Consider the following 288,358-nt stretch of genomic DNA (forward strand, 5'->3'; position numbering starts at 1 on the left):
AGAGTAATTTTGCTAGAGTATGTAACGCAACTTTTGGGCCTCCAGTCTCTTTTGTCTTCAAAACATAAAATAGGTATTGATTTCTTGGTATCCATTGGATATTTTGCATGCTCAAAAATACAGGTTGCAAAATTAGCAGAGCTAGAGCTTCAGGATTTGAACCTAAAGGAATATGATTATGATAGGGAGTTATATGACCCCTACGGGAAACTCAAATAAGCTATGCCTAAGGCATATGAAGGACACAAATCGAGATTGGAGGATTTTTAGGCTAACCTTCATAATAGTTTTGAAGTCAGAGAAAATACTTATAGTCGGTTGTCTGTGCCGCAGATTAGAGATTTTAAAATTGAAACCAATATCCCCAAAGACCTCAGAGACGATGGAGACTTGCTCGATGTGGCATACAAAGGGCTAGAAATTGATAAGAAACCTCTCTCTCCAATGAAATGGTCGGTGAGTGAAGAACTAAATATTGAAAAAGTTTCTCAAGTGGTGATCAATAGGACCAAGCAATTGTTAAGCCAAAGGGTAAGGCCCAGTGCCTCAAAGGCAAAACAAAAGGAGTCCACTTCAAGGGTACCCCAATCAAGGGGCCATAAGGAGTATGCTAGGAAGACAAGGTCAGCCTCGAGGAAAAATATGTCCACCGATCTACATGAGGGGGAAAAATGTCAAGAAAGTACTGAGGACTTAATGAAGAAACTCCAAGAAAAGATGAGGGAATCTGAATTGTTAAAGAAAGCAGCGGACCTGGGAGTGATTGATGGATTGGGAGCGGTACCACTTGCCAAAGTTCTCCCACAAAAGAAGGGTATAGGGGAGACTGCAGGAGAGGGTACCCAAGAGCAGGAAGAAGAAATAGAGATTACAAAAGATATACCCAACTTAGCAGCTGCCACACAAGACCCAAGCACCAATGCCCTTGTACCACCACCAGTCAATATACCCGCAGGGCAGTCTGGAGTGCAAGGCTTCAGGTCTACCACAAAAGAAGTAAGAGTTAGGAACATCAAGTCTGATTCAGATTAGGAGGAAGAGGATCTTGAGCAACAACGACCACTAGAAGGCAAGCAAGAAGGGGATGAGGCAGAAGACCTATTGAATGAAAGACTAGTTCTAACCCCTTCAGATCAAGAGGATCACCTCAAGGACATAATAGTCGGGCAAGGTGAAACAGAGGCAGGTGGGGAAGACATGGCATTTAATGAAGAGCTCAGTGGAAAACTGGGAGAGTTACATAAGCAACAGGCTCTCCAAACCAATCTATCCCATCAAGTTACCTCACCTCAAGATCCCGAGTAAACAAAGGCAGAGGAAAGAGATAAAGGAGAGGAGCAGGTAGACGTCCATTTTGTAATTGCAGATATAGTGTCACATGAAGGTGATAAGGATGAAGATATACCACAATGGCTTGAGTTTACCTTTGAGAAGAAAAAGAGAAAAGCAGAGCTTCCCAAGGTCACTCTACAACAAGTAATCACCGAGGAGCCACCAAAGGCTAAGAAGCTAAAAACCGTTCATCATTTATCAAAAACTGGTTCCGGTGAACTGATTTTAGATGTGGCAATTCCATTCCAAGATGAGGGACAAGCTTCTCCCAAGTATCAAATATCCTAGATAAATTTGCATAAACAAACCAAGTGGGGAGAGCTAGATACTTTGGAGCTATCCATGAGTGTCGTCAAAGGGCATGTAGAGAAGGAGCATACTTTGAATCTAGAGCTCAAAGTACATGTGGAACAATACAAGTAGCTCTTAGTTGAAATGAGCAAAACTCTGGAATCCTGTAGAGTTGATGACCTACCTTCAACCTCATCGTTGCCAGAGGGAGAAGTGAAGGCACTAGTGGAGGTGAGACGAGTGGTCGTTGTAGCCAATTCATGGACTCAAATAAATGCGGCTAAGATTAGACTATTTATGCAAGAGATAATGAAGATATACCGGAGGGTTGTACAGGCAAGTGGAGCCTTAGCTTCTTATGCTATGCAATGGGAACGAAAGCTAAGTATTTTCAATAAGAAATTTTGAGTTTTGAATAAATTATTACGGCTAGGGGAAGAGACAGTAATGGAGGAGGACCTCTTAGAAGGTGACAGTTAGGAAAACTTACAGTCCTATATATACATTTTGGAGCTGAAGATTGAAATGCTTCAGCAGTATATGAAGGATATGGCAAAGATTTGAGTCCCCATTCTCAGGGAAATTTTGTCATATGAGAATTTTGTAAAGAGTTTTCTTGGAGCCTTAGGATTAGGACTGACTAGTATGGGGATAATGGAACACCAGCAAGTTTTGACTTAGTGGGATGCATATGAGACTCAACAATTAGGACCTTCAACCCAATTTGATGTCACCCTCATGGACAGGTACACGTACTTGATCACTCAGTGTCAAGAGGTGGCAGAGATAATAGGGGAATTAGCGAAAGGAAAGAATCATGCAGATGAAGTATTGAAGAAATATAAATTTAGAGTTGAGCATGAAGTTGATCCTCCTGTTCAAGAAGTTGCATGTATAATTAATAATTATAGAGCTTTTGCCAAGAAATAAGGAATAAACACATTGTTTCTAAAGATAGCAAAGCTTTTTCATAAATCCTTAGTTTTGTATTTTCAGCTACAACTCCTACTCAAGTTCTAATTTTGAGAGAAATCATGCATGACTACAAAAACATGGCTCACCCAGCATGGTCTTCGTAGTGCTCATGCAGTCCCCATTTCGTAGTTGTTAAGTGGAGTATTAAGGCAAAAACTTGCAAGTTAACTGCGACTCCTAGTTTCAGTTCTAAATTTAGGTTAGGTTTATTTTCTAGATAATAGGGCAAAAAACTTCTATAAATTGAGAAGTTGGATTCATTTGTAAGGATCCCCAAATTGATGATTTGTGGCCCACTTAGAGATTTATTTTTAGAGTATTTTGTAGGTTGTAAGAAGTTCAGTTATTTTTGTTATATATTCATTGAGATTAATACAAGAAGCAGCTTATAGATTGCCTGATCTACTTCTATATTCTACAAAATTGTTCTGTGTAATCTGGTAATGTCTATTATTTGGAGTTTGCAACGTTGTTTGATCTTTTTGTTTATTACTTTATGAATCATATTGCGCACGTCAGTGGTGTATGAGAATTATTGTGATAGGTGGTATTGTTGATGATTTTATTTCCATGTGTTTGAAATTGATGATTTTGCAGGTTTACTGGAGGTCCATTGTTGAATGCTAACTTGGATGATATTTGATAATTTATTGGATTGCAGGGAACTAACTAAGCAGCTCATTAATTTTTTATGTATTGGTTTCATTTTTATTTTATCATTTCCTTGACCTATCTTTTGCAGTTTATTTTCCTGAGAATCCTAAATCATAAAATACAAAAAAAGAAGTTCAACCATTCACAACCAGTGAGATTTAGTTTCAACCAATAGGCCCCTTAATAGGTACAACCACATCAACCATCGGGTTACCCATCATCGTCGTGATCTGACTATAGAGACCTCGAGGTAGTGAGTTTCCCCAAATTCATTTCTTTTTAGGAGAGGTGGTGAGTGTTCACATTGGCTACCTGACTGTTGGCGGGTGTGTCAAAATAGACGTCAATAGAAACTAGCGCTAGAAGGAGGGCCCAGACTAGTCCCCTCGTTGGTTAACCACATATGGTACTTCTAGGAGATGGATTGATGCCCTTTACCCAACCTAACCTCAACAACAAGCAAGACTACATTCTTACCCAACTATACGACTTTGCTTGGGACAGTACAAGAGATTATAACGATTGGTTACGAGCACGACAAGTCTTGGACAACGAGAGACAAAAGGCTATACGTATTGAAGCAAAGGCAAAAAGACAACTTAATCCTCAGGTGAACCCACAAGAAAATCCACAACCACCTCCTCAACTAGAGAATTGAGGTACTAAGTTGGATCGTATATCATCTTCCTCTCGAGAGAGATTCCATCGAGTCCTTAGGAGTGGTTCTTCACCATCTGACTTAGTAGAGTTAGGACCTACCACTAGGAGAAAGAGGAACAAAACTAAGAGACAACCCTTAATAGCCTCACCAATAGAGTCATCCATACGCAACGTAGAAGATCAACTAATTCCTAGTCCTTAGCCTATAGTTGCACCTTTTGTGACTCAACGTCCACCGTCACCACCTTCAATGGCCTACTTTAACCAAGACACCACACCACTAGGAACCATACCAGGGGGTATACATGACCTACCTAGAAACCCGGATAAATTTTGCAGCAAATTTTACTATTTAGGGGGACGAACGGCTGATGAACATATTAAAGCATTCAAAGATGCGGTCATTCGTAATCATATTGAACACCAAGATGTAGTATGTAGACTCTTCCTATTGTCACTTGGGGAGAATGAATACAATTGGTACCTAACCTTACCTACAAACTCTATCACAGGTTGGGACGTCTTGGAGAAGGATTTCATTGATCAATTATGAGTCTACATAGACCCCAGACCACTATACCACCAGTTCGCTTGTCTTAAGAAATTGCCAAATGAGCCATTAACAACTTTTAATACTAGCTTCCAAAGGGCATTCAAGAGGCTACAAGCTCCTTACCAGGTAGCGCCTAATGTAGCCATCGACTCATATCTAAGAGCTATCGACCCTTGGACTACTATGTTCATTAAGAAGAGTGTTGCCCAAGATTAAAGGGACACCTTGGCAAAAGTCTTCGCACTAGCAATTAGTATGAACCATGAGTTGAATCAAACCCCAGGGAGGATCAGATATAATCTACCTATAGGGGTGAATCAAGGAAACTACAATCAACTCCCAGGCATACCCTTGCCTCTACATGTAGATGCCCCAACGATGAACCCTGTGCCAATCTATGCACCCCAACCTCAGACGAATCAATAGTTTTCTGCCCAAGCTTTGACTTGGCAAAATAATACCAATACCGCCCCCACTCAACCGCAACATGTTGGTCAAGTGCAAGGGGAAGTCAAAAATTTGGTAATACTAACTCAGCAAACCAACCTCCAACCACGACGTCTGAGAATCAAGGATCTCATATATCTGCTGAAGTAGAAGCCTTAAAGAAAATGATCTCACAGGTTACTTTAGACTTGAGCCAGTTAAAAATGAATCCTCCAGGAGGGTATAATCAATCCCAGCCATATAATAATCAGAGGAACTACAATAACCAGAACCAAAATCAAAGGTATAACAACAAACCTTATAATAGGTAGTGGAATATGGGTCCGAATAACGATGGGGTGAACCATGATCACCCCGACGCATGAGATAACCCAAACCACACACAAAGTGTTAACCTTGCGGACATGAATTTGCTAACAAATTGGTGCAGGTTGCATTACACAGCTACGCATTCTAAGGTTAATTATGGTCAGTTCAAGAATATCATAAGAATTGCTCAAGCTGACTCTCAGCTAAAAGATTGTTCCAATGATGAACCCGATAAGGTTAATACTACCATGTTGGTCGATACCTTCCTATGCAAAGAATTTCAGGCTGAGGCTGAAGGTGAAGCATGTGTCTATGATGCTCAGGCCTTTCAGACCAGAAACAACTACAATCTTAGGAGTCAAGGCAAAGCTCCATTAACGGAGCCACCTCCCCTGACAGGTGGGTTTGTACCTCCTGATGTGAATGCAAGCAACAATCCTCACCCTCCTCAAGATTTTCAAGGAGCATGCCCTAGACAAGCTCAAGGGCAAGATTATGTTTTGAAAGGATCATTTGACATTACTAAGGAGATGGAGAGGACTTCCACCACTATCTTCCTGATGGAAGTACTAAGATATTGCCCTGAATAGAAGAGGGCCCTCCTTAGAAAGTTGGAATTATTAGAGTCACAGAGCAATGAGGTTAAGATGGTAGACCTTAATGAAGTAAACGCTAATGTCAGCAGTGATACAATAGAAAATTCACCATTTTTACTAAGTTTGAGGATATGTGGAAAGAATTTACACAACTGTTTGGTAGATTCAGGGACTTAAAGAAACGTAATGCCCTACTCCATATTTCAGAAGCTCAGACTTCAACCACTATGTGCAAATAGTAAGGTGGTACAACTAGACAAAACTGAGGTTAACGTAATCGAACAATTGAAAGATGTATACATCCAATTAGGTGTTGATCCCCGAATATCTCGTTATATTGGCATTCAAGTAGTAGATATTCTGGAAGTATATGGGATGCTCCTTAATAGAGATTGGTCAAAGACTTTGGGAGGATATTTCTTGACTTGTTTTACATACCTGTGGCTTCCATGGAAGGGGGTAAGCAACCAGATCTGAATCGATAATGAACCTAAGTTGAAGAAGTTGGTAACGGATTATGGTGCTCCCAATGAGGTTGCATTTGTTGAAGTGAGTCAATGAGTTTATAGGGTCAATGAGATTCTCACTTTCTCCTCACCGGCTCCTCTCCAGTTATTTAGAGCAGATATGACTTCATATAAAAGGCAAGTCAAAGGTTTCGCTATAGCAATACAACAAGGAATGTGTTTGTTGGGGGACACTATGAAGATACAAGATTTGTTGCTTCCGAAATGGTGTCGAATACATCATGAGGATCACTTAGAGATGTCATGTATCCCATGTCAAAATGAGATTACGAAATTGATGAGTACGGTTTCATACGAAGAAGATGATCATACCATCAATTTGGAAGAAATTAAAGTCTAAGTTGTGAAGGATTAGAGCCCCAAATAATAGATTTTATAAGTAAGACTACCCAACCTAAAAAAATACAACCAAGAGATTCTTGTAGTTGAGATTGTCAAAAATGAGAAGGAAGATATTCCTCTTGAGCAAGAGAAAGAAGAAACACATTTTCAACTTCAACCTCAATCAGAACAAATTGTTCTTAACACTATTGAAGTGTTCATGCAACCAGAAATTAAACAATCTCAATTGTCACAAGACCTTGAGTCGGCAAAGCAACAATCATCTCCGAAAGCTAATCTGATCATTGACCCTAAGGTGAAAAATGTAAAGAGACCAAAAGATGAAATATGATTTTTAAATTTTGATGGGTCAAGATCTAAGCAAGGCAGTGGAGCAGGCGTAGAGTTAACGAACCCAAAAGGGAAAACCCTTTTAGCTTCTTACCAACTCCAATTCCCTTGTACTAATAACATGACAAAGTACAAGAACTTAGTTAGAGGATTACATTTTTCTCATAAGAAGGGGGCAAAGTATTTGAAGGTACTAGGAGATTCTGAGCTGGTGGTTAAACAAGTGTGAAGCCAATATGTGTGTCATGATAAAAGGTTAGTAGCGTATAGGAATAAAGTATGGGATTTGATTGAGGATTTTGATGCTTTTGACATTCAATTGGTACCCAGGAAAGTAAATGGAATACATGATGTATTGGTCGTAGCTGCCAGTACATTAGAACCAGTAAGCCAATCCCCTTTGAAGAAGTTTTCCATAGAATTAATCTCCATACTTCTTGTACCTGATAATATCAAACACTTTCAAGTTTTTCGGGATGATGCCCACATTCTAGCCTTTCTTGCCAATTCAAGGGCTTTTGAAGAGAAAATTATTGATGAGGAAGATAAATTGGATGATCTTAATGTCGAAAGTAATGTTGATATTTTGAATTTACCAACTAACGTTATTCCTAAAGGGATGGTCACCTTAGAGAGACTTTTTGATTCTATCCCTCGAGTAAAGGAGAGATTAACAACGGATTCAAATGTTGTATGAGCCCCATAATATTGGTCGAGAAGGACAAGAGATGATTGTCTATATTGGGAAGATTTGCACTCAAAATGAAAGAGAAAAACTTATACAAATCTTGAAAGAGTTCATTGATGTAATAGCATGGGGGTATGAAGATTTAAAGACATTCAATACAACGATCATCACCCATGTGATCCCCCTAAAACCTAACATAAAGTCATTTCAGCAAAAGCAATGGCCAGTCAATTCACTAATAGAACCCTTGATTTTCAAGGAAGTACAAAAGTTACTCTCCGCCAAGATTATTTTTCCGATATGACATTCTATTTGGGTCGCTAATTTGGTACTAGTATGAAAAAAGAATGGAGAAATACGGCTTTGTGTGGACTTTCACAATCTCAACAAAGCCTTCGAGAAAGATAATTACTCGCTTCCTTCTTTGGATGAAGTACTACAAATAGTAAATGGTTCACAAATGATGTCATTCTTAGATGGTTATTCAAGATATAACCAAGTATTAGTGAACTATGAGGATTGTATGAAGACAATGTTTACGATGAAGTGGGGAACATATGCGTACATAAGAATGCCATTCGGGCTGATTAATGTTGGGGCGACCTTCCAACAAGCGATGGATACAACTTTTAAGGAACTGATTGGAAAATGCATTATTATCTATATGGACGACTTGATGATATTTTCCAAGGTCAGAGAAGACCACCCAAACCACCTCCAAAAGGTATTGGAAAGATGTCGAAGATATGGGATTTCCCTTAACCCCAAGAAATGTGTATTTGGAGTGGTTGAAGGAAAGCTACTTGGCCATGTAATCTCTGAGAGGGGGATATCTATAGACCCAGATCGGGTAGAAGCATTATTGAAGTTACAAATGCTCGGCAGTAAAAAGGAGATGAGACCTTTCTTTGGGAAGATCAATTTTGTCAAAAAGTTTATTTCTAGGTTTGCAGAGATAGTCAAGTCATTGAATGAAATGATGAAGAAGGATGCTAAGGTCGAATGGACAACTAAAGCAAAAGAGGCTTTTGCCCAGATCAAGAAATCCATCACTGAAGCTCTTGTGTTAACTAGCCCTGACTATACTATGTCATTTTACATATATTATTTTGCTTCGCTACACTCAGGAGCAGTTGTTTTGATGCAGAGGCAAGTGGGGGATGAGAAACCCATTGCATTTATGGGCTCTCCTTTTAAAAGTACTGACGTTAGATATTTTGTCCTTGAAAAATAGGCTTTTGCCTTGATAAGAGCAGTTAATAAATTCAGGCATTATATCTTGAGGAGTAAAATTTATGTGATTGTCCCTGATCAAGCAGTGAAGTTACTACTCATGCAGTCCGAGCTAGGAGAACGTCGAGGGAAATGGATGGCAATATTGCAAGAATTTGATCTAGAGATGCATCCAATGAAGTTGGTCTGAGGCCAAGTATTATCTCAAGCCATGGCGACTAACATCCCTCAAATATAGTGCCAACAGTATACGTTGGAGTCATTCACTCAGGACCCCTGGTACACGGATTCGGTATTTATATTGTTGAATAATAGGTGTCTTGAGGGGTTGACAACCATGCAAAGATGAGCATTACGGCTCAAAAGTGCCAATTATATGATCAAGGATTCGACACTTTATAGATAGAATTATGAAGGTATTTACCTTCGTTGTCTTAACCATTAAGAAGCCCATAATATGATTGAGGAATTTTACGGGAAATATGGTACAAGTCATGGGTTGGCAGATGCCACTGCACATCAAATCTTGAAGGCTGGATATTGTTGGCCTAGAATATTTAAGGATACTCATGAGAATGTTCGTCACTCTCATATGTGCCAAACTACAACCTCCAGAGAAAGAAACCCTGTCATGCCTCTCCAACCAGTGCTCGAGGTAAGACCTTTCGCCCAATGTGCACTGGATTTCGTAGGTGTTATTCATCCTAACTCATCTGTAGGACATAAGTTTATTCTTACTACGACGAATTATTGCACCCGGTGGACATAAGCCATTTCATGCCAGAATGCTACTACTGAGGTAATCTTGAAATTTGTTGAGGAGCACATTGTCACCAGGTTTGGTATGTCGTTCGCTATGATATGTGACAATGGCCCTGCTTTTACTTCTGCATAGTCGATGCAATGGTCATACGAATATAAAGTGATATTGAAATTTTCATCCAACTACTACCTGCAAGGTAATGGAGTAGTTGAATCTACGAACAAGAACATCCTAGATGTCATTAAAAAGCTACTTGAGAAAAACCCCAGGGATTGGCATAATCAATTGAGATACGCCTTATGGGCTGATCGAACAAGAGTAAAAGTCACCTTGGGAACTTCTCCATATTGCCTTGTCTATGGCTAGACCCTTGTCTTCCCAATCAACTTACAAATACTGGTCCTCCAATTAATGAAAGAACTTGACATTGAGGATCGGGTAGAGGTTTGCCTTTTAAATTTATTAATACTTGATGAAAAAGGGATTAATACTCTACAACACTTTGCCAAGAACCAAGTCGTTGTTAAGCGATGGTTTGATAAAAGGGCTAAGGTGAAAGCTTTTTGAATCTCTGACCTAGTCCTATTATGGGACAAGGCCAAGGAGAAGAAAGGTGATCACCACAAGTTTGAAAGATTGTGGTTAGGTCCTTACCAAATAGCCAAAATTTTAGGCGAAAACACCTTTAGGTTAAGCCCTTTGACTGGAGAACTTGTACCATTGCCCGTCAATGGTCAGTTCCTCAAACATTACTTTGATTAATCCTTAGTGAAGCTTGACCTATTGTATATAGTAGATTTGTTGTTTCTTTTCTTTTGCTTCATTGTTTCTTTGGGTTTTTGTTAGTTTGTTGTGTTTTTGTTTTACCGCGTGCTTGTTTCCCTTTTGTTTTGTTTGTTTTGTTTGATTGTTTTGTTTGTTTGTTGGGTCGGGATATACATATTTTGCTCTCAAAGATTCTAAAAGGAAGGTATCTTTTTCATAACATCTTGCCAAATTCTGAGAAACTTCGACTCTCTGCTATTTACGACTTTACTGTCATTTGGTTAATTTTGAAACTTTTGTCTATACTCATTCAAAGTGGTATATAATTGTTTAAATATGATTTGAGTTTTTGACTTTCAATTGGAAAAGGCTAGCTTGATAAACTCAGCACTAATGTCACATTAAGATACATCAGAAAGTTGTGTAAGATATCAAATAAACTGGTTTTCGAGTGAAAAATCCGAAGTCGGGACGTTTCACGTTATCCACCGTGGATCCCAACCCAATAATCGAACTTCAATGTTTCAAAGTTGCTTAAAAGGTTATTAAAGAAATAAGTCATTCTATATTCTATAATGTTTTCAAAAAAAGAGAGAGAGAGAGAAAAGAAATGATCTTCTTAAGCAACTAAAATGGGTATTTCAATTAACCTCCATCGAGGCTATGGACGTCTGGTTGGTAGTGGAGCACTGTTTGACGGGATCCAGAGGTAGCTCTGTCGGGGCTATAGATGCCTGACTGGTAGCGGAGCTATGCCCAAGATGACCTTGCATGAAACATAATTGATGACTTCATCTACGTAGCTTGCGCCAGTTTCCTCTGATTATCTGCATTATTGAAATGATGAAGTAATAAATCATGTGCACATACTTAAGAGTTAATCATGTCCAGTTCTCAACTTGGTTGTTTTTTCATTGGTTCACTCATCTTTTTGGTCTTATACATCCTTTTGAATGATAGTAGCCTTAGGCATTGGGTTAAACCACGGATTCTAAAGTTCTAAATTGCCTATAGTCATTTTTCCCAGATAGTCGCCATTTGTTATGCCTTGCATATCTATTGCCACATTAGTCTCCTTGCGTCGAAATTTGGGTCCCCTATTTTTGTCTTATTTTTTCTTTTGTTTTGTTCTTTTTGGTTTCGGACCTCGGAACCCCGGAGTCTCAGAGTCTCGAGGTTCATTTTTTGTTCTTTTCCCTCTGAACTCCGGAGTCCCGGAATCCCGAGGTTGGCGTCATCCTTAGTTGTTTTTCTTTCATCTCGGAACTTCGGAGTCCCAAAGTCCTGAGGTCCTTTTTTCTTTGTTCTTTTCTTTTTTACCAACCCCGGATCCCTAGAGTCCCGAGCTTGGTCCCCTTTGGTTTCTTTAGTTTTTGTGTCTTTTGCCTCGAAACTCCAGAGTCTCAGAGTCTCGAGGTTTTGAGTCTTTTGCCTAAGGACTATGGAGTCCCGGAGTCTTGAGGTGGAACCTCTTTTGCTTGCTTCGAAACCTCGGACCCCCAGAGTTATAGGGTGGGGTGTTTCCTTTCTTGTGTCAAGCTCGGAACCTTCGGACCCCAGAGTCCCAAGGTTGTGTTTAAAGCCTTCGTACGGAGGGCTTGGGAAGGGGTATAAATAGGAATGATGAAATTTTAAAATTTATTTATGCATTCAAAGCTCCTTCTCCTTTGCTTCCAAGCTGCGAACCTTCAAACTTTCGAGCTTTCCTTGGCGTTTTCGGGCATTTTGATTCACCAGGTTGGTGATTTTTCTTGCCCATTTTGGTGGTTTGTAGATTAAATCTTCTTTCCTCATCATTTTTTTGTTGTTGTTGGTTTTTGTTTGTTTCTTATTTCTTTCGCATGCCCTACTTTTCCCTAAACTAGAACCCTGAAGTTCCGGGTAGTTGGTTTTTCATGTGCCCGGAACCTTGGAGTTCTGGGTAGTTGGTTTTTCACGCGTCCAGAACCCTGAGCTCCCAAAGTTCCGGGTAGTTGGCTTGACCCAGACTGAAACCCCAAAGTTTCGGACTACCTCATCCATACATACCCAACTTGGAACCCCGGAGTTCTAGACTACCTTATGCATACCTAACCCGGAATCCCGGAGTTCCGAACCTAGTTCATCTGTACATAGCTCGAGACCCCAAATTCTCGAAGCAAGTGAACTTTTATGATTATAATCAAGAACTAAAAATTTGTTTTCTTCTGGCAAGTTCAAGTGGTTAGATGGACTCATCCTACAACAAAAGAGGCAAAGAAATTGATAGAGTCCCAGCCACCATGAAGTATCATTATCAGGGACAGGTCTACGCTTCAAAGCTGGATGATCAAATCAGGTGGGTCATAGATACAGAAATTGGCCATATAGAACTTGAGGATATCAGGACTCAGTTAGACAAACCTAGTTTGGAGGCCCTCCACCAGAGAATCAAAATATTAGGCCTGGTGGAAGCCACTACCTTTCTACAATCAATACAAGCACTTGAGTTCATAATGACAATTGCCCCATTTTATAACCCGGATACTAGAAAGTGCACAGATGCACAAGGGAAAATGGTTATAGACTTGTCTCCTGATATGTTGGGGTTTGTTTTCGGCATCCCAACCAGAGAAGACATATTCCTTTTAACTGAAGAAGAGGCCTTAAAGACATGGAATGACAAATTTGCATCAAGTAAAAGGCACATGAATAAGAATTGGTTGGAAGAAGAAAGAAAAAGAAGTCTCAAGGCAACAGAGATCTTGAGGGCAGATTTCAAAGAGCCCTAGAGAGACTTAATCATTATGCTTAGCAAGGCCTTTGGCAAGCTGAAATGTAAACATTTCCATTCATGGATATTCCAGTTTATGACCACTATCTTAATAGGGAAACAATATTTTGATTGGTCGCAGATCCTCTTCGACAATATCTGCAAACAAATGAAAAAGGTTCACCAGACCCAAAAGTTCTTTTTCACATCTTATGTCATTTGGGTAGCTGCTAGAGCTAGAAAGTTCCCAGGGCTACAGGTAGAAGGTCAATTGGGAGATGAGGAAAGAACAGAAGAAGGTATGGGAGTATTATTCCCAACTCAATCTAGCCAGTGCAAAGGCTAATTTCAAGAGAAACGATGATGCCTTCATATTTCCAGTAATAATCAAATTAACAAGGGACGCAGGATATCGGATTAGCCCGAAGGCCATGGCTATCATCCGAGAGTGGGCATGTTAGTTCATCCAAAACCAATGCTCGACCTAGATCAGGGTTACGGATTCACAGGGAACCCAATATTATTGCCCCGATACTACAATGATAGAGTAATTTTGCTGGAGTATGTAAGGCAACTTTTGGGCCTCCAGTCTCTTTTGTCTTCAAAACATAAAATGAGTATTGGTTTCTCGGTGTCAATTGGATATTTCGCATGCTCAAAAATATAGGTTACAAAATTAGCAGAGCTAGAGCTTCAAAATTTGAATCTGAAGGAATATGATTATGCAAGGGAGTTCTATGACCCCTACGGGAAACTCAAACAAGCTATGCCTAAGGCATATGAGGGACACAAGCCGAGACTGGAGGATTTTTGGGCTAACCTTCAAGATAGTTTTAAAGTCAGAGAAAAGAGTTATAATCAGTTGTCCATGCCATAGATTAGAGATTTTGAAATTGAAACCAACATCCCCAAAGACCTCAAAGATGATGGAGACTTGCTCGATGTGGCATACAAAGGGCTAGAAATTGATAAGAAACCTCTCTCTCCAATGAAGTGGTCGATGAGTGAAGACCTAAATATTGAAAAAGTTTCTCAAGTGGTCACCAATAGGACCAAGCAATGGTTAAGCCAAAGGGTAAGGCCTAGAGCCTCAAAGGAAAAACAGAAGGAGTTGACTTCAGGGGTACCCCAATCAAGGGGCCATAAGGAGTACGCTAGGAAGACAAGGTCATCCTTGAGGAAAAATACGTCCACATATCCAGATGAGGGGGACAAATCTCAATAAAGTACCGAGGACTTAATGAAGAAAATCCAAGAAAAGATGAGGGAGTCTAAATTGTTAAAGAAATCAGCAGACCTGGGAGTGATCGATGGATTGGGAGCAATACCACTTGCCAAAGTTCTCCCACCAAGGATGATTAAAGGGCAGACTACAAGAGAGGGTACCTAAGAGCAGGAAGAAGAAATAGAGATTACAGAAGATATACCCACCTTAGTAGCTTCCAGAGAAGACCCAAGCACCAATGCCCTTGTACCACCACCAGTCAATATACCCACAGGGCAGCCTGGAGTGTAAGGCTTTAAGTCTACTATTGAAGAAGTAAAAGTTAGGAACATTGAGTCTGATTCAGATTAGGAGGAAGAGGATCTTGAGCAACAATGACCGCTAGAAGGAGAGCAAGAAGACCTATTGAATGAAAGACTAGTTCTGGCCCCTCAAGATCAAGAAGACCTCCTCAAGGACATAGTAGTGGGGCAAGGTGAAACAGAGGCAGGTGGGGAAGAGATGGCATTTAATGAAGAGGTCAGTGGCAAACTAGGAGAGTTACATAAGCAACATTCTCTCCAAACCAATTTAGCCCACCAAGTTACCTCACCTCAAGATCCCAGGCAAACATAGGCAGAGGAAAGAGATGAAGCAGAGGAGCAGGCGGATGTCCATGTTGTAACTACAGATATAGTGTCACATGAAGGTGACAAGGATGAAGATATACCGCAATGGCTTGAGTTTACCTTTGAGAAGAAAAAGAGAAAAGCGGAGCTTCCCAAGTTCACTCTACAACAAGTAATCACCGAGGAGCCACCAAAGGCTGAGAAGCTAAAAACCATTCATCATTTATCAAAAACTGGTTCCGGTGAAGTGATTGCAGATGTGGTAGTTCCATTCCAAGCTGAGGGACAAGCTTCTCCCAAGTATCAAATATCCTAGATAAATTTGGGTAAACAAACCAAGTGGGGAGAGCTAGATACTTTGGAGCTATCCACGAGTGTCATCAGAGGGCATGTAGAGAAGGAGCATACTTTGAATCTAGAGCTCAAAGCACAAGTGGAACAATACAAGTAGCTCTTAGTTGAAATGAGCAGACTTCCAGAATCCTGTAGAGCTGATGACCTACCTTCAACCTCATCGCTACTAGAGGGAGAAGTGAAGGCACTAGTGGAGGTGAGACGAGTGGCCGCTGCAGCCAATTTATTGACCCAAATAAATGCAGCTAAGATTAGACTATTTATGCAAGATATAATGAAGATATATTGGAGGGTAGTACAGGCAAGTGAAGCCTTAGCTTCTTATGCTACGCAATGGGAACAAAAGCTAAGTATTTTCAATAAGAAATTCTGAGTTTTGAATAAATTATTACGGCTAGGGGAAGAGACAGTAATGGAGGAGGACCTCTTAGGAGGTGATAGTTATGAAAACTTACAGTCCTATATATACATTTGGGAGATGAAGATTGAAATGCTTCAGCAATATATGAAGGATGTGGCAAAGATTCGAGTCCCCCTTCTCAGGGAAATTTTGTCATATGAGAATTTTGTAAAGAGTATGCTTGGAGCCTTTGGATTAGGACTGACTAGTATGGGGATAATGGAACAACAACAAGTTTTGAATCAGTAGGATGCATACGATACTCAACACTTAGGACCTTCAGCCCAGTTTGATGTCGCCCTCATGGATAGGTACACGTACTTCATCACTCATTGTCAAGAGGTGGCAAAGACAATAGGGGAATTAGAGAAAGGAAAGAATTGAAAGGAAATACAAGAGCAAGGGAAGAAAAATAAAATCCAAGAAAGTTTATTGATGAAGTAAATGTTACTAAGAGAAATGCAAAAACCTTGGAGCAATCACCCAAATGTGAAGAAGGAGGCACAAGAACTTTTGAAAGGGGAAAAGCAAAGAAAAACCCCTTGTGATATTATGAATGAGGCAATGCCTAAAATGTGTGTGTGTGTGTGTGTGTGTGTGTGTGTGTGTGTGTGTGTGTGTGTGAGAGAGAGAGAGAGAGAGAGAGAGAGAGAGCAAGAAGCTCTTTACAATATTGTCATTAAGAAGAAATGAGAGAGGAGACATCTCTTAAATAGGGATGAGGAGAGGAGTTACAAAGTAACTCCCAAATCTATGAATGCCACCATTCATAAAATGTGTGTGCCATGTGTCCACATCCTCTTATGGAGGAAATCTAATATTCCTTAATAAAGGAAAATAATAGAAATGACTTGTCCTCACACATGTACTAGAGGACAAATTACATGTAGGAATTCCAAAGGAATATCCTAAACTAAATACAAATAAACCTAAGCTAAGTAAAGATTAAATATTCTAACACCCCCCCTTAAGCTTTACTTGGGGAGCTTACATCAAACCCTTCAATGGGTTGTAATCCAAGATTTTTACAATGAAATTGGAACTTTTCTTTACAAAGTGGCTTGGTCAAAATATCCGCAACTTGGTCTTCCCCCTTGCAATAGAGGAGTGAAACTTGCTTGTCTTCAATTTGTTCTCTAATAAAGTGGTGTTGGAGAGCAATGTATTTTTTCCTTGCATGGAAAACTGGATTTTTAGCCAAGGCAATGGCACTTTGGTTGTCACAATACAATTGAGTTGGTTCGTGTTGAGGTAGACCCAAATCTTCAAGTAGTCTTCTAAGCCACAAGACTTCTTTGGAAGCATTAGTGCATCCTTTGTACTCAGCTTCAATGGATCCAAGAGAGGTAGATTGTTGTTTTTTACTATTCCAAGAAATTGCTTCTGAACCAACAAAAAAACAATAACCACAAGTAGATTTCCCATCATTGGGATCTCCACCTAGATCGGAATCAGTAAAACCTTTTAAAGTAAAATCAGAATTTGCATCATAAAACAAACCTACATTAATAGTTCCTTTAATATATCTTAAAATTCTTTTAGCAACTTTAAAGTGTGTTTGTTGAGGTTTAGACATGAATCTTGAAACCAAACCAACACTATAAGCAATATCTGGCCTAGTAAGAGTTAAATAATTTAAACTTCCAACTAATTGTCTATACAAAGTAGGATCAACAAGAGGAGTTTGCATATCAAGCATTAACTTAGTGCCTAATTCAATAGGAATTGAAACATGGTGAGCATCTTTCATGTTAAACTTATCTATAAGATCTTGAGCATATTTACTTTGAGATAAGAAAATTCCTTTAGAGGTTTGCCAAATTTGCATTCCTAAGAAATAATGTAAAAGACCTAAATCAGTCATTTGAAATTTTTGGTTAAGTTGAAACTTAATATCAGAAATCAAAGTATTGGAACTTGAAGTAAGAATCAAATCATCTACATACAAGATAATAATTATAATATCATCTTCACTATGTTTAATATACAAGTTAGGATCATTTTTACTTCTAATAAAGCCTTGCGAAAGAAAGAATGTATTAATCTTTGAATACCACTCCCTAGGAGATTGCTTTAATCCATAAATTGATTTCTTTAATTTACAAACTAAGTGTGCATTACCTTCTTTAATAAAACCAGGAGGTTGAGACATATAAATTTCCTCATGTAAATCACCATTAAGAAAAGCACTTTTAACATCCATTTGGTGAATAGGCCAATTCATTCTAGAAGCTAAAGCAAGCACAAGTTTAATTGTAGGCATTTTAGCAACAGGAGCAAAAGTTTCAGTATAATCTAAGCCTTCAATTTGAGAAAAACCTCTAGCAACTAATCTAGCTTTAAATTTACTAACTTGATTATTAGCATTCAATTTGGTTTTATAAAGCCACTTGCAAGAAACAAGATTTTTACCATGAGGCAAGGGAACTAAATCCCAAGTTTGGTTAGAAATTAGAGTATCATATTCTTCCTTCATTGCTTTTTGCCAATGTGGTTGATTTTTAGCTTGATCAAATGTTTTAGGATCATTAGAATTCATAATAGTAGTCATTAAAGCATAATTACAATAATTAACTCTTCTAGCTTGAAGTCTATCCATTCTAGCTAAGTATTCATCACTATCTTGAATTAAAGATTTAAACCATTTAGGTCTTCTTTTAGAAGTAATGGATTCATCACTAGAAGAAGAGTCATGAGGAGTAGAGTTATTATTATCATCATCACTATCACTAGAAGGAATAGAAAGAGATGCATTAGGAGTAGGGTTAAGAGAAAGAGGGTGGTCCTCCACAAGCACAACTTTGCTTTGAGCAAGTTCATCATCCTCTACTTTAGAACAATCATGAATGCCTTTTTTTGCAATACAAACATCTCTTGCAACTTTTACCTTGTTAGTAATAGGATTGTAAACTCTATAACCTTTAGTATTTTCATCATAACCAACAAAAATAAAAGGAGAAGATTTAGCATCTAATTTTTTTCTTTTCTCCTTAGGTTTGTGAACATAAGCTATGGAACCAAAAATTCTTAAATTCTGCAAATTAGGCTTTCTACCAGACCAAGCTTCTTCAGGAGTTTTATCCTTTAAGGCTTTGGTAGGTGTTCTATTAATTAAATAAGTTGCACAAGCCATAGCTTCAGCCCAAAACTTGTAATCCATATTTTTTGCATGCAATAAACATCTAGCCATTTCAACAATTGTCCTATGCTTCCGTTCTGCCACACCATTTTGTTGTGGTGTATAAGGAACGGTAAGCTCATGTTTAATTCCAAACGATTTCAAATAAGCATTAAATGCATTATTGACATATTCTCTTCCATTGTCAGTATGAAGAATCTTAATTTTAGAACCAGATTGCCTTTCTACAAACATATGAAATTCAGTAAACACATCAAGCACTTGATCCTTACTATGAAGGAAATATATCCATGTTCTCCTTGAAAAATCATCAACAAAGGTAAGTGCATACCTTGAACCTTGGATGGAGGGATTCTCCATGGGACCCAAGAGATCACTATGAACTAGATGCAATTTAGTATATGCCCTCCAAGATTGACCATGAGGAAAGGGTTCCCTATGCATCTTACCACTCATGCAACCATTGCAAACAATTTGAGAAGGAACAATACTAGGCAATCCATCAACCATATTTGCTTTTTGCATCAATGAAATATAATCAGAATTGAGATGGCCAAGTCTTTCATGCCATATAGTAAAATCAATAGTAGTAAGCAAAGAATACTTTGGAGGAGCAAATTCATAGAACTTGAATAAGTTATCACTATCCATTTTAGCAGTAGCAATAACATGATTAGTGTTTGGATCGATGATATAACATATGCCCCTATAAAAGTTAATCTTATAATCTTGACAAAGTTTAGGAACTGAAATCAAATTTGATTTTAATTCAAGAACATAAAGAACATCATGTAATTTCCCATTAGGAACATTCACATCACCAATAGCTTCAACTTTACAACTATGATTATTAGCTAATTGAACAGGAATATTAGAAGTATCGGGATGCAAAGATTCAAAATATTCTTTATAAGAAGTAACATGTTGAGATGCACCAGAATCAATAATCCACTCAAGTGGTTGAGAAACATTATAAGTACATGTAAATGCATGACAAGATGAATTACCATTATTATTACCTTTCTTATAATGAGGTTTATGTTGATTATTTTGATTATTTTGATTCATGGGCTTTTTACCATTTTGTTTCTTAAAACAATTATTAGTAATATGTCCATCTTTCCCACAATATGTGCAATGGGGTCTTGTTTGAGAATTATTCCTTTGATTATTGTACGTATTATTATGAGAATTGTTATGATAGGATTTAGAATGAGATTGATAATTAGAAGATTTGTGATTATTATTATGATTATTATTATGATTATGATTATGATTATTATTATGATTATGATTATGATTATTATTATTGGATCTAAAATTATTATTATGATTTTGATTTTTAGACATAAAAGCATGTTCACTACTTTTAAGAGTACCAAATTGAATTAATTTAGCTTCCTCTTGACGCAATAAATTATGAAAAATATCATAAGTTAATTGAGTAGCGGATGTCCAGGCGGATGTCCATGTCAATGAAGTATTGAAGAAAATAAATTTAGAGTTAAGCACATAGCTAATCCTCCTATTCAAGCAGTTGCATGTATAATTAATAATTATAGAGCTTTTGCCAAGAAATAAGGAATAAACGCATAGTTGCTAAAGATAGAAAAGCTTTTTCATAAATCCTTAGTTTTGTATTTTCAGCTGCAGCTCCTACTCAAGTTCCAATTTTGAGAGAAATCATGTATGACTATGAAAACATGGCTCATCCAGCATGGTCTTCGTAGTGCTCATGTAGTCCCCATTTCATAGTTGTTAAGTGGAGTATTAAGGCAGAAACTTGCAAGTTAACTGCGACTCCTAGTTTCAGTTCTTAATTTAGGTTAGGTTTATTTCCTAGATAATAGGGCAAAAAACTTCTATAAATTGAGAAGTTGGATTCATTTGTAAGGGTCCCGAAATTGATGATTTGTGGCCCACTTAGAGATTTTTTTAGAGTATTTTGCAGATTGTTATGAAGTTTAGTTATTTTTGTTATACATTAATTGAGATTAATACAAGAAGAAGCTTGTAGATTGCCTGATCTACTTCTATATTCTATGAAATTGTTCTATGTAATCTGGTAATGTCTATTATTTGAAGTTAGCAATGTGGTTTGATTTTTTTGTTTATTACTTTATAAATCATATTGCGCACGTTAGTGGTGTATGCGAATTATTGTGATAGGCCGTATTGTTGATGATTTTATTTCCATAAGTTTGTGAAATTGATGATTTTGTAGGTTTAGTGGAGGTCCATTGTTGAATGCTAGCTTGGATGATATTTGATAATTTCTTGGATTGTAGGGAACTAACTAAATAGTTCATTAAGTTGTTATTGTATTGGTCTCATTATTATTTTCTCATTTCCTTGACCTATCTTTTGCAGTTTATTTTCCAGAGAATCCTAAATCATAAAATACAAAAAAAGGAAGTTCAACCATTCACAACTAGCGAGATTTAGTTTCAACCAGCAGGGCCCTTAACAGGTACAACCACATCAACCATCGGGTTTCCCATCACCGTCGTGACCCGACTATAGAGACCTTTGGGTAGTGAGTTTTCCCAAATTCATTGCTTTTTAGGAGAGGTGGTGAGTGTTCACATTGGCTACCTGACTGTTGGCAGGTATGTCAAAACAGACGTCAACAATAACCACATGCTCTGATCTCTTTTCCAAGGTTCTCATCCACCTTCACATTTGTACTTTCTACTATCTTTCTCAGTCTCTTATTGTAGCACCGGTAGGCTTTTCTCTTTGTAGAGTATCCCAAGAGAATTCCTTCATCACTTCTAGCATCAAACTTTCTTATATCCTCATCTCTCTTGATATAATATTTGCTACCAAATACTTTGAAATATCTCACAGTAGGAACATGACCAAATCATAGCTCATAAGGGGTTTTACCGATATTACCTTTAATATGAACTCTGTTGAATGTGTAAACAATAGTGCTAATAGCTTCTCTCTAGTAGATCTTCAGAATATTCCCTTTAATCATCATAGTCCTTGCAGCATCCAAGATAGTTTTGTTTTTCCTTTCAACAACTCCACTCTACTGAGGGGTTCTAGGAGTAGATAATTGTCGTCTAATTCCATGCTTCTCACAGAAGTCTCAAATTTGCAAAACATTGTCAAGGATAGGGGTGTGGCACCCTGTTCCTGCCTAGGATAGGGGTGTGGCACCCTGGTCCCCTTCAAAATCAGTCATTTTCAATAGGTTTTAGCTTCAGGACCTTCAAATTCCATCTCTCCAATTACAACTCTCTGTCAGATTCTCAGGGACAGTGGCATGGCACCCTTGTCCTAGTAAATTTGGCTCAATTTGCAACATTAGGTACACATACAAAATCCTCCCCCTTTCATGTTTTCAATATCTCAATTTCAGATTTACAAGTTTGTGCAATTTCAAGTTCATTTATGCTTCATTCTTCATCTCCTAGTCTAGTTGATCAATCAAACCCTAGTTTTTCTCATCATTTGTAACAAGAGGAATAGAAACCCTAAGAGGTAATCCTTGGCTCTCTCTTTCTTACAAGAAGTAACCAAAGTGATCTATCTCCCTAGGTTCTTTCGTATTCCCAATGTGTTGGCAAAAGTGGGATTAGGTCCTAGTCACTCGATCTCGCTTTTCCCACCTCCACAAATTTGAGCAATCGAACAACTTTTCTCACTGGCATTCAAATGAAATTTTTTACCTTCAGTCTTATTTCCAAATGCAATCTCTACCGGAGGCATTTAGGATTTTGCATTTTCCATTCTTGAATTGTAGATCATAACCTTTATCAACCATCTATCCAACACTTAAAAGAGTATGCTTCAAACCTTCAACATATAAGACATCGTCAATGTTATGCTTACCATCAAAAGAAATAGAACCTTTCCTACAGATCACATAGGATTTGTCATCTCCAAATCTTACTATTCCACCATCATACCTTTCCATACTCATAAATTTGCTTTTATCACCGGTCATATGATGTGAACAACCGATGTCAATCACCCATTCATTTTTCTCTTCAACTTTAGCAGCTAAAGTTTTCTCCTCAATAATGCAGCTAGTGGAATCAACAGATACCGATCTATCTTCTTTAATGGCAATAAACACAACTTCATCTCTTTCTGATTCTTTATTTGTAACACCTTCATCAACAACATAATAATAGTTCTTTCGATTCCTATACTTTTGGTTAGACTTGTAAGTCTTATCATACTGTAGTGTCATAAAATTGCGACCCTAGCAATTTTTGACTGCATTAGCATCCTCACGCATGCAAATTCGAATCCTCTAGCCTAATTGGAGACCAGAGATTTCTATACTTGCAGAAATAGCTTCTTCCTTGGCCTCTGCATCACCTCGTCCACACTTTGTCCTAGAGAAAGGGGTAGGAAAGGGGGTGGTGCCACTGTCCCCCCTTGGATAGGGGCGTGGTGCCCTTGTCCTCCCAGGATAGGGGCATGGTGCCCCTCTCCCTGCCCTATTTTGGGGCAGGACCTTTCCTAGGGTTGCATTGTTGTTTGTGCTTTGGGCAGGAAACTCCCCCGATGTCGGCCCATGACGAAATTCAAATCCACTAACATGTATTTAAGGGGCATTCATCCTCTCATTTGCATAAGTGAAAATTTGATAAGTGAAGTTGGAGAGATTCAAGTGTGCACAAGCGATCAAGCATTCAAGCATTCTTTTCCAGCATTGAGCATTCTCAAGTCTCCCTTCAAGGCTAGGTGTTGCATTTAAGTCAAGGATTCAACCATTGAAGAGGAGATTGATTCCAACATTCAAATCCACAAAAGAATTTCTATCAACATTTCTGCTACAACTTCTCTTGAGGTAATTTACAATTCAGTCTTTCATTTACATCTACTTGCAAGTACTTTCTTTCATTACTTGGTTAATTCCAAAACTAGGTTTGACCTAAAGGCAAACCCTCAATCCCAACCCATTTTCCTCTCTTTTATGTGTGTAGGTTGTGTTTATGGTGAAAAGGGAAATAACAATATTGAAAGACTAAATTAATTTAACCACAAAACACTAGCCTAACAAAAACAAAGATCCACCATAACATATTAAGATTACCTAAGACAATGTAAATCAACAAAATCACAAAGATTATACCATTTCCAATAGGGTTTGGGTCTCCATTCTTCCTATCTCCATTGATCTTGCTTGATATATTTGCTCTCAGATTTTATGTGTGCACAAGAGCTCAAGAACAAAATGTGGTTGATAATTTGATCGCATATGAAAGTTCAAATGCTAGAATGTTTGAGAGTGCTAGTAGTTGAATAGGGTGATTAGGAGGATTGATAATGAAGGAAGCATCTCCTTATATAAAAGACACTGTAAGAAATGGAGGAATGAGATTGAGAGGTGTAAAAGATAAATGATCGGCTTGGATTAGAGGGTAGGTAGAGGAAATAAGAAAATAATGAGAGGGTGGGTAGTGTAGGAATTAAGAAATGAATGACATGTGTCATGGGTAGAAAAGGATAACGAATTAATTAAATAAATAAAGATTTATTTAATTAATAGAAGAAATGAGATCAATTAAATAAATAAGTATTTATTTAATTTGGGAAAAGGATTATTTAAATAAACAAATGTATTTATTTAAATGAGAAATAAGGCTAGAAGAAGATAAATAAATAAATTAAATAAATAAAGATTTATTTAATTAATAGAAGAATTAGGATAAAGTAATTAAATAAATATAGATATTTATTTAATTAGACATGACAATTTTAGGTGTCTATAGGCTGTAGGTGCGCAGCTGTACTTTCAGATTCGGGCTTCATTTGCAGAGGCGGAAAAACTCTTTTCATTTCGTGGATTTTTTGGAGGACCATGTACGTTCCCGCCACGGTTTGACCCTACTTTTCCTCAAACTCGCATGGAAACTTCGTCTCGACATTTTACTGCTAGATCTAGGTGCACAAATTCATCCCATACTCCGATCTCAAGTTATAATCAAATCTTTATCACTTTTGCACTACATAATTCAATCAATTTCCTTTCCAAATCAAATAAGAAAGAAGGGATCAACTTAACATTCCAAATTCATTCAAAATTCAATCTACCATCTTTGCATGGAGAGATTGAATCTAGTGAATTTTCCTCTCCTATTTCTAATATAACATGGTGAAAAGTGCTTGAATGATAATCGATAGTGAAGCTCTCATCTCTCTTTGAGGGAAAGGGTAGTTTCCTTCTTGATCTATCATTCAACATTTTTCCCACCATTACACATACTTGTCATGCTTCTCATATCTATCATTCCTATCATACTTAGCCATTCTCTCGAGGAATCTAGAAGTAAAATGTCCTATCTTATTGTAAGAGAAACATTTCAGAGGCAATTTTCCATCATACTTACCAACTCCTTTAGGCAATCTCCGGGCAATCAATGCTTCAAGCTCATCTAGCTCTCTTTATTGCTCTTACATCTCTCTTCCCTCTCTCTCTTTCACATCTGGATATTTTGCACTCGTCAGGATCATACTTCTATTTTTCGGATACAGATGTTGATGCTCTAAATGCTATTTCAGACTTGACATGAAATATAATACTATAATTTATGGTAATATTCAATGGATGGTGGCATAGTTTTTGATAAAATGACCTCTACAAATAATAATAATCTATTGGTAAAATAATGAGAAATTATTTGTAAAATTAATAAAAACTAAAATCTCACATGGATTGATAATGATTGATCTCATCATTTTAATTTTGTGTGGTCATCTGTGTATGTGCCTAATAAATTTTATTTTAGGTGGTTGCTCATTTTTAAATAACTTGACCATTTTCTCTAATATGCCTCCTTCTAATATTATTATTTATATTTTTAGCTTGTGCAACAAAACTAAAACAATAAAACGCCTATTTTTTCAATGTACATTTTTATTTAATATCCAGTCTTCTTTTTTGAGGAGTTATTTGGGGTGGGACAATAAAAGTGTTAGAATCAATGACAGTCCCAAAGACACTGAGAGCGGGGGTGAATCAGTGTCTAACCAATTATTAGAATATTTATACTTATTTAAAACTTTGCATCTCAAAATAGTGTACCAGTAAATAAGAATTAATGCAACAAATAAGAATAACAGAGACAACATAGAGAACACACCATAACACACGATATTTAATGAGGAAACCCGGTGTGGGAAAAACCTCAGTGGGATTTGTGACCCATAATATTCACTCACTGGCCAATGAATAAGTATTACTTACAAGAGGAGCCTGCACATGCAGGAAGGCTAGCAGCCTAGAGCTCACTTCTCAACTACAAAATAGAAGTCTCACTGACTTACAAAATGGATGATTAAATCCAATACAATGTACTGCTCAAATCAGCATCAACTATGCCAAGTTCAGTACCGGTTTAAGCTTAGTCTATAACCAAAACCTTGTTGTCCTTGTACAAAATTCTTCTATCAATTTCACATCATATAATTCCTCTTTCATCACATATATCACTTACCAAAATGACCTACAAGACTTCATACATATATGAGTCTTTTACAATATACCAAGTCGGATTACAAAAATATAATTATATTACAATAAAAGATATTTTCATGTCGGCTTGAGTGTCGATGTACTATTGCCGATGTAATCTAAATGTCAGTGTAAGTATCTGCCAGTGCCGGTGCTTGCCGGTGTATGTAGAAATCTTAATGTCGGTGAATGCCAGTCGGTTGCCTATCAGTTTGTCAATCAGTTTGCCATCAATGACAACACAACCATTCATAAACCATTCTCATAAGAGTGTAGAATGCCAACAATCTCCCCCTTTGGCATTGATGGCAACACTCATGAGAAAAATCAAAAAAGTGTTATCCAAAATTTGATATCCAAAAAGATGTGCTCCCCCTGAGCAAGTGATCTCCTCTGTATAATCATTTTTCTCCTTCCACTACTCTCCCTTGACATCAATGACAAAGATTATCAAAAATAGTCAAATGAGTGTAAGAATTTCACCTCAAGATCTGTAACCGGTTGGTTACAATCTAAAAAAATCTGCCAAAATTAAATTTAGACTCTGCAGAAACCTTTTGCTATCATTCAAGGTTGCCTCAGTCTGTTGGATCATGCTAGTGAGATAGTGCATGTGTTCTTCCATTGATTGCTCTCCTTGAAGTAATGCCTTAGAGATTTCAATTCTCAAAGAGATAAGATTGTCCAACCTAGGACCAAGTTTATCTTTAAGTTCCTGGGCATTTGACCTTATCCTTGCCTTCTCTTTCTCAAGTTTCTCTAATTTCTCCTCAAATCCTGCCATTTCCTGCTCAATAACTGATATATGTCTAGATGAACCAATTATATTATTAGCTATGTCATCAATTTCTTTATGTGTTTCATTGATCTCCTTATCTATGTCCTCTATCAAAAGGTGAGGTTTGCATGTTTCCCTATATATCTCCTTGTACTCCAAAATTGTAGAATTAAGTACCGGTAATAATGTATTCAAGTGTTCTGTACACTTCTTTATAGTGTCTTCAAAGAATTTATTTTTCTCTTTTTCATCTCTCTTTGATTGTGTCTACATTCACCTTGTCAATAGTTATTACATTATCAACAATAAATTTGGACAATGTGTACAATTTACCTAAAGAATCCTTAATATGATCTATGTTACAATTTGGTGCAATCAATTTAAGAACTGGTAAAGTGTTGTCAATTGCCTTGTAGGCTAATGCATTGCAATCTGTTATCTTCTTGATTGAATCCAAAAGTACCTCTGTAACATTGGTAGGTCTGAATTCACCTATAGATGTGTCGGATGTCTAACCAATTATCTTTATTACCTCTTTGCTTCCATCAGGTGTATCCATTTTGCTTGCATTTTCCTCTGGTGGATCAGTCTGGGTTCGCATCTCAACTTGCAAAGGTTTCTCAAACTGTTTTAATGTCTTTGTGATTGTCGGTTTCGTTGTTTTTGTGTATACCTCTGCCTCAGTTTGTTTCTCTAAAAGTTCAATTGCTAGTATCTCTGACTCCGGTGGCCCTGTGCAAGTTGTGGCTCTGTTTGGGTTGGGATCTCAACTTCCTGAGAGTCAATTGTTTGTATCGGTTCATCTAAAATCTTTTCATTATCAACAATGTCTAATTTAACCTTTGAATTATCTTTGTCCACAACAATGTTTACCTCTTGAGTATCCACATTCATGGTAAGGAGTATCTCTGATTCAGGATTAGTATCATCATGTGTAATACCTTCAGTGTTAATAACCGGTGGATCTTCTGAGTGTACCGGTGCAGTATCCAAAGGTGGTGGTGGTAGGTTGTCAATAATCTTAATGTTTGGAACTCCACCAATTTTTCCTTTGCCCTTGTCCTTGTATTTCTGATACACTTTGAATGTCTTTTTAGGTCTATTCATTTCCTCTTGTTTTTCTTTCTCCACAAAAAATATATCCCAATTATCTACAGTCTCATCTGCAATCTCTTTCACTCTTCGTGCCATCAAGCTCACTTGTCGGTGCCCACTGGCAAAAACAGACCAGTTTGCTTCAGATATCAATTCATCAATTTCTTCTCTTGAATTAACAGGATGTACAACTAGAAGTTTTTCAATTTTCAGTTTCTTATCCAGGTCCATTACTGCTATCCTTTTTGCTTCCAATCTTCTATAAAGTTCATTCGGTAAATCATCCACAACTTCAATCAAAACCTTCTTATATATGTCCAAGTGTAAAATAATGCTATTCTCAATACTCTCCTTGTCAGAATCATTAAATGTATTATACAATTTATGCACATTAGCCAAATTTCCATCTTCAGTTATTTCATTCAACAAATCATTCAAAGAAGGGGTAATCGGTTGTTGTTTCTTCTTTGGTGTTAGTTTCTTGGGTGGTCCCCTTACTGCCTATTGTTTCTTTCTCAAAGTCCTTGTTCTCTTAGGTAAAGGAGAGGGTACCAGTGAAGGTTTTCTCTTCCTCCTTTCAACTCTTTTAAATTTTGTTGCCTTATCACTGTCAGTTCCAGAAGATGTCCTAACCGGTGACACATGTGCTTCCGGTTGTAATTCTTCAAGCTCACTGGTTGTTATACCACTTAAGTTCATGACATTTTCTTTTAACTCACTTACCTTCTTAGAAGCATCTCTTATGTATTTTTCTTTCTTCTTTCTTTTTGTTGGTGTAAATAATTATTCATCATGGATATTATTACACTTACTTAAGTTTACTTAGGATAATGCATTTCATAGTAGTTTGGATATGAGACACTTGGGTGTTTGTACCACATTGGGATAGTGTGTGTAGGAGAAATTCCACCTCTTATGGTGTTGATCTTGTTATTACACTATCATATCCACTTATTGTGGAGTGATAATTCCACCTTCGGTGGGTGATCCACCTCATGTGGAATATTATATTATTTCTCCTACCTACCCACACCTATTTCCTACCTACCCTTGTTTCTTATTGAGCCACATGTCATATTTGTGTGTTCATACATATCCCTAGCCTTGCCTATATAAGCAAGCTCATCTACATTGTATGTAACAACAATTATTGATCATTTTCTATTGATGAGAATACAGTTTATTCTTGTCCCATATTATGTCTCTATCTTGTACATTTCATTGACCTCTTGATCTTGGCAAAATCCAACATGGTATCAGAGCTATTGGGGCTTCATTGATTCATCTTGAAGAGGCATTATTGTGACGTCAAGAGGCAGATCTGAGGAGCAGCATCTTTTGGAGGCGTCCTAGACCAGATCCGACCTCACCATTGCGTCCGGAAGGCCATTTCCATGAATTTTGGTTATAAAGTTGGCCTATTTTGGTGAGAAATTTTTTTTCTCCATTTTTGCCTATATCGTACGAATTTCGAAATTTTTTTTTAATATTAAAAAAAAAAAAATTTATTCTGAAAATTGTTTGAAAATCAAAAAAATAAAAAAAAATTAAAAATTTCGAAAAAAAAAATTAAAAAAAATTGAAAAGAAATAAAAAAAAAAATAGTTTCTGGGGGGTCCGCAGACCCCCCCGTACCATCGCGGTACCTGTTTTGCAGGTTGCAGGACCTGCGCAGACGATCGTACCTGTCTACCGTGCCACCGTACTCGCCGCAGCTGCGTCCTCCCTGCCGTGCACGAACACCGCCGCCGAGCCTCTCCTTCCCGCCGGCGGCTCCCCGTCCGCCCATCGGTCCCTGCCGCGTCGAAGACACTCGGCGCCACCTCCGCTCTCCGGCGTCCTCGCTCCGCCCAGTAGCGACCTCCCTGGCCTCGGCTCCTCCTCCAGCTCCGCCCGTCCGCCTCCCGCAGCGCCGGCGCTCCGCTCCACGTACCACCGCCCGAGCAGTGCAAGCTCGTCCGCCACGCGGACAGTACAGTCAATGCCACCTTCCATCCGTACGCCGAATCAGCTTGCCACGTCATATCCGTACGGGAGACACATCATCCACCACATCATCAGTACGGATCACACCATCAGCTCTTCCGTACAGTGACACGCAGCATTCCGTACGCACAGTCATCCTGACACGTCATCTGTCCATACGGTACGGACGCACAGTCAGCCAGAGAGGCGAAGTTTTGACGACGGTCATACGGTCATCAAATTTAACACAGTGTTTTTCTGACGTCAGCGCCACATCAGCAAGGTTTGAAATTTTTTTGACCCCCTTTCATTTGCATTTTTGATTTTGCAGTTCAACTTCAAATGGCCATAACTTGCTCATTTTTGCTCCTTTTTGGGTGCAATTTTTTTTGAAATGGGCTAGAATTTCGTGCTCTCCGCAGTGGTGAAAGAATTTTTTGATTTTGATACACGTATTTTTCAAAAAATGTAGTTTTTGGTGACTATCCCTGAGTAATCCCAATTTTTGCAACTTCAGAGGCTTCGTTTGGGGTCATCCGACCTCCTTTTTAGGTGCCGTTTTTTTTGGAAGTGCGTATTTTTTCATCTACTTTCACATGATGCTATTAGATTTATGTCATTGTAAGTAGAAATTGTACTTTCAGATCTTGGCCATTTTTGGCTATCTTGGTACTTGTATATTTGCTTGAATCTCAGTTAGATTCATTGCACTATTGATTGAAGTCTCTTGTATCTCATTTGAGAAGTTGTAAAATTTGCATCATAAGCCCACTTTGCCTTGTTTTGCAAGTGGCTCATTGTAATCGCACTAAGTATAAAGTGCCAAAATCATCACTTTTGGGGTGGTACTTTGATTGATTGAATTTGGGGGGTGTCTCTTGTGCTTTTGTGCTCTTGTGTTCTTTCCTTTTTGCTGCTATGGGTTCTTCTAAGTTTCCTCTCTTAACTCCACATAATTATGCTACTTGGAAAATTGATGCATGGAGTAACCTTATGGAAAAAGGACTCACTCATTACATTGATGGAACTATTGTTGCTCCAGCTGATCCTAAGGCTGATCCAGTTGGTCACTTAGATTGGCTCACTAAAAATATCATGGCAATTGGTACCTTAAGAAAGTATGTATCAAAGGATCTCATTTTTCATATTGAGAAATGTACTCTAATCAAGGATGCTTGGCAAAAGTTTCAAGACTTGTATGGTCAAGTTGATGAGATTAGGGGATATCAAATTGATAGTGATCTCACCATGTTAGATCCCAATAACTTTGATACTATACAAGATTATGTCAGTAAGGCAAATGAGTTGAGGGCACAACTCAAAGATTGTGGCATTGATAAAAAGGATACTCAATTGATATTCAACTTGATAGGCAAGCTTCCACAAGAATATGCAGCATTTGTTTCTAGTTTCCAAACTCATAGGATGACAATGGGTTTGAGCTACAAAATGCCTACATTTGATGCTTTCAATGAAATGTTGATGATGGAACAAACTAAGTTGATAAGCATGGGCATTCTTAAGGCTTCTTCTAAGTCTCAAGCATTAGTGGCAAATCAAGGAAACAAAGGAAATCAAGGAAAGGACAACTCAAACAAGAAGAAATGGCAATCAAAGCCTAAAGAAAAAGCATCATCTTCTCCACAACAAGGAGATTCATCCTCTTCCAAGAAAGATAATTCGCCAAAGAGAGAGAGACCTACTTGTGCTTATTGTAAAAAGATTGGTCATGAGGAACATCGTTGCCATACTAAGAAGATTGATGAGCTCACACATATCATCAAAAAGCATAACATTGATTTGCCTAAAGTCTACAAGAAGGATGATTCATCAACTTCCACTTCCTCACATTCAAAAGGAAAAGGGCAAGCATTCATGGCTTCTACAAGTGGAAAAACTCACTCTTTTGGAACAAGAAAAGGAAAAGCTCTATGTGCTACAACAAATCATACTTCAGAGAGATGGCTTCTAGATTCAGGGGCTTCTCATCATATGGCATCTTCACAATCTATGTTCTCTACATTTGAGCCTTGCACCATGCCACAGATTTTGATGGGCAATCATACATACATGGATGTGATTGGGAAAGGATCTATTGACATTGGGGATAACTCCTTCAATGATGTGTTGTGTGTACCCCACTTGACAAACAATCTCCTTTCTATCTATCAAATCACACATGGCACAACTAAGAGAGTTGTGGAGTTCACACCTGACTCAGTTTTTATTAGAGACATGGAGACTAGAGCTATCATTGCAACTGGGGTGGTTGATCATGCATCTTGGTTATACTCCTTTTCAGATTTTGTTGATGATGATGATTTCACATTTGATGATTCTACACATGATGATCACACTTATTGTGATGATTCAGATTTTGAGGAGAACTTTGGACACTTGAACATGAGGATTCTCACATGTGAACCCATTTTTGAGTCTTGTATTTCATCTCCTCATATTGATATCACATCACCTATTGCACCTAATGATGCAGATAGTGCGACAGTTTTGCCTTCATGTGATTCAGTGCAGCAGGATATACATTGTCTTCCAGCTTCAGATTCATGGGATGATTACTTGACAGATATTGCAGGTTTGTTTATGGAATCCTACATTGCAGATTTGGGAGACATCATTGATGACATACATCTTCTCTTTGATGAAGATGATCCTTCTTCGATTGTTGCGAGGGCACACTCTGACCCTCTTGTTCATTCTCTACATGATCATTCTTTCGAGGTTGACATGATTGTGGATACTTATGTATAGTAGTTGGAGGAGGTCTCTTTATTCTTTGAGGAGACACATGAGTCTTTGGACATTGTTCTACATCCATCTCCACTAGATCTTGGAGTGCCTTTTTCAACAACGTGGCACAGTTTACCACCTTTGGAGGGGGTATCTTTCAGCATCGACATGGGGACACTTGAGCAGTTTTCAGAGATTCCTTTCATCATGAGTTTTCTTCATACATCTTCCCTTCATGATTGGGGAGACTTCATGGATACACCTTTGGTTTTGTTTCTTCCTAAGGGGAGGAATGTTGTTCGACGTTCGTGGAGCAGTTTCTTCATACATCGAGCTTCTATCATTGGTGCAGATTCTTCATTGAGGGAGGATTACAGTTTGACTTCTCTTCTTCTCTCATATGGGGGGGGACTTTTTCCTCACATGGGGTTTTGTTCCTCACATACTTCTTTGAGAGTTCTCTTGTATAGCTTTCATCTCTCTTTTTGGGGGAGGGTTTTTTCCCATTGGGTTTTTCTCTCTTTCCCCACTTTGTGAGAGATTTCATTGCATTGGTTTGCATGCATTTGCATTTGTGCATGGGTACCTAACATGGCCTCGTAGCCGGGACCCATCTTGCATTGCTTAGTTGCATTGTAGACTTAAGTGCATTCCCCTAAGTTGCACTTAAGGGGGGGTGTTGGTGTAAATAATTATTCATCATGGATATTATTACACTTACTTAAGTTTACTTAGGATAATGCATTTCATAGTAGTTTGGATATGAGACACTTGGGTGTTTGTACCACATTGGGATAGTGTGTGTAGGAGAAATTCCACCTCTTATGGTGTTGATCTTGTTATTACACTATCATATCCACTTATTGTGGAGTGATAATTCCACCTTCGGTGGGTGATCCACCTCATGTGGAATATTATATTATTTCTCCTACCTACCCACACCTATTTCCTACCTACCCTTGTTTCTTATTGAGCCACATGTCATATTTGTGTGTTCATACATATCCCTAGCCTTGCCTATATAAGCAAGCTCATCTACATTGTATGTAACAACAATTATTGATCATTTTCTATTGATGAGAATATAGTTTATTCTTGTCCCATATTATGTCTCTATCTTGTACATTTCATTGACCTCTTGATCTTGGCAAAATCCAACACTTTTCTTCAATAGATTTACATCACTCTCAATGGTCTCAACACTACCAAAGAATTTTTCTGATGGTTCTCTCGGTGCATCCAGTAAAGCTTTAGCATATGTCTCCAGAATAGTAAGATCTACTTCATATCCTATCTCGGTGACCCAAATAGTCCTAGGGAGTACTGCCTCCATCCATGTCTCATCTCTTTTGATAAAAAAACAAATTTCTTTGTCATATTTATCTACTATACTCTGTGGTAACCTTTCTCTAGCTCTCATCTTAGCTTTGAAAGTCTTGAAATACTCAGAAATGTTATTCTCACAGTTTGATCCCATACCGGTAAAAGCTTCCAGAATTTCCTTACCTACCAGGATGTCATATGCAAAGTCATTGTGACCAATACCAGGTATTTCCTTAACAAAGTACAACATCAAATATACCAACAGATTTCCAAAATAGAATGTGCCTTTCTTGTCTCCTTTAATCTTTTTCAAGTTATCATTAAGCTCATCTTTCTACCATTCACAAACATCAATCATTGCATTGTTGTTTACCATCTAATAAGCACTATGTATACAAAGACTAGAAATAGAATTTAGCCTATTTGCATGAGTGGTCTTGTATCCTAGCACCATACTTACAATCTCACATTTGCATCATTAATATCATTTACTCTAAGTGATCTACTGTCGGATGTTGCTCCAGTTAAGCTTGTCACCATTTTGTTGGGAATCTTCTTTGTCTTATCAAGTCTACTACCAGATGAGGGTAAACCTATAACTGCCCTAATTGCTTCTTTGGTAATTTTGCAAATTGATTCCAGCCATATGAACTCTCCATGAACTCTACTTAACACAAGTCTGACGACCTCCTTAGGGAATACAAAGAAGTTCAAAATATCAACAAAACCTAAGGTTTCCACAACCTTGTGATCCGGTTTAGTAACTCCTTGCTCATTAGTTATAACGTCATCATACACTTTCTTCAAGTCCTCATATCCTAGATCATCTATATTGCAATGTATGTAAATCCTAGGGTCTTCAGCAAATGCTACACCTTCAGGAATTTTTGAAAATTCCCCGACAGAGTCATCTTGTTTAACAATTTCAGGAATTATCTTAAACACAGGCCTAGGTCTCTTAATGTTCTCGACAATGGTAGGGTTTGCAATGAACTCGGGAACAAAAGAAGAGGCCATTGAAAAATACCTTTTACTGCCTGAAAATATTCTGAATATATGAAGAAATCACTTCTCACCTTCACCTTGAATGCCTTTGCTCATTTTTCGTGCTCTCTGATAATTTGAATGTTTGGTGAGTCGAAAATGAGGGAAATTTGATGATTTATAATGACATATCTTCCACCAACCGCATTGAATGCTCGTCGGTTAAGTGAAAACTTAACACATCTATTGGTAAAGAAGAAATCTATCTTCTCACCATCAACTGAGGGTAATTTGCATGATTTTCGACTTGCTGCAATACCCCCAAAGGGTTACTTCTCAGTTGGATGAAGAATCTCCTACCGATGGACAACTACTCTATTCTACCAATGAAGATATAGTTTCATCAGTTCTCTGATCTCTTTTCTTAATCCATTGTTTTGAAAATTCTTGCTTTACTTCATCTACCTTTTCTTTGCCTTTCAAATTGGATCCTTTATTGTTAGCCAGTGAAGTTTTGCTTCTACAAAATTTTGCAATAGGTCCAATCTTGTTACAAGCACAACAAGTTACATTATTCCTTTGAATAGCCTTTCCATAGCCTACGCTGGTTTGTGTTTTGCATTGATTAGATAAGTGCCCAAATCTTCCACAAACATAGCATTTCACATTCATTCTACAATTTTCTGAATTATGACCAACTTTGTTGCATTTGAAACATTGACCGGTGGGTGCATTAATATTCTGATTATTTCTAAGTCTACATTGATTTTCTCTATGACCATACATGTTACAGTTAAAGCATTCCCATTAAACTTATAAGCATTAGGTTGTCTTACCAGTTTACTGTGATCATGATTATTTGTAGTACCAGAACTTTCTCCAGTCTCAAATCCAAGTCCATTAGTATCTCCATTAGGCTTTTGAATCTTCAGCATGTCATCAAGATCCTCTGAACTTTTCTTGAATTTGTCTTTGTGTTTGTTTGCAGTAGCCAACTCATTTTCTAGAATTCCCATTTGTCTCATAAGCTCAGTTGTATCATGTTGCATGTGAATTAGATCTGTCTTCAGCATATCATTTTCATGACTAAGTCTTAGATTTTCATTTCCAGCATCATTAAGTCTCCTAGTCAAGTCTTCTTCACTCTTCTTCATGTCTTCAATATCTTTACATAACCTCATAGTCATATCTTGCATTTCATTCTTCATATTATTGTTTTCTTGTCTCAACTTGTTTGAAAGTTCTCTAAGAGTTTCTTTTCCATCATCATCTTTCTGCATCTTCTCATGAAGTTCTTTTCTTTTATTTTGTGCTATAGCAAAGTTCTCCTGAATTCCTTTAATGAATTCCTGTGTAGTCCTTAGATCATCCTCAAGTTTGATATTCTTCAATTTCTCTGCATCAAAATCTTCAGGAGCTCCTTCCAATTTTTTTCTTAAGTTCTCCATTTGTACCAATGTCAGAATCTTCCTCAAGTTGTTAGGCTTTTTCAAATAGAGGACCAAGCTCTGATACCAATTGTTAAAACCAATGATAGTCCCAAAGTCACTGAGATGGGGTGTGAATCATTGTCTAATTGGTTATCAAAATATTTATACTTATTTAAAACTTTGCATCTCAAAACAGTGTATCGATAAATAAGAATTAATGCAGCAAATAAGAATAACATAGACAACATAGAGAACACACCATAACACAAGATATTAAAATGAGAAAAACCGGTGTGGGAAAAACCTCGGTGGGATTTGTGACCCACAATATTCACTCACTAGCCAATGAATAAATATTACTTACAAGAGGGGCCTGCACATGCAGGAAGGCTAGCAGCCTAGAGCTCACTGCTCAACTGACTTATAAAATGGATGATTAAATCCAATACAATGTACTGCTCAAATTAGCATCAACTATGCTAGGTTCAGTACCGGTTTAAGCTCAGTCTATAACCAAAACCTTGATGTCCTTATACAAAATTCTTCTATCAATTTTGCATCATATCATTCATCTTTCATCACATATATCACTTACCAAAATGACCTACAAGACTTCATACATATACGAGTCTTTTACAATATACCAAGTCGGCTTACAAAAAGATAATTATATTACAATAAAAGATATTTCCATGTCGGCTTGAGTGTTAGTGTACTGTTGCCGATGTAATCTGAATGCCAGTGTAAGTGTCTGCTGATGCCGGTACTTTCCGGTGTATGTAGAAATCTGAATGTCAATGAATGCCAATCGATTGCCTATCAATTTGTTAATTAGTTTGCCATCAATGACAACACAACCATTCATTAACCATTTTCATAAGAGTGTAGAATGCCAACAAAAAGTGGGTTTTCTTAGCATGAGATCTTATCTAGGCATGTGAAATTTTTTTCAAGGAGCTTAATGTTTTTCGATTTGTTCTCATAAATAATAAATTAAGGCACATCTGGAAAGCGAGAAATGATGAGATTTTATGACGGAAATAGGTAATATACTGACTCTTATTGTGAGATCACATGTTTTAATATGCTTGTGTATATGTTCGTGACTGCAGATATTTTGAAGGATATGGTCACAGTTTTACTAGAGGGACTCATCTTTGTTTACAAGGAGGTTGTAAGTGCACACTTCTAGTTGTAAGACAAACACAACCTCGATGATAAAGAGTTGAAGTTACTAAAACATTACATGGAAGCTCATATAACTGAAAAATATTGTAAGATAAGTGAAAGTTTAGGAGGAATGAATGTTGTACTCCATTGGATAATGATATTGATCTTGGTGATAAAGATGATTTAAAGACTCGAGGAACTATGAGATTGATGAAAATGAAAGTAAGAGAAATATTTAAGTCAATTCAATGTATTATTTTTTTGTCCTTAGATTTATCTACTCTATATATGTATTATCGAATATAACTTATTTGGTGGTGGATTATGTCTTGATTGCAACCTTTTATATGTTCTTTTGTTGGGTGGGGTTTGAGTTTCGATCTTATAGATGATGTAATACAATAGGTAATAATGAGTATACAATCTTAATTTAAAAACAAAGGATGTAGTTAACATAGTTGGATAGAAAACACATGCTATTTTGAGAAAGCTTATGTCAAGCCTATGTTTTTTATTAGATAAGCAGGGATTTTGAAAGGGCCCAAATCCCTTTTACAAAGAGAAAGATGAAGCATTAAGCCCAACAAAACAATAAACAAGTAAACAAGTCTATGTTGCATACCTTGAAATTTAGGGATTATCAAGGAAGATGGGACGTGGCTTCAAACGACATGCTTGTTAGAATAGTGCATGTAAAATTGATAACGCTATACAAATTTGTTTGAATTTATTCTACCATCATGTCTGGAGTTATGATAGCAATACTCTATACTCAATTAAATTAATAAGTAGAATTGGTATGCAATTATTTGTATTCAAGTTTGTGTATTGATTTATTTTATGATATGTATATTATGGGTTGTGTAATTTTATTTTTAGTAAATTAATTAAACATATCTTGTAAGGTATTAAAAAATCCACACTTTCTAAATAAATTGGATTGTGTTTGAGGGTTGTCTTATTCTTTTGATGGAAAGGTGCTCTTTTTCATGTTTTATAATTTTATGAGCATTGCTTACATGTTTACCTTGCAATGGTCTCAAATTTTATGGGTCAATACAATTGATCAAATTCATTGCATGTTATTGTTTTTAGACTTATTAGTCTTGCTCAAACTATTTTATTATTTGTTCAAATCAAATCATAATATGCTATTATTTTTTATTTGATAAATATTTCATTATTTTCATTTTTTTATATCATCATGTTGTCTTAGTTGTTATTTATTGATATTACATCATACTTTATACAAAACAATATTGAGAATCCACAATGCAAAACTATAAGTCTCCAAAAGCACTAATACACTCAATATATTATCTCATGGACAAATATTAAAACACACTTGTAGAGTCTTCTTGTAATTTTTTGAAATATCAAATTCCCTTATTGCACTCCATGTGAACAAGAAAATGAGAATAATGTTACCATACACATTTGAATCTATGCTTTCTCTCCTCACATATGCAACCTAGAAGAGATGCTCAATTCAACATTTAGCAAACCTAGCAACTACTTATGTGTTTGTTTGTTTTTTGGCTAGAAATAAGCTTGCATGAAACTACCCAATGGTATTGCAAAAATCATGTGTCTCTAAACCATCAGCTTACAAAACCATGTGCCCTCATTTACTTTTTGGTACGTAAGTTTTCTCACTTCATACTGAATTTTTCCAATATTAAATATATTTCCAATGTGCAACCACACATTAAATACTTGTCTCAATGTTAAATACAACATATGAAGTGGCCTCAAGAATGTCTAACCCATTTGACGCACACGTACCTAGATTCCTTAGGTGATCATTGAATAATAAACACTATGCAAGGTGTATAACACATCTTTTCCAACTGTAGCATCATAAATTGTACACCTTTACCGGTGTGTCCAATTTCACACTCTCTTTGCACCTATTATAGTCTTTCCATTACCTCTATACATGATAGGATTTTTATTGATTTAAATTAATATTATAGGTTTGATTCCACTCTATTGCATCATCACACTCTTCTTTGGGCCCTTAATTCTAGGTGTGCCCTTTATTATTTAATCCTAATCTTGCCCTAATTTCAACTCTCAAAGCATATTTCACACACCTATCCATTATGGTTTGAGCCAGTGAGCTAGATTTTGCATTAAAAGCATATTATCTTGCATCCCTATAAAATCAAAAAAAAATTAATAGGACCAGGTCGCCAGGCTACTTGGTCACGAACTTTTTTCCACGAATTTTGAGAGCTAAATTGGGTGGTCTTATTCTATTAAAATCTAGCTTCATGCAAAAATATATCAATTCTAAGTTGGCCTAAACGTGATTTTAATTATGAAATCCCTATATAAGGCATCCCTCTCAATTCATTTTCATAATCTTATCATATGCTAACATTATCACCAATTCAAGAGCAAATTCCTTCTTCAAGAGCAGATCTAAGTCAAGGAGCAACAAACTACACAAATACATCTTCATATTATGTCTCAATTATGATTTCATGATGGATTTTGTGTGATTTATCATGTTATTGCATCAACACATTGAGGACTTATCCTAAGAACATTGCATCACCTATTGAAGGTATAATCATTTGCATTCAAGAATTTCAACCTTGTCCTCAAAAGGCAAGCTTCTCCAATTTAGTTCAGGTTCAATTTCTATTTCAATTAGGGTTAATTCCAAACCCAAGGTTTGACCTAAAGGAAAACCCATATCCACAACATGATTTCCCTTCTTTTGGTGTGCAAGTGATAGATTTGGGAGTTGTGAAGACAAAAAAGGACAAAGAAGACAAAAATAAACAAAACCAACTTTTACAGAACTCTCAAAGACCTCTTGAGACTAGGGCACTGTAGGAGGACTAGGGTGATTTTTTCCCTGATCCCAAGTAGTTTTTTGGTCACCAATGGACTCAGTATCTCTTGCCATTTCTGGAAAATCCCAATTTGCCTATGTTTGTAGTAGAGGACCAGGGCACCCTTCTATCTGAACTTAAAATTTTTTCCCAAATTTTCAAGTACAAGTTTCGATCCTCTTCTTCTGCCCAAATCCCAGTTCACGGCTCTTTTTGACTTCTGCACCATTTTGTTTTCATCATTTTACTTGAGTTTCTCATTGTTTGTTATAGATCTAGCATTTGAGATTCAAACCTAATTCAAATGCAATTTCAACTCGAGCAAAAGGGGAAATAGGACTTCAATCAACATTTAACCCTCTTCCTAATAGAATTGAGGTTGGATCTATTGAGTTCATCCCCCTTTTAATGTAATATTTGTGAAAGTTAGGTCAATTCCTAGTTTACAAAGCTTAGCTTGTGAAACCCTAATTTGTAGAGTAGTTCCTCTCCAATCCTTTCGATACCACATGCTTCTACTTGATGTGATTTTCAATAGAAAAAAATATAACAATAAACAAATTTTTCTACAATATTTAAAAAGTAATGATATTAAAAAAAGAAAAAACTATAACAATAAATATATTTAATATAATATTATATGAATATGCTTTTTCAATTAAAATTATAAAATCATATATATATATATATATATATATATATATATATATATATATATATATATATATATATATATAATTTCTTAAAGATTAAAATTACATTAAAAGCAAAAGCTTTTAATTTTCAAATATTTTATAGAAGGAAGGCCCATTAATGCTTTTGGTACACACATATTTGAAAGTAAGAACAATCTTTGATCTTACCACATGCTTCTACTCGATATGATTTTCAATAGAAAAAAAACATAACAATAAAACAAAATTTTCCACAATATTTAAAAAATAATGATATTGAAAAAAGAAAAAACTATAACAATAACTATATTTAATATAATATTATATGAATATGCTCTTTCAATTAAAATTATAAAATTAATTATATATTTATATATATATATATATATATATATATATATATATATATATATATATATATATATATATATATATATATATAATTTCTTAAAGATTAAAATTACATTAAAAGCAAAACCTTTTAATTTTCAAATATTATATAGAAGGGAATGCCCATTAATGCTTTTGGTACACACATATTTGAAAGTAAGAGCAATCTTTGATCTATTCCATCACATCATAGGTATGGATGTTTGTGTGGGTAAATCTTGTTAGGTTTTCCACCCTATTAAGACTATTTTGTTTGCATATGATTGTCATAATTATTTATTAAAGAAAATTGATTTCTTTAATAAATAGAGTCAATTAATCCATTCTTATGTAATGGTGATAAGATGAATTGAATTTTTTGTTGTAAAAACTGAGTATCAAACAAGCATAATTAGACTTACAAGTCTTAAAGAACCATATCTATGTAATGTTTGGTAGTGCACAAAATTTTAATAATAATTTATAGATTAAAATAGAAAAGTTTATTTCTTCCTTTAAATTCAATAGAAATAAGATAGATAATGAAAAAAAATCATCAAATTGATTAGATATCTAATAAAATGATATTGGAAACTTGCTTGAGTTTGAGAGTAGCACTACTAGATAGAGAAGAAAAAAGTTGAAGCATCATTTGAAAAGGTAAGATTGCTCTCCTCTAAAGTTCCAAGCCTTCTTAGTAGATATTTGATGGGGCAATAAGCTCTAAATATACATAATCAAAAAAAAATATTGAGATTGAGTTAGATATTTTTTTCAATTATACATAAGCATACTAAAAAATTGTGATCAAGACTATTCAATCTTTTAAAGTAGAAAATCAATTTGTTTAGAATACTTAATATTATCAATACAAAATTGAGATGTAAAAATTAGAATATTAATGAAATAGATAGGCTACATAAGTTTTTGGATAGATGCAAATAAGATGAAATGAATGCTCTATGCCATGCATGAAGACAAACAACACTCTTATTCAACAAACAAATAAAATTGTTTAAACAATAGTAAATGAACTTGACCTTATACGACATTAATAAGTGAATTCAATTTTAAAATAATTGAAACAACAAATAAAACAAGTGCCACGTAAAGGTCAAGTCTTACTGTTTTAATATTGTAATAGAAGAAATATTTATCTAATAAGATAAGTATCTAAGATTTTAATTGTTTTTTAACTATTATTATGTTTTAATGTTAAGAGTAATAATGGTTGTTTGAAGTAGTTGATTAATAGTCTATTAGTAAAGCTTTCTAAAAGTGAAATCATAAGGTTGAAGTTATAAAATTTAGAAATAGAAATAGTCAATGCGATTTTACAAATTTAACTTTAACTAAAATAAATATTGGTTTTATAATTAAAAAATAGTATTAAATCTGTATGCTAGAAATGTGGTATCGGCCTGTAGGAAGAGAAAACAATTCAAACACACACATGAAACATTGCATTAGAGGTTAGAAATCCAAACAAAGCAAGTTAAAAAGAATCTAACCTCTTAAAATTGTTCCATGTTTCTCTATCTCCAAGGATCTTCAAGATTCAAGGTGGTTCTCAGCTTGGAAGGGCACTTGATTCTATAAGATGACAACCTAAATAACGAGATTTGTGATTCTAAGATCTAAATGGAATGCGACCAAGAATCCTAGTGATGATTTAGATATGAAACTAGATGATGATAGGATGCAAGATATTGATATGAAGCTTAAACTAGTATGAAAATGATACTAAGATGAAGCTAACATTATATATCTAAGATCAGAATCCTATCAAAACGATCTAAAATGTTATTCTATCAAAGAGAGATAATATGCTTAATGTTATGAGACTATAAGTTTGATGCACAAAGAATTGATTGTTTAAGAAGAAGGACTGGGCTCTATTTATAGGGAAAATAGGGCAATGGATGGTCAAGATTGGATAATCTTATCAAGGGTCAGGATTGAAAGTTATCAATCCATGTTTACAATTCTCACCAATGAAATAGTGACAATTGTCAACATAAGACTGCTTGAGAGGAGATGTAGGAAGCATTAAATGCTTGAGAAGACCTCATGGTTACCCTATGAGATAAGGGTTAAGGTTAGGTTAAGGTTATCCATTGGATAAAGCTTTTACCCAAAGGATAAAATCTTGTGCAAGGGTTAAAGGGATAACCATGGTCAAATAAATGAATGCTTGATGAGACCCTTTGGTTAGATGAAGGTTGAGTTAGGCAAAAAGTCTCTAACCATGTAAGAAGGTTGAGTTGACCATTAACAGGTTGGAAGACTTTCAAGGTTAACTTGTTGAAGACATAAAGCCTTTAATGGTTTTCAAAGACTTTGAGGGTTTGAGAAGTGACTTCCCTTTGCTTAGGGATGTGACAATATTTAGGAGATGGGTTAGGCAAATTTAGAAGTGATTAGAAGAATCTAGAAGGGGGTTTAGAAGAAAAGTGGGAGATGTAGGATTTTGCAAGTGGATGGGGGAAAATAGAATTTAACTAAAATAAAATTAATTTATTTCAATTGTGGTTGGAACTTGCATTTGTAGGATTTTGCAAGTGGGGGGATTTTTAAATAAAATTAGATTTATTTAAATGCAAATGAGATTTTAATTAAATGTAGATTTAATTAAAATGGGAAAGGGGGATAATTGATATTTTTAATTAAATGTGAATTTAATTAAAATGGCTTAGATAGAAGAAGGGTATATTAATTAAATCTTAATTTAATTAATTGGAAGAATTAAGAATAATTAAATGAATAAAATTCACTTAATTCATTGTGCAACTTTTAGGTGTCTACATTTTGCCCATCTTTGAGTCAAGATGTGACCACATGTTGATTCAAAGAAAATCTTGTCGGATATGATGCTTGTGTCGAAATGTCGATATGATGTTGTGTGTTGAAAAATGATTTGATATGAAAAGTCGATATGAAACTGATATGATGTCGATATTTGATATGATAATGCCCCCTCGGGAGATCGTTCATGCACTTAAGGCATGAATGATCTCTTGAAAGAAGAAGAATTCTATTTGAAAGATAGAAGAGTGGATAGTGATGACATGCATGAGTTTGATAAGATTGATTAGATTGATTGGATTGAGATTAAGATTGATCAGATTAAGATCAAGTCTGGTTTCATGTATGACACCTCCTATATAAGATATGGATGATCAAGCATCTGGTTTTGGGAATGATACCGCTTGTATAAGACATGGATGATCCAGCGTATGGTTTCAGGAATGATACCGCCTATATAAGACATGGATGATCTAGCGTCTAGTTTCAGGAACGATATATCCTGTATAAGAGCTGATCAAAACATCTAGTTTCGGGAATGATATATCCTGTATAAGAACTGATCAAAACATTTGGTTTCAAAAAAGATACATCCTGTATAAGAGCTGATCAAAACATCTGGTTTCAAGAAAGAGACAACCTATAGAAGACATGATAGATAGTTTGGAAGAATGATGAAGATATGAAAGTGAAGAAAGATTCCATGATGATGCGATAGATATGCATGCAAGGGATGCAATGACGAATGATATGCATTATGTTTCGATATGAGATTCTATGAGGATGATGTGATGCTTAGATAAATGCTCTTGATTTCGATTATGACGTGAATGTATGATTTATGAAGATGAGTGAAAATGTGATGATGTATTGCATTGATTTATGAGATGTGTATGATAATGATAATGATGTGTAACTAAATGCAAGATTAAAAATAATGTGCAACCTAATGCAAGATTAAGATGATAATGATGTGTAGCTAATGCAAAGCTTAATATGCATTCTCATTCTCTATGTTGCCATCTATTATGATCAAAGTGCCAGTGCTTCCTTTGTTTTCATCATCGAGCCTTGATTTGTTGAAAGTTGATACAAGTATCATGGTACAATTGAACCATAATGACGTGAGTATAACTTAAATGGATTTTGATATTGCAAGATGACACAAGCGTTGAGGTATAATTGAACCAAGATGACCTGAGTGTTGCTTGCGTAAACAAACAAGAGTTAACCTTTGTCCCATACAAATCCGAAATGTCCTCAGCGATATGCCACCTGATTGCTTTGTAGGACAAATTTGCATGGTAAAAGACTTCACTCACAGATAGAAGACAAATAAAACATCACATTCCTTCCTTGCTTCTCGAGTCATAAGACATCCTTAAGTCACTTAGGAGATATGATAAGCAAAAATTAACAACCAGCATGCATGCTATTTGGAATGTATTCTTGTCAAATAAAACATCTTGCAAATAGATTTGTGTTTAGTTCGAGTCAGTTCAATTCAATGATGTTTAGCCTTCTTGCATTGTCGTTTGTCATTTGTTGGTTGTTCTGATCCTTGTTGTCTTGCTACGTGTTTGGTCTGATGTTGAAAACCCTGAAGGCAAAATGCCCCCAGCGAGGCCAAGATTTTACCCCTTGTTGTTGATACTACTTCAATATGGATATGTACACTGATCACCAAGCCATGGTGGAATACGATTTGGATAATTGATTCAGATAAATCAAGGACAGTGACTACGCTAAGTATGTCCAGGATTGATAAGCATTTGTGAATTTCTGGTGATGTCTTAGATGGGTGAATATGATATGTACAATATGATTTGTGAAACATGTACTACCATCAATTGATAAAGATAAGGCTAACTAGAATAAAATCCAACAGTCATACTGATCTATGTCATTATTTTGATTTGTTCGATGATTGATAAGAATGTCTCCTTTCAAAGAGTGAGTACCTCGTATAAGACCGTTTTGTCTAGTTTCAAGTGTACCTATCCTTGTATAAGACATGTCGATGTTGATGTTGATAGATGGATTGATTATCAAGACTCGATGATTGATAGGAATGTCTGGTTTCAAAGAGTGAGTACCCCGTATAAGACCGATCTGTCTAGTTTTGAGTGTACCTATCCATGTATAAGACATGTTGATGTTGATGTTGATGTTGATAGATGGATTGATTAACAAGACTCGATGATTGATAGGAATGTCTGGTTTCAAAGAGTGAGTACCCCGTATAAGATCGATCTATCTAGTTTCGAGTGTACCTATCCCTGTATAAGACATGTTTGATGTTGATGTTGATTTCAAGTAATGAATTGATTAACAAGACGTGTGATCATTTTGATTGTAGACTTTGAGAGAGTTTTCTATTGTTGAATTGATTTAATGGATGGTCCATGCGTTCATGCTTTGATTTTCAATTTTGTTCTTGGTTTTGTCGATTTTTTTATTTTTATTTTTTGGATATTTCAATTTTTTTGTGAGTTTTTTGGATTAGAAGAAAGATGTATTTGGTTGTCCTAATGTATAGCAAGACAAGGAATATTATGAATGGATGACTGAACCATTGAGGTGGAAATCAATTTTTTTTCCATAGTTTTGATCAAGATCAAGGATGGAAAAGGGGATATGGATAGGAGAAACAAGATCATAGATAGTGATAGATGATGGAAGAAATGAATAGATAGGATAAGGGATATGGATTAGAGGATATGGATGAGGTGTAGAAAGATTGTAGATAGCACTGGATGATAGAATAAATGAATAGATAGGATAAGGGATATGGATTGGAGGATATGGATGAGGTGTAGAAAGATTGTAGATAGAACTGGATGATAGAAGCAATGAATAGATAGGATAGATTGTATGGATAAAGTAAAGCAAGATTGTAGAAAGCACTAGATGATAGAAGCAATGAATAGATAGGATAAGGGATATGAATTAGAGAATATGGATGAGGTGAAGAAAGATTGTAGAAAGAATTGGATGATAGAAGCAATTAATAGATAAGATAAGGGATATGGATTAGAGGATATGGATGAGGTGAAGCAAGATTGTAGAAAGAACTAGATGATAGAAGCAATGAATAGATAGGATAGATGGATATGGATGTGGTGAAGCAAGATCGTAGATAATGATGAAGTTAAATAGGGTAATGGATTAGAGGATATGGATGAGGTGAAGCAAGATTGTAGAAAGAACTAGATGATAGAAGAAATGAATAGATAGGATAAGGGTAATGGATTAGAGGACATGGATGAGGTGTAGAAAGATTGTAGATAGAACTAGATGATAGAAGCAATGAATAGATAGGATAAGGGATATGGATTTAGAGGATATTGATAAAGTGAAGCAAGATCGTAGATAATGATGAAGTTAGATAGGGTAATGGATATTGGAGGAAGGATAATGGGAGATATGGTAAGAAGAATAGAGTGGATGAACTTTGCCCCCAAGCATAGAGGTTTCCATTTGCAAAAAGGTGATATGTAAGATTGTCACAACATTTAGCACCATTTGAATAAGTGTTCTTGAACTTTTCAAAGATAGAGACCCAACCCACACTTAGAACCTCTGGAAAATTCAACTAAACATTTCTAGGAATTGGGAAGTAGACTCAAAAGGGAAGAAGAATCCCAAACTGGATCAAGGTACATAGTCTTTGATTACCCATGTGTGTGAAGGTGGGTTCATTCCGGCTCATATGATCATTGTAATCTTCATAATCCAACATGGCTAGCTACATGAGTTACCCTGACTTCAAAAGCATCCTAGATAGAGCCTCGCTACCAGCGAGCATCCATAGCCCCAACGAGGTTATTGCTGTAATCTCACAAATATTTCTCCATTGCCAGCCAGGCATCCATAGCCCCGATGGAGTTATTTGCATGTTCCCATAGCCAAGCATTTTGATATTGCATTGCATTTTTCTTTTCTTGATATTCATTTTCTTGCTCATGCTTTTGATATTTCTTTTTGCTCTTTATTTTTCTTGCATTGGCTTGTAAGTGATGAAACTTACATGGGTCTGATAATTACAATTACACTGAAGCAAGATTTTAGATTTTTCACTAGCCATGTATTCAATTTAAGAGATCACAATGATTTTAGAGCAATCGATTAAGTGTATGAGATATAGTAATCAAAAGATGTTAGTACCAAGATACAATAAGTGGTTCTTTTCTGGATTGAGTGTGTATCCCAACCAAAATAAAATGTTAAAGAGGAACAACCTCGGATTTTGAAGCATTTCATGAATAGATATCGAGGAAAAGGATTGAACATTAGATTTGAGCATGGGCAAGCATGTGACAAAATGACACAAATGCCTATTTCACAGACGAAAGATTTATGCAAAGGATTGAATGATATGGATTGAAGGATAGAAAAGAGGTGTTGGATAATATATAGAATGTTTGAAGATTTATGCGAGGATAGATGGAAATGTATTCAAGATGAGTGTTGGTACACAACTCAAGAAGTGATGAAGAGATAGAGGAAAATCAAATTTTGGGACATAAGGACCCAAAATAGATAGAGGAAATGATGGAAGAGTAGTTTTGGAAAGATGTTTAGATAGATGGTTGAAAGAAGTTCAAAGATGTGTTCCTTTGCTGATCTTGCTTATGGATCATTTGAGGTGATGGATTAGTGATGGAGGGAGGTAAGGACCCAAGATGGATGGAAGGGATGAAGAGTTTGATTGTGGAATGAAAGGACCTAAGATAGATTTGGAGGATGAAGAGATTGATTTTGGAATGAAAGGACCTAATATAGATTTGGAGGATGAAGAGATTGACTTTGGAATGATCTTGATCTTGACTTGGAGTAGGATCATTTGAGTTTGTGCTTTCCTCTTGATTTGGAATTAGATTAGTGGAGGAGATGGAAGGGCTATCATGCTCTTGCTTAGGAGATGGATGTTGAATGGGACTCTGCTCTTGAGATGGAAGGAGATCATCATGGATGGAATACCAAAAGATTAGGGGATCATCATAAGATTCTTGATAGGTGGGATCTTGATAAAAAAAATGGGATTAGATTGGAGAGCCATGATATCTTGATCTTGATTTATGCTAGGAGTCATTTCCTTTGACTGGGTTTCCTTTTTCTCAGTTTGATAATGAATGGTCATATGAATGATCAAAGTTGATGTTTTTGATAGGTTGATGTAGAGAAATTTATTCCTTTTGATAAGGGCCCTAGGACTAGGTTGTCTCTTCTTTAACTTAGTTTTGAGATGAAGACTTGTTCATCTCAAAATATGAGGAGTGGTCATACACGAATGATTAGTGGTTTCCTTCAATGTTTGGATTGAGGTACTTCATTTAAAAAACTCAAGCTTACTTTATCAAGTAGAGGTTTAGATTCGCCCCTACGACAAAGTGTGCCAAAGGATATGGATAAAGTCTCCCGATATGGAAACTTGATTTGACAACTTAAGGTTTAAACTTGGTATGTTGTTTGTTTGATAGAATCTGTTTAGATGGCGGACCTTTTGATCAATGTGATGGTACTACCTGATTTTGATAGGATAAAGTCTTATCCCTAGATAGTTTTGGATTTGACAACTTTTGTTCTAAGACTGACTTGTTTGATTTGGAAATGATTTCTCTGGTGTTTTTTTTAATTTCTTATGACCGTGTTCAATATTGGACCTGAAAGGATACTCAAGAAGTTTGATAAAATTTTCCAAAAAGGCTTGTTTTTCTCTCTGGTTTCTTGAGTTTTGACCATGCGCTAAGCCAAAGACTAGATGCGCTAAAGAATGATCCAAATGCGCTATAGGAAGACCCCGATGTGCTAAGCTGCCTTTGCTATGTGCTAACTTGGATTGTTTGATTTTGATTGCTCTGGATGGGTTATGCTCTAATATGTTTCGATTACATGCTTTTGTTTGGATTGAATGCGCTATGATATGTCTCGAATGCACTACGTTGATGTCTAAATGCGCTAGACTGATGCTGACAAGAGCTACCTAAAATTTCACCAGTATGATATTGGTTATGAGCTATTTTGACTGATGAAAGTGCTAAGATTTGGCTCGTATGCGCTAGAGAATGTTCCAGATGTGCTAGGAAGTTGCTCCTACGTGCTAAACTGCCATGATTCCTCTGTTTTTGTTGTTTTTAAATTTTAACACTTGTTATTTTGATGGATGATTTTGTTTTGGATACTCAAGCTTACTAAGTCGAATAGATAAACTCTTGATCACTTGGTTTGATATTCCCCTAATCTTGTTGGATGAAAGTTTTTCCTAAAGATAATTGATATGTTAATAAACATCTCAAAAGATGCTTTGTTGGATTTGGAAATCTTCTGCACTTTATGATTTTTCCTTGTTTGAACTAACTTTTGAGTTTGATTGTTGGATACTTTGCAAGATATTTTAACATTTGTGACAAGAATACTTAGCACACATGAAGACAATGGTCATCCTAATGCTAAACATTGAGTGTATGTTCATTTGAGGATGTGTTCAAATCCATAATGTTATCACTGGTTTGATTTAAAACAAAAGACACATCAGATAGAATCTTTATTGAAAGGTCATTGACAATATCATAGCCCACTAGTCTCGATACTCAATCAGCTCAAACAACCTTGTTGATAGTTTTGTTACTTAATATAAGTACAGATCCAATAGCCAACAAGATGAGAGGGGGGGTGAATCATACAAACTTAATCATCCATAAAAACATCAGATTCAACCTCGGTAACATATATATCAGTAATATAACCAAAACTGTTAAACATGCAAACTCAAAAGCATATAAACATCATAAACCTCATAACACCAGATTTAATGTGGAAACCCAAATAGGGAAAAACCACTGTGGGATTTCGGACCCACTAAGAAATATACTCTTCTAGAGTATGCTCGGTTAAAAACAAATCCTGTTAAAGATTACAAACACATTGCTAGATGTGACTCGGTTAAGGGATTTCCCTCATATCTGTTAGGATCTTCACCTTGTTAGAAGTGACCTTGTTAAAGGATTTCAAACACTCAATCAGAATGTCACCTTGCTAGAAGGTTTTACAAATAAGACTGTTAAGTCCACTCGGTTAAGAGATTTTCTGTCACTTTCACAAAATAACAGTAATAAAAATCTATCTGCAACTTCACATATAGAATGCTAAAGCAGATTCCTATTTGTTCAATACAATCTAGACATAGAACTAATCTTGTCTATCTGTTGGGCTTCTATACTCTATTATTCTAACAGGTCTTCAAGTTTTTGTGCTCGGTAATCACTATGTAGCATCCATGTGCATACACTTGCCCGCATACATTGTTTATCAACAGTTTCCTATTTATAAATAATTAGGTAACCGCTAAATCTCCTTGATCACATTTCCCATGATCAATCATAGCCATCGGATCTTCAATCTTGTCCAGGTTCAATGCATCTTTCGATCTAAAAACATTTTACCCCGCCTGGTAACTTGCATATTAGTCTTGGAACTTGTGCTAGAGTATTGCGGTTCAATTTGCGCTATAGATCTTTATGTCGACATTCCATTTCCTTAGATTCATTAACAAACTTCATCCATGGCTTACCAATCATTTAATTAGTTCCAGCTCATCAGCTTCCTTCATTAAATAACACATGCAAACATTTAATGCATTCTGTTATAGCTCAGTTACAACTCGGTAGCAACTCGGTTATAACTCAGTGAATACTAAAACTTCACTCGGTAGACATACCACCTTCATTAACCGATAGCGATAACCTTAGGGTTTACCGACTAGGTTCTTTGGTTGGTAACATAGTATAGTATTAACCTTACAATTTACAACATATGTATGATGTTAAAACAATCTAAACATCATGATCTCATCATTGTCTGACTCGGTAGTAGTTGCCCATTGAATACCTTAATTCATCCCCTTATTCATCATATTCTTTCCTGTGTCTTTTACCGACATCTTTATAATCTTCAAATCATACTTCTCAAGATATGGCAACATCATACTAAATTAGAAAATCAATTTCTTGACATCAATGACAAAATAAAAATATCAAGACAGTAAACATCTTTAATCAATTATATCCATAATCATCAACAACCTTCTCAATATCCTTATGAAATGCCAACAATCTTTCATTGTCTGTTATAATGCAATATTGCCAACAATCTCCCCCTTTGGCATTGATGGGAAAGCCAATTGATTTGACCTTAAAAGATTCGGATTGCTATGATTCTGAAATGCTAAAATGCTCTCCCCCATGCATTAGACTTCTCCTCTTTTCTTCAGTCTTCTTTCCAATCTGTAGTCTTCTCAGTTTTCTTTTAGTCTTCTCCCTCGATGTTAGTCTTCTCCCCCTTTGACAACAATGCCAAAAAGTAAAGAACTAAAAAATAATTTCTTCTTGTATGAAGTGATTTCCTACTGTTTTGTATCAACTGAGTCTCGGTCAGAGCATTTTGTCTTTAATTCCTGTTCCCTGTATTGTTTCCTATAATATTTCATGTACACCTTTAGAAAACATCCTAAAGTGTGTAATGCAGTATCAACTCCTACAAGATATTCGCTAGAGTCATCGGATTGATGCTTTCACCGAACTTGGTCAGTGAGTAGAAGATAGGGGTAGGACACCTAACTGACTTCTGAGATATTCAAAAGTGTCCCTTGGTAGTGGCTTGGTGAAGATATCTGCTATTTGTTCCTTTGTGCTAACATACTCCAACACTACTTTCTTCTCTTGAGCTTCTTCTCTAAGATAATGATATTTGATAGAGATGTGCTTTGTCTTAGAGTGCATAACATTATTTTTTGAAATATTAATGGCACTAGTATTGTCACAGAATATAGTTACTAGCTCGGTAACTTTCTCATTTATACCTTCCAACAGTTGTTTGATCCATGCAATGTTGGTATAATTCAGTGCTGCAGCAACGTATTCAGCTTCTGTTGTTGACTGTGAAACACATCCTTGTTTCTTGCTAAGCCAACTCACTAGTCTTTCTCCTAAAAAGAAAGCTCCTCCACTTGTGCTTTTTCTGTCATCAATGTTGCCTGCCGAATCAGCATCAGTATAAACTTTTAAATCAAAATCATTTCCTTTCTGATATACTAAGCCATAATCCTCTGTGTCTTTCAAGTATCTAAAAATTCTTTTGATTGTTGTCATGTGTGTTTCCTTAGGATCTGCAGCAAATCTTGCAACTATACCTACTGCATGTGCTATGTTTGGTCTGCTGTGAACAACATATTGTAGCTTTCCAATCATGGATCGGTAAAGTGTCTCATCAACAGATGCAGATTCATCATTCTTTGATAATTTACAGTTGGTAGTCATAGGAGTACTTACTGGTTTTGAATCCTCTATTCCAAATTTCTTCAAGATTTCCTTTATGTACTTGGATTGAGTAATGAAAATCTCATTTTTCATTTGCAGTATCTGTAAACCTATAAAATACTTTATCTCACCGATTAATGACATCTCAAATTCTTTTCTCATTTCATTTCCAAATTTCTTGCATAAAGAGTCATTTCCACAAAATATAATATCATCAACAAATATGGCTGAGATCAGTATTCTATTTTCATCATTCTTCATGTACATGTTGTTGTTCTCACTTGTCCTTATAAAACCAATCTTAATCAAATAAGAGTGCAATCTTTCATACCATGCTCTAGGTGCTTGTTTCAAACCATATAAAGCTTTGTTCAATTTACATACCTGATCTTTATTATTGTCTTCAACAAATCCTTCAGGTTGTTCAATAAAACTTCTTCTTCTAATATTCCATTTAGAAATGCAGATTTGACATCCATTTGATATACCTTTAAATTTTTGAAAGCAGCATAGGCCAACAATGTTCTTACTCCTTCAAGTCTAGCAACAGGTGCAAAAGTTTCACCATAATCAATTCCTTCTTCTTGAGCATAACCTTTGCAAACTAGTCTTGCTTTGTTTTGAATGACCTCTCCTTTTTCATTCAGCTTGTTTCTGAAAATCCACTTTGTACCGATTACATTTTTGTCCTTTGGTCTTGGGATTAGTGTCCATGTGTCATTCTTCTTGATTTGATCAATCTCTTCTGTCATAGCATTTATCCAATCTTCACTGTTAAATGCCTCTTTCGCTATTCTTGGTTCGAATTCAGATATCAAACATGTGTTCTGTCTCAGTTTGTTCCTTGTCATCACTAGATCATCCTTATCTCCTATAATCTGACTTGGTGCATGATGTCTTCTGACATACTTGGCTAATACAAGCTCGACAGGCTCTGTATGATCTTCTTCATCACTCAGTAATTGAATATTCTCTTCATTTTCTTCAACAGTCTTCTCGGTAAGACTTCTTGGTTGAACATAGACAAATTCATCATAGTCTTCTAGTTCCTTGGAATTTCCTTCATCATTTCTTTCTGCAAATTCATCAATTTTCACATTTGCACTTTCTACTATTTTGTTAGATGATTTGATCAGACATTTAAATGCTTTGCTTCTAGAAGAATAACCTAGAAATGTTCCTTCTTCACTTTTCTGATCAAACTTGTCATTTCTATCATCTTTGTGAACATAGCATCTACTTCCAAAGATTTTAAAATAACTTACATTAGGTTTCTTATCATACCAGATTTCATATGGTGTCTTCAAAGTACCTTTCTTCAATTGTACTCGGTTCAAGGTGTAAACTGCTGTGCTTATTGCTTCTCTCCAAAATGTTTGTGGCACCTTCTTTTCAATCATTAGTGTTCTAGCACAATCCACAATAGATCTGTTTCTTCTCTTAGCTATTCCATTCTGTTGTGGAGTTCTCAGTGCAGAGACTTGTCTTTTAATACCATGATCATTGCAAAATAAGTTGAACTCATCAGATGTGAACTCTCCTCCTCTATTTGATCTAAGACATTTCAGTTGTCTTCCTGTTTCATTTTCAACTCTTGCCTTGTACCATTTAAACATTTGAAAAGCTTCTGATTTTTCTTTTAAAAACATTACTGACATCATCCTTGAATAGTCATCCACAAATAATATGAAATATTTGTCACCATAATAACTTTCAACTTTCATAAGACCACAAAGATCAGTGTGCACTAGATCTAAAATTCCCTTAGAAGTGTAAGACTTACTTGTAAAGCTTGATCTTGTCATCTTACCCATCTGGCATCCTCGACACATAGCATTCTCAAGTTTTTCAAGACTCGGCAGACCTCTTACTCGGTGCTTCTTACTTATTTTGATTAGATTATCAAAATTGACATGACAAAACCTTTTATGCCATAACCAGGTATTATCTATCTTTGCATGCAAACACTTGTTACGAGTTGAGTCAAGATGAAATGTGTTACCTTTTGTTTGTATCCCGATAGCAGCTAACTTTCCATTCTTGTCATGAACTTTGACAATTCCTTTCTGAAATTCTATTCGGTAACCTGTGTTGTTTAGCTGTGCTACACTCAACAAATTGTATTTCAAACCTTCAACCCAATAAACATCATTGCATCTTGCATTGTCAAGAAGTGTTATAGATCCTTTACCTTTCACTGGACATGGTGCATCATTACCAAATCTAACATAGCCTCCATCATAATCTTCTAATATAACAAACTTGTGTTTATCTCCTATCATATGATGTGAGCATCCACTATCTATAATCCAAGAATCATTAGTGTTTATGTGAGATATTAGGGCTTTTTCTTCATACCTTTCTTCATCTGATCCATCTTTGATAGCCACATAAACTACTTCCTCTATATCTGTGTCATCTGATTTATCATCATTGGATTCCTCATCAACTATTAAGCATGTCTTTCTATCTCTTCTCCTGAAGTCTTGGTGTCCTCTGTAATGATTATCTTTTTGTCTATCATCTCGGTAATCTCTCCTTTCACTAGAATCTTTGTCAGGACAGTTAGAAGCCATATGTCCTATTTTATCACAATTGAAACATTTCAAAGGTAGTTTTCCTTTATACTTACCTTTGCCTCTCGGTAACCTTTTGGCTAATAGTGCTTCAAACTCTTCTTGCTTTCTGATTTCCTCATATAGTTTGTGTACTTCCTCCATGTTCTTACGAAATCTTTCACTTGCTCCACTGTGATCTCCTTCAGAGCACTTATACTTTCTTTCATTGTAATCATTAGATTCATCAAGATGAAAAGAACTAAATGCAGATTCAACTTTATTTACTGAAGATCCACTGTTATCAAAGTTACTTAACTCAAATGCATGTAGCTTACCAATAGTAGCATCTAAAGAAACTGGCATATTAAGTACAAACCTTAATTCATTGATTGCAAAGACTCGGATTGCATAGGCAGGTAGAAGGGTTCTCAACAACTTACTTGTTATATCCTTTTCTTCAATAGTTCCACCTGCTCCTTTGATTTGATTGACAATCTCCTTTAGTCTTGTACTGTACTGAGTTATGTTCTCACCTTCATTCATCCTCATAGATTCAAGTTGTCCTCTTAGACTATCTACTTTTGCTCTTTGAACATGTTCATCTCCTCCATATACTGATATGAGCTTATCCCTCATAGCCTTTGCATCATTGCAACCTTCTAGATCATTAAACTCTGAGTCGGTCAATGCAGATGTTATTTCAATCTTTGCTAATATGTTCTTGCTTTGCCTTTATCTCTTCCATAGTCAATGGATAGGTTCTCGGTGTAACAAAATCGTTCTCCAGATAGTATACAACATATTCTCCAACTCCTGATAGACGTAGCTTCATTCTTTTCTGCCATGTAGAGAAACTTGACTTGTTCAGCTTCGGTGCATCCCTCTTATACATCTTTGGATCTTTAACTCAAGTGCCTTTAAACTTTTCCTTCCGGAGTCCAAAGCTTTGATACCAATTGATAGTTCTGATACTTAATATAAGTACAAATCCAATAGCCAACAATATGAGAGGGGGGGGGGGTGAATCATACAAACTTAATCATCCATAAAAACATCAGATTCAACCTCGGTAACATATATATCAGTAATATAACCAAAATTGTTAAACATGCAAACTCAAAAGCATATAAACATCATAAACCTCACAACACTAGATTTAACGTGGAAACCCAAATAGGGAAAAACCACTGTGGGATTTCGGACCCACTAAGAAATATACTATTCTAGAGTATGCTCGGTTAAAAGCAAATCCTATTAAAGATTACAAACACATTGCTAGATGTGACCCGGTTAAGGGATTTCCCTCAGATCTGTTAGGATCTTCACCTTGTTGGAAGTGACCTTGTTAAAGGATTTCAAACACTCAATCAAAATGTCACCTTGCTAGAGGGTTTTACAAATAAGATTGTTAAGTCCACTTGGTTAAGAGATTTTCTGTCACTTTCACAAAATAACAGTAATAGAAATCCATCTACAACTTCACATCTAGAATGCTAAAGCAGATTCCTATTTGTTCAATACAATCTAGACATAGAACTAATCTTGTCTATCTGTTGGGCTTCTATACTCTATTATTCTAACAGGTCTTCAAGCTTTTGTGCTCGGTAATCACTATGTAGCATCCTTGTGCATACACTTGCCCACATACATTGCTTATCAACAGTTTCCTATTTATAAACAATTAGGTAACCGCTAAATCTCCTTGATCACATTTCCCATGATTAATCATAGCCATCAAATCTTCAATATTGTCCAGGTTCAATGCATCTTTCGATCTGAAAACATTTTACCCCTCCCGGGAACATGCATATTAGTCTTGGAACTTGTGCTATGGTATTGCGGTTCAATCTACGCTGTAGATCTTCATGCCGACTTTCCATTGCCTTAGATTCATTAACAAACTTCATCCACGACTTACCAATCATTTAATCAGTTCCAGCTCATCAGATTCCTTCATTAAATAACGCATGCAAACATTTAATGCACTATGTTATAGCTCGGTTACAACTCGGTAGCAACTCGGTTATAACTCGTTGAATACTAAAACTTCACTCGGTAGACATACCGCCTTCATTAACCGATAGTGATAACCTTAGGGTTTACCGACTAGGTTCCTTAGGGTTTACCGTCTAGGTTCTTTGCTTGGTAACATAGTATAGTATTAACCTTACAATTTACAACATATGTATGATGTTAAAACAATCTAAACATCATGATCTCATCATTGTCTGACTCGGTAGTAGTTGCCCATTGAATACCTCAATTCATCCCCTTATTCATCATATTCTTTCCTGTGTCTTTTACCGACATCTTTATAATCTTCAAATCATACTTCTCAAGATATGGCAACATCATGCTGAATTAGAAAATCAATTTCTTGACATCAATGACAAAATAATAATATCAAGACAATAAACATCTTTAATCATTTATATCCATAATCATCAACAACCTTCTCAATATCCTTATGAAATGCCAACAATCTTTCATTGTTTGTTATAATGCAATATTGCCAACACTTGTCACCCCCTAGGGGGCGCCCATTTTTTTGCCTTTTGCCAGAAATTAACTCAAAGTGAATTGCTTCACAATTGAGTAGTTATCTTGGGAGATATATGGTGAGTAATCTTGGGGGCGGATTCTTCCCCACCCTTGCACTATGATATTGCCAATGTTTGGCAACTTACTTAGCTCAAATTTTCTAATGCTAAGGTTCGTAATCAGGCTTCATGTTCGGTCTTCAGTGATAAAATCCCTTGGGATGCTTCCCAACCTTTAGAACAAAGGTTTTACGTATCGTAAAGATACTAGGGGAAGGCTAATTGCTGAGAAAAATCGTTGAAAGGGACTTTCGTCACCCTCCACTTTTGATTATAGTGGGTTGGAACACTTGGTGATAAAGTCACTTCCCACTTAGGTCATTCCCCTCACACCGGTCGCAATGGCTTTAAGAGTTATTAGCTCTTCGGGAGGGCAGGCCTGCTAAAGGATTTAAAATGCTTGAAGTAAAGAAATCGTAAGAGTGGTTTGGCTTTTTGATCACCCAGTTAAGGGGAGAGAATATACCTTCCACTTTCGAGACAAGGCAAACAAGGTTCTTTTTAGCCTTCAAGACAATGATTTGCTAACTTCTATTTGGAGATGTTGCTCCAAAAAGCATGGTGTTCTTTTTAACCTTTCATAGCAAAGTGTGTATGTCCAAAACCTTTGAAAAAAAATCCTGGTCAACAAAGTAAATCGTGATGTTTGGTCAACAAAATTAAAGTCGATAAGGGAAAACTTTCCCTCTTTCCCTTGCACAAAATAAAATGAGGTTCTTTTACTTTGCAATGAATTGAAATTGATCCTTTTAGGCACCAAAGGAAGGTGAAGTTCATTTTAACCTTGTTGAAAGTAAATTTCCTTGTTCTTTTTAGAGCTCCAAACGAAATGATTTCCCTAACTTGCAGGAATGAAATGTTTGTTTAGTTGTTCTTTTTACCATGCAATAAGGAAAAGATGAAGTTTTATTTTAAAACACCAAAAAGGAAGGCATGAAGTTCATTTTATGCATCCAAATGAAATGATGAGGTTTATTTAACTTTTGCAAAAAGGGAGAGTGGATTCTTTTTAACCAACTTTTGTTGAAAGAAAGTAAAAAAAGAAAAATAAAGCCTCTAAACTAACTCCTTCCCCTGCACAAATAAGATTAGAACCTGCACACAGTCAATGATCAAATGTTAGTGTGGGCTTACACAAGCCTAAATTCTGATCTTGGTTACAAATTTTACAATCCTGATCTTGAAATGCCCTGAAATTTGACTAAGTTTGAAATTTGGAGGATCTTCCTAAAACTAGATTTTTGCATTATAACTCCTTGAGGTCTGAAACCCCTCTCAAACATCCTGACAATATATATGGAATATAACTTAAAGTATAAGAAAGAGATACTTAAATGTTATATTCCATATATATTATGCCTCCCACAAACCTATTTTTTTGACTTTGTTACAAATTTTTGCCTCTGTCAGATCTATGCGCTAAAGTTCGACCTGAGTGCACTACAAAAAGGAATGGATGCACTGGCAAATAGACCGGATGTGCTAAGTTGTTGCTTTGATGCACTAAAACAATGCTCCTATGTGTTTGACAAGCAGAAAAGGGGATGCGCTAAAAAGAAGATCAGATGCGTTGACAGATGGTTTCTATGCGCTAATATGTGCCATGGATGCACTACAAAAAGTTCCAGATGCGCTATTCTGGTATTTTGGCATGATTGTTGTCTTCTACCTGCATGAAAAACGATGTTATTTTTGGGGACATGCCCCACGGTGGGCACCAAAAATGTATGCTGGAAATGTGGTATCAACCCGTAGGAGGAGAAAACAATTCAAACACACACATGAAACATTGCATTAGAGGTTAGAAATCTAAACAAAGCAACTTAAAAAGAATCTAAGCTCTTAAAATCGTTCCATGTTCCTCTATCTCCAAGGATCTTCAAGATTCAAGGTGGCTCTCAGCTTGGAAGAGAACTTGATTCTATAAGATGACAACCTAAAGAACGAGATTTGTGATTCTAAGATCTAAATGGAATGCAACCAAGATCCTAGTGATGATTTAGATATGAAACTAGATGATGATAGGATGCAAGATATTGATATGAAGCTTAAACTAGTATGAAAATGATACTAAGATGAAGCTAACATGATATATCTAAGATTAGAATGCTATCAAAATCATCTAAAATGTTATTCTATCAAAGAGAGATAATATGCTTAATGTTATGAGACTATAAGTTAGATGCACAAAGACTTGATTGTTTAAGAAGAAGGAATGGGCTCTATTTATAGGGGAAATAGGGCAATGGATGGTCAAGATTGGATAATCTTATCAAGGGTCAGGATTGAAAGTTATCAATCCATGTTTACAATTCTCACCAATTAAATGGTGACAATTGTCAACATGAGACTGCTTGAGAGGAGACGTAAGAAGCATTAAATGCTTGAGAAGACCTCATGGTTACCCTAGGAGGTAAGGGTTAAGGTTAGGTTAAGGTTATCCATTGGATAAACTCTTGTGCAAGGGTTAAAGGGATAACCATGGTCAAAGCAATGAATGCTTGATGAGACCCTTGGGTTAGATGAAAGTTGAGCTAGGCAAAAAGTCTCTAACCATGTAAGAAGGTTGAGTTAACCATTAATGGTTTGGAAGACTTTCAAGGTTAACTTGTTGAAGACATAAAGCCTTTAATGGTTTTCAAAGACTTCGAGGGTTTGAGAAGTGACTTCCCTTTGCTTAGGGATGTGACAATATTTAGGAGATGGGTTAGACTAATTTAGAAGTGATTAGAAGAATCTAGAAGGGGGTTTAGAAGAAAAGTGGGAGATGTAGGATTTTGCAAGTGGGTGTGGAAAATAGAATTTAACTAAAATAAAATTAATGTATTTCAATTGTGGTTGCAACTTGCATTTGTAGGATTTTGCAAGTGGGAGGATTTTTAAATAAAATTAGATTTATTTAAATGCAAATGAGATTTTAATTAAATGTAGATTTAATTAAAATGGGAAAGGGGATAAATTTATATTTTTAATTAAATGTGAATTTAATTAAAATGACTTAGATAGAAGAAGGGTATATTAATTAAATCTTAATTTAATTAATTGGAAGAATTAAGAATAATTAAATGAATAAAATTCACTTAATTCATTGTGCAACTTTTAGGTGTCTACAAAATCAATCTATAAATTATCAAGTAATATTAAATAGAATTTAAATGATAATTTCTGTTACTCAGAATTGTCCTCACGATCACACGATAACTCACAAGGGACCCACCCTAGGTGTGGCTAGTTAAACCGACTTTTTTGTCCGGATGAGGTTTGAACTTGTGTCGATTGTCTTTGACTTTCAACGGCTTGACCAACTGGTCTACATCTCGGGGTCAAATAATTATAATATATAATAAATACATAATAATTATATAAATAAATTTATAATGATTAAATATTATTTCTTATAATTATTTTTAAAGGAAATGCTAATCAACTTATAGATTGAACTCAAATTATATCTTGAAAAATATATAAATCAAACTACTTGTTTATGGAAATGGGCTAAAATCTTCCACTCGATTGATTTCCAAGCACTTACCTAAGTAATCACCAATGGAGAAAAATGCATTTTTTTCTCATAACCACGGAAGTTAGTGTTGAGTGGCACGCGCCCAATAATCATTACATCATTCATTTCAAATAAAAAAATTGGGTAATAAATAGTTCACATTAATCAAAACAAAATTAAGGGAGAGATTAACAATGAAAGAATAATGCAAGATTGGTTTTAACTCGCATGTGTGTCGAAGTAGTTGTCAATTCATGCTACACTTTCCTAAAAATCAATGTATAAAACCCAAACTTATTAGCCAATGAGTACAAAAAAATAATTTTTCTGATGATTTATAAACTATAAATTTTACATGTATACTTTGGGAAAACAATTTTTTTCTAATAAAAATATTTATTTGTAATTGGTTAAAATAAGTTTTTTTAATAACTAATTGAGAATAAAAAATGAATCTCATTGCAATAATATTGCCCAACTGCAAATACTAATAATAAAAACCCAATTATATTACACTTTCTTTTAATTTATTTCACCCGTTTCAATTATTTGAATAAACGAGAACAGTAAGGAAAGAGCACCAGTAGTGGATCACGTTCCAATAACCATTCACTCCTTGTGCACCCAATCCCCCATTTACTAATTTTAAAGGAGCGAGAAAATGATAATAAAAAGCTCATTAATAGATTTCACATGTACCAATAACCAATCACCTTTTAGCTTTTTTTAATCCATAATTGGCCCATTTGTGCACCACTACTGAGACATTTGTGACCGCCCTTTTTTGACGAATAGGCATTTCCATTAAAGTAAATAATAAGATTACACCGTTCACAAAAAAAGGGGTGGGTGGAAAAAAGTCACTCCTCGAAAGTCACTCAGGCAAAGCCCAGAAACAACAAAAAAGCATATCAAAACATGGGCACAACCCAAAAAACTAGAGTCAACATAAAGCCTAAGCAGCTAGAGCAGTAGCAGCAAAAGGAGGAGGTGGGTCCATGCCATCCTTTTTACCCCATACATCAGTGGGTTCAAGGGAGTTTGGAAGAGACCATCCATCCTCAGCAACCTCTTCCTCTTCATCTTTATCTTTCCTTGAGGGAGAAATCACTAGAGAAAGTTGGGGGAACCATTTAGAGGAACTAGGCCACCCAGAATTCGGCCAACTAGAACCACTAGGAGCCGAAGAGGCACCATCATCCGTAGGTGACCTAAAGGCAGAGCCGCCCCGAGGAGGAGAGGCTGAGTGGTGATGTGGAAAGTCTCTCCCCCCACTAGAGTGGCGATGAGAAGCTTGAGAACGCTATGTGCGAGTATTGCCAACATAAGAACTATGACCACATCGATGGCCACAAAGTCGGAGAATGGTTATCGGAGGCTGAAGGGTCTGGTAGAATCTTGGCAATCGTACAAGAGGCATTACCCCAATGATTAAGTAGCACCTATAAGTGGGCCTCCTCAAGAGCCACTTTGTTCGCTTGTACTTGAATTTGCAACATCACATTATTACATATGCAAGCTTTAGCACATAGAGAAATGTGTATATCAATAGAGTTGTGAGAATACAAAACAACATTTATATCTTTCCATGAACTGAAAAGGATTTCCATCTTGAAAGCATGCCATATCTTCATGAATTTGAAGGGGAGCTTCAGGGAATCTCCTAGCAAGACCATATGCCAGGACAAGGGTTCAGGTTGAAAAGTCCTAAAGAAATCATGAATCCAAACCCATAACTATTGAGCTCTTCTGCAAAATCAGAAGAGATGCATCAATGTATCAGGCTGCCCACAAAAAGGGCAACGAGGATCTAGCACCCCCAAATGTTTGAGACGAGAACCCAAAGGCAAGCCTTGGAAAATAATAAACCAGCATTGTGAGCCACTTTGGGTTTTGCAACAACAGTCCAGAGAGTAAGAAATCTACAACTCCATGTGCTCTGAGAGGAATGCAAGTGCCAACAAAGATTCAAGGTGGGAACCATAGGCAAGTGAGGCACAAGCCAATGGTAACCCAATTTGGGCTTATAATTACAAAAAGAAGTGTTGGGAAACCATCGCTAATCTTTCCACTAGGGCCTCACCGAATGAATGCCAAGCTCGTGCAACATATTTAGAGGTAGAGTAGAAATCACAAGCTCAAATGTTTGTCGATCTGGTCGAGTGAAGTGAAATTGGATCTGTAGATCTTCCCAAGAATGGAGACTCATAGTAGCATGAGAAAAAATATCTCGAGGAGTACAAATGTCGCATTTGTGAAAGCGCAGAGCATAAATTCCAGGAACTCAGGCCAGAGGAAACCCCTAGACTTGAATGAGAGGCGACCACCAAATATTATCCTGGTTGAAAGAAAGGTCGTCACAAAAACTCGAGCCATCCCAACAGAACCAAGGCTTAACAACTTCCCAAGGCCACCAAATACTTTTGACAACAAAAGTATCCTGAATTTGCACAACATCTTTCATAACAAGAAGGGTTTGGAAGCCAATCCCCTTCCAGGCCGGTTAATTAACTGGGTGCCCTAAAGAAATACAATTTTGAGGCAAAACTTTCCAAGCTTCATTGCCAAAATAGCTTTGATGACTGATTTAACACATATGGCGATGCCTTGTTTTTGGGTAGACAAGAGGCCAATCCCTCCAGAATCACATGGGAGACAACAATATTCATAGGCGACTCTATGAAAACCATGGTGATCAGCTCCATTGACCCACAAAAAGTCTCGCAGAAGTTTCTCAAGCTTTCTATAAGAGGCCTTGGAAGGAGCCCAACAAGAAAAGTAGTAAGCATGAGTAGCTACAAGAACTTTGGAGAAAATTTGGATTTTACTAGCAAAAGAGAGAGGTTTGGTAACCCAGTAAGCAAGCTTCTTCTCAATTTTGGCTAACACAATGTTCTAGAGGGCAACAATAGACCCTTAGAAAGCAAAGGGAATGCCGAAGAATCAAAAAATCTCCTCGTGTTGTATCCATTTCCAACCATACTAAAGAATCCAAGATAATAAAGGAAAGAAGGACTTCCTGTAGAACTGGAGCTTTTGTGCCATTGAATCTAGCCTACCGAGATGCTAAACAAAAGTTGTCTAAGCAATGGAGAGCCTCCTTAACATTGCTCTCCTCTTCAATGAGGGTAAGAAACGAATCATCTACAAAATGACCATTGACAAGTTGAGAAGGTGACTCGGGTAGGGAAATCCCCCTAACATGTCCAACCGAAATGGCAACAACAAGTACATACCCAAATCCTTTAGCGGAAAGCACATACAAAGAAGGGGCAAGAGGACAGCCCTGGTGGATGGACCTGAAAAGGCCGAAGGCTGAAGATTGACGCCCATTAATAATGATGCAAGCAAATGCATCCCCAAAGAGTATTTGTATGGACTAAATGAAATGGGGTCCAAACCCAATCATTTTGAGCATCGCAAGAATAAAGGGCCATTCAATGCGATCATAAGCTTTGGAAAAATCAATTTTAACAAAAATGGATTTCTGCGAAGAGCATTGAGCCCACTCCATTCCTTTCTAGACCACAATGATGTTGTCCAAGATAAACTTGGATTTGATGAAACCAGTTTGTTCTGGACAAACAATCAACGGAAGGAGATGTCTGACCTTAAGAGTCAAAGCCTTATCAATAATCTTGTAAGACACATTCAACAAGGTTATGGGCCGCCAATTACAAATATCCTCAGGATCACCAACTTTAGGGATGAATTTGATATTCCCTTTGTTGATGAGCTGCCCTAGAGATTGGGGGTGAAAAGCCTCCAAGTAGACCTTATGAAGGTCCAAACCAACACAAGGCCACAAAGCTTTGTAGAATTCACAAGGGAAACCATCACAACCAAGAGCTTTGTCATTTGACATAGAAAAAACAACCTCTTTAAGGTCCTCACGAGTGAGAAGTTGATCACAAAAAATTCTTTGGGCATCAAAGACATGAGAAGGAACAACAACAAGGCATTCCTACAAGGCTCAGTCACACTGAGGGGAATTTTCCCGTGTAGTAAACACTTTCTCATAATGTCTGACAAAGGCTTGAAGAATATCAGGTAAGTTTAGTTTACCCTATCTACTTATTGTCATTGGTTATTGGAACATCTTTAAGTAGGTATCGGGTGACACTTTGAAATGTATATTTTTTACCATTGTGTGCATAATTGATCCCATAGCGAGCATCGTTACTACCCAGAAGCCAAAACCTTAACTATAAACAGTTAAGTCACATACTAAAAACACTAAAAACAATCGTCAAAATCCGATGTACCATTTATGATATGTAAGCTCACAAAGCTAGATAACCACTACAACCACTATTACTTCCCCTATTATTATTTATATAAATTGACCAATTGATAAATTTATTATTTATATTTAAAAAAATAAATAAAATATCAAAATGTTTTAATTCTGCTTTTTAATAAAAGCTAACGGATAGATTAGTAATCTGTCTGCCGGCAGAAACCAATTATGACTTGCGATCCACGACCAGATTCTTCGAAAAGGAAAAGTGAGCCAAAAAACTTTCTTCGAAAAGCAAAAGGAAGCCAAAAAAACCACGGCAACCATCAAATACCGTATCAGTAAGAATCCAGTTCAAATTCTTTCTTCAAAGACATCAAGCGACTGGTCGAGCAGAGAAAAAAATCTATCACAAGGTTTACTTACTGCAGAATGTTTTCATTTACCAAGGTTTTCGCTTCTCAGAAATGTATTCTTGGCAAATAACTTTTACATTTTCCTTTGCATTGCAGAGTTTTATTTTTGAGTTTTGAGATGGCAGCGCCAGGTGTAGGAGCAGGAGCCGCACCGCCTCTTTTCCAATTCCACCATGAATACAGTAATAATCCTCCTCCTCATTATCATCATGAATACAGTAATAACAGTAACAATAGTAATCCTCATTATTATCCATCTCCTCCTCCTGTTGCTGCTGCTTCTGCACCACCTCATTTCCTTCCCCCAGTTCAGCAATTTGCCCCTACTCTCCCCTTTCCTGTTCCCTACCACAATAATAATTCGAGTAAGAAACATAACAGACATGGAGGGGTTAGCAGTGGCAATCACAAGGACAGAGTAAGGACCCTGTTCATCTCTGGTCTTCCCGAAGATGTTAAGCCCCGCGAGATTTACAACCTCTTTCGCAGGCGACCCGGGTTCGAAACCTGCCAGCTGAAATACACTGGTCGTGGATATCAGGTAATTTTAGTTTACCCTATCTATTTTTTTTGTGCCCTTTATACTCGCCATGGATAATGTTTATTAGCATTGATGGTTTTGTTTGTGTCGAAATTTAGTAATGTCTTTGATATATGGGTATGCTTTTTGTTTTTGGCATGTATTATGTAAGGATATTGTGTGTCAGCTTTGACGGTAATGTTTGTGCCAAATTTGAGTATTTTTTTGACATTTTGGTATGCATTTGCTTTTTGTTCGAATTGGGCGTGCATTTCATTTTTGTATGTACTGGGTAAGAAAAAGTGTGCTATTATTGATCATTGGTGGGTTATGTTTGTGCTAGAATTCAGTCGTGTCTCTACGATTTAGGCATGCCTTTTGTTGTCTGCAAGTCTTCTGGATCAACCTGCGAAAAAGAAAACAAAAAAGATATGATTCGAATTTTTTTGGTTCTCAAGCATTAATTTCAAGCTACTGTCTGGTGATGGATTCAGGAGTGAGATCCAAAGTATTCGATTATATTCTTTTTGACACAGATTGGTCGAGAAGACTTACAGAGGAGGTTTCGCATAGAACAAATCTTTCGTGCCTTTTGGTTTTTAGTAAAATGAAGACAATGCTCTTTGGTTCTTAGTATGTATTGGGTGAGGCGAAGAGACCTTTAATGTAGTGTTGGGGAAACCTGAAAGGCATTTCAGTAGTCAGCCTTTTCAGGTCTCAAGCATCCAGTAGGGAAGCTTAAAATCTTGGCGTGTAATTTTTTGGTTTTAGGTTGATCAAGAAAATTTATTTACAATGTTTCAATGCGAACAACTAACCTTAGAACAATGCTTATTGTATTTGGTATGCGTCTAGTGAGACTATCGGGCTGCCCTTAATGCAGTATGGGGCAGCATGGAGGACAAATTTTTCAGCTACCAAGCTCTGGATTCCGGCTACCCCCCGGTGAGGTGTGCAGTATGGGGTAACATGTAGGACAGACTTTCCGGATATCAAGCACTGGCTTCCAGCTACTCCCTGGTGAGTGATGCAGTAGTGAGGCCCAGAATGTTGGATAATGATTTTTTTTGATGCAGGATGATCCAAAAGACTTGCAAAGAATGTTTCAGTGCAAGCAAACTAACTTCAGGAAAATGCTTTTGTTTTTTTGTTTTTTGTTTGTATTGGGGTAGTTTATGGGATTTCCTTTAATGCCTTTTTTGGTTTGTGTGGGGGTAACTCGCAGAAAATTTAAGGCCACATTCTTTAAGATTTTAAATTGCTGAAATATATCACGTTAAACCTGGGTTAAGCTAGAGTGCATCCTATATTCATTACACCACAACTTTGTCATATGTGTGTTGGGGTTACATGCTCGAATGCACCCTATGTTTATTACCACCAAAGTCATCACATATCAGTTGGGATTATGTGCTCAACTATACCCTATATTCATCACAGTAAAACCTCATCGCACTTGTGTTGGATTACCCCTATATTCTTTACACCACAACCTTGTCACATGTCTATTGGGGTTACATTCTTGAATCATGAATGTATCCTATGTTATTGCAGGAAAACCTCATCATGTGTTAGTTAGGGTTATTTGCTCATTTATACCCCACATTCATTACAATTTCAAAGCCTCATCAGTCATTGTTGTTATGTGCTACGTACTCCATAATCATTCTACTGCAAGATGCTCACATCTCTGTTGGAGTCATGTGCTCAAATGTACCATACATTACATGGCAACTTCACTGCATGATTATTACAGTAAAACCTTATCACATGCTGGTTAGGGTTATTTGCTCATGCATACCCTATATTTATTACAATTTACGTCACAACCTCATCACACATCTATTGTTGTTATATGCTATGTACTCCATAGTCATTATACTGCAAACAAATCACATGTTCATTGGAGTTATGTGCTTGAATGTACCTTATATACATTACACTACAATGTAATGCCCCCTACCTGATTAACATAAGTAATCTATTTCAATATACTAAAATTGATGAGAGACTAATCATGAAGCCAGTCATTTATATTCTTCAATTTATTACTTATTAACAAGTGCTTATTTATTTTCCTCATTAGATAATTAATTTCATTATTCATAGTTCTTAATATAAATTTCAGACCTTGCTACTACTTCAGTTATTAGGGAGAAGGGCCTATGTATGTTACCAAAGTGCTTAGAGACCAAATGCAATAGGTTCTCTCAAAGTTTACAGATCCAAGCCCTTACCTATCTTGGGTTTATCCCCTCAAGGCTTATGTCGCTGCTCCCCACCCTATCTTGGGACTTAACCTATTGCTTGGATTTAGACTATCTCTTTGGAACAACTCAATCCCATCAACCTATTGCTTGGATTTAGACTATCTCTTTGGAACAACTCAATCCCATCTTCTTAAATACTGACAGTAATAACATGATTTAGACTATAAGTATACTAACTTCTCATGTATTATGTATATATATGAAATTAAATTATGACTGTCATACATATTGTAGTCTATATTAATATTACCAGTAAATTCTGCATAACAACATTATCAGGCTTCAAATATTAAGCATACATTTTCAGCACATCCCATGCATACCACCAAGAACAAGGATGTTACTGCTTGTAACTTAATAACAGTTCTGATCTGATCTGATCGATGGTGATGTCAGTAGATGCTTTTTATTCCTTCCCTTTATATCTCTCAATGTGAGGGAGAGGTCACACCTCTTCATCATGTATGTCCTTTGGCAAGAGACACACCCTTTCACCATTAGCACCCTTTGAAAGAGTGCAACTCTTCATTCTTTCTGCCCTTTGAAAGGGACACAACCTTCCACAGTCAGATCCGCACTTCTTATTTAAATCAGATCTGTACTTCTCATTTCCAAATTCTCCCTCCCTCAAATGAGGTTCTCTTCTCGCTTTTGTATCTCACGTTTGAGGGAGTCACAACTTATCATTTCATACCTTTTGACCATTCATTAATTTTAATTATATTTAATTACATTCTTTTATATTTTAATTTTAATTTTAATAGTTATTCTTTTGTATTTAATTTTTTTTTTTTTGGTTGGTAATAATTTGTATTTTATTAATATAAAAGAAGCATCGATTCATAGCTGAGAATCAACAAAGCTTGGATAAAACAGGCACCCAAAAAACAGATTCATCCCTTTATAACCATCCATCCTACATCTCCGTCCCTTCCCTAGTTGGCATGTTTTATACAAAATTGCCACCATTACATCAACCAAACAGGCTTCATTAAAAATTTTAGCAAAATTCAAACCCATCTCCGCCACTACCATTAAAACTAGACAACTCCAAATTACCACCCTTACAACAGCCAAATGGTCTTCATACAAAAAATAGCAAAATTGAAACCCATCTCCGCCACTGCCAATAAAACTAGACACCCCAAACCCTAGAGGACACTTTCACTTGTACAAAACCCATTAAAACCTAAGGCAAATGCGAAAAAACAGAGCAGCCGAGACCACAGGTATCCTTGTTCTCCATCGTAACACACACACACTAGAGCTAGGGCATACTTGGACCAATTCCACTCGGCCCTTCACCATCATTCCTCCATCCACCACTCGTATTGGCAACTTAAAAAGCATTCTCACTTTTTGCCATCTTTGCCCTCCTCTTGCCCGCTCTCGATCGCTTGCCTTTACCCCTTGCATTCTTGTTTTCCAAATTACCAATTGCAGGTCATTGGGATTCTAGCGCTTTCTCTCTCAATTACAACTTGAGAGAATCCCCACCCAATAGCCACTTCTGCTCTGCGTTCGTCCCTATTCAAGCCAAAAGGACAACGGATGAAAGGGACCAGTTCCCTCAATTCATAAACTTCATCAATCTCCAACCCTTCCCCAACATCAAACCCAGCCTTAGGCATGGCCATCTCCAGAAGCTTCATCAACCTGCACAACCAGTCATCTTCCACACATTGCCGCATGATTTGAACCAAAACATCCTTCTGTTCTCTTAGTTTGAAGCCCCAAGCCAAAACCATTGACACCATGTCCACATTGGTTTTGTATTTATGCATTGTCTTGAGGAAGCTCTCCCCCGACATCGTTTCATTATTTGGACAAAGGCATCGTCACAAAACCTGAAAATGCATTTAAGTCTCTTGGCTGAGACATCACCCACAAAAGGTGAAAGTAGCTTCCATACTTGTCAGCACCTTACCACTTGCAGCATTTGATATAGCCAAAAATGGTCCCAAGCCCCTATAAATAAATTCTTGGCACACTCCAACATTCCATCCATTCCAAGCAATAAAAGCCATTAATAATTACCCTGTACTTCGCTGTACAAGTCTTCCTTCTTCAGATTATGGAAATCTTCAACATGAGTTTCATGCACCAATTCAAATGATGTTGCCCATTTGGACATTACATCAACCACCTCATTGCTACCCCTTCTCACATGCAAAGTGACATGATTCCTAAATACATTTAAATCATTTTTGCTTTTGGAAATAAATTCATTTAAACACCAAGCATTTGTTTCACTTTTCATGATTGCATTGACAATAATGTGAGAGTCCCCTTCTAGGTGTAAATTTTGCACCCCCACTGAACCGCCAATAAGGTTGCTTGAGCTTCTGCCTCGTTATTCGTTCCATGCTCAAGCCTTTGAGCTCCCAGAACAAAGTGTTACCTTCCCAATCTTTAATTACAAATCCAACACCAGAGACACCCGGATTACGCTTTGAGGCCCCATTGAAATTAGCCTTATACCAACCATGCTGCGGCAATTCCCATTTAACAATGGGCCTTTGATACAAGAGTGGATTAACCCGAGCAAGCCCATGAACGGGTGTGCCCATGAGCGGTGTATTTTAATTTTATTATTATTATTATTAAAGTAGAGGGACATTACAGTTTGCCCTTCCCAAATTTGCTTGTCCTCAAGCAATGTTGATTTTAATTTTCTCAAACTAAGTCATCCACCAATATGAATAAAAAACACGGAGCATACGCATGGAAAACACGAAGCATATACATGGATATATGCAAACACGGAGCATACACATGAATGCACATATTGTTAGATTTCTTCTTATTGACTAGAATGATTCATTGATTCATCTTTACCCTGCAGGATGGCAGGATCATAGCTCTGATATCATTTGTAATGCCCCCTACTTGATTAACATAATTAATCTATTTCAATATACTAAAATTGATTGAGAGACTAATCATGAAGCCAGTCATTGATATTCTTCAAATTATTAGTTATTAACAAGTGCTTCTATATTTTCCTTATTAGATGATTAATTTCATTATTCATAGTTGTTAATATAAATATCAGACATTGCTACTACTTCAGTTTTAAGGGAGAAGAGGCCTATGTATGTTACCAAAGTGCTTAGAGACCAAATACAATAGGTTCACTCGAAGTTTACAGATCCAAGCCCATACCTATCTTGGGTCTATCCTCTCAAGGCTTATGGGTTGCCGATCCTCACCCTATCTTGGGACTTAACCTATTGCTTGGATTTAGACTGCCCCTCTTTGGAACAACTCAATCCCATCTTTTCAAATACTGACAGTAATAACATGCCCCTCTTTGGAACAACTCAATCCCATCTTCTCAAATATTGACAGTAATAACATGATACAGACTATAAGTATACTAATTTCTCATGTATTATGTATATATATGAAATTAAGTATGATTGCCATACATATTGCAGTCTATATTAATATTACTACTAAATTCTGCATAACAACATTATCAGGCTTCATATATTAAGCATACATATTCAACACATCCCCATGCATACCACCAAGAACAAGGATGTTACTGCTTGTAATTTAATAAAAGTTCTGATCTAATCTGATCGATGGTGATGTCAGTAGATGCTTTTGATTCCTTCCCGTTATATCTCTCAATGTGAGGGAGATTTCACACCTCTTCATCATGTATGTCCTTTGGTAAGAGACACACCCTTTCACCATTATCACCCTTTGAAAGAGCGCAACTCTTCATTCTTTCTACCCTTTGAAAGGGACACAACCTTCCACAATCAGATCTGCACTTCTTATTTAAATCAGATCTGCACTTTTCATTTCCAAATTCTTCCCCACTCAAATGAGGTTCTCTTCTCCCTTTTATATCTCACGTTTGGGGTAGTCACAAATTATCATTTCATGCCTTTTGACCATTCATTAATTTTAATCAAATTTTTAATTATATTCTTTTATATTTTAATTTTAATTTTTATATTTATTCTTTTGTATTTTAATTTTATTATTACCATTATTTATTATAAATTATATTTCAAAGTAGAGGGACATTACATACAACCTCATTGAATGTCTATTAATGCTATGTGCTGCCTTATTAGGTCATGCGTTTGTGAATGTCCTCAATCACATCTGTGAATGTTAAATTAACTCAGTATTAATTTAATTTTCAATGCAATCACTAAAATTTGACTAGGTATTATTGTTTGTGAAATCTTAGAGCAAGACAGTAACACTATGAACAAGTGTAGAATTATGAAGGTGCTTTTTTGGCACAATAGTAAAATAGTTAAGGATGTTTTTTCTCTTTTGCACAAGTTTTGATTTAGAAGTGATGTTTGGATCACATTCTTTCATGGGATAAATTTTGGCTATGGTTTTTAAGATTTTAAATCTGGGCGATGCTGCATTGCATCCCATTAAACCAGGGTTATGCTATAATGTGCCACATACTCTTTTCACTACAACCTTGGAGTGTTTCTATTGAGTTATGTGCTTGAATGTGAAAAATGCACAGACAATACTGAGAGGGGGAGGGGGTGAATCGGTATTGTAAATCTAAAAATATTAAAACTAAACCATCAAAGTAGACAAAACGCAAGGACACAAAAATTTCCCGTGGAAAACCCTTTCGGGTAAAAAACCACGTAATATCAGCAATATTATTACCAAGATGGGCACCAACCCAAATACAATCAGGAGCACCAACTCCACAAAGAGCACCAACTCAGTACAAATACAAACAACTTCATTGAGCACCTACTCTACCTCTCAGAAAATAAGTTCCAGACTTTGTATAACCTGCAAGCTCTCTGTTTACTCAGAATTGAGTAAACCTGAAAATGTTTCAGGACTTCTATACTGAATCATCTATTAGAATATTAAAATATTGTTATTTTTAGTATTAATGCTCAATAGTGTATATTCTTTTTTAGTAAGATCTTCTGCGATCTTATCAACAGTTTCTTATTAGAAACTTGCTATTCTTGTAAATACTCCTGTACTATTTATGAGCATCTTGCTCATTTTGTTATTGCATCAATTCTTTGAAATCCATATGCTTCTGCATTTGTATTATGGTATCAGAGCTTTAGGAGAATTATTTTCGGAAATTTTTTAATTCTAATTTCCAATTAGTGGAAATTTTTGAAAATTATTCCAGTTAAAAACTCATCTAAGGTTTTTTTCCTAGCTCGTGTGAATTTTTTTAAGGAAGGTTGTCTTCTGTTTGGAGGCGGTCGTGGCTCTGTGCGTGACCTGCAAGACTAATCGCGCCACCGTTTGTGGCTTTGTGCCTGCACCCTCGGCGCGACGCGACCTGAAACCGCGATGCGACCTGCACACTCGGCGCGACGCGACCTACAACCGTGACGCGACCTGCACCCTCAGGGACGCAACCTACACCCTCGATGATGCGACCTGCAACCTCGTTGCGATCTGTAGCCTATTTTCTGCGCGTCAAATTTTCTGGGCATATCATGGCTTCCACGACCCTCTGTTTTTTTCGATTAAGGTGTTTACCTTCAAGTTTTTATCGAAAATAATTTTTTCTTGCAGATTCTTGGTGGGTTTTTCGAAACCGAATCTGGGTAGTTGCCCAATTTTTTTGGGTGCATCGTTTTTCGTGCCTCGATTTTTGAGCCAACAGATTTGAATGTGGTTTTCAGATTCCTTCTGGGTTTTCTCTCATCTTTAAGGCACCTGTCCGTTTTTCTACATCGATCGGGACTCATCTTGAAATCCGTGCCTATTGCTGTTGTACCTATCTCTTCTTGTCATTTTTTAGTACATTGGGAAACGTGCAAATGGCTTCTCTCACCAATCTGATGTTTAGAAGGCAGTCAACGCTTTAATGGCAACAATTACAACATCTGGAAACAGCTTATGTTGACCATTTTTGAATATAGGCGTTTTGACCAGCTTGTTTTGGGAAAAGAGCTCAGTCCTGGTACACCTGGTACAGATCAAGATAAGTTTGATGAACGCAATCTGGAGGCAGTTATGCTTCTCAAACTCTCCGTGACTGATGATCAGTTACCGCAAATTCCTTCCGGCAAGACAGCTTCCGACATCTGGAAGCATCTGAAGGAATTGCATGAGACATCCGACAAGAGCCGAGCATTCTTTCTGAAGAATCAGCTGTTCTCCATCATGATGGACGAACGCATGTCCTTACAGGAACACCTCACGAGGATTAAGGACATTCGAGATCAGCTCGAAGCTATTGGTCGGACTATGGAGGAAGAAGACATGGTAGTAATCACTCTGAAAAGTCTTCCGAAATCGTATGAACACTTCATTGAGACCCTCAATATTACTTCAACTAATGTTGACCTGAAGTTTTCAGAATTGTGCACCAAACTTCTATAGCAGGATCACTGGAAACAACAGTTTGGTAGTGGTACTACGTCAGCCTCCTCGGAAAATGCCTTCACAGCCCAATCCTTTCACAAGGATAAAGGCAAATTTCAGTCCTCTCAGTCTTCTTAGCAGAAAGGCTCTTCTCAGACACAGGATGGTGCTAAGAAGAAGAATGTGCAGTGCAATTACTGTCTGAAACAAGCTCCTCGGGCTTGGTACATGAAAATTGATAAGTACCTGACAGATCATGGTTTTCAGCGGAGTCCATCTGATGCAAACCTGTATATCAAGCATACTAGTAATGATGTTCTGTTTGTGGTTGTCTATGTGGATGACTTAATCATTACTGGTAGTTCAACACATTTGATCACTGGGATCAAACAGGATTTGTGCCGCACCTTTGATATGACAGATTTGGGACTTCTACATTACTGCTTAGGAGTTGAAGTTTGGCAGACTGAGAATAGTATCTTTCTCTCTCAGTCCAAGTATGCCAGAAGTCTTGTGGACAGGTTCAGAATGCAGGATTGCAAACCTGCCTCTACTCCTATGGAACCTGGGCTCAAACTTTTAGCTCAGTCATATTCACCAGTTGTGGATGAATCTTTGTTCAGGCAACTAGTGGGCAGTCTCATCTATCTTACTGCCACGAGACCTGACATTAGTTTTGCAGTGAGCTACATTTCACGCTTCATGACAGCTCCCAAGGCTGATCATTGGATAGCAGCGAAGCGTGTGCTGCGTTATGTGAGTGGCACTCTTGATTATGGACTTCTGTACACTTGGAGTTCTGATCCTACACTCAGTGGCTACACAGATTCTGATTGGGCAGGTTCGGTTGATGACCGTAAATCTACAGTAGGGTATGTGTTTAGCTTGGGATCTGGTGTTGTCACATGGACGAGTAAGAAGTAGCAGGTAGTGGCTCTCTCCTCGACAGAAGCAGAGTATCGGGGAGCAGTTAAGGCATCTTGTGAGGCGGTTTGGCTTCGACGAATGCTTGCGGATATGCATGTCTCCTAGGCAGGTCCAACTCCCTTGTTCTGTGATAATCAGGGAGTACTCAAACTCGCCAAGAATCCAGTCTTCCATGAAAGAACCAAGCATGTGGAAACTCATTGTCACTATATTCGACAGCTGGTTGAAGACGGATCCATCCAGTTGCTGTATGTTCCTACCTCGGAGCAGCCAGCAGACATCTTCACCAAGCCCCTTGGTCCTGATAAATTTGTAAAATTCAGGGGGCATCAATTCTTTGAAATCCATATGCTTCTGCATTTGTATTATCATCACGCCACATTCTGTGAAAATAAACTCTTATCAGTAAATGAATTTTCAGTTTGATGCACTGATATTTGTCTTCATTTGACCATCCAAAGATTCAGCTTCAGGAAATACTCTCAGAGGAAACTGGAAGTTTTTGAAACAAAACACCACCTTCAGATCAATTTCATACCCAGATGAAACCCAACACCCTGCCTCAAAAACAGAACCCCAAATCTCATTAACAGATTTAAAAAACAAACTTCTATTAGCAGCTCTTTCTGTTTACTCGACTCCTCATATAGTAGCAACTCTATCATAGACACAAGAGGAATTCAACACGGCATTTCTGAAAACTGAAGAACGTCTTCCACACACTTTAAATGAAAACTTTTTCAAGATATATCATCAAGTATTTTTTTGGCACATCCATAAATCACATTAAAAAAAATGATAAAAGCACTTCAATCTTGGTTCGATAGAGAAATGTAATGCATCATCCAGCTCGCAGATAGGACAATACAACACGAACAACTTACCGCCGTTCCAGAAGACGTTTTTTTTTAACCAAAAGAATAACGCCACACATACATGTTCCAGGCAAGTAATCGAATTCATCAGTTACAAATTGGTTCCAGAGTCATGTCCACGCCTCACACTCTTTTGGGCACACAAAAAAGTTAGTACTCTAGAAGCCAAAACACGTCAGGAAGAAAGAATCATTTCCAAACACTCTGTACAGATTCGTCAGCAGTCACAAAAAACGGCTCCGCCAACAATTTCCAGCACATAACTTAGCATACTTGCAAAAAAAAGCGTATCATTTCAATGATACAAAATCTGGAAAACAAAACGCCTTCTGCATAGCTTGTGTTAAATTCTGCAAGCTCATAAACGTATATCAAATACGTTAAACTTTGTCATAAGAGAAAAGCGCACAGTAAGAAATCGAACCTTTTGTCTGAGCATAGAAAGAAACAAAGACAAAAGGAATGAATAAAAAACACCTTCTTCAGGAGACTGGAAGTTTTTGAAACAAAACACCACCTTCAGATCAATTTCATACCCAGATGAAACCCAACACCCTGCCTCAAAAACAGAACCCCAAATCTCATTAACAGATTTAAAAAACAAACTTCTATTAGCAGCTCTTTCTGTTTACTCGACTCCTCATATAGTAGCAACTCTATCATAGACGCAAGAGGAATTCAACACGGCATTTCTGAAAATTGAAGAATGTCTTCCACACACTTTAAATGAAAACTTTTTCAAGATATATCATCAAGTATTTTTTTGGCACATCCATAAATCACATAAAAGAAAATGATAAAAGCACTTCAATCTTGGTTCGATAGAGAAATGTAATGCATCATCCAGCTCGCAGATAGGACAATACAACATGAACAACTTACCGCCGTTCCAGAAGACGTTTTTTTTTAACCAAAAGAATAACGCCACACATACATGTTCTAGGCAAGTAATCGAATTCATCAGTTACAAATTGGTTCCAGAGTCATGTCCACGCCTCACACTCTTTTGGGCACACAAAAAAGTTAGTACTCTAGAAGCCAAAACACGTCAGGAAGAAAGAATCATTTCCAAACACTCTGTACAGATTCGTCAGCAGTCACAAAAAACGGCTCCGCCAACAATTTCCAGCACATAACTTAGCATACTTGCAAAAAAAAGCGTATCATTTCAATGATACAAAATCTGGAAAACAAAACGCCTTCTGCATAGCTTGTGTTAAATTCTGCAAGCTCATAAACGTATATCAAATACGTTAAACTTTGTCATAAGAGAAAAGCGCACAGTAAGAAATCGAACCTTCTGTCTGAGCATAGAAAGAAACAAAGACAAAAGGAATGAATAAAAAACACCTTCTTCAGGAGACTGGCTGTACGTAGAGTGCAAAAGAAAATATCCTCCAACTGTCACATGCACTCCATAAACTGAGATATTTCAATGCAAGGAATATTCATATGTCAAGTAACAACCATTTGAGAAAGAGATCCCTCTTACACCACTTGTCGACACATCAAGCCTAATACTTGGAGTCTCTAAGCAGACATTAGAAAAAGAACACATACTGTCAAGACCACATATTGACAAAAAGATGACATCAATGACAAAAGTATTTTCTACAATCTCCCCCTTTTTGACATTGATGGCAAACCACTTGAAACAAACTCCCCCTGTCTGCTACTCCCCCTTTTGACATCAATGACTTGAAAAATCTGATTTGGGGCATGAAATATAACTATGAATCATAGTTCCAGGACTTGTCAGGACTCTCCAAGTCCTGGCGAGTCCCGAGCCGAGTGATCCTAGCCGAGTCTCAGGGACTCGTGACTCTCTAGGACTCGCTCTAGGCAAAAGTCACTAGAAATTGGTTTTTTTGCCGAGTCTTGCCGAGTTTTTGTCGAGTCTTGCAAAAATTCCCCCTGAATTCAATCCGTATATCAATGTTGGAGTGAAATCACTCCGAGTTTCTCCCTCAGAAATTCAAAAGTCTCCTTGGCAAGCGGCTTGGTAAAAATATCAGCTACTTGTTCTTTTGAACACACATATTCCAACTTAACAATCTGATTAGCAACTCGTTCTCGCAAATAATGATATTTAATGGGAATATGCTTAGTACGAGAGTGCAAAACTGAATTTTTCGAAATATCAATAGCACTTGTATTATCACATAAAATAGAAATAGGTCTAGCATACTCAAGCTTAAAATCTTGCAAGGTGTGTTTCATCCAAATGACCTATGTACAGCAAGATACAACTGCAATATACTCCGCTTCCGTTGTGGATAATGATATAGAGGCCTGCTTTTTGCTAAGCTAGGAAACAAGACAACCACCAACAAAGAAAGCACCTCCACTTGTGCTTTTTCTATCATCTATTGAACCTCCCTAATCTGCATCAGTTTAAGCAATTAGTGTAAAATCATGACATTTAGGATACCATAAGCCAAAACTCATTGTACCCTTAAGATAATTGAAAATTCTTTTCACTGCTTGCATGTGTTTCCTTAGGAAAGGGCTGAAATCTTGCAACATAACCAACTGCCTTCATAATATCAAGTCTAGTAGCTGTAACATATAATAAGTCTGCCTACCATAGACCTATAATAAGTCTGATTAACATTAGGAGATTCATCATCTATACTGAGCTTACATCCTGTTTCCATAGGAGTACTAACAGGATTACTATCCTCCATTCTGAATCTTTTTAACATCTCTCTAATATATTTTGTTTGAGAGATAAAATTACCTTCAGATGACTGCTGAATTTGAAGACCCAGAAAGTAAGACAACTCACTTACCATAGACATTTCGAACTCCTGTTTTGTGTTTGTAGCGAACTCTTTGCTCATGCCTACACAATCACTGCCAAATATTAGATCATCTATGTAAACAACAACAACCAAAATGCTGTTACCTTCTTCTTTTACATAAAGATTGCTGTCCACTACACCTTTCCTGAAACTTTGTTGCTGCAAGTATTTATCCAATCTATCATACCAGGCTCGTGGAGCCTATTTAAGGCCATATAGTGCCATTTTCAGCTTGCAAACATAATCAAGTTTGTTAGTCAACACAAATCCATCAGGCTGTTCAATATAAACCTCTTCATTCAAATAACCATTAAGAAATGCAGATTTAACATCCATTTGAAACACCTTAAAACCTCTATAAGAAGCAAAAACAAGAAAGAGCCTAATAGCTTCAAGACAAGCTACAGGTGCAAAAGTTTCATCATAATCCACACCTTCTATTTGAGCATATCCTTTGCATACTAAACGTGCTTTATTTCTTACCACTTGACCTTCTTCATTCAGTTTGTTTTTGTAGACCCACTTTGTACCTATGACATTCTTGTCTTTAGGTCTTGGCACAAGCTCCCATGTGTCACTCTTTTGAATTTGCTCAAGCTCTTCTTTCATGACAGCTATCCAATGTTTATCTTCAGCTGCTTCTTCAAAACAGTTAGGTTCAAACTTAGAAAGTAATGAAACATCCTCATCTTCAAAATAATTTACATTCCTTCTAGTAGCTCTAGTTCTATTTTCAAGTAAAGTCTGATTAAAAGGATGATTTCTTTGCACAAACTTAGGAGTCTTGAAAGAGGTCTTACCAACTTCATTTTCTGATTCATTTTCAGAATGTGTGCTTGCTGTCCCATTTTGCATACTAGATGAAGAAGATGCATTTCCAGCTCCTAATTGAGAGTTTTTAGGAGTATTTTGAGTGTTATTACTTGCTGTCCCTGCTTGTGATTGTGAAGAAGGGGGTTGAACAACACTACTTGTCACCTCCTTTTGAGTACTGCTGCTGCCATTTCCATTCTCATAAGAAGTGTTAGTCATCTCATGAACTTTTACATTAACACTTTCAACAATCTTATGCAACCTTTTGTTGAAGCACCTATAAGCTTTGCTTTTAGAAGAATAACCCAAGGAAATACTCTCATTTGATCTAGGATCAAACTTACCTAGATTATTATCTTCCCTTTTGATATAACAAGGACTACCAAAAACCTTAAAGTATTTAACTGCTGTTGGTTTACCTTTCCACAACTCATAAGGTGTCTTGTTATATTTGACTCTTAACAAGCCTCTGTTTTGAATATACACAGCTGTGTGAATAGCTTCTCTCCAAAAAACATCACTAACTTTGTCTTCATTCATCATGCTACGAGCCATTTCTTGTACTGTTCTATTCTTCCTTTCAACCACACCATTTTGTTGTGGTGTCCTGGGTGCTGAAACTTGTCTCTTGATTCTATTTTGCTCACAAAAACTCACAAATTCATTAGATGTAAATTCACCGCCATTATCAGAACGCAAACACTTAATCTTCAAATCCATTTCATTTTCAACTAAGGCTTTAAATGGTTTAAATTTTTCTAAGGCCTTTGATTTTTCTTTCAAGAAAGTCACCCATGTCATACGAGTAAAATCATCAATTAATAGCATAAAATACTTTTCACCTTGCAATCTTGCTGTCCTAGTTGGTCCACATAGATCAGTATGGACTAGCTCAAGTGGTTTGGAGTTAGATAAGTCCTTGGATTTGAAACTGGTTCTAGTTTGCTTCCCCGTCTGACAATTTTTGCAAACAATATCTGCTGGTTTCTCTAGTTGTAGAATATCTCTTACAACTTTTTTTGCTGATTTTAATCAAATTCTCAAAATTCATGTGCCCAAGTCTCCTATGCCATAACCAAGCTTCATCAAACTGACTTAAACAACACATATCACTGTTAGAATCATCAAGAATATAAAGATTGTTTGCTGCCTTAGTAGCATTAGCAATGAATTTTTCACTTTTGCTTATAGTGCAACAATTCGAATTGAAAGAAAGATCATATCCCTGGTCACATAGTTGGTTTACACTTAATAGATTGTGTTTCAAACCTTTGACATACAACACATTATCTACTTTTGTTTCACCATCATTCAGAACAAGAGTGCCTATACCTACAACTCTTGCGGAAGAACTACCTCCAAACCTGATTTTACCATTCATTTTTTTAAGAGTAAGGAATTTACTTTTGTCACACGTCATCTGTCTGGAACAGCCACTGTCAGCATATCATATATCCTTCTCATTCTGAGTAAGGAAAACTGTCTTCACAACTAAAGGTACTTCAGAACCTGACTTTTCATTCTTCTTCCAAACTTTCATATTCTTCTTCCCTTTCTCTTTTTCATCCTCCTTCTTAGGCAAATCTATCAACACACTCTTATAGAACTTCGCAGAATGACCAACTTTATTGCACTTGTAACAAACAATAGCATAATTTCTCAAAGGTGCAAAAGAATTCTGATTCACAAAACTGAAATTTTTCTTAGGAAATTTTCTACAATTTACAGCCTTATGACCGTAGTAGTTGCAAGAAAAATAGTAACCATAGAAATAAGCATTGTTGTTGCTAGTCACACGAGCTTGTCTAGTATTAAAAAACTTATTGAAGTTACCATTTCTGTTATTAGAAACAAAACTAGTGTTAGGTTTCTGTTGTTTACCTCCAGAAGGTTTAGAACATTGACCTTCATCATGGCCAACTCCACTCTTGTCAAGTGACTGCTTTTGAGAGCTCAATAAGCCATCTAGTGTCATAGTACTATTCTGAAAAGTATTTTCCTTATTGAACTGTTGAGAGGATTTTTCAAGCTTTGAGAGGATTTTTCAAGCTTTCTCAATGAGACACTCTCTTTTTCAAGTTTTTCACAAGTAGCCTCCTTGTCATTGAATTGTTTTCTAAGATCTTCTTCAATCTTTTTATCTTCTTCAATCTGCACTCTAAGGTCTTCAATAAGTTTTCCAGTAGCTTGTAGTGCAGCATTATTCTCAGAAACTTTGTCATTTTCTTCCTGTAGCAATAGTTTAAGATTCTGATCTTTCATTTTTAGTCTCTTAATCTCACTAAGAGCACTAATCAGCTCTTGTTCAAGATCAACCTCCACATTTTTTTCATCAAAGTAATCCACTTCTTCTTGAATGTCTTCAACTACCATGAATAAGATTTCATCATTCTGATTTTCTTCTTCACTACTAGGAGAAGAGTCACTGTCTTCCTTGGAGTAGAGACTTCTCTTAAATTTTCGAAACTTCCTTTCTCTTTTCACGAACTTCTTATTGTTTTTGTTCTTTGATTCTTTTTCATCATCACTGTCATTTTCTTTTTCATAAAGACACTTTGATGTAAAGTGACCAACTTTCCCACAGTTGAAACACTTTAATGGCAGCTTGCCCTTGTATTTACCAAAGCCTCTTTTCAGTTTCCTAACAAGATGTGCTGCTTCATCCTCAGAGTCTTCTTTTGAACGCTCACTGGATTTTTGCTCCTTTTCTTTACCCTTCTTTGAAGCTTTAAAAGTTGTTTCCTTCTTTGACGAACCCTCAACGTTTGTTCACATTTCATATGCAGTCAAGATGCCATGCAACTTATCTACTGTTAATTTGTCCAACTCTGGCATCTCCTCTATTGCTGAAACTTTGGCATCAAATCTTAGGGGCAGTGATCTTAAAATTTTTGGAACCACAACTTTATCTTCCAACGTCTCTCCCAAACCCTTAAGAGAATTCACAACTTCGTCAACTCTTAAGAAGTATGCTGCTATATTTTCATCTTCTTGCATTTTGAGACCTTCAAATAACATTCTATGTGTTTTTAATTTTGCATTCTTAAAATTTACATCTCCTTCATAGGCATTCTGCAATCTTTCCCACATAGCTTGGGCTGACTCACAGTGCATGACCTTGACAAATTCAGACTCAGACAGACCACACAATATTGCATTCATGGCATTAGCATTGTTTTCAAAGGCCCTCTTTCCATCAGGATCTGTAGGTGGTTGAGAGGGGGGAGTATACCCATTAACCAAACTCATATAGACATCAAAACCAAGAGATATAATGTATGTTTTCATTCGAACACTCCAAAACGCATAGTTTGACCCATCAAACAAATGAGCTCTATTAGTAGCCAGACCTTCTAAGGGATTCATTTTCAACACAAACTGGGCCAACTCTCAGGCTTTTAAGCTGTAACAAAGAGCACTGACTCTGATATCGATTGAAAAATGCATAGACAATACTGAGAGGGGGAGGGGCTGAATTAGTATTGTAAATCTAAAATTATTAAAACAAAACCATCAAAGTAGACAAAATGCAAGGATGCAAAATTTCCTGTGGAAAACCCTTTCAGGTAAAAAACCACGTAATATCAGCAATATTATTACCAAGATGGGCACCAACCCAAATACAATCAGGAGCACCAACTCCACAAAGAGCAGCAACTCAGTACAAATATAAACAACTTCATTGAGCACCTACTCAACCTCTCAGAAAATAAGTTCAAGACTCCGTATAACTTGCAAGCTCTCTGTTTACTCAGTTTTGAGTAAACCTGAAAATGTTTCAAGACTTCTATACTGAATCATCACGCCACATTCTGTGAAAGTAAACTCTTATCAACAAATGAATTTTCAGTTTGATGCACAGATATTTGTCTTCATTTAACCATCCAAAGATTCAACTTCAGCAAATATTCTCAGAGGAAACTGGAAGTTTTTGAAACAAAACACTACCTTCAGATCAATTTCATACCCAGATGAAACCTAACACTCTGCCTTAAAAATAGAACCCCAAATCTCATTAGCAGATTTAAAAGAAAAACTTCTATTAGCAACTCTTTATGTTTACTTGGCTCCTCATATAGTAGCAATTCTATCAGAGACGTAAGAGGAATTCAACACGGCATTTCTGAAAATTGAAGAACGTCTTCCACACACTTTAAATGAAAACTTTTTCAAGATATATCATCAAGTATTTTTTTGGCACATCCATAAATCACATTAAAAAAATGATAAAAGCACTTCAATCTTGGTTCGATAGAGAAATGTAACACATCATCCAACTCGCAAACAAGACAATACAACACAAACAACTTATTGCTGTTCCAGAGGATGTTTTTTTTAACCAAAAGAATAATGCCACGCATACATGTTCCAAGCAAGTAATCAAATTCATTCGTTACAAACTGGTTCTAGAGTCATGTCGACGCTTCACACTCTTTCGGGCACACCAAAACGTTATCCTCAAACCTGCGCTATGGAATATAGTACTCTAGAAGCCAAAACACGTCAGGAAGAAAGAATCATTTCCAAACACTCTACACAGATTCGTCAACAATCACAAAAAAACGGCTCCACCAACAATATCTAGCACATCACTTAGCATACTTGCAAAAAAAAAACGTATTATTTCAATGATACAAAATTTGGAAAACAAAATGCCTTCTGCACAGCTTGCGTTAAACTCTGCAAGCTCAGAAACGTATATCAAATATGTTAAACTCTGCAATAAGAGAAAAGCGCACGGTAAGAAATCGAACCTTCTGTTTGAGCATAGAAAGAAACAAAGACAGAAGGAATGAAGAAAAAACGCCTTGTTCCAGAGACTGGCTGTATGCAGAGTGCAAAAGAAAATATCCTCCAACTGTCACACACACTCCATAAACTGAGATATTTTGATGCAAGCAATATTCATATGTCAAGTAACAACCATTTGAGAAAGAGATCCCTCTTACACCACTTGTTGACATATCAAGCCTAATACTTGGAGTCTCTAAGCAAACGTCAGAAAAAGAACACATACTGTCAAGACCATGTACTGACAAAAAGATGACATCAATGACAAAAGTATTTTCTACAGAATGTACCCTATATTTACTACACTACAACCTCATTAAATGTCTATTGATGCTATGTGTTGTCTTATTGGGTCATGTGCTTGTGAATGTAAATTAACTTAGTATTAATTTAATTCTAAATGCAATCCTTTAATTTTAACCTAGTTATTATTGTTTGCGAAATCTTAGATCAAGATATGGTAACATTGTGAACAGGTGTAGAATTATGAAGGATGTTTTTTTTGGTACGATAGTAGAATACTTATGGATTTTTCTCTCTTTTGCACAAGTTTTGATTTAGAAGTGATGTTTGGATCACATTCTTTTGAGGGATAAATTTTGGCTACATTTTTTAAGATTTTAAATCTGGGTGAAGCTGCATTGCATCCCATTAAACTAGGGTTATTCTATAATGTGTGACATACTCTTTTCACTGCAATCTTGGAGTATTTCTCTGGAGTTATGTGTTGAATGTACGCTATATTCATTACACTTCAACTTCATTGAATGTCTATTGATGCTATGTGCGGCATTATTGGGTCATGCACTTGTGAATGTCTCCATTTGCATCTGTGAATGTGAGATTAATTTATTATTAATTTAATTTTTAATGCAATCCCTAAATTTTAACCTAGGTATTATTGTCTGTGAAATCTTAGAGCAAGATATAGTTATTAATATTATATTTTCCTAAGTTATTAAATGCTCAATAATGTAATATATTGTAATTTTAGTTTCTTATTAGAAACTTTCTATTTTGTATTTTTTTGTAATTCTTTATAATGATCTTCATGATTATTCGTAAATACAACAATTATTTTTACCAAATTACTTTCGTAATATGGTATTAGAGCAAAAAGAAAAATTTTGTTTTTGAAAAAAAATAAAAAATCTAGGGCTTGCGATTTCTTCAAAAATTCGAAATTCGAATTTTTTTCTGAAGGGTTTCTTCTAGGCGGTTTTTCTATTGTTCTTCGCTTTTTCTGTGGCGGATTTTTTCTGCAATCCCTCGACTTCCAAGACGATCTTGTGCAGGGTCTCTATGCGATTTCTTCCGCTTTGCGTCGTGTCGTCCTTTTTTTTCAGTTGCGATTCATAGGGTTTTCGCAACTTTTCGCATTATTTTCTGCTTGTGACACCTCCTTTCTTTGCGGATTTCTTAGTTTTCTTCCGTGATCTATGCCCTCGTCTCTGCGAAGTCGTGATCTTCATTCACCCTGCATTACAGTGTTCGGCCCTTAAAAAAAACCCGCGTTGTCTTCTGTGACAAGATTTTTTCAGTGATTTGTCTCTAGGTGCCAACAAAGGTTTTTTGGATTTTCGTGGCGGTGGTGCTATTCTTTTCTGCAACCTTGACAACTGTTGATGTGTATTTTGTACACGACCAAACATAGAATAAAATACCCAGAGGTATCTTATCCTCTCTTGAATAAAGTCTCCGAATGCTGAAGATGTCGCAAAAGGATCAATCAGGATGACTTCAAGGTTCTGCTCTGTAGGATCTCTACTCGTGGATAAGCACCAGTGGTCGTTGTGTTTGCTGTTTCTTCAAGGGGCCTTACGTACTTTTAGTGAAAGCTTGTCCGTGCTACTTCCTTTCAAATGAGGGAACAGGATTTTCCTAATGCTGACAGATTTTCAAAAATATCAAAAGATAAGGGTTTCAAGGAAGAGATACTTAAACTAATCCTAAGAATGACTCAATGAAGGCTAGACTTGATAAGATTCTACCAATTTCAGTATCGCCAAGAGATTACAACTCTACTGGAATTGATGTGATCTTCTAAGGGGATTCAATAACTTTCAAATCATCAAGGATATAGATACTATCAAGGAGATACATATCAATACTTCTAATGATGATTGAATTCTTAATCAATCTCAATGTTTCCAGTTGACCACACAAGGCGTTCTTACAATCAGTAAGAAGCCAGTGGTTTGGAATGTGAATCTTATCAAAGATCAAGCACAACAATTCGTCCTTCACACTTAAAATTTAAATGCTATTTCAATTGAAAGTGATTCAAAAAGATAAACAATCATGAAGATAGCCACAAGTATTGCAATAAAATACCACAACTTCAATATTTTATTGATCTCATAACCAAATGGACAACAATTGTTCAAATTTCTCTCTTCACTACTCAATTTTGCTACAACAATAACTTATTTCTCTCCAACTTTCTAACTTTTTTCACTCTAAACTCTCTAACCCCTAAAATGAAATGAGTGAGGGCTTATATAGCATCCTCAAATACAATGAATGGCCCGGATCAATTCGAGATCAATGGCCAAGATTTTACAATGAAACCCTAATTAGGGTTTGTTACAACAAACTTAATTCTGACCAATGAAATAATTGCATTATTTAGACACATGTCTTCTCTGGAATATTCGACCAACGGATAGTCGGGGTAGGTACATCAAAGTTTGTGCCATCTTTAATGAGTCAGGTACATTGAATCTGAATATGCTGAGGTGGACCAACCCGACTGGAGGAGTGATGACTGGGATGCCACCTTGTCTAACACTTGGTTGATGCTCAATTTGGTGATGCTTTCCTTCAAATGTTGGACTGGAAGATAGATGGAGAAGGTCGTCCTTAATGATGCTGGACTGGAGGAGATTGTCCTTGTCCTGGCTTGATCTTTTTTGATGAGAGTTTGCCAAGTAGTTGATCCTCCGACTTTGGGGGTCGTCATTTGATGCCTACACAAAAGATTAAAGTTAGTCTTTGAGTATAATATCTTAAAGCATAGGATCTAAGACCTTTCAAGGGAATAATTTAGACATTAATTTGAAAATGACATGATAAATCCAAGAATTATAAACTTTCGAATTAATTATGAATGAAATCAGATTTTACAAGACTTGAATTTTAAAAGATTGCTATGAAATCAAAATAAGTCTTGAATAAGAACTTCAAAAAAATTGATTCTTCATACCTCTTCTTTGAAAGCTTAACTATCAACCTTGGAAAATGAAGAAAAGGAGATCAAAATTTGCTGGATAAGGACTGAATTTCTGGTCCTCCTTTGGATAAATTATGCCTTAATCAGCCTTCAGAAGAACTTCGCTTTCCACCAGCCTCCAAACACTTAGCAAATTCTGGAAATTAGCCTCCAACTTAATAAAAATTCGCTCCTCTAATCTGCTTCTAAAATTCGCATGTGAATAATGAATGAATGATTTGCATTTTGTCCACAATACACCTCCCTTATATAGGGCGCTCACCCTAATTCCTCATGAGGCCGACTTAGGTCAATTAGCAATAAAATCCCACTTAAAAAGGAGGCCGACTTGCCTAAAAAGACAAAATAAAAGGCTTGAGCGCTCACCTTAATTTTTTTTTAATTTTAAAATTAAATACAAGGCTTCCAAGGTGAATTTTATATTTATTTTAAGGCTTGAAATTAATTAATTCAATTGCAAATGCCTTAATTCATGCGAACTTGCTTTAGCCTCGCCAAATGTCTTGAATGTGGCAAATTTAGTGAAAATTGAGGAATATTTAGGTTTGATCAAGGCTTAATGAAGCTTCTTTCCTCCTTAGGCATTGAAATATCCAAAGTGATGAAGGTCTAAATTACTTTCAAAGCTTGTTTGAACCTCACATCTAGGCTTGTTTACTCTTTGAGTCAAAATTTTCACAACCTAGATTTGCAAATTCCCATGCCCTTGTCTTCACAATCTCACAATTTACCCTTGACTCACTCTAACAAGGTTGAATGATAGGCTTTTTGATGATTTCGCCCTGGACCCTTTGGAAGGGTCAAGAGCGATTTTTCAAATTAGGACTTGAATACCTTGTTTTCTTGACTCCAAAATCTTTCGGAAGGCAAGCTCATGTTTGTTTTGACCTAATCAAAGTCTTGCATTTCAAATTTTAGCATTTCACATGAGCAAATTAGGTGATAATGTGAATTTCGTCCTGGACCCTTTGGAAGGGTCAAGAGCGATTTTCTCTTTTTAGGTCACAATTTACCTTAGCTTGATCATTAACCTCCTTCAAGGCAATCTCCAGGGTATATTCATCTCAATCACTGAATATTCATCTCAATCACTGAGTTGACTCATCAATATTTTGAAGGAAATATTGCTTTTTTTGGAATTTCGCTCTGGACCCTTTGGAAGGGTCAGGAGCGAAATTCTCTCCTGAGCTCAAAATTCTCATTTTTTGAAAATCCAAATCTTCCCAAGGCATTCTAAATGGGTTCTATCATTGTAGTCCAGGCCTAGTTTTACTTAAACTTTGGAAGAAAAGGTGGCTTTGATGTTTTTCGCCCTGGACCCTTTGGAAGGGTCAGGAGCGATTTTCTTTGCTTGGGCTTACTCCTCCATCATTTTAACTTCAATCCACCTCACAAGGTTAGGAAATTGTCTTCTTCATTCACCCAATCCAAGTTTGATTTGTTCTTGCAAGGCAAAATAGGGGATTTTAGGATTTTTGCCCTAGACCCTTTGGAAGGGTCAGGAGCGAAAATCTTTCTCTGACCTAGAATCATCATTTTTTGAAACAAACATCCACTCAAAGGTGCTTTCAAGGGTAATTTCTACCTTGGTCTAGTCTTGTCTTAGCACAAACTTGAAAGGAACATATTGGTTTTAGGATTTTCGCTCTGGACCCTTTGGAAGGGTCAGGAGTGAAAATCTCTCTTAGGCTCAATTCCTTCATCTTTTCAACCTCAATCATCTTCAAAAGGCAAAAACACACCTCCTCACACCCATTCAAGCCATAAAAACCAAAAAGATGTCTTGACCTTGCAAGGAAAATAGGTGTTTTTAGGAATTTCGCTTTGGACCCTTTGGAAGGGTCAGGAGTGAAATTCACTATTTGGCTCAATTCCTTCACTTTGCAATGATTTCTTAGCACTTCCAAGTCACTCCCAGGGGCAATTCCTTCTTGGTTTTACCTTATCCCACACTTGACCTAGCAAAACTTGATAGCAAAGAGTGTTTTTGAGAAAATTCGCTCTGGACCCTTTGGAAGGGTCAGGGGCGAAAATCTCAATCTTGACCAAAAATCTTCATTTTTTCAACTTGAAAACTCTTTGCAAGGTAGGATTTCATCTTTCATCGTGCTAGGAATAAAGTTTCATGTCCAAGAAAGGCTAAAAAATAGGTTTATAAGGAATTTCGCTCTGGACCCTTTGGAAGGGTCAGGAGTGAAATTCACTCTCCTGGCTAGAATCCTTCATTTTCACAACTTCTAAACAAGCCTAAGGATTTCAATATGCTCATTCTTCCTTTCATCATGTCTTGGACACCTCAATTTGACCAAACAAGGCAAGAAATGTCTCCTATAGAGATTTTCGCTCTGGACCCTTTGGAAGGGTTAGGAGCGAATTTCTTAATTTAGGCTTATTCCACCATCATTTCAAGTTGAATTCACCTCTCAAGGAAAGAAGACACTACTCCTCTCTCATCCAAGCCATAAAAACCCAAGCTTGACTTGATTTTGCAAGAAAAACAGGTGATTGAAGAATTTTCGCCCTGGACCCTTTGGAAGGGTCAGGAGCGAAATTCTCCCTTTTGGGCAAAATCCTTCATTTTTTCAATTCAAAACATCTTCAAGAGGCAAAAACAAGCTATCTCCCTTCCATTCATGCCAAAAAATTTGACCTTCTTCATTGCACAATAAGAGCTTTTGGGAATTTCGCTCTGGACCCTTTGGAAGGGTTAGGAGCGAAATTTCCCTTTTTGTCCAAAATTCCTCATTTACTCATGCTTCCAAATCTTCAAAGGTGACAAGAATGTTTAATCCTCCCTCCAAGATACCCTGCACATCAAAATTTAGCCAAAGTAGGAAGAAATGAGGTTTAATAAGATTTTCGCTCTGGACCCTTTGGAAGGGTCAGGAGCGAAATCTCCATTCCAGGCCAGATCGTTCACTTCTCATGTTTCAAACCACCTCATAAGGCAAAGTTAGGTCACTTTCCAAGCTAGGAACAAGGTTGCAAGTCTATCCAAGGCAAGCAATAGGGTTTAAGATGAATTTCACTCTGGACCCTTTGGAAGGGTCAGGAGCAAAATTTTCATTTAGGCATCAATCTTGCTCTTCAAAATCCACCAACTCCTTCCTCAGGCAAGATCATATCAATTCACCTTCAAACATGCCCTACTTAGTCAAAAATGAGAAGAAAAAGGAGGTCTATAAGGATTTTCGCCCTGGACCCTTTGGAAGGGTCAAGAGCGAAATTGAGATTCCAGGCCAGGCCTTACCTTGGTTTGCTTCATTCTCCATCAAACTTGATCATATCAACTCCCTTTATTCACTGACTTTGCTCAACTGACTCAGACCCGGAAACAAACAGGACCCTGACAAGAAAACTTTCTTTCAATCTAGACCTGACCTGAGACCTATTCACCCTGTTCCTTGATCTAACCCACTTGACTCTCCTGAAAGGCATGCTTCATTATGGCAAACTTGAGGTTTCAGGCAGACGACCAACAACTTCCCAAAACTAGGCTAGACTCAGCTTGAAAGAAACCCTAAAACGAGCTTCTAAGGATTAGCCCTAATCTAGCCAGCCCAGGCAAACCACTCACTCACTCAAAAAACCTAGAAAGCAGAGAGAAAAACAAGCAAAAGGAAAGCAAAACCTAAAGCAAAAAGAGGGGGTCCGCATTCTAATGGGGCGATGTGTGAAATGGTCACAACAACAACCTGCGAATTTTCTGCTAACCTAGGGATTCTGCATTTTTCGGCTAAGTTTTTTACTCTTCAGATCAAGTCAGAATTTTTTTAAATTATAGATTCCTTCTGGGTTTTTCAAGATCTCAATTGGGTTGTCGTCAGAATTTTCTGGGTGCATCGTTTTTTGTGTCTCTAATTTTGTGCCAACGGATTTCAATTCTGATTTCAGATTCTTTCTGGATTTTTCACAAGGATTTCTAGGTTGTCTCAGAATTTTTTTGGGTCAGCCGGAAAATTTTCTCGAAATCTGTGTCAGCTGTACTTCATCTATTTTTTGAAGTCTGTACCTGTATTTACCTCTGTACTTTTGCTAACCTCGGGTTTTTGCATTTTTCGGCTAAGTTTTTTTACTCTTCAAATCAAGTCAGAATTTTTTTAATTACAAATTCCTTATGGGTTTTTCGAGTTTTCAACTAGGTGGTCGTCAGAATTTTCTGGGTGCATCGTTTTTCGTGTCTCTAATTTTGTGCTAGCAGATTTCAATTCTGATTTCTGATTCTTTCTGGATTTTTCACAAGGATTGCTTGGTTGTAAGTCTTTGGATTTTTTTGGGTTAGCCGGAAAATTTTCTCGAAGTTTGTGTCAATTGTACTTCATCTATTTTTTTGAAGTTTGTACTTATATTTGCCTATGTTTTTTGCTTTGGGATTTGTGCTTTGTATTCCGTGCTATCGCCTCTTCTTTGATCTTCGTTTTCTCTGCATTGAGAAACGTGCAAGATGTCATCATTGACCAACTTGATGTTGGAAGGCAGTCAACGATTCAACGACAAAAGTAATAACACCTAGAAGCAGCGCATGCTGACAATCTTCGAATATCGCCGCCTAGATGATCTTGTCTTGGGAAAAGAATGTCATCCTTCTGTAGCCGGAGCCGATCAAGACAAATTTGATGACCGCAATAGGGAAGTTGTCATGCTTCTCAAGCTCTCTGTCACAGAGGACCAACTACCTTAGAGTCCTTTTGGTCAATCAACCTCAGAAATTCGGAAGCATCTGAAGGAGTTGCATGAGACATCTGACAAAAGCCGAGCGTTCTTCTTGAAGAACCAGTTGTTCTCCATCATGATGGATGAACACATGTCCTTATAGGAGCATCTCACGAAGATTAAGGACATTCAAGATTAGCTCGACTCTATTGGTCGGAAAATTGAGGAAGAGGATATGGTAGTCATAACCCTCAAAAGTCTACCTAAATCTTACGAGCACTTCATAGAGACTCTCAACGTCACGTCTACGAATGTTGATCTTAAATTTCTAGAGTTGTGCACCAAACTTCTGCAGCAGGATTGCTGGAAACAACAATTTGGTAGCGGTGCCACTTCATCCTCCTTTGAGCAAGCATTTGCAGCCAAACCCTTTCACAAGGATAAAGACAAATTTCAGTCATCTCAGTTCTCACAGTCGAAGGGCTCTAGTCAGTCACAGGAAGGCTTGAAAAAGAAGAAGGTTCAATGCAACGATTGTCACAAATATGGCCATCTGATTAAGGATTGTTGCACTTGGCTAGCTTCCAAACAGCGGAAGCAGAGAGGGTCTCAACCTAAAGCCAATGTCGCAGAGCACACAGAGTAGAAAGAGTCTGCCTTTTATGTCTTCATGGCTAAAAGACCTGCAGACCATGTGAAATCTTCTGCTTGGCATATTGATTTTGATGCTTCTCGGCATTTCACTCACAGGCGTGATTGGTTTACAGAATTCACTCCCTATACTGATTCAGTTATTTTTGGAGGTGAGGAGTACACCTTTGTCGGCAAGGCCAACGTTCAGATATAGTCTGGTGGGAGTAATCTCATATTCCTCAATGTGTACTACGTTCCTGGCATGAAACTGAACCTTCTCTCTGTGAGTTAGATTATGCGGTATTCTCCTTAGCTTGATGTCATCTTCAGTGCACATAAGTGTTCTATTGTTGATAGTGCGACCGACACACACTACAGTTGCTGTTGGTATTGAGGATCATGGTCTTTATAGACTTGTGGATACAGGTGATTCTCTTGAGCATGCCTTCGCAACAAAATCCTCCTCTATCTCCCGTCTATGGCATCAACGTTATGGTCACCTGAACATTCATTATCTTGCTCAGCTTGTTCAGGAAGATTTAGTATAGGGCCTACCTGAAATTCAACCTCAGAATCGGCGAGTTTGTGAAGCTTGTCAGGCTGGGAAGCAGCATAGGACACCGTTCAAGGATGGTGACTCATGGCGAGCATCTAAGGTACTGTAGTTGGTCCACACTGATGTATGTGGTCCAATGAATAGTACTTCTGTTACTGGGTGCAGGTATTTCTTACTTTTTGTTGATGATTACAATCGTAAGATGTGGGTGTACTTTCTTAGACAAAAATCAGACGTGTTTCGTGTATTTTAGAAATTATAGGCCTTGGTAGAAAAAGAGTCTGGTTGTTCTATTATTACTCTTAGGTCTGATAATGGGGGGAGTTTTGTTCTACTGCTTCCTCCACTTTTTGTGATACACATGGCATAAAACGTCAGTTAACCACACCATACACTCCTCAGCAGAACGACGTTGTAGAACGTCGTAACTGCACCATTACAGAAATGGCTAGGTCTATGTTGGAACACAAAAATGTTCCTAAGAAGTATTGGGCAGAAGCAGTGTTTAGTGCAGTCTATCTCCTTAATAGGTCTCCCACTCATGCTGTTAAAGGGAAGACTCTTGAGGAAGCCTGGATTGGTCGCAAACCCAAGATCAGTCATTTGAAAGTTTTTGGCTCTCTTGCATATGTTTGGATTCCAAATGCGAAGCGCTCTAAGTTGGATTCCATGAGTCAGAAGCTTATGTTTACAGGATACAGTGACAACCATAAGGCCTACCAGCTGATTGATGTACATACTGATCGTCTCATCTTCAGTTGCGATGTTGTCATTGATGAAGATCGAGGACCATTTCAACTTTCCTCCTCTGAGCAGAATTATGAGGATCCGCCTTTGAAGGCTTCTGATTTAGGTGTTCGTCTTCCATTTGGTTCACCTGATGGGAGGGATGATGCAGATTCTGTATTTGATGATGCACTACTTGAATTTCCTCCAGATGATGCTAATCTTCCACTTGTTCCAGATCCTCTTCCACCTCCAGTTCCAGTTATTCCTCCTCTATCTGATGTTGGCACATCTACTCTCCAGCCTAAGTGGTGGGCTAAGACCATCAGTGATCTTTGTCCTGATGAGCTCATTGAGGGTAAATCTTCCAGAAATAAGGGCAAGCAACAAAATACAGTTAACTTTGCTCTCATGGCCAACATGCATAGTATTTATGAGCCTCAGACTTATACCGAAGCAAAAGGGATTTCGGAGTGGGAACAGGCAATGGATGCAGAATACCAAAGACTTTTGAAGAACAACACCTGGGTTCTCTTTGATCTTTCTCTAGGGAAGAAACCCATTAGTTGCAAATGGGTCTATAAGGTCAAGTATCATGCAGATGGTAACTTGGATAAGTACAAGGCCAGATTAGTTGCTCGAGGATTCACACAGTGACAGGGCATTGATTATGAGGAGACATTTGCTCCTACTGCCAAGAAGAGTACCATTCGTCTTCTTCTCGCTATTGCAGCTCAGTTTGGATGGAAAGTCCATCAGATGGATGTTAAGAGTGCCTTCCTCAATGGTTAGTTGCAGGAAGAAGTCTACATGACGCAACCTCCTGGTTTCAAGGTTGCCGACAAAGAACATCAAGTATGTAGACTCGTTAAAGCATTTTATGGGCTTAAACAAGCTCCTCGAGTGTGGTACATTAAGATTGATCAGTACTTGGTTGCTCATTGTTTTCAGCATTGCCCTTCTGACAGTAATCTGTATATCAAACACTTTGGTAATGATATTCTCTTTCTTGTTGTCTATGTGGATGACTTGATCATTACTGTCAGTTTAGCACATTTGATTGCAAAAATCAAACAGGATTTGTGCAAGGATTTTGATATGATAGATTTGGGGCTTCTCCATTATTGTTTAGGTGTTGAGGTTTGGCAGACTGATGGTAGCATTTTTATTTCTCAGTCTAAGTATGCCAGGAGATTGCTTGACAGGTTTCAAATGCAAGATTGCAAACCTGCTTCCACACCTATGGAGACTGGCTTGAAGTTGTCAGCCAAGTCTGATTCTCCTCCTGTAGATGAAACACAATTCAGGCAACTAGTGGGCAGTATCATCTATCTTATTGCTACTAGACTTGATCTCAGTTTTGCAGTGAGCTACATTTCACGCTTCATGACAGCCCCCAAGGCTAATCATTGGGTAGCAGCGAAGCGTGTGCTGTGTTATGTGAAAGGCACCTCTGATTATAGACTTCTTTACACTAGGAGTCATGATCCTAGACTCAGTGGGTTCACAGATTCAGAGTTGGCAGGCTCGGTTGATGACAGGAAATCAACCTCTGGATATGTGTTCAGTTTGGAATCCGGTGTAGTCACTTGGACTAGTAAGAAGCAGCAGGCAGTGGCTGTCTCCTCGACAGAAGCAGAATATCGGGGAGCAGTTAAGGCAGCTTGTGAGGCAGTTTGGCTTCGTCAGATGCTTGCGGATATGCGAATATCTCAAGCAGGTCCGATTCCCTTGTTCTCTGACAATTAGGGAGTTCTCAAACTTGCCAAGAATCCAGTCTTCCATGAAAGAACCAAACATGTAGAGTTTCATTTTCATTACATTCGACAGCTGGTTGAAGATGAATCCATTCAGATGTTGTATGTTCCTACAGCGGAGCAGCAAGCCGATATTCTCACCAAGCTCCTCAGTCTCGATAAGTTTGTAAAATTCAGGGGGTCTATTGGTGTAGTTGATAGATTGAGCATTAAGGGAGGGTATTAATATTATATTTTCCTAAGTTATTAATGCTCAATAATGTAATATATTGTAATTTTAGTTTCTTATTAGAAACTTTCTATTTTATATTTCTTTGTAATTCTTTATAATGATATTCATGATCATTCGTAAATACAACAATTATTTTTACCAAATTACTTTTGTAATAATAGTAACATTTTGAATAAGTGTAGAACTATGAAGGATGCTTTTTTGGTACAATGGGAAAATGATTAAGGTAGTTTTTTTTCCAATGTTCCACGGCCATTGGGAATGAGGAGACAGGGTGGTGGTGCTGATATAGTTATACATATACTTATAGTACTTGAAAAACTAGTTTTGAAAAGATGTATAACAGTATAAGAATTACATTTCAATTGAAACTATAGGAAATCAGTAAAATTATAAAATAGCAAAATTTGGAATACTAAATCTAAATACGAAGATTTCTTGAATGCTAATTGCTAAATAAAATTTGACAAATGAAATTGTCAAATTGGAGATTTCTATTATTATCGAAAATATGAATATCTGATGTCATATGAGATATCACAAAGTCTATAAAGATGATTTTATGATTCATTATTACAATGAGTAGCAAATACAGATACTAATAGCAATAGAATTACAGAAGACAAAATGCTAAAATGTCCAAACTCAAAATGTAGCGAAGGGAGGCATCTAATCATCTTCAAACTCCTCATTATTGGAATTGTTGGACTCCTCAAGGTCAAGATCCCTCAAGCACACACCAACCAGCCCTACATCTAAAGTGGTAGGATCATCCTCATCAATCTGTGAAGGCTCCTCTGGCTCGACATCCCATTGTGCCACTGGACTCTCCTTGTACATAACTGTCTTGCGGTCCATGAGACGTAAAGCACTGTGTATAGCCACAAGCTTCTCTACTCTCTTAGAGGTAAGTTTGTTCCACTTAAGAAAGTGGATGAAGCTATATGTAGACCACTTCCTCTCAATAGCTGAAGAACTGGAAACCTGGGATAGCAAACAGATAGCTAGAGTGGTGGTCAAAGATTTCAGACCATGACAATTCCACCACAAAAGTGGGTCCTCCTGAGCCATAGTTTCTATATCCATCTTTGCTGCATCTGAATAGCCTCTAAGAGTGGCAATTCCCCACTCAGTGTGAATTATGCTCGCATCTCTAGAATCATACATCTTCTCTATGCACTTAAAGAAACCCGCCTTCACCTCATCATCTTGAATCGGTGTCACTCTACCCTGTCTAGCCTTGTACCACTTAGGATTCAAGGCAAAGGCAACCATATGCAAAGGAGTGTTCAACTTCTCCCATCTGCGCTAAATGATTGGCTGGATGTGCTCATTCTAGAATGCTAGAGAGGGGTCCTTCACTTGCACAACAACCCTCATTTGGTCAAGCATAGAGTCCATGCACTCATACACCTCTCCAAGGTGAGGTGCATCCCCATCCCCATATTTGATGAACTGGAATACTGGAGAAATGACGGAGACAATGTATTTTGCAATAGTCCAAAACACATCACTCTTCACTGTCTCCTTCACCCTTCTCCCATGCTCTATCTTGGCCTTGGCCCACCTATTCCACTCATTAGTCATAACCATGAGTTGCAATGCCTCTTGCAACTCAATCATTATGTCCAAGAGAATGAAATAGGATGCATATCTGGTCTCATTTGGTTTCAAGAACTCCTTCGCGAAGGTCCTAAAGAGTGCATGTGAAGTGTGGTGGTTGTAGATAAACATCTGCACATCTCTCGCATTGCTGAGCACTCCTCTAATCCAGTCAATCTTCCCCATGTCCTTGAGTGCATTGTTCATGGCATGCACACAACATGGGGTCCACCAAATATGTCTATAGGCTGCCTCAATGAGTTTCCTTGCTGCTCTACACACATGGGCTGCATTTGTCACTACTTGGACCACATTTTGTGGCCCAACCTCCTCAATAGCCTCCTCGAGGACTTGAAACTAAAAATCAGCATCTTTGCGATGCCTTGTACAATCAATTGCTCTAAGGAAGTATGGGTCCTCTGCACATGTGACCATGATATTGATGAGTGGACAATGGCTAATGTCCGTTCACCCATCCATAACTATGCTGCACCCAGATGCCACCCAACATGCCTTCATCTTCTCCATCAAAATAGTGATCTTGGAATAGCTCTTATCCAAGATCAAGGTCCTCAATTTCGTCTAACTTGGTGGCACATATGATGGTCCTCAATTTTGTCTCACCTGATGGCACATATGATGGTCCTCCATTCACCACCATAGACATCATCTCCTTATAATAAGGAGACCGTGCAACATGAAATGGGATGCCATTGGCAAAGAAGAACTTGCCAATGGACTCATCGATTTCATCCTCAGTTGCACATTAAACAAATCTGCTACGGGGTTACTCTGTGATGTGTGCAACTTGCGTTTCCCTGTCTCCCTAGCCTCTTGTGATTTGGGCATGGCACTAGAAGTGGAAGTGGGTGAAGGTCTAAACATCATTCCTCTTGTTTGTGAAGAGTGCAATGCATGTGGAGAAGTATGTTGCATTTGCTGGCTCTACTGAAGGGCTGCCCTAGCAGACAAAGTAGTAGGGACTGAAACAACTCTGTCATTTGGAATGCCCCAAAGCTTGTTCATCTCAATTTTGTACTCTATATTTTTAGTTTCCTTCAAAAACTTACAATGATCCACCCTTTTCCTGTCTCAAAAAGGAAGTGTGCATTCACTCTAGTGATGCTACCAAACCATTCAACCCCACAAATGTTGCACTTCCATTTCCTTGTTCCCCTCCTCTACGTGATTTGCCTTCTATTCTTGAAGCAAACTGTCTTAGAGGAGATTTAGGATCATAAGCACCCCTAGCATATGGTGCCAACAACTCTAAAGGGCAACCAGTACTAGCTAGTGCACTCGCCATGGAACTAGATTGGGCTCTAGGATCAGCCCCTTGGTCACCCCCCTCATCCTCAGGTTCAAATTCTAAATCATTTTCACTATGAGAATGGATTTCCATCTCCTCCTCACTCATGTCATGGGAGCTCATTGTGATAGTGACACTGCATTTCACAAAATAAAAATAAAAATAAATTTAGCCTAGTTTAACAAATTGAAATACAAATTTGAAATTTCAATTTTGAAAACAAAATATACAACTTTTAATTTTATATTATTTAAAATAAAAATAATAAAATTTGATGTTGAATTTTGAGGTCAAAATGATGAATGATTTATTCATCATTTTGCCCTCAAGATGCAACATCAAATCTGATTTTGAGATGAATAAAAAAAGAAGTTTAAACAAACAAAGAATTGAAAATCAGAAAATAAAACAAACAAAAAACAAGAAAAACCCTACCTTGTGTTTGAAAAATCTCTCCAAAGTGTTGTAGAATCCTCCTCTTCTGCTTGCTCCTTCTCACTCCTCTCACACTTGCACTCACTCTTTTCACGCCTTCAATCAGACTTATCCAAGTTTTTCCTCCTCTTCAGCTTGCTGGAAAAAAAAATTGAGACTTTCAAAATGTGAGTGAAATCACCAAATATGGTGGTTTTGTGTTGTTTTGGGGTAAGAGGGCCCACGTCGAATTAGGGTTACCCCCAACCCCCAAAAATAACACTTTTTTTTTAGAATTAAATTTTTCATGCCTTTTTACATCTGGGCGACGAGAGACCCCCTAAGAAATGCCTAGGTGTCTCCCAAGGAGACGTGAAGACGTTTCCTCGTCTCCGGCGCAGCACCTGTGACGGTGGCGGGAGATGTCACGTCCCCGTTTCCTTGTCCCGGAAATGTCCCCGTCTTGGAAACGCGGCTCAAAAAGGGGGGAAACGCGTTTCCGTGGAACGCTATTTCTTTCTCTTTTGCACGAGTTTTGATTTAGAAGTGATGTTTGGATCACATTTTGTCATGGGATAAATTTTTGGTTACATGTTTTATGATTTTAAATCTGGGTGATGCTCGACTGCATCCATTAAACCAAGGTTATGCTATAATGTGCCACATACTCTTTTCACTATAATCTGTACCCATACCTTGACCTATGCCCATTCAATACGGTGTAGCAACCAATTTAGAAGAGCTTAGTATCATAGAGTTCTTGTAATTATGACCATCTAAGTCCCTAAAATAAACAAGAGAAATCAAGAATATGATTTATTTACTGTTTTTGCCTATTTTGAAATGTACCTTGGAAATCAGAAATGGAGTTTTTGAACTTTTCCACAACTTCAAGATTACAAACACTTACTGCCTTACATTCAGCAACAAGACTATATAATTAGAATGGACAATTCCTTGAATCTACTTAACTTTATTATTATAAATATCTTAAAGTGAACAACATGAGGACTTGAGGTGTAATGTCCCCAATTAGGGATTACCTGAATTTTGTCCTAAATTAGTAATTCCACAATATAGTTTATCATTTTTTCAAATTATGAGAGTGACTTAATCTAGTCATAAACATGTATTTCTACCTATAACCAATCATAGTTTAGTTTGGTACGAAAGCCTCGACAGGGCGCTTGTAAATTGCTCAACCCAACTAAGCCCAAGAGCGCACATCGTCCCACTATGACAACTCACCTCTTGGCCCTCAAGAGGCAGGAACATCCCACTATGACAATTCCATCCCTTGGGGTGGCCTACTTAGCTTGGGAGAACCGGTAAACTGTAATTCTCTAACTTACTTCCTCCTTTCATTCCTTTGATTGATTAAGAGATTAGACATGCACACATATATAAATAATCAAAGTGATTTATTTATAATCTTATCCGTAATATTTATAATTTGTTCTTTATATATATATATATATAAATCTTATTGATATTATTCCAAGTATATATGTTTGTATATCAAGCTATTATAAATCTTGCTGACATCATTATCATATATAAATCTATTATCCTTATTCTGTTCTATATAAATCTATGTAAATCTTTTATGTACTATGAATACATGTGTAATTAAGTATGACTATCATACATATTGCAGTCTATATTAATATTACTATTAAATTCTGCATAAGAACATTATCAGGCTTCATATATTAAGCACATCCCCATGCATACCACCAAGAACAAGGATGTTACTGCCTGTAACTTAATAACAGTTCTGATCTGATCTGATCAATGGTGATGTCACTGGAGGCTTTTGATTCCTTTCCTTTATAGCTAGAGGTCACACCTCTTCATTATGGATGCCCTTTGGCAAGAGACACACCCTTTCACTATTAGCACCCTTTGAAAGAGTGCAACTCTTCATTACTTCTGCCCTTTGAAAGGGACACAACCTTTCACTATCAGATCTGCACTTATTTAAATCAGATCTGCACTTATGATTCTCAAATTATCCCTCCTTCGAAAAGAAGTTCTCTTCTCCCTTTTATATCTCATGTTTAAGGGAGTCGCAACTTTTCATCTTATGCCTTTTGACCATTCATTAGACTTAAATAAATTTTAGTTATTTTTAATTATATTCTTTTATATTTTAATTTTAATTTTATTTTTATTCTTTTGCATTTTAATTTTATTATATTTTATTAGTAAATTCTATTTCAAAGTGGGGACATTACATGAGGTAAGAAGTAGTAACCCATATTTAGACTATATTCGGGGCCTCTATCAAAAGAATCCTTGTGGTGTTATATATACTATATAGCATATACTACATCTTTGAGGTGACAAGATCTATAACCCATTATTACTATGCTTTGATACTAAATGATGTTAGCTAAGAGAGCCAATTGCAACAAAAAGAAGAGAGAGATAAGAGTTTGCTGCAATGTTAATGGTGTATACTCATCTGTATTATGTATCTCTACAAAGAAAATATGGACAGGGAATCTTCTAGAAATAAAAAACACTCTAAAAGAAATAAGGAAGGTAGACAAGGAAGCTTCTTGGAAATGAGTGAGAAGCTTATAGAGAATTTATGTAAAGACAATAAAAGCTATACATTAAGCATGTTTTCAGCTGACATGTTTGCCTGACTCTTCAAGGGGAAAATTCTTCCTTTTCACAGTTTTGAAACCGAATTTCTATTCTCAGTATCTGAACCACATTTACTTTTGATCTTTTTGGCATCATTCTGCTTTCAACTGTGTTTCTCTAACGACATCTCGAAAGTTTCTTAAGTTTTCTTTAATTTCCATCACTAGAAAGACAAGTTCAGTGCCTTTATCACTCACATGCATCTTTTGCACAGCAATAAACTTTTTCTTCAATTTTGAGTACTTGCTTATTTCCTACCATCCTGGTTTTTCCTTTTCTATTTATCTTTGTGAACCTTTATGATGTTTAGAAGGTTCAAAATTCTGACATCTTTTCTTGATCTTTTCTACATTGTAGTTCTTTGGACAATTCTTTGGGAAATGCCCTATTTCAAGGAAGGTTTTATATCAAAAACTATGGTTTCATGATCAAACTATTGAGTCCATTGGGTTCATTGCACATTTTGTGTCATCATTCTGGCATGAGTGTATATGAATTCTTCTGGGCTCTGCTAGAATCCTTATTCCAAGGAAGTTTTTCCATAAAAAATTGTGTTCTCATGATCAAGCTATTGGGTCTGTTGGGTGTTTTGCGTGTCGTCATTCTGGCATGTGAGTGTATATGAATTCATTTAGGTCTGCTAGAATTCATAAATTGAATGTATTATTTCCAAAATGAGCTGTAAATGCGTTTGTGTAATTTAAATGTAGGATTATTGGCCACCTAATACACAAGATTTATGTACAAATGTTGAAGTATGTTACTTATTCACAGTTCCATATGAGATTTAAAATTTTAAAGCATTTTTGTGGCTGTTTCAATTTGCATGTTGCTTCAGTCCTATATAGTTAGTGTAGAAGATTTTGTTTCCATTTCATTCAAAGACCATATTTGCAAAAAATTTAATTACTGAAAGAAGTTTGCATTTGCTGCTGTGCCAGATAGTTGCATTTGCTGTATTTTCTCACCAACAGTACGCATTAGCTGCAAAGGACGCTCTTAATGTAAGAAGATTTTGAGAAGCCGGCATCTTTAACTTTCTTTGCATTTTATTCTCAAGTATATATTTCTTAGCTATGGTTTCTACTGTGATTGTCTGTGTCTTTAGTTTGGAGATATAATCCAAACTCAGATTGAACAATTTCTCCATGTTCTAATAACTAGAAAATCAAAAAATGGATTTCCACTGAATCTTGAAATTAATAAGGTATTGTTAACATTATTTCTGTGGTCATTAAGCATATTAGCCTCTAAATTTTTGGGTTGGTAAAGTCATGCTCACATGGAATGATTAATGTCTTAAGATAAAACGAGATCACGTGGAACTTCTGATTTGTTTGTAGAATATGATAAGCATTCTCTGTCGTTTCTCTGACCTTGTATGATACAATATATGATTTTTTGTTTATAGTAGGAAGGACAGTTATTCTAAAGGTGTAGCTGTATTAGTTTTCTTCATTAAGATATAGGCGTGAATTATATTAAGGAAGTGCAACTTGCCACTTGAGTCTTGATTTAGACCCTTCGACCAGGTTAGTTATCATTATGAAACATGAGGAACATATAATACACAATATTATAAAGAGAATTCTAATCATCATTGTAAATTACATAATGTGCATGTGGGATTCAATAATACTTTCCCTAACAACCTATCACCATTATGTTGTTCCTTGGGAAATCATATAAGGTGCCTTGACCTTATTCCTTTCCATCAAGCCCAAGAGCACGGAATGACACCCATTCAGCCTCCTGGCTCCGCCTGGAGTGGCATACTTGAATGGAACTTATGTGCTACTTGTATCCCTTATTATGTATTCGATTCTACTCTCCATAATGAGATGGTTTGTTGGTTAAAGTATTAAAGAGTCTTTAATATATATAATCTATTATGCATAAATATCATAATGGCAACAATATTTTAACTGCTTATCATTCCTACATATTATCAAGTGGAAGACCAGATAACAAGCTAGCAAGATGAGAGTTCTTTGCATTAGGCATCATACCGAATACTTGAACAGTATATAAGTCTGCTGACTAGTTTTATTAATTTGCTTGATTGATTGCCATATTTCTCTTCTTTGATGCCTTTTTCCTGATTCCCTTAGATGTTTCCATTTTATATCTTCATATCTCTATATGAAGGAGGCAATTGCATAGAAGGGGGGTTTTGATTCAAGGGAGGGACTACTTCTCACCAAAGGTGACGTCCCTTTGTTAACAACTCGTAGCAACATAATGTTGTCTTTGTGAATGCTTGATTGCTGCTTTCTATGCTTGACTATCGCTGCCTCATATAAATTATTTTTTATTTTTTTAAATTTAATCTTTTAATTTTTTATTTTCATTTTATTTATGAACTATTTTAGGAGGAAGGCTTCCCAACATATGGAGATTGCCTTATATATAAATGTTTATATTGTATTTATTATTACATATTATATGGAATTTAATGTACATTATTAAATAAAAATATTATATAATTTATATTTTTATACGTAATACTCTTTAAATTATATATATATAATTTAAATTAATTTATAAGAAATTTAACAATTTAACTATTTTTTTATAGAGATGAAATGAGAGGGATGGAAGCAAGGAGAGAGACCTACTTGAGTTAATTCACAAATGTTATTTACCTTAAAATATACTTCATTGGTTCACATACATCACATCAATGATGCAAATCAATGAAATCAATTTTGATCATTCTTGAATTTAGGGTTTTTGAGTTCATATAGTGATTTTTGTAGCTTCATCAGTGAATAGACTAAAGGTTTAACTATAGGTATTTGAAACTCTGTACATATGTAAGCTCAAGATTCTCAAATATTTTGATTGACACCACCAAGCTCTCTCACTAATGTATTGTAATTGTTGGAGATTAGACTATTAGAAACCATTCAAATATTGTGTTTTGACTCAATGATTGCATATTAGAGCAATAAACTTGCTACTCAAAACAATCAAATTCAACCAAAGAATTTCTATATAGAAGATAAAAATGTAATTCTTTACTCTTATACTCTTGACTTAATTTTTTTATACAATTTTAAGACTGTTGGTGTAAATAATTATTCATCTTGGATATTATTACACCTTACTTAAGTTTACTTAGGTACATGCATTTCATAGTAGTTTGGGTATGAGACACTTGGGTGTTTGTGCCACATTGAGATAGTGTGTGTAGGAGAATTTCCACCTTTTATGGTGTGATCTTGTTGTTACACTCCACATTCAGTGGGTGATCCACCTCATGTGGAATATTATATTGTTTCTCCTACCTACCCACACCTATTTCCTACCTACCCTTGTTTCTTGTTGAGCCACATGTCATGTTTGTGTGCTCACATATCCATATAGCCTTGCCTACATAAGCAGGCTCATATTCATTTTATGTAACGATTTGATGATCCAGTTGATCAGTATTTTCATCTTGATAGAATACAGTTTATTTCTATCATATATTTTGTCTCTCTTATTTGTGCTTTTCATTGCCTCTTGATCTTGACAAAATCTCACATGGTATCAGAGCTAGTCCATGTCTCACATGGTATTAGAGCCATTAGAGTGTCATTGGTTTGCCAATTGAGAGAAATTTGATGCTTGCATTTTGGAGCTTTCTATTGCAGGTTATTATTGAAGCTTGATGGGTCAAATCTGAGGTTACCATTAGATTGAGGAGGTCCAAGAAAGTCAGTTTTGCCTTTTGTTTCATCCAAATCGGACTTTGAAGGCCAAATCTAGAGGCATTTGAAGTTTGACGCTGCGATGGAAATTTTCTAGAAATTATAATTTTGCAGGCAATTTTCAAATAGCAATATCTCACTCATCTGGACTTGTTTTTTCGAGCAATTTTTTTTGTTTTGGGGTAGAATTTCATGATCTGTACAGTGGTGCAGGATTTTTCTGATTTTTGGATACAGGCTTTTCATAAATGGTGAAATCTCAATTTTTACAACTTTGGAGGCTTCGTTTGGGCTCATATGGACTCCTTTTTAGGTGCCGTTTTTTTTGAAAGTGCATATTTTTTCATCTACTTTCATAATTTGCCATATTTTTGCAGTGATTTTAAGTAGAAATTGTACATTCAGTATTTGACCATTTTTGGCATATTTGGTACTTGCATTTTGCTTGGATCTCAGTTTAGATCACTAGCAGTATTTGTTGAAGTCTCTTAGATCTCATTTTGAGAAGTTATAAATTGAAATCAGAAGTCCACTTTGCCTTGTTTTGCAAGTGGCCCATTGTATACGCACTAAGTATAAAGTGCCAAAATCACCATTTTGGGGGGATTTCTTGATTGAGTATTTTGGGGGGGTGTCTTGTGTGATTGTGCCTCTCTCTATCTTGTGCTTTTTCATTTTGGTGCTATGGGTTCTCCTAAATTTCCACTTTTAACTCCTCATAATTATGCATCATAGAAAATTAAGGCATGGAGTAAACTAATGGAAAAATGACTCATTCATTATGTAAATGAAACTATTACAGCACCACCTGATCCTAAGGCTGATCCTAATGCTCAAATTGAATGGCTTACTAAGAATGCTATGTCACTTGGAACTCTTAGAAAGTATGTATTAGATGACCTCATTTTTCACATTGATAAGTGTACAACAATTAAAGAGCCTTGGGATATTTTTAAGAAATTGTATGGTCAAGTTGATGAGATTAAGGGCTACAAGCTTGATAGTGAACTCACAACTTTGGATCCCAAAGATTTTGATACAATCCAAGATTATGTCACAAAAGCAATTGAGCTAAGAGCAAAGCTAAAGGATTGTGGAATTGACAAAAAGGATGCTCAATTGGTTTATAACTTGTTGGACAAGCTTCCTTCAGAGTATGCAACCTTTGTATCTAGCTTTCACACCCATAGGTTAGCTCAAGGTTCCTCATACACTTCTCCCTCATTTGATTCATTCACGGAGATGTTGATACTTGAGCAATCTAAGTTGACCACGATGGTGACTTTCAAATCTTCAAAGTCACAAGCTTTGGTGGCTTATAAAGGGAATCGAAGTAATCAAGGAAAAGGCAAGAATCAAAAGCAACCTAAGTCAAAACCACAACAATATGGAGCACAATCTTCCTTTCCACAACAAGGCGATTCACCATTCTCACCTAAGAGGAAATCATATAAGGACAATTTTTTTTGTGGATATTGCAAGAAGTTAGGATATGATGAACATCATTGTTATAAGAAGGATATTGATGAGTTGAAGCATCTTCTTGAGAAGAATAGAATCAACCTATCTTCTAGAATGTCTACATCGGCTTCTTCTTCCAAGGATAAAGGAAAGAATCACTCTTTTGGGATAGATAAAGGAAAGGGCCAAGCTCTTTGTTCTACTACAAGTCCTGATTCAGGGAGATGGCTTCTAGATTCAGGGGCTTCTCATCATATGGCATCTTCATAGTCTATGTTTTCTACATTTGAGCCTTGCCACCTGCCGCAAATTCTGATGGGTAATCATACATACATGGATGTGATTGGGAAAGGATCTATTGCCATTGGGGATAACTCCTTCAATGATGTGTTGTGTGTACCCCACTTGACAAATAATCTTCTTTCCATCTATCAAATCACACATGGGGCAACTAGGAAAACTGTGGAGTTCACACCTGATTCAGTTATCATTAGAGACTTGGAGAGTGGAGCTATCATTGCAACTGGGGTGGTTGATCATGCATCTCGGTTGTACTCTTTTTCAGATTTTGGTCCTATTGATAAGGTTGGTTCTTCCTATGTTGATGATTCAGATTTTGAGGAGAACTTTAGGCATTTGAACTTGGGGATTCTCACATGTGACTCCGTTCTTGAGCCTTGCATTTCATCTCCTTCTATTGATATCACACCACCTATTGCACCTGATGATGCAGCTAGTGCGACAGTTTTGCCCTCTTATGATTCGGTGCAGCAGGATATTTCAGGTCTTCCAACTTCAGTTGATTGGGATGCCTACTTGACAGACATTGCAGGTTTGTTTGTGGACTCCTACATTGCAGATTTGGGAGACACCATTCATGACATTCATCTTCTCTTTGATGAAGATGATCCTTCTTTGATTGTTGCGAGGGATCACTCTGACCCTCTTGTGCATTCTCTACATGATCAATCTTTAGAGGTTGACATGATTGTGGATACTTTTGTACAACACTTGGAGGAGGTCTCTTTATCTTTTGAGGAGACATATGAGTCTTTGGATATTGTTCTACATTCATCTCCACTAGATCTTGGAGTGCCTTTTTCAGCAGTGTGGCACAGTTTACCACCTTTGGAGGGGGTACCTTTCAGCATCGACATGGGGACACTTGAGCAGTTTTCAGAGATTCCTTTCATCATGAGTATTTTTTCTCCATTTTCCTTTCATGGTTGGGGAGACTTCATGGATACACCTTTGGTTTTGTTTCTTCCTAAGGGGAGGAATGTTGTTCAACGTTCATGGAGCAGTTTCTTCATTCATCTTCGAGCTTCTATCATTGGTGTAGATTCCAGATTGAGGGGAGGCTTCCTAGTCTCTCTTCTTCTTCTCTCATATGGGGGGGACTTTTTCCTCACATGTAGTTTTGTTCTTCTCATTCATCATTGAGAGCATTGTGTGCTTTCATCATCTCTCTTTTGGGGGAGGGTTTTTTCCCATTGGGTTTTCCTCTCTTTCCCCACTTTGTGAGAGATTTCCTTGCATTGGTTTTCATGCATTTGCATTTGTACATGGGTGCCTAACATGGCCTCGTAGCCGGGACCCATCTTGCATTTCTTAGTTGCATTGTAGACTTAAGTGCATTCCCCTAAGTTGCACTTAAGGGGGGGTGTTGGTGTAAATAATTATTCATCTTGGATATTATTACACCTTACTTAAGTTTACTTAGGTACATGCATTTCATAGTAGTTTGGGTATGAGACACTTGGTTGTTTGTGCCACATTGAGATAGTGTGTGTAGGAGAATTTCCACCTTATATGGTGTGATTTTGTTGTTACACTTCACATTTAGTGGGTGATCCACCTCATGTAGAATATTATATTGTTTCTCCTACCTACCCACACCTATTTCCTACCTACCCTTGTTTCTTATTGAGCCACATGTCATGTTTGTGTGCTCACATATCCATATAGCTTTGCCTATATAAGCAGGCTCATATTCATTGTATGTAACGATTTGATGATCCAGTTGATCAGTATTTTCATCTTGATAGAGTACAGTTTATTCCTATCATCTATTTTGTTTTCTCTCATTTGTGCTTTCCATTGCCTCTTGATCTTGACAAAATCTCACAAAGACTAATCTATGTTATAAACTTAATAAGCTTATTATATAGTATGTTTACTAATATTTTAAATTATTTTTCTGATTAACATTTATACATTTTTTATTTACTCTCTATTATCTCTCTCTCTCTCTATTACTTATCTCGATCACCTCTTTTGATTGTCACTCTTCCCCTTCTATCTATATCTTCCTATCTCTCTCTCTCTCATTATCTCCCTCTCTCTACCTTTATTTCTCACTCTCCATCTTCCTATCTCCTTTCATTATATATTTATCTCTCTCTTACCCCTCTACATTTCTCAAGTTATATATATCTCTATCTCCCCTTATTTCTATCCCTATGTCTCCCTCTTTGTCCATTTATCCCAATTACTCCGTCTTTCTATACCTTTCAACTTCTCCTATCTCTCTTTCTATTACTCTATGCCCCTCTCTATCTATGAATATATATCTATCTCCCTCTCCATCCCTCTCTCTATATATCCCTCTCACTCATATAACCACTCTCTATGCTTCTCCATCTCAATCTCAATCGCGATCTCTTTATCTTCCCCCTCTATCTCTATACCTCTCTCTATGTTACTTGTCTATATTACATTCTTTCTCTCTCACTCTTGCCCCATCTATCTTTATCTCCCTATTCCCCCCCTCTCTATCTATATATCATTATCTCTACCTCTCTTATTTACTTTATCTCTCTTGCTCTCTCTCTATTTCCCTCTTACTCCTCTCTCTATCTCTTTATTCATACCTCTCTACCTCTATCTCCCTATCTCTTTATCTCTCTCCCTCTAACTCTCTATCTTTTCATATCTCCCTCTCTCCCTCTTTATCTATTGAGCTATCTCTTCATCTCTCTCTCTCTCTCTCTCTCTCTCTCTCTTATCCAATGATATAGAGGGGTGGAGAGAAAGGGAGAGATACGTGTTGACATTTTGAGTTTGTTGGCATTTTGCATATAGATTGCATTAATGATATGTTGTCATTGATGTCAATTGAACCGGTAATGGTATTCATGTTATTGCTGATATTGTTGTTTTTGATATTGGCTAGTAACTGGTAAGAAGAGCTTTGTGGAAGATGTTGTAAACCGGTGTAAAGGGTTAAACCTTTCTATGCAATGTAATCAATAAACCCTATCAGCTATTAAACCCTAACCGATCAAGTTTGATGGTTTATTATCTGATAAGCGGTAATGATGGAGACACGTGTGATCATTGTATGAGGATAAGTTCAAATTGTTTTGGCGCGTTTGTTTTTTGTCTAGGGAAGGAGCAAAGTGGATTGCATCTAATGCACAACGCGTGATGAGTTACAAAGTCCGATGAAGCGGTGATTATGGAGTGGTTGGAATTTTCTTGAAGAATGTGAAGAGATTGTCATGATTTCTAACGGTCAAGATTGTACCGACTTGTTTGTAATCTCGATTATGAGAATTAGGTTTTTGTTGTGTTATCGACCTAACTGATTTGTATTTAAGGTCGATGGAGTTGTTTGTAAAGGTTGTTGGCAAGATTGATTGAAACCTGTTGAGTGTGTAGTTGCCTAACCGGTGAATGGATCTGCACTTTGAGTGAAGGCAGATTGAAGCTTAGAAGGATTTGATCAAGCAAATGTAGTGCTACTCATACAGATCAATAAAACCTGTTGTTTTCTAACAATTACAGTAGAAATGAAATCCCTTAACCGGGTAAGCTCTAACAAGCTTGGTTACTCATTAAATCCTCTAACAAGGTGGTCCATTAGCTTAGATTCTTAAACCCTCCAACGAGGTTACTTCTAATAGGGTATTGTGCTTTTCATCAAGGCATATTTGTAAATCCCTTAACCGGAATTAGTTTTTAACAGGATTTATTGTAAAGCTTTAACAGGCTTGGCTCCTAACAGGGCGAACTTCAGAAGAGTTCAGATAGCTATCCTTGTGAGTCTCATCTCACCGCGGTTTTTACCTATTTGGGTTTTCCACGTATAAACATTTGTGTCAAGTGGTGAATGCTTTTGTGGTTATGATCTTATTTGTTGATTTGATTAACTTCTGATAAGGCATGATAAGTAGAAGCATTGAGAGATGAATATGTTGAGTTATGATTAAGCATTGTTGATGTTTACAAGATTGAAGTTGTTTGCTGTTAAGTTGTCATAACAGTTAAACTGGTTGATGTCAAGTATTCTTATGAATATTGATCTTAACTAAGATATGTTTACTTTGTGTGACTGAATTTGAGTTTAGGAACTTTGTATCAGTTTTTCAATATGCTGATTCACCCCCCCCATCTCAGTATTCTACCGGATACTTATTCTTTCATCATACCATCAATACGAAGAGGAGGAAGAGAGGGAGAGAGATAGGTAGAGAAGGGAGAGTGAGAGGGGTGGATAGAAATGGAGAGAGATAGGTATAGGATTGGGGAGAGAGGGAGAGAGAGCTCAATATGTATAGAGGGAGAGATAACCCATTATATAAAGAGAAATAGATAGAGGGTGACATAGAGTGATAGAGAGGGATATGAAAAGGAGATAAAGAGATGGAGAGGGATAGGGAAAGAGATGGACCTAGCTTCATTATTGGTACCCTCTCCTAAACGTTGACTGCACCTAGCAATAATTTGACCTTGATGATGATTTGGATCTCTTTGGCATCAACATACACTTGTTTGATTCATTCAATTTTGGTGCCAAATTTTTGTAGCATTAGGTTGAGGAACCCACTTCCTCAATGGATTGGCAAAGAATGTTAGCAATAAATGCACCATCCTTCACTTGTCCACAATCCACTCTTTTCAAAAACATTGCCCCTCTAGGGACACTGCAATAACATTGATCAATGGGCGATTTCTTCCATCATTCCATCCATCAAATATGATAGGCATCGTGTTTCGATCCATGAATCCTTTATGGGCTTCAAGGAGTCCTTTACATATTCACCTCCTTGTCCCATAAGGTAGTACGCGTCATCTCATTTCTTTGGCCCTTGTACCCATTTGGAGCCTCATTGATCGATCTTGCCAATATGGTGAAAGAACAACATTGAATGCCAATCCATTAGCATAGACACATCTAGCTATGTCTTGATTGGCAATCTCTCTAGACTCATTGTGAAATGCCATTTCCAACAGTCCCTTTGATCTCTTATGTTGAGAGGTCACTGGTTCTTCAGATATGGACAAAACTGGATGGCCCTCTGTAGGTGGAAGAATGGAAGTTGATGGAGAGGCCTTTGATCCTTTCTTTGTCTTTAGCAAAAGATGAGTTGCAGCTTGTTTCCTGGTTGCTTGATCTGCTTTTGCTTTCTCTTCAATATATACCAATACTTGCAAATGCATAGGAATGGCCCAACAACCATTTGGGAATATTCAATGATCAATCTTCAACTATCTCCGTGTTTAGCAATGGAGCAAAATGTTTTTGTTTTTCATTCACAGTAGCAAAAATGAGATAGCTTTTGTCTTTTACATGTTTTGTATGAGCAAATTTAGGGTTAAAGGGGCAAATTGCACTTTTGCAATAAAAAAAGAGTTTTATAAAGTAAAAAAAATCACAAATTTCTCTTGGGTTTGTTCATCGACACGTTGTAGAGGGCAAATTCTTGTTGGGTCCACTTGGGTTCAGCAGGGCTGGGCCTACAGGCTGTGGTCAGTACCCTCCCTGGAAATGCCATTTCCAACAGTCCCTTTGATCTCTTATGTTGAGAGGTCACTGGTTCTTCAGATATGGACAAAACTGGATGGCCCTCTGTAGGTGGAAGAATGGAAGTTGATGGAGAGGCCTTTGATCCTTTCTTTGTCTTTAGCAAAAGATGAGTTGCAGCTTGTTTCCTGGTTGCTTGATCTGCTTTTGCTTTCTCTTCAATATATACCAATACTTGCAAATGCATAGGAATGGCCCAACAACCATTTGGGAATATTCAATGATCAATCTTCAACTATCTCCGTGTTTAGCAATGGAGCAAAATGTTTTTGTTTTTCATTCACAGTAGCAAAAATGAGATAGCTTTTGTCTTTTACATGTTTTGTATGAGCAAATTTAGGGTTAAAGGGGCAAATTGCACTTTTGCAATAAAAAAAGAGTTTTATAAAGTAAAAAAAATCACAAATTTCTCTTGGGTTTGTTCATCGACACGTTGTAGAGGGCAAATTCTTGTTGGGTCCACTTGGGTTCAGCAGGGCTGGGCCTACAGGCTGTGGTCAGTACCCTCCCTGGACCCATAGCGGACTGGCCTAGGACCTTGAACCTGGTTCAAACCGGACCAAGACATGGGACTTTCTCCATGCGAACTGGTATCCTAGGAAAAAAACAACACAAGTGTTTTTCGTATAAAGTTTATGTTTCTATTTGTCACTTACCTCAAGTAAGCCAAAAAATGAAAATCATAACATGTCAAAAAATGAATTGAAACAACTAAAATGTGTGGATATTTTATTCCCGTTGAAGGCATGTCCATGTCGGGAACTCATGAGGCATTGTGGAAAACTTGGTCGAGCAATTGATGAAAACTCGCTGAGTACTTGGTTGACTGAGTGCAGAGAGCAGAAAACATTCATGAGTCAGCTGAGTACTCAGAGAGTTTTCAATGTATGGCTCCAATGAACCAGCTGATGATAGTCAGAGAGTTTTCAATCTATGGTTTGAATAAGCCAGCTGATGACATTGATGCTTTCTATGAGGAATGTCATGATGATTTGTATTGATTTTCATATGTAGTTGCACTATTATAACTCATTTTGATGATTATTTTCATTTGGGTGTGGCAAAATGTCAATAACCATTAACAAATGAACCAATTCATAAATATAAAGATGCATTGCCAATGTGCAATATCACAGACAAGGTTATATAGCTACACGTCTCTTCTCAATAATAAGCACTATCATACATAATTATAATTTATTAAACTATATTGCCACTTTCATTTTTAAATGTAAACTATAAAGATGCTTTGCCAAGCATGCAATATTAGAGGCAAGATTGTAGCTATACATCTGTTCCCAGTAACAATATATTCAAACTGGCAATATAGTTCATTGTATTATAATTATGTATGAAAATGCTTTTTATTGAGAAGGGATGTATACCTATAACCTTGTCTCTGATATTGCACCCTTTGCAATGCATCATTATATTTTAAATCTATAAAATGAAAAGACATTCTTGGAAGATGGAATGGTTTATTTTTTAATGGTTGCTGAATATTTGCCAGTCATTTGGCCAAACTGAGTTGCCAATGAGGTGGGACTGTTATCAAAATAAATGGTAAACTGGCTAGGGTCATAATCTCTCACTATCTCTGATTTTCTATTTTGATCCCATTTTGGAAATGGGAGTTAAATGATCAGACCACCCATAGTTACTCCATCCCTCCACGTCTCTCTGGTTTTCCGAATCTTGGTCTTTTCTTTGTATTTTTGTATCTTGGCCATTGCAAATCCAATTTTTGATTTAAAAAAAATTCACATGATAATGGCATTTCTGACACAATTAGATAACCTATGTCACTCTGTGCTAACCTCTTGATGGCCAATCTCTTAACTGTTTGGTCAGGAATTCTGTGTGGGTCTATGGCCTGGATCAATTCTAATATGCTCATTTGAGAAGATTGAGACAGTGGGATTACTGCATATAATAAGGTGATGACGATACTCTAAAACAGAATGTCAGGTATTAGGGATTGGTGTAGCTGAAAGAGGCAGACAAATCCTCTCCCATGTTTTTAAATGGGCAATAGTATCTTTCTAATCGTTTCATAAATCAGCTTCCAAAAAATAACAGGTTTTTTTCTTTCTGCAAGATAGAAATGATCCAGTTTGTCTTTCTTGATTTGACTGGATGGATTGTCTTATGAGATGCATAATTTAAAGACTCTAAACGACAATTCCTTTTTTATATCAGGACATTGCATCTTGTAGTGATCGTGAATCAATGTTCCAAGTTCATTAGAATATTGAACCTCAGGAAACCTTCATTATTTTTTCAGTTTGAATATTAGAAAGAATTAAATCTGCTAGGCTGTACATATTTCTTTTTATAGATGCTTACAAACCAGAATCTTGCATATGCTGGTCAATTCTCTAGGTTCATGAGTAACAAATCAGTAGCTGCTAACTACTTGTTTACCTTTTGATTTATTTGTTTTTACTTACTGAAAATAAGTAGTTATAACCAGGCACACATGCTAGTACATGTCATATAATGTTTCTACCTTTTGCTTCTTGAAATATCATGTATTCATGTTTCTGATTCAATAGAATAAATATTTGAACAGGGCTTGACATTTGATCCTGAGACAGGAGCAACTTTACATATTGAGCTTGCAAGAGCAAATTCTCGGATAAAACGATCAGGTACAAACAGAAACTGCATGTTTAAACACTTATGTTTAGAAGAATGTTGCTGTCTTGACTCTTTATGATGCTTGCTATTGAATGAGTCTGTCTTTGATCTGTGCAAACAAGGAAACAGAGTTTCTAAGCTATTCTTCCTATTCTATGCAGATGATGGAAGCAACGGTCCTTACGATAAAAAGATCAGAGGGCCAATGGGTGTGCCAGGAGTATCTGATGATGATGGTATGCTCATGTATATTTCTCACCTAGGTCAATAAGGTCATTTTTTGGCAAGAAAGTCTTGACATCTGTTGTGAAAATACAGTCCTAAACATTTAGACATCCATCATAGCACTTCACTTTCTCATCGAGGTGATAAGACCATGAATCTTGAGTTTTGCACTCATTATAAGGGAGTATATATTTTGTAAGTGAAAGTGTTCAGCACAAACCTGAGTTGATAACCAATCCTGGAAATATATGTTATTGAAGTTTTTGTAAGTGATGGTGTGCCAGGAATATCTGATGATAAAAGATCAGAGGCTCATGTATATTTCTCACCTTGGTCAATAAGGTTAGTTTTTGGCAAGAAAGTCTTGACATCTGATGTGAAAATACAGTCCTAAACAATTAGACAACCATCATAGCACTTCACTTTCTCATCGAGGTGATAGGACCATGAATCTCGAGTTTTCTACTCATTATAAAGGGGGTATATATTTTGTAAGTGAAAGTGTTGAGCACAAACCTGAGTTGATAACCAATCCTGGAAATATATGTTATTGAATTTTTTAAGTTTTAACAGATCCTTCAAAAGTCAAATTACATCTTCCCAAAAGGTTTGAGGGGAAATTCAGCTGAAGACCATACAGTAAGAGCCATGTAGACTTCGTAGAAAAGCAAAGTATCAACAGATTGGTTCTTTCAGTGAACAGGTCAAAGGAAGATATCAAGAAAGCAATGGTGCATATGAAAATAACTTTTGAGGGAATTGATATTTCCAAAAACTACACTTCAAGAATCCTTTCAAGTGATCTTTTAATGTTGTTCTATTGTAGAATAATCTGTGATACGGTTTTACTTGTATTTTGAGAAAATCAAGAAATAACTTGGATGAAGCATTATACATTTCAGCTTGAGATTGCCTTTCTTTGATTCTATACCTCTCTTGTACTTGAAGCCATACCTTGCATTAAGAATTGCAGCACTTCTACTCAAAGAGCTACCTCTTTGTTTATTTGAGCAAGCACACAATCTAGTTCTTGTTTATGCTTGTTTTTCTAGTGGATGCCAAGATTATGTAATGCGTTACTGCAATTATCAGTGCTTGTATTTTTGTGGTGATGCTCTCGCTATTTGCATCACATTTGGTTTTATTGAAATTGTCTCTAATCAACCACCTTTAAGGTGAAGAGTATGGCCCATCCAATTCTATAGCTGAATACTTTTGTCGACCAATATTTTAGCATAAATAGAAAGAAGGAAGAGTTTAATGTCCTTGAATGTTCAAAGTATGTGAAACCAAAAGGAACAAGTTGTAATGATAGTATGTGAGACCTATAAGAGGCAAAATGTTGTCTGATTAAGCTAATGGCACAAATCAAAGATCCAAACTAGCCAGGATGGCTAAAACCTAAATGTTTAAAAATCCTCACCTTTACCATGTCCATATGTTGAGAAATCTCTGATTCATTTCAAACAAAGTTGGTAAAGTCATTAATGCAAATCCTATTATAATTTTGGAAGGAACAACAAATTGTGCTTTTGGTTCTTAACTACAGTAGCTAGTATGCCATTTCTATTGATGAGAGATATGTGGGACATTTTTTTTGAACTTAATGACTAACCAAGGTATTGGACTTTTCCAATTCTTCACCATGTTACCCCAAGTTTTTGGTAGGAGGATGACAGGGGATGGGGGGGTGAGAATTGGGGATTATTTTCGGGCCATTTTTGGGGATGGTCGGGGACGACAAAGTTGATGATTATATAAAAAATAGGGAAATTTTAAAATATATAGGGGAAGTTTAAATATTCATATGATAACATTGATAAAGCATTCACATATAATTTATAGATCCTTAATACATATAATTTGTGATAAATTGATGGTTCACATGAAAGTCACACAAATTAACAAATGTTGAAACTTAATTAAATTGCTTTCATAATTCATTGTTAATAAGCATGTGATATTAAAAAATAGTACACAAGTTACAGAAAAATGCCCAAAGGCTGAAAGTTTCATTTTCAATTACAATATGTAAAGACAAAAAAAGAAAGTACATTCTTCTTCTTGATCTGCATCTCCCAACACTGCATCAAAATCAGAGAACTCCTTTGAGTCAATGACATTGTGAGGGTTTGCCTCATCCAATGGAGTCCCAACCAATCCTTCCTGTGCCTCCTCCTCATCAACTTGGGCGATCCCACCGTAAAGTTGGAGTCTTTTGATTCTTTGGAGTGTAACGATCCTAAAGTTTTGGAGTACTATGAATGGCCACTAGGTTCTCTGCTCATCTAGAGGTTAGTCTATTCCTCTTGTAGAATGTATAAAGCTGTGTGTGGAACAATTCCTCTTTCTAGTAGAAGAACTGGCAACCTATGAAAGGAGGCAAATGGCAAGCATCTTCAACTGTGTGTGGTTTATCTTTCCCATGCCATGTCCACCATCCAATAGGGTGAGTTTGAACTAATGCAGCTCTATCTATCTTCACTTTTGGTTTATTTAATGCTGGACCACAAAGATTTGTGAAGGCAAGACCTGGTGTGCAAAGTATTATAGACTCCTCAACAGGATACATCTTTTGAAAGGCCTTCATCAAGCCTTGTTTCACCTCTTTGTCATCACAAGGAGGCAGCCTTCCAGGCATTGGTGCATACCATTTGGGATTTAGAACTAAGGCTGCAATATGAAGTGGGGTGTTCATTGTGTTCCACTTCTGCATCACAATGTGCTTAATGTGTTGCTCATATGATTCTAAAGTAGGATCCTTAACTAAAATTGTTTGCATTATCTTTCTTAGCATGTTGTCAAATGTCTCATATATCTCTCCAAGACTAGGGGAGTCTGTATCAACATATCTAATTGCTGTTGTATAGCGGCAGGAGAGTATCTCCGCCCAGAAATGAAATCGGTGCCATTCATTTATATTTATTTGTTGAGGCCAACTCTTCACCAAAAGTCATCTCCTTTTGTTTGTAAAGTCACCTCATTTTTGAAGAGGGCTGACCTTTCACAAATGGTCACCATGCATGTATATATTCACTCAAGCAAATTCATTCAAAACATATTCGAATTCTCATAAAAGGCAAGTTTGTGTGACCTTAGGAAGATCAACTATCTTCAGCATATTATCATATTACTTCAGATCAATATATTAAGGAGATGTCCCAGTCTTTGTAGAAATTGCTCCTAGGAGAGGTGCTATACTCATTACTTCAGATCAGCCTAGTCTTTGGACCAATTGTAAAGCAGATTTCTGTCTTCATTAATATAACAATAAAAGAGATTATTGTTGCTGGGTTTTCTCTCCCTCAAGAAGGAGGGTTTTCCCAGGGTATTGACTATGTCTTATTGTTCATTATTGCTTTATCTCTGCTTAACTGAATTCTGATCATAAAATCAACATGGTATTAGAGCAGGTTTAATAAAAGATCTAATTAGACTTGTTTTAAGCAGTCAAGTAAACCTTTCTCTAGGGTAGATCTTGAAGGCATAGTATTGCAGATCTAAGGTTGCAAATTATTTCAGACCTAAGGGCAGATCTTTGAAGGAGAATTTGTGCGGAAAAAGAAGATGGTGAACGGTGTCAAGGTAGAAGATAGGCTTGATGGGGCCTCAAACTTCAACTCTAGGAAACCACCTAGGGTACTCATTGCATTAGAGGAGAATGATCTTCTTGATTTCGTGGAATGTGATATGCACGAGCCTTCCGATGATACTGAGAAAATCCAATGGAAGAAGAATGGCACAGAAGCTAGGAAGATCTTGATAGACTTTGTGATGAATCACCTAGTACCGATCATCTCCAAGTTGAAGTCAACTAAAGAAATGTTTGATACTCTAAAAGGCATGTATGAGATCAACAACACCAGCAGAGCCCTTGCTTTGAGACAACAACTTCACCATGTAAAAATGGATAAAGAAGATTCAATCATCTCATTCTTTATGAAGATTGCTGATTTGAGAGATCTGTTGAGCGCTATTGGGGACATAATTGCAGACAAAGATCTTCCCCAATCTTGGGAGCCCTTCATCCAAAGCATCATTGGGAGATCTAAGTTGCTCAAGTTTGATCGTCTTTGAGTTGATTGTATTCAAGAAGAGTCCAAGTTGGCAGCAAGAGGAATTGGCAAAACCATCACGATGTAGAAAATCAAATTCTTGCTACACATACTTCTAGAGAAAGAGGCAAAAGAAGAAAAAGGAATAGAAACAGAGAATCAGATTTTGCCCTAGATCTGAAGAAGAAGAAGGATTTCTCTCACATTCAATGTTTTAGTCGTGACAAGTATGGTCACTTTGTTCAAGATTGCAAATTAAGACCTACGCAACTTGCTTCTCCTGCAGAAATTGCCATGGGGACATCTCAAAAGCAGCCAAGCTCTAAAGTTGATTCAGAAGGTTTCTTATTCTCAAGTCGATCAGTTTCTTCGAAGAGGGGGAATTAACATTCAAAGGGAGTTTGACAAACCAACAGAGGCAACCTTGGGCGAGAGGTCAGAAGGTTTTGAAGCCCTTGCTGAGAGGGACGCTTAGCATCATTAATTTGTGTTATCTGTTGTTAATGCATTTTTTCTTTGAGACAGAGAAATTTGAAGTGAAAGCCCTTGTTAATGCATTTTTCTCTGAGACGGAGAAATTTGAGGTGAAAGCTCTTGTTCATCTCTGAGACAGTGATGTTGTTCTTTCCACCCTCTGGGAGTAGCCATGGTGGATGTCATGTTGAGAGACTCCATGACAACATCACGTTGAGAGACTTCGTGATGAATTCTTTGTACTTGTGTTTTTCCACACGTGGGAGTAGCCATGGTGGACGTCATGTTGAGTGACTCCATGACGACATCACATTGAGTGACTCTGTGATGGGCACTTGTGCACATATTCCTTTCCACACATGGGAGTAGCCACGGTGAATGTCATGTTGAGGGATTCCATGATGTTATCACGTTGAGTGACTCCGTGATGAACTTTCTTCCACAAATGGGTGTAACTATTGTGAGTGTCATGTTGAGAGACTCCATGACATGAATACCTGGAAAGATATCTCCCTAGCTAAGAGGGAGTGTTGTATAGCGGCGGGAGAGTATCATCTTTGGTCATTTGTTTAAAGTAAGAGGAATGGTGTTAGTTTTAGATCAGACTGATAGCAATTATCAAAATCAACACAATGAACATATAGAACACAAGAGTACCCTAGGAAAACCTCCCTCTTGGAGGTGAAAAACCCAGCAACAAATCTCAGATTGTATTAGACCAAATCAGTATGATTCTTACAAGTATTGCTTCAACACTTGAAGCAATATATCAGCATAGTATAATCCAAACTAGGGCATACAGCAGTATGACGGTGCTAGGGCAAACGTGTCTTAATATCCTTGCTGTAGGTGGTTAGCTAATCAAGTAAAGCAATCTGCTGGTGTGAATAATCCACTTGAAAGCGTGCTGATTGAGAAGACGATTTGTTGCCCCAAAAACACGTTCGCTGTCCTTGAAAGTGAGTTCACTGCCCCTTGGATCACGTCACTTGCTGAAGGTATAAATTCGCTGCTTTGCTGAAGGAATTCGCTTGAATATGTGCAGAGATAATTTGCTGAATAGTGGAGACAATTCGCTGGATAAGTGTGTCCATTTGATGTAAGAATGATCTGTATATATAGGTGACTTGTCTGCCTAGATTGACTTACGTCGGCCATGCATACATTCATAATTTTGGCACCCAAAATTACAAGTTACAACTATAGGATCGGACCAATACAAATTCCAAGTTACATGTGATAGGGTCTGCCCTATTTCCATTTACAAGTTACAATTCCCATTATAGGGTCAGACTCATTTACAAGTTACATTAGTCATCATAGGGTTAGCCCTATTCACAAGTTACATTGCCTATTATGGGGTCAGCCCTATTTATAATCACAAGTTACATTTTAACTTTGCATATTAATGTGACTAAGGCCAATAGGCCAATTAGTCACCCACATGTGCTAGGTTGGCCCTAGAAGGAATCCAACCTAGCTACAACATCAACAAATGGGCCACATTGAATGGGATGGCATGAGCTTAAAAAGATTTGGCAATGGAATACCCTGTTGCATCTTGTGCCTGCACATTAAACATACTTGCAACTTTTCCTAGCTTCTCACTACCACTAATCTTCCTCTTTCCTCTTTTGTCAATATCACTGCGACCACTACCAACTGCATAGCCATAGATGATTGTCTTGAAGAATGTATTGACATTGACACACTTTCAGATCTTATTTCCACCTCCATGTGCAATATATGAGCCCCTACCTCCTCATCCTCCTTTATGTCTTTACAAACCTGAAGTCCATGGCTTGTAACACCCAAAAAATGAGACCATACCCTTGTGTAGCTGCCTCTAAAATCTGTGTTGCAAATGTGATAAACCACACTGTACTCCTTGAATTTTTCTCTTTGGTATCTAGGGCTGTTACAAATTAGAGAAGAGGTTTTTTGGGTGAAAAGTGCTCTTTGCATAAGGTTTCAAGGCAAGAAAAGGGCACTCAAATGGATTTGGTGGCCGTTCACCTCCACCCCCAACACTTTCACACTCTAATGAAGCTGAAACTTTTACGTTTATTTTAGTTTCTTCCACTTCATTGTCACTATTGTCATTCTCACTGCTGCTAATGTTTTTTTTTTTGAGATATAATTCAACTTTGAATTGAAACAAAAAAAAAAAAATTAGGCATTTCTTACTTTAAGCTTTGAATAAAAATTGCAAAAAAAATAAAATGGTAGAATGACTTGCCTCTTTGAATTTTTTTTGTCTCACTACCAGTGATGCCCTAGATTCAAACTCGTTTCTAGCTGCTCCTTCAATCCTTTTTAAAATAATTTGTTCTTTGGATTTCCTTCAAACCCTTCTACAATTAATTTGGACAAATAAAAAATGCACTTGCATTGAAATGAGGCTCTTTTTCCTCATGTAGGGCGAGTTGGGAGTTGGGAGCCCACAAAGAAAGAATTTAATAATGTTTTTTCAATATTTGAGTGTGTTTTTTCTTCAATGCTACTTTTTGGTGGGGATAGTTGCTGCCCCCTTTTATCCTTACTGCATCCCTGCGTTTAGGGAACGTTTTTGCAATTTTTTTAATTTTTGGTTAGAGCCCAGCGATGTCCTCAGAACGTCCCAAAAATGGGAACACATCTAAAACGGCGAGGAATACTTCTCCAGGTTTCTTTGGTTCTTTGTAAATATTGGATAACGATAAAGTATCATGATGTTTAGAATTAGAACATTTTATCTCTATATTGACCAATATGCAGAGGTTTTTTAAATAACCTTCACTAAAACATTTATAACACACTATGAAGAATCTTTTAAAATTGTCCCACTTCATGCCCTGAATAGATAAATTATCCCGCATGGAAGTCTTTTTGTTGGAATCCAAGCAAGGTTCAGCTTTGTGGTCAGTCTGAAGTTTGAACAGATAAGTTTTTTATAATAAGAGCATTTTTGGTACTCTAAAGATGAAAGTCCTTTCGAGGAGGATTCTTAGGAAACCTATCCTTATTTGCCTTCTTGCTCTTTTGTTTCCTCTTTAAACCATGTTGTTGCTGACTTGTCTAGTCATTGCCTTGAGGTGCTCTTCTTTTTGCTGTGAGTGCATCCTTCCTTCTTCCTTCATGTCAGACCAGCTTGATTGGCTGCCTGCGAAGGCAAGGGCAGCCCTTAATCTAATGTTTATAGTACTCTTGATGAGTAAATGTCTATAGTTTCTGCTCTGGATATGGAAGGTTCTAGCTTCAGCCATATTCTAAAATAACAATGTGCTGTGTGTTTTCATGATTATATCCATGATATTTATAATATTAAATGAAATTGCACAAAAAACACAGTTAAACCCACAATGAGTAACATCACCTGAACATGATATGGAGGCCAATTCAAACCTCCATGTTTGGGTGTAGGCTGGAACCCATATTCCATTAGTCCACAACACCTTGGTTGCATTGTACTCTTAAAATTCCAAATTCAAACATCCATGTTTGGGTGTATGATGTGCTGTTCCATGAGTCCACGGCACCTTGGTGGCACTGTATTCTTAAAATTTACCAAGTAAAATCCTATCCAAGAGTCTGATGACACTCAAATGTATGTTCTGCCAAGCTGCACTCTGATTTTGGTCCAATCACATCTTTCTTTGTATGCAGTTTTTCTCCAATTCTAAAGTTTCTCAGAAATGGAAGGATGCTAGAACAGACTAACAGACAGCTTTCTTGGATCTTGTAAACTACACGCAGAATCGACAAATAATACAGTGAGATGAAGTTCAAAGGGGAATGGAATCAGTGAAATGACATAACAAGAAATGAAAATGCTCTAAAGAAGACTCACATTGCAGGAAGAGAAAGAGTGGTAAATACAGGAATTCAGAACAGAAAAACATGGTTTTATCACTTCCTTTGTTTAATAATATTACTTGGAAAGTGGAAACATTTCCAAAGTTGGTCCAGTTGCAGAATTTGTGCAAGTTCTACAGTTAATGATCTTATGCTGATATTTCGTTATGAATTTGAGAATATAGTTCAATTTTCTAACATGATAGATGGTTCTAGTTGATAAATTAGTGCATTAACTTTTGCAATAATATGCAAAAAGGAACGATTTTATTGCTTTGATTGAGATTTGAAATTGATTGGGAGAAATTTTGCTATTTATTTTGGAGCATCATTGTAAACTACTTGCATTGATATTACTTTCCATTGTACCATCAGATGAAATTTTATATGTCATTTGATCAAGATTGCAACTATATTGTTGTATATTGTTACAACATTATATGCAGCTTATTCTATGCTTGTTTTGCAACAGGAACCGGTGAAAATGTGAAAATACAAGGTTCAAATGAAATCACACATAGGTTAGTATGCATTTAGTGAAAACAACATACATTGGACCCATTGGAAGAAATATAGAATGCAAAAGTACATTCTTTATCCTATTAGTCATTGTGCTTTTGACTTTTATGCTGTAGACTAATAGTTTGGCACTGCTTCAATTCTAGGGTGCAAAATTGTGTTCTGGAGTTAAGAACATTGTTGTATTTCAGTTTTGTTTTCTTTTGTATATTTTATATCATGAACTTTTGGATAACATTCAGTGGTGGGGAAACGGGAGCATCAGTAACCAGTCAAGATGGCAACTGTAGCCCAACTATGGTGAGTGAGTATCATAATTCATAAAATGATGGGTTTACTTCTCAAAACTCTCTTGAAATTGTTATAGACCCGATATACTATTTTCTATAGTGGATATGTCACATGGACAGTTTGTCATTTGTAACTCAATTATAGCAAAATATGATGATTATTTAAATTTTTCGTGAACCAGGATGGTGGGATGGTAGGGGATGTTGTTTTAGGGGTGGCAGGCTGGGGGCTAATTCTTTTGGGACAGCAGGGGGATGGCAGTACATGCACATATACTCAAACTTCTACAAGTTTAACAATAGATGACATCAAAACTTTTTATTGCTGTAGTAACTGCTATCAGCCTATCACTGATTGATTCAAGCATGTCTGTTAGCTGTCAGCCTATCACTGAGACATGATTGAATCAGTCAGTGATAGGCTGATAGCAGTATGGCAGAAATAAATTATTTAAAGTAAAAAATAAATTGACCTGCATTAGCATGAGGCCAAATTTGTCTATCTGCTTTGTGGTAGAAAAAGATAGGTCATATGTTCAATTTAGATATACACTGTTACCTTTGTTGCTACATTAGCATGAGGCCAAATTTGTCTATCTGCTTTGTGGTTCAATTTAGATATTCACTGTTACCTTTGTTGTTGATTCCTAGCTCGTACAGGGGCAAGTATCCATGTATACCTTGTTTTCTCCACAGTGAATTATATGGTAAGCAATTTATTCTTGTCTGTCGTCTTTCATTTGTTGTTGCACATCCCAGAGGTCGAGAGTGGTAAATGTGGTAAAAAAGTTTCCACGTGTCCTGCCAAAATCTTCTGCACTTTTCATAACCAATTTTGCTGCCTTATCTTGTTGTTTAACATTTTTGTTTCTCTTTCAATGTATAAACGTCCCTTTTAAAACCTTTTTTTGGTGTAAATGGTATGAATTTCTTAGAAAATCATGTGATTCCCTCACTCAATCTAGACCTGAGCCATTCGCAGGACATCTCAGATTTCTACAGCTGTCCGGGGGATGAACAAATGTGTCACAAATGTTCAAATGGTTTGTTTGATGTCTCGAGAATGTTCTAGAATTTTGAGAAAAAATAGGGGTGGCCAAGGGGCGTCCTGCTGTCTCCGAAATGCTATTGGGGATGGGGACACTAGTTTCAGAGTTGGGTGCACATCCCTGTGGAGCATAGTTTAAAATCAATACTTTAAGCATGATCACAGATTAAAAGAGATATAAAAGATCCAGCCTTAGGCAGTCCGCTATGAGGTCTATTAGATCTTGTATTGGCCTCTTCACAGTGATCGACAGTGACAATGATGACTCCTTCATTTTTGACCCATACTGTAATACTCAATGATACCTTTTTTCTAGTGGCCTTGATGTGGATGCCCTTTTTAAAAATCTATCCCCAAACAATAAATGCAAAATTCAAATTGAAGTGAAAAATTGTGTGAAATACTGAAATAAGAATGCAAATTGTAAGTATGAGTATCTGATTGAGTACTGTCAATGATTGTGAAAATAACTTTGAAACTGGCACCTTTTTGCATTTTCTTTAATTTACAAGTATGGTTTTATTTCTTTATTAAACAATTATAAATGTCGGACACATCAGGATGTCGCCTGCAAATTGGGGACATACATCAATGTCCATGGGAAGTGAAGACATCCCCTGTGTATCCCTATAAAACTGAAAACCAGTGCTAAGGAAAAAGAATGCTTCTGTACCAAGCAACGTCCGAGACTAGAGGGAAGGACAAACTTTTAAGCTCCTCATAATGTTATGTGTTTCAAATTAATCTACGGCAGATCAAGACTATATAGTGTTAATCTTACTGAGTGAATCATGCTCTTGAAGCAAAGCATCTTCATGTTTAGGCTATCAATATTTTTAAACTTGGTGATTCAGTTATTGTTAAAAAAGTGCTGCAAGATCTCTGTCTATCACAATACACAGAAAAAAAACAGTTCTTCTGTTATAGGAAAATTCTGTCAAAGGAAATTGAAAGAAACTCTATTTCTTCATTTGAAAAGAGGAGAACATTAACAGAGGCCTAGCAGATACATTTTGATGTAAAAAGTTTCTGAAGTAGGTCATTGAAGTGATGGCTCTGATATTGAATACTCTTAGCAGTTAACCCTTAAAATCAAGCTCCTAGATTGTGGTAAATATTTCTTCAGAAATAGAAAGAACATCGAACATTGATTTACTTTTATCCTATCAAAGTTTTGTTGCTGCTTGATGAGTTCTTGGGGAAAATACTTTAAGGAGAAAAGCCCAACATCCGAAAGCAAACCATTTGTATTATTCAGTAACTAAGAGGTTAGAATATAAATCTCAGGCTATTCTTTTATAGGATTATCACCAACATTCAATTCAGGAACAATTCCAGCAGAGTAATGATACCTGCAAGTCAATCATACATTTCACACTATACACCATCCTCTAGCACCATTAAATAGACAAAATTGAAACTACAAAATAGAAGTCAAAACGACAACCAAAAAATGGCACCACAATTGGTCTCCTTTCTAAAAATAGAAGATGCTCTTATAGTTATCATAATCTGTCATAATGTGTGCATAGTTGCCTCCTTAATTTGGGTGCTCCATTTTGGTATATTGAAACTGATTCAAAGATGCCTTATGACTTGTCATGATGTTAGTCAAGATTACAATCTAATTCATGTATAATCATGCTCAATCATGCTCTTACAGGTCATAAGTTACTCTATCATGAATGCAATGTGCCCTTCTTGCACCTAGTCAGCTTTGCTTTCAGTTAGCCCATTCTCAGGTTCCTATAGGCTATCTAGAGTTGGTTAGGGGACTCGGTGTTTTGTGCAGAGCTCGGGTTTTCATTTTTAGTGGTTTTGATAGCCGTGCTATTTTTAGTATATGCAATTTTTGGTAAGTGCTATTTTGGGCTCTTGTCATCCTCTTTAGTACTGGTTCTGCTTCAGTGTGAATGTTCTCTCTTTTGATGTTTTGGCAATTTTTTTGTAAGGGGTGAGAAATTAAATTTTATATTTTTGGAAAAGTATATCTCCAAGTTGTACAACGAAAAGTATATCTCCAAGTTGTACAACTAGGCTAAGGGCGACATAACTTTTTCTAGGGAATAAAATATTCAAATATTTGAAATGCCCTAATTTTTCCCTCCAAGCTCTATATATTGGGGTTTGGACTCTCATTTCTGCAATTTGTCTGGTTTTGGGGGTGAAAAACCTACCCTAGCTGGGCCTTGGTTTTCATTTGGAGATGACATTGGTTTTGTTTGAGTTGATGATATGGGGTTTGCAAGGATGAAGATTTATACGGTATTTTGGTTTAGATTTCAGTGCTTTAGGGGTATGATAGGATTATTTAGAGATTTTGATACTTTCAGCAAGTTTTGGAGTGAAAGTACAGACCTGGCTGTGATGTCCCCATCCAAATGTCAAATCTAAAAAAAAAACCAGACAACTGAAAGAAGCTCCTATGATCTTTATAAATGATAAACCATTACAAGACATGACCATGTAACAGACAACAAGACACAGATTATTAGAAAGGCAGTGAAATAAAATAAATTAAATACAATTGCCATACATCTATTATACATACAGAAAACAGTGATTAAAGAAAAGAAAAGAAACAGTAATTAATGAACGATATATCCCAAGACAGCGAATCATTAACATAGTGGCTTCATCACTCCTAATAGAGCAATTCCTTCTAAGACAATGTGCTAGCTATTCCACAAGTTAATCACAAGAAGTTTTGAAGTGATTTCTGGAAGGCTTGATATGACAAAGAGAAGTGATCGGCTATATCTAATGGTCGATAAATATATGTTGGTCTGCAGTAACATCTATATGCAGCAAAACAGATCGCCAAAGAATGTTAACTAGTGATTACGAAAATCACCCACTAATCGATATCCCGTGAAGAAGCAGCAATCAACAAATAAAAGATGGGTCAATGAATATAACGATAATAATAATATTTCAATGAGCAAAGAATCAACAACACTCCATGATCTGCGATAGTCTAGAAGCCAGCGATCATCAAAATAAACAATAATCCAAGGTAGCGATGTCTATAAGAAAATAATAAATTAGCGATCTGGGAGACATTGGACAGTTTTGTGAATGAAGCAATATAATTATAATGATCCGTAATTCGTTAGGGAAAAGCAATGAAGGGAAAAGGATCATTATTGAGAATAACAAATACAGATCGATTAGATTAAGGAGACAAATTAATAATGGTTACCCTATGTGCTTGCTTGGGGTAATTAGCGGCAATTAAGAGATGATAAAAAAATCATTAGCTTAATGAAGGGATACGACTGCTTTTGAGACATGTCTCTTGGGTATCCAAGCAATACGACCCTTCAAACATATTAGGTATTTATTGGAGAAGATAAGAGGAATTCAGTTAGGGTGGAATCGAATCCTTAATCTCTATATACATATCTGGTTTGATGACTCAGTTGAGCAATTGACATTGAATCAATCAGTGGCACATATATCAAGTTCGAAACCAGGGAAGGCTCCAGCATTGCATACTTACAAAGGCAGATCCAGAATAACGTTCCTCACCATAAGCGATTGGGAAGACCATTCATGGTAAAAATTATCCTTGCATATTTATCAAACATTCATAGTGGAGACAGTAGAGATAATCTTAGCATTATTGAGTTGTACTAAGTGTTGACATATATGTATGCCAAGTCATCTTATTTAGTTGATTGAATCAGAGATAGCAGTGACATTGGCTCATATTGTACAACATAAGAACAATCTTCAGAAGTGATATCATAGACTAGTAATCTTATTTAAATCATTATCTTCTTAACTGCTATTAGAGATTTTAAGGAAATAAGTATATTACAATTGATCTTTGCTAGTTAATTGTTCCAATTTATAAGTACCAACAAAAGGGGACTTTACACTGGCCGTACATTTCCAACCATAGGAGAACCCACATTTTGGCTCATATCTTCCAGTCATTCAAATAAATGCTTCTGGGTGATCAAGTTTCATATATTATTTGCAGGGTTTGGAATGTATTTGAATTTTCCTAGAGAAATCGCCCAAGTACAGGGCTGTACACTTGCTGTAGCTGGCATGTGGGAAATTTTCAGGGTTGAATCTGCTTTAGGGGCTGTCAAACTGTCTTCCTTTGAGGCATTTGGGTGCTATGAAGTTAATCTGAAAGATATCCCCCTTTAAAGATTTACAAGTGTGGTGTTTGGGAACTTTGAATGAATTGCTCTTGAAATTTTGGACTGCTCAGTTTGAGTAAGTTTCCTGAGGTTAATTGTCAGTCTTCAAGCTTGCAAACAGTTCGAGGATCATCATTATTCAGGTCTGAGTTTGCAAGGAGTTTGATGTATTGTTTGGGAATACCCTAGAATCTTATTGGGCCCTTTAATGAATGCAAGGATTAAACCAAAAAAGAGTTTCAGATTAATTTTGACTGTAATCTTCAGTATATTTGCTGCTACAGGTCTGTACAGGTCTGTTCAAATTTGAATTTGCTCTATTTTCAGTCATTATGTAAATTGACAGTGAAGTTTTGATGTCATCATGTTTGTTATTATTCACTTTAGTATTATAAATTTCTCTATGCATTATTATGTGATATCCCCATCCAAATTCTAATACAAAACAAGTAGCAGAATCTTGTATGGTCTGTGGCGTGGCAGGCATAGGACATCTCCATTTAGCCAGTAGCCGAAACAATGGTTGGGCTTAGCAGGAATAGTAAAGGTGTAGATATAATAAAGGCGTCTCTTTGAGGATGCTTACAAGCTTTCATCAAATATGCAGCAAACAGTTCTGAGAAAGCTCCTTGTATTATCTTTACAAATGAGGATGCATATAAAGGATAAACCAGTTCTCCTAATAAGACTGTCTCATGATTGAACTTAAAGTCAGCAATCTTCATCCTTGAGCGAGTGAGATGGTGCAAGCAATTAATCAGAAGATGATTGAGAGTTTATATAATAACAGCAATCACAACATTAATAATAAGAAGTCAGCAATCTCAGGATCGATTACCATTAAGTGGCTGGATTACAATGGCAGCGAGTTAGTCAAAGCAATAATGATACGATTTGATAAGTGAAAGGTGGCATCATAATGATATGATTATTAAACAAACATACATAGTTAAAGAATGAATGGACCACTTTGTTTATTCTCAAAAGATGCGATTATGATTCAGATTAAAGAGTGAAAAGATGGAAGAAATGATCCAGTGATATGATTCAGATTATGGTTATGATTTGATAAGTAATGGAAGTTAGTTAATGAGCATATGGTGCGATTCAGTGATCAGCAATTAATATTAGTAAACACTAATAAAGGCAGCGATAATAATCATCAAATCAAAGATAAAAATGTTGAAGAAGTGTAGCTATGGTCGGATCTCTCTGATTAGTCTAGCCAATCCAAATGTCCAATTGGCCTATTGGCCTTAGACATTTGTATATTCAATTACTTAATTGAATATTAGTTAGAATTCTGATGATCATTGATTATCATACTTATAATTATTATCAACTTGGATTCATAATTGTTTTAGTTACTATCGGCTTTACCTAAACCGATTGTATTGGTTATCACTTTAGTTAACACCGATTGTAATTGAAACGGTTGGGAGTTACTCTGTATTAATCCTTGTTGCCAATAGTCATCGAGTCTCTTAATGAAGAGACAAGAGACACGATTCACTAAGAGACTATCAGGGGTCATATTAGTATATGAATCCCCTTTGAACGATAACAGATGAGAAAAGAATTTAAGTTAACAAGCATTAAAAGAAACATTGCGATACGACAAACAAGATAGAAATCCGAGTATCGATTTGTCTATTATTATTATTATTATCCCTTGCATTGGTTGTGATCGGGTTGAATAGTAATATCCCTTGCATAGCTGATTATGCCTATTAGTGAATCGGTTTGACTTTATAACCTATCGTACTCTTAGTAAAGAGTCACGACCCCTTAGGAAGACTTCGGTCTTCATATTTTAGAAAGATGTGTCTCCTTTGGAACAGGATAAAGAGAGGTAATAAACAGATCAATTAATTACTGTATGCACATAAATTGTGTGGAAGTAAAAACACAGCAGTCTGTGTAGATTGCAGTCAAATATAATTTCGAACTTGGTGGAATTCAATAACATATAACAGTTTGTCATCATCAAAAGATTATATATATATATATAATCTGCAGATCGGATTATTCATATATATCATGGCATATTGAATTATACATGCAACAGTCTATGTTCACATAGAAGTTCATTCTATTCATTCACAGTGAATTCAACATACATATTGCAGATTGAATTCATACCTTTCATAAGTTGAATGAATATCAAAACTAAGATCTAAGGTCAAATAAAATTTAAAAGTACCTACCTCCTATAATCTGATCAAAATTAACAAAAAGAAACCGATTTGCCAAGGAAATAGTTACGATGGAACAATACAATTTCATTGATAGTATGTTTCGATTAAAGGCAGGAAATTAGAGCCGTGACTATTAGAATTGGTAAAACAAAAGATATGATTTGTTAAGGGAATTGTTTCATCAAAAGGTTGCATGCTTTCATACAAGGGCATAATGAAAGCTATAAAGTCTAGATTGTTTGAGGGATGAAAGGTGTGTGAAGTTGATTATTTTATTGAATTCACAGCAGATTTCTAAGAGACCCAGGTGAAGGTGGTGTATCCACCCTCTTACAAGGCCATAGACGCATGAGATTCTGATATTAATAAAGCAGAGACAGCGTCCCCTTTACTTGCATGAACATAAGGATCGAAACCAGACACAGTAAAATAGATTGAGGCCAACCTTCTCAGTCACCCATCGCATGATAAAGAGAAATCAATCAGATACAGCAATCTAATCAGTAAAGGATTGAATCACATTTTGTATCAATTTCCCCAAGAAGTAAACCAGCTATAATAATATAATTCTGCATTTCAATCCATACTTGGTCACATTGAAGTTGCATCAGATCGAAATACCAATCTTTCTTGGAACATCATAATTAGAATTTCAAACAATAATATTGATTACTGACTAAGAATCCTGTATCTATACAACTTAAATCTTATTTGAAATCAATTCTATATCATTAGTCAGATTGTAAAAGTCATGAATATAAGGGACATTACATATTATCAGCAAATGCTCATGAAACCATAATGAATGAAACCTGAAACTATTCCAATCAGCAAGCTATCTGTTACTTTCATTGCATGTTACCACTTACCACACAAAAAATTGTGAACAATATCAACACAAAGAAAAATTAGGGGTAACCATTATGTGCAATGCTATAGTGACATTAGATTCTCTTACAACCTCATACACGTCCAAAAGTATCCAACACGTGGCCAATAATGCCAACACATTACTAATAATTCCAGACATTAGGATGCAAGTTTGAGACACCTTTCCCAGCACTATGGCCTATGTCTTTACATACAGTAGCAACAATGCCAGTGGTTATGTAGATAGCCACTAAAAAGGATCAATCTTTTTCATAGGATTGGCCCTCATCTATTCACTCTGTTGAGGAAGTGCCATTTAAAATTTTAAAGTACTTATTCTTTCTATTAAATGTTATTTAAATGATTCATTGCCCTATTTGAATTATCTGCCTCAAGGATTCACATGGGCATTGTGTGAAAGATCTATCTTCTCCGGTAGACGCACAACAATGAATATAGCATAAGCAAGTTTTCAGCAAGATAGGCAGCAAAATGCAGCATTGTTAGGACACCAAATCATGTATAGGGAAACTCAATACTAATTCAGAATTCATTAAAAAAATCCATTTGAGCACACTAAAATCTAAACAAATCAGTTGCAAGCAAAATATCTATTAACAAAACACAGTACACCTAATACAAATAAAGGCAGCTGTTAAAAATTTAACATTAGGGATGTTTATAGGTAGAATTAGTCTAAAGAAATTTACTCTAGTTAGTGGGTGCAGTGTATTTTATAAAGTTTGAGACATTACGCTTGTGCAGGGTTTGATTTGGATGAATCTCAAATATTTCCCATGGCATGATTAAGACCTATACACTATTTCTTTCCCATGGTTTGGCCTTTCATCATGGTTCCACCATGTCAGCAGTAATGTGTATGGGCTTGCCCTTTATAAACACAATCATGCCAACCTTTGCAAAGATGTAGTGATAAAGTTAAATCTAAAATAATGAACAAGATTATTTTTATGGCCTTGCATCGCTTATTATTACTTATCAAATGTTGATGTGAGAATTGCACCTGTTGTTTTTAGATAAGAATGCCCTTGGTGTAAATATCAAAATAATAAATTGGCCTTAGAAGAAACAGTATAATCTATAGCCATTGGCTTCTATTCTCACATCTGTCTTTTTTTAGATAAGAATGCCCTTGGTGTAAATATCAAAATAATAAATTAGTCTTAGAAGAAATATTATAATCTATAGCCATTGGCTTCACTTTTATAGATAAAATAAGTTTAAATTACCATCGGGTACATGAGGAGCACAAATAGGATCCCTTTGATCTTTATCATTCCATTCAATCACTAGGTATAGATTCAACTCCTAACCTTTGGCCAAACATTCTACTATCCTCTACATCATATGAGTCAATATTGTTTTCCCTTTAGGGGGTCCTTGTGAAATCTTGGTGGTTCACAATAACTCATCTATCATGAGCATGAATGTACACCTAGTAATCTAAGGTCATCCTCACATGGTTGAAGCGTTGAGATGTATTGGGAGGTCAACCATCCAAGTACTTGCTTCGAATTCAGTGTACTTAACCACATAGTTTCCTTTAGAATCAAATTTGCTTTGTCTAGCTACCTAGTTTGTAAAAGCTTCAAAAAGTGTGATACCCTATGAACCATTCATTATGGAGCTACCCAACTTGTTCAATTTTATACAAGTTATTTTTCCACAATATGTCAAATTATGTGACGTGTTTTTGGGATTTAGTTGTATATTTTTGTGTCAATCTACATTGGCACATGTTTCATGAGTAATCAAGAACCCATCTCTTATAAGTGTGAATGGTCCACTTGGTGCTCATTGCATTTAGGTGATGCTCATAGGTAGGAAGATCCATGATTTCTTAGGAAGTCATCCTTCTTACTACTACTTTGTCTCTAGTGCACTTAACCATGAAGTTGACCTCATAATCAACCCCACTATACAAGTCCCATTTGTAAAATGATTAATTATGGAAGTCCCCAATTCATTCACTTTTATACAAGTTGTGTGAAGCTCCTCAATTTGCTTAGTTTTATACACTTTGTTTTTTGTAGTGTTGAAGGTTATGTAAACAGTTTGGAAAGCTAAAGTGGCATTGATTGTGGGGAAAATTCCTTAGCTAAGCATGCTTGAGCTAGAGCAATTTTGGATGAGTGACCTCTTGGGAAGTCTTTTCACCCCTTATAGCATCATTTCGATGACATGTTCATAACTTAGTTCTTTTAAATCATTCTTCATGTTCATAAATATGGGTTCTTTTAAATCACTATTCATGAGATATGGGTCAATAAATGACTTGGAACTATCTAGTTGAATCTTGAAAAATCATATTTCTTGTTGTGCCACCTTTCCATCTTAATCTTAGTTTATGGTGTTGTGTTTTTTTGCATCAACAGGTTATTGATTAATAGTGCAAGGTGCATTGCCTCTAAAGCTGTCAAGGATTTTAGATGCTTCATCTTAATGACAAGGTGTTGTGAAATAACAATCTTTCAAAGAAAGTAGATATAGGCACCTGGTGGGAAAAGGGGAACATGCCTCATGCATTGGGATTTTAGGGTAATTTTAGGGATGCCCTCTCAAAAGGACAGTCAAGGACAAAGGATGCAAGTGTTCTCTCGAAATGGAATGACTAGATGGAAAATAAGAGGAAAGGATAGAGTTGGATATGGGGAGGAAAAGAAAAGGATGGGGAAGATGAATGAATATTAAGGTACATATTAGGTATCTAGATTATGAGCAACCGTGATGTTTGCTATGGCATATGATAGGATGCACCATGATGTTATTGTTGCCATGTGCCACAGGATTGACTCAAAGAAAAAAAAAGTCACATTAAGGCATTTGATTGATAGTACCATGATATGGAGGACCATGATGTTGGTTGTTGAAAGATGCCCTAAGGACCTGTTGATGGTGTTTTTATGCACAATCGAACACAAAATAAAGTATTGAATACTCTATCTTCTCTTGAACAAAGACTTCTCAAATGATGAAGATTAGCAAAAAAGGATCACTGGAGACGACTCCAAGGTTCTTGATGTCATGTCTTGACGTGTTGGATAGCTTCAATGGTATGATGTGTTTGTTGTACCTACGAGGGGACTTAGTTGTTCTTTGATCAATTCAATTCAAGCTCATTGATTGACGTTCTTCGAATGATGTTGCAACATTGTTCTTACCTAGAACTAATGGTCTTTGATAAAAAAAAATGAAAAAAGGGAGCAAGGTTTAGAAATGCTACGCTAATGCTAAGAATGCAAGACAATGGGCAATTTCAAGTGAGCTCAACTAAGCTTTGCTTTGACATGCTATGTTCATCTCCACAATGCTAGTGCAATCTTCTAAGAATAGCTTGATGATTTTGAAGTCACTACCACATGCATAAACACCTTCAAGTTGAAGCATAGCAATGATGGAATAGTAATTGATGTTAAGGTTTGGCTAAGATAAGTTTAGTCGACTACACGAGATACTTCACCATCAATGGAGTACTAGTAGTATGAACAATGAGCTTCACTATCAATCGTGCACATGCATCTTTCACTCACCTAAAATACTTCAAGCAAATTTTATTCTAATTTTTTTCTCTTTTCAATTTTAACTTCTCTCATAAAAGGATGAAGAAACAAGCAAATGCTCCAAAACTCAATAAGTTACCAACACTTCAATGATTTTATTAATTTCTACAGCATCGAGCAGCAATTCTTCAAAACTCTTATAAGTGATCCTTTACAAATGAAATGAGTTGTACTTATATAGAGCTCTCAATTACAATGAATGTGTAATGTCCCCACCTTTTTAGCATCTCAGTGGAGTTCTTAGCCTTTACATTCTCCGAAGGCTAAGTGGAGAAATAAGGAGAAATTGATTAAATTAATTTCTTATTAAGTCATTAAATTAAAAAAAAATAAAAAAAGGTGACTTTATATTTAATTAATTTAATTAAAAGTGACTTAAGTGATTTATTTAAATATTTTAATGTTATTATAAAGTTATAAAGTAACTTTATAATAATAAAGTCACTTTAATATTATAATGTGTGAATATGTCTTTAATCCCACATTGGCCAAGAAAGTGTTCGAGCTCTCATAAGAAAGAATAAAAAGGGACTTAAGAGCTCATTTTATATCATCCATCCAGAGAATTGATATTTGTTTGTTATGAACTTGGGAGAAGAAGCCAAGGGTTTCTGATTCAGTCAGCCATTGGAGAGCGACAATTCTTCAGTGTTGCAACCATTTGAGGTGGTGAAATATCCACTGAATTTGGCATTTCAGGAGAGCTTCATTCTGGAGTTCTATTTGGGCTTTAAAAAGAAGGGAAGACATCTAGGGTATGCAGATTTTCGAATATATATCAATTGCAGACCTACAGTTTCATTTGGCAGCCATTAAAAATCAGAATTGAAGCAATCATTTCAAGATACAATTGCTGCTACAGTACCCGCGCTACAGTAGATGCTACAGTACTCGCGCTACAGTAATCCGTGAATAGTGAAATGCTACAGTGGCGTGAATAGTGACGTGCTACAGTACTAAGAAATCAGGCATTTAATTGGCAAATTATTCGTAGCTACAGCAGGAACGTGTTTAATTGGCAGTCCATTGAAGAGTGGAGACCATCATTTGCAGCAAGCATTTTACATATCAGGTTCTCTAATTTTGCTGTCATAAGTTTTGGAAATTACATGTTATACCTTTGTAACTATTTGGTGTGAGAATAACTAATAAAAACTTCATTATGCTGCTGCCACATAATTTCTAGTTTGCATGCCAAGTGTTTGATGATTTGTCAAGCAGCTGTAGTTGTTATTTTTAGTTACTTATATGCATCAAAATCAATTGGCATATCATTTCTATGACATTGTTAGTCAATCTTTCATGGTTAGAGGCATTCAAAACATTAATTGCAGTGTACAAGACCCAAACAATACAAACAGAAAACTCATAACAGCAAGTACAGACTTTGCAAGACAAGTGTTTGACAAAATTCCCAAGGGTAGAAATCAATGATTTAAGGGCAAAGTTAGTAAGGGTTCTTACAGAATGGCCAAGATTAAATCTCAATCAAGGGCCTAGATTTTGCCACCTAAACCCTAATTAGGGTTGGTTACAACCAAAGTACCTAACTATTAAATATCAGCCAATGGGAATATGACATCCATTTGGCACAAAATACGAGGAAAAATACTTAATTAGGAAAAACTAACGTCACATAAGATCATAACAAACTATCTTCTAGAATCTTGTTTCCTTTATCCTTTTCTTTTTTTGCAAATTCAACAAATCTGGATGTCATTGATTCAATCTCAGTTATCCAAGCTTAAGGCAGGTTATTCAATTGTTCTTACAAGTAACTGACTTTATCCAAGCTTAAGGCAAAAGTTGTCTCCCATCCTAGCCCAGAATTTGTCGTATTGCTGGCAAGTACTATGAATGAATGGATATCATCCAGTTGCCTCTCGGAAGGTGATTCGTCTGTACCAAAGAAGACAATCTTTACTCGCTCAGCTACTGATCGACATCGATATCAATTCCTTCATTCTTCTCCTTCTTAAGAATGATCTCGGCTACTTCAAAGATCTTGTCATGTATTAAGTTTATTGCTTGATCAATTTGGGTGCATCCACTGCTGCTATTTGCAAATATTACCTTTCTCATGTGAAGCAAATTACTCCACTGTTGGAAATTAGGCGATTGTCCAATTTTTAGTGCTCCTTTCACCAACGTTTGCTTAGGTGTCATCTTTATTACTTGCAACATGGGTATGGTGAAATCTCTGGTGTAAACAAAAGTATCATATGCTGTCATGAGCACTTGAGTTCTTTCAAGAATCCCCATAGCTCTATCAAATATGTCCACTAGTTCTTTAATGAATGCATTTGCCGTTTAGAAAGTCTTATTGATCCAAGTATCCATTAGTCGTGCTGAAGCTTTCATCTTTTCAAAGTCATCGACTGTGTCTGGAGGAGGCAATGGTGGTCGCATAGCTAAAGGATCATACTGCCTGAACAGTTGCTTGAGTTGTTGGAAGTGACTTCTCAATACACTGTTTTCTTTTGCCAACCTCTTATTCTTCTCTACTTCTAGCTTTAGCAAGTCGTGAAATGTCTTCACTATGTCTTCCAATGCTTGATCAGTGGTGGGGGGACCTAAATCAATAGTCTCCAAGTCATACTCCTCTTTTGTGATCTCGTCTTCGGGCTTATCTACTCTTGGAGTGGCAATCTGTATTATTTAAGATCCTTCACCATCTCTTGTCACTTTTGACATCTTCGTTGCTTTCTTCTTCTCAGTCTCTTGAGTTCTATCAAGGAAACTGCCTAAATCAATAGGATCTTCTTCTTCTATTATCACTTCCTTTGCTAACCTCTCCCTAAGCCATGCAGGGATAGTTGATCTCTCTTCTCCTACTTGTATTTCATTCAATTGTTGATCTTCTCGAGGTGGAGATGTAACTTCCTGATGTTCATCTTCAATGTTCACATGTGCATCACTGCCTACCTTTTCATTGATTGGCTTAGGTGAGACTGCCTTGTCTTGACCCAGTGGTTGCTTTCCTTTGTCAATCTTTTCACACTTGTTGTTTTGAATTATAGATTGCATGGACTCATTCACTCCATGATCAATGCTCTCTCTAGGTGTATGATCCTCCTAGGTAAGTATCTGATTCATTTCCATCTCATGCATGAAAGAGGTATTGGTAGAAGGGTGGTGTCCTAAACTTAACTTATGCTTCTTTGGAGGCTCCTCTTTGTCGGTTTCTTTCCTCTTGGATCCTTTGGAATGAGCTGACTGGGTGGCACTTCCACTCTGGCTTTCGCTTTCGGTCTCATCATCAGAAGACTCCACATCTCCTATCAGTTCAAATGTCAATTGAGTGCCTTGACATTTCAATACATGGGTTTGAGCATCTACCCATCGCCTTGTGTATGATAAGATCGACTTCATTAAGTCTTTCAAGTCGGTGCTCTCCACCTCAATCCAATTGACTTTCACTTATTTGTCTTTCTCTTGCTCATATATTGGTAGGAGGCGTCTTGCACTATCTTTTGCTTGATCGGGAATGTTGAAGAACTTGCATGCTTTAACGATGTCAATAGGTAGCCTCAAACACATTCTTTTCCTTATGTCTAGATCATCTTTAGCATTCATGAAATGATCTTCCAATTGTAACTTATGCTTGTGTCTTCTTCGACTTGATCTCTTGATGTTGCCATAGGGATCAAAGCTATCTTTGGAAAAGTATGGAATTAGAAGGAGAGACTTCAATTCCTCATCCACCTTCTTTGCTGCTTGCAAGGATGGACACACTTCTAATGACCGTCCAATTGAGATAGGAAATGGAATCCTCGATTTGTGTTTATTCTTCTATACTTTGTTGTATGCCATCAATTACCTCATTAACTCAAGCAATACCAATTTGTTGGTAGGATATCTCAGTAGCATGTAAGGGGGACAAGAGCTTCCCCGTACTCTTATGTAGATGAACTTGGGAAACTGAATAAACTAAGCACCAAACTTATCTACTAGCTCTTTTGCCTGTGGGGATAGTCTTTGATGAATGCCACCTTGCAAATTCCTTGTTATATGCATAGTAAAGGCATCATTCACTCTTCCGTAATGTGTCTTGCTAGGATAATCTAGCTGTGTGTATGATTCACATGCTCTCAATTCTCCAACTATTGTATTGACTAGACCTCTATAGATTAATCCTGCATATTCATGAACTCTGGCAAGTGAATATATGATGAATGAACTCATGTAGGATGTCCTAGTTCACACAAGTCTCTTGAGTTGTATATCAATGTTATTGTTAATAGTTCTTGCCCAATTGATTTGCTCCTTTTTAGTCAATATGATCTCCATGAAGTAGAACATTCAATTCTCGAACTGAGAAGCTTGAGGAACCCCTACAATTCGGTTGAGCAAGGTGATCAAGTCACCAAATTCCTCGTTGAAGTCAATCTTGGATATGCCAAGCGTGCTCTTCAATAGCCAGTACTTGTTGATTATGCCGAGTCATTTGTTGGGATCATCATCATAGACAACCTATGCTGCTTCCTTGCTCTTGTAGATCATGTTGCTGAATTCAGGTATATAGAAGGCTTCACTAATAGCCCTCTCGGAAAGGTAGGCAAGTTCTCTACCATCAGGTGCCACTATCATCCTTTTGTTTGCATCATAGTGCTTGGCACACTCAACAATCAACTCATTGCATGGCACGGCTGGAGGGAAATCTCGATCATCATCTTTGAATATCTAGAAGGCTTGGTGGTGTACAAAGGTCCTTGGAACTTCTTCATGTTGATTTGGCCAAGGTTGGTATCCCCTACATTGCCCCAAAATGATGTAATCTTGGACTCCATCGTCTCTCCCTTTGAGTCCTGCTTGATGAGAGCTTGTCGTACACCTGCCATGTTCTACCTGTGAGAGTTGTTCAAGTTAGTTTTATGATATGATATTAATGCTTGCAAGTGGAAATCAATCACCTAGGTTAAGAATTTCCTGTTGGAAGTGAATTGACTCTAAGAGGGGGGGTGAATTAGAGTCTAAGAACTTAACTCATACAAGAAGTTTTGACAGAGAACCTTGTTGAATGTAAACCAAACATAACAAAATAGTTTCTCTTAAGTATACATATTGAATGATCAAACTAATGAACTGAAAAGAATGCCTTTAAATCAACAAAGTTGAAATTTCAGAAATGAAGTAAATAACATTTAATTTTATAATGACACAGTAACATGGAACTTGCAGATATAAAACAACAATTGTATGAATTAGCACAATGCAAAACAATTGAAATAATCCAACATATCAGAGCATGAAACTAATGGAAAACTTTTGACACATGACACAAAGATTTCACGAGTGGAAAACCCTCTTGGGGTAGAAAAACTACTCGTAAAGATCCTTTTTATTATAACAATGAGCGCCAACTCTGTACATTGTCTTCAAGGAGCAACAACCACATCATAATTGCAGAAATATACTTGTGCAACTTTGAGATTATAAGAGTACAACTGAAACAATTTCCTTTTACAAATATACTGCTATAAAGTGCAGAGAAATCACACACTCTGTATACTCTGTTATTTGTATGAAATAAAATAATCCTTTCTGCCCTTGATTTCCAAAATCAAAAACCCTTTCAATCTTTTTCATTGATCACAGCAAGTAACGCACAGTTTTCCCTGCCTTGTTTTTTTCTTCACACACACACATTTTTTTTGAAATGTCACGGCCATGATATGTATAAATGCCCAAAGATGTAGAATCAATTCCAAAACTGAAATGAACTGTTTTTTTTTTTTATCAAAATTGTTCGAAAAACAACCTTCCAAATATACCTTCCAAAGTAGGGTAACTGTATTAGTTAGGGTTTCTAAACAGAAACATGATTTTTGTATAACATTTAAAAAATAGTTATAAATCTGCTCCAGAAAACTGAAATCTGTATGAACAACGAATCTCTTGTTTATAGCATATAAAACCCTTGTAAAACTTTTGTTATCTTAAAAAAAATAGTTACATGACCGTAAAAAAAAGAACCATCAAACTCTTTATTCCTGCTCATCTCTTTTTACAAAAGAGAAAAAACATTTTGCAATTTTTTACTGCTCTATAAAAATCTGAAATAGAAAAATCACTGCTATAGCCTTCAAATTACCCATGGTGGCACCTTCTAGGGTTTGTGCAACAAAATAAAACACTGTTGTTTATTCTTTTTCTTTTACCACTTAAGAAACCAAAATATAAAATGGGATTTCAAAACATTTGAAGTCCACAATAGAGTCTCGTGCAAGAATGCCAGGTAAGTTGATGCCAAGTCATTACGTGGCTGTACACATCATAAATTTCACTGAACAATATGTAGATGAGGCACGATAGCATTATTAATAAAAATATGCCAATGGTTTATCAACATGGCTTTCAAGATGTCACCCTTTTTTTTTGTCGTCAAGGGCAATCAAGAGTCAACATTTCCGTCCTAGAGCTGATACTTCATCAAAATCTTCAATATTGCTTAAAACTCTAGGTGCTGATGTTAAAACCCTAGCTTGCAAAATCTGATCCTACTTGAACATGGCCGTCCAAGCTAATGAATTAGGCTTTGAAATGTGCTTAGATGATTAGAATGCAATGAATCAAAGCATCCTATGATCAAAATCACATGAAAATAATAAGCAAAAAGCTGGACTAGTACTTAAACGAAGTCTGATTTTCTTGAAAAATGATCAAATAAACCTATATCAGACCTGCAAATTGCTTCCAAAACAGACTGGTTACTTCAATTTGATTGCTCTTTTGACAAAATTGTACTTTTATATCGATGCGCCCTTCATGTCAATCACTGGATTTTGTCAATTCGCTATACTCGAAAGACTTTGCCTTAACCAAAATCGTCTTCAACAATGAATGGATTCGCTGTGGTTTGCAATAAAATCTTGGCGATATCTGGTTAGAAGTGTAATCGCTGCCTTTATTGACAAATTTGCTGCTAATTGGGATCACTCTCAAATCGATTCATATTGTTGATCAAATGCAATGATCAACTTACCTTTATGGTCGCTGCAAGGGAGATCGTGCCTCATCACAAGGCCGACTTGTGATCATCTATAAATGATTTGGATATAAAAACAATAGGCCGACTTGAATTTTTTTCAAAATTTTAAATTAAACATCTTTCTTCCATCATGGTGGGGTACAATCAAGGTGGCGCTCATATTAAATACATACCCGTTGCAAGATCTCATTCATTAAATCACACTATTTGGGTGTCATTGGAGGTAAGATTCCTTAGGTCGCACCTTGTCACTGTCAAGGGAAGTCTTTAAAGCTTAAGTCGCACATTGTCATTGCCAAAGAAAGGAATGAGATCCTTATGTCGCTGATTTCCATTGCCAAAGGAAGTCGTCTAAGATGGTTTGAGTCGCACATTTTAGACCCCTAAAGGAAATGAAATCTGACACGTTTGAAGCTTGATTGAAAATAAAATCCCTTAGTTCATTGATCTTGACTATCAAAGGAAATGAAAAGGTCTTAAGTCGGTGTCCTAGGCAATCAAAGACAATGATGGAAATGTCTTAAGTCGCTTATTTAGGAAATCAAAGGAAATTGGATCTAGGCAATCGCCATGTTTTGCACTCCATTCCCTACCAAAACAAGCAAAAGATGTGAATCGTTAATTCTCAAACTGTTGTTTGTGCCATCAACTTCAAACTCACTCACTCCAAAGGATCACTCCTCGCAAACTAACCTAAGACTGAAAGCAAAAGAGGGGATCCCCATTTGTGATGGGGCGATGTGTGAAATGGTCACAACAGGACCCACACAAAATGAACAAGCAAGCAAGAATATAGGCTTGAAAAATAGGCAAACGAAAATGCCTCAAGCTAGATAAAAAACGAAAGATCAATTGAAGACAATAAAAATGATATGCGCCAAGGACAACTTTGTTACGCCTCCAAGCAATAATTTGTGCAAGTGAGTTGGATTGGGAATGATATATCTTGTTAAAAGTTTCAATGATATGCTTTAATCGTGTTAAAAGTTTCAATGACATATCCTTGGTTTTGGGATGTTGAGTTACAAAGGATCTTCATAAAATTTGTGAAACTATATCTTCAATTGTTCTCCATGCATGAATTGCTCAAGGACCTAAGTTTGGATGATTTAATCATGTAGTGCACATTAAGGCTCAAGTAAAAGCGATATCACAAGAGTTAAGTATGTGGTAGCATCAAAAGATTGCCCAAGAGTTGTGGGTTTTATTAAGGCATGTTTCCCAAAACATGAATCAAGACTTTTACCAAGTCAAAATCAAGGTCATAGTGAGAAGGTGATTATGACAATGATATGGAATTGCAAAGGGGTGGAAGGGTAGTTATCAAAGGTAGATGAAATGGATTTACCCCCAAGTGTAAGGTATTTTTAGGCAATGGATAATATGTTAACATATGGTGTCTGTTTGCTATGTTTTCTTCAAGGTACTTACCCATGGTGTCATATAAGAATAGTTTTACACCATTGGTCAATATTTTTTCTCTTTACTTTTTTAATTTCTTGATTTTTTCTTTTTCAGTTTTTACTTTTTTTCATTGTTTTTAACTTTGATTTTTTTGATTTTTTTGACTTTTTCCGTTCTTGATTTTTTTTAACATTTTCTATTGTTTGATTTTTTTGATGATTTGCCTTTACATTAGGCAAAAAAATGCTTGATGAGATGCACAATGTTCATTAGCTTTTTTGACTCTTGACCCAAAAAAACGCTTGATGAGATGCACAATGTTCATTAGCTTTTTTGACTCTTGACCCAAAAAAACACTTGATGAGATGCACAATGTTCATTAGCTTTTTTGACTGTTGACCCTCTAGTGTTGCTAAATTATATGCTCTTGATCCATATTTGCAATGATGACATAAGGACCCAACTGATTTGGCTCAACTTTTCATGATCTTGGTTTGTGTTTTTTGGTGTTCTTTCAAGACAAGATCCCTAATTTCAAACTCTTTGTATTTGATGTGTTATTTTATTTGCATCACAAAGTTCAAGTTCATGAAGATGTGCAATCATGTATTCTTCATCATCAATCAAGTTTTCTAGGGAGATGCGCAAAGAAGGCAACTCAATCTTAATTGGTAAGACAACTCCAGTACCATAGACAACGGAATAAGGGGTTGCCCTTGTGGGTGTGCCAATCTCGGCCTGCATAAGTAACAATCTTTTTGATAATCTTGATTAAGGTTTTGTTGGATGCTTCATCTTGGCCAATACCTTGAGGGTAATAAGGTGTGGACAATCTATGCTGAATATGAAATTTATGATAAAGGGCTTTGACTTCTTGATTTTTTAAGGATTTTGTCATTATTAGTAATGATGGTAGAAGGGATGCCATAACAACAAATGAGGCGATTTAGGATAATTTTGGAGATTTGGGTAACAATCACATAAACAAGGGCAATGGCCTCAACCCATTTAGTGAAATATTTAGTAGCAGAAAGGATATGTTTATGGCCATTAGAGGAATAATCTTAGTAATGAGATCAATCCTCCACATTGAGAAGGGCCATGGAACTCTAATGGGTTGTAATTCTTGAGGAGCATGAATGAGATTGGCATGTTTTTGACATGCCACACGTTTTGTAAACATACTGACAAGCATCACTTTCCATCATAAGCCAATAATATCGTGGTCTAAGGGTCTTCTTTTCCAAGACCTTGCCATTGTGGATTTCCTTGATAGTCAAAGTGGCCTTGTCTGAGTTTAAACAACATAATTTGGCTTATACAATATAAGGTGCTGCCAAGAAGGGTGAAACAAGAGGCCTTTTGGATAAAGTTTTTATGTTGATAATGTGATTGGTTAGATGGTAAGGTTTGGTCATGATGGTAAGTACTAAGTATAAATATCATGATACCAAGGGGAGCTACGATCAACAATCATACCATATAGAATTTTGGTACATCTTATGTTGGGTTCAACAATTGTTCAACCAAGAATTGATATTGTTGAGTATCTATATCCATTGCTAAGAGAGAAGCAGTAGTGGACATGGTATTTGTATATTTATTACCAATGTGTGGAACTTGCTCAAAATGAATATAGGTGAATTATTGCTTTAAAATTGTCAATCATTCTCTTGTAGGGAATGACTTTTTCATCTTTTATGTGATACTGATTATTAAATTGTTTAATGATTAACTGAGAATCACCATAAACTAAGAGGTGATTAATGTTCCACTGCATTGCTAATTTTAGTCTTTAGATGAGTGCTTTGTATTTTTCTATATTGTTTGTACAAGGGAATTTGAGTCTAAAGGCTTTTGGTATCAATAGCGCGGGGTTAATTGAAAGACACACCACTTAGAAGGGATCCTATCAATTTTGAGCTAAGTCCCCAAAAACTTTATACCTTGGGGAAGTGGAGGTGGAGAGTCAGGTAACCCTTTGACTTATTTTCCTTTCATTTTCATGGAATCTAGCCTCATGTACCTTGAAGGTATAACAAAATATCCCTCTAGTTGAGCCTATGAAGCCTAGTTTAAGACCCTTTGGCCATCTTTTGTTGTGATGGTGCATTGGGCCTATAAGGATTGATTAACCTACTTGATTAATTTAGGCATGTTCACATGTGTATTGTGGCTGTAAATGTTTAATCACCTTCCTCACCTTAAAACAAAAAGGGGACACTTACACACGTTGAGCCATAGCAAAAATCTTCTGAAAAAATGCTGTAAAGAATTCGAAAAACCCTAGCCATGATTGTCACTGTTCAAACACATCAATAAAACATCATGGTATTTAGTACAAATATTGTGATGTTGATTTTCACAAGAAGCTTAATGGGTAGTTGTGCGTTATGGAGAATAAACAAGGTGTTTGTGAAGTCACGTTGATCACCACAAAATAAATGTGAGAAAACAAAATTGTGCAATTGGTAGATCATCTAGTGGTGTTTAGCAAGTGTGACATTTGGGCTAGCCATACATCTTGTGATATAGTTGGGCTAGCCATACATAGTGAAGGTTGTGCTAAGTGACCATTTAGTATTTTGTAGTTGACATGTATGTGGATCATGCATGAATTATATGAATATTATCATTTTTGCAAATTATGAATATTTATTAGCAATTATGGATTAATGAGTATCACTCTTCTTATTGTATACACTGATACAGTTTATAATTTATAATCTCTCTCTCTCTCTCTCTCTCTCTCTCTCTCTCTCTCTATATATATATATATATATATATATATATATTGCCATACCCGAGAATCTGTACCTGTATCTGTATCTGTACCCGAATTGGCAGTGTAGGGAAAATACGATGGTATTATCAAGTACAGAAATAGAATATGTTGCATTAACAGCAGCACGTATCCAAGCAATTCAGTTAAAAAGAGTATTGAAAGATTGTATAAGAAGAACAAAGAAATCCAACAATAAAGTTTGTCACAACAATGGAGCAATACAATTAAGTTAAAATGTACTATTTCATGCAAGAATAAAACACATCAAGGTAAAGCACCATTATGTAAGAGGGTACAAAAGAAGAAACTTGAAATTCGGTTTTCCATATCAAAAGAACAATTATTAGCTATTATGACTTAATGGCTAGTAAAGATAATACATTCAAGTTTGAAGACAAAGTGGCAAATACAGGGATTTGACATCAAGGGGGAAAATGTAGGAAAATCTGATGTCAAACAACATAATGATAACCAAGTTAGGAGAATCTGATTATGTTGAACTACTAACCTTGTTGAAGTCAAACTATTGTTTATATCTCAATTGTTGTTGAAGATGATATGCAGTTGCTAAAGATAAGAGATGGTTACTAACGAAAACAACATAAGTTGTTGCTAAAGGCGTTTTAATACATTCTACAGTTCCATAGAATTTTGGGTGCAGCTAATGATAGCAAATTGTATTTTAGGTGTTAAGTCCTTTTGCAGATTTAGGAACTATTTTGAAATGACTTACAATCTGAGTTGCTATCTGAATCTCTAACAAATATGTCTTCAAAAGTTTTAACAAAATAATTGAGACAACATGTCTAGTATAGAATTTGACCTTCTACAAATAATTGACAAATAAACAACTAAACAAATTCTAAAATAAGATGCCTTACTTGCAGTATAGGGTGTCTAAAACTAAACATAAAACTAGAAACCAGGCAAATAAATTAGCAAATCCCATACAATGTTTACTAAGAATTTGTTTAGTTGTTAATTTTTGGGCATCTTATTTTAGAATTTGTTTAGTTGTTTATTTGTCAATTATTTGTAGAAGGTCAAATTCTATACTAGACGTGTTCTCTCAATTATTTTGTTAAAACTTTTGAAGACATATTTGTTAGAGATTCAGATAGCAACTCAGATTGTAAGTCATTTCAAAATAAATAAAAATATTTTTTTTAGTGTGTTAATTTTTGGGCAGCCCTTGTCCCATACAAAGTTTACTAAGACATACTTCTAGGAAATTTCAACTCAATAACGGGAGGCAGGCATTTTAATGCAAGAGTTAACAAATTCTTAGTCAATCTCATCCAACAAGTTAATTTAATAGATACGGAATTTTGGAAAGGCACTTATACATGGACAAATAGGTGCAAAAGGCCAAAAAATAACTCCTAAAAACTAGACTTAATTTTTCTGATCAGTAACTTGCTGATACGCACCAAATAAATCACGAGCCAAATTCATGATGCCATTGTAGAACACAGATTTACTACCGAGAGGGGGGGGAGTTGGGGTGGGTTGAATCAGTAGTAAATAAACTCTAACATTTTATCATCTTAAGTCCTTTGATAAATTACTTTTAAACTGAAAACTGAAATAAAAGCACCAAATTGAAATCTAAGAAGAAAGACTACCCAACGAAGGCTTTGCACCAGCAAATATGTGGAAACCCAAGATCGGAAAAACCATGGTGAGAAATGCTGCTAGGATCTACCGTCCTAATCTAGCCTCACAATGAATCCTGATTACAATGTTTTAAAGGCACCAACCCTTTAGGAGTCACCAAACCCCTTCTATACTAAGAGCACTAACTCTTTCAGATATAAGCACCTATTCAACAATCTGGCCATGAACTCAATATCTTGAAGTATCAACTGCAATTACAAACAGAAAGTGATTTCTATCTCAGAAGCTTTACTTTTTACAATATTAGATATTAGAGATGTATAAACAATAAAAATCTGAACATTGACAACCCTTGAATATACTGTAAGTAACCTTCTTACAACTGAATGTAATCAATTGTGATAGAATTCCGCAAGTCACACGGGTTACTTCCAACTATGGTATCATTAGAAAACTCTTCTTGACAGTCTGCAAAACAAAACATTTATAATCTGAAAGCTGTTTGTACTCTCCCACAATTCTGTTTGTACAAACTCAGAACCAAAAACATCAGTAAAATTTCAATATTATTCTTCACAATATCATAATCCTGTAAGCAAACGTTAGTCAGAATCAACCTCACCAAATCTTTTAATGATTGCAATGATACTTGTCAGGCTTCTATGATGAACATTATTCTCATTTGAACTGCTGTAAAACACTGGAAATCATGACTATGTTCTCATTCTAACAACCTTTGTATTGTTCATACAGAATATGTAGAACCAGATTTCTTTTAATTTTTCTTTCTCAGTCTATCATTCTCTTCCAGCCACGTCTTCCATCATTATATAATAAAATCAACCAAAGAGAAGTTATAATTTCTCACAAACTACTTCTCCTTCAGTTACAACCGTCTTCCAACTAATCCCAACCAAATATAATAGAACTCAATGCCTAATTTCATCGATGTCTTCTGTCATTTGTATACAACAATATACTTACTAATAATATCTAAGACAATTAACAACCAGTTGCATTTATCTTTGACAAAATCTCTCAATAAATAGCCAAGGCAAATGACAGTTAGATACCCGTATAACTGAATCAGAACAAAGAATGTGTGGCAATCAGCACAGGTCTGAACATTATCTTTGATCTGAAAGACTTCATACTTTATGCAGATTGAAACAATACTGGTAAAGTCTGATTCGTTTCATATTTTATTACTGTTTATAGGGTCTTCTTGCATCGTTTTTGTGAAACAAAACTATGTTCTCAGATTAATAATATACTGTGATTACCTCTCATATGTGCAGATAATACAGAGAAACCCTCACGATGATACAGGAATATATTAGTTCAGATTATAATGCTGCAAGCAAATAGATGTGGCAAACTTTCAGAGATATATTTAATGTGACATCAATGACAAACATAAAAATGGCTAACAGACCCCTCTCTCAAACCATTAACTCATCATATTATAGAATTCCATACCAACTCAACAGAAATATTTAAAGTTCAGGTTTTAAAGTATGTGATTCAGATCAACATATTCAGAATTGCAAGATAAAGTAAAGCCATGGTGTGTGGAAAGTCCAAACTGCTAGGGCCACAGAAATGTTTAAATTTCATAGAGAATTAATAGCTCTCCAAAACAACATACATACCTAGAATGTCAATTCCCTCGAAAATAGATTGCAACAAACAAAGGAGGTTGAAACTACATTAGCTACACTCCAAAGAAGGATAAGGGAAGACAAGTTTACGTTATCTGCGGACATAGAGGAGCATGGATTAATCTCAAAACTACCCATGTTGTCCTGGAGAATATAATTGTATCGAAGATGATACTCCCATAACAATTGGATTCTTGCAAGGGACTCCAGTAATACTTTCTTCCACAATTTGTTAAATTAGCAACACAAACTAAGTGTCCATCATAAAGATAGCAATGACAATGAATTGTCCTCTATGAATAAGATTCTAGAGCATGCCACAAAATACTTTAAAGACATCCTCACTAAAAAATAATCCTATATAAACATTATCACAGATCAAAGGCATATAATTCAAAATATAGATTGCAGACTTGTCGAGTCACTAATTGCTTGCAAGTTCATCAACACTACAAGTACTCACAAAGTTAACTTGTCCAGATTTTCAGCAAGCTTGCAGTAAAAAACTCACCATTGACTATCAAGTATCAACACACTTTGAGCATGGAAAAAATGAGGGTTTAACACTGTAAAAATGTGATTTTTGGTCTTTAAAACCCCCACTCACCCTTCTTCAACACACACATTAGCAAGCAAGCATTATATAGAAAATTGGAAAGGTTTTTTAGGGGATTTGAAAAAGAAATTTCTAGAATATTGGATTTCCATCAAGTCAGTTCAATTTCCATTTCCTTTTTATTTTCAAGCATTTTAATTTGTAAATTTCTAATTCTTTTAGCATGTCATATTTACATATTTTATGGATGGAATTGATTCAATCTTTCTAAATTTGTGGACTTACTAAAATTTAGATGATTTAGGCTGGTTTGAATCAATATTTTTTAATACAGGGTTTATGTTTTAGAGTTAAAGGACAATATTTTGTCAAATTTGTTAAACCAATTACCATATTACCATAATATAATTAAAATTTTTAAATTTTATATGATTTTTTTAAGATCATGTTCAAATTGCTCTACATCTGGTTTGTAGTCAGCAATTAGACATCATCCAATAAGAATTAGACCTCTTGGAAGTTGTCACACTACTTGGAAACATGTCATGATAGGACTAATAACAAGGTTCATGATTTGAAACTAGCACATGACAATACTTATTGGAGGCATCAATCACCTCAAGTATCATCTTGCAAGCATCTGTAATGGGATTCCAAGCTATATCTGTGAAAAGGTGAAACAAAAGATGATGGCCCTTCCTACGTCACTAGATGAAAAGAAATTGGAGAAGACCAAGACACAAGCAACAATTGCTCCTAATTTGCCTATTCAATGTATACAAACAAGGCATTGTGGGCTCTAGTCATAATCCATTTATATGTATGGATCCACCTCATCCAACTCGAGAAGACCTTAGTTGTAAGTGTTTTTTGCGCCTAGAAACGTACAAGGAGCACAATCTTTATTGGGAGCTACAAGTTGGAACAAGGAGGCACACAAAGAAGTAGACAAGGCATGGACAATTTTTTGGTATTACATACCACCTTCCCTTCAACATGACAAGGAGTCCATATTGGGAGTATTTCGTAACAACATTAACAATTGCAAGGAAAGTGGTAAGCTGCTCAAGGAAGCTATTGTAGATGCAAAACAAATTGTGGGGGATCAAAAGAAACAACGGTGAAAGATTGTATGCACATTTCTATCAAATGGGTGGACAAATGAAAGGAATTATACCCCCTTCAAAAACAAATTTGGCTTCAAATGGTGAGTCAACATTTTTGAAGTCAATTGATGCTTCTAACAAAATGAGAATGTAGAAGAAGACTTGATTTTGATATTGGGGGAGGATGTTATAAAGGCGAGCATACAAAATGTTGTCCAAGTTGTTATTGACAGTGCAATAACATATGTAGTGGCTAGAAAATTGTTTCAAGAGAGACATCCAACACTCTTTCGGATTCCTTGTGGAGCTCATTGTCTTGACTTTCTTTCGGAGGACATTGACAAAATTGATTGGGTGACACCGATTATAGAAGATGCAAGAAATATAACACTATATTTATAATCACCCATGGGTTTTGTTGTGACCATTTCACTCATTGCCCCATCACAAATGGGGGCACCCTCTTTCAATTTTAGAGTTTTTTAGTTTAGATTGCTAGGAGCGATTCTCTAGAGTGAATAATCTCACATCCAGCTTTTTGAGAGTTAATGATTCACATCTTTTGCTTGTTTTAATGGTAATGAAATGCAAATTTGGCTAAGGCAAGTTGGTTTTAGAGGTCAACATTCTAAGGAAAAGGGAGCTGAACTTCAAATTATCATGAGAAGCTTGGAGCAAATGGATCAAGGCAGCGAAAGTTGCTATTTTGGAGGACTTCCTTTGATACCCCAAAAGCACGACCTAAGACTTCCTTTGCCATCCCAAATCAGCGACCTAAGGTTTTTGATCACTTCCTTTGACCCCTTGCATTGCCTTGTTTTAAACGAGATCATGATTTTGCCAAGTGCGTTGCTAAGAGGCTTGGGTGATATCAAGTTAGGAAGGAAATCGATCACTTCCAATGAAGGGTCAAAAACAGTGACTTAAGAATTTCGATCACTTCCTTTGACCCCTCCAAACAGCGACTTAAGCATTTTTTTGCTTACTATGAGACTTCAAATCAGCGAACTAAGGGTCTTGGTTTCCAAAGTCACCTCTAATCAGCAAGTTAACATTTCCTTTGAGGGTCTAGATCCCCAACTAAGGTATTTCACTTCCATTGAAGCCCTCAATGTGCGACTTAAGGATTGGGTTACTTCCTTTGACACCCCAAAAGCGCAACTTAAGGATTGAGTTATTTCCTTTGCCACCCTAAAGTGCGACTTAAGGATTGGGTTACTTTCTTTGGCACCCCAAATGTGTGACTTAAGGATTTTTACTTCCTTTTTTGACCCAGAAGTGCGACTTAAGGAAATACAATTTTGCAAAGTGGAAACATTTGATATGTGTGCCGCCTTGAATGGACCCCACGATTGAGAAGGAAGAACGTTTTTATTTAAATTTGAATTGTAAGAATCAAGTCGGCCTTGAGCCTTTAATTTGCAAATTATTAAATGAGATCCAAGTCAGCCTTGTGATGATTTGCAAATCATTAAATGATATCCAAGTCGGCCTTGTGATGATTTACAATTCCCCTTTCAGCAACTATAAAGTTGTGTTGATCATTGTATTTTATCAACATAGAATTGATTTTGTGAATGATCTTGCTAAGATAGCGAATCTGTTCAACAAGGCAGTGAATTCATTTATCTTTAGCCAATGATTTTGATCAAGCAAAGGCTAAGTTGTACAAAGGATAGCAAATTTATCATAACCATCAACGACTTTCATTAGGCCAAGACAAATTACATCCAAAATCAGCGATCAAGACCTCAAGCATCTAGCGAACTTCATTGAGGAACAACAAATTGATTTTCTAAATCAGCAAATTCATGATTGATTAACAACGAGTTTAGAAGGATATTAGCGATCATACATCTGTGATTTGACAAATTCCAAGCATTTGATATTGACAAACTCCTTGATAGAGGGCAATATTGCCAAAAGATTGATCAAACTGAAGTTACTAGTCTGTTTTGGAAGCAATTTGCAGGTAGAGCATGGCAGGAGCATGATAGACTCTTATCAAGGAGGACTCAAAGGGAGAGGCGATGGAATCCAAGATTGCATCATTTTGGGGCAATGTAGGAGACATCAACCTCAGCCACATCAACATGAAGAAGTTTCAAGGACCTTTGTACACCACCAAGCCTTCCGAATATTCAAAGATGATGATTGAGAGTAGGAATGTGAAAGCAGTAGGCTTCCCTCCATTTGTGTAGTGTAATGAGTTGATCATTGAATGTGCCAAGCACTATGATGCAAGCAAAAGGATGAGAGTGGCACCTGATGGTAAAGAACTTGCCTACCTTTCCTAGAGAGCTATCAGTGAAGCCTTGCACATACCTGAATACAACGACATAATCTACAAGAGCAAGGAAGTAGTGCAGGCATTCTATGATGATGATCCCGACAAATGCCTTGGCATAATTGACAAGTATTGGTTATTGAAGAGCAGGCTTGGCAAATCTAAGTTACCCACCAAACTTTACAAGATTGATTTCAAGGAGAAATTCAATGACTTGATCACTATGCTCAATCGAATTGTAGGAGCTCCTCAAGCATCTCAATTCAAGAATTGGATGTTCTACTTCATGGATATCATAGTGACTGGAAAAGAGAGGATCAACGGGGTCAAGGATTATAAGAAACAACATTGATATACAACTCAAGAGACTTGCACGAACTGGAACATTTTACATGAGTTCACACATCATATATTCACTTGCCAAAGCTCATGAGTATGCAGGATTAATCTATAGAGGACCGGTTGGTTTGAGAGCTGGAGAATTGAGAGCATGCAAATCGTACACACAACTACATTACCCTAGCAAGACAGATTATAGAGGAGTGAACAACACCTTCACTATGCACATAACAAGAACTTTGCAAGGTGGCATTCATTAAAGACTATCCCCACAAGCAAAAGAGCTAATAGAGAAATTTGGTGCTTGGTTTATCCAATTTCCCAAGTTCACCTACATAAGGATATAAGGATGCTCTTGCCCTCCCTACATGCTCTACCAAGATATCCTACCAACAAGTTAGTAATGCTTGAGTTGGTGAGGCAGTTGATGGCATACAACAAAGTACTAAAAAATAGACAAGTCAAGAATTCCATTTCCCATTTCGGTTGGACAGTCATTGTAAGTGTCCAACCTTGCAAGCGGTAGAGAAGGTGGAAGAAGAACTAAAATCTCTCATTCTTATTCTCTACTTTTCCATAGATAACTTTGACCCCTACGACAACATCAGAAGATCTAGGGGAAGAAGACACAGACACAAGTTACAACTGGAAGATCATTTCATGAATACTCAAGATGATCTAGACATAAGAAGAAGAATGTGTTCAAGGCTACCTTTTGACATCGCCAGGGCATGCAAGGTCTTCGATATTCTCAATTAGGCACAAGATAGTGGAATACGCCTCCTGTCGATATATGAGCAAGAGAAAGACAAATTGGTGAAAGTAAATTGGATTGATGTAGAGATCACCAACTTGAAGGATTTAATGAAGCCAATCTTAGCATATACAAAACGATGGTTAGACGCCCAAATCAAAACATTAAAGAGTCAAGGCACCCAGCTAGCATTCGAATTGATGGGAGAGGTAGAGTCTTTCAATGATGATACTTAAAGTGAAAGTCAAAGTGGAAGTGCCACCTAGTCAGCTCATTCCAAAGATTCTAAGAGAAAAGAAACTCACAAAGAGGAAACTCCAAAGAAGAAACATAAGTGAAGTTCAGGCCGCCCTTCTACCAGTGCCTCTTCTGTAAGTGCCTCTTTTGTGCACGAGATAGAAATGAATCAAGTAGTTGTCCAAGAAGATTGTCCACCAAGAGAGTCCATTGATCATGGAGTGAATGAGTCCGTGGAATCTACAATTTAGAACAATAAATGTGAAAGGACAAATAAGGGAAAGCAATCATTGGGTCAAGACGAGTCAGTCTCACTTAAGCTAGTCAATGATAAGGCCAACAATGACATACATGCGAATATTGAGGATGAAGATCAAGAAGTAACATCTCCACCCTGAGAAGATCAACAACTAAAAATAGTGCAAGTAGGAGAAGAGAAATCGGCTATCCTTGCATGGATTAGGGAAAGATTATCAAAGGTGTAAATGATGTTCAATTTACATTCAATATGCAAGTTATATTCTAGTTGATATTATTTTGTTCTATGTATTACTGATTTAAAATATAAATCTGACTATCTTCTTTTGTATGGCAGGTGAGAGGAGCATTTATTAATTTCGATGTTCTTTCTCACAAATGCCATTTGATATATATAGCAGACTGGGTACAGTCAAGCAATGCCTTGACCGGCCATGTCTTTTAGACATGGCCGATCAAGACATTACTTGATTGTGCCCCTTCGCTAATCATAATAATAATACACGGTGTTTATTTACCAACAGATATCAAACAGTGTGTGCTTATAGTAACATCCGATAACAATCGGTGTATGCTTTGTCTTAACACCCGATAACAATCGGTGTATGTTTATTCTACCAGCCGATATTAATCGGTGTGTCACTCGATATCAATCGGTGCAAACATATGTTAACATCGATACTAATCGATGTTTGGTTTACACGATAATTGTTTGTTTATCATTAAATAAGTTAACCAAAATAAATTGGATTGCAATGGTTAACCCGATTTAATAATCGGTGAACAAATAATGTAACCGATATTAAATCGGGATTCTATGCTATAGAATGATAATTGACAGTTAAGCATTTTGATCGAACTAATTAGATTGATCATATACAAATAAGGAATGGTTTATCAAATGAAGGCTTGAAGTTATTCATCATAATTATTGATAGGATAAATGATTGAATGAGAGACTTCATTTATCTCTCATTCAATCATTTATCTTACTGAAGCTATCATGCATTAACACTCCCTCTTAGCTAGGTAAGATAAATGTAAACAATATATTCAAGCATCACAATTCAAATGATAGTTAGCATTCTTCACTCAATTTGACTCTCTAGGAAATCATATCACCTAATCACATGATATGAAGTATCACCTAAACACGTGATACAAATGTCCATCACGTCAATCTTGTGATGACAGGATATCACCTAAGCATGTGATATCAGTATTGCCTAAACACGCAATACTTAAGGATAATCATATGAGAAGGATTAAATTCTCATCTTATCTAGGTTGTGATACGTGCACTAACACCTTATACAAATGTTTTATCACAACACAATCATGGCACATCCATGACACACCAGAGATCCAACATGATAACTGGTTTGGACATCATAAGATCGTCACCTTATAATGTCTACATACAAGTGTTCATTATCTTGAGAGATCATCACCTCTTAGATTTGAACCCAGGGGATAAGATCCAAAAATGTCCTATCATGACAAAGAAGTTTACACATTAAACATCTTATAGATATGCAAATACAGATTACAAAGCAAATTACCTTTCTATCGTACCTAAACCTTTTCTGAAATGATCAACCTTCACTCTGGAAAGAGGTTTGGTCAGAATATCTGCAGTTTGATCTCCTGTACACACATATTCTAATTGGATCGCATTCCTGTCTACCATATCTCGCACATAGTGGTATGGAATCTCAATATGCTTGGATCTGTCATGGAACACTGGATTTACTAAAAGTTTTATGTAGCTCTGGTTGTCACAATGTATAACAGTGGGTTTCATAGGTTCTCCAAACAACCCCACAAGCAACTTCCTAAGCCATACTGCCTCTCGAGCAGCCATAGAAGTGGCAATGTATTTTGCCTCGATGGAGCTTTGAGCTACAGAAGACTGCTTTCTGCTGATCCAAGATATCATAGCTGAACCTAGACTGAAGCAACACCCTGAAGTGCTTTTTCTGTCAGTCACACTTCTAGCCCAATCTGAATCTGTAAATCCATGTAGGTCTATATCAACTTTCTCATATTTGAGACCAAGGTTTAGGGTACCTTGTAGGTATCTCATAATGTGTTTTACTGCAACCAGGTGTATCTCCTTTGGTTCACACATAAACTGACTTAGAGCATTAACTGCATAACAGATATCTGGTCTTGTATTTACCAGGTACATCAGGGACCCAATCATCTGTCTGTATTGAGTAGGGTCAGTGGGTTGTGACTCTGCTGCTGCTTCTTTAAGTTTATGTAAATTGGTTTCCATAGGAGAGGTCATGGGTCTATAGTTTTAACATTCCGAATCTCTTCAAAATATCCAAGGTATACTTTCTTTGGTTTAGTATAATGTTGTCAGAATTCTGCCATACTTCCAATCCTAGAAATTAATGAAGGAGTCCCAAGTCCTTCATATCAAATTCTTTGCATAGATCTTTCTTGCATTGATCTATAAGGTGATCATTTCCTGTGATTAATAAGTCATCAACATATAAAATCAATATTAGCATATCACCTTTATTTCTTTTGTAGTAGAGATTAGGATCTGCATCATTTTGGAGAAGCCTAGTCCTGAGAGATAGGTGTCAATTCTTTCATACCAAGCCTTGGGAGCCTGTTTAAGCCCATAGAGAGCTTTCTTGAGTCTACACACATGAGACTCTGCATCATGAATTTCAAACCCTTCAGGTTGCTCTAGGTAGACTTCTTCAGAGATCTCTCCATTTAGAAAAGTTGTCTTAACATCCATCTGGTGTACCTTCCACCCCTTTGCTGCTGCAATGGCTAATACAGCTCTTACTAATGTATACCTGGCAACAGGTGCAAAAGTTTCTTCATAATCTATTCCTTCCCTTTGTGAGAACCCTCTAGCTATAAATCTGGCCTTGTGTTTTTCAATACTGTTGTCTGCAACATGTTTGATCTTGAAAAGCCATTTAGATGAAACCATAGATTTCTTAGTTGGCCTAGAAACAATCTCCCAAACATCATTTTTCATAATGGACTGATACTCTTCAGACATAACATCCTTCCAAACTTGATGTTCAAGTGCATTTGATACATTGTTTGGTTCGGCCTTAGAGAGATCATTCATAAGGGCAACATAGCTAGTGAATTTATTAGGCCATTTGCTTTCCCTGAAGGTTTTGAAAGGAGCAACAAACTTCTAAGTTTCTTCTACAGTCTTGGTGGCCCATAGTGGTCTTTTCTTGAGGTTTTCTCTAGGTGGACTTTGAGTTTCACTTATAGTTTCCTCATGATTCTCCCTCTGAAGCTCAGGAGTAGGATCTCTATCTATGCTAGGGTTGGGGATATAGACTTCAGGGTCTAGAGAGCTTTGGGCTCTTTTGAAGGCTAAGTCTTCTTCAAAGATCACATCCCTACTTAGTTCAATATTCTGTTGACCAAGAATATAGATCCTGTAGGCCTTGGAGGTTTCACTATATCCTACAAGGATTCCCCTTTTTCCAGAAGGCTCTAATTTTAATCTTTTCTCCCTAGGTACATGAATATAGACAGGGCATCCAAATATCCTAAGGTGGCTAATATCAGGTTTTGATTTAGTTAAGACTTCCTTAGGGATCTTATCTTCAAGATGAGAGTGAGGACATTTGTTTTGAATATATACAACAGTGCTAGTTGCTTCTGCCCAAAGATTGACATTTAGATTCTGATCAAGAATCATAGCTTTGGCAGCTTCAACGATTGTCCTATTTTTCCTCTCAGTTATCCCATTTTGTTGAGGGTTATAGGGTATTGTTAACTCCCTCTTAATCCCTGAATTTTTACAAAACTCTTTAAATAATTCTGATGTGTATTCCCCCCATTATCAGTTCTTAGGGTTTTAATTTTGTTACCAGAGTAGTTCTCTGTTAGTGATTTGAATTATTTAAACCTATTAAGGATCTCTTCTGATTCTTTACATTTCAGAAAGTAGATCCAAGTTTTCCTAGAGTAGTCATCAACAAATATTACATAATACAAAAATCCCCCCAATGAAGGTACGGACATAGGTCCACATACATAAGAATGAACTAACTCTAAAATTTTACTTGTTTTCCTAGTACTATTCTGAAAAACACCCTTAGTATTTTTACCTAGGGCACATCCTTTGCATGGCCCTGAATGATATTGCTTTAACTTAGGTAGACCTGTGACAAGGTCTCCCATTGATGATAAAGCTCTAAAATTTAGGTGGCCTAGTCTTCTATGCCAGACTTCATTAGCATTTGTAGTTTCATGAATTAGGGCTAGGTTTGGCTCTGTGCATAGCTCATATAGGTAGCCTTGTCTTTGACCAATCGTTTTAGCTTTTTTGATGGATGAGTTGTTTGGCCAAGCGAATACTCTGTTGTCCATGAAGGTCACTCTGTATCCATTGCCCTCTAGTGCTGATATTGAGACTAGATTTCTTTTAATGCCTAGTACATATAGTACTCCTTTAAGTTGTAATGATACAACTGACTTTAGTTTGATGGTGCAGGTTCCAACTCCTTTGACTGGATATGTAGAGTCATCTCTGATAGTTACTTCCTCATCATTCTCCTCTTTCATGGAGTCTAGTACTTCTCTGAATCTTGTAATGTGGCTGGATGAGCCACTGTCGATCACCCAGGAGTTAACTTTATTAGATGCTTGGTTTGTGAGTGCTGAATAGAGTACATATTTCTCGGGGTCCTCTTCCCTTTTAGATTTTCTTGTTTTGGCAAATGTGGCTTGCTTAGCTCTTTTTGGGCATTTGGCAACATAGTGCCCAAATTTGTCACATCTGTAACATTGAATTTGAGAAAGGTCCTTTTTGAAGGTGTTCTTGCCGTGACGACTTTTTCTTTTCCTGAATTGTTTTTGCTTACTTTTCTTGTTTGAGTTTGTATTTAGAACTTGGAGATCTTCATCTATATGATTTTGCTTGATCCCTTTCTTATTTTGCCTTGATTCCTCCTGGAGATAGTTAGCCTTTAGCCTATCGAATTTTGGAAATTCATCCCTTGCACTGATGCCTTGGACGAATGTTTCCCATACGCTAGGCAACTCATCTAGAGCAATGAGAGTTAATTCTTTGCTTTGGATCTCATATCCAAGGGTTGCCAGTTCATCCCTTAGGGCAGATATTCGCATGAAGTAGGCATTGACTGATTCTCCTTTGATCATGGCTATGTGATTTATTTTTCTTTTTAAAGCCAAGGTTCTACTGGCATTAGATATCTCAAATGCATCTTCAAGTGCTTTGAACATGTTGAAGGCTGTTTCATGTTTCCTTATGATGGGCATAATATTGTTGCTTACCCCATCAACTATGATTTTAATAGCCTTTTCATTTCCCTCTCTCCAAGTTGTTTTGTTAGGTTTAGTCTCAGGTTCTGCAATTTCAGTTTTTACAAATGATTCGATTTTATTTTCTTTTAGAATCATTTGAATTCTGAATTTCCATGCTGAGAAGTCATCACCTCCTCCGAGTCTGTCTTCAAATCTGATTGCGCTAGCCATTTGAAGAATTGTGATGTTGAATATATGCTTGATTTGAATTTTCTGCAAAATTGAACAGCCTTAGGTTCGATTTAACTATAGCTCTGATACCATGTAAATAATGTTCAATTTACATTCAATATGCAAGTTATATTCTAGTTGATATTATTTTGTTCTATGTATTGCTGATTTAAAATATAAATCTGATTATCTTCTTTTGTATGGCAGGTGAGAGGAGCATTTATTAATTTCGATGTCCTTTCTCACAAATGCCATTTGATATATATGGTAGACTAGGTACGGTCAAGCAATGCCTTGACCGGCCATGTCTTTTAGACATGGCCGATCAAGACATTACTTGATCGTGCCCCTTCGCTAATCATAATAATAATACACGGTGTTTATTTACCAACAAATATCAAACTGTGTGTGCTTATATTAACATCCGATAACAATCGGTGTATGCTTATTGGTGTAAGCTTTGTCTTAACACCCGATAACAATCGGTGTATGTTTATTCTACCACCCGATATTAATCGGTGTCACTCAATATCAATCAGTGCAAACATATGTTAACATCGATACTAATCGATGTTTGGTTTACACGATAATTGTTTGTTTATCATTAAATCAGTTAACCGAAATAAATCGGATTGCAATGGTTAACCCGATTTAATAATCGGTGAACAAATAATGTCACCGATATCAAATCGGGATTCTATGTTATAGAATGATAATCGACAGTTAAGCATTTTGATCGAACTAATTAGATTGATCATATACAAATAAGGAATGGTTTATCAAATTAAGGCTTGAATTTATTCATCATAATTATTGATAGGATAAATGATTGAATGAGAGACTTCATTTATCTCTCATTCAATCATTTATCTTACCGAAGCTATCATGCATTAACAAAAGGAAGTGATAGTAGAAGAGGAAGATTCTTTCGATTTAGATAGTTTCTTGGATAGAACTCAAGAGATTGTTGAAAAGAAGAAAGCAGCAAAGATGTCAAAGATGGCAAGAGATGGTGAAGGATCTTGAATAATATAGATTGCCACTCCAAGAGTAGATAGCCCGAAGGCGAAATCACAGTAGAAGAGTATGACTTCGAGACTATTGATTTGGGTCCTCCTACCACTGTCAAGCATGGGAAGACATGAACGACACAATGAAAACACTCCATGACATGCTGAAGTTGGAAGTAGAGAAGAATAAGAAATTGGAAAGAGAAATTAGTGTATTGAGAGGTCACCTACAGCAGTTCAGGCAACCGTTGAGGTAGCACTATCCTTAAACTACGCCACCACCATTGCTTCCTCTAGACTCAGTTGACAATTTTGAAAAGATGCGGACTACAACAAAATTGATGGATACTTGGATAAATAAGACTTTCAAAAGGGCGAATGCGTTTTATAAAGGAACTAGTGAAGATATTTGGCAAAGCTATAAGTTTTCTTGAAAGAAATCAAGTCCTCATGGCAGCATTTGATGCTTTGGTTTTCACCAAAGACTATACCATTCTATATTACAAACAATGAAGAAACCGCCGAAGCAAACTTTGGTGAACAAAGGATTATTGGGAGATGGACAATCACTTGATTTCCAACAGTGGTGTAATTTGCTTTACATGAGGAAGGTCATCTTTGAAGATATAAGCAGTGGATGCACCCAAGTCGATGAAGCAATAATCTTGGTACATGATAAGATTGTAGAGGTAGCTGAAATCATTATTGAGAAGCAGATGAACGAAGGAGTTCACATAAATGTCGATCAGCTAGTTGAGCAAGTGAAGATCATATTCTTTGGAATGGACAAATCACCTTTGGAGAAACAGCTGGATGATATACACTCATTCACAGTACCTGCCACCGAGACTAGAGATTTTGGACCAGGATGGGAGACAACTTTTGCCTCAGCTTTGGAAGAAGTCAGTTACTTGGAAGAACAATTGAAGAACTTATCTACAGTTCCAATAATTGAGATTGAATTTATGATGTCAAAATTTGTTGAATTTGCAAAAAGAGAAAAGGATAAGGGCAACAAGATTCTAGAAGATAGTTTGTTATGATCCTATGCGGCGTCATTTTTCCTATTGGAGGTTTTTACCTCGTAATTTGTTCTAGATGGATGTCACATTCCTCTTCGCTGGTATTGAATCTGGTATCGAATAATTTGCAAAAGTATTAGGTTTTTGTGGTAACAAATTCTAATTAGGGTTTAGGTGGCAAAATTTGTGCCACTGATTCTGATTTAATCTTGGTCATTCATTGTAATTGAGAGCTCTATATAAGCTCAACTCATTTCATTTGTAAAGGATCGATTAGAAGGGTTTTGAATAATTGTTGCTCAATGTTGCAGAAATTAATAAAATCATTGAAGTGTTGGTGACTTATTGAGTTTTGGAGCATTTGCTTGTTTAGAGTTTTCTTGAAGTGTTTTAGATGAATGAAAGATGCATGTGCATGATTGATAGTGAAGCTCTTATTGTTCATACTACTAGTACTCCATCAATGATGAAGTATCCCGCGTAGTCAACTGAACTTAATTCAGCGAAAGCTTAACTTCAATTACTATTCCACCTTTGGTATGCTTCATCTTGAAGGTATCTATGCTTTTAGTAGTGGTTTGAAAATCATCAAGCTACCTATTGTGACATATTCTCACATCGCCCCATTGCAAATGGGGACCCCAACCTTTTGCTTTCTAAGGTTAGTTTTCTTGGTCTTCTAGGGTCCTATCTATTAGCCTTTGCATTTTGAGTATCGCTAGAGGGATCACTAAGATAGCAGGCTCTGCTTGAGCTAGGGCGAGTCAATGGATGCTTCGGGTTAGGATTTCTTTGAAAGTCTTCCTTAGGTCAAATTTTGTTTGTGTTGCTAGGTGATGACTGATCTGAGTTCGAGGAAGTCAGTGAAGTTTTGTGAGTCAGTATCGTCTGTGAGGGTTTAAGATTGATCCAATAGGTGAAAGATGAAGTCCTAGGCATGATTTGATGTGAAGATGATCTAGGAACGCCTTGGACAAGGCCAGACTTGGTGAGATGAGCATAATAGGTCAAGAAATTTGGCTAAGTTTGGAATGTCATCCGGATCCTGAAATTTGACTAAGTCTAGAAAATTGAAGAATCCTCCAAAAACTAGATTTTGCATTATAACTCCTGGAGGTCAGAAACCACTCGCAAACATCCTGACAGTATATATGGAATATAACTTAAAGTATACTTATATACTTAAATGTTATATTCCATATATGAATCTTGACGGAGAGGCTAAAATGTCAAATTTCGCTCCTAACCATTCCAAAGGGTCCAAAGCGAAATTCTTGTAAGACCCTATTTCTTCACAAAATCTTGAACTAGATGCCAACTTGAGGAGCAAATTCACTTGATCATGATGGAAGGAGGCCTAAGAAGTTATATCCAAGCCAAAGAAGGGAGGAAAAAGTTGAGAAATGAGCCCAAGTAAGAATTTCGCTCCTGGCCCTTCCAAAGGGTCCAAAGCAAAAAAATTTCAAGCTCCTAGCCCTTCCAAAGGGTCCAGAGAGAAATTAACATAACCTTCATTTTCTTCTTTGTCATGGCCAAGTTTTCGACTTCTAAGGCATGGTTGGAGTGACCTTGAGATGTTCTAGCCTTTGAAAGAAGGTTTGAGGCGATGAAATGGTGAAAATCAACCTAGAATGGAAATTTCGCTCCTGACCCTTCCAAAGGGTCCAGAGCGAAATTCTCCATAAACCTCATTTTCTTCCTTGTTTAGACTAAAAGCCTTGTTCCTTGGACATACTAGGGGTGGGTTGACATGTTTTTGCCTTAGGAAGTGATTAGAAGTGAAGGAGTGAAGGATTTTGTCCTAAATCATGAATTTCGCTCCTGACCCTTCCAAAGGGTCTAGAGCTTAATTCTTGAAAACACCTATTTTCCCTTTGGAGGAGGTCAAATCCTTGGTTTTTATGGCGTGGATGGAAGTGAAGTGATGTGTCCTTGCCTTTTGAGGTGGATTGGAGTTTTAAAAAAAATGAAGAAATGAGCTCAAAATGTGAATTTCGCTCCTGACCTTCCAAAGGGTCCAGAGCGAAATTCTCATTCTCTCCTTTTCTCTCAATTTTGTGTCAAGCCAAGTGTTGATCAGGGTGAATTAAGATTGAAGATGCCCCTAGGCATGCCTTTGAATGACTTGTGGCCACCAATGATGAAGATTCCAAGCTAGAACTTGAATTTCGCTCCTAACCTTTCCAAAAGGTCCAAAGCGAAATCCTAAATAGGTCCTATTCCTGGCCATGATTTTTAGTGAAATTCTCCTCTAGCCATTTTGAGGTCAAACAAGTGTTGTCTTCGTGAGAGGGGGATCCAAAGTTGAGAGTCAAAGGAAAGCAAGGTATGAAGAATGAATCTAGGTGAAGGAAAACAAGCAAATCAAGAATTTCGCTCCTGACCCTTCCAAAGGGTCTACAGCGAAATTCCCCAAATCACCTAATTTGCCCATGATTGAGATTAAGAGATGGATTCCCAGGCCTTGATGGAGAGAAGACTAGTGTATGCTTGTCTTGGAAGGCATTTTGGAGTAGAGAAATGATAGAATTTGCCCTAGAATGTGAATTTCGCTCCTGACCCTTCCAAAGGGTCCAGAGCGAAATTCTTATAACCTCTATTTTGCTCCAATTTTGCATCAAACCTAGTGTTGATTGAGATAAAAGGCATCCTTAGACATGCATTTGAGCAAGTTGTGGTCACAAAATGTGAAGATTTTGTCCTAAAATGCAAATTTTGCTCCTTACCCTTCCAAAGGGTCCAAAGCGAAATTCCTTATAGGTCCTGTCCTTGGCCAAGGTCCAAAGCGAAATCCTCTTTTTGGTCTTTTTGGGGGTCAAATCAATGATATCTTTAGGAGAAAAGCAATTCAAAGGTCAAGAGAAGTTCAAGGCAAGGAGATGATGAAATTTGAGCTAAAATGCAAATTTCGCTCTTGACCCTTCCAAAGGATCCAGAGCGAAATTCTTATAGGGCCCGTCCCTGGGGAGGATCTTGAGCGAACTTCATTTTAATGTCTTCTTGTTGGTGATTTAAGGTAAGAAATGATATGTTAAGATGAATATATCATGTGTACTTAATCATCTTTTGGTTTGTTTTGCAGATGGAGGAGGATCAAGCCAGGACAAGGACGATCTTTTCCAAGCCCATCATCATCAAGGGCATTCCAAATGCATAAAGGAGGACCCAAGGTATTTTGAAGCGTTGGAAGACTACATGTGTTCAAGGAGTTGCCAACTACCTCCAAAACCTTCACTTCGCCACACTAAGAAACCACAAGATGACAAAGAAAGGCTTCTCCAGCACTTCAAGGCAAGGTATGCTACCGGAGAAGGAAGACTTGACAATAAGAAAGCCTCATCAAGCACTTGAGAGTAAAAGAGGTACATCATTCATCACATCAAGGACAGAGGAGGATTAACCAAGACACAAACGTCAAACAAGGTGGCATCCCAATCACTTCTCCTCCAATCGGATTGGTCCACCTCAGCATGTCCAAATTCAATGTACCTGACTCATCGGGGATGACACAAACTTCAGTGTACCTACCCCTGCTTCCTATTGGTCCTCACTCCTTAAATGTAATTTTCTCATTGGCAAAGGAAGTTTGTTATAACAAACCCTAATTAGGGTTTCTATCTTGTAATCCTAGCCATTGATTCTAAGTCAATCAAAGCCATCAATTTGTAAAGGGTTCTCTATATAAAGCCTTGGCTCTTCATTTGTAAAGGTTAATAGTCAGAGAGTAGTTAGGAGTTAGCAAAAGAGAGATAGTCAATAATTAGTAACTCAATAGTAGATAGCATTTTAGAGTAGAGTAGAAAGAGAAGGCAAAGATTGTTGCCAAGACATTGTTGCAAAAGACATGTAAACTTCATTGAAGAAATGGTGAATTCTATGTGTCAATTCGACAATTTGCATGGTCTCTATACTTCTCAAATTTAATTTCATGTTATTAGATGAATGGAAGGAATTTATATGATCAATGGTGAAATTTGTATATCCATACTACTAGCGGTTTGTTGATTGCAAACTTGCCTTGCGTAATCAATTGTAACCATTCAGCTTAAGCTTAACTTCAATTATCGCTTCTTCATTGATATGCATCAACTTGACGGTGTCTATGCTTGTAGCAGTGATCTAAACATCATAAAGCTTTCCTTAGAAGATCGCACTAACCTTGTGGAGATGATCCTAGCATGTCAAAACAAGACTTAGTTAAAGTTTCATCAAAGGTCATCCATTGCTCCTACATTCTTAGTGTTAGAATTAGATTCCTCTCCAACCCTTATCCTTTTTTCCCTTTTTTAAAAATTAAGGATCAGTAAAGACCCACGTTCCAGTGATATCCAAAGAAAATCAGACACTCAGGTCATCAAACGTAAGTCCCCTTGTGATTCCAACAAAATCACATCATACCGCAAGAGTTTATCCACGCGTAGAGAACCTACAATCAGAACCTTGGAGCTACTCCGATTGATCCTTCTGCGAGATCTTCAACATTCGGGGAAGCTTTGTTTAAGAGAGGATAAGATACCTTGGTATTTTATTCTGTGTTCGCATGTGCATGAAAAACACATCAACACTACCCTTAGAAGATTGCACTAGCATTGTGGAGATGTTTATGGCATGTCAAAGCAAAGCTTAGTTGAGCTCAGTTGAAGTTGTCCATTGTCTTGTGTTCTTTGTATTAGCGTAGTATTCCTAAACCTTGCTCCTTTTTTCATTGTTTTATCAAAGATCATTAGTAGTAGGAAAGAGGAATATTGCAACATCATTCGAAGAACAACATTCCATGAGCTTGAAGTGATAAGAACAATCACGTGAGTCCCCTCGCAGGTACAACAAACACATCACACCATTGAAGCTATCCAACACATCAAGCCCTGACATCGAGAACGTTGGAGTCGTCTCAAGTGAACCTTTGCTAATCTTCAAGAGAGGATAGAGTATTCAATACTTTATTCTATGTTTGATTGTGCATAAAAATACCATCGACAGGTTCTTAGTTTGATGAGAGATCACACAAAGGGAAAAGAATTTGTGTGTTTAGGTGCTACAAGTTTTCAACTAATTTTCTAACATTGCAAACTATTTCTAATTTATTGTCTCTATTGAAGCAAATGTTGATTCAAGCATGGCTAGACCCAACATATTCAAAGAAAATTAATGGAGAGGACCTTAGAAAAAGTGTTTAATTATGTTTTTTGTGAAGAGATCTATAGAGATTATCAAGGTAACTTCAAACTTCAATTTAAATTTCAAATTGAATCCTTAATTTTTAAACTGTAAAAATATTTTGTTTCATTTTAAGTTGTAACTTAAATTTGTTTGTACTTTGTACTTTGTAGGTATTGAAGTCATTGATGAGGGTTTTGCACTTGGTGGATGGGCAAGAAAACCCAATGAAATATATTTATGAAGCCATTGATAAGACCAAAGAGGCCTACCAAAATTGATAAAGGAGGGATGCAAGTAAATTTACCCCTATTTGGGAGATCATTGATCCAAGATGAAACAATCAACTCCAGCAACCCATTCATGCAATAGGGTACTCTCAACCCCAAGTTTATCTTCTCCAATAGCTTCATGAATGCTAATGGGGAGATTCCACATGCATTGAGAGGATAATAGCCAAGGTCGAGGTGAGAAAGCTAGGGCGAGGTTATTTTCTTCACCATTAGCTATACAAGAGAGGTACACCTAAACACCATATAAGAAAAAGCGAAGTCTTGTATCTTGCTAGTTACAAATTACAATTATTAATAGAAAGACTTGAATATCTTTTTGCAAGTTTTTGGTGGGAAGGTTAGTGTAGAAATATGCCAAATCTACAAAAGCTATCCCTCTAGATTTTATCTCAACCTCGTAATGCTTTGGCTATGAGTACAAATAGAATTTGTATGATGCCATTCACACAAAGAAGCATGATAAGTTAACCCAATGATGTCTCAATAATCTAGTTTTTGTACAAGACAACCTTCGACTTGGCACAAGAAATGTGGAGGACAAATTAGAAAAACCTATTAATTTAGGTGTTATTGAACCCTACATTGATTAGACGATGCCCTCCTTTACAAACGATGAGATTGTTGATTTCCACGGGCAAATTATGCAAGATGTGACAATAGAAGAAACAGGGAAATAAAATTTTCATTGGATAACATTGATATGGTAGAGAATCATTGCCATCTACTAGTAGGGTGGAGCCATAGGCAACCTTCTACGCCAATCAGGGAGCCACATTTCAATGCGAGGACCATGCCCTCTACTACCCAATGTTTCATTAGAACAAGGAAGAGAAAATTGTAAAAACTTTGTAATTTATAATGATGATTTTCCAAGAGGACCATCATAAACTCAGAATAGTTATTAGATAGCAGCTAGCTACTATACTTCGCATGATTATTGGATTTTGTAATCCATATGTATTCAAAAATCAAATATAATAGTAAATACTTCCTCATGATTTTTTAGAATCATCTGATACATTTTGTAATTAAATTTTGCAAAAAAATGTGTTTTTAAGGAATTTATGTATTTTTTTATGTTGCCAAGCTTTGCCAAGTCAAAAAAATTGGGCTTGTTGAGCACTCCCTAGGGCCAAATCTATGAACTATGATAACAAATACCAAGTTTTCAATGATCCTACATGAATGGAACAATGCTACTCTACTCAATCCCATAGCAAACAAAGAACGATAATAGATAGTCTTTTTTATTCAATAGTGACAAGGCCCAAAGCTTAATGATTCCCTTGCCTTATTCATTAAAATCCTCTAGGATCTCACGAAAGGAGAATTTTAAGAAATTGCTAAGCAATCTTAAAGAAACAAAAAGATTTTAAGGCAATCGAATGAGACTTGTTTGATCCTCTCATTCCAAAACAATCAAAAGCTAAATAGTTGGACCAATTAAAGCAAATTGGTCTCTACAATGTGGTGCAAAGTCGACAAATTTAGACACGGTAATTAATTGGTTGACCCAAAATACTTAAAATCTCGTGGGTTAAAAAATTCTATAACTTAATAGATTTATCAAACATTTAAAAATACATTTTTTTTAAATATTCGTCAAAAACACATTATTTAATTTGTAAAATATATTTCGATTTCCTTCATATATAAATCAAAACTAAAGTTCAATACATCTCATAGACAAAAAAAAAAGGAATTCAACCTCTGAATGCATTTGAATTCAAAATCCACCTTATAGATTATACTTTCTACAATTTTCTCTTGCAATCTAATTTAACTCATAAATTACTGAACATCTCCTTTGTAGGCAGTGAAGTCTTCTTTCAAGTCTCAAAATGTCACGACACAATGAAATTCAAATTACAAGCCATGGCTCATATTTAATATCCGAATTCAGCTTCATCAGAAGCATCAACTTCAAGGTCAAACATTTTGTTCAACATAATATGTTGAACCACAATCCATTGGATTGCCACTCCCACTAGCTACGTCTGTGTCAAGTTCAAGAGCTTCCTCATCCATAAAGACTTGAGCAAGCTGTGCAACTTGACTGTGATTTTGATATTTGGCAGTCTTCAATATCTTTACTATCAGATTCTTCAGAACTGCTCTCTTCTTTTCTCAAATGTCTTCTTAGTCTTCCCCAAATCAAAACACTGGTGGCTCAGATCTGTGATGACTTTAATAGCTGACTTTCTCTTCAAACTTCTTCTTCATTTCACCAATAAAAACCTAAACAGTGCTCAAATACTTTATGAATATTATACACTACATGCTCGAAAAATAGTACCAGATCTCCACTGTGACAGATTTAAATTCACCTCTAAAACTTCGTTGTTGGTCGCTTTTCCATTCTCTACTCATGCCACAATCTACCTTTGTCTTTTGCTATGCTCAAGGCGATTTTTGCAATAAATTTTGTAATCTCCTTTTGAACTTTGGCTCTTTTGGTGGTTTTTCATACAGTAGCATAAAACTGCTTTTGTCTGCGATTTTCCTTGATCACAGTGAGACTCTTGTAATTGGAATTTGACGGTTTCCTCTGGCACTATAAATCTTCTTGAACAAATCTTTTTTTTTTCTTCAAAAAACCAATGAACACCATTTTATAAAAACAGTAAAATGTTTGATAACATTACCAGATTTCCTCTTATCTCAACTCTGCAACTTTCTTCAGAATAGGGCGCTATCCTTTCTGCACTCTTTGTTTCTCTTTCACCTATGAACTAATCTCCTTTTCATGCAAATTAGAAAATACGAACCCTTTCAAGACAATGGCCTCAACTAATGTCTCGGGGGTGATTTTCTTAGTCTCTTTTAAGTGTTGTGAATGCTTCGATCTCCTCTACAAATGACACATGGTAATCTCTATTTTTTTAGTGATCTTACTTAAAATTTCAGTGGCTTCACTTTCCTAGGTGGGGGGGAATTCCAGAAAATTTGTTTATCTTTACCATTTGTGGCATTAAAGCCTTCCATAAAATTCTACAAGAATTCCTGCCTTCCAAACTTCAACAACAATCTAATCTTCTATCTTCTACAGGATCTTTCAATGTGGGCTCTGATACCAATTGAAGGAATATGCAAACAATAATAAAACTGAAAAATACACATATAATACAATACAGAGAATATATCAAACTTAAAATAATTCCATTGCATTCATTCTCCATTATATTATTACAATACATTGTTGTATATATAGGTTTAGGGATATAACTGAAATCTTCAACTACCGATAAAAAAATAACTAAATACATAATTAAATGCGTTTTTCAAGAGATCTATATTTTTAAATTAAAAACTAGTCATTGTATGCTGTTTTTGTTTCCAGAATGTCTGGGGACAGCCTTTTCTGATTGCATTTCAAATTTGCAACCATAAAAGTTTCCAATTTTAATGTATCTTAGATTTTGAGACTTAATTAGGTTATGTGATTCTATCAGTTAGATTCTTTTCATTAATTATTTTATTTTTTACTAGGAAAATGTTGGGTAATACCTAGGAATCATGTTGCTGGGTTTTACAGGGACAACCTGGGGGCAATCCACCTTGCTCAACTCTGTTTGTTGCTAACTTAGGTCCAACTTGCACTGAGGCAGAATTGGGCTCTGTGCTTTCGAGGTAATTTCTAGTAAGCTGCAAAGGTAGTACACTTCTTGTAGTGGGATCATGATAATGGATTATTTGTGCATGCCCTGATAATTGTCAAGTCAATGTCTTTGTTTTGGCCTGTCATAGACTGCACATTTCATTTTCTCAAATATGAGATCCAAAGTTCTGATTCTATATTTGGTATTTTTACTTGAATAGGTTTAAGGGCTTCAAAATGATGAAAATGCAGACTAAAGGTGGAATGCCAGTTGCTTTTGTGGACTTTGAGGTATGCATTTGTTCCAAAATATGTCTTTGAACTGCATTTTAAACTTTGATGAAATTCTAGATGATGCAAATTTAATGAGGACTTGGTGCACTGTAATTCATTTGGATCATGTTCTTGCTTTCTGTTTCATTGTAATTCATCTGCATGCAAGTATAGCCATTTTCAAATCATTGCACCAAATTGCAGAAAGAAATCTAAGAGTTTGTCTGCAAGAAGATTCTACAAATTTAATTGAAAAATTAATACTGTTTTGATGTCGCGGATAGCAGTCAAGGGAATGAAAGTCATTGTGTCAATTTACATCCAATGTGGACCATAGGAGTGCTCTTTAACATTTGGAAAAGAAATATATCCAAATTCAATTATTGAGCAATTTTTTTTTTGAGCTTTAAACTTGTCTAATTATGAGCTAATGGTTGTTCCACTTGCTGAAGCCAACGAGAATTAAGGCTAGACTGGTTTGCAAACTTTTCTTAACTCGGATCAGCTTGTTATGAATCATGATTATTTCCGATTTGGATCCTGGTTGGATGCTAGTGGGGTGTGGCTAGGTGTAAGAACCTCAAAAGGGCCTCAACTGAGACAACTATCGTTTTGCTGAACCTGTTGCGTTTCAAGTGTGTGGTCTTTGCAAATAATGACAGCAAATAGAATTTCGACAATCTTAAGCACAAAAAGCAACTAATGGTATCTGCTGGAAATCAATTTATATTCAACAACGCTGATCAAACCCTCATTACATCCATTCATCATTTATTAATACTCAAATAAAAATAACAAGAAGCTAGAGAAGAACTGATAAATACCAGTATATTCTGTTAAAACCCTTATTTTCCTATTGCTGGTCATACACAGATTTTATGACAGTAAGCTGCAATTTATTCTAAACTGACCCGAAATACTTGCATGTTAGCGCGATGGAAAGACATTGGCAAGGCATCCCTTCTGGCAGTTTTTTGGAATTTTTGGACTCCACCTCAGCAAAATCGTACCCTTTCAAAGAAGAAAGGTACAGCAGATCAGCAAGTTGTACATGCACAAAACCTCCATCTGTCACACACTTATTCCTGCCTCTGTTCTGACTCTACGGCTGCAATCAATCCTTTGCATCAAAATTAATAAACCCCTTTCCAATTTGCCCAATCTTGGTTCCTGGATAAAACCAACTGAAAGCAAAATCAGCTGATATTTCACAACCTTTGATGCTGTTGCACAAGAATCCCACGTTTTCCTGCACCGATACCCCTGATCACTGTAGAAGAATCTTCTGCTGAAACCCTTGGCCAAAACTCCTTTCAGAGCTCCAAATCAAATTATCCAAACTCAGCATAATGAAAAGAAGACCCAAAATCTTCTTTAATCTTCTCCATTTAGGGTTGGCGCGATTCCCAAGAAAGGTGCGATTTGGCCTTTAATGATGTTTTAACTTTTATTATTTATTTTTGACTATTGAAGTGTCAAAAAATAAATCATTTTCTATTTAATATAAAAACTGGCCCCATCTGATGAGAAATAGACCCTCACTTAAGTTATAACTTAAAGTGACTTTTAAAACATTAAAACATTAAAGTTCGCCATTTAATATTTAATTAAAATATTTAAATATTAATATCTCTCTAAGTATTCATCAAAAATGCCTGCCGTTTGAACTGGAGACTACCAAACCCTAATCTGTCCTTGCCCAACCTGTTGGCTATAAATAGCAGGACTGCTAAAAATAGAAAGTATCTCAAACGGAGTCTTGGAGACCTCAAACAAAAACCAGACCTGGAGTGCTCACTTTGAAGATGGTGAATCAAACTCTGGAGGACCCTCTATCCAACCTCATCAGCCTACAAGGGTCAGTGATAGGCTAATCTACTCAGCTGACAGATGTCAACTAGAAGGGGACATCACAGTCCGCCTCTCCTGAAATTGCTTGTCCTCAAGCAACCTCAACTCCGAATACTGTAAAATCTCCTCGCTCTCCCAAGTAGCATCCTCTACCGGCCAATCCTTCCATTTCACCAGGTATTCCGTGATAGTTCGTCTCCTGAAATTCCTCTCCCTGAACTCAATGATAGCCTTAGGTAAGAGTATCAACTTCCCCTCATCATCTAGGGGTGGTAAGACCGTGGAAGGAACAATACGGTGTCCCAACGCTTTTTTGAGACGTGACACATGAAACACATTGTGTACTCTGCTATCTGTCGGTAAATCCAACTCATAAGCCACCTCACCTATACGCTTGGTTACTCTGAAAGGGCCATAATATCGAGGCTTGAGCTTCTCTGCTCCACTCCTCCTGAGAGTAGATTGTCAATAAGGCTGCAACATCAAATACACCATGTCTCCTACCTCAAATGACCTCTCTGTCCTCTTCTGATCAGCATATTGTTTTTGCTGATTTTGTGCCTTGGCAATATTTTCTTTAAGAGTCTTCACAATGTCCTGACTCTCCTGTATCATGTCTCCCGCACTAGGCACCATACTGTCACTCAGCAATAAGTCAATGAGACTGGGAGGTTCATACCCGTACAATGTTGTAAATGGAGTCATCTGAATGGACATGTGGTGAGTGGTATTGTAACAGTACTCACAGAGGTAAATCCACTTCACCCACGCCTTTTGCTGCCCTGAAATATAGTTCCTGAGGTATCCCTCCACCCATTTGTTAACTATCTCAGTCTGGCCATCAGTCTAAGGGTGGTAACTGGTGCTCGGTGTAAGCTTGGTCCCACAGAGTCTGAAAAGCTCCTGCCAAAAGTGGCTCAAAAACTGCGTGTCCCTATCACTGACAATAGTCGGAGGCAACCCATGTAATCTGAATACCTCTCTGAAGAATAACACTGCTACCTGAATAGCTGAATAAGTGGTGGTGATCGGATAGAAGTGAGAATACTTCGTCAAACGATCCACAACCACAAATATGCAATCACGTCCCTGCGCTCTCGGTAACCCTGTGATGAAATCCATAGACAAACATTCCCACTTCATGTCAGGAATTGGAAGTGGCTGAAGTAAACCAGCAGGGTATGTATGCTCCTGTTTATTTTGCTGACAAACAGGGCATTCTCTAACATACTGTAGAACATCCGCCTTGAGCCCTTTCCACGTGAAGCGCTCACGAACCTGTCTGTAGGTTTTAAAAAACCCGGGATGTCCTGCTATCGGCTCATCATGACAAAACCGCAGTATCCTACTCCTCAACTCTGATCCTGGGATCAAGTACACTCTCCCCTTGTAAATGATCAATTCATTTACAACTGTATACCTACTGTCCACTACTGACCCCTCTATCACACCTACAGCCCAGCTATCTTTGGCGTACTCTGCCACTATAATATGTCGCCAATCCTCTGCTATCTGGAGCATAGAATTCAGGTGGGGACGACGTGACAAGGCATCTGCAACTACATTCTGTGTGCCTTTGATATAGGAAATATCAAAGTTGTAAGCCTGAAGTTTGCTGACCCACTTTTGTTGCCTGTCATTTAAGTCACGCTGCCCAAGGAAATGTCTCAAACTATTGTGGTCAGTCCTAATGCAGAACTTGCTGCCCACTAAGTACTGTCTAAACTTGGCCAGTGTATGCATTATGGCCAACATTTCCTTATCATAAATGCTGTAAATTCTCTCAAGTCCACGGAGCTTCCTACTCTCATAAGCAATAGGGTGCTTGTCCTGCATAAGCACCGCTCCAATGCCCTCACCAGAGGCATCACATTGTAACTCAAATGACTTTGAGAAGTCAGGTGTAGCAAGTACTGGACATGAAGTCATGAGCTCCTTGAACCTCTCAAAACACTCCTGGGCCTCAGGAGTCCATAAGAAGGCACCCTTTTTCATCAAGTTTGTCAAAGGTGCCGCATGGCGCGAATAACCGTTAACAAAATGGCGGTAGAAACCACATAGGCCCAAGAACCCACGCAACTGAGTGAGGTTCACTGGAGTAGGCCAATCTACAATAGCACAAATCTTCTCGGGATCCATCCGCACTCCCTCTGCACTGATAATATGGCCCAAGTACAATAACTCAGTCATTCCAAGGTCACATTTGGATTCCTTGGCATACAAGGACTCCCTGCTCATAATGCTCAAAACTGTATCTAAGTGACTGAGGTGCTCCTCCCAAGTACGACTGTAAACCAGTATATCATCAAAGAACACCAATACTGATTTCCTCAATTGATGTCTGAAGACTTTGTTCATTGTGGAGTGGAAAGTAGCAGGAGCATTGGTTAGCCCAAATGGCATAACCACAAACTCAAAATGTCCATAATGACAACGAAAAGCAGTCTTCTCAATATCTTGCTCACGAACACTAATCTGGTGATAGCCTGATCTCAAATCAATCTTTGAAAAATAACAGGCCCCATGTAATTCATCTATGAGCTCATCAATACGCGGAATGGGATATCTGTTTTTGATCGTCCGCTTATTAAGGACCCTGTAATCAATACACATCCGCAATGTGCCATCTTCCTTCTTCACCAAAACAATTGAAGAAGCAAAGGGGGACTTACTAGGCCGAATATGTCCCATGGCCAGAAGCTCATGTATGGTTTTCTCTATTTCATCTTTCAGGCGCTTCGGATGTCTATATGGAGTAATCATCACTGGCTTCACTCCTTCCTCTATCTCAATGATGTGCTCAAAACCCCTATCTGGTGGCCTCCCTGATGGTATGCCAATGAAAACCTTGCTATGTTTGGTTCTCAGTATCTGAATGTCAGGATGATATTCAACTTTTTGAGCATCCTGTTGTATGGGCATGATTATACACTCTGCTGCCCACTCAGTCTGATCATGGCGTACAAGCCTCTCCATCCACCTGAGTGTAATCATTTTGAAATTGCTGTCCTTAATCGCTTTCAGCACATGTGTTTTCTCATCAATGGTGAAAGACATCTCCATCTCCTGCAAGTCAAGTGTAAACTTCCCTAGTTCATGCAACCACTTCATACCAAGGACCAAATCTGTGTCTCCCATCTGAACCACATAGAAATCAGTCTTGAATTCATAATTGTTTACACGTAATGGGAGTTGTGTAATCATCCTATTACACTTTAAAGTGTAACCATCTGCCACCCTCACACGAATGCCCTCAAACTCCTCTGTTTGGATTCCTCTCTTCTCCACCAACCTGGCATCAATAAAGTTATGTGTGGCTCCGGTATCCAGCAGTGTAATAACTTTCTGACCAGCAAATACTCCTCTCATTCTAAATGACCCTTCCTGCTGAATACTCGTGAGAAGTGCCTCCTTAAGGTGTTCATCACCTTCTGCATCCATTTTGTCAAGTCTCGGAGGGCCTTGTGTGTCATCTTCAGCCTCTAAATTCTCATAACCAGCAGGCTGACCTTCATGATCAGATTCATCAGAAATGCCTACCGTTTGAACTGGAGACTGCCAAACCATAATCTGTCCTTGCCCAACCTGCTGGCTATAAATAGCAGGACTGCTAAAAATAGAAAGTATCTCAAACGGAGTCCTGGAGACCTCAAACGAAAACCAGACCTGGAGTGCTCGCTCTGAAGATGGTGAATCAAACTCTGGAGGACCCTCTACCCAACCTCATCAGCCTACGAGGGTCAGTGATAGGCTAATCTACTCAGCTAACAGATGTCAACTAGAAGGGGACATCACACCAAGTATTGCAGCTCATCCCATGGGTACATGTGGAGCAATCTTGTGACAAATTTTGATGGGTTTTTCTAACTATGGCAGACTTGACGTTTTTCTAGTATGTTCTCCTATTTTTTTATTGTTTCCTGCTATCAAACATACAAGAAACTCCCATAATAATAAACAACACTGAATTATTTTGAAGATTAATATTTTTCATTTCTATGTTAGCTTGAAAGATAGCTTATTGTTTGTTAACATTCCTCCAATTACTGCTTCCGGGTCAAGATCTGGGAGACTCCTGAAGACATAAATGCTCCCAATGTTTTTATTTAGTAATAGTAATATTACTATGGATGTTATAATTTTTTATTTTTTATTTTTGGCAAGGTGGCAATGCCACTTGATATATTTTATTAATAATAAATAATTTTTACAATATATTTAAAAACTGGTTCCAACTGAGCTCCCAGAGAAAAGAACCAGCAAGAAAAACCCTGGTCATTGCTCATCAACATGATTATAGAAGAGAAATAGTGAACAATCCTCTAGTCGGAGCTAGTTACAAAATAGAGATTAGCAAAGGAGCATGCAGGCTCATTTACACATAGGAGCATGCAAGCTCGTTTTACAGAATAGGAGCATGCAAGCTTATTTACAAAATAAGTTCCTGGGATATCTTGAAGGCCCTGCAACAAAGAATTCCTGCAATCAAAATTGACATACCCCTACACCAAAAAACTACTACAACCAAAATATACATATACTACAGAACACAGAGAATTTACAAGAAACGCAAGGTTCCAAAACATGACTGACACCAATGACATGAGATTTGCGGCCCGCCATTATAGACAAATGCCAAAGGAGAAGAGGTGAATGCGGAAATGCTAGAGAGAAATGAAGCCCAAAATTTTTATGCCATAAATGAAAAGAAAGAGGAGATATATCATAAAAAAACTGACAAACCAAAAGAAGCGGCGTACAGAGATAATCATGAAAACAACGCCACATCAAACTTTAAATGACATATGAAGGACGGATTCCCAATGTGAAAATAAATATCTCTAGATTTCACACCAGAAGAGAGTACCAAACACACGAACAACATCAATAACAACCAACTCATCATTAATGAATGCCAAGTGATGATCAAGTAAAGCAAAGTACCTCAAATCAAAACCAAATGGAATTATGAAAAGAAATACCTCACCAAGAGAAGAGAATATCAACTCATATAAACGAGCAATCATATAATAAGAAAGATTAAATCCTCAACTCTCTACAGGCTATAATTAATAGGTTTGGGAACTCATCAAATCACCCCCCAATCGAGAGGAATCAATAACAGTTTTGTCACAACCCATATTAGCGAGGCAATCAACCAATGCATTACCTTCACGATAAACATGTGAGATGATGAGGTGCTCAAACGTATCAAGAAGAGTCCATATTTGTTCAAGAATATACCGGAAATGCCAATTATCAGCTTTTCTTGCCTTGCAAGCATTAATGACAATAGCTGAATCACCTTGAATATGAAGGTATTTAAAATTCAAATCCTTAGCCATAACAAGACCTTCTAAAAGAGCACAAGCCTCGGCCATATTATTTGTGCCAGGAGAAATTGGCATAGCTTTTAATGCTAATAAAGAACCCAAATGATCACGAAAAACTATCCCTATTCCTAAATCACCAGGATTTCCACGGGAGGATCCATCAAAATTCAATTTACAAAAAGGGGCATTAGGAGGATGCCATTTTATGGAATTTTTGTCTACAGGTGTTTTCCGAATCCTTGGAAAGGCGGGTGATACAAGAATAATGATACTTTTCCGAGAAGAGATCATAAAATTGTCCCAAGATGAGAACTCTGAATTCATGTTAAAATATTTTTGGACATGAGCATTAACTTGCTCAATAATATTTCTTTCCAAAATCCCAAGAACAACCGATAAATCGGATGAGTCACATTTAAAAATGCACTTGTTTCTTTCCCACCAAATGGCCTATATGACTGAAGAGGGAATTATAAACCACAAACAAGCAAATAGAGAAGATGAATACAAAACTGGCCAAGACTCAAACATGTCCCATAAAGATAAAGGTAAAGGGAATGAAAGAGATAACTTTTGGAGGACAAAATGCCAACAACTACTCGCAAACTCACAATGAAGAAAAAGATGATTGACATCTTCAAAAGCTTTACCACATAAGACACAAGAAAAGGAGGCTGCAACATTGAATTTGACTAAACGATCACTAGTCAAAATTCTATTTTGCAGCGCAAGCCAGGAAAAAACACTAGCTTTAGGTAATACTGAATTATTCCAACATAACAAAAAGGCACGATGAGGAGCATTTTGATTGGCCATTTGTTGAACAACAAAATATCCTTCTTTAACAGAGTAGTTTTCCGATTTAGAAGGGCACCAAATAAGTTGATCTTTGATGTTAGAAAGGAAAGCCACTCGGTCTTGCAAAACAGATTTAAAATTTTGAATTTCCTGCAAGGACAATGGTAGAGTAGAGGGATCCTTCCATGAGACCTTGTGGGAAAACAGATCAACACTATCTACATAATCAACCAATCTAACTCCCCATGATTGAGAAAGAACAACTGAAACAGAAGCAAGAGAATCATGCTACGAAAGAGGGGGAAAGCCATTCCAGGAGTCTTTCCAAAAAAGAATATCCTCCCTCGAATGGACCTGCCAAGAGAGAAAATTAGAGACCACTTCCCTACATGAGATCATAAAGTTCCAAATAGCAGACCCCCGTGGAGAATTAGAAATTGTGAAGATCCTAGCAGGATTTTGGGAATCCAAATACTTAGCCTGCATAATTTGGCACCACAAAGATTGGGGCTTAGTATACATAGACCAAACTAGTTTGCCCCCAAAAGCCCTATTTCTTTTAGATAAGTCCTGAATCCCAACACCACCAACTTGCTTGGAAAGAGACATATTGGTCAAAGAAATCAGTGGAATCTTTTTATCTTCTGTCATGTTTTTCCAAAGAAAAGATCGAATAATCTTTTCATTTTGGGAGATGACTGATCTGGGAGCTTGAAGAACTGAGATATAGTAATTGGGAATGGCAGATAGGACCATTTTAATGAGAAGTATCCTACCTGAAAGAGACAACCACCTAGCCTTCCAAGCAGAAATACGAGATTTAAGTCTCTCAATAACCGAATTCCAAATAGAAGACTTAGCAGATCCCATAAAGAAAGGAATCCCCAAATAGCTAGAAGGAAGAGAGTCTACTGGGAAACCTAAGATATTCACAAGTCTATCAGCCACCAACTGAGGAGTATAAAAAATGAAGATCTTGGATTTATGGGGGCTAATCTGTTGGCCAGATCCAGCAGTATAAGTATCTAGAATAAATTTAATATGAGTAGCCTCTTGAATAGAAGAAGACCCAAATAAAAGTGTATCATCGGCAAAATGGTTATGAGTGATTGACATATCAGAGTTAGGAATTATTACCCCTTGCCAAAAGCCCAGATCCCTTTGCTTAATAACCAATCGACTAAGAGCTTCTGCCATAATGATAAATAAGAAAGGAGATAAAGGATCTCCTTGTCTAACACCTTGGGTTGAAGAAAAGTATCCAGAGGGAGCTCCATTAATGATGACAGAAAATGAAGCAGTAGAAATACAACTCTTGATCCATTTACACCAGCTTTCAGAGAAACCAAATTTTCTCAAAACTTTGAGCAAAAAAGCCCAGCAAACTTTATCATAAGCCTTCATCATATCAAGTTTGACCAGAAAAGCTGGGATATTGGACGAATTTATGGAATGTAAAGTTTCATGAGCAACAATTGCTCCCTCATGAGTTTCTCGACCCGGAACAAAACCTCCTTGTTGAGGAGAGATGATATGAGGAAGGAGAATTTTAAGTCTTAAATAAATAGCCTTGGTGAAGATTTTGTAAATAGAGTTGCACAAAGACTCTTCCAAAATTCAGCAAAAGTTTGGGGATTCTTAGATTTTGGGATAAGGGCAATATAAGTAATGTTAAAATTTTTTAGGATATACCCACCCCTCCTAGACTCTTCCAAAGCCATTAATAAGTCAAAACCAATAAAATCCCAACATTTCTAAAAGAACAAGATAGTAAACCCATCAAGACCTGGAGCTTTGTCAGGGGCCATGGAAAAAACAACAGAATGAAGTTCATCTAAAGAAAAAGGCCTCATAAGAAAGTCATTATCCTCATGGGAAACAAGGGAGGGGATAGAATCTAAAAGCAAATCCACATGATGATCCATGGAGGAAGAAGAAAAAGAAGGAGATAACAATTCCTTAAAAAAAGACACCCCCTCCTCTCTAATCTGCTGATCTGAATTAAGGACATAACCAGACTTAGAATCCTTAATACTAAAAATTGTAGAAGCAGCTCTTTTAAGCTTGGCTTCAGCTTGAAAGAAGGCAGTATTCATGTCACCTTCTTTAAGCCAAACCTCACGAGACTTTTGCTGCCAATAGATTTCAACCCGGTAGAAAAGGATCTCCTAGTAAGCTTGCAATTTCTTTTGAGCATCATTAGTGGAGGAATTAGTGCCATGTCTAATAATCTCCTCATTAACAACCTTCAAATCATTGGCAACTGCCTCTTTTTCATGAAAAATATTCTTAAAGACCAATTTATTCCAAGCCATAATTTGAGATTTCACAAATTTCAGTTTGGAATAAAACTGGAACATCTTAGTACCTTTGCAAAACGGAGCACTTATCCACCATTGCTTTAATAAAGAAAGAAAATGAGGATGAGTGAACCACATTTTCTCAAACTTAAAAGAAGGTCTAACAGAGGGAACATGATCCAATTTATCAAAATTGAGCAAAATTGGGAAATGGTCAGGATCTGAGGAGGTAAGAATCTCAGAAGAAAAGGAAAAGTTGTTCAAACGTAGGTTTAGGGAAATAAGAAATCTGTCAAAGCGAGAGGCAATCTGGCATTTACATCTCCTATTAGTCCAAGTGAAAGAACCATTAGAAGGGAAAATATCGAATAACGCACTATTTTGTACAAAGGAAGAAAAGTCATTAATAACCTTTTGAGATGTAGGATTACCCCCTCTTTTTTCATTCGAGGAAAGGAGAGCATTAAAATCACCTCCAAGCACAATAAAAAAATCATCATATCATAAAAACTATTCAGATAAGGAATCCCATAAGTCGGTTTTATCTGAAGGAGAAGTCAGACCATAAATATTAAACAAAACAAAAGAGACTTCAAACTAGTCAACCTTTAACAACTGCCAATGAGAAGCAAAAGATAACATCTCAACTTTGACTGATTTAGAATTCCATAAAATTATACTGCCAATGAGAAGCAAAAGATAACATCTCAACTTTGACTGATTTAGAATTCCATAAAATTATAAGACCACCAGAAGCACCCAAAGAAGGAACATGAACAGCTTTCCACAGGGACCATTTGGAAATTATGTTATCAAAAGAATCCTGAAAAAGTTTAGACTCTTGCAATAAGATGATGTCCACTTTTGAAGAATCAAGAAATTTCTTGATCCTTCCCCTTTTGTCACGGGCATTTAAGCCCCTGACATTCCAAGATAAAATCCTCATTTATCACAAGGAGAGCAACATGCCCTCCTTGTTTTGACATGGGAAGAAAATTTCTCTACAATAGTGGATTGAATACCAGCCGCAATCTCCTCCTTGATTTTAGCCAATTTTCGTTTTCGACCCCTCTTCTTAGGAGTTTTAACAATATGGGGGTAATATTAATAATTTATTTACATTTATTTTTTACTAAATATTATTAACATAAGATTTTTTTTAATTTTATAAATATTAATAATAAGTTCATTAAATTAATATATTTGTTATGTTAATAATATTACTAATAATTTTTTTATGTAATTAAATTAAACTAATATATAGAAATGGCACTGGAATGTTTTATCCGTGGCTCTGCTAGGCTAATTCATTTCTTTCTTATTATCCTAAGTTGCCAGTTCGAGTTTGGGCACCGGTTTGGGTTCGAGAACCTGGTTTGCCGGTTCGGCAAAAATTTGAAAAAGGGTTTGGGTTCATTAGTACAAAAACAATGTAAAAATTTGTAAAGGGGTTTGGGTTGGGGTGTGTGTGTGTGAGAGAGTCCAATTGCTCAAGTGTGGAAATCATAAGTGAGCTGAGGAAACTGAATATTTTTGTTGCTGTTCATAAGCCGAGGATTATAAATCAGAGTGAGCTAATGCACGGGTATTCTGCTGTTGTGATTGAGCACTGTTCCAGTTCATTGTATAAGGTTAACAAGTAAGAGGTCAGAACTCAATTGTTTACTGCTCTGTTTTACCTTGCTTTAGACATTAACAAAATTTGAATAAATCTGTTGCTGTTCTTAGTAATTTTTAGTCTTAAACCTGCATGATAAATTGCAAAACAATCACACAAATCTGCAAGTCTGAAACACATATCTCTACAAACAAGAAACCCTCATTGCTATAAATTTTTAAAAAAATTTCAAAAAAAACATAAATTTGGGCACCCAGGCATCCAGGTTCGCCCCAGATGAACCAGCTCGCCCGGGCACGAACCCTGGCCGGACCCAAAGGTGGACCGGACCAGTACCAGGCCCTGAACCTGAAGAACCCTGCAACTTAGTTATTATCAATAGATAATTTCAGGAGCATTCGCATATCACCAACCTTGCTGAATCATCTATCTATCTCCGTGAATATTCTCATTTTGGCCACCTGATCTAAATAAAAATGTCTTCAGGAGTCTCCCAGATCTTGACCCGGAACAGCCAGTAATTTTATGGACAACAGGCTCTCTTTTCAGCTAATATAGAAATTAAAAAATATTACTCTTCCGAATGTTAATCTAGTGTTGTCTGTTAATATGGGAGTCTTCAGTACGATCAATAGCAGGAAACAATTGAAAAAAGACAGAAAACATATTAGAAAAATGTCAAGGTTTGCTGTGGAGGCGGAAAAATTTGTCATGTACACATAGGTTTGTCTGGGATGAATATACAGGACAAACTGCAATCCTGCAATCCCTGGACACATCCCCACTCGGTTGGATCCAGATCGGAAATGTATTGTACTCAAACCTGCAAAATTTCAAGGGCGAACTAGTAACTTGGTATTTTCCATAGAGATCTAAGATCTCTATTCATTGGTGTTCTCATAGTTATGCCCCTAGAGGGTCTGTGTTTCTTTGATTTTTCTGTCTGAATTTGAATTCAAGTGTGAGATTGGGAGGTTCTGTCTACGCTGACATTTGGAATGAATTCAAGTTCCAATTGGGGATATCTAGCCTATTAGGATGTAGATTTATAATGAGATGCTTTTATACACCCAATGATTGCTTTGTATTATATTAGATTTTTCAAGCTTTCACGGGTGGAAATTTTTCATTATTTGATTTTGTAGAAAAACTGTAGAGTAACCCTTTTGGTATTTTACATCCAGTGTACATCAGATACTAATTGTATTCTGTCTCCTTAATGAGCTTATACTTTATAAGAATTTCTTGAACCATCTCCAAAACATTATGTCCATTCAAAGGAATGTACAACATTTGAAAGACACCCTTTAGAAATGCATTCTGTATGGCTGGATGGAAAAATTGCGAGAGTTTCGCATGGCTGCTCAGCAATCTCTAATCAGGTGTGAGTGTAAGACATCATTTTGACTTTTCGCTTTTACTTAATTTAAGAGTTGAATTTTATTCATTGACTGAAACTGAGAGTGATCGAAAAGTGAAATTAGTGGGCAATAAGTCCCCTTCCTTACAGATAGAGTCATTGAGAGGAATATGCTTTTCTCAATAGTTTTATTGTTGTTTCAATCCATATTGGTGGGTATATTATCAATTGGAATCTCAATGGGAAGAGCATTTCAGCGTATTCCTATAAGGGACAACCAACCTTGCGTTGATTTTCGAGAGTAGCACTTTTTTACTATTTTACTGTTATTGATAACTACTGTTTTTAATAGAAATTGTTTTTAATGCAGGATGCAACATGTTCAACAGAAGCTTTAAAGAAACTCCAAGACACTTTGTTACCCTCATCTGACCGTGGTGGCATGCATTTAGAGTATCCTTATCTTTTTTTCCTCTTTTTATGTGTGTGAGAGAGAGAGATTTCCATTTGTGCTTATTGCACATTTATTACATTGGTTTTGCCTATTCCAGTCTTTTGGAGGTTCAGAGAAGATTGATATGTCCTTAACGGATTTGTAGATATGCAAAATCCAGGATGAGGTATCCAAGACAACAAGAAAAGACAGTGGATACTGAAATTAAACAGGCTTTCCCTTTATCCTTTGCAGACAAAGCATGAAATGGTTAAGAATTTTAAGGCTCACAATTGTCTGCTTCATCACAAGGGATGAATAATTGATGGAATCTGGGTGCAGTGAACGATTCGGGTGTTTATGTAGCCTGGGACAATTCAGGAGCTTATGTTTCAAGTTGCGACTATATACATTGTTTCCTGGAAGTCCATAGCATGCAATCTGACAAAAGAATTACTGGAGAAGTTTATGACTGGTTTCATGTTATTGGTTTTCATATATACCAATCCTTACATCTTTGTGCTAATCTTTTATATGCATTTCTAGCACACAGCTGAATGACAATTATTTCCTTCCTTTCCATTTCATGTTTAAATGTGATTACATACTACATATCAAATCTTGTGCCAGACTTTTTAACCCTGAAGAGGAATTTGCTGTGATCTTAGTTTTGACTAATATTTTTTCATTTCTACTGCATCAGCCTTCTCAATCAACTATTTCCAGAATCGGTCATTGCTATTTATAAGTTGTGGAAACCGATTGCCATTATATTTTGGTAAAAGTTAGTATTGTTTTCTGAGCATCTGAGGCATCCAGACATAAATGACTGAAGTTTATTACTTAAACATAAGATAATGCTTCATAACTAATATGAAGTGAATATGGAGCAATAGCATGCTTTTCATAGACAATGTAGCAAGTCCGATTTTGTTTCATTACTTCTACAAACTGATCATGAAGCAATACCATGCTTTTGATAGACAATGTTTTATGTTGCGAATCCTATCTTACTGATAGATGGTATGGGAAAATACTACAATGTGTAATTAGAGGTCATTGTGAGAATGTAGCGAAAGGGTAGGATGTTCAAATTGACATTTGGATCTCCCAAGTTCCACACTTGTTTGTACCCAAACAATGGGGTGAAATGTGTCCAACTGCTAAGTGATGAATGAATTGATAAAGGTTGTACACGTGAATTATTGTATTTGTTTTGGTGGCAGTGTTTAATAAATATATATTTGTTTGTCAAAATTGTGGACTTTTTAATAATTCATACTTATCTTGATTGAAATGAGACATAGAAAGACTATATTGGATGAATGAACTTGCTATCTTGATTAAAATGAGACAATATAGAGATTGTGTTGGACGAATGAGCTTGCATGTTCATTTTATTGTTACTTCATCTTTTAATATCTATGATACTGTATTTACTACAAACTATTCTATTTTCTTCACTGCATTGCACATGGTAGAAAGGTAAGCATGTTGGGATAACCTTATGCCTGTTCTTGAATTGTCAAAAGAGCCTAGATGAAGCCTACAAGAAGCATCTTTCAAAATAAAACATTCAATAGACGTGTTGGGCTCTTTAATGTTTGAAATCGAGGGGAATATGGCCAAACAACTGTTTATATAATATGTATATGGACATGGTTTTATTCGATGCTAACAAAAGCATGATGGTGCAAAATTTTATTCAAAACTGAGAAAATTATACAACTTGTTAATTAACGTGATTACACTTGGGAGATTTTATTTGTATTTGACTCATGGAGGAGGTGCTTTAAAATATAGATTATCACTATGAATTTGGAAAAGAATATATTTCCTAGCCCCTGCATCTTGAGCTTAAATAAGGTTTTAATGGAGTTAATATGAAAGGAAGGGTGGAAAATTTGTATTCCTTCACCCTTCCCTATTAATTATTAGAGAAGAAATTTTGTTTATTTAGTGATTAATGAATTTGTTGAATATTGTTAAGAGACAGTCATACTTATCTTGATTGAAATGAGACAGGGAGACAATATTGGATGAATGAACTTGCTATCTTGATTAAAATTAGACAATATAGAGATTGTGTTGGATGAAAGAGCTTGCATATTCACTTTACTGTTACTTAATCATTTAATATCAATGATGATGTATTTATATTTTTATTACAAACTATTCTATTTTCTAAGCTGCATTGCATATGGTAGAAAGGTAAGCATGTTGGAATAACCTTATGCTTGTTCTTGAATTGCCAAAAGAGCATAGATGAAGCTTACAAGAAGCATCTTTCAAAATAAAACATTCAATAGACGTGTTGGGCTCTTTGATGCTTGAAATCGAGGGGAATATGGCCAAACTAATGTTTATATAATATGTATATAGACATGGTTTTATTTGATGCTAACAAAAGCATGATGGTGCAAAATTTTATTCAAAAATGAGAAAAGTGTACACCTTGTTAATTAATATGAACGCACTTGGGAGATTTTATTTGTATTTGGCTTATGGAGGAGTTGCTTTAAAATATAGATTATCACTTGGAAAATAATATATTTCCTAGCCCTTGCATCATGATCTTAAATAAGGTTTTAATGGAGTTAATATGAAAGGAAGAGTGGACAATTTGTATTCCTTCACCCTTCCCTATTAATTATTATAGAAGAATTTTTGTTTATTTTGTGATTAATGAATTTGTTGAATATTGTTAAGAGAGAGTCATACTTATCTTGATTGAAATGAGACATAGAGAGACTATATTGGATGAATGAACTTGCTCTATCTTGATTAAAATGAGACAATATAGAAATTGTGTTAGACAAATGGTGTGCATGTGCATTTTATTGTTACTTGATCATTTAATATCTATGATACTGTATTTATATTTTTATTACCTTACGCTTGTTCTTGAATTTCCAAAATAACATAAATGAAGCTTACAAGCAGCATCTTTCAAAATAAAACATTCAATAGATGTGTTGGGCTCTTTAATGCTTGAAAACGAGGGGAATATGACCAAACCACTGTCTATATAATATGTGTATGGACATGGTTTTATTTGGTGCTAACAAAAGCATGATGACGCAAAATTTTATTCAAAATTGAGAAAATTATACAACTTGTTAATTAACATGATTGCACTTAGGAGATTTTATTTGAATTTGGCTTATGGAGAAGGTGCTTTAAAATATAGATAATTACTATGAATTTGGAAAATAATATATTTCCTAGCCCTTGCATCTTGATCTTCAATAAGGTTTTAATGGAGCTAATAGGAAAGGAAGAGTGGACAATTTGAATTCCTTCACCCTTCCCTATTAACCAGAATTCACTAGCACTGTTTGTCTCTTTGCACATCAAAAGGCTTGTGAAAAGTCTACATGACTTGTTTCTATTTGGCATTGCAATTGCTTAATAACCCACCACTTGAGCTTTGTTAATACGTTCTCATGATGCTTGTTTCATAAATCACAAATTTACTTGCTAATGAAGTAATGTGTAATGTATTATATTCTTACATAGGACAACCTTGCTCTTGTGAAGGTGTAGGAAGATTACAAGGGACTACATAAGCAAACCCTTGCTAATTTTGAAGAAAACATGGAGCAGTTAATTGCATGAAATTTCCAATCCATGATAAGTTTTCTTATTGGCTTCTGGATTTGACTATGTAATCAATTTTCATCAACGTTTCGGATCATGCTCTATGATCCATCATCAAATGAGAGAGTTTGAGAGCCTACCTATTTATGTTGATTTGCTTTCCTTTATTTTTATTTTGTGCTTCTAATTATTAAGATGCTTTCTTAATTAACTACAACACATATTACATTAACATATTCCCCAAACGTAGAGATTTTATTATTGTTAATACCACATTTATATTTAAAATTTGTCAACCTACATTGATGTTATTAATGGATTTATACTTGAAATTAGTGCAAGGAAAAATGCATATTGTTTTGAGTAAGTCTAACTTAGTGTCTCCATGACCATCTTTAAATAAATATTTGTGATGACTTTATGGGAAGTGGTATGAAATTTGGAATATTTATTTTGAAATTGGTTTTTTCAGGAATAAATGCACACTAATAGATTTTAGAGTTAGGATTGGAATAATAAATGTAAAATTTAATGTATGGAATTTAAATATATTAAATGTGATATTTAGCTTGATTTTGGATGGAGGACATAATTTATTTTGAAATTAGATTTTGTTTCAAAATAAATACATATTAATAGATTTTAGAGTCGGATTAGAATAATAAATTTTTGAAATTTAAATACATCAAATGTAATATTTAGCTTGATTTTGGATGGAGGATTTAGTTTATTTTGAAAATGGATTATGTTTAAGAATAAATGTATTTTAATAAATTTTAAAGCTAAGACTAGATTAATAAATTTTAAAATTTAAATATATTAAATGTGATATTTAGCTTGATTTTAGATAGAGGATTTCTTTGTGAATGTTTTGAAAAATAGAGTTTTGTTCACGAAGTCATCGGGTGGAACTGGAATAGGCTCTTTTTCGGGTTATTTAATGATAATACATAAAACATTGAAGATATTAGAAAAACATGTATGTCAAGATGGCATATTTTGACATTGTTACTATGGATGTATAATGCATTTTGTATGATAATGCTCTACAATGAATTTATTATTTCAAAATGAATAATGGATGTCCACAAGAATGAGATGATAATGCAAATAAGATGAAATAAAATCAAATGTTAAATTTTATGCAAAAAATATGGCACTTGTAAGTTTGTTATTGCACAAAGAATACTTGAATAAAAAATAACCAAAAATAAAGAAAATGGATATTAGGTGATTTTCACCATTATGATTTTATAATACTTGAAACATTTCAATTATTAGTACTTAACTTAAAAATTTATGGTCACCTTATTCATGTTTATTATTTGACATGTGCATAAAGTACTTTAAATCTTTTAAAGTGTGTTTTTCAAAATTGATTTTATTTATATGAATTGTTATAAAAATATTTATCTATAATATATAAATAATAAATATAACTAACACGAATTGTTATTTTGGATAAATTTAGTAACAAGTGAAAGAATATTGAGACATTTTAGTGAGGATGTAAATTTAAGTGGAAGAATTAAAAAAGTTCATGAGTGAAAGTATAATAGAAAATTAAATCTCATAGTTAGATTAATAATTTTTGTTACTATTCTATTTTAACTAAGTATCTTGATATATTTTATTGAGAGGTACAAGATATTTTGTTTGTTGATTTAAATGATCTTTGGAATGTCTTGGTTTTGTAGTGCTTAGGCACATGTATTCTTACACAAGTTCTTTAGAATATGCCACAACTTGATGTCTTGTGATCAAAGAGTAAGAGAGGTAGCATTTAACATGAATCTCCAACATGCTCTTGTGCTCCATCAAGATACTTCTAACAACATCCAATATTTCCATCTCTAGAAAGAACCCTATCATCCTACAACATGCCACCTATGGAAGAAAAAAGACAAACCAAGGTTAAGATGCAACAATCCAAAGAACACAAGCATCAACTCCAAGTGATAAAAAAGGTTCCAAGATACTATTTGTATATGGTGAAAATGGATAACAATAATATTGAAAGACTAAATAGATTCAACCACAAAACCCTAGCCTAACAACAACAAAGATCCACCATAACATATGAAGATTACCTAAGACAATGCAAATCAAATGAAATCATAAAGATTATACCATGACATGTCCAATAGTGTTTGGATCTCCATTCTTCCTATCTCCATTGATCTTGCTTGATATATTTGCTCTCAGATTTTATGTGTGCACAAGAGCTCAACAAAGAACGGAATGTGGTTGCAAGTAGGATCGTAGTGTAGTCAAGTCCTTCAGATGATTCATTAGAATAAATGATTAGGGTTTGATAATGAAGGAAGCATCTCCTTATATAGAAGACACTATATGAAATGGAGGGATAAGATTGAGAGGTGTAAAAGGAGGTCAGCTATGATTAGAGGGTAGGTAGAAGAAATAATAAAATAATGAAAGGGGTAGGTAGTGTATGAATTAAGAGATGAATGACATGTGTCATGGGTAGAAAAGGTTAATGAATTAATTAAATAAATAAAGATTTATTTAATAAATAGAAGGAGTGGGATCAATTAAATAAATAAGATATTTATTTAATTTAGGAAAATGATAATTTAAATAAATAAATATATTTATTTAAATGAGAAATAAGGCTAGAAGAGGATAAATGAATTAATTAAATAAATAAGGATTTATTTAATTAATAGAAGAATTAAGCTTAGATAATTAAATAAATAAAATATTTATTTAATTAGACATGACAATTTTAGGTGTCTACACTATTAAATGATGAAAAAACCCACATGGCTAAAAATGGAAATAAATAACATATTAATCCATCCAATCATACATACCTCTAAGATATCCAAATATTAGTAGAATTGATTCCAACAACATATCCAACCCACAAATTGCAATCACGAGATCTATTTATAAATCCTATCCATGAACGATATCCACTTATAGAAACTCCCACTATATAGGTAATGTCAAATCTATAAATAGATCATGGCATATCTAGTCTACTAATCAACTCTCACACCAAAGTGTGACTCATAATCAAACAATGTAGTAACAAAGAACAATCACAATGATCTACACACAACAATATCACTACATAATATCTCACAACAAACTCTCCTAAGTCCAACACACTAAACTATTTAAACTTGAATGTCCAAGAAGTATCCATATAACAAAGAGAGAAAACCTATAATTCATATCACGTAGCATGTCCTTCTACTTACACATTGAAGTGTTTAATACGTGTCGAGTAAAATCTCCTTCACAACTCCAAATAAAAGCCACTTAATTGTTCAATATCCAAGGTCAAACCAAACATGTATTTCATAAACCAATATGGATAATATGTATTTCATAAACCAATATGGATGTAATCCTCTCTAGCCAATGAAGATCAAACTTAAATTCATTCCAAGACTAAGAATAATCATAATAAAATATTTTAAAATCCTCATAATTGACATAATAAAACTCGTATGCACAAGGAGATAAACATGCCAAACACTCAAATTAATCCTCTAAAACTAACCAATCATAGCTAAAGATGAATATCCTGTTACGATTCCCACAGATACTGAGAGGGGGGGGGCGGTGAATCAGTATCTAACCGGTGGATTGAATTTTTTAACTTAAAACATGTAGAACATATTATAACAGTGTACCGGTATGCAAGAAATAATGCAATAAACAGAATTAAAAGCATCCACATGAAAAGCACACCATGACACAAGGATTTAACGAAGAAACCCGGTGTGGGAAAAACCTCAGTGGGATTTGTGACCCACAATATTCACCTATTGGCCAATAAGAGAATATTACTGCTACAAGAGGGGCCTGCACATACAGGAAGGCCAACTGCTTAGAGCTCACTGCTCAATGGGAAGTCTCACTGACTTACAATGTGGATTATACAAATCCAATATCTTGTATTGCTTTACAATAGCATCTATAATGCCAGATCCAGTACTGGTTTCTGCTTTGTTCTTTACATAAAACCTTTAACCTATATTTCGCATAATAGGTCTGCCTATTATCTTTTTTTTTCGCTTGCAAAATGTCTACAAAGATCTCTCTTATATATAAGAGTCATTTTACAACTTGCCAAGTCGGCTTACAAAGTTTTTACAATAATAAACAAAATATAATATATCAAAAATCTTGTCGGCCTCTGTGTTGGTATGCTTCCTTTCTCTGTGTCAGTGTCGGTGGTCTAAGTGTCAGTGTAGAATGTGATCTGTTGATGCCGGTGAACTATCTTGTCGGTGCATAGGATTGTAAGGTTGCCATCAATGACAAAACCTTCAATCACCTACAATGTCTCATTGGAGTGTGCATATGCCAACAATCTCCCCCTTTGGCATTGATGGCAACACTCATGAGAAAATTCAAAAGTGTATCCAAAACTTTAATCCAAAAATGTTTCCAAAAATATAAGAACTCCCCCTGAGTAGATAAGTCTTTTGCCGGTTATTTTCTCATACTACTACTCCCCCTTTAGCATCAATGACAAAGGTAGTCAAGATGTCAGTAGAGTTGTAGTCTCAACCTTGTAACTGGGTAGTTACAATTTGAAATAGATCCGCCAAAATCAAGTTTATACTCTCCATAAACTTCTTACTGTCTCTTATTGCTTTCTCTGTTCTTTTAACTGTACCGGTGAGGTGCTGCATATGCTCTACCGGTGTTTTCTGTCCCTATATCAGTGCCTCAAATATTTCCTTCCGCAATGATGCTAGATAGTCCAATCTTGGACTCAGTTTTAATCTCAAATTCTTTGCCTTATTTACTATTCTCTCCTTTTCTCTTTCTAACTTAAGTAACTCTTCCTCAAAATTTGTTATCCTTTGCTCAAAAACTGACAATGTATCAAGTGAGTTAACAAAATTATCAGCAAGTTTATTGATTTCATCCTGTACCTTGCTCATTTTCTTATCTATGTCTACTGTCAAAAGGTTTGTCTTGCAGGTGTCTTTGTACAGAGTTTTGTATTCTTTCAATAAGTTACATAGTTCCGGTAGAAGTGTGTCAAATTCCCTAGTACACTTCTTTATCTGAACTTCAAAGAATTTTTGCTTTTCAATTTCTACCTTATTCTTCAAAGTCTCTTCCTTTATTCTGCTCAATAGTCACTATGTTCTCAATGATGTATTTACACAAAGTATCAAGTTGTTTTAAAGAATCCTTATTGTCTATGTTACAGTTAGGAGCAATTACCTTCAAAATTGGGATTGTATCATCTATAGCTTTATAAGCCTATGAACTGCAATCTGTTATCCTTTTGACTGAATCTAAGAGTACTTCAGTTACATTTGTTGATTTGTGGCCTGCTGAGGAGGAACCAACATTCTGAATTCCGTCGGTGGAGGAAGTAACCAAGCTTGTTGTGACCTCTGGTAGGTCTGTTTGTGTTTGCATTTCCTTAAGCAATGGTTTGTGTACTTCTCCTGTTGCCGGTTGTACTGTTTCCTCATGACTCTGTTCCTGTACCTGTTCCTGTTCCGGAGCCTTTTGCTCTTCTTGTTTCTTTGTCTATTCTCCTGTGTTATCATCTACCGGTTTCTCTTGTGTTTGATCAGTTTGCTCAGCTACCGGTGGCTCACTAGCCATGTATGTTTTACCAGTTGTATCTTTATCTACCACAATGTTGATCTTTTGTGTATCAACATCTACTGTGTACAGTACCTCAGGATTAGGATTAGTATCCTTTATGTTCATACTCTCATCTGTCGATTGATCTTCAGTATTTTTTACCGATGATGTAATTTGAGGCGGTGGGGATAAGTTATCTTTAACTTTGATACTCGGAGGTCCACCAACCTTTCCTTTTCCTTTGTCTCTCTCCTTCTGATATACCTTTATTGGTTTGGGGTTCCTGTATTCTTCCTGTTTTTCTTTCTCAACAAGAAATATGTCCCATGCATTTTTTGTTTCTTCAGTTACCTCATTAACTCTTCCAACCATTAAAGCAATATGTCGATGTGCAGTAGACAATACTGACCGGTTGGCTTCAACAATTAAGTCATCTATCTCCTTAGGTGAGTTTACTAGATAAACAGCTAGTAACTTTTCAATTTTGATTTTCTTATCAAGCTCTATAACAGCTTGTCTTCTTGCTTCCAGTCTTTTGAACAGTTCATCTAGTACTTCATCTACAACTTCCATCAAAAATTTCTTATACATGTCCATGTGCAAAATAACACTATTTTCCACTTGTTCTCTTTCATCTGCTGTCAAAGTGTCATAGACCTTTCCTATGTTTTTGAGTTTCCCTTCCTCTGTAATTTCATTTAGCAATATGTCAAGAGGGGCTAAGTTTTGTTTTGTTCTCTTCTTCTTCTTGGGTGTCAGTTTCTTCTTTGGTGTAGTCTTTTTAATCGGAGATCTTACTGCTTGTTGTTTCTGTCTAGTTCTCCTAGGTGAGGGTGTGGTTTCCGATGAAGGATCTCTTTTCCTTACAACTCTTTTGAAAGTTGCAGGCATGTCACTCTCCGAAGAAGTGTCTACCGGTGATAGATGAGTCTCAAGCTGTAGAGTTCCTAACTCATCCTCGGTGATACCGGTTTGCTTTAATACACCTTCTTTAATAGCCTTTGTCTGTCTAGAACCTCTTCTCACAACTGCCTCAACCTTTTTCACTCTCTTCTTAGATTGTATTTGTTTTTTTATGGTCTCAGCACTACCAAATACTTCTTCCTTTGGTTCGTTTGGTGCTTCCATAAGTGCTTTAGCATAAGTCTCAATTATATGATCATCTGTCTCATAACCCATCTCTGTTACCCAGATTGTTCTTGGGATGACTGCTTCCATCCAGATCTCATCCTTTTTTATTACAAAACATATATCATCCTTGTACTTGTCAACAATCTTTTGTGATAATCTGATTCTCTTCTTCATTTTGGCTTTAAGTGCTTGAAAGTATTCATGGATATTCTTTTCCTTGTCTTCACCCATGTTGTTGAATAGTTATGTTAACTATTTTCTTATCGGTATATCAAATCCAAGTACTTTATAGCCTATACCGGGAACCTGTTTGGTTATGTGTAGCATCAAACATACAAGCAGATTACCAAATCTAAAAGTTCCTTTCTTATCTTTCTTTATCTTGCCTAAGTTGTCAATTAACTCATCTTTTAACTATTCACATATGTCAATTTTTACATTGTCTGTAATCATGTCATAAGCACTCTTAATGCATAAACTTGAAACTGAGTTAAGTCTATTTGCATGAGTAGCTTTATACCCTAAAATCATGCTAACAAATCTCGCATTTATATCTGTTACATCATTTACCCTCAAGGACCTTTTGTCAGATGGTGCACTAGTTAGTTTAGTTACTAGGTCATTGGAGACCTTTTTAGTCTTGTCTGGTCTTTTACCGGTGGACAGTAACCCTGTGACAGCTTTCACAACTTCCTTGGTAATTTTGTGAATTGCATCTAACTAGAAAAATTCACCATGTACCCTGCTTAAGACTATCCTAATCACGTCCTTGGGAAATTTAGGAATGCAGAGGATTTCAGTAAATCCTAGGGTTTCAATGATTTTATGTTTCGGTTTCACATTTCCAGAATTATCACATATGACAAATTTATACATTGTTTTGATCTCTTCATCTCCCAATTCCTCTATGTTACAGTGAATGTAAATTATGGGGTCTTCAACATAAACAACTCCTTTTGGTATTTGAGAGAAAGAACCTATAGTGTCATCTTTCTTTGCTACCTCGGGAACTAGTTGAAATATGGGCCTAAGGCATTTTATAACCTCGACTACATTAGGGTTTGCTATATATTCAAGTGCAGAGGTGGATGCCATGATGATAAATACCTTTTTCTGTCTTTGGATGGATTGATTGCTTGAAGTGCTTCGCCTCTTTGCTTGAAATCCCTTAGCTTTGCAAATTTTGCGCTCTACGAATGTTTGAAATCACGGTGAAATGAAATGGAGCCAAAACCATAAATTTATAATGTTTATTTGCCATCTACCACATTTAATGCATGTCGGTTAAGTATTCACTTAACATTGTCTGTCGGTAATGAAGTAATTTCCAACTTCTCATCTCTAACCAAGGGAATAATAGCACATGTGTCATTAGATTGCCAAACCCTCAAGGAAACTTTCTTCAATTTGATGAAGAACTTCCTGTCGGTGGAGCACTACTCTGTCCTGTCGATGAAGCATCACTCTATCCTGTCGGTGAAGCATTGATTGGTTCTACCAATGGAGGAGTATTCCCAACATTTAGATCAGCTTTTCTAATCCATTGTTTTGAGAATTCTTGCTTAACCTCTTCAACTGTTTCTTTACCTTTCAAGCTAGAACTTTTGTTGTCTGTCGGTGATCCTTTACTTCTACAGAATTTTGCAATATGCCCAATCTTGTTACATGCATAACAAGTCACATTATTCTTCTGAATAGCTTTCCCATAACCTATGCCAGTATGTGTTCTGCTTTGATTAGATAAATGTCCAAATCTTCCACAAACATAACATCTCACATTCATTCTGCAATTTTCAAAGTTGTAACCAACTTTGTTGCATTTTGAACATTGACCGGTGGTTGTGTTGATATTTTGATAATTTCTAGATCTACATTCATTTGCTCTATGGCTATACTTAGTACAGTTAAAGCATTTTCCATTGAATTTATAAGCATTAAGTTGCCTTACCGGTTTGCTGTGATCCTGTGTGTTTGCAGTACCGGAGCTTTCACCAACTTCAAAGCCAATTCTAGAAGTGTCACCTTTAGGTTTTTTATTCTTCAGCAAGTTACCAAGTTCCTCTGAGCTTTTCTTGATTTTTTCTTCATGTTGATTTGCAGTTTCTAGTTCTCTTTCTAAGACTTCTTTCTGCCTCATCAATTCATTGGAGGCATTCTGAGTGTGCATCAGATCTGTCTTCAATAAATCATTTTCATAGCTAAGTCTTGTGTTCTCATTTGCTGCATCACTTAGTCTTCTGGTCAATTCTTCTTCGTTCTTCTTTCTATCTTCAATTTCTTTACAAAATGTCATAGTCATATCTTGCATCTCATGCTTTGTTGTCATGTTCTCCAGTTTCAGCTTGCTTATCATATCATTAAGTGATTCCTTTTCATCATTCTCATTTTGCATCTTTTCACAAAGTTCTCTTCTCTTATTTCTTGCAATAGTAAGATTATCTTGAAGTGCTTGAATGATATCCTGAGCTGCTTTTAGATCATCTTCTAGTTTGATATTTTTCAATTTCTCTGTATCATAGTCTGAAAGAGCTGCTTCAAGTTGCTTCATCAGATTTTCCATATCTACCGATGTCAAGATCTTCCTCAAGATGTTAGGCTTCTAAAAATAGAGGACCAGGCTCTGATACCAATTGTTAGGATTCCCACAAATACTGAGAGGGGGGGGTGAATCAGTATCTAACCGGTGAATTGAATTTCTTAACTTAAAATATGTAGAACATATTATAACAGTGTACCGGTATGCAAGAAATAATGCAATAAATAGAATTAAAAGCATCCACGTGAAAAACACACCATGACACAAGGATTTAACGAGGAAACCGGTGTGGGAAAAACTTCGGTGGGATTTGTGACCCATAATATTCACTTACTGGCCAATAAGAGAATATTACTGCTACAAGAGGGGCCTGCACATGCAGGAAGGCCAATTGCCTAGAGCTCACTGCTCAGTGGGAAGTCTCACTGACTTACAATGTGGATTATACAAATCCAATATCTTGTACTGCTTTACAATAGCATCTATAATGCCAGATCCAGTACCAGTTTTTGCTCTGTTCTTTACATAAAACCTTTAACCTATATTTCACATAATAGGTCTGCCTAATATCTTTTTTTTTTTCGCTTACAAAATGTCTACAATGATCTCTCTTATATATAAGAGTCATTTTACAACTTGCCAAGTCGGCTTACAAAGGTTTTACAATAATAAACAAAATATAATATATCAAAAATCATGTCGGCCTCTGTGCTGGTATGCTTCCTTTCTCTGTGTCGGTGTCGGTGGTCTGAGTGATGGTGTAGAGTGTGATCTGTTGATGCCGGTGTAATGTCTTGTCGGTGCCATATGATCGTAAGGTTGCCATCAATGACAAAACCTTCAATCACCTACAATGTCTCATTAGAGTGTGCATATGCCAACATATCCATTATACGATAAAGCATAAAACATAATGCATCTAAAAATAGGATGAGAAATACCTCTTAGATGATTATCCACTAAGAGTAGATCAAGAGCAAGGAATGAGATTGCTCCTCCAAGATACACCAAGCCATAATGAATCTCTCCAAGAATAATATCCTCTATAGGTACATGATGAGCTTAAGTTTATATCCAATTGAATGACCCTTGAACTTTCTACTAAAACCTTAAAAGAGTAATCATCTCAATAAATGCTTCACCTAAGTTTCCAAGTATCCATGGGCACCTATAACAAATCAACCCATGCTAAGCCCCAAATGCAACACCACACTCCCATGAAGCTCCCAAGCACATGCTTAATACTCTCAATACCAAGAAAACTACTTAGACCATTATCAAGGCTCCAATTACATGTTTAAAGAATTAGGAACACTTCGTGACATCATGATCTAACTCTATCATAGGGTAAAAGTAGAAAGTCGTGTCACGCTTTTGGTCAACTTATTAACACAAGTGAATTTAAACATTTCTAACAAAAATTTAGTTTTGCAATGAATACATAACACCACTTTGAGGCTATTTTTCCGACAAAAAATTGTTTAAAAAACTTGATGTTTCAACAACTTCCAGTTATGTAAATAATATTTTAAAAATATATATAAAAAATACCCTTTGCAGATCTATAAGTGTAGTTAATAAAAATATATAAGTTTAAATGGTTTAATCATTTTTATATTTTCACTAAAAGTAGGATATCAACATCAAAACATATGTTTGATTATCTTGTCAACAAAAATACTAATTTTTTCTTGATTATGCTTGCTATCTTGTCAGTGCCCTAGTTAATGATGCTTTTTTAATCAAAAACAAAATACTAATTTATTTTTTCTTAAATATAATGTACTAGACAAAGAACTTTATGTCAAGATGGTTTTTTTTTTTCTTTTTTTTTCTATTTTGAATAAATAGTTAAGACAAAAGGTGATGTCCCAAGGAAAAAATTATGTTTTCAATACATGTCCACTTTAATATTTATTTTTAAAAATGTATATATCAAAATTGGAAAAAAATAAATCCATTAACTATAGTTTAGAGTTATAAATACACAAAAAAATTAAGAAAAATAAAAATGATATTTCATTAACTTAATTTTTCAGCATTTTACATCAAATTATATTCAATTTTTATTTTTTTCAAAAAATAATAAATAGAAACTAAACATTTTATTGGTTTACATCAAATTCAAAATTTAGTACTAATATTTCACTTTTTGGTGATTCAAGTTTAAAATTTGGATCACTATTGGCTATTTCCTTTATAAAAAATATATATGTAAAATAAATATTCTTCTAAAATACTAAACATCAAGAATACAAATCCATTAAAGTCCTACATGCAAAAAGCTGGAATCTGGAGACAAGTGGCCAAGGTTCTATTTTATAAACTGAAATATGACATATTTCATGCATTTACTTGGCATTTGCATGTCAAATTGTTTCAAAAATAGATTTTTGTTAACCAACATTTGATGTCATTATAGATACCTCTCTACATGATGACCAACTAATTGAATATACATTAACACTAAAAATATATAGATAAAGATTAGTTCATAAAGATTCTTCTCACTACAACTAAAGGGGTACAACTGCATAACTACAAATATTCAATCAATGCAATATGAAAACTCGACATCATATCAATAACCTAAAGATTGAGATAACATATTTAGCCTGATCTTCATCCAGGTGCAAAGAATACATTATTCTCTCAAAATCCGATATGCGAGCCCTGATATGTGAGTTGATATGACATCCCAGCAATGAACAAAATCCATCAAGAATATTATTTTGCATCACTCAACCAAATTTCTAAATGCATACCTGAGACAAGTTTTACCAGTATGTTTTCAAATATAGTTTGCCAAACAGAAGGGGTTTTGTGGCAAGAGACAAGTTTAAACTAAAAACCCAACATAAAATATAGTAGACAATATATCAGAGAATAGATCCAACAAAATCAAATATTATAACCATCTGCATTTACTGAAAAACAACTCACGATGCATACACCTATTGAAGATCGACCCACTGTAGATTGATCTGCATTTACTGTACTGCATGAAATAGAGGGTAAAAATCCTCAGAAAAGTCATTGAACGACAAGTGAATTCTGGCATGAAACACATTTCTAGCCGAAACCCCATCCATAATAGAGCTTATCAGCTAAATATATGACAGATATCACGATGTAATGCAATCGGAAAATGCAACAACTAACGGAAGATTTTCTGAAAAGGGGCCGAGTTGAACTTACCGCAAGCACCTGTGTTCCGTCCAAGAGAAGAGTTCAGATATCCACTATAAATTATAAAGAAAATGTGAGGGGAGGCAGAAGCGTATGAAATGTGCAAGATCGTGCTACCAGAGTCGTGGAAGCAGAGGATGGCTTTTCTGACAAAGATGCAGGCACTGCACAACCTGAGCCAGTAGCCCTCGATTACACCCGCTTTATGGAAGAGGGGGGCCAGACGAGGACACTACCGTCGGACCAACAAACTAACGACCTGTGCCTATCACTCTCGCATTCTCTTCACATTTGGAACAAGGAGATTGCAGATCTATGTCATTTGAGGACCTAGCCATTACATCCACACCCTTACATCTAGCTAGGAAAGCGCCACAGTTGCATCAATTAGCTACAAGTAGTTCTCTATTCATACGAGCAGATCTTTAAGTCTGAGTAATTGCTCAGGTAACCCCAGCTGTAAGTGGATTGTAATTATTATAATACTTTAGAAACCCTACTTGAGTCTAGCGATGAATACATCATATCTGAGGGGAGTTGATACTACCAAGTCTTGGTGAATCGAGGTAAGTTGTAAATTGGAGGCTTTCGTTGCAAAATTAGAGGAATGCAATAATATTCCATGTGCCAATGTCTATATCATTCTGTGTGGATCAGAACTGGGATTCATTGAATTGCTGATAATAATTGTGGCTGAACTTTTTGACTGGTTTATCTATAATTTCTAAGTATTGTGCATCTGTTAGTAAGCTAACAGCTTGTAGTGGAAGGATTTCATTGGAATTAGTTGAACCATTTTTAACTTTTTCTAAATCTTAGGACCATTACGATAAGACAAAATACATTAGTTGTTGCACATTATTTTTTTGCCAAAGACGTTGGATGACAGCTTTTTCAACATGTGTCAACTTTTGAAATAATTACATATGTTGCACCTAATTGTCTCCTAATAACAGCAAAATAAGTTCTTTTCGCACTTTCATCCTTGGAAAAATTCTTGATCATATTTCTTCTGCCTGATATTGCACTTCTTCTATATCCTTGACGAATAATCCTTGCCCTTCATGCATACAATGAAATCACTAAGGTCACTAAGATTTTCTAAGCCTGACCTTGAATCTCTATTACACTTTTAATAAATGCATTGTTCCCATTAGCCTTTCCTGATTATATGATGCTCTCTGATATATCTGCGTCCCCTTCCCGATCTACCATGTCTTCCTTACTAACTCCGTCAAGGCAATTGTACCCAAGAAGTACAAGCGAAATGGATAAGAAATCAATACATCGAATAAAACATCACACCATTAATGGGCATGAAAATCTTTGGAACAGCTCGAAGAAAAATATTAATACTTCCATCAAAACAACAATGCCCTATTTGGCACAAATTCATGTGTGATTCATTACAATTTTATATTGATTTGGAATTTTCTTGAACTGAGTGGAGGTATACCCTAGATCATGATTACGACAACATTATAAATGTTAATGGTGTATGCTTCTGGATTCGATTGTGTGAGAATTTTTGCATCAACATTTCAGATCACACTCCGTGATCTATCATGAGGATGATGGAGAGCATAACAAGAAAAAATGAGTAAGGTTGCAAACCAAGATGATAGATCATGAAATGTGATCTGAAACGTTGATGCAAAAATTCTCACACAATCAATCCAGAAGCATACACCATTAATTGAATGGATTGTGAAAATCTACTGATATTGATTATTGCCTCATTTTAAGGTAGGTACTAATAGCAGTTCAATGCTCAAACTCAAAGGCCTTTGTTTTTCCACCAATTTTTCTTCATACAACGAAATATTCTCAGTGAAATACTCTGCCATTACGAAGACAGCATTGTTCATTAAAATAAGTTTTCATCATCACCTTGTTCAAAACTATTTCAAAAGTTGAATCAGAAGAATCCACTGATAATTCTGAAGATTCCATCAACGCCCTTTAAGCAATCGATTCCGCCATGCTCCACAATGACGAGGCTCATCAATGACTTCAGAAGAATTACATAACCCAGATACAGTTCACCTACGGAATATGTTACTGCAGGTCCCACGGAATGTTCATTTCTCACAAGCATTTTGGCCATTATTTTGTTCAATGTAATAATAGTTGGTGTCGAGTAATGGCAGTTTACAATATAATTCATAATTAAATCAATTGTATTGTGATCCAATGGTGTTGAATGGCCAGAATCTCCTTTTCTCTTTGTTATGCACATAATTCTTGACAAAGAAGAACCCATCAATTTCAGAATGGCAGCAAGCAAATAAGTACCTGGATGAATATTAGCATCTGCAGAGGATGGTATATCACTTTTGCCTTATCCAGAGAAGGCTTTCATCACCGAGTGATGCAAGATACCACTGATTTCTTTCCTTGATAAATTATCCAGGGATATGCTTCATGTTCTTTGATATAAATGCATAACAAATTCAATAAATTGGATGAATTTATTCCACAGGTTGTAGTGAAAGAACTTGAACTTAGATGGGAACCAAAGCACTTATACTAGTGAATGCAATCCTCTCCATTCCACATTGGATTTTACAAAGAATCAGAACTTACATCAAGCTCAGTTTGTAAATTCATGTGCTTAATTAGACAAGATTATAATGCAGGACTCTCCAAACCATCATAATCATCAACAGTATCCATAGGGGAAGAATACTTTCTGTAAAGCTTAACAGCGGACTCAAATATTGTTACATGCTGGCTCAGTGATGATTCCATTGGCAACTCACCATAAGTGGCTATGGAATCCACAACAATGAACAATATCTTCAGAAAATAACACCAAAACATCTGCTTGGGAAATCTTTGGAGATTTAATCAAAGCAAATGACTCAAGTAATATAGAACAGCTGTAGGAAGACTAATCCTGGTATTCTTTTATTCCCTATATTGACATCAAAAATTTTATTAACAAAGGTGTCCAATAGTCTGCCTTCACACATTGAAAGAAGACAATGAACAAACATTGCCTCAACAAATGTTCAATATGTTTCCCACACATAGACGGAGTCTAAAATCTTGAAGACAAGCTAGTGGATTCCATATCTGCATTCAGGAAAGATTTACCCAAATTTGGATGGAGAATAAGCACATCCACAAAAACCTGATGCAAATCATATAGTTAAAATGTGGAACGTCAACCTAGCATGCAAACAGAATATCCGCATCCCCCACCCCCCAAAGCCCCACGTTTCGGAGACTTGGAAGCGGAGACGACATGTCCTGCCACCATCCCGTCGCCACCGAGACGGCAAGGCGTCCCTTGAGCATCTCGGAGATTTCAACATGGCAAAAAGTGTTTTTTTTTTTTTTGGCATTTTCGGGTTATTGACATTCCCTAATCTTATGTGGGCCCAATGTATGCCTTCCAAAGCTTACAAAACCCCCCCAAGTCCTCTCATTTTCTCAAATTTGGTTTTCTAATTTTTTAAACAGCTAGCTGAAGAGGAGAGAAAAGAGTGTTTGATATATCATCATGGTAATTTTGTACTTAGTCTTATTTTTTATATCATGCTACTCATTGTAACCATTCTTATGATATTTTCAATATAACAGAAATCTCCAATTCTGCAATTTCATTTGTCAAATTGTAATTTTTAATTTTATTTAGCATTAAAATTGTGAGTATTTATAATTAAAAATTAAAATGGAAATCACAAATCTTAGTATTTAATATTTGCAATTTTGCTATTTTACTAATTTCACTTTGCAAAAGTTTCATTTGAAATGTAATTCTTATACATCTTTCGAATTTTGAAATTTTCATAACTAGTTATTCAAGTACTATATGTATTATCAGCACCACCCCTCGCCACGGTGCCTGAACTTAAGCTCTTTGCCCCCGGTCCCCGAAACTCATCCCCCATCTTGAAACACTGTGGAACACTGATTTTAAGTGACTATTTAATATTGGAAAAGAGGTCAACATGCAATCTGAAAAAAACAGAATTTAATATTATTTAATCATATGGGTAAGATGTAATCCATCAACTATCTCGAGAACAATTATCATTTAAAAATGACACAGAAGAGAATGGCTGCACATTCCTTTGATTTGGCAACGATAAAAATGGACCAAAGTAATACCATGGTGGGATTTGCATAATACTACACAGTAATAATGAATAATGTCCTATAAACTTGAAGAAATGTAATGGAAAGAAAAACCAGCATAAACAATGTAATTACCATAAGATTGAGAAAAGAAAAGTACATCTCTATTATAAATATTATGAATTTGTAAGATAGCGTAAGATTTGAATGCCAAAGTTGAAGAAATAATTCTTATCATCAAAATATAATCCAAACAAGACAGATTTAATTTGCTCTGTCATGCCCCTATTGTAAAACTTATCCAAATTTATGAATAACATTTAGTCTGTTTTATTGGAAATCAGACAAGGTTTGCAATCGTTTTTAGATATTTCTATATTACTGGTAGGCTGTTAGCAAGTGAATTTGACAAAGTACGACAGGATTCCTTCTATGGTTTTGTATAGCTCCAAAAAGATATCGCAGAGATTAGAATACTCACTCTGATCTTTAATTACAATATATAGGATAAATAAATGGTATTGTACAAATTCTACCAAGTTGCCTCTGCTAACTCCATGCTTTCCTTTTTTGACTTCTGCCCTGAGCAAAGTACAAGCAAAGATGTATGCGTATCAAGATTGTAATTTAAAGTCCAGGAAAACTGCCAAACAGCCATTATTACCTGAAGCACCGCACACAAACAATGCACCGCATTTCTGATGCCTGAATGGTTATCTGATGCAAAACCCAAAAATGCAATAACAAAAGTTTATAAAAAAGAATATATATGTATCACATATAAATTTCAACGAGGGATTTTGAAAAAACTAAAAGTTTGCCGACCCATCATCGATTTGCAGGCAGGAAAAAGATCGTTAACTAATTCATCAAACAACTTCTACAAGAATCAATAGTAACAGGAGTTTTCTTATAACAGCATAAACAAAATCAACAAAATAAGTGTTTTGGAGACTACAAAACTAAAAAAGCTAGATCTCTCCTCAAGTCATCTCACAAGTACTTTGCCTGCAACAATATTCAGTAAGCTTTCCTCTGCTCTCATTTTCCTAAACCTAGAAAAGAATAAAATTAGCGGTACCATACCCAAAGATATCGGCAATATTTCTTCCCTGGCAGAGACATGGACACAAACTCCCTTGTAGGCACCATTTCTTCTATTTAACGTGAATAGACTGAAACAACACGACCAATCTCCCTGCAATTGCTGCTTCAATCTATTTGGAATTAATGAGAGTGGATCCTAACATATTGTAGTTTAGGGCTAATAAAATCCGATTTGACTCGGAAATATCACACAAGATTTTTGCAGTGTTTAAAAGAAAAATGTTAAATACATTAATGATGTGAGGCGAGGAACGCAGTTTACCAGAGGAGACGGGTTTTGCGGTGTGATACAGGGTTCAGGCTAAAAGCCCACACAAAATATAGCCTATCAGCTAATTAAGCAGATAGAGTGCTTACTTAAGATTGTCTTGTCACTTGTGTAAGCTTCCCACTTATTTAAATCTTATATAACCAAGTTATTGTTTATAAAACAACATAACTGTAATTTTGATTGTTTTGTAGCCTGCTATCATACTTCACTTAAAAAATTTAAAATACAATAGTAGCTAGAATGTCTAACCTTAGCATCATGGTTTGATCTTTAGGCAAACAGAGGGTCAAACTCACTAAATCAATGTACAAACAAGTAAATAGTCCCTCTTTTACAGGAGGATTTCTTGTTATTTCATTTCAAAACCAAAAATACATAACCAATGAAATTATTAGCCAACTTTCCCCCACACTAACTGAAAAAATCAGCAAAATATATTTTACTGTTACCTTCATCTCACTTATGTTAACTACACCAGCAACGCAAATCCTCAAATACGAGGATCATAACACTGGTTAGCAGTAACTTTTATCCATCAAATCATGCGCATAGCTCCCTCTACTACTAAATTTGAGACTTGAAACAGTGCATCAAAACCATAAAACGAATGGCATTATGCCATTTCAGTACACTTAATCATGATACTTCATTGTAGTTACATCAAAACCAGGCATGTCAAATGAAGCAGAGAATTTCTCAACTTCAACTTTCAGATTTTCCATATCTTTGTTGTTTGCAAGACCTTTGTTGAAGTCCTTAAGAAGTTTCCCGTGTTCCTTCTGGACGGATAAGGTGATGTTGATAGCCTGGTGCAGGAACTCTGCAATCTTCTCAAAATCAGCTTCTTTGAGACCTCTGGAAGTCATTGCAGGGGCACCTACAATGAATACACAAGGGTTAGAACTGCAAAGGAAATGCCAACACTCACAATCGCTACATGATCAGTGTTGCTATTAGACTTTCAACTCCAAATACATCTATAATGACTAAACCAATTGTACCCAATTGAAGATTATTACAGCATCATTACTCTCCACTTGGAAAAGGAGAAAGAACTAAACTTAATAGTCACTCACCAATGCGTACACCTCCGGGAGAAAGAGCACTACTGTCACCATAAACAGCATTCTTGTTGATTGTTATGTTACATAAATCACAAACTTTCTCAACCTTGTTTCCTGCAACAGGCAGATTATTGATAGCATTTTACTTAAAAATTTATATAATTCCAAAGTCTCAATAAGGAAAAGCATATCGAATGAACTACATTAGTTCAAGCTTGTAGAACCGAATGAACTACATTAGTTCAATCTTGTAGAACCTACTTAAACAAATTTTGGAGATGTGAGAGAAGCAAAAGTGACTCTTAAGTAGCTATGCTTACCAGTCAATCCCAGGGGTCGGAGATCCCATAGAACTAGGTGATTTTCTGTTCCATCCGTAACAAGTTTGTATCCCTTGTTCATCAAGTAGTTCCCAAGGGCAACAGCATTTGCCTTAACCTGCTTAGCATAGGCCTTAAACCCAGGGGTCATTACCTGCTTAAGAGCCACAGCCAATGCTGCAATCTGGTGGTTGTGTGGCCCTCCCTGAAGAGATGGGAATACAGCAAAGTTGACTTTATCCTCATAATCATAGACAGCATCCTCTGGCTGTCCCTTCTTGGGAGGCTTTGGTCCTTTCCTGTAGAAGATCATGCCCGCTCTTGGACCCCTCAAACTCTTGTGGGTAGTTGTGGTGACCAAATCACAATAATCAAATGGGTTTGCAGCTTCCTAATCGCAACAACAAAGAGGACAAACGTAAGATTAAGGCAAGTCCTTTCTAGTTGTGAACCATATATACATAAAGAAGCTATGTTCTCAGAGTACATATTCGTCCATGCAAGCGTGTTGAGGATCTCAAGGATTATATTTATGCCATGTTATGATACACCATGCATGACACAAATGTCATCAAAGTTACGGAAGCATCAACTATCTGCAATAAAATAAAACAAGGATGGACCAAATAAAGAGCCAAGTATGGGGAAACTTGTCATGACACCAAAAATATTTTTGATAATGTGGTACTGATATAAATATCATGTGATAGGAGCAGATCTGAGATTATAGAAAACCAAGTCTCCAAATAAAATAGCCAAAGTATAGACCACACATCTAGCATGTGGCAGGAGTAGATCAAAGATTATAGACAACCAAGTTTTCAATATTCAGCTTATGGATTGCTTGCCCATAGAATTTTGATAACGATATCTTGTTGTACCTTTGTCAGAAATGCAAGATCTACTATTATGCCCGAGATTATACTGGATATAAGCATTGTAACTCAGATAAAGGCATAATTACTGCTTAAATAAAAGAGTAATTGGCTCTGGATAAACAAGTACATAAATGAGAACCCAATCCAGACAGATCTAAGAGAATAAACCAGATATATTCAACTCCTAAGTTTTCAAACACTAGTACCAACAATACGTTACTAATTAAACCTATCTAACAATATGAGCTGCGCTGGGGAACAGAAATCACATAGTCACTTAGGAGCATGAGAACAGCAAAAGACCTAGAAAAAGGATTAATTCTCCATGCCACAACTTGTCGAGAGTCAAATCTTCATTCATTATGTATTTATTCCAGTTTCTCATAGAAGAGATATGCGATATTCCAAAATATACTGAAGAAAGTGAAGAGGTTCCTCAGGTATTTATTAATCTGACAGTAGCATATATTGTGGGCGCGATCTCACAATATTGGGACTATGAAGGTTAACCAATCAATCACATACTCAATTAGAATACAATGGTGAAAAATACATGTAAAAAAAATGCAAGGTTTTTATCCGTCATGTTATCTAAGACAACATTCATCCTATTAGGTGTCACTAAAGCCCAATCCCTCGAATCTCCATATACAGATCAATCCTAGTTAAGCCAAGAAATCTCAGAATAGCCTAAATGTCATGCAACCAATATCACTTCAGTGAAAGCATGAAGGTAAATCCCAATGAAACCAATGGATGATACGTTTGGATCTCTTTTGATAAGTGCCAAATATTGTTTAGTGAGTACTAAACTTGAATAACTTTTGACCCGATTTTCCAGATTTATTCAAGGCTATGAGAGCAACGTCAAGCAGATTTAAATGGTTCTGTACTAGTCCAGCAAAAGATCCCGTTATGTAGTAAACTCATAAGAACCATATATTTTACAGATATCAAGCTTTACAATCTATACCTTATCCGGTTGCCTCTAAAATGATTTGTTCACTATAAAAGATATAAAAACGAAGTAATCAATACCTGAGCAGCAACCAGGCCACTGATGTGAGCCATATCACACAAAAGCATAGCTCCGCATTTGTCGGCAACGGACCTCAACCTAGCATAATCCCAATCCCTGGGATATGCACTGCCTCCACAGATGATAAGCTTGGGCCTAAAGTCCAAGGCTTTCTCCTCCAATTTTTCATAATCAATAAACCCAGTTTCCTGGCTAACCTTGTAAGGCAAGCTCTCAAAGTAAATTGATGTTGCAGAGATCTTCTTACCTCCAGAGGTATAGTATCCGTGAGTAAGATGCCCACCAGAAGGCAGGTCCAGCCCCATTATCCTATCATGTGGGTTGAGCAATGCAGTATATGCTGCAAAATTAGCAGGACTCCCGGAGTAGGGCTGCACATTAACACCCCACTTCTCTTGATCTAGCCTGTAAGCCTGCAGAGCCCTTGATCTACACAGGTTCTCAATGATATCTATGAACTCATTGCCTCCATAGTATCTGTTACCTGGCATGCCCTCTGAGTACTTATTGGTTAGGGGGCTTCCTAGAGCTTCAATGACTGCCAAGGAGGTGAAATTCTCAGAAGCTATGAGCTCAATCCCTCTGCTTTGCCTTCTCTTCTCCTTCTCTATCAGATCAAAGATCTCGGAATCCACCTCATTCAGGGGTGTGTTCCCCCATTCCTTCACAGAGTCCATTTACAGAGAAAAAATGGAAGACCCAATTCAGGGTATGGGAAGAAAAGACACAAAGATCTGATCCAACTCAGAGTCTAGGCGAAAATTTACACCCGAAACAAGAAATTTCTCAGATCTTGAGCTTAAACCGCAGACCAGTACTGGAGGCTGGCTGTGTGGCACGATGTTCAGCATATAAGGATATATATTTATAGGAACATGGCGGTAACTGGCATGTAAGATTTTTTTGCGCCGTATTAGGTATATAATTCCAACCAACGTGGAGCTGACCATTTTACCAAATGATATCTAATGTCCTAATTTGTTTTATAGACCGTCGATGCTGTACAATGTGGTTGGTGCGTTATGTTCCTAGGGATCCTTGTACAGATTCTTTTGATTGTTTTACAAATAAATATTATTTTTAAAAAATAATAAAAGCATGTTGGTTTGTGGGTATTTTCATGGACAAGTGGTTATTTAGTGGCTTCATACTAGATTTTAATTTTCATTTTTGATGGCTGTGATATAAGGGGAAGAGCATCAGCCGGTGTTATAGTTTCAATTATCATTTACTTTTTTGTTTTTTCAATTTTCAATTTTTAATTTTAAGGAAATCAAAAAATATAACTATAAAAATTTGATATGAATTGGTTAATCCTTCACTACAACAATAGTTATAAATCTATTGTTGATAATAGGTCATTGATTTGAATTTCTACTTGGGATGATGCTTCTAACAACCTTGGTGTATGGTCAACAATGGAAGGTGAGTGGAGGACATGACACAACAATAGCAAAGAGCGTTGACATCGCAGGAGATTGATCTCCCATCCCACATATTTTTGCGATGGACAGACCCCCACATGTTGGAGTTGTACGAAGTACCTAGGTGATGTTGACTCAATTGGAGCTCTCGACGATGTCGGTGTTAATGCCAACGCAGTTGATGCGTCATTGAAAAAGGGTTGAGTATGGAGAGATAAAGTGAGTTCAGAGAGATAAGGTGTGCATGGTGAAGATAAAAGGAGAGTATGGAGAGATAAGGAGTTGCAAAGTGATAAGGTGAGAATGGAGAGATAAGGAGATAATGGAGTGATAAGGGAGAATGGAAGAGATAAGGCGAGAATGGAGGGATAAGGAGTAAGTAGAGTGATAAGGTGAGTGTAGAGATAAGGACTGGAGAGAAAAAAAATCGTAAAGGAGAGATCAGGAGCGAGAGGGATAAGGAGGATGGAAATAGGTGTCAAGAGAGAAAGAGTAAAAAGAGGTGTCAATACCTTGAAAATTAAATATGATGTACTTGGGGATGGGGTCCTCCATTGTGGCCCCATTGGTTCAAAGCTCCAATAAAAATCGATCACTAATAATAATAATAAAATCATATGTATCAATAGTCGCTCCTTTTTTAGCTTTTTTGGACCATAATTGACCTATTTGTGCACAACTACTGGGTCATTTGTGCATAAGTATTGGCAATTTTAAGTGAATGGTTATTGGGGCATCTTTCAGTAGGTATCAAGCAACACTTTGAAATGTGTACTTTTGACCCTTGCACGCACAACGAATCCCATAGTGTGCGTCATTACTACCTAGAAGCCAAAACAATAGCTACAAGCATGAAGTCGCATATGAAAACAACTAAAAAAATCATTGAAATTTGATGTATTGTTTAAGATATGTGGATGCACAAAGTTAGCTATAATGGCTATTGGTAGGCTTCCCGTACACATCTCTATTTTGCAATGCTTTAAAGTGGTAAATGACATTTGCTTCATTTTGGTATGTTGGGTTATGTTCACTTGTAGTCAATAAGAAGGTAAGAGTAGGGCTTTTAATTTTAACACTTTTCAAGTATTCATGGTTTTTAAATTAGGTAGTTTGATTAAAGATTTTTTATATGTTAGTCAAATTGAATTATTCTTAATGAATTTACTAAAGCAAGTTTTGTTGAGTCTAAGGTCTTTCACATTAGAAGAGATGAGGTCAAGGTAATGTCTTAGGTAACTTTAGTGAAAGTGATATCCCTTAGTCATTGGCTTTCACCCAAAGAGGTATAAGCTAAAACTCGTGCTCCCACATCAGATTGCAAAAACTATTTATTTTGATATAGAACTCTCCATAAAATAAAAAATAAAAATTAAAGTAATATGTGATAAATAATAATTGATAAGATGACATAAAAGCACATACAAGTGTTTATAAGTGTAAGAGAATATAAAAATACCTCAATATGATATTTGTCTATAAATAAAGAGTTGAGACTAGAACAATATGTGAATTTGAATTAATGAATTTAAAACATAAATGTGATACTTAACTAGAAATCTAAACGAGGAAACAAAATTTGTTAATATGCCAAAAAATATAGTACTTCATCAATCAAACACAACTATAAGAATCTCAACTATACAAGGCTTTATCTCAGTATTCATCTATATAAGCAATGTATTGAATGGAAGCAACTAATATGTTACATTTAAAAATAAATAAATAAATCTTTGTATCAATCTAGCATTTATGACAAACACAACCATCTAATCAGCATCCACCTTGTTTATCAACCACCATTAAAGAGATTTAAATTTAACCTCTAGATCCCCATTTACTATCTATTGTCCTTCCCAAAGAAAACCATCTATTTAATCAAGAGCAAGGCCTCACATATTGATGATATATTTCAACGCATGTGCATGCAAAGGACAATTGTCCTAGACCAAAAACAAATTCTAGGCAACACATGCACACAAAGCATTAGGTCAACATGCAAGGGGGATGACTCAAAATCACCAAACTGCTATGGTGTATCTAGTCTCACAAGGACAAAACTAGATCAAGAATATCGAATTCGACTAGTCAAAGAAATCAAATGTTATGAAACCTTCTTGGGACCAATGAAACAAATTCTCCAAATCACTTTGCTTGAAACCATATTTCATATCAACCATCAATGCTTCTAAAGAAACCACTATATCCATAACTTCCAAATCAAAGCAAAATGATTGGCCTAAATTTGAAATCTTGGTTCTTAAACACAATCACTTTCTTGAGAAACAAAAGCCACTACCAAAAGTCTCATAATAAATTCCTCAAAAGGAAGCACTCGGAAGGTTGTGGAGAACATACCACATATAGGTAAGTGTGAATTCAAAAGTATCACTTTGCACATACCATTGGGGAGTGCCATATCCTAGTCATGTTCACTTATGAACCTAAACAAGCTTAATAAAAGTGTAGGGAATTTAACCTAGGACTAAAGGAAAATGTGAGATTTTGCCAAGATCAAGAGCTCAATGAAATGTACAAAATAGAGACACAATATAGGACAAGAATAAACTGTATTCTCGTCAATAGAAAATGATCAATAATATCAATTACATACAATGTAGATGAGCTTGCTTATATAGGCAAGGCTAGGGATATGCGAGCACATAAACATGACATGTGGCTCAATAAGAAACAAAGGTAGGTAGGAAATAGGTGTGGGTAGGTAGGAGAAATAATATAATAGTCCACATGAGGTGGATCACCCACTGAATGTGGAGTGTAAAAACAAGATCAACACCATAAAAGGTGGAATTTCTCCTACACACACTATCCCAATGTGGCACAAACACCCAAGTGTCTCATACCCAAACTACTATGAAATGCATTTCCTAAGTAAACTTAAGTAAGTGTAATAATATCCAAGATGAATAATTATTTACACCAACACCCCCCCTTAAGTGCAACTTAGGGGAATGCACTTAAGTCAACAATGCAACTAAGCAATGCAAGATGGGTCCCGGCTACTAAGCCATGTTAGGTACCCATGTACAAATGCAAATGCATGCAAACCAATGTAATGAAAACTCTCACAAAGTGGGGAAAGAGAGAAAAACCCAATGGGAAAAAACCCTCCCCCAAAAGAGAGATGAAAAACATACAAGAGAACTCTCATAGAAGAATGTGAAGGACAAAACCCCATGTGAGGAAAAAGTCCCCCCCATATGAGAGAAGAAGAGAAGCTAGGAAGCCCCCCCTCAATGTGGAATCTGCACCAATGATAGAAGCTCGATGTATGAAGAAACTGCTCCACGAACGTCGAACAACATTCCTCCCCTTAGGAAGAAACAAAACCAAAGGTGTATCCATGAAGTCTCCCCAATCATGAAGGGAAGATGTATGAAGAAAACTCATGATGAAAGGAATCTCTGAAAACTACTCAAGTGTCCCCATGTCGATACTGAAAGATACCCCCTCCAAAGGTGGTAAACTGTGCCACACTGCTGAAAAAGGCACTCCAAGATCTAGTGGAGATGGATGTAGAACATGTCCCAAAGACTCACATGTCTCCTCAAAAAATAAAGAGACCTCCTCAATCATGTCAACCTCGAAAGAATGATCATGTAGAGAATGAACAAGAGGGTCAGAGTGTGCCCTCGCAACAATCGAAGAAGGATCACCTTCATCAAAGAGAAGATGAATGTCATCAATGATGTCTCCCATATCTGCAATGTAGGATTCCACAAACAAACCTGTAATATTTGTCAAGTAATCATCCCATGAATCTGAAGCTGGAAGACAATAAATATCCTGCTGCACTGAATCACATGAAGGCAAAACTGTCGCACTATTCGCATCATCAGGTGCAATAGGTGATGTGATATCAATATGAGGAGATGAAATACAAGACTCAAGAATGGGTTCACATGTGAGAATCCCCATGTTCAAGTGCCCAAAGTTCTCCTCAAAATCTGAACCATCACAAGAAGTGTGATCATCATGTGTAGAATCATCAAATGTGAAATCATCATCATCATCAACAAAATCTGAAAAGGAGTATAACCGAGATGCATGATCAACCACCCTAGTCGCAATGATAGCTCTAGTCTCCAAGTCTCTAATGAAAACTGAGTCAAGTGTGAACTCCACAACTCTCTTAGTTGCGCCATGTGTGATTTGATCAAATAGAAAGGAGATTGTTTGTCAAGTGGGGTACACACAACACATCATTGAAGGAGTTATCCCCAATGTCAATAGATCCTTTCCCAATCACATCCATGTATGTATGATTGCCCATCAAAATCTGTGGCATGGTGCAAGGCTCAAATGTAGAGAACATGGACTGCGAAGATGGCATATGATGAGAAGCCCCTGAATCTAGAAGCCATCTCTCTGAATCATGACTGATAGTAGCACATAGAGCTTTTCCTTTTCTTGTTCCAAAAGAGTGAGTCTTCCCACTTGTAGAAGCCATGAATGCTTGCCCTTTTCCTTTTGAATGTGAGGAAGTGGAAGTTGATGAATCATCCTTCTTGTAGACTTTAGGCAAATCAATGTTATGCTTTTTGATGATATGTGTAAGCTCATCAATCTTCTTAGAATGGCAACGATGCTCCTGATGACCAATCTTTTTACAATAAGCACAAGTAGGTCTCTCCCTCTTTGGTGAATTATCTCTCTTGGAAGAGGATGAATCTCCTTGTTGTGGAGAAGATGGTGCTTTTTCTTTAGGCTTTGATTGCCATTTCTTCTTGTTTGAGTTGTCCTTTCCTTGATTTCCTTTGTTCCCTTGATTTGCCACTAATGCTTGAGACTTAGAAGCCTTAAGAATGCACATGCTTATCAACTTAGTTTGTTCCATCATCAACATTTCATTGAAAGCATCAAATGTAGGCATTTTGTAGCTTGAACCCATTGTCATCCTATGGGTTTGGAAACTAGAAACAAATGTTGCATATTCTTGTGGAAGCTTGCCTATCAAGTTGAATATCAATTGAGTATCCTTCTTATCAATGCCACAATCTTTGAGTTGTACCCTCAACTCATTTGCCTTAGTGACATAATCTTGTATAGTATCAAAGTTCTTGGGATCTAACATGGTGAGATCACTATCAATTTGATATCCCCTAATCTCATCAACTTGACCATACAAGTCTTGAAACTTTTGCCAAGCATCCTTGATTAGAGTACATTTCTCAATATGAAAAATGAGATCCTTAGATACATACTTTCTTAAGGTACCAATTGCCATGATATTTTTAGTGAGCCAATCCAAGTGACCAACTGGATCAACCTTAGGATCAGTGGGAGCAATAATAGTTCCATCAATGTAATGAGTGAGTCCTTTTTCCATAAGTTTACTCCATGCATCAATTTTCCAAGTAGCATAATTATGTGGAGTTAAGAGAGGAAACTTAGAAGAACCCATAGCAACAAAAAGGAAGGAACACAAGAGCACAAAATCACAAGAGACACCCCCCCAAATTCAATCAATCAAAGTACCCCCCCCCCCAAAGTGATGATTTTGGCACTTTATACTTAGTGCGATTACAATGAGCCACTTGCAAAACAAGGCAAAGTGGACTTATGATGCAAATTTTACAACTTCTCAAACGAGATACAAGAGACTTCAATCAATAGTGCAATGAATCTAACTGAGATTCAAGCAAATATACAAGTACCAAGAGAGCCAAAAATGGCCAAAATTTGAAAGTACAATTTATACTTACAATGGCATCAATCTGATAGCATCATGTGAAAGTAGATGAAAAAATACGCACTTTCAAAACAAACGACACCTGAAAAGGAGGTCGTATGACCCTAAACGAAGCCTCTGAAGTTGCAAAAACTGGGATTACTTAGGTACAGTCACCAAAAACTGCATTTTCTGAAAAATCGGTGCATCAAAATCAAAAAAATTCTTCACCACTACGGAGAGCACGAAATTATAGCCCATTTCAAAAAAAAATTGCACCTAAAAAGGAGCAAAAATGAGCAAGTTATGGCCATTTGAAGTTGAACTGCAAAATCAAAAAGCTCAATGAGAGGGGCCTGCAAAATTTTTGAAAAATGCTGACGTGGCACTGATGTCAGCAAGTCACTGTGTTAAATTTGACGATCGTATGACCGTCGCAAAAACTTCGCCTCTCTGCTAACTGGGCATCCATACTGGACGGACAAGCTGATGTGGCAGATGACTGTGCAGGCCGTACATATGATGTGGCAATCTACATATGGAGGTCTGCGTGGCGTACGATTTAGCCCGCGGGCCAATGGCCACCTGCCACGTGGTGGACACGGGGCCGCCTGTCTGTGGTGGTCGCCGGAGAGACGGGCGACGGTAGGCGTTGGTGCCGGAGGGCCGGTGGTGGGAGTCTGCGAGTCGTCGGAGCTGGAGGCACGGCGGTGTGAGCGGCCGGCGGGAGGTACATGGCGGCGACGGCAAAGATTTGCGGCGGCACGGGAAACGCTACGGCGGCATCGGGGTCCCGGCTAACGGGAGGTACACTGTAGGTACATGGATCTGCAGCGGCGACGCGACGTTCGAAGAACTCGGCAAGTACGGGCGGCGGAGACCGACGGCGACGTGGACGGTGGGTACCGGTGCTGATAGGTGCTGCAGACCTGCAGGGTACGACAGGTCACAAGGGGGGGTCTGTGGACCCCCCAAAAATTGATTTTTGATTTTTTTTTATTTTTGATTTTTCGAAAAAAAATTTCAAAAAATAATTTTATTTTTTTTTCGAAAAATTAATAAAAAATTTGGAAATCCGTACAATAATAGCAAAATTGGCGAAAAAAAATTTCTCACCAAAATAGGCCGACTTTATAACCAGAATTCATGGAAACGACCTTTTGGACGCAATGGCGGGGTCAGATCTGGTCTAGGACGCCTCCAAAAGATGTTGCTCCTCAGATCTGCCTCTTGACGTCGCAATAATGCCTCTTCAAGACTCAACAATGAAGCTCAACCTGCTCTGATACCATGTGAGATTTTGCCAAGCTCAAGAGCTCAATGAAATGTACAAAATAGAGACACAATATAGGACAAGAATAAACTGTATTCTCATCAATAGAAAATGATCAATAATATCAATTACATACAATGTAGATGAGCATGCTTATATAGGCAAGGCTAGGGATATGTGAGCACATAAACATGACATGTGGCTCAATAAGAAACAAGGGTAGGTAGGAAATAGGTGTGGGTAGGTAGGAGAAATAATATAACAGTCCACATGAGGTGGATCACCCACTGAATGTGGAGTGTAACAACAAGATCAACACCATAAAAGGTGGAATTTCTCCTACACACACTATCCCAATGTGGCACAAACACCCAAGTGTCTCATACCCAAACTACTATGAAATGCATTTCCTAAGTAAACTTAAGTAAGTGTAATAATATCCAAGATGAATAATTATTTACACCAATAGAAAATGATTATCCCCCTAAGAAAATGAAAAACCTACACTAACTATTTATACTGGAATAGTTATTTTCTTATGACTAGGCTATTATTAGTAATGATTAAAATATCGTTATTTTGAATAAATTTTAGTACAACCAAATTGAATGAGATTTTGTACTTAGTTTTATAGATATTTAAAAAAAAATCATCTTTCATGATTTTATGTTAAAAGTATAACATTTTTATCTTAGTTATTACCATATGACAGACACGTCCCTCTAAAACACAAAGAAAGTTTGCTCGCATTACTAGAACCTATCCAACTATTTGTGAAATTTTCGTTTCCATCATTAGGTAAAAGTCATTATTTACATAATATATTAGAGAAAAATACCTTTTTACCAACACAAGGACGTAGCCAATTTGCTTGTGGTGAACATGACACACATTCTCTTGCTTCTCAATATCTTATAAGAAGAGCTAGTGACTGATCTAAGAGAAGATAGTCTCAATCTACCCACATCACTCTGCTTCTCCCCAGGGTCCTAGCTATGACTTACAAATTCCCTTACCTTGCTCTTGCTATATTGTTTGTTTATGACATTCAACCTCCTACTAAACACAAAAAAGTTGATGATGGTAATGATGGTTGGGAACCTCTTATGTATACTTTAGACCTTGCTAATGTATGGGATAATTTAGATAATTGAAACCCCCTTCTACTACTACTAGTACTTCAACTCTTGCAGTATAGTGAGTTTTATTAAATTTTATTTAAAATTTTATCCTCATTTAAACTTTAAGATATAAATACATATAATAATATTTTATATAAGATAATTTAAAAACCACTTATTCATAAAAAATCACATATCTTAAAATATATCACCTACGAACATACATAAAATAAAAATATCTAAAAATCTAAAAAAAATTATAATTATTTATTCCATTAAATGAGTCTTCCTCTAGAGAAATAGGTTGACAACCACTCTTAATTCTATTAAAAAAAAATTATTTTATTTTTAAAAACAAACCAACCAACCAACCAAAAACTTAAATTAACAAACTTTGAAAACTTTTTCCTCCAATGTCAACCTTTTGAGGATAATATCCACCAAACAATAATTAAATATAAAAGATTCATTCAACATAATTAAATATTAAAAAAAATATGAATGTATATAAATGTTTGATTTTTTTATTAATTTTAATATTTTTAGTAGGTTGAAATATGCACTATATAAATATTTAAAATATGGTGTCAGGTGAAGTTGGTATAGTAGTTGTTCTCCAATACACTCCACATATTTTAATGTGTGGAGTTTATTGTGAATTTTTATTATTGTGAAAAGTTTTAAATGTACGTGCTAGTCATCATTAAATAATAATATTAAGGGACGTCGTGTGAAGCTTTTACCGTTTTACATGTTTCGTGTCTTTATTATTATATCTTATAGTACAAACTAAGTAAAGCCTTTTTCTAGGTAGATTTTGTTCTTTACTCAGATATAGTTACATTTAATTCAGGTTGATTGAGTATAATGCATTTATAAGTAATAATTAATTTTAATCAATAAATAAGAGTAGTGGGTAATGAATTGAGCATTCATTTAATAGAAAATGGTAAATATGTTGTATGTTGGGTTGTTGTTGGAGATCATAAGGGGAACATTATAGTTGTGGTAGCTAACCGGCTTTCTGATGGCACAAATAATGAGATTGAATTTCAAGAGGCTTTTCGATGGTACCAATGATGAGGCTAAATTTCAAGCGACAATCCAATATGCCCTATGATGTGTCAAAGCACACATCAACATGTGTAACTCCCTTTGACAACTCATTTATGTGTGCAACATGTTTTATATTTCCCATTTCAAGAGACCCAAATTTTAAAGGCCATAACTTTTGATATGAGAATCCAAATGATAGATTTTTGGAAGAGTCATAAAGTTCATGAAAAGCTACAACCCATATCAAGCTACAACCCATTAAACTAGTTTCAACCACTTTCAAGCCCAAAAATGCCTCTGAGGCCTTCAAAATGAACTTTGAAACTTTCAAAAATGAAAAATTTAATATCTTCAAATCCATACATGATCTTGCAATGAAAAAAAATTAGCATGCTTATTTAGCCAATTTGTATCTTTAGGGAACATTTCCAACCAATCCATCCTCAAATGTAAACTTACTACAAATAGTAAACTTATGTAATTGCAGGTTGAGACACTATTTTCCTAACAAGATTTATGCTCATCCTTTTCTAGAAACTTTTCAAATCAATATCCCATGATTAACAATTATGTATTCTACATTAGATCCTTGGTATTTATACTTCATTTTGGTGCAATTCAACAACCACAAGATTGAATAATCTATAATTTCTCAAAGGAAGTTATAAGTTATCGGCGAGGGTGCATGAATTAGGGTGAATTGACATTGGTGATGTGTAGGATTTATGAAATTATTTAAAGAGACTATGAAAAGGCTATTCAAAAGATTAGCCTAGAGGGGTTGGTAAATAATATTGATCTCAAACTTCTATATAGAAAGAGAATGTGTTGAACTTGATGGTGATGAATGCAACATATTCCTTGTAGGTTTCGCTCCTTACTTAGTAACATAGAAACCAAGATAACAATGTGAGTTTGAAACATCATGAGTTTTGCTTATATATGTCTTAAGACACTTCGATACCATTCATTAAAAACAAAAGTCAATAATGTGTGATGCTCACAATAATCGATGAAGATCATAATCGATAAATTCATCTTTTGTTGAACTCTTCTCTTTGTAAATTTTTTTGATCTCTTACTCTTTCTCCTTTCATTTCTTTGTTGTCAAGTATTAACCCATACGAACAAACCTTTTCAATGAAGCAAAGGATTCTTGAACCACTTGAACCATCAAAGCTTTGTTATTCCTCTTAATTCTCATACCACTTTTGCAATTAATAATTTCCTTAATTGCCAAACTTCAAGGTTCTCGAACTCAAGAAATTGCCAAAATAAAGGAATAATGCTTCTCTTTCAATAAGGAACTAAGTTTGAGAACTAATGTATTGATTGACAAAATTGAATGCTTTTTTTTTTTGGTGGATTTAAAAGATATCAAAGGATATTTTTTTTCTTAAAATAAATAGTCAAAGACAAGACTTAGCCAAGGACAAAAGAGAAGGATGCTTTTTTAGCCAAAGGGGAGGTTAACCAAACCTTAAGATTTTGCCAAAAAGAAGTTTAGCTAAAGACCATCTACCAAAATAGAAACAAAAAGCTATAAGTTTTTGAAAAAAAAACACTTGAGAAAATACAATAAGAAAAAGAAATCTAAGAAAAAAGCACCCTCAAACACAAACTAAAACAATGAAAAGGAAAGGTAAGCAAAAGTGACCAAGAATTGGGCAACACATTGACAATGCCCAAAAGGCAGATAATAGCATTGAATTGAAAAAAGAGCTAGAGGGACTTTAGAAATGGTGCATAGGGCATTGCCCCAATGATCCAAGAGCACCTAAAGATGTGTCGCCTAAGCACAATCTTGTTGTCTTGAACCTAGATCTACATAAGTACATTAGAAAAAATCATTGTCTTAGGGTAAAGTGAGAAATTACTTTCTATTAAATTGCTAATAAATGAAATAAAATTTATATCCTTATGCATGCTAAAAATAATTTTCACTCTAAATGTATGCCAAATTTGGCTTTAGCTAGAGGGAATTCTAGGCCAAACCCTTAATAAAACCATATTTCATGATAATGGATTGGGTCAAAAGGGTCTAAAAATCATAAATCCAAGCCCATACGACCCAAGCTCTAGGAAAAACCAAAAAAAGGTGCTTGATATTTTCTCGATGATCACAATATGAGATGATCTAGAGCTAACTAGAAGACTTTGGAAAAGTATTCACCAAGAAAAATGAGTAAGCTTGAACTCTATAATAGCCAACCAAGAAGTTTCAAACTTGTATTGCTAAGTGCTCGAAGAGGATTGCAACAAACATCTTTGGTTTAGAATAAGAACCATAGAAAATGTACAAAACTAGGAACTTAGCCCTTGTGAGGCTTGCGATTGTGAAATGGTATGTCAAGATATATTTTCAATCTTTCCATCAAAGATTAAAATAATGAACCCCAATTTTGTGAATTATATCTTATGGGATAAGTTCAGTAATGACTTTGAAGATTTTGAGGTCCTAGTTGAACAATCAAAACTTAAATTAGGCTTTAGGACAAGTAAGATAATTCTTCGTTCATCTAGAGAAAATATCTGAAAGGGTCTTGATTCCCTTCTTTAAAAATCTCAAAGCATGGACCTATATAGTCATATATAGAGGAATATATTGACAAGATATAACAAGAGATCGTCATATTTTTTTAATTAATAAAAATCCTTATGTATTCAATTCAGTTGGATTCTATGCCAACTATAGCTCAATAGCTTCTCAAGCTCTCCAAATATTTTTCATCACAAAAATACCCTAGATATAAATAGGGCCCTTCATGCAATGAAGCACCAAGATTTTTTAGGCTTCATTGTTTTCAAGAGATCAAACAATCCATTTGGAACAAAAGAACAAATCCTTTTCATTGGTTAAAAATCAAACTCATTCTTCCAAAATTACGAGGGAAACAAAAAAATGTTGCTAAGACACATGATGAAAACCTATAATATTACAATAGAAGGCCCAAATAAAATCCTTAAGAATATTTTCAAGCTTATGGTACAAATATTTAGAAGGAACCCAACAATAGGAGTAATAAACATGAATAACTCTATTAAGATCTTTGAGCACACCTAGAAAAAAAATTTACCAAAGAAAGAATTTTGGTAATAAAATAAACCAACATATTTTCAATTATAGACATATCAACCTACCATAAAGAGGATGTGGAGGATTCAAAGACACAATGAATGGACATGAATTTAAAAAATTCCTCATATATAAAGTTTGCTTAGATAATTTCAATTATTTACTTATGTAAATTAATAAATAAGAGGACATGTCAATTCCATTGATTGATGGTATTCTTTGCCACCTCCCTTATTCAACTCCTTGACTAGTAGAAGTTAGGTGACATATCTTCCTCATTAAGATGAGTTCACTTGATATCTATGTTCCTAATGAGTCAATCCTCTAACTCACTACTTTAGGACACTTGTTACCCTAACTTGCGTGTGTCCAAATTTTATATATAGTATAATATACATTTTTTTGTTTTGTACTTAAATATAAATATTGGAACATCATTATTCTTATTTAAAATTTGAATTAGTTTCATATTTTTGTTATTGTTCATTGTAGAATCTTATTTATTTTTCTCGGCTCCCTGTTTGCTAATATCCTAGCAAAAAAAATAGCTAAGTTTGAAAAGCCTTTCTCTTAGATTTATTTCCTTAAAACTCTTAAGCCCTGCTTTATAATTTATAATTGACCTGATAATATCGGTCACTAAGTCTTTAAGTTACAACTTGATGTGTCAGGGGTTGAATGCTTTATTGATCCCTCTTCCTATTCAATGGTCAACCTCATTACATTTTAATTTTTTCCAAGTCTCCTTCATATTTCTTAAGAAGTCAAATCAATGGTTAGCACGTGTCCACAAGCTCCAAATTTTTTAGATATGTTAGAGTCATGGTACTACATGATCATGTCAAATGTCCAATTAATATCCTAGTATATTGATCAACTATAACAATAATTAAATTCCCAACAATATTCTAAGGTAGTTGAGCCACCACAAAACTTATAATGTTACGTGAAATATGAATTATTTATAGTTTGGGTCTTCTATTTATATTAATATATTTAATCAATGTAACCACTTTTTGCCAATATTAATGATAATTAAACGTCATTGTGTTTTCACATATTGAACCATAATAGGACGTCTTTGTATGTCAACCATATTTTTTTGTAGTCCCATTTAAAATAATGTGGAAATCGTGAAGAACTTCCATGTAGTTATTTAGGTCCAACCACCTCCTTTTCTTAATCCTTGTCAAGTCATTGTTGATGTGAGGAACATCTAAAAAAATAGTGAAGAATTTTTTTTGCAAATTGAATTAGTTTCATAGGCTTCACCAAATTTTTAGCGTACTCATGAAGCTCAATGTAATGGTCCTTTGTAGCATGTAATTTGTGTATAACACGGTGATGGATCAAAAACACCTTCACAAACTTTTAAGTGCAACAACTTTAGCAATTTCTAAAACATGATGAGAAAAAGAAATTTAAAGTTGTTATTATTGAGGAGACCTTCAATGGTATAATGATATGTATTTATGAGTTATTATAACAAATTAACTGGGCATAAATGATATATCATGTATTTATTTTGGCTTTTAAAGTTTCTCTATTTTTCTATTGGAACACTTCTATAAGCATTATATGAACATTGTAGATGTATAAGTGCACAATAGAAGGACGACAACTAAAAAAGTGATTAGTCGGAATGTGTAGCCACCACACCACATGTAAAAACCTAGAAAAAACAAAGGCGTCAAGATAATCCACTAAGTGCATATAGCTACACAAAGATAAGGGGGAGAAAAATCATCCTTTCAAGGAACCACCCAAGGATAATGCTCACTAGAGGGAGGATCAATGAACTCGTAGCCATCTTAAATCATGGGTGACTCTAGCTACCCTTACTAAGAGACTAGAGAGAACAACAACCTTATTGCCACTTGACACATGTCTAATAGTTATCCCCTGTAGGCAAGGATTCTATCTCCTTTATTAAAAAGGACATGACAAGAAACAAATCTAACCATGGGAACAACTCTATTACCTAGGAGTTAGTGGTTGCCTTCTCTAAAAAGGGCCATCAAACAAAACACTACGCATACTTAATTTTCTCTAAGAATGTAATATCATGTTATATTTCTTTTATTTATACTTTTCTAATTTCTTGTCTAATCTCATGTAGCCCTTAAAACTTTTGAATCAACTTTTTGGTTCTTTTTTTTTATATCAACAAAATCTAATGTTAGAAATTATAACACTCAAAAACTTCTTTTGACTTATGCATCTTAAACCATATATCTATTAGAAAGCCTCGTAGAGAAGGATCATACAGTTGACCCATATCGTAATTTTTTTTTATTACACCACTTAAAATTTAATCTTTATACATTACACATTTCTACTTAAACAATGTATATTATTTATTCCACTATTTTTAGTTCCTTAGAAGGATACTATTGCATTCATTGAATCTTTTTTTCAATTAGTCTAACCAATGAATGCAAAGAATTTAAAAAATTCATAAAATATTCTATAGTTAAAATTTAATTTTTAATTTATGACTATAAAATCATTTTTCAATATTTTTATTGATGTGTGTGGGTGAAAATTTTAACTCCCCCCCCCCCCCAAAATAGGTTGAAGCTATTTTGGCTCCAAAACAGAGCTTTCGTACAACATGATAGCGACATGTTAGTCAATCGCAGCCGTTTATTTCAAAATCGACAATGTAAAATGCGTGACTAACACACGTATTAGTCAATCCATACTATCGTTTTGGAACCAAAATAGACGCATCCCAAAAAATACAGATTATCACATCATTTATTACTATAATACCCTAAAAATGGTCATCTAAACCATGAGCCCCTAATCTCGACAACGTCACCAAGGTCCTAACCAAAGGCAATTAAATCAATCTTGAGCAAACAATTAATTCTTTAATCATCAATGTCACATGGCAAAATTAATCAATCAATATTAATTAAATATTTATTTAATTAATTAGATCATTCCAATTAAAACATTTTAAAGCAATTATCTTATTTATTTTAATTAAATATCCTTGCATATTTAATTAAATAAATCAATTTGCCATTAAATCATCAAAAAAGAGGAATTTAATTAAATAAATCAATTGAGCACAAATCTTTAAAAATGGAAATAAATCAAAAAGGAATTAATTGACCAAGAAAGAATTAAAATTTGAGAAAAGAAATCAATTGGAAATAATCTTGAAAAATAAATTAAAAATTGATGGATAATCTCAAAGAAAGCAATTAAAACAATTAAATCTCAAAATTGAATGAAATAGAGAATAAATCAGTTTTTTTCTTGATTTTATCTTAATTTTAGTTCAATTTCCTTTAAAACTGATAAAAGCATCCAATCACATCAATTCACCTGGATTGTGCTTCCTCTTGGAAAATCTTGACCGCTCATCATCATTTGATCTTAGCTGTTGGTTTCTTTCTGAATTTTCTATAAATTTAGGCTCATCTCTCATTCAAAAGGAGGCCGGAGAATATATCGTTATTATATTGTTTTTTACTCTAAAATCATTGATATATTGCATATTAATTATTTCACATTGATTAAATCATTTAGCTTAATATTGCAAAAATCATGTTAGATTAATATTGCAAAAATCTAGCTAACATCATGCCCATATAGATTAAAATCCTTCGTCTTGGTGTAGTCTAGTCACTGGTATTGCTTATAATCTGAGAGCAATCTTATACTCGCATCTTTTAGAAGGCAATGGGTCGATTTGTTATGGTTTTATTATTCATGTTTATATATGTCTAACCATACATGTAATGACTTAATTGAAGTGTTGTGCTTGCAACTGCAGACCACTTTTCACACACACATTTCTAGCGCCCGCCGTGGGGCAGAAGACTACATTTTTCGGCCTCCAAAGACTGACTTTTTATTTTTGTTATTTTTTTAGGTTTTTTGACTTTTCGGATTTTCAGTCGTACAACCTCTACGTCATCTCGTACGACATTTCTCACAGACTGAAATGACAAACTACAGGTGTCGTACGAAATGAAATACTCTGTCGTATGAGCATAAATCCTTTGTCATACGAGTAACTGATTTGTCGCTTTTTTCATCGTTCGGTTCGGTGAGAATACTCGTATGAGTTACTGTTTTGTCGTATGAAAAACAAAGAGTTTTTTTTTTTAGGATTTTGCTTGAAATAAGGCTTGTGGAAGGTCAATATATATGGAATATAACATTTAAGTATAATTTCCTCTCTTTCTTATACTTTAAGTTATATTCCATATATATTGTCAGGATGTTTAAGAGGGGTTTCGAACCTCCAAGAGTTATAATGTAAAATCTAGTTTTTGGAGGATCTTCCAAATTTCAGACTTAGTCAAATTTCAGGGCATTTCAGCACTTGGAGTGAAAAATTTGTAACCACGATTTGAAATTAGGCTTGTGTAAGCTCACCAAGAGATTTGATATTTCACTAAAATTTTCTTCTTGCAGGTTTCTAACAATTTCTTGCAGGTTGGAGGAGTTAGATTAGGATTCTTTTTTTGAAAAAAAAATTACTTTTTAGGGTTTTTCTTGAATTAAATTTTGATTACACTGACGCTAACCCTGAATTGTCTTCTGTCTGCCTGATATTTTCACAGCCTAACCAGTTTCTTGCAGGACGCTTGTCAAAGAATTTATCAATCAAACATACGCCTATCAAAGAATAAAAACAACATGACTACTGATGTGTTGTTTTTGCAGGTTGCCTAAAGAAAATCGACCAAACATCGTGTATTCTTTAAATTCATTTTTAGGCACTTAAATTGCTATTTGGTTAATGAAAAAATCTGTCTTTTGTGTTTTTCAAAAAAATCTAAGAGGTAGGAGAGTATGCTCTTGTCTTTTAGAGACAATCAGAAATCTAGACCCTTGAGGCTTTTTCTAAAATTGAGATTTGTGTACCTTTGGCGGGCTGTCACACTGGGAAAAAGTAACCACCCTGTGAGAACGACCCAAGTGAGTATAGCTGGACCTAAGCATTCCAACTCACTATAATAAATAGGCCTTTGGTGATTAAAGTCTCAGAGGATGGGATTATTTGAGTTTTCTCTTTGAGATCTCTCATATCGAGCATTTTGTAGGGCCTCATGGTCTCAATCACGTTTACGTGACTACAACTTGTTTCGGTACCTTGTCGGGCTATAGGCCTCAATCATGCTTGTGTGACTTCAAGAGGTAATTTCAAATGGAATTCCTGACTAAGAACTATAAGATAGAAGCTACCTGATTCACCTCCGAAAGGTTGATAACCTTTGTGCAAGAAAGATAGTAACTCTCCCAAGACACTTGCCATATCCTGCCCCCATTAGCGTTTGGAGTCGGCTAATATGGTATTGAGAATCCATTGCGTGAGACTCAGTGGTCGTATTCTGATTAGCTATTGGGTGTGTACCTAAGTAAGCAAGCAAAGGTTTTCTTCTCTAAGACAACTTCCATAGGGTTTGCATGTTGTGATTGGAGTTACTATTCATACTGCGTGTTGTCTGTGTTTTCATCCCTTAAACTAAAACTGGAGAAAAGAAATCAAACAAATCAACACACTTAGTGATCAAAACTCTATCCATGTCGCAAGCTAGTCTATCCTGGTCAAAAATCAGTCCATCTCAGAATTGGCCATACTTAGTTGTCATACTCAGCAATTGAAAAAACTCAGAATTTTTAGTCCCTACTCTGTGAATAGTTGTACGAGTCTGGTAAATTGTCATCCTGCACCATATCCTGTGTCGTACAAGTCTACTAAATTGTCATCCAAAGCTCAATTCTCTGTCGTATGAAACCTAGCAGTCTATCGTTTAAAGCTAAATCCTATGTCATACGAGACATAACTACACATAATCATTTGTCGTTCAGGACCTACCCATTTGTCGTACGATACTAGGCAACAATTCATAGGAAACAAAACTGTTGTCGTCCTAAAACTATTATACTGTCATACGGTCTCAGAATTTCTGTCGTATGAGTCTATGATTTTGCCAGTCCAGCACAGCCAAACCTGTCCAAAACAATCTAAAACGAGCCTAAAACTGGTTATCATCCTCCTGAGCATAAACAACCTTGATAGTGTACCTTTGTCGTTGCATTGCACGATTTTGTCGATCATCTTTAAGCTAGTTCAAACAAACATCTTATCAAACCTAAGTTAACTTAGATAACGTCTTACACAGGATAGATCATTCCTGAAACCAAACCAGATCTTAGTTACTTCTCTCAAACACTACGTTAAATGAACTACTAGCTACAATTTGATCTTGACTTCTGCAACACATCTCGCTCTCTGTCCTGTCGGTTAAAAATGCATGTTCAAACCAAAAGCTCTTCTAATTTTTTTGACAAAAGTAATAATCTCATGGATACCTTAGCTCCAATTCCCATGGCTACCTATGCTCAAATGCTTCAAGATATAAAGGAAGAAATATATGACATGGAAATCCAACAAAATAAATCAATGACTCCATTTGAAAAACAAATGTATGATATCAAGTGTGAGAAACTTCAAGAAGTTCTAAAACGATTGTGTGATTTGACAAGCAAATACCAACAAATAATTGACAATCAAAAGCCAAATCTCAAACAAGCTCATGAGACACCTTCACCAAGACAAAAAGACATCTATTCCCTAGATAGACAGTTTACATCTTTGGGGCAATCTATTGAGTCAGCTTTGGAAGAGCTTCTTAAGAACAATCTTATCATATTGCCTAAAAAGACCACATGGGGATGTGTAGTTTTGAGTAGTTATTGTGTATATCATAGGCATAACAAACATAAGACTTCAATGTGTATGGAATTAAAACATAAGATTCAAGATCTCCTTGATGATGGTGTCATTGAAATTGAAGATCCTAATGACTCACCTAAAGAAAAAGAAGGAACTACTTCTAAGCATAATCAAAATCATGAACCTATGTCTAGAAAGGCTCCATATGTAGCCTCCATCCCTTCCATGATGCCTTCATCGCCTAAAACTTCTCAACAACAATCCATACCATCTCCTTCAAACAATGAAACTTCTCATGTTGACCTTCAAGGGCTATCTCCTATGGAAATCCAAGTTAATGCCACTATTGATACAAGTTCCTCTAAGGATTTAAAAATCCCAGATCCTATGCCATCATACACTTCAATTCCAAACGTACCCACTCCAGAGAGTCCCACTCAGAATGCTTCCCCATCATGCCAAAATATGGAGACCTTCCAAGAATCCCCTATGCCTATGAAAAATCCTACCCCTTCCTTAGAAGTGACTCCATGTCAAGAGGATAATCTGGAAAATGAAAGAATAAGTCGTACCATAAATCAAGATCAAGACACCAAAACTCCTCAATCCCATCTAATGATTGAAAAAGATCCTGTTTCCCTAGAATCCCATGATGATCCTCTTATACCTTTCCATTTCTTCCAAGATGAACTCCTTCCATCTCAAGAGAAAAGAATCCTTCCAAATCCCATTCCTAATCCACTTCCTAAGAAAGATCATGATGCCTCTTCCACCTTTTCAAATGATCTTATTCAAAATGAAGAGTCAAACACCCTTCCTACTCTATCTAATGGTTCTCTTCCATGTCAAGATCAAAGTATCCCTTCATCTCCTTGTCATAATTCTCCATGTTCACCTCAAGGATCCATCATGCCTACAAATCCCTCTCCTGATCCTATCATTCCCTACATTCCACCTCCATCTCATAATGGAGTCGCGCCTTCGTTCTAAAGCAAAGTGTATCCTACAAGTCAAAATATTTATAAAGGCAAAGGGGTAGATCTCCACAAGCAAGAACCCCTCCATATTAAAGAAAGTGTTAAAGGTCATGGCCTCAAGGACATTTCTCAAGATGTTGGTATCTCTCATAAATCCTACGTTTCTCCAATTAAATCCAAATGCATGCCTTCTCCTTCGCCGCTTCCATCCATTCTAGGTCCCTATATCCCTCCATCCCTTATGCAGGATCAACAAAGACACACGTCTTTGAGTACCTTCCATCCATCTAAAAGACCTCCATATCTATCCACGCATCTCCCTCCAAGCAATTTGGATGCCAAGCATAAAAGTCATAAGTCAAGCAATCCACATGTATTCAAGGATCAACATGTCCCATCTAATCGACATGTCAAAACAAAGAAAAATATGATCCAAAAAGAAAAAGAAAAATACAAAACGCCACAAAGGCCCACAAAGAAAGAAGAAAAGTCAAAAGTTATATGGGTTCCTAAGTCACTTGTACAAGCAATGCACTCTAAGGAACTACAAAAGCATGAAAAATAAAAAACCATGTGGATCCCTAAGCGGCTGCTTGAAGCACGACAATCTAAAGAAAAATCAAAATTGGCATCCAAAATTGTTGTTCCTCCATCCAAACCTTCTGAATCTATTCCTCCATCGCCTCCTTCATCCATTTTGGGTTCTTATGCCCCCAAAATCTATAACCTTTCCTCCATCCAAATCTCAAAATATGAGATTCACCTCTCTTCTATATGTCCACCATCCCTCAAGGCGTGTGCCAATGTTGATCTGTCCAGTATTTCCATCTATCCATACACAATTCTTCCAACATCTCATCCATTATCCAACTCCTCTTTTTCACCCTTCCATCCCTCTTATCCAATCCTTTGCATAAATCCTTGGCCTAGTTTCATTTCATTATCCTGCCAATATCCTTGAGCATACCTTCATAGCCATGGTCTATTGCAACTCATATTCTAAGGGTACCATCCAAAGAAGCGAGACATCGGGGTCCTTCTTTCATCCCTTGTCATGCCTCTATTATCTTCCAAAAAAGAAAAGAAAAAATGATGAAAAAGTGAAAAAAAAATCTAAAGAAAAAAGTAAAGAGAAATAAATTCATCCTTGTGTGAAAACCACTTCTTGTGGCGCCTTGGGCAAGTACCATGATGAAAACCTGGCAAACAGGCGTCATGTATAATCCATTATCTTTTTGCACTTTACATTGGGGGAAAGTTTCATCCATGTACATCCATCTATTATCCTTCATCCTCCATTATCCCTCATTCGTTCTATCTACATTCATATCCCTTTTCCACCTTTAATCTTGACAAGGTTAAGGATATTTGCAGGCTTCATGTGTCTTATCTATTGCACTTGATCCAGACCCTTTAGCTCCTATACATTGCTTGCTTACATCCTTCATTACCACCTTTGATCTTGATTATCCTATTTGTCCCCTATCCAGATCTTGATCAACACTATGGACAAAATGCAAAAACATGTTTTCCACAAACCTCTTGACATGGCCACTTCTTTGGACCATATGGCTTTGTTACGCTATATCCTTGCTTTACATCACTAAAATTCTTGGTTTACATTGCTATATCTAGACCCTGTGCTTGGATTAACGTTGTGAGATAGTCCTTGAAAGCATCCACCATCATTCACTTATCCATTCATGTACTCAAAATCCCTTTTGCCTTGCTAGACACTAGAGGCAAACATTACAAAATCCTAAAAATCAGAAAAAGTCTTGAAAAAAATCTTAAAAATCAGAAAAAGTCTTGAAAAAATCATAAAAATTAGAAAAAGTCCCGAAAAAAAGAAAAAAAGACCTGAAGAAATTCAAAAAAAGAAAAAGAAAAACAGAAGAAAAAAAGAAAAAAAGAGAGAAAATGCCTTGGTGAAAACTTGGTAAACAGGCACCTTGGTAAAAAATATATATATGAATCTTTGCCAAGCAGGTGAAAACCTGGCAAACAGGTGCCTCTTGTACTCAAGCGCTCCATCTATCAAAGCAACGTTGGCATTCCCACTTTCATGCATCTTTGCTTTTGCTTGTATATATTTCAGTCACTTTTGTGACATCCTAGTTCGTTGGAACCCTCATGGCCTGAAACCGATCATTGTCATAGTCTTAGGTTAATTGACAAGAGCACATTACATGTCCTAAGCAGTGTCAACCAAGTCAATCTTACGTCAGTGAAACCTAGTCGTCCACTCTGAGTCAGTCACCCGTCTCCTAACTACTGAAGAGTTTTATCACTGAGTTAACAAGCAAAACAACATAACGGAAAACAATCACTAAACAGTTTGAGTTGTGCATGGAATTTTCTTTGTGTGCTATCTTTTATATTGGTTTTCGATTATTATCCCTTTGAGTAACTCGAGGAAGTCTATCTTGACTAAGAGGAGCAAGGATTGGGGGCATAATATTTTCTTGTTTTCTGCTTGTAGGAATGATCCCAATGATCTGGAAACATATAAATTAGCTGGGTGTCTGTGATAAGATCCTTCACATCAAGGTGGAATCCCCTCACATACCTCAACTCTGCTTATTTGAATGCTACAAGGAGGTTCCCATCATTCCTTTGTTCGTTTTGAGGGAATTTCTTTATCATGCAATCCGAGTCCCTGCGAAATTTGTCCAAGAATATGAATGAAAAAAGGGTCATTGCGGACAAGATCATTAATATTGCACATGAAAAGAAAGGAACCCTACTCTATCTGCTATAATTGTAAAACACTCAATGATGACAATTAAGCTTTTCAAAATCCAGTGACTAGGTTTAGGCTGTATTTTGCATCTCATTTTGCATTTCATTCTGTATCTCGTGAATTTAGAGTGATGTCGGTATGATAACAATGATCTCCCTATTTTCTGAATAAGAGTTGGAAGCTTCATCATTTCTTAGCTAAGTGGTCTATTTTTCATCATTTCTCTGATCGAGTACGTGTGTATTGAGATGTTAGCTGCATACATGAGCATCTTCTATAGATTCATACATTCATTATTACTCATCTGCATTCATCTTATTGCATGAATAAAAAAATGAAAAAATTGCATTACTCATTACTCATTCACATTCATTTATTTGTGTATGAAAAGAAAGAAAAATGGACATCCATATTCCATTTGCATTCATTCATCTATACTGAAAAGATATGCATACATATAGAATAAAGTATATAGAACAAAATCTCATAATCAATCAACACAAGTACAATTAAATCAAATCAAGAGCTCGTAAATCGACTGTCCTGAGTCCATTTCCGAGAACGAAATCAAAATCTGATGTCAATTCTCTCATCAAAATTTCATGATGTTGACCACTTAGCACTTTCATCAAAAACTCATTCTCTCTTCTAATTGTGCTCAATTTCTCATGAATCAACGCTGAATCTCAATTTAATTTCTACAAATCAACTTTGCGCTCAATTTCTTATCAATCAACGCAAAATTTTCAAAAATTCCTTTGAATCAAATTGTGCTCAAATCATTATCATCGCTCAAAATTGCCTATCATCATGTACCCTCACTATCTTTTGATTTTGCTCCCGAGGGGGCATACTCGTGACCTTATGACCTCACATCTTCAAATGTCAAGAAAATTTTCAAATCTTCATCGAAAGTCGAGCAAAACATCTTTTTCAACTAAAGAAAATCAATCAAATCCTCATCGCTAGGGGCATATCAGTTTCATTGCTTTTCATCAAGCTGATTATTCGTTTAAACTCAATCAAGGGTTTAAAGAGTATCTTTAATCACACTCAATCTAAGTAGGTGTTCAGTATTCATTTCTTGATCAAGCTAAACAGTTTATCTTCATCGTGTCTTGATCAATCAAGTTCAAGATCGATTTTTATCATCACTCACTGTGTCTAGATCAATCAAGTTCTAGATCAGTAAGATCCGCTTCTTGATCAATCAAGTTCAAGTTCAGTATCTTTTGTTTTCTATCGTTCCTAAGTTCAATCAAGTTTGGGAACGGTATCGATTTAATCAGACTTCATTCAGCTTTGTCGCTTCAAATCAAGCTAAACACCTCACTTTTCATCTAGTTCGTGATCAATCAAGTTTAGAACTAGTATCTCCTAGACATCAACTATTCTTTGAACCAACGCGCTACTCGCACATTAATTCAAAGAGGGGCAAATGTAATACCCTAAAAATGGTCATCTAAACCATGAGCCCCTAATCTCGACAACGTCACCAAGGTCCTAACCAAAGGCGATTAAATCAATCTTGAGCACACAATTAATTCTTTAATCATCAATGTCACATGGCAAAATTAATCAATCAATATTAATTAGATATTTATTTAATTAATTAGATCATTCCAAGTAAATCATTTTAAAACAATTATCTTATTTATTTTAATTAAATATCCTTGCATATTTAATTAAATAAATCAATTTGCCATTAAATCATCAAAAAAGAGGAATTTAATTAAATAAATCAATTGAGCACAAATCTTCAAAAATGGAAATAAATCAAAAAAGGAATTAATTGACCAAGAAAGAATTAAAAATTGAGAAAAGAAAACAATTGGAAATAATCTTGAAAAATAAATTAAAAATTGATGGATAATCTCAAAGAAAGCAATTAAAACAATTAAATCTCAAAATTGAATGAAATAGAGAATAAATCAGTTTTTTCTTGATTTTATCTTAATTTTAGTTCAATTTCCTTTAAAACTGATAAAAGCATCCAATCACATCAATTCACCTGGATTGTGCTTCCTCTTGGAAAATCTTGACCGCTCATCATCATTTGATCTTGCTATTGGTTTCTTTCTGAATTTTCTATCAATTCAAGCTCATCTCTCATTCAAAAGGAGGCTGGAGAATATATCGTTATTATACTGTTTTTTGCTCTAGAATCATTGATATATTTCATATTAATTATTTCACATTGATTAAATCATTTAGCTTAATATTGCAAAAATCATGTTAGACTAATATTGCATCCATCTAGCTAACATCATGCTCGTATAGATTAAAATCCTTCGCCTTGGTGTAGTCTAGTCACTGGTATTGCTTATAATCTAAGAGCAATCTTATACTCGCATCTTTTAGAAGGAAATGGGTCGATTTGTTATGGTTTTATTATTCATGTTTATATCTATCTAACCATACATGTAATGACTTAATTGAAGTGTTGTGCTTGCAACTACATACCACTTTTCACACACACAATTACTATCACTGTTACATTAATAAATGAGTTGTCTACATGTTCTTTGTAACTAATTTATTGGCTCAAGACTAATCCCAACGTACAACTAGAATGGCTTAATCATGTGGGAACCTTAATCTAAGGAGTGAAGGAAGATAGAAAGACTGCAAGCTTTCATTTTCTTTCAAATTCACATTCAATGCAAGTTGTACACCATCAAAATATATTTAAATTAACTTTTGTCAACCTCACATTTTTTCATTTTTGAAAATTGCTACTACCAATCTTTAGCCTTTTTTTTTCCCATCATTCTCTTTTCTTTTGGTTGTATTAATTTTGCTTGTCCACAAATTAAATTCAGGCTAATGCTTTTATTTATTTAATTGAGGTTAATGATTTTATTAGCGGACTTACAATGCAAAGTATTAATTACTCTACACAAATGTATCAAATCTGTGTGTATTTTCTTATTTCAAATTTTATTAAACAAGAATTTTGTATTTTATTAAGTTAGACAAGGTTTTAATTATAATCGATTTCTCTAATGGTAGATCATTGAATTTGATTTAAAACATTGATTAAAAACTATACAATTGATTTTAGAAGTAATTTTGTGAAAGTTAGATGAGGTTTCAATTGTAACTTACAATTCACAACAATTATCATAGTAAAATTTTGATAGACTTGGTATACTTCTCAATTTAAATTTTTATGAATTTTTCATTGTTTCACATCATACTTCATGATCCATCGTCAAAAAGAAATGGTTAGAGCAAAGAAAAATCTTAATCATTAATGCATATCTTAATTTATAAAGATAAATTATTAAGAAAATTAGAAATATAGAATTTAGAAAAATAATACATTATTATAGGTTTTTATTAAGAATGGTCATGTTGCTTGTCATAACTTTTCAACTAGGGTAATGAAAATCATGCACATTTGACTTTAAATATTAATTAATTAAATTTCAAATTTTTAATAACTAATTAATAATTATACTTAAATATATATTTACATGTTGATAAATAATGTGCTTAATTTACTATAGATATTTTAATAATATTAATTTATTTTTTAATATATTTTATCTATGAAAATTCTATAATTGTGAAAGTAATGAGTTTATCATATTTGTAAATTTAGATGTGAGATGAATGTTGAGACATGGACCAGCTAGGACTAGGACCTAGGACCTTCTATACACTACTGGAGTGCTCTACCACTGAGCTACTAGCCCCTCTTGGACCAGTCCATCGTCGGTCTGGGTGTGGCTTATTTCCAACACCAACACCCCCCTTAAGCCACACCTCTCGTGTGCTTGGGGCTCCTAGCCTGGACCTGGCTCTGATACCATGTTGAGACATGGACCAGCTAGGACTCAAACCCAGGACCTTCCATATGTTGCTGGAGTGCTCTACCACTAAGCTACTGGCCCCTCTTGGACCAGTCCATCGTCGGTCCGGGTGTGGCTTATTTCCAACACCAACAATGAAAATGAGTTGGTTTTCTTTTATCTTATCAATATCTTAGCTAGTCATTCATGTGCAAGTTTCAAATACAAATTAACAAAAATCTTGGATAGAGATTGTGTACGTACATTAGAATTTTTTTTGTTAGTGACTACAATCTATAAATTAAAAAATTGTTTTCATCCTAAGCAACATGGTAGTGAGAAAGCTTGATTTGTACATGTTATAGATTGAAGTTAACATCCATCTCTCTCTCTCTCTCTCTCTCTCTCTCTCTCTCTCTCTCTCTCTCTCTCTCTCTCTCTCTCTCTCTCTCTCTCTCTCTCTCTCGCGCGCGCGCTCCCTTTATCGCTCCCTCTATCTCCTCCTCTCTATCTGGTGTCCCTCTCTCTATCGCCTTATCTATTTCTCTCCCTCTATGTTCAATTCTACTTTTATCTACTCTTTCTATTTCTATCTACACTAAACTAACCATACTATTGTTAAGAACTTGAGGCATTGTGTTTCTTGCTTTAATATAAACATCATAGACTAAAACTAAATTACATAAACCAACTTTTTAAAAATAATATAAAATCATGATCCAAAATCAAACCAACTATTCTCCTATCTTATTTATCCTCTTTCAGTTCACTTATATCATATAAAATATCTCCACATCTTTCTCAAATATTAAATATGGAAATATTTATTTATATTTCCATATGCTTGTATTTGCATTCTTGTATGGTCTCTAGTATAATAGTTTAAATTTTGTCCTTGCAATAGAAAAGACTATTGTTTGACATGAGGACAAAGGAATTTTTTTTCATAGATTATATGCCTCCAACGTATGCTACCGACACACTATAATAAATACACAACTTCCACTATAATAAATACACAACCTCCACTAAGTCTTTTCCAAAAATTTCAGTCTATGTCAAGAGTAAATATAATTATGAATTAGAATCCATAATTTAACTCATGTTCATATTTTATATTTAATCAAGTGTGTTGGGTGGGTGCTTATTCTCAAAGGTTGACATTAAGAAACAATTTTAACAACTTTGCATGAGTGAGGAAAGACTTGTGTTCTTTAATGCGAAATTTAAATATCAATTTATTTATTATTAATTTATTTTTTGATGTGTGATTTAAAATATAGTTTTTTATTTTTATGTTTATGTTAGTTTCAATAGAACAATTAGATTTATTATTCGAATTTATTTGAATGATTGTAGAGGAGTCGAATTATTAAATATAATTAAACAATTCTATATATTTATTCTCAAGAAATAGTTGTTTACTTCAAAATTCAGATTGAATTTGTTGGAATATTATGAGAGTTGAGAGATAAGAATTTTTTTTTTGAGTTTATATAAAATAATTTTCAATTTGTAAGTTTTGTAATAGTAAAAAATGCATGTTGTGTATTTTTATCATTCTTTTTGGATTCACTTTGATTAGGTTGTCTCTAATATAATGATTAGTAATAAGTGATGTTTTTATATAAAAGTTGGATCCAAGTTAATTTCATCTTAATTATTTATTATTTATCGACCTAAGTGTTAAATATGTTTGTGGGGTTTGTATAAAAGAAAAAAATCCTTGCTCACTTTTACACATGCAAGATCCCTTTGAATATTACATAGAATTATAACTTGAGCATAGAGCATTGATTTTATCATCAACTTAGTTTAGCATCTACACTTAGTGATAGAATAAGGCATCATACAATTTTTAGCTATCTTTGATTGTTGTCACATAACCATTAAAGTAATATATAAGGATTTAAAGTAAAATATAAGGATTTGATCGAAGGAGATAATATTTTCTTAGCAAACTCCCAAAAGTTTTGATCAATATTGTCTCGATTTATGGACACATATTCCAAAAAATAGGGTGAAAAGATTACAGACATCTAGAAGAGAGTAGTTCAATTCTACGACCATAAAGATCACTTCCATTGATATGAATTTAACCCAAGACAAAGAGCTATTTAATTAATTGTCTATCAAAGATTGCCAATTTCAAATGTTATTATAAAAAAAAGTTTTAAATCACAAAACACAATTTCTAACATTAAAATTTCCAATTACACATTAAATTATAATCCCTCTTTATCTTTTAAAAAAAATGTACTTATATAACAATTACTATTTTATCTTTTTACTCTAGACTAATTTGCACATTTGACTTGAACTAAAATATTTCAATTTTTGTTTTAATTTTTCTTGTCAAATTTTAATTTTAATGTAATATAGAATTATAATTTAAATAGAATAGATGTGTTAATTGCTTAAAATATTTTGATTTTAAAATTTAAAATTTTAAGTGGTAATGATTAAGTTGTTTTTTTTTAATGTTGACATTTGTATATTTGTATTATTTTTATTTATTTATGCATTATTATTATTTTTGAATAGGCCTTCTCTATTAATAAGATTTATGTATTTATTTTGATATAATATTTTATTAATAAGTGATATATTATTATATTAAACTATTTTATGTTTTATCAAGTATTAGTGTGGTTGATTTTATTTGTAGAAGACAAAGAATAATCACTTAGAAATTCATTTTATTTAGCAAACATGTTTAAATTTGAAGTCAATTATGGAAGACCAAAACTGAGAACTTAAAATTTCACATTAGGTCTCCCTATAAAGATGTGAACTTAGGTTTCCACAATGAGAAGCTGATATTTTAAGTAGTTAAATTCAACCCCTTAGATTTTATTTAATAAATGGGTAATGCTATATTTTATCTAAAGAGTTTGTTCATCTTTTAATAATAAAAGAGAGAAAACTAATAAATATACAATACCTTTGTTTTTGTTTGATTATAAGTACCAAATGTTTGCTAAAAGCCTTCTCTCTTTGATTGTGTATGATAGTACCATGTTTCATATTTTTCTTTGAATAATCTATAATCTTATCTTTCAGTAAAATAAGATTGTGTCTTCAACCTAGATCATTACCTCTTATAACTACAAAACGTATCTAACAAGATCAAGAAAAGAAATACTTCAACATTTATCACTTGCTAGGCTTTGTGGTCCAAATTAATTCAACATCTTCAAAAGACCCAATAAAAACAAATCATTCATTATCATGATAATATATGTAGTTTTTAAATTAGAGACAAAGTGTGACTAAACATTACACTTAAAACTGCATGATTAAAAACTAATTAGTAGCTAAGAAACTAGAAATCACAATATAATTGAATTAGCAATAGAAAATAGATCAACAATGATGACAATCAGTATACCGCCACAGTAAATTACAAAATTCTTGACTAAGCAGTACAAAATGAACTTGCAATGGTAATGGCTATGCAGGGACCTAAAACTCAACTTATACAAGGGAAAAAGGCACATCGGGATATGTGCCCCTTTGTATAGTTGTGTTTAGGTCCCTACATAGCCATTTCCACTTGCAACATCATGCTTGACTAAGCAATACTAAACAAACTTGCAACATCACGCTTGACCAAGCAATACAAAATGGACTTGCAACATCATGCTTGACTAAACAATACAAATCGAACTTGCAACATCATGCTTGACTAAACAATACAAATCGAACTTGCAACATCATGCTTGACTAAACAATACAAATCAAACTTGCAACATCATGCTTGACTAAACAATACAAATCAAACTTGCAACATCAATTTTTTTTAGATTAAAATTTGTCTATTTGCTTTCTTGTATGATCTCCTCTATAGTAGTCTAAATTTTTCAAACTATTTATCATCTTACCAACCGACTTCATTTCTGAGTTAGGTAGTTAGTGGAGGGGTTGCCATCGTCAACAACACTACCTACCATGAACACCATTTTTCTATTGAAATAGACTTGTATTTTGAGATGATGCCAAACTGATTTGCTCTCCTTCACAGCTTTAAAAACAACTTTGACTCCAAAATTCCTTGAATGAACTCTTCACAAAGTGGGTATCATTCCTTTGCTCAGGCGTCATGGTTTTTAGCACTATCTACACAATCTCTAAGTGCAAAATCTCATCTACTATGAATGTGACTTTGAGGGAGAAAATTTGCATACCCCAATTCTCAAGATCTCTTAAGACCAGTGTCAAACTAAGAGCATAATAAAACCTTAACATGTAGGAGATAATAAAACAGTGGCAAAAAGAACAGCCAACCCAATATGCAAGGAAATGAAACATTCACTATCATGAACCAACAATAAAAAGGAATAGTGGGAGCAGCCAAATCTGTAAGGATAATAAAAATCTGGACCTTCTCTTAACAATCAATATCTGTATGTTAGATAAGAATCTTCCATAAAACATAATGCAAGCAGTGGCAAAGAAGACAGTAAATAGCATTTGAGGCTGGGCATAAAACATGCGAAATTTTCTTCTTTAACCCATTCCACACCCAAAACGGAAAGGAAGATTGACAGAACCAAACAATTCTAAGGAAAAAACAGGACTAATGTCCAATCAACATTCTTCGATGGGGACATATTTTAACAATATTAAAGGAGAGAGAATAAATATGATATATAGAAAAATAGTTTCTTTTGGAATATTTGTATAATTTTCTCCTTTAATTGGTCAATGGACATTTTGTTGATGATACTTTCTTCATCCTTATTGAAGATCAAGACAATGGTAAGTGGGTTATTCAATACTTGATACTTCTTATCGGGCTCTTTACTCGAATATCTAATATCAAAAGACACGACACTACAAGTAATATTTTCTTCTTAAGCCAGGTTGGTTAGATAACTTTGTCTGGAAATGGATTGATTATGATGGGTCTTTCATTTTTTGGATATTCCCTTTGCTTTTCAAGCTTCTCATCTTGCCCGATCTATCAAGTTGTTGTTGGCGAGATGGAGAAAAAACTCAATTATCAAATTTGTTCAAAAAAGTGTTGGCTGCCACTCATGTTTATTATTCCTTTTTTTGGATGGCCTCAAAAACCTGTTATCTAAAGGTTGAAATATTGCCTAAAGACTTCCTCTTGGCCTCCAATGATGGGCATTGAGGATTTCATTTTGTTGCTTGAAAATTTTGGTGTCTTCCTCATGATGTTATTGGCCTATGTTTTCTTCCAATCTATTGGCAAGGTATTGCCCTAGATGTGTTAAATAGATTCTTAGGGCTCTTGAGGGAAATGAAGCTTAGAAAATCCTCATCATAATTATATCAATTGAAGCATGCCTACTAGATGACCAACACGGAAATAGCTATATCTTGGCATGTTCCTCACCATGAGGGAGCCAATTCATCTTTGAGATGCTTTTGTCATTAAAATCATTTGGAAGGAACGTAAGGCTATAAAGTTGTGGCTCTTCTAGTTGGGAAATAAATTTTGCAATGGATTTCAATCAAAGAAAAAATTATTTGGTGCTCTATTATTCATTTTTGTCAAGATCACATATTGAACAAAGTGTCATTGATACATGCCAAGACTTTTTTTAAACAAGACAATAGAATTCTAGCAAATCCCATTCATAGAGCCACCAAGAATTTCTTTTCTTGGCTAGAGATTAAAATAAAATTTAGGTTTTCTATCCAAATCAAAAGACTTCTTAGGTTATTGTTGATGTTACTCCTCCATCAATGATTCATACAATTTGGTAAAAATCATTCAAGCATTGGTGGAAGGATTGGAAGTTGTATTCTAACACACCATTTCATAAGTATGTTTCGTAAGGGATATTTGTGGCTCTATCCCCATCTTAATATGGTTGGTTAGTTGAATCATCATTGGTAGCTTCAATTCTCTTGGTACTAAGCATCACAAATTATAGACTATCTAGTCAGCCATTCTTGACCCTAAATTCATCCATTTTGCCTAGTGTTTATATACGCCCTTTTTCTTGGTTCTTTCTTAACATATTTGGGGGTTATTAAATCCTTGTTCATTTTATGGACAATTAGAGACTCTCAAGCATTTTTATTTTATTTTATTTTGTACCAAAGATTAGGAATCTTGGAATTGGATTCATAATTTTTCAAACCTTTTAGACTAATTCATTTTTTCTAGCATATGGTTTTGTTAGGGGGCTGACCTTGTCCCTCTTTCAAATATACCCAAAATATAGTATGCTTTTAGGTTGGAGATTCTCTTCACTATTTAGCAAGATAGAAATATTGTTTCTTAAGATGTTATATTGATTTTCATTTCTCTCTATACATTAGAGTTATGATTTTCTCTAATTTTCTCATCCAAATTCAAGTGCAAGCTAGAAATTTTGTACTTGAGGTGGCCCATCTATAGGAGTCTTTGGACCATAAAGACAATGCTCTTTGCACTATTTCCAGAGTCTCGTCTCCCTCTAAAATCAAATCTTCGAATATAAAATAGATTTATACTCCATTTATAATATATTCATATTCAATGTCTAATAGATTCAAACATTAATATGGACTTGTATTGGTTCATTTTAAATATAATAATTTTTTTTTAAAATAGAAATTTAATTGGTGTTGATAATCAAATATTTCAATGTCTTTGAATATCTATTTGATTTTATTTATAATTATTCAATCACTAAAATAGCAAAAAACATTCTTTTTTTTTTATTCATATGGAAACTTGGTGGCTCTTAATTAACTAAGAACTTCAACATATGTAAACCACTTGTACTTTCACAACTCACTCATACATCTAGGATGGGTGCTTTGAGAAATCACTTAAATGGGAAAAAACCCTCCCCCAAAAGAGAGATGAAATCTATACAAGAGAACTCTCATAGAAGTATGTGAGGAACAAAACCACATGTGAGGAAAAAGTCCCCCCCATATGAGAGAAGAAGAGAAGCTAGGAAGCCCCCCCTCAATGTAGAATCTGCACCAATGATAGAAGCTCAATGAAGTATGAAGAAACTGCTCCATGAATGTCGAACAACATTCCTCCCCTTAGGAAGAAACAAAACCAAAGGTGTATCCATGAAGTCCCCCCAATCATGAAGGGAAGATGTATGAAAAAAACTGAGGATGAATGAAGTCTCTAAAAACTACTCAATTGTCCCCATGTCGATGCTGAAAGATACCCCCTCCAAAGGTGGTAAACTGCTCCACACTGCTGAAAAAGGTACTCCAAGATCTAGTGGAGATGGATGTAGAACAAGTCCCAAAGACTCACATGTCTCCTCTAAGGATAAAGAGACCTCCTCCAACTATTGTACATAAGTATCCACAATCATATCAACCTCGAAAGAATGATCATGTAGAGAATGAACAAGAGGGTCAGAGTATTCCCTCGCAACAATCGAAGAAGGATCATCTTTGTTAGAGAGAAGATGAATATCATCAATAATTTCTCCCAAATATGCAATGTAGGATTCCACAAACAAACCTGCAAGGTCTGTCAAGTACTCATCCCATGAAACTGAAGCTGGAAGATATGAAATATCCTACTGCGCTAAATCACAAGAAGGCAAAACTGTCGCACTATCTGCATCATCGAGTGCAATAGGTGATGTGATATTGATAGGAGGAGATGAAACACAAGGCCCAAGAACGTGGTCACATGTGAGAATCCCCAAGTTCAAGCACCCAAAGTTCTCCTCAAAATCTGAATCATCACAAGAAGTGTGATCATCATGTGTAGAATTATCATATGTGAAATCATCATCATCAACAAAATCTGAAAAGGAGTATAACCGAGATCCATGATCAACTACCCCAATCACAATGATAGCTCTAGTCTCCAAGTCTCTAATGAAAACTGACTTGGGTGTGAACTCCACAATTCTCTTAGTTGCACCATGTGTGATTTGATAGATGGAAAGGAGATTGTTTGTCAAGTAGGGTACACACAACACATCATTGAAGGAGTTATCCCCAATGGCAATGGATCCTTTCCCAATCACATTCATGTATGTATGATTGCCCATCAAAATCTATGGCATGGTGCAAGGCTCAAATGAAGAGAACATAGACTGCGAAGATGCCATATGATGAGAAGCCCCTGAATCTAGAAGCCATCTCCCTGAATCATGACTTGTAGTAGCACAAAGAGCTTTTCTTTTTCTTGTCCCAAAAGAGTGAGACTTCCCACTTGTAGAAGCCATGAATTCTTTCCCTTTCCCTTTTGAATGTGAGGAAGTGGAAGTTGATGAATCCTCCTTCTTGTAGGCATTAGGTAAATCAATGTTGTGCTTTTTGAAGATGTGAGTGAGCTCATCAATCTTCTTAGAATGGCAACGTCACTCCTCATGACCAACCCTTTTACAATAGGTACAAGTAGGTCTCTCCTTCTTTGGTGAATTGTCCTTCTTGGAAGAGGATGAATCTCCTTGGTGTGGAGAAGGTGGTGCTTTGTCCTTAGGCTTTGATTGCCATTTCTTCTTGTTTGAGTTTTCCTTTCCTTGATTTCCTTTGTTCCCTTGATTTGCCACTAATGCTTGAGACTTAGAAGTCTTAAGAATGCCCATGCTTATCAACTTAGTTTGATCCATCATCAACATTTTGGTGAAAGCATCAAATGTAGGCATTGTGTAGCTTGAACCCATTGTCTTGGGTTTGGAAACTAGAAATAAATGTTGTATATTCTTGTGGAAGTTTGTCCATCAAGTTGAAGATCAATTGAGTATCCTTCTTATCAATGCCACAATCCTTGAGTTGTGCCCTCAACTCTTTTTCCTTAGTGACATAATCTTGTATAGTATCAAAGTTCTTGGGATCTAACATGGTGAGATCACTATCAATTTGATATCCCCTAATCTTGTCAACTTGACGATACAAGTCTTGAAACTGTTTCCAAGCATCCTTGATTAAGGTACATTTCTCAATATGAAAAATGAGATCCTTTGATACATAATTTCTTAAGGTACCAATTGTCATGATATTTTTAGTGAGAGAATCCAAGTGACCAATAGGATCAGCCTTAGGATCAACGGGGGCAACAATAGTTCCATCAATATAATTACTTAGTCCTTTTCCATAAGTTTACTCCATGCATCAATTTTCCAAGTAGCATAATTATGAGGAGTTAAGAGAGGAAACTTAGGAGAACCCATAGCAGCAAAAAGGAAAGAACACAAGAGCACAAAAGCACAAGAGACACCCCCCCCAAATTGACTCAATCAAAGTACCCCCCAAAATGATGATTTTGGCACTTTATATGTAATGCCTGTACAATAGACCACTTGCAAACAATGGCAAGGTGGACTTATGACTTTGTTTTACAACTGCTCCAATAGGCTGAGAACTATAATGCAAAAGACCAACAAGATAGATCTATGCAATACAAGTGCCAAATTGGCCAAAAAAACCATATGTTGAAAGTACAATTTATACCCAAAATCGCTGCAAAATGATAGCATATTATGAGAGTAGATGAAAAATTATGCACTTTAAAAAAAATGGCACCTAAAAAGGAGTTCATATGAGCCCAAACGGAGTCCCGGAAGTTGCAAAAACAGGGATTGGACAGGTACAGTCACCAAAAATAGAGATTTCTGAAAATATGTCCATCAAAATCAGAAAATAATGCCACCATGAGAAAGTAAACGAAATTATAGCCCATTTTTAAAAATTGCACCCAAAAAGGAGCAAAAATGAGCAAGATATGGCCATCCAAAGTTGAACTGCAAAATTGAAAAGCTCAACGATGAGGGGTAAAAAATTTCAAAAACTGGATGACGACAACAAAATGAGGGATCAAATTTGACGGCTATATGGTCGTCCCAGAAAACTTCGCTCCCCTGTTGACTGGTCATCGCAGAAAACTTCACTCCACGTCGGCTATATTTGACTGCTGACGTGGCAGAATCAGAAAATGACATGTGTCATATAGATGATGAGCTATAAGTACGACAGGTGACGTGGTAGGCAACGTGTGATGTACGACTCGCTGATGTGTCGATGATGTGGCATCACACATGGATGTCGAGGTGGCAATATGGTTGATGACTGGGCAAGTTGACTATGTTGCTGAGTGGACAATGTGTGTGGCACTCGATGGGCAGTACGAATGCCTGCATGTCATTGGCAGGGCTGCGTGGCTAGTGGTCAGGTTCACGTACTATCGGGAGAAAAGATGGAGCCTCCAGAGAGCAGACCATCGGGAGATAAGGACGCGGTGACCGAGAGGAACAGGGTCGTCGGGGGCAGTCTGACAGGCGGCTGACAGAAAACACAGCTGATGGGCACACGGGTGGCGTACGAGCTGCCGAAAAGGATAGACCACGTTGGGATGAAGGGTCGGAGCACGGTGGAGCTAGAGCCGGAGCATGATGGAGTGAGCGGTGAAGTCATCGTGAAGGGATGGTCGGTGAAGGAAGAGATAGTGGCCGATGGGAGGAGTTTACGGTCGACACTATCAACACAGATGCATCGGCGATGTCAGCACGGATGCGTTGGCAGCAACATGGGAGGTCAGCCGACGGTGGTCGTCTGAAAATTTTTTGCGCACTACCAGTACAGGGTATGGGGGGGTGGTCACGGATGCCCCCATAATGCAATTTTTTTTTTGCTTGATTTTTAAAACTTTTCAAAAACAAATTTTCTGCGAATTGATTTTTTTTTTTTTTTTTGAAAAAAATTACTTACACTTTTTAAAACTATATTCTCATCAATAGATAAATGATCAATAGATCAATAGTTGTTACATACAATGAATATGAGCCTGCATATATAGGCAAGTCTATATGGATATGTGAGCACACAAACATGACATGTGGCTCAATAAGAAACAAGGGTAGGTAGGAAATACGTGTGGTAGGTAGGAGAAACAATAAAATATTCCACATGAGGTGGATCACCCATCGAAGGTGGAATTATCACTCCACAATAAGTGGATATGATAAAGTAATAACAAGATCACACCATAAAAGGTGGAAATTCTCCTACACACACCATCCCAATGTGGCACAAACACCCAAGTGTCTCATACCCAAACTACTATGAAATGCATTTCCTAAGTAAACTTAAGTAAGGTGTAGTAATATCCATGATGAATAATTATTTACACCAACAGGTTTGGCCGACACAAATTGTTCTTTGGTTTGGCCAACTGAAGCTGTTCAAGGTAGCTACTCTAGTTTGGCCGAGATAAGTGCTTTTATATTTAAATTTTAACAATAATTTTCATTTAGACTTATTTTCATCTTATGTTCTCTCATTAACTTGGCTTTAGTTAATTCATTATTATTTTGTGTACTTCATTATATTATCCATTGGGTATTTTGTCATTTATTTTAATTGATATTTTTTCTTTACCTCATCATATTTTTAATTATATTGTATTATTTTCTTGCATTATTTAGTTGCATTTAGTATTAATCTAATAGTAATATAAAAAAAAATTGCTCTCATTGTGTTAAATTACATTTAATACATTTAGAATATAATAAATAAATACACAATGAATAATATAATGTAGTTTATAATTATATTATTCATTGTGTATTTATTCAACATATTTTTTATCGTTCTTATTTGCCTTAATATTACTAATTTTATTGTATTATTTTATTGCATTAATTATTGTTAGTACTTGTCGTTAGGCTAGAACTATTGTAATCGGTTGCACCCAATTTTCATTAACTAGTTATTATTCAATTGTTTTTCCACCAATTATATCTATGAAATTTTTCTTTCCATAATTTAAAAAAAAAAATTCAATGGTTAAGATGCATGATTTTTAAGTTTTCAAATTACAAAAATTGTTTTTCTTCTATTTAATTGGCTCAAATAATTTGCATCTTATTACCGAATTTTTGGATCCACTTTCTACATGAGTTTTTTTAGGCAAATGTTTAGGTGATTAAAATAATATTTACTAATAATATTATTACAATTTTATATAATCCATATGCATAGAAGTATCCCACCAATAAGATTACAATAAAATAATAATTATTATTATTAAACTATTATTATTTTCTTTAACTAATTCTTGATCGGTTCAACTGTGTTCACATTTTAAAATCAAATGTTCATGATTATTTTCTCATTATCTCTTCAACATTTTCCATTTTGAACAAAAAAATATTATAGCTAAATATTAGTAAATGATGAAATCTTGTGTCAAATATGTGTTATTCTATTAGCTCTCTTTGCCAAATTCAAATCATAATTACCAATTTTTACAATTCCATGCATTCAACTTTTATTGCACCTCCAATATGTAAATATTGGTTCCATGCACAAACATAAATGCTCTATTACCCTAATTCAATCTTATTGATTCTCTCTCTGTATAGTTTTATTTACGTTAAGGTTATCCCCATACAATTTAATAATATAAAATTTTGTGATAAAATAATATTATTAATATAATAATAAAAATAAGATAATCATAATAATATTTTAGTTATTATAGTATTAAAATTATTTATTTTAGTCGGGTAGGGTTATCTTGTACTCTAACAACTATAAATGGAATATAATTGAATAATATTACAATGTATCTTACCCTTTTTAATACAACATCATTGCTTAAAATCAAAATTAAAATCAAATGACATATAATTTTAACCTAGAATGTATATAATTCAAAGTTACAATTACATTGACAATTTGTATTTTTATTTTATATATATTTATCTTATTACATTTATTACTTCTATTACAATATTAAATAACATAACAATAATACATATATAAAATTTTATACAATAAGTATAATTATAATATATTAATAATATAATAATTAAAAAATAATAATATAAGAATACTAATATTTATCTTTATTTTGTATTAAATTTCCGTAAACAGTTTTGTCATATCAAATATTCCCAATAATAATGTCTAGGATGAAATATGCTTGAAAAAGAGGAATTTACTATAACACTAAAATGATAAACAAACATAAAAAACCTTAATATATTTTTACTAAACTACTCACATTAAATTTATTGAACAATGTAGTAATCCATGAATATATTTGACTTAGTCATATAAAAAACAAATGCCACATAGTGGCTAGTACTTGTCTTGTTTTTAGTATAGTTTTAATAATAATTATGATTTAATTTGAATAATGCTTATATTTTAAAAATTATAATAATTAAGATAAAAAATAATGTGTAAAGTCAAGCTTCCATAATATGCAGAAGTCGCGTGAAATTTGCCTTTCATTAAGCAACAAACAACCTTTGGCGGTGGAAGCTAGGCTTTGCTGGTAAAATTTTACAAATCCTTCAAAGTTTGTTGCCCATTTCACATATCGGAAAAAAAAATTAATAGTATTGTTGCCTGTAAAAACATTAAAAAGCACATTTCGTTGAGTTTGTGACAGCAGGTAAAAATATGTTTGATTTTTTTTTCACTTCCGTGAATCTTATTCATTTTCGTTTTATTGATAGGATAGCTGGGAAGTTTTTTTAAAATGTGGAAGTGGGTGAAATGTTTGTAAGTTTATTTTTTATTTTTTTATAGTTCTTACTGTTCTAGGTTTTAAACATCTCAAGTAAATAGTGTCAAAGTAGATGATTTTTAATATTTGTAAGTAAATAATTTATTTGTAAGTAAATAATATTTAATAATAAAAAATATTATTCAATTTATTTTATAAAATGATATAAATATTTTTTCAATTGAGATCTTATCAATATATGATAAATATTTTATATATAAATTTATATTTATTACTAAATATTAATATTATTTGTTTAATTTATTATTAAATTCATTAATTCAATATTATTGTTTAAATGATTCTAAAAATTAAATTCTCCATTCTATTTATTTTAGTTTAAAAACAATTATCTACTTAAAAAGATCAATACAATAAATACAATATAAATAAATAAAAAAACAATATAATGAAAAAAAAAATTAAACTATAAACTTGTTTCACAACACCATTGATACATAATATACTATAATTTTTATATATTCAAATATACTAATAATTAAAAAGGCATTATTTGTCATTACTTAATTTAGTTGTTTACTTGTTGCACATCTTTGTTGATGTAATTCTATGTCAAATGGTTGTGTACTTTAATTTGATTTTAGCATATGATCTCTTCATTAAAAAGAGATTATTTGTAATTACTTAATTTAGAAATATAATATGTAAATTGGATGAAGTAGAAGTATATTTTGTTATCAAGTAAATTTTCAATATGAATTTTTTATTTAATATTATAAATATATGATAAATTATATATTAAAAAAATAAAATATAATTCCTAATAGATCATAGTTCAAGATTAATTGTCATGATTTTTTAGTTTTTTATGTATATTAATTAAATAAAATAAATTTTATATGATAATATTTTTATAAAAAACATCAATAAAACTAATTAATCTAAATATTTAATACCAAACTATTGATATGCTTGGGTATTGAGCTACCAGAAAAAATGAATGATTAATCTGGTTGCCCTCATTGTGATATGTTTTAATTGACAATTTTTTATATTATAAATTTTTGTTTTATGGGGAATCCTTTGGAAGCAGCTTCAATTGATGGAGTACTGGAATATCAAAAATTAGGATTCAAATACATTTGCACTGCTTGGTAAAGGGGACGAAAGTAGTTTCAAAGCAGCCATAAAAATTAATCAGTACCTATATTCCCGCCTAAATGGTTGTCACGAACATTATTTGTTTTAGATTTCCGAAAAATCCGCTGATAACAACAAAAGTGCCAATCAGGATACAAAAAAAAAATTTATAATATGTAAACTTAAAAATTGTACAAGTAACTTTAGAAAATAAAAATATTTTTAAAAACAAAAATAAAACCTTGTTTGTAATTGGTTCAAAATAATTTTTTTAATAACTAGTTAACTGTAAAAAAGAAAAACTCATTACAATAGTATTTGCATAACGACAAGTACTAATAATAGACTCAATCTAACAAAGACAACATCCTTCTCAATAATATATTATTATAATAAACTAATTTAATCTTCAATCTAATTAAAATTAAAATTTTAAAATTATACACCTTATAAAATCAATTTAAAACTAACAATTACAATTTAAATTGTATTAACTATTTATAATTCAAAATATACAATATCAATCTTATTATCTTACCTTCAACATGATTTACAAATACACTACTAAGTAGCTACTTCAAACAACCATACATATTCTTAAATCAAAATATTCTTAAAATATACTTATTAAATTAAATTTATTATTATTACTATAATACAACAAGTACTAGCCACTACGTGACACTTGTATTATTTTATTTTATTACATAATTATTTAATTATATTTGATAGTACTCTTATAATAATATCAAGAATTTCATTCTCTAAATGCATTGTATTCATTTTTAATCTTATTAATTTGCATTGTAATATTTTTTCAATGTGCTTCTTTTAAATACATTTAGTTTTCTTTGTGTTTTCATTTACATTTACATTTCATTGCACTTCTTCCTTTTATATTTAATAATGTTTTATGTATCTTTTATTAATAGCATTTTGTACTTTCCTTATTTCATCAATAAATTGTATTTATGCTTTTATGATAAATCGCATTTGCATTAAATTGCATTTGTTCGATGTATTGCAAATTAATTTTCACTATCAGAAATTTAATTATTCTTCCTTTGTTATTACTATTTGCTATTATTTTATATCTTGTCTCTATCTAGGTATTATATTATACATTATTTAATTATATTGTAGTACTTATTGTCTCCTTAAATTTAATATTATATTATTGCAATACTCCTTTTTTAATTTTATTTTATTATATGGCATTTATTTTATATTTAACTATTTATGATATATTTGGTTGACTTTCTTCTTCTTATCTCATTATATTATGTTTTTATCAAATATGTTAGCTCAAGTCATTATCTCTTATCATATTACTTCTTTATAGTACCTAATATGATTTGGTCACATATAATAGGATTATACAATTACATTGACTTTATTGGAGTTGAGAAAATACAACACCACAGGAGCCCAAATGATCTTTGCAAGCTGAAAAACCTGTTACAAGGAGAAGCAAGGAAGCAAATCACATAAGAAAGAAATACACAAAAAATATGCTCAAAAAGAGAGAGCTCAATATTCACAAAATGTGTAATATAAAAAATCTTCTTCTTCATACAATGAAAATAATGAACTTAACCTTTAATATGTCAAGAAACCCTAAAAGGGAAAACCTAGGTTTGCACATAATGATTAATAAAAGAATTAATTATTATGCACCTAAAGTTAGCTTAAGTGTAAAAGAGATAAATGGAACTTAAATAATTAAACAAATTGTTTAATTAATCAAGTAAATACCCAAATACTCTAACAACCCCCCTTAAGCTAGACTTAAGGAGAAGCTAAAACCTAGAACAACTACTGAAAGCAGGAAAGATGGGTCCCAGCTGCAAGGGCTGATCAGGTACCCAAATACAATGAAATCTCTATGAACTAGAGAAATAGAGAAAACCATGTGGGAAAAAACTCTAATCCAAAAAGAGATGGAAAAGAACACCACTGAAGCATGAAGAACCTGCAAACTCTGTCGAAGAATAACTGTTGACTGAAGAACCTCCATTGATAGAACATGACCAGGTAGAGAAGACTGTAGTTTGTATGAGTACCCTCAAATGACACTACTCGAATCAGAAGGCAAATAAGGCAAACAACTGAAAATCGAAGATACAGATGGCATGAAAACACCAAAGCCTGAAGAGCTGATCAATCAAACCACGAAAGCATTAAAACCAACAGGACAAACCTCCCCATAATGCTGAAGAGGGAGAGGGACAGGAACACTGAAAAGAACAACCAAGAATAATTGCATGACGAAGAACCAGGAACATCAAAGGTGCTGAGAAAAGTACATGGTGTCATGAAATGAACACTCACTTGACACACATCATGAGGTGAATGTCATGGAAGGAACACTCACTAGACAAAGGAAGATGGCAAACAACAGGCAAACATCAACCCCCTCATGGCACTTTATAAGTAGTGCATGTACAATAAGGCACAAGAGGTGCAAGATCCCAAGTAAACAATGCATGATGGCACTTTATCTCAATGCATTTGCATAAATACAATGCTACAATGATAATAAGATTGGAAATAGAAAGGAGAACCAAAATAGAGACATCATACTCAGAGAAGAGATCCTAGGACCTGAAACAACCACGATATCCACTAGAGTGCTGAAAAGCAAAAAACTGAATAAAATATGCATGGAGCATAATCTAGATATAAAACTCATATGGCTGGAAAGTACACAACACACGCTTTCCAAAAATATAAACTTTTCAAAAAACCAGTTTTTCGACGCCTATTGATTTTCAAAAAAATGACTCGTATGCCCAAGATATGGCCAAAAAACCAAACCCTCCTTCAAAACAAGAGGAAGGGGTAGTCTGGTGGTTGTTCGGGCGGAGGTGGCTAGGGAGCGGTGCTCCAGTGGCGGGCTAGTGGCTGCAGGCGCTGCGGCGTGGAGGAGGCCGCAAGGAGGCGGAGCCAGTGGGGGTCAGGCCGGTGGATCACAGCGGTGGTGGGAAGCCAGGAAGGCGGGCCGCCGGGGAGCTGCGGGGAGCCGGCAGCAGCGGGAAACAGCGATGGCCGGAGGAAGCACCGACGGGCTCGAGAGAAGCACCGACAATGGCCAGCGGTGGGCCGAGGGACGCCGACGAGGGCCAGAAGGCAACGTGGGGCCTGAGGCCAGGAAAAGGCTACAACCTGCAGGGCTTGCATGTTGGCAGGGGGCTCCACGGTACCCTACATAACGTGGGGATCCCCCCCCAAAAAAAAAAATTTTGCCAAAACAATTTTTTTTTTTTTTTCAAACCCTATTCGCCTTTTTTTCTTTTGATTTTTTTGAAGATTTTTTGATAAAAAATCAAAATCCAGCCTGCATACTGTAAAAAGGCAAAATATATATATATTTTTTATTTTTTTCTCGAACTGCGTGCCAAGGCCATACAGCCTAGATCTAGAGAAAAAATACTCTCAGAGGCTCAAGAACCAAAATAGGTCAAATTTTATTAGGGGTTTTTGGACCTTATGAGCATAATGGTGAGGTCCGTACAATGAAAAGAACGAACTTAACCTTTAATAGGTCAAGAAACCCTAAAAGGGAAAACCTAGGTTTGCACATAATAATTAATAAAAGAATTAATTATTATGCACCTAAAGTTAGCTTAAGTGTAAAAGAGATAAAGGGAACTTAAATAATTAAACAAATATTGTTTTAATTAATCAAGTAAATACCCAAATACTCTAACAGACTTTAATTACTTATATTTTAATTTGTTCTTCTATTTTTCTAAGTCATTGTTATTTTTGGTGTCTCATCCTTCTCCTCATTCCACGCGCTTGTACCCTCCTCTCCTCCCCATTCTTTAAATCACCTTAAGTCTAGCTAATTCTTCAACTTACAATTATACATCTTCTGGTACTCTCTATCTTCCTGATGATGGATCAGAGCGTGATCTAAAACATTGATGCAAAAAAAAAACACAATCGAATCTAGAAGTAGCTAAATGATACAATTATGGATTGTGGGAATCCGATAAAATTAATAATCTTTAGTTGTTATTTGTTCAAATTTTCATATAGCTGTTAGACAATCAAGTGTAAACTAGTAGTGAAGGTTGAAGCACAATTTTTTTTAAAAAAATTGTGCTGCTAGTTAGGATATTAATTATTATTTTTATTTTCTCCCTTTTGCTATAAGCTAGGGAATATTTTATTAGTCTGAAATGAATATGGCTTATGCAAGTAAAAGAATGGTGGTAAACACGTGAACCTTTGTTTGAAAAATGCAATAGAAATTCCAATGCCAAGAGTGGTTACATATATCCATTGCACTAACAAAATGAGTGGAGGCATAAATCACCTCAAATATCATGTTGCATAGGTCACTTAATAAGATGGTGGGTATAAGCTATGCTAGAAATGTAGGAGGTGACAACCTTCGTTGAAGCATATGAGCAAGGAAAGCAATGAAAAGGAGGACAATAGAAGAAATAGTAACCCAACCCCAATTTTCACTTCTATAGGGTCAAAGGAAGATCTAGGGGGCTCTTGTTTTCTATTGATCCACATCTAATAGGATTGGGCAATGCGGGTAGTTGTATGTAATGTCCCCCTTTTTAAGGTCTTCTTACTCTGTAGTTGCCTATGACCTAGTTAGTTGTTTGTCTTGTCAAACGAGTTATTTGATGTTGTGAGTGAGCTCCGGTGGTCCTAAGGACCCATATGCCACTTCTTGGGCCGAATTTCAGCTTCTAGTGTGTTATCCAAGAATTTTAGTGAGGGTGTCTATTTATAGTTGACTTTGTTTCTCATTGTCGATCATCAAGATCACTTTGGACATAGTCAAACTTCAATTTTGATGGTTTCTGCAAAATGGGTGCATTAATGGCTTTATTTTAATTATTTTACTAAGGATGTTTAAATTTTATTAAAATATTTTTAAAATAACCTTAGTGTTATATCTCATTGGTATCGAGATGAAATGTTTAAAATACACATAAAATAGGGACCTTGAGTGTCAAAATATCATTTTTAATAAAAAATGGTCTTTTATGGAATTTTTATTTTAAAAAATGAATTTAAATTATACTTTCTAGAAGTTTGGTGGGAAAAAGTATAAAAGAAATAATTTGATGAGTTCACTTAGCATTAGGTAGATTATGTTATTTCTTTCTCGTGAAAAATCTTGGGATTTTGGGATTGAACTTGGTTTGTCTCAGCCTTTCGGACAACGAAAACCTTCTTGAAGAAGACTGGCTAGGTGGTGAGAGATCCTCCTTGGTCAATACAATGAGATTCGATTGGAATCTCAACTTGAACACAAGGTTTTGCATATAAAAGACTTATGTTAAAGTTTTTAATATTACACAAATTTGGGTATTGCTTTTAGGAAAGGTGTTTTGACTATTTGATGAGATTTGCTAAGAAATGCAAATTCTAGAATTACTTGATGTTAGGAAAAGAAAGGTTTAATTATATATACATGTGTATTTCACAGTTGCTAGCAAGCAGTCCATATTATATTATTTTCCTAAGGCAACCACATAATCCTATATTGTTTTAAAAAGGGGATCAACGTAGAGGCTATTCATATTCAACATTTTGCTAAGTTGATATTTTCTCCTAGGCACCATTTTTCATGTACTAGTTACCCTCTTTGTGTTTGTCCTTGATGACAAAAAGGATACATTAGCATTAACAGACAGACCCGTTGGCATGAACAAACAGATACATTGGCATGATTTTATTTTGGTTTCCCTGATTTTGGTTTCTCATGTTATTGATGGTTATAGTGTATGTGCATAGACATCTTGATAGTCATAGGTTTTATTGCTACTTCGGGCTTCACAATTGGACCAAGGTATATGGTTTCCTTGTGTTTGCATGGGATACTATGCTTGATTACATATGTTTTAATTTGTTTTGGAAAGCACATTGAAATGTGTTGTCGACATCTTTCTTAAGCCGGCGTCATACATTTTATGAATTGATAATAACATTTCATATAGTGTTATGTACTTGGACCGACAATGATTATATTTATACATTATAGTGTCAACAGGACACTCATTTGATGACTTGGCATATGATGTTTTTGTACTATGGATTATCGTCGATAAGGTGTTCTATTGACGCGGCACATAATGATGACTTGGAAATCATTTCTAAAATGAAGTGTTTTGGTTGACTTGAGGGCTTGAAACGACAATCTATTTTCATTTGGGGCTCGGTTTATTAAGTTTAGGGCAAAAGCAAAAGAACCATTTTGTTGAATGATGAAAACCTATATGCGGCGCCACCATGGGAGTTTTTGTGGTAGTTACAGGCGGATTGGTTGGAAGAATCTCCACGTGGGTTTGGAGTATGTCAGCTTATTTGCTATGCAGATTCAAATGGTGTCATTATTGGTTGCATTTTATGGAGGTGTTTGCAAATTATTAGGGATCTTCTTTTTAGGTTTTACAATTCGCCTTTTTCAGGTACTATTGTTCTCATTTTTTCTTGGCTCACAGTTTTGCATGAAAATAAAAACAAAAATGAAAAGGAAAGATTGTTTAATTTTAGTTTGATAGTCAAAATTGAAATAAAGGATTATGGCTTTCGAAAAAAAGGGAAGTGTTTATTACAGATTGGCTGCGGTTACCTTCAGTGAAAAAGAAATGAAAGACGTTGTTTTTATTATGTTGTTCAAAAGTGAAAACAACATTATTCCTTTGTATTTTTACAATTCAGTTATTTTTGGTTATCCAAAAATGATTTTGCAGAAAGTTTTTTTAATTTGTCAAAAAAAAACTTTTATTTACTTGTTTGCAAATTATGTGTGTTATTGAAACCCTAACTAGGGTTTAGGTACCCTATTTCGAGGGTATCTTTTGAAGTTTTTCTGTTGGCATATCTGTTATTTAAACAACTGACTTAGACAGTATCGTGGTTGGGATTTATAGCAGAGATAAAAAGGGTTTCATGAAGAATATTGTTATATACATGGGGTACATTCCTCTGGTTTTCACAATAGGGTTGTAACACTGTTACATACACATGCGATACATTACTTTGGTTTTCATGACAGAGTTGTAACACTATTTCATACAGTGGATATTGAAATTGATATTATTGTAAAACTTAAATTTGTATTCAACGGTAGTTTTAGGACTACAAAAGAAATGCAGTTGTAAGATCATTGGTGAGTACAAACTTAATCTTTGCAGTTGTTAAAAGGATTGTTTTGAGGTGTTGAGTTGAACTCCACCATTGTAATCAATTAAGGATTGAGTAGGAATAAAGCAAGCAGGTTCGAGTGGCTTTTTATACCCCATGAGGGTTTTTCCACTCAGGAATACTTGGTGTTATGTGTTGTATTTTGTCTCTCTGATTATCTTTTGTGTGAATTCTTTGTCAAGATCTGATACTTAAATTGTTCATGTTGTTATTCATTTAGTTCAATCTATGATGCAAAAACTATTTGGTTTCAACTATCATTTTCAGCAATTAGTTCTTCTTGAAATATTGTATTGAAGAGCATAAACAATTTGTTTAAGAAAATTCAGTTGAACAATCTTATATATGCTTTTGAAATGGATTAAATAGTTGGGCAAAAAGTTCAGTTGCATTCATGTGACAAAGTTGTTCCAATTTTTCATTGTGTTAAAAAACTTAAGTTGAAATCAAGATTTAATCCTTAATCTTGGTGTGTAATTTTTTGTCACTCTAATTCACCCTCCCCCCCCTCTCAGAGTGAATCCACTTCCAACAAGTGGTATCAGAGCGTAGGGTCCTGCATTAGGTCTTTCCTAGGATTGATCCTAGTCTTGGAAGTCATTCATTATGTCACATGTTCAAGAGGGGTCTTCTGTCACTAGAGCTCCATTCTTTGATGGAACTGATTATGTGTTCTATAATATCAAAATGGAAACATATATGATTTTCATAGATCTTGATGTTTGGAATATTGTTTGTAGTAAGTACACAATACCCGCTACTATTCCTACATATCTTGATGGGAAAAAGCAATATGAAATGAATGCAAGAGCCAAACATGCAATATTATGTGGTCTGACTAAAGATGTCTTTGTCAAGATGATGCACTGTAAATGTGCTCATGAAATATGGAAAAAAATTGAAAATATTTATCAAGGAAATGAAAAAGTCAAACAGTCAAAAATACTTACCCTCAAAACTCAATTTGAGGAAAGAAACTGAAAGATGATGAAAAAATAGTTGAATATTTTTTTAGGATTGATGAAGTTGTTAATGGGATGAGAGGATTAGGTGAAGAAGTAGACGAATTCACAGTGGTTAAGAAGGTCATTAGAACCTTATTGCCTAAATATGAAACCAAAGTTTCAACCCTTGAAGAGAAGAAAAACTTTAATAAGCTTACTTTAGATGATCTTCAAGGAACCTTGACAGCCTTTGAAATGAGAACAAGCAAAGCTGACAATGCCAGTTCATCATTGAAAGAGATTGCTTTTAAAATAGAAAAGAAAGAGGATTTGGATATTTGAATCAGAGTTGTTTGATTCTCTTGAGGCTCTTTTAGTGAGAAAACTCAAAAATAAATATAGAAGCAAGCTTCCACTCAAGTGTTTTAACTGTGGCAAGGCTAGTCACTTTGTAGCCGAATGCCCTTATGCTGATCAAAACAATGATGAAGATCAAAATGAAAAACATTACAAGAAAAAAATCTTCAGTCTAAAAATAAATTCAACTTTAACAATTTCAAAAAGAAAAAGAGTCTATTCAATAAAGAAGACTCTGATGATGGGTCAGATGACTCTTTAGGTGATGAAGGTGAAACCTTAATCATGGCTTAAATTGATATGACTAAAACTTCAAGCAGTAAAGTGGATTATCAGGTGAATAGTCAATCTGATTTAGAAAACTATGAGATAAACCTTGAAGGTGAACTTCTTTGTGCCTTTCAATAAATTAAAAAACTCAAGAAACATATTTCCTCCCAAGAGAAAAGTTTAGATAATTTGACAATTTCACTGCAAACTGAGTTAGATGACTCTAAAAGAGTTATAGAGAATCTCCGATCAGTACTCTCTGTCAAAGGAAAGGAGATTCATTTCTCAAACAAAAAGTTGGTTCCCTCACAAAGCAAGTAGAAGAACATGAAAGAACTATTCGCTTGCACTATATGCTTGGAAAACAAAAGCAGTTTGATAGCACATGTGAATGTTCTAAATCTGCAAATCAAAATGTGACAACTGATAGTAAGAAGCAGTCATTTGAGAATAAATGGAACAATTTCAGATTTAATTCCTTCTTTAATGGCTATTGTTTCTTTTGTAACAAATTTGAACACAAAGTGAGTACATGCAGATTCATGATGTCTAGAATGCCAAGATTTGGTCATAAACAATATTTTGGTTTTTCTAATATGATCAGATGTTTCAAATGCAATACTATTGGTCATACCTCTAGATAGTGTAAACAAAACAAGCCCACTACAGAAAACGTTTGGAGACCCAAACTTGTTTAGAACATAGAACAATCCATGCTTGTTCAAACTGCCTTTCTTTCTAATAGGAAAACTTTATGGGTTGTTGATAGTGGTTGTTCTAACCACATGACATGGGATAAATACAAGTTCTTGAAACTTGAAGATTATACTGGTGGTTTTATAAAATTTGGTGATAACTCAGGGATTCAAATTAAAGGTAGAGGATGTTTGATTCTCAATGATAATACACGTATTCATGATGTGTATTATGTAGAAGGTATCAAACACAATCTCTTAAGTGTCAGTCAAATTTGTGACAGTGGAAGCAATGTCTCATTTAAATCACAAGGTTGTGCAATCAAAACTAAGTCTGGTAAAATAGTTGCAACCGGGTTGAGAACACATGAAAATATATACAATCTTCTTGACTCTTCTAATCCTGAAAAACATGAGGATATGTGTCTTATGGGTCAAATTGAAGAAAACTGGTTATGGCACAAACATCTAGGTCACATAAACTTTGATAATCTGATCAAAACCAATACATATCAAAATGTAAGAGGGTTACTGGTGCTTAGTAAAAGGCAAGCAAACAAAAGTGAGTTTCAAATCAAAGGAAAACTCTTCCACATAACCTTTGCAGCTTGTACACACTGATCTGTGTGGTCCTACTAGGACATGAGCTATCAATGGTAAAAAATACTTCATGTTGTTTGTGGATGATTACACTATAATGGTTTGGGTAACTTTTCTCAAACACAAGTCAGAAGCTTTTGAAAGATTTAAAATCTTTCGTAAAATGGTTGAGAAAGAATCAGATTTCAAACTTAAATGTTTGAGATTAGATAAAGGAGGTGAGTTTACCTCTCAATAATTCATTGATTACTGTGAAATTCATGGCATAGAAAGGCAGTATGTTGCTGCTAGGTCACCCCAGTAGAATGGGGTTGTTGAAAGAAAAAACAAAACTATTAAGGAAATGGCTAGAGAAATGTTAGATGAAGCCAAGTTACCTGATAGATTTTGGAAAGAAGTTGCTCATACAACTGTTTATATTCTAAACAGGGTGCAGATTAAATCTAATTATATTTCATATGAGCTATGATATGGTCATTTTGCCACTATCAAATACTTTAAAATCTTTGGTTGCAAATGTTTTATCAAAAAGGATGATGAAAATTTAAGCATTTTTCAATCTACGTTTGATGAAGGTATCTTTTTAGGCTACTCTACACATAGTAAAGCCTATAAATGCTTCAATACAAGGATAAATAAGATTTTTGAATCTCTAAATGTCACATTTGATGAGAAGATGTTTCTAGATGATAATCATGTTTAGGATGTTGAAGAGGAGCCTACTTTAACATTTGACAGATCTCCTAAATTTGTTGAAGCAGATAACTCTCAACAAGAGAATGCATCGAGCTATAAAGAAGCAACACCTGTAACTACACCCTCCACGATTATTACCAAGAGGCATCCTCAAAATTTGATTATTGCGGATAGAGATGCAGGAATTTTAACAAGAAGAAGAGCCAAACTTGATGAGCAAGCTCAAATTGGTGAACATTTTTGTTTAGTAACTGATTATGAGCCTAAAAATGTTAATGATGGTTTAATTGATGATTGTTGGTTGAAAGCCATGCAGGGATAAATTAGTTAGATTGAGAAAAATAAGACCTAGGAGTTAGTCCCAAGATCTAGTAATAAAAATGTAATTGGTGGCAAATGGATTTTTCAAAACAAGTTAGATGAAAGTGGCATAGTGGTTCGAGATAAAGCATGCTTTGTATGCAAAGGGTATGCACAACAAGAAGGTATAGATTTTGGAGAAACTTATGCTCATGTTGCTCATATTGAGTCAATCAAAATCTTCCTAGCTTATTCATGTTTTAAGAATTTCAAAATTTATCAAATGGACGTGAAAAATGCTTTCTTGAATGACTACTTAGATGAAGAGGTTTATATGGAACAACCTAAAGGTTTTGTGTCAAAGGACAATCTTAATTTTGTCTACAGGTTGAAAAAGGACCTCTATGGTCTTAAACAAGCTCCTAGAGCTAGGTATGCCAGATTGGATGCACGTTTATCAGCCAATGGTTTTACTAGAGGTGGTATTGACAACAATTTATATGCCAAGGTTGAAGGTGATGATATCCTTGTGGTTGAGGTTTATGTAGATGATATTATTTTGGGTTGCAACAATGATGCATTATCTAAGAAATTTTTTGAGATCATGGAATCTAAGTTTGAAATGTCATTGTTGGGTGAACTAACATTTTTTCTTGGTCTTCAAGTTTGCCAACTTGAACAAGACATATTTTTATCACAGACCAAGTATGCCAAAGAGATGCTAAAGAAATTTCAGATGAATGATTGCCATCCAGTTAGTACCCCATGATGACAGGTTGTAAGTTATCTAAATATGATGATTCTCCTAATGCTAATCAATCAAAATCCAAATCAATGATTGGTAGCTTACCGTACTTAACAACCTCTAGGCCAGATTTAATGCAAGCTATTTGCATGGTGTCAAGATTTCAATCTACCCCCAAATAGTCTCATTTAAATGCAGTTAAACGAATTTTCAAGTATATACAAGGTACACTTGACTTTGGGTTATGGTACCCTCGTAATGCTAATTTTACATTAATGTCTTTTACTGATGTTGATTGGGCTGGATGTTTAGATGATAGAAGGAGCACTAGTGATGATGCATTTTTTCTCGGTGATCATCTTGTTTCTTGGCACAACAAAAAACAAGAATCAGTCTCTTTATCAATAGCTGAGGCTGAATATATTGCAACCACTTCTTGTTGCACTCAAGTTTTGTGGATGGCACAACAGTTATCTGATATGGGTATCCAAGTTCCTAAGCCTATCTCTATTTTCTGTGACAATACTAGTGCCATCAATCTGTCAAAGAACCCTGTGATGCACTCCAGGACCAAACATATTGCCATTAAATTTCATTTTCTGTGAGAGAAAGTATTAGCTAGTGAAGTTTAAGTTTTATATGTACCTACACAATCACAAGTGGTTGACGTATTTACCAAGGCATTGCCTAAGGAAGATTTTGAGAGATTTAGAGAATGTTTAGGAGTCTTTTCTCAATCTCTTATTGCTTAAATATATGCACAGATTAAGGGGGAGCCTTAGCTCTCCAATAACAGTATTCTGTTGCACATTTTCATATCCTGCAACATTGATTTTCAGGTTTTCTGCATAGCTTTGGTTTGTTACCCTTTGTCCTTGTGACAAAAAGGGGACAATGTGTAGCATCATCATTGAAAGTGATTTTTGCAATCATGATTATTTCTGCACAAGACTTTTTTTTTGGCATGATTATATAGTTCATTTTCTTTTGTACTCTTTGTTCCATGATGTCTTGTTTTTGCCATCAAGGAAAAAGGGGAAGTGTGTTACCCTCTTTGTGTTTGTCCTTGATGATAAAAAGGATACATTAGCATGAACTGACAGGCCATTGGCATGAACAGACATATACATTGGCATGAACAGACATATACATTGGCATGAACAAACAAACAGAGCTAAATTGGCATGATTTGATTTTGGTTTCCCTGATTTTGGTTTCTCATGTTATTGATGGTTATAGTGTATGTGCAGAGACATCTTGACAGTCACAGGTTTTCTTTCTACTTCGGGCTTCATAGTTGGAGCAAGGTATATGGTTTCCTTGTGTTTGCATGGGATATTATGCTTGATTACATATGTTCTAATTTATTTTGGAAAGCACATTGAAATGTGTTGTCAACATATTTCTTAAGCCGATGTTGTACGTTTTATGCATTGATAATATTGTTTCATATAGCATTACGTGCTTGGATCGACAGTGATTATATTTATACATTATAGTGTCGGCATGACACTCATTTGATGACTCAGCATATGATGTTTTTGTACTATGGATTATTGTTGATAAGGTGTTCTATTGATGTGGCACATAATGATGACTTGGCAATCATTTCTAAAATGAAGTGTTTTGGTTGACATGTGGACTTGCAACGACAATCTATTTTTGTTTGGGTTCAGTTTTTTATGTTTAGGTGAAAAGAAAAAGAATCATTTTGTTGAATGATGAAAACCTATATGCAACGCCGCCATGGGAGTTTTTGTGGTAGTTACAGGCGGATTGGTTGGAAGAATCTCCATGTGGGTTTGAATTATGTCAGCTTATTTGCTATGCAGATTCGAATGGTGTCATTATTGGTCGCATTTTATGGAGGTGTTTGTAGATTATCATGGATCTTCTTTTCAAGTTTTACAATTCACCATTTTCAGGTACTATTTTTTCTCATTTTTTTCTTGGCACATAGTTTTGCATGAAAATAAAAGAAAAATGAAAAGGAAAGATTGTTTAATTTTAGTTTGATAGTCAAAATTGAAATAAAAGATTATGGATTTCAAAAAAAAGGGAAGTGTTTATTACAGATTGGTTACAGTTACCTTTAGTGAAAAAGAAATGAAAGACGTTGTTTTTATTCTGTTGTTCAAAAGCGAAAACAACATTATTTCTTTTTATTTTTACAGTTTAGTTATTTTTGGTTATCTGAAAATGATTTTGCAGAAAGTTTTTTAATTTTGTCAAAAAAACAACTTTTTTTTACTTGTCTGCAAATTATGTGTGTTATTGAAACCCTAACTAGGGTTTAGGTACCCTATTTTGAGGGTATCTTCTGAAGTTTTTATGTTGGCATCTTTGTTATTAAACAACAAACTTAGACAGTACCGTGGTTGGGAATTATAGAAGAGATAAAAAGGGTTTCATGAAGAATATTGTTATAGACATGGGATACATTCCTCTGGTTTTCACAACAAGGTTGTAACACTGTTACATATAGGAGTTGAGAAAATACAACACCACAGGAGCCCAAATAATCTCTGCAAGCTGAAAAACCTGTTACAAGGAGAAGCAATGAAGCAAATCATAGAAGGAAAGAATACACAGGAAAAATATGCTCCAAAAGATGAGAGCTCAATAATCTCCAAAATGTATTGACAGTAATAATCCTTCTTCATAAAATGAAAAGAAAGAACTCAACCTTTAATAGGTCAAGAAACCCTAAAAGGGAAAACCTAGGTTTGCACATAATAATTAATTATATGCACCTAAAGTTAGCTTAAGTGTAAAAAGATAAAGGGAACTTAAATAATTAAACAAATAATGTTTAATTAATCAAGTAAATACCCAAATACTCTAACATTACATACACATGGGATACATTAATCTGGTTTTCATGACAGAGTTGTAACACTGTTTCATACAATGGATATTGAAATTGATACTATTGAAAAACCTAAATTTGTATTCAACAGTGGTTTTAGGACTGCAAAAGAAATGCAGTTGTAAGATCATTGGTGAGTACAAACTCTGACTTTGCAGTTGTTTAAAGGATTTTTTTGAGGTGTTGAGTTGAACTCCACCATTGTAGTTAGTTGAGGATTGAGTTGGAATAAAGCAAGCAAGTTTGAGTGGCTTTTTATACTATGTGAGGGTTTTTCCACTCAGGAATACTTGGTGTTATGTGTTGTCTTTTGTCTCTTTGATTATCTTTTGTGTGGGGTGAAAGCATAGTGTTGTGTCACACTTTTGGCTAAGTGTGAGCGAAAAAGAAATCTTACTTGACCGAGTCTGCGTGTTGCCACATGGAGGCTACGTAGAGGACGAGTGGCAGGGTATACTCGGTCGAGTAGTACTTGACCCTACATATACCCATTGACTGCACTTAGCTCCCCATTTGCATAGTCCGAAATAGCTAGAGCGGGAGGGGGGCGAAGAAGTCTTTCGGTCGAGCAAGGTAGGGCCGAAAGGCTTTTTTTCTTTTTAATTTTTTTTTTGTTTTCATAATTTATATGTATAGATTTTTAATTTTTAAATTGTTTTAATAATAATATATGTATATATATTGTTTTAATAATAATATATGTATATATATTATTTTAATAATAATATATGTGAAAATGGAGCATCGGTGAAGGAGACTAGGGCTTTGACCGAGGGAGTTGCAGGTTTTTCGACCGCAGGGAGATGGCTTTCAGGGTCGCAGATTTGCAGATTAAGGAATGCAGCAGAACTTTACACAACCATGACCTGGTAAACGTCCGTGGCAAAATACAAGTAAGGCTTGGGATGATCAAGACAAGTTTTTTCATCCCCACAAGCAATGGGGGGAGGAAGCGTCAACGCGAGAATCCAAATATTTGAGGAAGGAGAATTTCAGAACCCAAGGGCATTGCAACAAGGAGTATGGCCCGAAAACAATATGGCAACACTGCCAAGAGAAAGAATGGCAAACGAGAAGGAATGTTCAGAAGTCGATGAAGGTCCCGGAACAAAAAGAGGGTATGAGAATGGAGAAAGTCTCATTGATGATAGATAACAAAAGCTGGAATGACTCGGTGACCTTCTTCTAGGAGAGGGGACTATTTGTAAAATGTTTTGGTGATTGGTCGTTAGTGGGAAAGATGAAAAGCTGGTGTACTGAAAATTGGAAATGCAAAATCGAACTCAAAACCCTTCCAAATGAGTGTTTCTTGGTAATCACAAAAGACAGTAAGGATAAGCAAGGAATTTAAAATAATGGACCCTTTTTCATGGGCGGAAGAGGTTTGTACGTTAGGGATTGGGAACCTAACTTCAACCCGGTGCTGGCTCCGATTGAGAGGTACCTTTTTGGCTCAAATTATATAACCTTCCTAGAGAATACTGGAATGAGGAGTTCTTCCAAACCTTAGGTAACAAACTGGGATTCTACATCAGAGTGGATGAGGCTATTGAGTCCAAAGACTTTAGCATGTATGCGCGAATATGTATTGGGTGGAAACCCCAATACCCACTTCCAGAACAAGTTGAGATCATAACAAATGTAGGGCAGTGGCTTCAAAAAATCGAGGTGGAGGAATCTAATGAAATTTGCAAACATTGCAAAAAAGAAGGACATTTGGAGGAAACCTGTTTAATAGGCCCTAAAGAGAAAACTGTGGAGACAATGATAGAAGATGAGGTGACCTACTATGCAAACAGGAATAGTACAAGGAAGGAGATGAGATCCAATGAGGACATGACTCAATCACTGCAAAATCCCTTTATCCAGTGGGAGGTCTCGATGGCCCACAACAATACCACCTAGGAGGTGGAAGAAACTATAACAAATGTTACTCTTATTAAAAAACATAGGGAGGCCACAGGTTGGGTAGAAGATGCCATTGCAAGAGTAGAGAAAGCAGTTGATATTCTAGATGAGGTTAAATCCAGGGCCTTTCCTCCCGTGGAAACAAGAGTCAGCTCAGAGATATTATAACACTCTAAGAAGGATAAGGACTTGGGGTCTGATAAGGATGAAACCAAAGCTAATAGAGAATCTAATGGAGTGGATGAGGAGGATGAATGGGGATGGATGGATGAAGAAGACATTCTGGAAACAAGGACAATAGAGAAAATGGAGCCTGTGTGTAACAAGGTGTGGATAGGGGAAAAGAGATTGAGAGGCAGAAAGTTAAATCAGTTCAAGATTGCATTGGCTGGTAGTGCCAAAGGCCAAAGTAAATTGATAGTAGGGAAGGGTGTCACCCTTCATGAAGGATAATGAAAATCATAACCTGGAATGTTAAGGGTTGCAATGCCCCTGATAAATGTCGATTGATCAAACGAGGGTTAGATCAATTAAGGCCAGATGTAGTTTTCTTACAAGAGACAAAGATGAACAAAGTGGAAGCTAAGGTACTCATGGGATCCTGGAAGCAGTGGATAGGGGTCTTCGTAGATTCAGAGGGAGCATCGAGAGGTCTGGGTATCCTCTAGAATGCAAACAATCACAAGGTTGAGGAAGTTTCTACTTCTAGTACGTGGTAGGTATGTAAGGTTCATTCCTACCCTCTAAATGCAGATTTCACATTGATCAATGTCTATGGACCATCAAAACCCAATCTTCAAAGAAATTTTTGGAGACCCCTGTCCTCCCTCATTCGAGATCTGGATGGTGGGGTTATTATTATTGGGGGTGACTTCAATGCTATATTGGACCTGAGTGATAAATCGGGGGGCAAGGGAGGACCTTCTGCGACCCAAGTAAATTTTCAAAATTTTGTGGCTGACAATGGACTCAGGGAAGTCAAATCCAAGGAAGCACAGTTCACATGGTCTAACCGAAGGATCATAGGGCAACATATTGCAGAGAAGCTTGACTGTTTTCTCTTGGGTGGGCCCTGGGCGGAAACCAATCTCCTTTTCGCCTCAAATATCCATCCAATGGCTGCTTCAGATCACCTACCAATAGAGCTCACCATAGCCTTTGATAGCCCCCCCATCAGATATCCTTTCAAATTTGAAAAAATGTGGCTGAGGGATGAAAGCTTGAGGGATTTAATCAAGGGATGTTGGTCAGGGGCCCTAGAGATGTGTGGAACTAAGGCCTTTGTTTTCGTCAAGAAGTTGCAGTTTATTAAGTCAAAAATCAAAGAGTGGAACCGAATCAAGTTTGGCAATATTTTTGCAAATAAAAGAGATCTGGAGGACAGGATGGCGGCCTTGCGAGAAGATATAATTCAAAAGGGGATGACATCTGAGATGTTTTGGCAGGAGCGAGACCTCAAAGGACAATATAGTGAAGTGCTAGCTCGAGAGGAGATTTACTGGAGACAAAAGTCAAGAGAGTGCTGGCTATAGGAAGGGAACAAAAATACAAAAAAAATTCATAACTCGGTTAAGGCAAGAAGATCCAGGAACAAAATCACAACCATCTACAACAGTGAGAATGTCTTACTAGACAATTTGGAGGACATAAATAAAGAGGCGATTGAGTTCTTTCTAGCATTGATATCTAAGGATAATGAAACCAATTTGGAGCACCAACAAAATAGTCTAAGTGTTATCCCGGAGCTGATAACAGATGTGCAAAATCAGGCACTGATGAAACCCATTCAAGCTGAGGAGGTTCGAAATGTAGTTTTTAGTATGGAAGGTGATAAAGCACTAGGACCGAATGGTTTCCCGGATTTTTTCTACCAAACCTTTTGGGAGATTATAGGTTATGAGGTTTGGGCAGTAGTGGAGGAATCACAGTGCAAGGTGAGTGTTGCAAAGGAGCTAAATTGCACACTACTTGCCCTTATCCCCAAGGTGGAGCACCCTACTACTTTCAATGAATTCAGACCAATTTCTTTGTGCAACACCATTTACAAAGTGATAACTAAAGTGATCTCAAATAGAATGAAACCATTGCCAAGTCATATCATCTCAGAAGAATAGAGCGACTTTGTACCAGGTAGGTCGATTGTGGAAGGAATAATAATTGCCCATGAGGCCATCCACACAGTTCATCAATCAAAAGTGGATCGAATGATGATCAAATTAGATATTAGAAAAGCATATGACATGGTGGATCGATAATTTCTTCTCTAGGTTTTACAAAGTTTTGGCTTCTCCAAAGAATGGATTAGCTAGATACGGACTTGTATAAGGGGGGTGTGGACCTCTATCTTGGTCAATGGTAGCCCGCAAGGCTTCTTTCAAACCACACGGGGGCTTAGACAAGGGGACCCATTATCGCCTTTCCTATTCATTATATTAGCGGAAGTCTTGGGAAGACTAATTCGATCACAACAACAATGAGGAAGCTGGAAAGGAATTAAAATTGTGGAAGGAATGGAGCCAGTTACTCATCAACAATTCGCAGATGATACCCTACTATGTGGACAGTCTTCACTTCAAGAGGCCTGAGTGACTAGAAAGACAATAGATGTTTTCTGCAGAGCAAGTGGTCAGCAGGTTAACTGGGCCAAATCAGAAGCCATTTTCTTTAATACAGAGGTCGACAGACATCAAGAAATTTCAAATATCCTAGGTGTCAAAAAGGGTATCCTACCTGGAAAGTTTTTGGGTACCCCCTTATTTGGTGGGAATAACGGCCCTACCCTACGGAACAACCTCATTGATGCTTGTGCAAATCGCCTTGAAGGGTGGAAGAGTAAATGGCTTACTCTGTCTGGGTGAATTATGCTTCTCAAAGCGGTCCTCTCTGCCCTCCCCATTTTCTCCATGACAGCCCTGAAGATTCTGGAGAAAGTGATTAACTATATAAACAGGGGGATAAGAAAATTTTTGTGGAATGGCAAAGAAGCAAATGACAAAATTCCCTTGGTCGCCTGGGATAAATTCTGTCAAGCCAAACAGGTAGGGGGAGTAGGACTGAGAAACTGGAAGCTCTTAAATGAGGCAATGGGGGCAAAAGTGATTTGGTAGATTTACGCTCAGCCGAACCAGAAATGGGTACACATTTTAAAATAACCTAGATTAGATGAGCAGGGAACATATATTCACTATCAACACCTTACCAAAAAACTCAGCCATATGGAATTTTATTGCTTCTTGCAGACATGTCATTACTAAGCACATCACTTGGAAAATAGGCAATGGGACAGTGGCCAATTTCTAGACAGATTCATGGGAGGGGAGACCAGCTCTCTCAGATAGACAAGATATTGAGAATATTAAACAGGTTACTAGAACCCAGTGGAGAGAAAAGGTAGGAGATTTTCTCTTGAAAAGCAAGGTCCAGGGGGTAGATATGTGCAAATGGAAAGACGTAGAAAATCTACCATTTCCAGCAAATCAAAAAGATCTGTTAAAGGGGATCATGCAGGAGTACACCCCTATGTTGTCCACTAAGGAAGACAATATCAGATGGTGTGGTTCAAAATTGGGGTAGTACTCGGTCAAGATTGGTTATAGCATTCTTGACAAAATGGAAGAAAGAAAGGAATGGCCAATAAAACTTATGTGGAGCTCCCCAATTCTCCCAAAAGCAGGAGCCTTCACGTGGTTGGCTCTGAAAAAGCACATCCTGACAGGGGAAAGATTGTGCAGACTGGGCTTCTTGGGCCCCTTCAGATGCATAATGTGCAAGAAGGTAGAGGAATCCCTGGATCACCTGCTTCTACAATGTGAGGAAGCGCAAAAGTTATGGAGCTTCCTTTTAGGGAAGCTAGGATGGATGGTCCCTCTACCTAATATAGTCCTTGACCTTTTCTCCAGCTAGAATATACCGAGCCGTAGGTCTTTTTTTCCCAGTGTATGGTTAGTAGCGCCATCCCTTGTTATACAGGAGATTTGGAAGGAGAGAAACAAAAGGATATTCCAAGAAAAAGAAGAATCAATGGAGAGTTTGTTGTTAAGAGTTGAAAGAGCGATAGATGAATCAGTATCAATGGCAGCCATAAACCATAATCTGGCAAAATACCCCTATATTAGCGAGGACAGAGATATTTAAGCTAATTGGCTGCTTGTGAATTATCAACCCGTTAATGGGTCCCTGCGGGTTAATCCCCCTTTAGAAAAAGAGGAGGTTAAATGGGAACCGCCAAGCAAGGAATGGATAAAAATAAACTTTGATGGGGCATCTAGGGGAAACTCGGGAACCTTAGGAGTGGGAGTAGTTGCGAGAGATGATAAAGGGGTCATCATTTTCAAGGGTGCACGATGACTATAGGATGGAACAAATAATGAAGCAGAGGTACAGGCGACGCTTATGGCAACTGAATTGGCAATAAACATGAAAATCCCAAAGTTGCACCTGGAAGGAGATTCCCAAGTGATCATCGACGCAATTGTGAAGGGCAATAACCCATCATGGAAATTATCCCATTGGGTGGAGATCATTCGAGAAAAACTAAACCTCTTTGAGGAGTTTTTGGTCTCCCACATAAGACGAGGTGCCAATGTTGTGGTGAACCTTCTCTCCAACATCGGATGTGACATGACAAGCCAAATGGCCAAGTGGTGGAAGGGAGATAGCAGAGTGTGGAAGTGGATTTAATGCAGTCCTAGAAGCATGAAATAATCAATATGCACGCAAGGCAGTCCATAATGACAAGTATGCCCTCTCAAAGGCACTATAATTAATGAGGAAATTATCGAGTGCAGAGTATCTACTCAAGATGATGGTGAAGGGCAACAAATCTGCTGCAAAATCTCTTTCCTTTTACTTCATTGATTATGCATTTATGACCCGTCGTAAACGACGACGGAGGAATTACTATTTTGGTTTATGAGTGAAGTATTATCAAATAAGCTGATTAATGAGAGTTTCTATGTCATTTGCATTGTAGTGTCTGGAGATAACAATTTTGTGCAAGTTCAATGGAGGCAAATTTTACTCTGAGAACCGAGAAGAAATTGGTTCCTTTTCTGGGGACGGTGTCAGATAAAATATTGCAGGGACTCTTCAAATACAAAGAAGAGAAATTGTGGAGTGCAACGCGTCTAATGTTGGGGAAGGAGTTGTCGCACATTCACTTCCGGTATAGGACAAATATGGAGGTTTACTCCTTGATTATGGCTTGGGCATGCGAATTTGAACCAAAGGTGGAGAAAATAAAGCTCATGATGACAAAGTTGATTGACAGGGACTATCTCATCAACCTTGACTCCATTTTGGAGTGGGTTGTCCCTCAGACAGGAATCCGCATTTGGGAGGGAGAGATGGAGGAGGAGATATTACCCTTTGTTTGAGGGCTGAAAAACCGAATAAAGGAGCAATGTCATGAGCGAGCTCGCATAGGTTGTGAAGCCATGAAGCTCTGCGTCAAACTAATTAGAACAGATGAAGTGTTGAAAGCCCTCAAGGTGGTGGCACATATGGAGATTGGGAGAGAATTGAGAGACCGATTTGAGGAAGGGCGGGCGGTCCAGTTTTTAGCAAGTCTAGAAGGAGACCCGGACTTCGGGAGTTTGGATTGCATCCCGAAAATGAAGACCGAAGTAGCAAAAGGAAAAGCACTAGCAGATATTGCGGATGAGGAGGAGAAGCAGACGAACCAGAGCGATACCGACTGAGTGGCAATGGGTCTATAAATTTGTTTTTCTTTACTTCTACTGTTGGTTTTTAAAAAAATATATATTTTATGGATGATTGTAATATTTTAGTGCAGAGATGCACAATACTGGTGTCTTATTTCCCTATTTTTAGCTTTGGATGCTCCCCATAGTGGGTTAGGACTGTTAGTTTTTTGGGCTGATGTTTAAATCTAGTATAGCCTCGAATGATTGTATCTCTTTTTTGGAATCAATATACCACAAAATTACCGATCAAAATAATAATAATAATATATGTATATATATTGTTTTAATTTTTTTAAATTAAGGCTGGAGGGATTTCAAAAGGAACTTTCAACAATAGAAAATACATTCAATGATTTTAAATGGCTCCTCAAATGGAAAATACAACCAAAAAAATATATAATTACAAACAATATAAGAGAATATAACTTACAAATAATCTCTCTAATTACATTCAGGCATCAATGTATACCTTCCAAGAGTTTAGGAGATCTTTTAGTTTCATGGAGTACCAAAGAATATCATATTTAATAAAGGTAAGTTTGATAAGATCGTATTTGAGACGCTTGGATAATGTTAAGGTTTTGGAAAAACATACACATAATTGGGAAGTAAATTGGACTATAGATCAACCCATCACCTTAAGATTGAACAACAAAAAGAGAGTGAACCAAATTCTTGAGGACTTGTGAACAAAAAGATGGGAACTTACTTACCATTAATTGAGTTTGCATATGATAACACTAACCATAAACACACTTCTCATTTATTCATTGGAGGTCCGTAAGCTCAAGTATTGTATGCTTAACAAATAGGCTCATACATGGTAGTTGTGGATCCAAATGAACTAGAAAAGATGAAAGACCAAACTTAGATTGATTAGCAATTGGGAAATGTAGTGGATTTTTAGAAAATTTATAAATGACAAAAATATATAGATCAAAATAGTCATGTATCGAAGATAGAGTTTCTAATAAATTAGCCACTAACAAGCTTGATTAATTTTTGTCTTCCAAACTTGCATATCACTTTGTGGAACCTTTTGAGATCCTAGAACCCTTTGGTGCAATAAATACTATATAGTGAACTTCATCATTTCAACTTCTAATTATAACTTTAGTTATTTAAGTCTTGGCTCCATATATCCCCTACTTCTCTCAAGTTCTACCCCCAAATCATGATTCTAAATGTTGGTTCCCTCCCATTAATCATTATTTTGATTAGAATTCTTATAACATTTTAATAGCTTCATTGACATTTCCTATATTTTTTTGGTCCTTTGATCTTTGGTTCAATCCTTTTGTGTGAGTTTGATTTTGTTTGTCATATTACCATGGTTTTGGGAGTAGGCTAGTGGGTTGATTGGATAACTATAAGTTAATGGGCTAGAAAATGGGAATTTTTTTAACAAATATCCTAAAGGGGAGAATTTTCTATAGTTGGGGTAAAGATTTGAAGCACTTATAGATATAATATTAACATGGTGTAAAAATGTGAAATGTAAAATTTTATATCTAGTTTTAAAATGTGCTTTTTTGATCTAATACTTAAATGATAATCTAAGGTATTTAGGTAAAAGAAATAAAAATGTGATATTTTTTAAAATTACATCAAAGGGAAACACGTGCATGTGGTCGCCACATAAAAAATGGTAATTTATAAAAGTATTCTTCAAAATTATTGTGTAGATATGGTGCATGAGCATCTCAATGTAGCTTATCAAAATTCACCACATAACATCACTTTGGATTCTGATAGTGAATAAAAGTTAAACAATAGCTCATATGAATTATATCCAAAGATCAAGAGTTTTGTATCAAATTGTGAAAAGTTAACCTAGATTAACTAGATTACATTTTACATTAATGAATTTGCTTATAAAAGAAAAATGAAAACCCTAGATAAATTAAAAGGAACCTAATTAATGATTTATCAATAAATTAGGTGATTGTCTATTTTACTCCAACATTATATACCTATTACAAAATTTTATATTTGAAGTGCAATTATGCTAGAATGATTATTAGTATTGATATTTGGTGTAACTTTCTAGTTTAATAAAATGATCTCATAATCATTATCTATAATGGTGTAGTCGCATATGCATATTATAATTTTTATGTTAAATAAGTTCATGTGTATGTTCATGTAATTTGTTTTGCAGTGTAATCTTTAAGTTTCAATGTCTATAGGTCATAGTTCATTTGATTCGTTTTGTTTAAAATGTTTAACTCAAACATATTTGTACAATGTTTCATCTTGTTTGTGGCATACATTGTTATGAACTTGTTTTTAATTCAATTTAATGTATACATGCAGATTCACACACACACCCACCCACCCACCCACACATAGATATATATTCATGCATTTCACATCACATCTAGATATGGATTATATTGGTTCACAACATTTTTCTTCTGAGCAGAGTGTGCATCCCGATCCTCAACAAACCTCATGTAGGTCTGAGACTGACTCTTGAGAGTACTCCTGAGAATTCAGAGACTGCTTGTACTCATAATATTTTGAGAATGTAGTCTTCTCTAGCACAGTTACAGTAGACTTTAAATAACACTCATGTGTTGGCCAATAGAGATAAATTAGAACGTATTAGAGATGAGATGATGCGTATGATTGAGCTTGCTCAATCATAAAACCCATATGATGAACCTCATATTGAGCATTTTTATAGGACTTTATCTCACATTGTCTATGACACGGTTAAATGGAAAATAATAGATAGAGATGTTTTTGTAGTGAATGTGAAATTCATGTTCCCATTTTACATAGAAATGGTTGTGGTTAGAGGATATCGGATCACTATATGCGAGGATCCTATTGTCACACCATTCATATATCCTAGATGGTTGGCGACACATCATAGGTGGTCGCAGAAGGATGAGCTACCACAATATTTTTGCAAACAATTGTATGCTGAATTTCATCTAGGATATGATGTTGATTACATAGACTTTCCACGACATGCTGGGCAGGGTAGGGGCAGATTTGCACATAGATTTAGACACCATGATACACAACCCCCTAATAAGAGGGCAATGGTGGGTCAGAACCTTTTGGTTTTCCAAAAGGTTTGGATTTGGTCACAGGTGGTATTGGTGATATGACAGTTGAGGAGGCATGCGTTGGCATGTATTCTAGCATTGCCAACATTGCTACTCAGGTTGATGAGATGACTTTTGATCACGTGGGGAGATATATGTTGCGTTCTTGTATTGCCCCTATTATTGATGAGACATGTCCATTTTATGACCCATATATTCGTTATGAGCTACCATTGCCTGCAAAGATCACACATTTACCAGAGGATCGTTTGCACTAGATTTCTCCTATTTAGTGAGTGATCTTGTGGATGCTTATCAGGCTCTCTCTACATTACATGTGATCACTACTCATCAACTTCCTGAGTTCATTGGATGTTACTTCAAAGATCCTCGACTAGTACCAGCCATGGTGGAGGAGATCCAGAGCCTGGTAGTTCTAGGTAGGAGGATATTTCGATACCTCCTACAACTCTCGAAAGTATAGTGCATCCTACACCACAGACTCCAGGAGTTCGGCGATGAGGTTTTTCATCTCTTCTTATGGATGACTTTATTGATCCAGATGTTGTGTCATTACACTCTTCAGAGATATCTCACATCGGGCGTGCATTCGAGGAGAGGAATAAGGTAAGAAACTGGAAATTTTGATTTTTACTTAGTTGTATATATAAAGTTTCTATGTATTCACTATCACTGACATATTTTTTTAATTTTAAATATATATTACAGGAGATTATGATGGACGCGAGATATGGAGATTTGCAGGCACTTGGTGATCCCATTCATCAGGATACATGGGTAAAATTATATTTAAATTTAAATTTAAATTGATGTGTCTTATTTTTTTCCTATTCATCAAGATCCACTATATATAATTTTTTTAACATGGAAATTGTGTACATATTGTAGGCCCCTGGAGTAAGTGATGAATCAGATTGGGGATCGGGACAGGGCACGACATAGCTCATTATATTGTTATATATATGCTTGCTTCATTTATTATGTAAATCTGACATTTCTATTATACATCTTGTGGACATTTCTATTATACATGTTGTGAACATTATATTTCTATTATATGCACTCGATTTCTATTATGCATGTTGTGGACATTTAGATATTATACATGAATTGTGGACATTGCATTTGTAGCCTTATTTTAGACATTTCATTCATGTTACACGTTTATCTAGACATTTCATGTGTTACATGTTTATATCTACATTTCATGTGTTGTACATGTTTATTTTATGTGTTATAATGAGCTCTCACTCTGAATTAGGTGCACACTCTCACTCTCCTAATTCATCAACACCTTTCCTTAAATATTTATAATTTATTATTTAGTGCATAATTTAGTTGAAAAAGGATGTCTTAAGGGGATCATAATACATGCTAAATTAGTATTCAATTTCTTCAAACTCATTATTATTGAATTTGTCTACTTAGTTGTGTTACGTGTTTATAGAAATTTCAAAATTTTGAGTTACATGTTTATTTTATGTGTTACAATGTTCAAATTTCATGTCTTACATTTCAGTTAGATTGATATGCAAATCATTTCTACATTTTAGTTAGATTGATACGCAAATGATAAATACTAGGTTTTATGGTTGGTATTGGTATTGGTATTGGTATTTATATAGGTTTATGGATCATTTTAGTAGGTTGTGGAAATATTATTAATAATATTACATGCTGTGTTTGTTGTAACACTTAAACTTTAATGGCGATGACCACAAGTAGCATGGGATGCTTGCTTTTCTTTACAACTAGTACTGAAGTAAGAGCTAAGTTTGATATTAATCTAGAGTTTAATATTATTTAAGACTACATCCTAGGAATATACCTAACTTTTCTTATGAGGATGTCTTAAGGGGATGTTTGAAGAGGATGCCTTAAGAGGATGTCAATGAAAAATCAAAATGTATTTTCTAAATCAAGTAATATAAATAATCACTAATAAATATGAATAATGCAATTATGACTAGTGCCTTGTTCTTAATCAAGAAATATAAATAATTACTAATAATTTCTTAATCAAGCAATATGAATAATTACTAATAATCTAATTTAAGTAATATAAATAATCACTAATAATCTAATGTAACACAGAAAGGAATTTGCATGTGTGTGAACTCATGAAAAATTGAATAACAATGTATATATATAATTTAGCATACTTAGTTCATAAGGGGATCTAAAATTAGGACCTTTTAGGATGTCTTAAGGAGATGCATATAACATAAATTAATACATTTAAAAGCTTTTCAACCAAGCATGCATATGTAACAATTTATATAATTTAGCATACTACACATAAGGGGATCTAAAGTTAGGACCTATTAGGATGTCTTAAGGGGATGTCCAAGTCCAAAGTGCATGTCTTAAGGGGATGTATAACACATGTAAAAGTACATGTATGTATGTAATTGAATAATACAAAAAATCATAAATATAAAAGCATTTCAACCTTGAGCATGCATAACAATATATGAAAACCATTGTTCACCATGTCAAAAAAACAAAACTAGATATGATCCAATATTAAAAAATCATCTCTAAGTTTTAATATGGTCCAAAAATATATATCTAGTCCTAGTTCAGCTTAAACATGAGTTCAAAATCTAGTCCAAATATAAAAGTATGAGCTACAAAAACAAGTTAGATAGCCTAAGTTAGCTCCTGATACATATAGTTTGGATCCTCTGTATCTTTTATTATCTCCAATTTTTTTTTATGTTCTTCAAAAGGCAACCTCCACTTTTGGTTGCCACGTCCTTTTTTTGGCAATGTCTCAAATTGCAGCTTTGTCGCTATAACCAAGTGACTGTAATGTAGAACTATTTTTCCAGGCATGTATTCAATAAATTGAACACCATTTTTGTCTATCTTAGTTTGCTGTTAATATGTGCCTTCTATAATAACTAAACCAGTTGGATATGACTGTCCATCATCGTCTACCGCTACTTTTGGCAATTTAAATTTTGCTTTCGTGCATCTTAGTAGATAAAAATATACACCTTCCACATTGTGAGGATCGACAACCACAACAAAAATATCACCAACATGTATGTACATCCAGATGACACCATATAATTTTTTTTTAAAAGTAAGATGTATCTATAAAATTTGAACATGTCACTACATGATCTAAATTAAAACTAAATAAAAGAACATGTATGCACACACGCACTTGAAATGACTAAATCAGAAACATGTTCATAATCAATTGAATATATAGGATCATGAATGTCTATGTCATTTTCATCATCTTCATAAGGAGGCATTTTGATTAACTCTTTCATATCCATTTGTAATATTCTCTCATTGACTCATTGGATTGTCCTCAACACAATCATCACAAAAGCATGATTTTTCTCTTACTTGAATCAATGGAGGCTTGTGGTGTCCTGTAGTCATCACTTGATGTAAACTTCTAATACCAACAATTGTTTGACAATTGTAAGGATTATATCAATCAATACAACTTACAAATATGAAATTAAATTTGCACATTTTAAGATCAACCACTTTAGGATAAAAGTGAAAAGCAGAGCTGATGAAATTTCTTAAGAATTCTTGAGAACAAAAATATTTTACCTTTCACTTCCCAAAAATAATGTTTATTGTATGGCGTGTCCCGACTAGCAAAACAAATTTGACACCATTCAATAGTTTTGTTTGCATTCTCTATGCTATTACCTACATAAAAGAACTTAGAGATGTTGCTATGTGCACTTATTTTTAAGTGAAATTATACAAAGAAATAGATACAAACAAATTAAAAACAAAATTAATAGTACCTGCAAGTTCATGTTGGCGAAGTGCACACTTCACACATGCTCCTACTCCATCGTGCTCTCCTTTTTAATGTCCACTTTCAAAGAAGTTCCACATAAACTTAATTGTGTCTAGCATGTTGCATGGATAGCCAATTAAAGGCTTTTGCAGATTTAAATTGTCCCACTCCATAAAGTTGTATGTCATGTACATGTACAATTGAACATTTAAAATAGAATTTATCAAATTGAAATCAAATACAAATTTACATACAAATGAAAATGAATTGAAACTTATGTACTCACCTGCACAACCATTCGACCAAATCCAGTGTTGTGAAACATTTATCCCGCGATTTGCAAGATCTTCAAAAAACATTGCAAAACATTGAGCTACATAGATCCTATCATGAATCTTATCATCGGTGATATAGAAATGAACCTCCTTGATGATAATGCGTCCATTTGGATCAGTATAGTTTTCTACCCCATCCACATCAAATTATGCATATCTATAGGTCACTTACACAAATATTGCAACTTGATCAGAATGATAATATTGAGCTTGAATTTGCAATTGAGACGCAAATGTATAGTTCTCGAAGAAATCTACAATTGAAAGAATACAACTAGGTGGAAAACAATTTTTGGAATCACGAAATTGTTTAGCTTGCCATCGTGTACCATGACAATGTTGGATATGTGGATAAATCATAGTATGAAATCTGTTCATAAATTCAAGGTAGGGCAATTCACTCTCCTTCAATGCAATTTTTTTGGATTCATCTCTTGAATTAGTTCGATATGTATCATATTGAAATCTCTTCCACAAAATTGACATTGAAACATCAATATTCTCAATTTGTAATGGAATTTTTTGCAAATCTCCACAATCAATGCATGTACTTTTTATACATTGTACATTGAAGTCATCTAAATCTTCTGATTTATCACATAAAATTGATTTCACATATTGTGTCATACTTCCAAGGATGTCCATATCTGGATTAAGTACTACCATAGCTTTTTTATATGACTCTTAAGTATAGATGAAACTCAACATAATTTTGACAACAACAAGTTTCACATACCTTATTTATGCGTACAAAGCAAGGGCACAACCTCTCAAACATTGACATATTTTCACATCTGAAAATTCATCCTTGAATGCTTCAAATAATTCACTTTGTGTTGTATCTACAAAATGTTTAGGATGTGAAATCTTCATACCAGTCTCTTCATCTTTCATTTGTATAGTGTCCCTTCTATTGGAAGAAACACGAGAGTGGTTGGTCCAATATTCGATGACCAGTCTTCTTACATCTTCAGAAATTCTGTCTTTTTGAGGAAGTCTACAAATATTTACCCAATTCATTTCAATGTTTTCATCTAACATATTTCTCCTCCTAATATATATTTGATCAGTTTTTCTAGATATGTGCAGTAATTCAGAAATTGTTGTAACTTGTCTTTTATGTGACAACCTCTTACTAGAAATCGTAGTCATCAACGCTCTACGTGCATCACTTGAATCAGATCCTCAAATTGTGGTATCAATAAGGTTCAATGCATCTTAAAAAAATCCAACTATTGTTTCTTTTACATGACCTCTTGAGCTTTTGCTATTATCGACACCCAACAACTCCAAAACAAGAGTCATTTCTCTTTTCCTGAATAACTTTACAAATAATTGTGCTCTCCTGACCATAGATTTTTTTCAAAATATTCCTCCCACATGTTTTTGCAATGCAATTTAATTGTGCTAGATCATGTACCATGTGTTCATATGAAATTTGATTGAAAAGAGAATCCTCATTCATCTCCATCAAATTTCTCATGACAGATGAGAAAATTGCACCTTGACTAGTACTAATTTCTTTCGCTACTTCAGTTGCATCATCTTCAACATCAACAGGATCTTCCTCAACATCAATAGGATCTTCCTCAACATCAACATGTTTCTCTTGATTACGTTTTGTATGACCTTTTTTTGAATCATCCCTTATACGATCATATCTTTTTGCTCTATTTCTTTTATTCCCCATTACATAAAGTATTGAAATTTGCTTTCCTAAAATCATAAGTGAATACGCCTAAAGAAAAAAATCAACTCCTTCGCAAAAAATCACCTCCTCGATAAAAAATCACCTCCTTTGAAAAAATTGCCTCCTTCCTTGAAAAAAATCAACTTCTTAGAAATTTTTTTGAAGATTTTATGAATTGTTTTTTGTTTTTTGTTTTAAAAAAATTAAAAAATCACCTCATTA

The 288,358-nt window shown here is 35.7% G+C and overlaps 2 protein-coding genes and 1 long non-coding RNA gene across 4 annotated transcripts; 1 reads left to right on the forward strand and 2 right to left on the reverse strand.

The window, feature by feature from the left end:
- Window positions 1–67,016: 67,016 nt before the first annotated feature.
- LOC131048043 (uncharacterized) lies at window positions 67,017–190,944 on the forward strand. Of its 2 annotated transcripts, XM_057981884.1 has the most exons (11): window positions 67,017–67,222; window positions 67,319–67,763; window positions 105,278–105,340; window positions 117,874–117,952; window positions 118,103–118,177; window positions 127,002–127,050; window positions 127,291–127,348; window positions 175,704–175,798; window positions 175,988–176,057; window positions 189,670–189,752; window positions 189,899–190,410. In XM_057981884.1, the coding sequence occupies exons 2-11, from the start codon at window positions 67,341–67,343 to the stop codon at window positions 189,996–189,998; spliced, it is 1,095 nt and encodes a 364-aa protein (XP_057837867.1). In that variant the 5' UTR covers window positions 67,017–67,222; window positions 67,319–67,340; the 3' UTR covers window positions 189,999–190,410. The 2 variants fall into 2 exon arrangements, with proteins under 2 accessions (XP_057837867.1, XP_057837868.1); XM_057981885.1 differs by lacking the exons at window positions 189,670–189,752; window positions 189,899–190,410 and adding an exon at window positions 190,436–190,944.
- A 14,553-nt stretch (window positions 190,945–205,497) lies between these two features.
- On the reverse strand, window positions 205,498–206,583 carry LOC131048026 (uncharacterized). The gene is made up of 2 exons (XR_009106347.1): window positions 205,790–206,583; window positions 205,498–205,589 (listed from the first exon to the last, which is right to left on the reverse strand). It is a non-coding gene; the product is annotated as an uncharacterized LOC131048026 (long non-coding RNA).
- A 4,967-nt stretch (window positions 206,584–211,550) lies between these two features.
- LOC131048083 (serine hydroxymethyltransferase 4) lies at window positions 211,551–215,409 on the reverse strand. The gene is made up of 4 exons (XM_057981941.2): window positions 214,545–215,409; window positions 212,629–213,019; window positions 212,321–212,422; window positions 211,551–212,121 (listed from the first exon to the last, which is right to left on the reverse strand). Exons 1-4 carry the CDS (start codon window positions 215,220–215,222, stop codon window positions 211,877–211,879), a joined length of 1,416 nt encoding a protein of 471 aa, XP_057837924.1. The 5' UTR covers window positions 215,223–215,409; the 3' UTR covers window positions 211,551–211,876.
- Window positions 215,410–288,358: the final 72,949 nt, after the last annotated feature.

This window comes from Cryptomeria japonica, chromosome 6 (genome assembly GCF_030272615.1).
Source record: "Cryptomeria japonica chromosome 6, Sugi_1.0, whole genome shotgun sequence".
Lineage (NCBI taxonomy): Eukaryota > Viridiplantae > Streptophyta > Pinopsida > Cupressales > Cupressaceae > Cryptomeria > Cryptomeria japonica.

Bases quoted from the DNA above. Each gene is read 5' to 3' on its own strand.
- LOC131048083 (XM_057981941.2), bottom strand. From the start codon at position 215,222: ATGGACTCTGTGAAGGAATGGGGGAACACACCCCTGAATGAGGTGGAT. The intron at 213,020-214,544 runs GTATTGATTACT...TGTTGCGATTAG, and splicing joins GTGGCCTGGTTGCTGCTCAG to GAAGCTGCAAACCCATTTGA. The intron at 212,423-212,628 runs GTAAGCATAGCT...TGCCTGTTGCAG, and splicing joins CCGACCCCTGGGATTGACTG to GAAACAAGGTTGAGAAAGTT.
- LOC131048043 (XM_057981884.1), top strand. From the start codon at position 67,341: ATGGCAGCGCCAGGTGTAGGAGCAGGAGCCGCACCGCCTCTTTTCCAA. The intron at 105,341-117,873 runs GTAAGAAGATTT...ATATTTGAACAG, and splicing joins CTGCAAAGGACGCTCTTAAT to GGCTTGACATTTGATCCTGA. The intron at 189,753-189,898 runs GTATCCTTATCT...ACGGATTTGTAG, and splicing joins CGTGGTGGCATGCATTTAGA to ATATGCAAAATCCAGGATGA.